This window comes from Pomacea canaliculata, linkage group LG11 (genome assembly GCF_003073045.1).
Source record: "Pomacea canaliculata isolate SZHN2017 linkage group LG11, ASM307304v1, whole genome shotgun sequence".
Taxonomy (NCBI): Eukaryota; Metazoa; Mollusca; class Gastropoda; order Architaenioglossa; family Ampullariidae; genus Pomacea; species Pomacea canaliculata.
The window spans coordinates 2,543,637-2,831,994 of record NC_037600.1 but is presented as its reverse complement, the minus strand read 5'-3'; the positions used below and the strand labels follow the sequence as shown (position 1 = coordinate 2,831,994).

Sequence of the window (288,358 nt, the reverse complement as noted above, 5' to 3'; positions counted from 1 at the left end):
ATACAGACAGAAGTGTTGAGAATTTCAAACAGAAATATGATATTAATGGGAGTCATCACACTAGAAGCAGTCGTCCTTGAAATCTCTCCTATATCAGTCATAACTAAATAAATGTCGGCATTTAATCAAACTGGAATGTTCCATTGGGAAGGGTACCTATCACCTGCCAGGGTGTGTCAAACATAACTGTGGGAGAGGGGGAAGGGACGGGGAGAAGGGGGAACCTTGTCACCCTGAAACAGCTGAAGCGTGCAATGATCTTGCGAGCAGGACCGGCCATCTAAGTTGCAGTGATTGATGGGGAAGGGAAGAAGTAGGAATCCTCGACATTGCAACCTCCCCGCTTTGTCCTGCCACCTGACGGAGAGCTAGGTCTTTGGAGAAGGGTTAGAAAATAATGAAAAGGAAGGAGAAAGAGTCATATCCCTTTTTGGTAACACAACTTTTTCTACTACTCCTAGAAGAACCTGTCACTTGGCGGCAAGTCACGTGCAAGCTCTCATCTTCCCGGTCTGTTCATGAAGTCCGTGGCTAATTGTAACATTGTAATTCTGTGTAAATGTGTTCACATCCCTTAATCAAAACAATGAAGCTATCTTTAATTTTGATTTCATATTATTAGGAATAACCTTTAAACTTTATATATCAAAAAGTCAATACATTTTTTTAATTCGTTGCTTGATAAAAACATCAAGTACTACAAGATCGGCCACCTGGACAATTCGCGGTGACAGCGAACACTCGCCACCAAGCGAACTGATGAGTGATGGCGGCTACAGAGAATTGTCAAGATGGTGGAGTCTCTGTCATGGATCTAGTCAGAGTGCTAGGACTGGGCGCGTGTGTAGATGAAAGCGTGCGAATGATGGACGTTCTCTAAATAGAACGTGACAAATGACGTATAGTGACGTCAAAAAGAAATAGTGAGGTAAGAGGGAGAGACGTTGAGAAGGGATATGGAAGCAGAAGGACGTTAGAGGACATTTTTAGAAGAAGAAGGACGCTGGAGAATAGAGAGAAGAAGAGGACGTTAGAGAGTAGATAGAAGAGGAAGAACGTTAGCGAGTGGAAGAAGAAGAAAGTTAGAGAGCGGAAAGGGAGACGTGGACGCATTTGCCAAGACAATGCGATTTGCTAATCAGAGATCGAATGTACTAATGTGAAAGGAGAAACGACTGCCAAGACAGTGAGTTTATAGTGTGTGAGGTGTTCGTTGTACTTTGTAGAAGTGGAGATTGAAGGAAAAACTGTGGTGTTAGAGACCGTTTTGTTTTTATAGTTAGGATCTATTATTTTTTTGGTTGGTAATTTTGATCAGTAAACAGACAGACTCGTACAGGCGAATCATTCTTTGATTGGAACGAAAGCACGCGCAATTGTCAGACCCGCTGGTGAGTTGGAGAGAGCAAAAAAACAAGAGCCACCGGCGGTGTCGTGACAGTCTCATGTAGCGAATTCTCCTTACAAATGGCTGTTTAGTTTCCCACAGAATGAAACGAGGTTACAACCTCACTAATGTGGCCATACTTTCTTTTATGGGCATATTATTCTTTCTAAAAAATATTGATGCTGGGGAAAATGTCGTCTGCTGATACTTCACGATTGTATACAGAGCATGCCTTCTCTAAAGATATCATCAGTTCGATCCCTTTAGCCTGGTAAATGAGAATTGATTGTTTTACTTGTTTTACTTTCATGATGATCTGACATGATCTGATTTAAAGTTGATGACATTTGCTTTTGTAACTGAAGTAGGACAGATAGAAGCAGTTGGTGCAAAGAAGCAGGAGGGAAGACTTTTTCTCTCGAGGGGGAGGGGTTGGATAAGGGTCCAAAAACATTAGATCATCACTTAGGCATAAATGGTGACTATTTATGTCACCCTGTCAATCCTGTTAAAAAATTCATGTTTGTTCATCTTCTTTTGTTTGTCTATGTATGTCCTGTGTCATGTTTTCTAAATTTTCCATCTGTTCGTTTGCCACAAAAAAAATTACATATCGGTTTATGAGCATCATATGAGGGCTTCTATATGGATTGCATGTGTTAACTACAGTTCTCGTCATTGTTATTCAAAAGTTCTATCAATTAATGTTCTGTCTTCTTTACTGTTCCATTAAATTATTTCAATATGAGCATAAACTCACCAATTATTTTAGCATCAATGAACTGTCAGGGCTAGGTGACATGCGCAAGAGGAGAGATGTTTTTCATTATTTACCTAATAAGCCTTTTCAGTTTATCTGTTAAAAGATACACATTTTGAACATAAAACAGGAAATAATGATATCTGCGGAATGGGGTTACTCTTGCCTTTTTGCATCCTACAGTTATTTAATAACAATTTTGAATTTTCAGTTTAAAAAGTTTATAGAGACAATGGAGGAAACTACATTATGGCATTGAAAAAACGCTAGAACAAGATATTCTAATTTGTAATGTCTATGGCCAAACAAGGATAACCAAAAATTCTATTCGCAACTAGAAGAGTGTGTGAGGCAATTAAGTATAGATAACATTGTGACTGGGGGTGATTGGAATGTTGTTTTGAACTTTCAGCTAGACTGTCATAATTATAAGCATAATAACAATACAAGAGGGCAAAAACAAATTGATAAGATGATTACAAATTTGAACCTGGTAGATATATGGTGTGAATTAAATCCAGAAGTACTAAGATACACTTGGCAAAGAAAAAGGCCCCTCCAGCAAAGCAGGTTAGATGACTTTCTTATGTCGGATTCACTTTCAGATCTTGTTGTGGATGCAGACATCACCCCGGGATACCGAACTGACCATTCATTGATCACTTTATCATTAAGCAACAAAGTAGAAGAAAGGAGATTTAATTTATGGAAATTAAACTCATCACATTTAAGAGATAAAAAATATCTAACACAAATAAATAATGTTATTAGAGAAGTTATAGAAGAATATTCAGCCTTTCCATATGAAAGGAATAATTTAGGAAATATTCCTATGATGGAATTACAGCTGGTTATATCGGATCAGACCTTTCTAGACACTATGCTAATGAAAATTAGAACATAAACAATTGCTTATGCAAGTAAGAAGAAGAAAAAAAATAAGGAGAGGCAAGAAATATTAGAAAAAATAATTACACACTTGGAAGGTAAAGGAAAGATGAATGAGGAAGAGCTCAATGAACTGGAAAGGAACAAAAAGGAACTTATTAGTATAAGGGAAAAGAAAATGGAAGGTGTATTGATTCTCTCCAGAGCACGATGGATAGCAGAAGGTGAGAAAGTCAGTCGATATTTCTGTTCATTAGAAAAACGCAATTATGTAAGTAAACAAATTCGAAAATTACAGAAGCAAAATGTGGAAAGCACTAAAGATCTGAAGAATAAGAGCAGAAGTGCAAGCTTTTTTCTCAAATCTGTATTCAGAACGAACAGTTCAAGAATTCAATTTTGATGACATCCAAGAAACATACCAAAAATTACCGAACTAGAACTTAATTTACTAGAAGGAACTATTACTTAAGTGAAGCAGGTCAGGCATAAAAGTATGTCTAATGGGAAAAGCCCAGGGAGCGATGGATTTACTGTGGAGTTTTTTAAGGTTTTTTGAAAACAGATTGGACCTTTCATTGTTAGATCACTAAAGAGGGCTTTCTATAGGGAGAGTTATCAGCTAAACAAAAAGAAGGGGTAATTATATGTATCCTAAAATGGATAAGCCAGAGATCAAATCAAGAACTGGGGGCCAATCACCCTCTTAATGTAATATATAAGATTATTGCAACTTGCATTGCGAATAGAATGAAAAAGTTTTACCATCTCTTATCCATGAGGATCAGTCCGGCTTTATCAGTGGAAGATATCTTGGAGATAATATTAGACTGATATATGATCTGATAGAATATTTAAATGAAAATAAACAACCTGGTTTACTTATATGCCTGGATTTTGAGAAAGCGTTCGATAGTATTAGTTGGAGTTTTATGCTTAATGTTCTATACTCCTTTGGATTTAGCCCCTTTTCTGTAAATGGATAACTACTTTTATACAAAATATTAAATCAAGTGTCAGTGAATGGCACACTATCAGGATGGTTCCAAATTAGAAGAGGATGCAGGCAGGGTGACCCATCTCGCCTTATTTATTCATTATGTGCGTAGAAATACTAGCTATTATGATTAGAAAAAACAAATATATTAAAGGTATAAAATTCATAAACACTGAAAGTAAAATAGTACAATATGCAGATGATACAGAACTTACCTTGCAAGATGACAGACTCTCTTTTGAAGAAGCTATGAGCACTATAGATATATTTAGAAAGATATCAGGATTGGTACTAAACACCGAAAAGTCAAGTGCAGTATGGCTGGGAGTAAAAACAAACTCGCCGATTAAGTTTTTACCACACTTATTACAGATGCAGTGGAATCCTGAAAAATTTAAAATTCTTGGTATTTGGTTTACAAGTAACTTAAAAGACTGTATAAAATTAAACTACGATAGCAAGCTTGCTGAAATAAGAATATTGTATAAAATATGGTTAAAGAGACAGTTAACTCCATTAGGAGAGTAGCAATACTTAAGTCTTAATTTTGTCAAAATTAATACACCTTTGGTTACTACTACCTAACCCTCCAGACCTTGTTATAAATGACATACAGAAATCTATCTTTAGTTTTGCTTGGAATGGAAAAATGATAAAATTAATAGAAAAATATCCATTAAAAATATCCAGGATGGAGGCATGGGCCTGATGTTAAAACTTATATGAATGCGCTAAAATTATCATGGCTGCGGAAAATAAAGAAAAGCAACCACAGCTGGAAAAAAAATCTTCTGTCTACACATAAAATAATAGGTTGTTTGGACAAACTGGGCCCTGCAGTTTGCCACTTTATTAATGCAAATAGCTTCTGGACGGATGTACTAAAAGCGTACAGGATATTTGGAAAGAATATAGTGTGTGATAAACATGAATTTTGTCAGAACCTATCTTCTGTAACGATAGAATAACAATTGGGAATAAGCCAATTCTGTATAGAAGATGGGTGGAGAAAGATGTATACTCAATTAAACACTTGACAGATGAAAGAGGAAACTTTCTATCATATCAAGCTGTTAAAAATAAATATGATGTTAAATTGACTTTGTCTCTTTTAATGGTTGTATAAAGGCCATAAAAACATACATAAACTTAAATAGAATGAATAAAACAGATTTATCTCCTTCTACATACGACACAAACAAAACTCAATTCAATACAACTCTATTCATCCACAAGGGCAATTAGAGGTATGATGACACGCCAGCACACTAGAGGGAAGAATTATGTGAGAGATGAAAGGGAATAGATTCTGGCGACATACACACACACATGTGTACACACACCCACTCATATAGTAACACAGCAACAGGAGGTTCAGTGGGCACCCCGCACAAGGTCACCTCAGACGGACACATCATCACAGCTAGTGGAATTTAAAAAGTGGATGGCACGTGGAATGAACGAGTTACGGTAACGGTTCGTTCGACTTACCGGTACAGCGTATCTGCGACCAGACCGCAGGAGTGAGAACTCACTCGCCAACACATGACTAGGAATAGTTAGGATACGGGATGCCGTCCTAAGGATTTGCTGTTTATTGAAGAGGGCTAAATCCCTCTGCTTGGTTCTGGTGATTTTGGAACAGATCTTAACAAGGGAGACAAGGCTGCTCCTGTTCCCTACGGAGAGGTTGTGAAATCAAGATGTGAAAGAAAAGGTGATGAGACTCTCAATGAAGGACTGATTGAACCGAGTGAGAATGACTGGGCTGACAGAGAAAGACCGAAGCTTCCGTAGCAGGTTTAAGCGTTGCTGGCTCCGCCTGAGGAATCTGTTTCTCAGAAAGAAGTGACACAAAAGGTCAGATACTGCGTGTGTTTGCGCTGTTAAAGCAAGTTTTGCTAAGTTATTTCTGAGAGTATTTCATTCTTGAACATGTTCTGGTGGTCTTACCAAAGGGGTTAATGTCATTTGACTTTGATGTCAATTTGTGGTCACAACGCGCAAAGCCACTCCCACTGGTCCCTAGCGCGAGCAAGAGGAGAGAGAGAGAGCGCGCTGTCACGTGATCCAAGTGGACCCGCTCCTGAGATTTGTGGACTAGAATTTCTGGTTCTTTCCCTGCTGTCACCGGCAGAGATACGGCTACTCGTCCATAGCTTGCAGTAGATACCTGCTGGACTGATATTAGGTTCTCTTACTGGTCCTTCTTGTTTTCCCAAAAACATTTGTTTACAAAGGGAGACAAATACTACGTCCCCCGCCACACACACATCGCTCCCAAAGGAGAACCTTTTACCCATAAAAATAAAGGAATAATTATACATTTATTTATTATTTACTTAAATAATAAACATAGGTTTACATGTTACTATTCAATATTGTCGTGTCCTGTCTAAGGACTCAGCAGATTATGTTCGCGAGTTTACATGCAGCAAAAACATTGAGCAAGCGAAAAAAAATATATATATAAGTAATAAATGAAATATAATGAAGGTAAACAGAAAAATCGTGTTATAAAATATATGCAGGTGTATGACAGTGTATATAGAGCATGCAGACTTTTCTTTACAATCTTTCATGATGCCCTGGTTGTAGGACCATGGACGTGTATCCACTGTTGACTCTACCCGACTTCTGTTCTTTCAATCTTGCTTTCTTCTCTCTCTTCTCTTTCTCTCTTCTCTCTCTCTCTCTCTTATTTACGGACAACTATCAAGTGTCACCTTCGCGGCATTAAAGTAGAAACCGATTATCTGCTCCTTTGTCCAGTCCTGATCATCTGATCCCACTGGTCATGAACTGACAGTTATCGCTACCCTCTCCACACATCGACAAGTACTTTCAATCGTTCTCGTCTCTCTTTCTCGTCTTACAGAAGAACGACAAGTAAAGCCGCACTGACTACATGTTTGCTGCTAAAAATAGTAGACTTTTATTACTTTTTTTCTGAAGATGCATATTTGGCCTTGTAAAGACTCGCATGTTATAAAGTTATTTAACCCGCAGGCTTTACTGACACTTTTCTACCACCAGGTCAGTGCTCCTGGCAAACTATGGTGACCATGGTAGTCACCTTGGCAACCTGATATAACATTCTTTGTCTTGTCTTTGTTGTGGTTTATATTGCTGGCACCTCTCCATTGTTTAAATTATTGAAATGATCTGGGATGGTCATGGTGGGCATATGGCTAAACACCAGCCAAAGGAGCTAGATACTGTAGATACTGTAGATACTGTAGATACTGTAGATACTGTAGATACTGTAGATAGTAAAACTGTTTTACTGAGATCTTCAATCAGCTGTGTGTATTTAGGAATTATTAATTAAGATGATAGCTTCATTCACGGCTATCTATTACTCTTTACATATTAAAGCATGAAAATAATTACAACAACAAGTGGATTTAGCACAGCTACACTGAATGTTAATGGCTTAGTGACACGAATAAAGGAAGAGATGTTTTGACTTTCAGAGTTACAGGATTTATTTTTACAAGAACCTCATCTAGAAGTAAAATTGGAAGGAGCCAGCGTCTTGGATACGTGGTTGACAGGGAATAGTTCCAATCAAAAGGATGTAGCAGTGTTGTTTAACAATAATGTTGAATACAAACTACATAATGTTATCAGACATCCAAACGGGTGTTTTTTTATTCTGGATATTGAATTTTTAAATAAACTTGACATCAGCAAACTTATGTGGCCCAGTGGTGGAGATAAACTTGAATTATTTGATCATGTGTTTGCTCTGAGTGGCAAGATAGGAAATGATTCTGTCACAGCCGCGGGAGATTGGAACTGTCCGTTAAACCGACTAGATGGGTTAGGGTTAGGGTTAGGGTTAGGGTTAGTGTTAGGGTTAGGGTTAGGGTGAGGGTTAGGGTTAGGGTTAGGGTTAGGGTTAGGGTTAGTGTTAGGGTTAGGCTGGATTAGAATCGAGGTAGGGTCAGGGTAGGTGTATTTGTAGGATTAGTGTTAGGCTGAGAGTTAGGGTAGTGGTAGGGTAGCATTAGGATTAAGGTTGAGGTCAAAATGAGAGAGTTGGTGTAGTTTAGTTTTTACGGTTAAGGTTAAGGTTAGAGAAAGGGTTAGGGTTAGGGTTTTGGGTTAGCTTTATGTGTTTTGGATAAGTGTTAGGGATAGGTTTCTTCTCTTTTGTCTTCCGTGAGACGCTCTGCATTATTTCCTCACAGATAAAGTATGCCAACATAGGAACTGTCGACTAATAAGAACCAACTTTGATGTCTTTTTTTTTCCTTCTGTATTCATACCGCTATAGGAGAGCTCTACAGGAGACTTTTCTTCTTCTTTCTACTTCTTTCTTTTTCAGAGTTTGCTCCCTAGGTTTCACAGAATTACTTCTCTTTCAGTGACGCTTATAACGATGTTTCTGTAATGGTGTACGAGGTTCTTATCCTTGTGCCCATGGCATCTGTGCTCCTCCGACACGTGCCTTCATCTTTACAGAAGTGTCACCTTTGACCTCTACATCTGTCACTGTGACGTCGACTGCGCGAGTTTCCGGTGAGAAAAATAGACGAAGGTGAAACAGCCTCCTGCCTTCCTGTCTTCTGTTGTGTTGACCTGACACCTGACTGATGTACATCACTGTGACAAGATGGCAGCTATCACTGTATGCTCTGTCAGTCACTCTGGGTCCTTTATTTACTGTTAATTGCTGAGGTCCAACCTCAGAAGTGCACTTCAGGTAAAACAATATTCCTACCTCAGCAAACCTGTTTGTATTTTCCAGAAAATCGTCCTCTTTTCTAAATGAGTAGCTACACTATCAGCTCTTAGTCAACTCTTTGCTGTTAAGACCAGCTGTGTGTTTGTAAAGTGGTTTGATGTGCCTTTGATGGTGGAGTAAAGAGCTAAATAAATTTATGGGTGTCCGGTCACTTAATCCCCAGTCACTTCATCCCCGACACTTCATCCCCGACACTTCATCCCCGAGACATTTAATCCCCAGACACTTCATCCCAGACACTTCATCCCCGACACTTCATCCCCGAGACACTTCATCCCCGAGACATTTAATCCCCGAGACTTTTAATCCCCGACACTTCCTCTTCAGGACAAATCAAGTGCAACCTATAATAGATTGTTGGGTGCAGTTAGAGAGCTAGTGCCTAATGCAGCTCCAGAGACTATAGTAACAGACTTTGAGAAAGCTGCGATGACCGCTTTTAGAGAGAAGTTTCAGTCATGTAAAGTAACGGGCTGTTACTTTCACTTAAGTCAAGCGGTATTACGCAAAGTCTCTGAACTGGGTATGAGAAGTGACTATGACGAAGACGACGAGTTACGTGGAATGGTCAGATGCCTCCCAGCACTTGCCTATGTACGTGAGGAAGACATCGTCGATTCCTTCGAATTGCTTGCAGAGTCAATGCCACAACATGATCGCATGCCGGAACTTCTATCCTACTTTGAGCATACGTACATACGTACATACGGGGCCGCAGACTGCGCGGTAGAGGGGATAACTACGCTTCAGCTTTATTCCCTCCAGACACTTGGAACAAATACCTGACGTCATCGGCGGTGTTGCACGAACAAACAACTCTGTGGAGGGTTGGCATCACGCCCTTCAATCTCTCTTCTCCTGTCATCACCCAACGATGTGGACATTCCTTGATGGTCTACGTAAGGATTGTCAGCTACACAAGGCGTCTGTTCTACAATCATGCGCCGGCACAGAGAAGCGTCCAAAGAAGAAATACGCTGAGTTAGCCAGGAGAATATGCAACATTGTAGAGAAATATGAGTCAATGGATCGTCTTCTGTACCTCCGATCATTAGCTTACCTTTCATATTGATTAACAGCAATTACCTCCCGAACACTCAAGAACAATTTTCATATCATATTGTTGAAGAACATTACATTTACTTGCTTATATGAATTTTAACTAATGTTGTAGATGTTCAAATGACGTTGAAGTTAATAGCATGATTTGAATTTGAATTATTTGAATTTCAATTAATAAATTTCAATAAAATTTTTCGCTGACTTCATAATTTTTATAGTTAAGAATTTAGTTTAGGGATGAAGTGTCTGGGGATGAAGTGCTTAGGGATTAAATGTCTCGGGGATGAAGTGTCGGGGATGAAGTGTCGGGGATGAAGTGTCTGGGGATTAAGTGACTGGGAACCAAATTTATGGTATGATTATGTTTATTAATTAAACCGATGTCAAACTCACGCATTCTTCTCATTGTGCCTTGTAGCCATTTAGTCATTGGTATAAGGTTCTTTATGTATTATATATTGATATACAAAGCAACAGTCTGGAGACTTTGTCACTGCATTTCCCTGCAAGGGGAAGAATAAGCTAAGTAATTAAGTAATTACTACGAGAGTAAGTAGTAATAAACATAAGGTAAGATACCAAAAGAAGCTGGTAGGTGAATATGCACGAAAGTGTTAATTAAAACAAATAGTTTACAAGTGTCCTGGAGTTGGCAAGTATCTCTGATATTTTATGACAGTGGTTCTCAAAGTGTGGTCCGCGGACCACTAGTGGTCCGCGGGCATAAGTCAGGTGGTCCGCGGCTGACAGTCGTCATATGGCAGCAAAGTGATGTTTAAAGTGATGCATTCCTCGCATTAACATTTTAATTACAAAGAACGAGGTATGTAGTTTTATGTCAACTACTGTCACAAAAGGACATTTAGTTTTGAATTAAAATGAAACAAATGCGGCAATTTAAATTTGAAATACATAGTACAGCTTGATTTTTAGGCCTTGGTGGTCCGCCATAGTTTTTACTTAGGCCTTGGTGGTCCGCCATAGCTTTTACTTAAGTAAAGTGGTCCGCGGTCCGAAAAACTTTGAGAACCACTGTTTTATGATGTAGAAATCGTTGTTGTAGGAGGCCTCATCAACTTTCCTACATTGTTGTTTATGTATTTTAGTAACTGACGACGAAAGCAGTTCAAAGAGTTCAATTGTTTAAGATGTAAACAATGTGATTGATACAATTTACGACTTTCTATTGAAATCCTTAAATTTACAAGATATGTATGGCAATGTTTTATTATTATTTTGTCTTTCTTATTTTGTCGACCACCAACCGTGGCAGGAGTCGTTAAGTTTGTAAACTAAGAGTAAATAACATGAATAACCTTCACTCAGCCTTCAAACACAGAAGAAAAAAAAACCAATACAAGAGTCAAGGTCATACGGGAAAAAACCAGGCAGACACGGATTTTTTTTCTGCATTGAATGGAGCAATGTAGTGAGGACAGAATTATTCAGCCGTGAACTGCGTCGTCACGTGCTCTGCTGTGGTTGAAGAGACTTCAGTCCTGTAGACACGCCCCTCACATGTCACGTGACACAGCGGTTGTCCGGTTTGTAGGTTAATTTGAGAATGTACCTGTGTGTGTGAGTGTGTACGTGTGTGTAGGTGTGTACGTGTGTGTACGTGTGTGTAGGTGTGTACGTGTGTGTGTGTGTCGGTGTGTACGTGTGTGTAGGTGTGTACGTCTGTGTAGGTGTGTATGTGTGTGTAGGTGTGTATGTGTGTGTAGGTGTGTATGTGTGTGTAGGTGTGTACGTCTGTGTATGTGTGTATGTGTGTGTAGGTGTGTATGTGTGTGTAGGTGTGTATGTGTGTGTAGGTGTGTACGTGTGAGATAGACAAATTCGCCAACGGCAACAATATTAATATTACTTATGCTTTATAATAAGCTAAGGTTCTCGACAAATAAGCATTGACATTAACTTTTGTTTACAGTTGAATGTCAGGGTTTGAATAATTAAATAAGACTGCGGACTGTTTTAGTATTTGTAGTTTACAGGAATGTGCTAACGACTCATACTCAATCTGTATAATTGTCAGTTTACCCGCCGGCCAGTCATGTGACGACTTGTCACTCACATAATAAATATTGTCTGTCGCAGTGAGTAAATATTTATTGGTGGTCACCACTGTCACGTGGTACAGGCTACTCACAAAGTCACTTTCACACGTCCACACACAAGGTCGTCACACAAACCCGCGTACATCCGGGTGCTCGCTGTAACCCAGTGTCACATTTAAAAACAAAATATAAGTTGACTAGTTACTGGGACAGCGAACACGACTCCTCCCTCTCATCTGACGGTTCAGCATGACTGCACGCGATAGCAGCAGATCACGTGACGTTATTAACTGCAGAGCACGTGGCGGTCAAGGCCAGGTGACATTTTGCAAGCAAAACCTAAAGGTAGATGTGACAAGCTACACTTACTGCACCCAAGGGAGGGTGGGGTGTACAGCATGGAGACGGGGGAACAAGGAAGTGCAAACGGTGTGTGTCGACAGAGGGCGCTTTACGTCAACGGAGAATGCAACTTATTCGATGCTATCTACTTGTCTGCCTACCCGTCCATCATGCATACATTGAACTCACACCTACTGACGGGTCTACCTACTCATCTACCATACATACATATACACGTGTACATGTGCGCACAGCGCGTTCACACACACACACACAGACATTCACACACACACACAGACATTCAACACACAGACATTCAACACACAGACATTCAACACACAGCAAATGGAAGTGTTGTGTGACAAAACTTGAGACGATTATTGAGAGATGAATGTTGAATGCAGCAGTGGAGAAATAAGAAAGGTGAGAGCATCTCTCCATCAACAGAAGCAGGACACTGTGGGCACACAAAGACAAGATCGTTTCCTGCAGGACTAGCGGCTGCCTTCACCTTTGAACTTTGACCACATACATGGAATGTAGATGCTAATTGCTTCATGTGATTGAAGGTCTTCATTACCGACCACCTAACGTTTTAAAGTAACACTTGTTAATGAATTTATAGCAAATGTATTTTTAATAATGTCTTGACCAGCACAACAACCAACTGGTTCCATTGTCAGCTTGTAATAATCACCAGCACAACATATTTGTAATAGTGTTTATAATCTTTAAATAATTTTGGGAAGTGATTCATGTACAAAATGATAAGTAGGAGACTAAATATGTAGAAAAACGTTTTTTTAAATATAAAGAAAGTTGTCCACACAATGACCTCGAGAGATGTGTTCTGTGAGTCAACAACAAATGTGGAATCACAGGTAGAGGTGGAAATACTATTACAAGTAGCTTTGAGCCCAGTCACAGACTGACCAACACAGAATAAGCTACTGTTGGTGAACCGTGAACTACAGATGAGACAGGTGGTGCGAACCATGACTTGTGGTGGGTCCTACCGTCTGTCTGGTGTCTGACGAAATGACTGTGGACAGGATCCTACTCTGTGAGGTAAATAGCAGCACGTGTCACAACTAAATTATCCTGAGGCAAAAGAAGATTGTCAGATGAGTAAAACCTTTAAAACTGATGTGTAATTTAAAGAAGTGGAGAAAAAAACGATTGGAGGAATCTCGCTCCTGAGCCCTGAGAGAAAATGTATCTCAAGATGATGGAACAGTGTAATGGTTGCAAAGAGGAATCACACATCAGCAACACACAGTTTGGGTTCAGGAAGGGATGGGACTTTACTCTCGCAATCTTTGTCCTTAGTCAGCTGAGTAAATTGACCATCGAATACACAACATAACTGGACATTTTCTTTTGTAGGCCAGGAAAAGGTAGTTGACTGTTAGCAAAACAAATCGGGCACATTCAGCAAGATGTGACAGGACAACATCGGAGCCATGTATGCAAACTAATGTTGAGAACCCCACTGGACTGGCAGAATGGTTTGAAGTCACATCAAGAATGAGACAGGGATGTCTGTTATCGCCACTGATTGTCATCGTGTCTGTCAACGACAGGCTACAGAACCAAAGCCGACTAGGAGATGCTGAAGAATGTGTTTTGTTGACGTAGCAACAGCATTTGGTGAATACTATAATAGTTTGCAATAATATTAAACATATGGCCTTTCATCTCACTTTATTACATTCTCTCTGTGTGACTGTTTGTCTCTACAAGACTTCTTTCAATGACATAGAGTACCGAAAGCAGTACAGGCAGTCCTCGGGTTATATCAGCCCAGAGTTAGGATGTTTGGTGATTACAACACATCTCCCATTGACTGTATAAAGCTTTGTTGTTGTTATTTACAATATAAAGCCTTGTTGTTGTTATTTACAATATAAAGCCTTGTTGTTGTTATTTACAATATAAAGCCTTGTTGTTGTTATTTACAATATAAAGCCTTGTTTCCACAAAACGATTCTATTACCAAACTCTGATATTTATTTCAGAGGTTTTGTTTCACAGAACTCAGACATGTAACTGTCGGAACAAACTCCGTTCATTTTTAATGAAAACATCAACAGCCATCAACTATTGTTTTGACGATCTGCATTGTGGAGAATTCTGTCCACATTATAAAGTGGAAAACATTTCACAAAGAAGACAGCTACATTCTTCAACGTTTGGAGATAGGATGTGTGTGATGTTCCTGTGATTGACAACTCAAACACATGTAGACTTGTACCTGGCATAGAAGGGCATCGACACGTGTACAGGTTCTTCGTGCGGGATGCCAGCTCTTTCCAGTTTGGAAGACTGGGTCAACAAAGACTCAGTTCTACTCCAACCAAAATAATAAATAAAAAAAAAACCTCCATGTCAAAAGTAAAGTCTTTTGAGGTCAAGCTTTAAACTTACAAAGTGTGTAGATATGTAGATGATACAGTATGTAGTACAACCGGCTAGTATGTAGGCGTGCATGCACTGGGACAGGTATGGACACACAAAGTGTATATAACTCTGTCAGACAGGCAGAAACTTCTAGAAGTGTCTGAAGTTCTTCATGATGACAGGCATGTGGTGTGGAAAGAATTTGTCCAACTTCCATCGGGCTGCCGATCTTTGTTACAGAGTGAACGAGTGCAGGAGTCTGTTTGGCGGATGTGAACAGGTTGTGGTATTGTCTTATGCTGTTATATCGAGCTGTCCTGAATTGTCCCCTGTTATACATAAAGTGTTATCTTTTTTGCATTTATTTAGATAAGTATGCAATTAACACAGAGACATTATTACAACTCTTATTCTTTTTTTCTGCTATCTGAGGAATTCTGCCTTGAAATGACAGATCTCTTTATAGGAGTATGTTGGTGTGACAGGTAGTGGAGGGTTGATAGTGAGGCACAAGTATTATTCTCAGACACAATCATGAAGTGTGAGTCTTCAAAATAGTCACAGCTCTGTGAGTACCTCACTTGAACACAGTCCGACATCGCTTCTAGTCAAGTCTTCCCTCCTGCTTCTTTGAACCAAATGCTTCTATCTGTCCTACTTCAGTTACAAAAGCAACTGTCATCAACTTTAAATCAGATCATATCAGATCATCATGAAACTAAAACAAGTCTCAAAATCAATTCTCATTTACCAGGCTAAAGGGATCGAACTGATGATATCTTTGGACAACGCATGCTCTGTATACAATCGTGAAGTATCAGCAGACCCGTCAGTAGGTTTGAGTTCAATGTATGCATGATGGACGGGTAGACAGACAAGTAGATAGCATCGAATATGTGGACGCGTGTGAAAGTTACTTTGTGAGTAGCCTGTACCACGTGACAGTCGTGACCACCAATAAATATTTACTCACTGCGACAGACAATATTTATTATGTGAGTGACAAGTCATTTGACAAGTCAAACATTTTGTCAGGTAGGCGGAAGTGACCTGCGATGCTGATACTTTCAACATTTCTTGTCACCCGCAACAAAAGTAATGACAAAGTCATCAACAATGTGAACACAACACACTGCGGGCAGCGAACTCTCGCATTTTAGTTTCTTTGTTGTTGTTGTTGCTGTTTCTCCACTTATTGTTGCTGATGTATGTAATGTACGTATATTGCTTAGCATGCCATGAATCTTTTCGTAAGCTGAAGGATGTAGCACTCAGAAGCAACTCATTCTCACACTTAATTTACATCAGTGTCAATGCCTCACAGGATTCTAGGTGGCAACACACGGAACTATTAAGAGAAATGTTTGTTAGCTTTCATGTGACCAACATCATTTACTGTAAGTGTAAACACCGCTAACTGTAACACAAAACTACTGTGAAATCACCAATTAGGCCGAGAAAATATCGGCCTGTAAATAATTGTTTTAATGTATGTTGTTGTTTCTATCACACAAAAGCCACAAAAGAATGTGTGTAGACATTGTACAGAAATGTTTACGAGAAAGCAAGAAGGAAGAGTAAGAGAACCTACTATCAGTCAAGCAGGTATCTACTGCAAGCGATGGACTAGTAGCCCCAACATATCAGCCTGCGACGGTGGGGAAAGAACTAGAAACTATATTTCAGAAATCTGAGAAGCGAGTCCACTTGGATCACGTGACCGCCCTCTCTCTCTCTCTCGGAGTGTGTGTGCAAGAGACCAGTGGGAGTGGTCTTGTGCGTTGTGACCCCAAACTGACCTCAAAGTCAGATGACATTAACCCTTTTGGTAAGACCATCAGAACATGTCAAAGACTGAAATACTTTCAGAAATAACTTAGCCAACCATTTCAACAGAACAAACACGTGACAACAAGAACACGCCTTATCTTTCCTTTTTTGTCTTTCTGAGAAAAGGAGGTTGTTGTGCCAGCTTTTCCACAGAGAAGACTTCACAAAACATGCAATCTGGGAGAGGGAGCTGCCCCTATAAATAGGGTGAAGCCCACGAGACATGTTCACACCCAGCAGAGCTTCCCAAGCGATTTTCTGAACGTTCACAGTTGTCCTCCAGACGATCGAGTTGTCTCATCATGCGCCGACTGCTGATACTCGTGGCAATGGTGCTCCTCATCTCTGGCACCTGCATGTCTGCTGCTCCACAGCCACCGGGTAGGTACCCTTAGTGCACTAGAATATTCGGGCTGTTATTTCTCTGACAAGATGAAATTGTTTTAGTAAATTGGTCTCCAAAACAACAAATATGTTCACAAACAATCCGTCACCAAGAGATGTTTCTGGTCTTCTTCAGTGAAGACACACACCATGCCGGAGATAAACATTACTTTTCAGTAATATAAATAACACAATGAAAAATAAATCGTGCCTGGGTTAATGGAGTATAAAATAACCTAACACTACTCAAAAATAATAAAAGGCGCCGTAGTTCGTTTGTCTAAAACACATTAAAGTAAATAAAAAAATACAAGAATTTATTAATCAGAAAACAAGTAACTGGTCATATCAACACGGCATCATTTTGAAGCCCTTGAGTTGCATTCAAGTATATGATGGGGCTCGGTATAAAAGTTCTCCATGCTGACAGCAGTTAAAATATTTGCTAACTGTTCAAGCATTAATACATTTGTACTTACCTCAATAAGCTCAACCTAAACCAGCGCATTAAAACTGTAGAAGTTTGAGAAAATCTTATGATTATAATAATAAAATCAACCATCTTGGTGCATAAAAGTTGTGGTACATACAAATTAAAGCCATTAAATACAGTAGCAAGAACAAGACGACTTCTTAGTTTGTAAATTGTTACTCGGCTCTTGGTTGTTCTTAATCGTCGGTGATGGCACCGCCATTGTTACTCTCTACTGGCTGACATGTATTTGTGTTTTTGCCATCCTGACAGAATTCTTTAAGTCCGTATAGTCTCTGTTATAAATAAATAGTTATTTTGTTTTGCCTTTTCTTTCATCCTGTGTGCAACCTTATCTCTTGTCGTGTCTTTCACTCTTCTTAACTTCTCCGTTCATCTCCCAGTACTTCGCTTTGAGCTTTTTTTTTCCTGCTGGTCCTGACACTGAATGATCTGCTTTTGCTCTTTTCTTTCCTCTGTCTTTTGCCAGGTCTCTAGTCAGCCATTCCTTGTCCTAGTTCTCTTTCTTTCCCAGATCCCGTGTACATGCATGCTCTGTGTCGCAAGCAGTTTATTGTTATTGATGTATTTACTTATTGTAGGATAAGTTACACAGTGCACGTGCTGAGTCTTGTGTTTCTAATGTTGGCCTCGTCACACTTTGTTACAGACGTAGCACGTAGCTTAGGGCCATTTCCACTTCCACTACAAGGCATGCTCCCAGCTCCACCACCTAAGGTCCATGGTGATGTCCGTAAGAACCCCGGTATACCCCTCAGTGATGCCATCATGAAGCGAGGGTGATCCCTACTACAGGATCAGCAACTACTACAAATCCAGCAACAAATGCTTTCAGCAAGCCTGCTTGTCTCCCATCTCCATCCTGCTTGTCTTCACTATCCTGCTACACGTGAACCGCTGACGTACCCTGTACTCAGTGTCAGTGAACAGATACAACAGTGAACATTCAGTAACCGCTGTGACAGCAAATATTATCACAATGTGGTGACAACACACCTTCACTAACATGTGGCCAGCAGTAACACACAGCAGTAAGAACGATGGCCAACAAACAAACAAACATAAACAAGTGAGATGCTGCACTTTACAAACAACAAACATAAACAAGTGAGATGCTGCACTTGACAAACAACAAACATAAACAAGTGAGATGCTGCACTTTACAAACAACAAACATAAACAAGTGAGATGCTGCACTTTACAAACAACAAACATAAACAAGTGAGATGCTGCACTTTACAAACAACAAACATAAACAAGTAAGATGCTGCACTTTACAAACAAATGTTTCTGCTACTAGACGACATTGTGTTTATCTACAATACAAAATGTTTTTTATAATGTTGTCAATGTTAGCTGTAGTCTGTAGTTATCTTACTCCAATGTCTTGTCAGTGTACTGCCACAAGCTTCAGTGTAGATAAATGACATCCTGTAGGCTCACTGTGTCTACTGTAGCCCTATGATGACTCTTGTCATCGTGTCACGTGCAGCTTGAAACATTGTCCACGATGTCCTTACACACAAGCTCTCTGTTATGTCTGTGTGTTCACTTCACTCTTGCTCCATCTTTTAGTCTGTTTCTGCTGCTGGATGAAATAATTTTGAAGTAAACATATCTATCTTCAATCAAATTGTTCTTTCTTGTTTATTTAAGTTTTGAGCTTTTCACCTTGCACAAGTGTGTACGAGCTGTCGACGGAACAAATTCTTGTTGATCATTCTCAATGTGGGGGCTGACTGTGTCTGTTATGGCACTAAACTGACCTTAGTCACTAAACCAGTTACATTAAAAATAATAATTAATTTTCTTAATACTTTGCTTTGTGCAGGCTTAATTTGCAAGAAGAGCCTTAAATACAGAAGAAAGTGAAAGCACTAAATTGATGCAAAACACAGACAAACACACACTCACATACCATTATCAGTAAAACATTTTTTACTAAATTAAGATTCACACAACAGGTTTGCTTTAGGTTTCATCTTATATATTAGTCGAGAATGACTACAAAAGTAGTGTAAAGTCGTTCTTCATCCAGTTAAATCGACCCTTGTGTCCTTCCGCCGAGTAACCACGATAGCTTCTTGAGATGGTCAAGCAGAGGAGTCTTCTTGTGATGTCAGTCTCTGACAGGAAGATAAGATAAGATAAAACTTTATTCGTCCCAGAGGACAATTCTGGTGCAGCTCGATTAAAATTAAAATTCATACACAATTGCATGCACAAAACTATTCATGTCTCATTCATAACCCATTCAAAAGTCACACGACTGAAAGAACAAAAGACAGCCGCAGTCTGTTTGTCCTTCATGCAGGCACACTATATCGGCGGCCCGATGGGAGCTGGAAATATTCTGTCGACAGAGCATGCCTGTCATCACAAAGGATGGCAGTCACCTTCAGAAGTGTCCGCCTATTATACAGAGCCTGAAGAGAACTCTGAGTTGACCCAATGACTTTGGAGCAGGTGGATACCACACGATGTAGGCTGCTCTTGTCCTTCAACGACAAACTGTTGTAAAAACAAATAAACGAGAAGGACAGTACGCTCTCTATCTGCGATCTGTAGAAAAGGTGAAAAAATTAGTGGGAGACAGTGAAGGAAATTGGAGGAAGTGTCTGTGTCTGTATCATTGCGAAGATCTGACGACTGTTTATTGTATGACACACTGTGTGTGTCAGGCTTGTAAGGCTCTGTCTTTCGGAAACTGATGAAAAGAAAATTTTGACTCTTTTCCAATCTTTTCGTGGCAATACGGTACGGCACATTCTGGAGGCATGGTTCTCACTATGGAAACCACACGTCATAGGGTCACGTGACGGAGAACGAGACTTCGTGGAAGCTAAAAAAAAGAGTCCCGTGTCATTTCTCTTATTAAACACAACATTCTACTAAAAACCTTCAACGTTTTTAACATGAACACACATATAAATAGACGAGATTCAAACTGATCCTACTCTTTACGAGATTATAAGCAGTTTTATTTTGCCTTTAGAATCCCTTTAAGCGGATAATTATTTAACGGATGGGTTTGCGAGCTAAAATTTTACAGGTGTTTGTCATTTTAAAGCATTTTGTCAGGTAGGCGGAAGTGACTTGCGATGCTGATACTTTCAACATTTCTTATAAGCCGCACAATAAGTAATGGACAAAGTCATCCACAATGTGAATAGAACACACTGCGGGCAGCGAACTCTCACATTTCAGTTTATTTGTTGTTGTTGTTTCTTCACTTATTGTTGCTGATATATGTAATGTACGTATATTGTTAGCATGCCATTAATCGTTTCGTAAGCTGAAGGATGTAACACTCAGAGGCAACTCAGTCTCACACTTAATTTACATCAGTGTCAATGCACTCACAGGATTCTAGGTGGCACCAGACCGAACCATTAAGATAAGTGTTTGTTCATCCAAAATACACGGGGAGAGGGAGCTGCCATTATAAATAGGTTGATGCCCACGAGATCATATTCACATTTATCAGAATTTCCGAAGCGACTTTCTTGAACGTTCACAGTTGTCCGCCAGACGGTCGAGTTGTCTCATCATGCGCCGCCTGCTGATACTCGTGGCAATGTGCTCCTCTTCATCATCTCCGTGTCCTGCATGTCTGCTCTGCAGCCTCAGTGCACTAGAATATTCGGGCTGTTATGTCTGTTATTAGTCAAAAATATTTTAGTAACTTGGTCTCCAAAACAACAACTATGTTCACAAAGAATCCGTCACCAAGAGGTGGCCATGGTCTTCTTCAGTGAAGATACACACCATGGCGGAGATAAACATCACAGTAAGGTGACCAGACGTCCCGCTTTAGGCGGGACAGTCCCGCTTTTGACCTCGTGTCCCGCCTGCTAATCGGGCGGGACGCCCAATGTCCCGCTTTCTGGCTTTCTGGCAAGTCCATCAAATGTCCCGGTTGTCTTTAAAAATCACTTTTTTCGGCGTTCTTTGACGGTGACGACACCATCATCGGCACGTGTCCCGCTTTCGCCCCCGAAACGTCTGGTCACCTTAATCACAGTGAGATATCAACATCACAATGAGATATAAACATCACAATGAGATATAAACATCACAATGAGATATAAACATCACAGTGAGATATAAACATCACAATGAGATATAAACATCACAGTGAGATATAAACATCACAGTGAGATATAAACATCACAGTGAGATATAAACATCACAGTGAGATATCAACATCCTCTTTAGTGATATTATTGTCACGATGAGATAACAATCGGGTCTGGGTTCATGGAATGTAAAATAAATCAACACTACTGAGAAATAGAGAATAAAAGTTGCCTTAGTTTGTCTAAAAACACATGAAAGTAAAAAATGAAAGTCTAAACTCAAAACCCAACAAGAATTTGTTAATCAAAAACAATCTCAACACGGCATCCGACACATTATTTTGAAACATTTTAGTTGTATTCACGTATATGATGGCGCTTATAATTTACTGTAATTTCCTATTGTTTCTTTGTGTTATTTTACCCAACTGATTGTTCTGTTTCTTTTGTCATCGTGTATGCGAACTGTCCCTTGTGGCCTCTTGCACTCTTCTTCGCTTCTCGTGTGTGTGTGTGTAAGGTTGTATGATGATGTAGATGACTGAGTTAGAAGTAAGACCGTATTTTTAAGCTTCTTGTGATGCACAACCTTATCTTGTTATTGGTGATTGTTCTATTTATTTTTTGTCACTAAAAGCACTTTCCCAGTGTGGGAAGCGGATTGCCGAGAGGTTAGAGGTTAGCGCTGGCGTTTGATTTGTAAAGTTCGCACCCACAAAAGTGAGGTCTCCAGCACCTCACTCCCCCCTGCCGCATCTATCATTGTGATCCGCCCAACCACAGGTCTCAGTAAAATTATAACTGAAATAATAATAATATAATAATAATAATAATAATAATAATAATAATAATAATAATAACAACGTGAAGAAAAAAAGAAGAAGAAAGAAACAGATTTTTTTTTTTTTTTTATAGAGTTTCAATATCACTACAATATCACTAACAAAGACGTAGTCACGACACTTATGCATTTGAAGATATATGAAAACACACTTTTCAGCAGCCATCACATATGTAATAAAAATAATTCACCATCTTTTAAATAATTTCTGCTCAGTCTATTTTTCAAACACAATGGAGAAAGCCGATTAACCAAACAGACAATAAGCCGTTTAAGAGTTTAAAATTCACAGAGATTGGTTACACAGTGCAAGTGCTGAGTCTTGTTTGTTTACAATGTTGGCCTCGTCACACTGTGTTACAGGCGGTGGAACCGACACGACTACAAAGAAAAGCGTCTGAGACCTCATGTTGGGTTTCTCCATGGGTTCTAGCTACAATGGAGGCGTGGTATATTAAGTCCATGTCTCTGGACCATCAAATCCAGCAACAAAACTTTCAGCAATCCTGCTTGTCTCCCATCTCCATCCTGCTTGTCTTCACTATCCTGCTACACGTGACCCGCTCACGTACCCTGTACGAAACAAATGTACATTGGTTTGCTCAAAATAAAATAAAAAACTACAGAAGGACGATAAAACAAATGTTGTAGATGATATTAACATGTGTGTGTGGAGAGAGAGAGTAGGCACCAAGTTAAGGATACAGAATTTCATACAGAATTTCAGAATTGTGATTAACTTTCCGTTCACTGTTAAGCTTGTAAAAAAATTGTCTTTTCAATCCAAAATAAATGTCATAAGGGATTACTTAAATACTCCATCTTTAGGTATAGAAAGTGGAGCAGGGCGAGATGTCTGACCATCAACAAACACAGTCTGTGTCCTGTCAGTGAGACAGGAGTGTAAGCTCGCTAGTGCAGGTCCACATATCCCGTAGATATCCAATATTTGTCACAACACATCGGAGGCCTGCACCACACAACTGCTCCGTGACTGGCATGCAGTTCAATACCCATGTGACAGAAGTCTACCACCAGTCGTTTCAGTTGTTGCCATAGATACCTGCTCCAGTAGAAGTGATTTAGAGATCGAGAACCTTCTTACAAACAGCTACAAACCAGCAGTTTCTATGATTTCCTCACTTCCAACGGTAAAGGCTGGAACTATGCTTTTTTATTCATCAAGTTCTCATATTTCCAGGGGTCGGAAAATGTCGACTGCCATTATGTAGACATGCGGAGAGGCAGACTAAATAGCTTAGGAGAGAAGCAGGTGGAGACTTGAACTTCAGGACATGAAAATAAGTAAGAGCGAAGAAAAAGACAAAATTATAAAATATTTACATTTACTATCTTGTAAATAATCGAATGTTAATAGAGAATTGTAGATTGTATGTGTTGCATTGTTCGTACATTATTCGCAGGACAATGTTCTGTTGGGACACTACCCGCACCTCGTGATTGGTCACTAACCCACATGGCTTTGTACAAACACACACACAAACACACACAAAGACACACACATACACTAACACACACACACTAACACACACAAACACACACAATAACACACACAAAGACACACACACATTACACTAACACACACAAACAAACAACACAAACACACACAAAGACACACACACACACACACTAACACACAGAAGCACACACACACACAAACACATACACCACACACACACTAACACACATACACTAACACACACACTAACACACACATACACTAACACACACACTAACACACACATACACTAACACACACACTAACACACACATACACTAACACACACACTAAACACAACACACACATACACTAACACACACATACACTAACACATACACTAACACACACACACACAAACACACACACTAACACACACAAAGACACACACACACACATACACTAACACACACAACACACACATACACTAACACACACAAACACACACACAAACACACACAAAGACACACACACACACTAACACACAGAAGCACACACACACACAAACACACACACTAACACACACACACACACTAACACACACACTAACACACACACACAGAGCCTTGTCTTGAGTTTTCAAGTCAGAGTCGGTTATTCTAACGAGCATCTGCTGTACTTCAGTAAAGGTGAGATTGTACATTCACTGTGTGAAGCACGTAGACTAATTCTCATGCTGTGTAGATGTTTTGTAGTTAGCGATAAATATTGATGTTTTGATGTCCATCGATTATTTCAAGCTATAGTCACATACGGATGCTGATTAATACCTATGAAACATAGGCTTTACAACATGAAGGACTGGATCTTTAGACAGTCAGCAACCAACTGCTTTGCCGTCCCGTCATCGCAGGGTTTCTCGTTGGCACAATGGACATTTCTTGTCCAGTGCTCAGGCCCCTGATGGCGGTGAAACCTGTTTTAAAGAATTACTTGGGGGAAAGTAAGAAAACCTTCGTTGCCCAGGCGCTGCTTGAGCAAATAAATTATCGTCTGCTTGAGGGGAGCTGCGTGCACCCAGCGACATGACAAACAAAACGAGTTTCCCAGGGAAGTGTCGTCTGCACAGCTCAGCACTGAGAGACCAAGTGGGTTGACAAGTACAACCCCCGAAGTGCCTTTGATGATTCTTATGGTATCTTCAAGTGGTGTGTGTCTGTGTAAATAGTGTTCTTCCAACGGATTATCTTTTGCGCGTAAGAGTCAGTGGCGGAGGAATACTCGGCTGTACGTAAACACGGCAGAAGGGGAAATAACCCGGGTGGGAGGAGACATCTCAAGTATTGACGGCTGTTAGAAACTGTAAGTCACTTCACAGTATTTCCCTCAATAACCCACGGACCCGGTTTCAGTAGCTGAATATGTGTTCCACTGTTTGAGACGAAATTAAAACATTAGTCCACAGGGTCTTCATCTTGTGAAAGTGAGGAATGGGTGAGTGAGGTGAGAGGTAGCCTTAGGTGCAAACGTGTCTGTACTATAGTGCTTGAAATTAGTTTAGTAACTTACAGGGGACATCTGTCTGTTACTAATTAAATGTTTTAGTCCGGGTGGTAGATTCAAGACCGGGTGCTGGTGGTGCTATACATGAGTGTTTGACCCCGCGTGACCCGGTCACTGTTGACCTAGTCCTTCAGGACAAGTTATTGTCTAGCAATCGACGATGATAACAGACTAGTTACTCAAAAGAAACCTATCATGCTGTTTGTTAAAAGCGGTTTATTACCGGCAAACAGCTCCACCACCCACTCCCTGCTCCCCTCTCAAAACTCGGTCGTACACAAGTACCAACAACTACAATCTCTCTCTCACACACACACGAACACACATTCTCTCTCTATCAATAGCAAACAGTGTTTTCCCAAGCGCTAACACTTGTCTTAAGTCTTCTGTCTGATCTTAGTTTTCCCCATGTTGACTTTCCACAGACATACAGCCTGCGATCTGCTGCAAGGATCAAATGGTTATTAAGTAAATGTAGTTAACATGTTCAAAATGTCGACCACTTGCTTTTAAGTATGAACGCACATTAAAACTGAAATCATTAAAACCATGATATACACATTAATTATTATCGCTTTGTTAAGTCGCTGACTTACTAATCTTTTCCCATTGAGGTGATTTCTTTGTGAACCCACAGCCCCATGAGGCTCTAGCAAGCCATCGGACTGCCGACATCACATCTCTGACCTCAAGAGAGTGAAGAGAGTTTCTTGTCAAATATTATTTGCCTTCTGTTGTGTCAGAACCGTGAAGTTCGCCGCCATTCATATAGCAATAGTGTTGACACTGTAAACCAACAGATATATATATATTCACTATTGCTGCTGACAACACTCAGTGTTGTGTTCAAATGACCATGTGTGATGATGCTGCTCTTACGCTAAGCTCTGTTGGGTGATTCTAGATAATGCGACATATTTAATGAAGAAGCATGACATGTTTACTGGCAACTATGTTTCCCTGGTTCCAGCCAATCAGTCATTCAGCTGCTGATTATTTGACGATAGACGGAACACGTAGCCAAGTATAAACCTGACTATACATTAAAAACTTAAATTATTTGAAGACATTAAACAATATGTAGAAATAAAATGACATCGATAAATAGCAAGGTTTATAGTCTAAGCAACACAGGTGCATAGTGAGAGAAATAAATAACAAACAACTGACATGACTGTGGTTGTGATGACTGTTTAGACACGAGACCAATGGACACACACGTAGTCCGGTTGTTTGATTATCTTCCCGGAAACACTCTGGCTTCGCAAACACTGACAGCGGATGTCTGCTTTGAAGTTGGTCAACATGCAGGTTGGCTGGACAAAGCTTTGCAGGTGAACACAAGACTACAGTGTGGTCAGCGCATGCTCACAGAGTTCACAGTCAGTGTATGTAAAATATTGTCCTAAAATTACTATGACCTGTAACCCTTGTCTTTCATTGCAGGATTTTGACACAAGAACCATTCCACAGCTGCTGGTGAAGTGGAACCTTGAGACTGTGCCCCACCTACTGCACATGACACAGTCAGTGAAGGACAGGGACAAGATGGACATTTTGTCACAAGTTATCAGTGCCTTCAATGTGCAAGTTTGGCAACGAGAAACAAAGTTTCAGTCTGGTCAGTCACTTTTACTTTTAATGAAAAGATGCGAAAATGTGCAGATTTGTATCATGTGTGTGTGTGTGTGTGTGTGTGTGTGTGTGTGTGTGTGTGTGTGTGTGCGTGTATGTGTGAACAACACACCTTCAATATGACAGAACTGTACTTTGAAAGATTACCATGTCTACTACAAGGTTAGTGTTGAAGCAATGACGAGTGTTGTCGTGCACACAACACGAGGAATATCACTGTCTGATGTCTACAAACGATACTTCAGTGGATATTCCCTGCCATTGTTGTACGGAAGTTAACGAGCAGGTTGACAGAAAAACTTGGGGCTGAAGACAGGAAGGATGAGAACAAGATCGCCTAACCCAGATGAAGACCATCATTAAGGCTTCGATTTCTGTTTTGTCGAAGTGACTTTTCTATAAAATTGCCAGCTTGTGAACTTTGCTAACAACTGTCTGCACGAGTTGCATTCTTGGTCTGACAGGATAATTCACAGCGATTTCAATGACCACAACATACTAGTCCACACAACACCAGACTTGCCATCACAAACACACGTGTGCGGCCTGCTGGACTTTGGCGACTCAACACAATCTTTGTATGTCTTTGAGGTTGCTATGGACGATTTCGGAAAATTATGCATGCAGATGACCTTCACCCCACAAAAACTCCAGACCACTTCCGGTGTTGATGTCTACTGTTGATGCACGTAGCGTTCTTCGACCATGCCGGCTCTTAAAAATAACAATGATAGTCGATTTTGCTGTGTACCTCAATGTACAGTTAAAGCCTACAAATGTCCAACATTATCCTTCATGGAATTCCGAAGGATGAACAAATGAAGAAGCTTTGGCTTGTAAGAATTCGGAGACGAAGGGCCACTCTTTCGGGTAAGCATGATCGAGGTTTCAAATTCCCTATCACTATTAGTCTTTTTCTTCTTTCGCAACTTCACTTTTTTTTCCATGCCATCTGAATCATCGTTAATCTTTCTAATTGATTTAAAACTATGATTTCAGAATACCTATTGTGCTCGTAGTTTAAACTTACATCATGTGGGCATAGCCATTTCGTATTACTGAAAACGCATTACATTTTATTATTAAAGTGCTGTTATATTAAAATGCTGCAGAAATGTTCAAAAAGGCTGACATATATTACAAGTATTACAACTTATTTTGTAGTGAAACCTATATCTTTGTTGCTGCTGCACGACTAATTAATTTTGAATCAATCGCCATTCCTTTACACTCATATCATACATAATTTAAATATAAGGATTATTAGCTTCACAACATAACCAACAGTGATTAAAAGTAATGATGTGAATATCACTAAAAAACGGCTTAAAGACAAAATCATACGTGTGTTTTGGTAAATGTTTATGATAACATGACTAAGTGTTTTTTCCTCAGATCAGAAATTGGACAAGGGTTTGTAGCAGGCTTTTTGTGCCAGAAGATTTTTGCCCTTTGACCTTAAAAGTGTAACCGAGTGTTGCGTGGTGATTGAGGGGAGTAGAACAGTGACCACAACAGTCCAGCATTCAAACCAGAAAGGCAGGAGCCTGTCAGCAGTTACACAATTCTTTTAATGCCAATACATCTACAGTCACGGCTGCGTCGCTTGTCTCGCACCTTCTCTGCGGAGTTTTCTCCCCTGTCCTTACGTCTCAGCTCTGCCCTTATAGACCTCGCGGGTGGGTTACTTTTCGCGCTCTTTTGCATCAGCATTTTCTGCCTAACAAGCGCTGGACAACCGGCCCTCTACAAAAGGAAAACAAAGAAGACTTAAATCAGATGCTGTACCAAGTTTGTTAACATGGAAAAACTTTCAATGTGTAAAAGAAAGAAATCAGCCTGCAGTTCGCCATCCCATGTCACAAGCAAATGCCAACACAAATCAGAGGTAAACTTTTGTTGCATTGTATTAATGGATGATTACTTAATCATTTTTCTGCATAAGGATATTGCATTCTATGTTTTTTAAAATTGGTATGCAACCGTGCTACAACTGTCTGAATTGTTTTGTCTTTTAATCTCAGTTATAACTACCTGTTTGCTTTACGCAAGTTGAGAATGTGTATTTTAAAGAAAAAAGTATTGATCAGTTCAGATGTGCATGGAGATTGCTGTCCAAATCACACATAGAAATACAAAGATAAATGCAAAGTGCTTTTATAAATCACATTTAATATCATCACTGTTAAAAAAATATGTAATAATATTAACACATTATAACAATAGAAATTGTGTCATCCTTCTTCAGACACTTTGACAATTAACAAGTCTCAAGAAATATTTTCAGTTTACAACTCACAACTCAAATTGCAAAAAACACAAAACACTCCCATTCCTAGTGTATTCATGAGATGAAAAAAAAATCTGTATATCAAAATATCTTGCAAGTGATCTGTAATTTACTGAATTCAGTAGGTTCACTTCTGTTCATCTGATTGCAGAAATTACTGCAGGTTAACCCCTGTCAAATATTGCTAAGTGAATTGTGCAAAATTAGTCATTTCATGTGGTAAAATATTTTTCCTTTTCATCAGTGAAAACGTGGACGCAGAGACTGCAACAGAGGCTATTAATTATTATATGATGAGCAAGAGTAATTTATCATGTATGACAACATAGATGTGTGTATATATAATGCATGCTAAATTATTGCTCATTATACTCCGAATGCACAAAATTTGGAATCATTCTTACAGAATAAACAAATAATGAAATTTATCTTTTGTATGCTCTTGTCAAGTATAAATGTTGACCGTCTCTTTTGTTAAAGCATAAAGTTCTCGTTACGCAGATTTTGTACAACACAAGAAATAAAATTCTTAATCAAACAACAGGAACTTACTATCTGTGGCAGCTTTTAAACTCTCAACAAGACAAAGGGCAGATGGAAACTCTGAAAACAATGGATTGTACCTGTATGTATTGCAAATACTATGGTCTGACTTCTTGTCAGACTTAAAGCTGTGGATTTTGATTTCATCCACTGCCTCCCCTCTTATCTTTCTCCTCTGGAGATGTGCCATGTCTGGGGCAGTGATGTTTTTGCAGCATCCTGCAAATGAGAAACTGATGTAGATGATGGAATATTACACAGCAAACAAGTAATACTTGCTGGCAAATTTGTTTTCAAAATTTTCTATTATTTTTAATATAAGAAACACTTGACAAAAAATATTTCACCTAGAAATAGTCTCAGACCATCCCTCTTCATTGTCAAGATGACCTCAGGAATTTAGTTTGTTCCTGTTATCTTAAAATGAGCAAGCTGGTAGAGCAAGCCCACAATATGTCCACAGTGCCCACTCTGGCCATTAGCACATGTGCAGCATCCATCAGAGACTGCTTTTGCGACACTGACTGAGACCTGACAATCACAATAAAACAATTTCAATTTAACAGTGCTTTCTTTCATGAAAACATTATCATAGAAATTTCAGAAAATTTTGCATATGGAAAAGAAAGTTTCTTTTTCACTCTCTCTTTCTCCCTCCTGTGAAATTATGTTTCACTTTGCCTTTTAACAATGATTTTAGCGAGAAGAAAATTTTCACCGTCACTAACTTCAAGTGTGAGAGGGAATTCCAGTTTTCGTGTATGATCTGTAGCATCGAGATGCTGCTTGACAACCATCGTTTTGGTGATTCGGTGCAACTGTATTTTTTTAATAATAATTTTGATAAGTCCTTGTGCAGAAAAAAACCCAGAAAAAGCATCACAGGACCAGACACAAATGATAAAACACCTTATATAAAACAACAGTAAACAAGTAAAAAAAAAAACCTGGATAGACGCCAGTTTACCGCAAATGTCAAATACAATGCACGTTTGACTACCACTACTTTAAAAAAATTTCTCATCAAAATCTACTTCAGTATATGTTGTAATATATTTCTGATGTAAGAATATATTTAATTTTTAGCAATTATATTTACGAGACTGACATAGTCAAGGGCACATTCAGACAATAAGCTGGAATCACAATTGCACATTCACTCTGCAAAGTGTCTGCTTACCCCATACGTTGAATGCATATTTCTCGGCGAAATAATTGTATCCACGCTCATGATTGCGTTTTGCCGAGCTTCTGCAACTAAATTCTTCAATATCTCTGAACGAAATATCGGGTACGCATTGCATAATTAGACAGGACACAGATGGGGTAAACGACTCGGCCATGGTAGCGAAGTGTAAACAGGAAGTAGTAATGGTTTCTCGTTTCTGCGCATCTCTTTCCGCGCACCTAATTACGAAAAGGTGGATAGCTATTGTTGTTTAGAGAATGAAGTGACTGTAAACATTCCACTCACCTGTGTCAGTCAGTAGCTCAGCCTGTTGGTCAGTCACGGTGTGTAGGTAGACTTCCACCCGGCCACGACCTCCAAAATAATGTTTGATTCCTTTTCCTTTAGTGCGCTGTCCCTGTGAGAGTTGTTACAGTGAGAAAACATCACTAGACTAAACATTACAAACAAAACAATGATGATGATGATGATGATGATGATGATAAAAAACCCGCGAGGGGAGAAATATATATCAAACGTTTCTGTGTCTTACCTTTTGTTGAGCACACGGCTGATGACCAGACATTGTTGACAGTTGTCTTATGTGACGTCACACTGGAGGTTAGTAAACAGGTCTGTAATCATTGTGGAGTACAGTATTAAATAGTTTAGGATGTCAGTGCATTTCAGTAAACAGTAATCACACTATAATGTCAGTGGAGTTCAGTCATTACTGAGTGATATCGCACTAGACATCAGTAAGCAGACTTGTAATCATTATGTAATGTCGCTGTGATGCTTTGTCAACAATGATGATCATGGATGATTACCTAAAGCAGGGAGGATCAGTGAAGAGTTCGTAAACCGTATAAGATCATTATTTAGAACTTAACATATCCACATGTAAATCTTGATATGACTGACTTTAGTTCTAGACAAGACCGCCTTTGTCATATACAATAACATGCTTGACAAAATGGTTCCCAGTCACTTAATCCCCAGACACTTCATCCCCGACACTTCATCCCGACACTTCATCCCGAGACATTTAATCCCTAAGCACTTCATCCCAGACACTTCATCCCTAAACTAAATTCTTAACTATAAAAATTATGAAGTCAGCGAAAAATTTTATTGAAATTTATTAATTAATCATACTTAATTGAAATTCAAATAATTCAAATTCAAATCATGCTATTAACTTCAACGTCATTTGAACATCTACAACATTAGTTAAAATTCATATAAGCAAGTAAATGTAATGTTCTTCAACAATATGATATGAAAATTGTTCCTGAGTGTTCGCGAGGTAATTGCTGTTAATCAATATGAAAGGTAAGCTAATGATCGGAGGTACAGAAGACGATCCATTGACTCATATTTCTCTACAATGTTGCTAATTCTCCTGGCTAACTCAGCGTATTTCTTCTTTGCACGTTTCTCTGTGCCGGCGCATGATTGTAGAACAGACGCCTTGTGTAGCTGACAATCCTTACGTAGACCATCAAGGAATGTCCACATCGTTGGGTGATGACAGGAGAAGAGAGATTGAAGGGCGTGATGCCAACCCTCCACAGAGTTGTTTGTTCGTGCAACACCGCCGATGACGTCAGGTATTTGTTCCAAGTGTCTGGAGGGAATAAAGCTGAAGCGTAGTTATCCCCTCTACCGCGCAGTCTGCGGCCCCGTATGTACGTATGTACGTATGCTCGAAGTAGGATAGAAGTTCCGGCATGCGATCATGTTGTGGCATTGACTCTGCAAGCAATTCGAAGGAATCGACGATGTCTTCCTCACGTACATAGGCCAGTGCTGGGAGGCATCTGACCATTCCACGTCACTCGTCGTCTTCATGGTCATTTCTCATCCCCAGTTCAGTGACTTTGCGTAATACCGCTTGACTTAAGTGAAAGTAACAGCCCGTTACTTTACATGACTGAAACTTCTCTCTAAAAGCGGTCATCGCAGCTTTCTCAAAGTCTGTTACTATAGTCTCTGGAGCTGCATTAGGCACTAGCTCTCTAACTGCACCCAACAATCTATTATAGGTTGCACTTGATTTGTCCTGAAGAGGAAGTGTCGGGGATTAAATGTCTCGGGGATTAAATGTCTCGGGGATGAAGTGTCTCGGGATGAAGTGTCGGGGATGAAGTGTCTGGGATGAAGTGTCTGGGGATTAAATTTCTCGGGGATGAAGTGTCGGGGATGAAGTGTCTGGGGATTAAGTGACCGGACACCTGACAAAATATGTAAAAACATGTAAATATATCTTCGCTTTGAAATGTGTTCAATCAGTAATCTATCAAATTAGTCGGAAACTAACACTGACACATAACCACTAACATTGAGGACAACATGAATTTCTGTCTTGTGACATGACAGTGATCAGACAGTGTCAGTGTGTCTGTCGCTGACACTCACCTCAGTGTGTGAAGTATCAGAGCATGGTGACAGGACACGGAAGGCTGAAGGTAGAGAGAAATGACAGGATTCTGTGGTAGAAAACAGCGCACGACTGTCAGTAAAATGTAAGACTATGGAAAACGAGGACTGAGTGCATCCTGAGTCACGTGATGTGAGGGCGGCAGACGACTTTAGTCTCAGCCAGCATCGCACATCGTCACCACTGCAGCTCTCGTCAGGATGCTGACATCGCCTGGTTGTGTCCCTTTTAGGGTTAGCTCTCAAAACTTGCGATAATGTCGCCATTGTATCATGTCAGACATGTTCTTAAAGAGCGTCTTCGCACCAGGCATACATTGAGAGAACATCCCAGAAACAGAAGACTGGCGAGGTGTTGTTGTGGCCCTGTGCTCCCCGAGGAGTAACAAGGAATAAACAAAAATAAACTTAGGACCTTGTATATTAACAGCTAAGAGCTGAATACAATTGTGTGTGTAAAGCAAGCAGCTCAGTACAATGTACCCGTAATAAAACGACGAGAACAAGACAAGGACTGTGATGTACACGGATTATTCTTAGCTGTGTAGCCGAGTCTTCAAACTTTGTGTGTAGGCGACCACCTCGACATACAGAGAGAAAGATAAACGTGAACAGTAACTGATTGTGTTCTCTAGTTCCTGTAGCCTAATATCCGGTTTCTAAATAAGTTACAGACATTAGTGAGGACGAGTGTTACGGCCAGTAGTCACGTGACTGTCATGCTAGTGTCTGTGAAGATGTTTGTCCGGTTGTAGTTTCCTGACCACTCGTCCTGTAGACAAAGTGTCGTTGTATCCCACAAGTCTGTAGGGTGAGGGCACGTGCAGCCTTCACACAACGTCCCTGTGGTGGTCATCACTTGTCTCTCCACACTCTAGAGTCTGGACGATTCCTGTAGTTTCCTGTCTTGTCCTGTTATGTAGGGACCTTACCTGAGCTTTCTGATTGACCCCTTGCTCACGTGACTTAATCTCCAACCCATGTGGCTTTGCACACACACACGGAGCGACTGAAGTTGGGAAGATAAATTATTAGTCATGAGAGAAAGCAGTGTTGTGCCTGAACAACAGAGGCGCTTGTCTGTGACACCTTTTACTAGAAACTTTTTTGAACTTACACGATTGTCTTTTTTTATAAAGTTCATGACATTGAACATTGATTGCTTCAGTAGTTTATTGTGTGATACAAAGTACGAGGGCTTAGCCTTGTCTGTTTACAATGTTTATCTCGCTTCTATTTCTGTCAGACAGTGGATATGACAAACCCCAGTCTGCAATCATCACGATTCCTGGCTCTATTCTGAAGTTCTTCAACGGAAGCCTGGGATAGTGGTGGACATGTTTACCTGCTGCAGACGAGATGCTGTTTATCCGCAATAAACAATGCTTTTTTGTTTTAAGTTTAGTGTTGAGCCTGCAGCGGCCCGGTGGCGCAACGGTTAGCGCTGTTAGCGCCTGTCACCAATACAGTGAAGGTTGGCTGCCCTGAGTTCATTTCTCGTCTCGGGCACGCTGTTCTTTCTCTGCACGTGGCATCTGTTTACAGGGCTGGCTGCTCTCCGCCAAGGACGGTCCCAAGCCCGGCCGAAAAAGGAGGAGGGTTGGGCGTGGGGCCAGCACCCCCACCCCGTAAAAACAAATCCTTGCTACTAAAACATCGACAACAGTAAACTGTCGTCGATGGCCTATGCACCTGGAGGTGCGAAGGGCAAAAAAAAAAAAGTTGAGCCTGCACTTTCTTGCACCAATGTATTGTCAATCCATTAAACAAAACCTTAATTGTTGGTATCATCCTGTAGCCTTACTGTTTCTATAAAAGCACCACGAGACATCTTTTCATCACTCCCGCACCAAAAATAAAATCTCAGTTATATCTGTATATTTTGATTTTGCACAGATGTGTTGGAGAAATTATCTATGTAATTCATACTAGATATTCCTTTGGGCCTCTCTGGTTCTATTGAATGTGATATTATATTAATGAACATAAAATTGGTGTTATTTATAAAGACTTGTATAAAGGCCTGAATGACACACGAACCTGAAATAGTACAAAGCACAAAATATGGGGCAAAACACACACACACACACACGTACACACACATACACACACATACACACATACATCACCCTCTGACGGTTCCTAAAGGTAGGTAGAAATGATCTAATATTTCACGCGGACCTTTAGCCGAAGTCAAGTGTGTGACGCCCCTTAACTCACACATTTCTCTCGCCATTGTATCAATGTATCAGTGAACTCTCTCTCACTATCCCTCCTCGTGTGAACCGTTAGCTCACACATTTCTCTCGCCATTGTATCAATGTTTTTTCTCAAAGCTGTTGCACATAATCTGTGACAATCAAAGTGAACTGTCTGTGAAGTCTGTGTGTACAATTTGTTTGAAATAAAGAATTATTGTGTAATCTAGTAGTTACTTTCATTCTTTGAGAAGTAAGTAAGCTCTCTCTCTCTCTGACATAATGCGGCGAAACGCCGGTCGGCAAAACGTCCACACGCTAGTGCTGCTAATGGCATATTTATCTGACATATTTGAGAAGCTGAACGTTGTGAATACTTCTCTGCAAGGGAAAGACACCACCATGTTACAAACAAATGACAAGATGAATGCTTTCGTCCGAAAAATTTCGTTGTGAACGCAAAAGATACGCCAAGAAAATATTGTTGATATGTTTCCGTGCTTGTGTAAGTGCAAGGCTGACAACTTGAATCTTGATCAGGTGAAGAATGTAATTATTGCCCATCTATACGGACTGCAAGAAAGGTTTCAGCATTATTTCGCTGAAATTGATGTGACTAAATACGATTGGATTCGTAATCCATTTCTGGCTGATCCTAGCACAAGCGGGTTGTCCACGCAAGAAGAAGAGCAGCTCATCGACCTTTCGAGTGACCAATCCCTGAAAATGGTCTTCCAAACAACACCAGTGCCAACATTCTGGATTAGCGTCAACGGTGCTTTCTGAGAAAGCCATGAAAGTTCTGCTGCCATTTTATACTTCGTATATGTGTGAGCAAGGATTTTCAGCATTGGCAGCACTGAAGTCGAAATACAAATCGTGTGGACGCAGAGGCTGAGCTGCAGAATTTGCTTTAGTAAATTTCATTAACAGTTATACTTCTTGCAGATACGAACTTTGTTCTTCCGTTGTTGAATTGTATTCATTTCCTCGACGCGTCGTTCGAGGTTAGCTAAGGCTACCCCCCCCCCCCCCCTCTTCCACTGACCTATAGCTCGCTGACGTCACAAGTAAAAGGTTGAGAACCGCTGGTGTAGGGTGTTAATGCCGACTTTAGTCATTGTGTAAAGAGACACGGGCTGAATCTAATGATGTGAACCTGTAACGGACAAGTGCGCACTAGAGGGGTAAGGGAGGAGGGAAGGTTGACATCCGGAGTTGACCTGTATTTGTATGGAAAATGTAGGCGACGCAATTCACCGCATTCCACGTGCGGGTCAGGCAGTGCTCACACCTGGTCTAGTGGGACTGGGGTGGGTATATTTAAGCCCGACCGCAAGCGGCCAGTGGGCTGCTGACAATAAGTTGGGTGGATTTGTGGTTTTTCGGCACCAACTCACTGCTGCTGCCACCTGTGTGGAAGTATTACCGTGGTGAGTAATACTGCGTATGTACTACAGGGGATGTACATCTATGGTCGTGTTGTGCTCTGTGGTGTGAACAACAGGCCGTGGACAATTTTTGGTTGCCAAGAAACTGCACACCGACGTTGGCGAGCAGGAGCAGTGGACTCGGAGAGAGTAAGGAGGGGTAACCCTGCCCTTCCTTACCCTGACGCCCCGACCTCCACCAGGGAGGGTGCCAGGTCAGCTGAAACTAACCGCCGGAGGAGGGGAGGCTTCCTCTTAGTTTCATCCCAGCTACATCATGCTCTACCCACCCACCTGATAGCAACTTATCGGTATCAATCTTTTAAACAATCTTTTTACCTTTTATTGAACTGTAGAAAAGCGGATTAGAAATTGACTTCAAAAGAACCGGACTGGAGAGCTGCAGGACTAGACGGTTATAACTTGTTGGATTTCGTCAAAGACGTACATGTGTTATCAACGCCAGACACAAGATCACGTGACAGCAGCCTCAAACACACATGGAGCAGACGACAGACAACCACCAATCCCTGATATCACACTCATCGTCAGTCACATCGTTGAGATGAAGAGGACACAAACATCTACTCTAAAGACAGTGTAGCCATGAGGCACAGGTCGCAGGAGATGTGATGAAGAGATTTCATCCTGTAGTTAGTTGGGCGAAGAAACATTCCATCACTCTTATCTTTGTAACGATTCGCGATTCAGGCGAATCTAGTTAGATTCAGTTTTTATTTTTATTCTCCTTGTGGTCAGGGAAGAACAGTCGCGCGAGCACTGACGCGGCTCTGTGTGACTCATTCGCTTACGTCATGGATGGAATGACGTAAATGAACTTAGCACAGCGTAACTAGGGCGACGGTAGGCAATGGAGAGCCGTGTAGTACTCCTGATTGGTTGACACAGTTTCCAAGAAAGACTGTTAGGAGGTCGTCCTAGTTACCTGGTCGCTAAGGGTGCCTGATTGGTGAGGAGGGAAAAAAGGATGAGTTAACTGGGTGGTTCTAACGTTTCTCGAGACAGTCGAGACCAAGCAGTTGGAGAGTACAGAGCTCCGTGGAGAGTGAACAGTGTGTGGTTAACCGCCTGCAACGGATATCCAACGTTTTTTCCAGTGGAGTATTATCGTGTGTATTCCGAGTGTGGTGTAGTAATTAATTCAATCGGAATATAACATCTTCGCCGATACGGATTTAATCTCCTTAGCTTCACGAACTGCGTGAAGTAATTCAGTGGATTAACCTGCTGGTCCAGTCAGTCATCTCGCCAGCCCGTCTGCTAACCGTAGGAGGAGGTTGACGCTAGGGGAGTAGCGTTCTTTTATTTTGTTTCATCCTCATCTCATCGTTAATTAATTTCATAAACATTAAATGTGTTAATCGTTGGCCGGACCTTTTTGTTGAAAAAGGTGAAAGAGTGCGGCGAGCGTGGTTTACATGCAGATGTTTACACGCGCTCGCAAACACATTCAACACACTCTTTCGTAAAACGTTACAATCTTCACAGGACTGTTTCTCACCTACGTGTTACTTATCACACCGTGTTCACCCGACAACAGACGTTACACTACACAATACCACACCTACCTGTAACACCAACACCGAGACTGTGTAGGAAGCTGGCCACGTCACGACCGCACGTCACGCAGTTAACTGGACTGACACCAGAGTGACTTTGACCTCGGTGATACAGTCGTGTGACTGGCGGGCCGTCTGTGTGGTCGGGCACAACTCGCTCACTGTACGGCAGGACATCACGGTACTTTAGTGAAACTCCCGTTTTCCTCCACTTCCCTGACGACGGCCGGGGGAGAGCGGAGGGGTCTGGTTAAATATTCCACTTGCCAGCCGGCGGGTATCCATGGTAACAACTTGCCGCCCACAGATGGAGATGAGGAACTTGTGTCAGCAGCTTTTCTGTCAATTCCTGTCAAGGTATTTTATGAAGTATCAGCAACACAAATATCACTTTAAATCCCAATAAACAACAACTGTTTATCACGTGTTTAGAGTATGTCTGTGTTGTGTGTGACTAGACAGTAATTGTGTAACACGTTGATGTCAAGGGGAGGCTACTTGTATACTAAGCTCACTGACACTGTACATAATAATGTGTGTGAATAGCGGTGAATGTTGTGGTTGTGTGTGTGTAGATATGTATACATGCATGAGGGAGGGAGGCAAGAGAGTAGATGTCTGTTGTCTGAAGCAGAATGTGTAAATATACACATACATGTATCTTGTACAAATAAAATAAGGAAGTAACAAGCATTACCGTTTGTTACTGACAAGAATTGTGTACAGATGTACAGAACTGATGTGTAAGGACTACAGCTAGTCTCATCCTGGTCAAAATGTACATGGCAGGCAGATGATAGAGAAATTGTGGTGTAAATTAAAAGAAAACTAGATATATCTTACTTTCTGTGTTTATGTAATATATTGGGAAAAAAGGAAGAAACTGATTTTCACGATAAGCAGTAAATATAGTTGTTATAAATATGTTATATATAAAAGAAATTCTACCTGAAAATATATTCTGCATGCAAAGCTCCTCAGAAGCAATGATTTTGTTTTCGCCACCTTTGAAACTAAAGTCTTCAATGCACATTTACTATTATTATCTGGTGCTTACAGTAGGACACGTGACCACGCCACCCTCTACTTCGTTTTCTACACTGGCTTCCCATCCGTTGTGACATCCAGTACAAACTGTCTGTGCTGTGTTTTAATGTCTTTGCTGGCACCTGCCCTGATTATTTCTCTCAACTGCTCTTCCCTTACATCCCAGCTACACAACTCTGCTCCTCGTCTGATGATCGTCTCTTGACTCTTCCTGTCACCACAACAACAACACATGGCCACAGGATGTTTAGTTATTGTGCAGCCAAACAATGGAACTCTTTCCCTTTCCATACCCGCCATCTACCCATCATTTTTTTGATTCTTTACACTTGCACTGAAAACACACCTCTTCCGTAAACATGACTCCTAACAACCTATCCCATAATGCTAGTCCTTTGTCACACCCTTCTCTGTGCAATATCATGTTACTCTCAGCTCTTGTTCTTATTATTTGTTCATGTTAATTATAATAATAATTCAGTTTTTAGAAGACCATCAGGCCCACATCAACATCAAATGCTGTTGGTTAAATGCATATTAACATTGGGTGGCTGTATATAAACATAAATTCTTTACATTAAGGGTTTATAGCATATAATGCAATAATTATCAAACAAGATTCTGACATTCTTCCCTACCTACTTAGGAGTGTGAGTGTCACGGACCAGTCTGTGAGGGGCGGGAGGTTGTTGCCCCTGTCTTTTGTTTTCTTAGAGATTGTTGCCCTTGCCTTGCATTTAAGAGAGTGTTGATTGCGTCGTGGTTTCGCGTCAGAACCCGACGTCATTTTATGACGCAAAAAATGACGTAATTTGAGAGACGCAAGTGAAAAAATATTTGGAAGAGAGCAGACGGCTGTGAGCAGGGAAGAGAGGTGGACGTAAAGTGTGTGTGGTGTTCACTTTGGATATTGTGTGTGTGTCGATCCCTGCAAGTTTATCTGTGGTGCCAGCGTTGGATCATGTGTTGATCCCCCGGAGTATATTTGTGGTGCCGGGAGTATATTTGTGGTGCCAGCCTTGGATCATGTGTTGATCCCCCGGAGTATATTTGTAGTGCCAGCCTTGGATCATGTGTTGATCCTCCGGAGTATATTTGTAGTGCCGGGAGTATATTTGTGGTGCCAGCTTTGGTTGATGTGTTGAACCCCTAAATTCGTGCAGTGGAGTGTCGAGAACACCAGACGTTTTGATTGTCCGCTGATGCCGACAACGCATAGTAAGACTTTTGCCTTTTGAGTTTGCCTGCAGAGAGAGAGAGGAAAGGTCGTACCACCCCATTGTTTATTTCCACCGTCTACATTAGAGGGAGAATAAGACGGTACACGGACTGTGTGTATGTGTGTGTTGAACATTAATGAGAACACGAACATTGCCGGTAGCTAGAAAAGTGCTCGGAGAGACGTATTGTTAGTTGCAGATTGGAACGGGCTTTGTATATATTTCGTTAATATTGATTGCTTTAAAGTTTTTGTTGCCCTCGACAAATCTTTGTGTTATATGGTTGAAAGAACACGAAAAGGGACGCGTGCGAGTGTTGAGAGAAAGAGATCTAAAACTGCGCGTTCCTGACAGTGAGTATGAGCTTTACACATTTGCCATCAGTCTTGAAGCACATCCATGTCGCAAAGTCTCCTTTGAATAAAAGCTACGGTCACGCGAGCTACCGTTTCTTTTCGAAGGACGAGGTCAAGGTTTGTTACCTTGGTAACCACGTATGGCAAGTGGCGCATGCGTACTAAAAGTCAGTGCTTGCGCGAAAAAAAAAAAACAAAAAAAACAATAGTGGTGTACTGGAGAGAAACTTGCGTAAGCAGGGCAGGTGTCCTTTTCATTGAGAAATTATCACCTGTTAGTGGTGATTCTAAGATCACAGCAAACACCATCTACCTTTGTGTCTATCATCTCATCACACGATGTACTACTCACTCGCTCACTTCATCAGCGATGACGTACAACGACCCTCCTCTTGCTGCCTGTGACAAGTCGTTGACGGCCTTCTCCTCGCCTTTACCGTCATACAGATTGTAGTGCAGGAGGTGAGGCTGACCGGGTGATACACCTGCTGACTGTTGTGTCATGCAGCAGCAGGTGATACATCATGATGCTCGCTGCACGACTCTCACACCAGGTACTGACAATGTAGACGGGGTGACCACCAAGCAGCCATTTTATACCCATCATCAGCAGCACCACAGTTTTACCTGTACCGGGCGGTCCGGTGACAAAGAGTGTGGGAGGCGCCGTGTGTAGCAGGTGAAGTTGCTCCGGGAAGAGTGTGATGACAGCAGTATAGCACTCTCCTGTCCACCACACGGCCTGACCCAGGGTCTTGACACTCACACGTGGAGGACTTGTACATGGCACAGTCACTGTTGTCGCCGGACCACAGAACCTGTACAGTCACATCAATTGATGTCTTTTACAACAACAATTACTATTATTTACAGTTAATAATATGTTAATTGTTAACTGTATTTCATTTTTCCCAAATAAAAATATATAATTTCTATTAAAACTAAAGAGAAACATTTTTTCACTCTCTAACTTAACTGAAGAACCTTTCTAAAGCTTACTTCTGTAATGGACACAATGATCTGCTACAAATTAAAAATTGAAGTACTCTAGCGCAATGCAAAACAGCATAATAGAAATTTGTAAGCAAAAAATGTTTATAGTTCAACAAGTTTTCATAAGGCAGTTAGTGAGCCGCAAGTAATAAAAGTATTCAGATAAAACAAGAGAATAATTATAACACTGTGACAATGCTTCGCCTCTGGCAAACAGTCGGACTTGGACTGCTGACAACATCTTTTTTTATTTGTTGATTCTGAAACTACATCAGTGGATGAATACAGGTTTCATGAGCTACATGTGCGCTGTAAACACACCTCTTCGTTTAATTTACTCCTAACACCCTTGCCCACCACGCTAGTCCTTTTTTTCACACCTTCCCTGCTCGTCTTGCTTTTACAATATCTTGTTACTATCAGGTCTTGTTCTTATTATTTGGTTCCTCTGCGTTTTCTGTTTCTGATTTTATTCATCTTTAGTACAGTTGTTTAGTTTGTGTGTTTTTTGTTTGTTTTTCTGTCTCGAGTATGGTGTCCATGTCTCGTTTTTCTTTCTTAGGCGCTAAGAAATTAATTGTTAGGAGTGTGACTATGCGCTTCACAAATTTTGTATTTGATATATGATTATTATATGACAATAGAGTCCTTCTGTTTTATTTCCGTGTTTTTTTTGTATGAATGTGTTAGCAGATAATGCGATCTGACGGTCATGTTTGTTTAAAGTTACAACTGACTGCTGGTAATGACACGTGTACAATGTAAATGTAATAAAGGTGTGTCACTGTGGTCACAGTTGTGAGGCGCGTGTAGTCGTGACGTCAGCAGGTGCGACTGCTGGTGTGGTTACAGCGCGTGTCGCCGATTTACCAGCGTGTCTCCAAGGGAGGACTGTCATATAAAGTGAATAAAGTGTTGTTGGAAATCTCATTGACTGCAAAGACTTTTTTGGAGTGATTGGCACAGTAGATTGAGGACCAACGGACAAGCCATTGACGACGACGTCGGTGTTAGGGACTTGTGCTTCGTCGCCCTTCAACAACATCATCACATTTCCACATTTTCCCTGCATCATCTAATAACAATTACCCTCACCTGTTCAAGATGAAAATCTTACGTTTGAAATACAGTCAGTTGACGATTACTCTGACAACATTAGCGGTGTGAGCACTGATGTCACATCTAACATCGTACACGACAGGGCTTAGACTGTGACAGTGTTGTGACTACACATTATTGTCATATTTACCTGGCTACCAGTGTCTTGTACAACTCAGGTGTCATGTGACTGACAGGTCCAGCCCCAGCCACACGTCGCTGCCACCAGTGTCCGAGTTCACTCAGCACGTGACTTCTGACGTCGCACGGGGTCTTGGGGTCAGACAACTGATCAGAACACAGACACAGACCTGGGATGTTGGAGGGATCTGTTTCAAATAAATCGTGCAAGATGGCGTGAATACAATCATGTGCACCAAAGAAGAAAAAAGAAATCGTTTATTTCCCAAGTATCACTACACTGTGAATTTGATTTGATAACAACCGTTACTTACACACGTGTGTACGCCGCTACTCACAATGAGATTTATACCCACCCCTTCCCTCAAACAATTATTTGCTCTATATAGACATGTGTATACATAATATCACCACATTTCATTGACATTCACACACAAACTGTTTATATTATCGGTTTGTGTTGAATTGAGAAAAAAATTAATTTTACCCATTTAGTTACTCTGTAATGTATATTATAGAAGACATGTAAGGAACAGAAAGGTACTGAAACCTGAATGAGGAGGTTGTCACCGGAGATAGCCTGTTGAAGTTGACGAGCCGTGAGGTTGGGGAAGGCGATGACCTTAGTGACGGGCAGACCGGGAGCGATGTCGGACACCAGGTGAGACAACATGGCCTCCGCCTTGTCCAGCTGTGACACGGCGTTACTCAGTTTCTGTCTAATGTTCTTGTCTACATCCTGCTGTGACATGTTTACAGACTGGATATTGTCACCCACTGCCTTCACTTCACAGACTACCAGTCCGTACTGTCGATGAATGAGAAGCACATCAAAGTCTCCCTGTTTCCAGTTGTGTGGTAGAGAAGGAGGAAGGTTGGAGGGTCGGGGTAGGTGGGTAGCGGCGGCAGCGTAACAAGGTTCACCCAGGTACTGTCGGAACTGAAGCTGAGTCATTCCAACCATCACATCTCTGTTCTCTTCAAACATTTTCTGGAGACAAACAAACATCCGCTGCATGGCAGCATCGTCTCTGACATCACTGTCCTGAAGGCGAGGAGGCTGAGGAATGGACGGATGAGCAGCAGAAGATGAACTCGTCGGCACTTGGTTAGACTGACCAGCCTGTCCAGGTGATGATGTAAGGACGAGAACCTCCTGGGGCCATAGTCTCATCGCGTCGACATTTTCCTGATCGCTAAACTCCAACGGCCCGAGAGCTGGCCGGCCGCTAGGCGAGCGCCATGCGTGCGAGAAATGTCGCCCGTGTAACCGCACTTCAGCAATCGGGCCGTCGACACCCTGACCTTGAGGGAATACCTAGGGAACTCCAAGTGTGCGCATGCGCGAACCAACGTTTACCGAGAATCGACAACAATGGAAGAAAAACATGAAGCAGACAACATATCGCCATATAATAAGCCGAGAAAGGCGAACTGCATCACAAACAAGGAAATCTGGATCTTGTTAGAAGACTGAAGTAGTGTTCGTTATCTTCTCTTGTTATATATCTTGACTGTGCTTTTGTTGTTGTTGTTTGTTTGTTTTTGTTTTGTTTTTTTTTGGTCAGGTAAGGTTGGAAAAGGTGTGCTTAATGAGTTCGTTGACAAATGAAATAACTAATAGAAAGAAGAGCGCAATATGGCAGCGAATTGCAAAATTGCCGCCTTTTGTGGCGTAGAACATCGCAGTCTTGTAAGTTGGTTCAAGACTTGATACAAAAAAAAAAAAAAAAAAAAAAAAAGCGACCTCCGCTCCGGACTCACTGACAATACGGAAGAGAATCTTCTTCTTCCCGCTCCCATCAAGTAAAAACACTCAGTCACACAACAACATTCAAATCACCACAGCTTTCTTTCCTTTGTTCTTGAACAAAACAACCTATCAACACCAATTGCTTTAAAAAAAAAAAAAACCAGCCGGCCATCCCAGCATTGTGCGGCACGCCTCAGACTGTCCACACTGACAGCCCCATTAACTGGGGTCTTTCACACCTCCCCCTTCCACCTAATTTTCCCAGGCCCTTTCCAGGCTAACAAAGCATTTAAAATAAAAAAATAGTACAGCACGTTGGTCAGCACACACATTTTGAAAGGTACCTGTCGCATAGAAACAAAGGGCAAGACATACTTGCAATGTCGGTGTGACACTGCGCCCTCGATTCGAAAATGTTAAAGCCTCCTGAATGTCGTCGACGATCTCCAGGATGTCAACTCTTCGAAATTTTAAACCTTCGTATATCATTATGTCATCCCATGAATCGTTGGGATTACTTCCATCCCGAAATATCCTGTTTCTGTGAAGATTTCGGTCCGCGTCATACAGCATAAACACCACGGCGGCCATGTTTAACAAGCCCTTCGCGAGTTACAGACGCCAGCGGCCGTCTCTACACTTACAGGCCGAATCACCCGCCAGCGCAGCCAAAAGATGCGACATGTCTCGGCCTCTAAACCACTTAGAGGGTGGTCGGACCTTTGATGGCCTCTAAGTGGCTTAGCGGCCCGATGAGACTACGGCCCCTGACCAGCAGCTGCCTGTCTAGTCATGGGCACGCGGTTGACGTAGACAGGAGGCAGGAAGTAGGCGCGAGAGTCGAGATCAGGGAACGCGGCCTCCACCCACTTTATCCAGAATGTCTGGGCCTGGTCTGGTAATGGGTCCTGTGTCAAAAGCAATCTGGTTTAGTAAATAATATGTGGCTATTTGGTTTATTTTAGAGTATTTCTGTTTAGTCTTTACTTGTATTAGCTCCTGCAATTAAATACAGGAGATGACCCGGAGTATAATTCTGTCATCCAGTAAGATATTCTGATGATTTCCTGCGTTATAGTCTGTTACCAACTGTTCTAATATACATTTGATTGTCAACAAACAAACATTTAAACCAGTCTTCTTGCTGATGAGCCTGACTGTCTCCTCGATCGGAGAAGGAAGACCGCTAATGATAAGAGTCTTCACACATGGTACAGGTGAGGGGTTGGGGTCAAACTCTACATCAGCGCCTGTAGTTTTCTTTACCTCCTCCAGGCGGCGTGTGTTCACTTTAAAAAAAGCTTTGGTTTAGGAATTTTCAATGCACCTACACATTTATCTAAAGTATAACATACTTTTTTTTAAATTAATCATTATTACAAAGAACTGTAATGTCGGATTGTACTAATAGTAAGATTTTTTTTAAAATATTCACATTATACACAGATCATCATTACTGTACTCGTGATGATCAAGCTTATAATTAACATTATGATAATTATTTTTCTGTCGGTTGTCTGCCCTATTTCATGGCTTTACTGATTATGATGTTTACATCTGTATGCTATCTCACTACTTTACTCTTGTGTGCTTTTATTTTACTTTCATCTGTCGTCAATAAAAAATATAAAGCATATTAAACATACAACCTACCTGTATCTGTAAGTAGTGCCGCCTGTTCATCAGTCACAGCGTGTACGTAAACTTTGACCCCGCCACCGCCTCTACAACTCTGCCACCTCCTCCCTGAGGTTTTCGTGAGAGTAACACACTAACGGCCATTGTCAGCTGAGGGTCCTGAAGATACCTGATGTCAGTCATGTCAGACTTGTCTGTATTGTACAAATGCTCAATATTAAAACTTTCTGAAGCAGCTGCAGGATGTTAATCAGAGTTTGAAGTCGACACTACCGATGTGTAAGTCTAAATTCTGAGTAATGGAAGATAAGCAGGAAAAGACGAAAAGTGGCGCAGACACAGAACTCCACAAATGGAGGTAGAAAATATGATGAACTGATGAACATGAGACACAACATTTCACACAGGTAAACGGGCAAATGTGGAAGCGAGTGAGAGGAGCCACCTCGAGTCAGTTATAAATGAAATACTTCTCTCTCTCTCTCTCTCTCTCTCTCTCTCTCTCTCTCTCTCTCTCTCTCTCTCTCGCTATAGAATAAATAATATACTTACAGAATGCATTGTGTAAGCATACAATAAAATACCATGTAGGTCCATTAAGACACGGTCCAGTTATCAGCGAATTTAATTTAACAGCTCAAAATGCTTGGATTCCATTTTTTTGACACTCTGGATCGTAGGGACCTGGACATTACCTCTCAAACACTTGAGACAGGTGTTGACAGGTGTTGATTTATCATTAAACAATAAAATACATTACAATGAAATTCAAATATTGATCTGTTTAATCTACTGAGTGTCACTGTTATGGAGGCCACCATCGTGAGATGACGACTCTACTTTCAAAATGGCGACTCGTGGGTCAACACATGACAAAGAATTGTGATTAAAAAAAAGCATTTATTTTTTTAATTATTTATTGTAATTATCAAAACATCTTTAAGCCTCGGTTAGGCAGTTTGGACCCCAATCACTGCAGCTTAATAGCTCTACACTGTATATACTTATAGAACTCATTGTATACATATAGAATTTACTAGTATAAATGTAGAATGCATGATATACTTATACAATGATTTGTACAGCAATAAAATGATTTCTATAAGTATAAAATTCCCCTCTTGGCGCTGCTTACTTTAAGCGTGATGGAAAGGAGAGTGGCTCACCTGAGCAGACGACGGATGACTAGACATTGTTGACAGTGGTCTCCCCTGTACAGGACCACGTTTGTCGGAGGCATCGTCTGCTCCTTTGTGGGAAACCAGTTATTTGTGTAGGGTCAAAGGTCAGTGCCATAGTGTCAGTTTATTAGTAGAGTGTCATAGTATAGTTCCGTATTGTCACTGGCATAGTATCAGTGCCATAGTGTCAGTGGATTAGTATAGTGTCATAGTATAGTTCTGTATTGTCATTGCCATAGTATCAGTGCCATGCTGTCAGTGACATAGTATCAGTGCCGTGCTGTCAGTGCCATAGTGTCAGTGGAATAATATAGTGCCATAGTATAGTTCTGTATTGTCACTGACATAGTATCAGTGCCATGCTGTCAGTGGCATAGTGTTAGTGACATAGTGTCAGTGACATAGTATCAGTGCCATATTGTCAGTGACATGGTATCAGTGCCATGCTGTTAGTGGCATAGTGTTAGTGACATAGTGTCAGTGACATGGTATCAGTGCCAGGACAAGAGAAGTTTTACATGATGAGGAAAGTCAGTAGCCGCTGCCCCCCTCTCCATCACTCTGATGATGCTGCTCTCCTAGACCTAGAACTCACACTCTGCCTATGTTGATGCAGTAGATAAATTTAATAAATGGTGCAAAGAAAACTATCTTGATCTAAATGTAAAGAAAACAAAAGAGCTGGTGATTGATTTCAGACGCAAGAGCACTGTTATCCCTGACCTATACATTGATGGTGCCAAGGTTGAACGGGTTGATCAGTACAAATATCTAGGAACTGTGATCGACGACAAACTCACTTTTAACACCAACAGAGGTTATTCACAGAAATGTCAATCTAGATTGTACTGTTTACAAAACTCCGTTCCTGAATGTCAACAAAAAGGTTTTAAGTGCTTTTTATAGATGTTTTCTTGAGTCTGTGTTGACATTTGGATTTTTATGTTGGTATGGAGGATTGAGAGCTAGTAATAGGAATGTGTTAGATAGAGTTGTGAGTGTGAGTGGGAGGGTGATTGGGGAGAAGCAGGAGTGTCTGAGTGAGTTGTATGAAAGACGAGTAGTACGGAAAGCGAGAGTGATTGTGAAAGATAGTACACATGTGTTAGCACAGTATTATAACCTTCTTCCGTCCAAGAAACGTTTTAATGTTCCAAGAGCTTCAACTGCCCGTTCTAGGAATAGTTTTATAAACAAGTCTGTTGTCTTACTGAACAAGTGTTGTAAGGATTGTGAGTGTGTGGGTGTGGTGTGTGTTTTTGTGAATATGTTTTAGTGATGTTTCTTATTTAGTTGAGTTATTTACATGGACTGTAGGTGTTTGTGTGAGATGATAGTTTGAGTGGAATTTAAGTTGTTATTAAGTTTTTATTATAAGTTTTTATTATAAGCCAGTTGTTTTACCAGTCTTGTAATTTCTCCTCGTGAGATAATAAAGTTAAATTGAATTGAATCTGAATTGATTCACCCGCCGGCCCCGTGCTATTATTAGTTCGGCTTGTGGTGACTGTGGCGACCTCTGGCCACGTACATCAACGTCCAGTGAGTAAACAGCAGCGTCAGCTATATGGTCAGTGACTGCACCGCCCTCTGGAAACAATGATTACAGGGCAACATCTTGACACACACTTTGATGCTAACTACTTTCGTTTGTGTTATTACCTCCCTGGGTCGTCGTGGATGTTGTTAATGTTAAGGTTGTAGTAGTTGACGACGACCGCTCATAGCTGCTAGAGGCTCAGTGTTTGTGTAAAGTCTGTGGCCTGACACAGTGAACTGTTAATTGTGAACTTTTTTGACTTTTGTGTTATTATAATAATAAACAGCAGCAGTAGTAGGAGCTGACAACTCGCTGATCAGCATTTATTAGCTCTAATCACATGTGCTCTATAAATCGGCGAACCTCAAAATAAACAATAGCTACACCTGTCCACACCAGTCGTTTGAGCCCTGGACGGTTTACAATAAACATATAATAATAATATACAATAACATTCTCTGTCCTCAAGCCTCCACGAGGATTCATCCGCTGTGTTAGTCATCTTCACATCAACTACTCACGGAAACAACACGCACTCACCTGTCCTGAAGTAAATGTATTTTAATGTCAAACCTCACATCTTTCTCGCGCTTCTGCAGTGGAATAACTGTTATTTGTCTTTCTCTGGTCAGGACGAGGAAGGGCAAGATGGCGGACTGTGTCTTGCTGGTAACGTGTGTATCACGTGACTGACAACAACACATTAAAAGTTGTACAGTCGTGTGTTACACAATTGTTTCTAACTGTTGATCTACTGTATCGGGGTTTTCCTAAGCAATAAATAGTAGATCAGCTTTAATAAGTCATCACATTCTTTGTCCTCACTTGTAGTAAACAAACACGATGAGACATGGCGACTCTGTGTTGTCAAGGAGACGGTATCAGAAAATGTTAGAAATCGCTGTTTCTGTTTTCGAATCGGTATTAAAATTCTAAATCATGCGGCTGGCAGGTAAATTACCAAAATCCCAGACCAACAGGTGACTACACAACAAACCTTGTGATAATGGAATGAACAACAAATACTAGATAATCTCTTTCACTGATGGAATTAATATGCAAAGTGAAACTGTTTGAATTCATTCACAATAATTAAAACCAGCATTTCCTTTGAAGGCAGCCGCCCCGACGTTCTCTAAACACTCCATCAGACATGTCAGTCGTGTTATTTGTTATCTCTCTACTTTGTGTTAGAATGTTATGGATTGCCGGTTGTTGTTTTTTTTTTGTACTTGATAAATTAAATTAGAATCAAATTAAAACAAAAAAAACATAAACATGAATTCACTTCCCCTTTTGGAAGACATCTTGGACCGTACTTTGCGACTTTTGGTGTGGATTAAGTAGTTGTTTGTGATAGAGAACGGAAAGAAAAAGTTTCATTGTCTCGTTGGGTGAATACGAAAAAAATCACCTTTGACACCTCGGTGAGAGACTGCAGCACTGAGACAGGCCCCATCCTCTGGTTCACAGAGTGGCCTCCATGTGTAGCATCCCTACTCTACACTTTCATTCCGACATGCTGCAGCAATAAATCCAGCAATCTCAGTGTTAACAAACTTACTCTAGACGGTTCATTCGCGATAAAGTCTTGGGGTCCAGCATCCTTCTACCCAGGACGCTACCCGGGTCCGCGTCCTTAGACCTGAAAATAGTAAACTGCAGACTTGAAAGTAGAATCTGAATGTGTATGATTGGGTTTCTTTTGTCAGACCTTTCTTTAAAATAAAAAGAAAAAGAAAAGCAGAAAGTATGCATTCCACTGATCAAACTGGACCCATTCATAGCAACGGCACAGGTACATCAAGCCTCACCTGACCCTCCACACACACGTCAGCTGTTCCTGTCACTTGTATCGGATATATGAAACTGTATTTGCAAATGTGGGCAACAATAACCGAATGGTTTAAACCTTCCTTGATACCTCATTATAGGAATTATTAGAACTGCAGCTGTCAGTCCCATGCTCCCTGTTACTATTCACTGTCAGACCTGTCTGCCTGTCAACCGCAAAGATCGAGTTTGAAACTGACTGAAGGTTCAGAATGATTGTTGGTTCAACAAGTCTGTTTGTATTCTGACGGCAATCATCTCTATTGTCAAATGAGCAGCTGCACTAACAGCTAACAATCAACTCTTTGCTGTTTGTGTGTTGTTATGTATAGTGTAGAGAGCTGTGACCTGCCTCATGTTGGGTAGGGCGATATATAAACATTTGTATTATTATATTTCTTGAGAAACTGGAGGTCAGACACGCAGACTTCTGATTGTCCATGGTACCATCTAGTTATTGGCATCGAAGTCTTTGTATGGATGGTGTGGTAGGAAACACAAATCTGTAATTATCTTTCACCTCACATTCAAGTCATTCTCCACCAATGTTTAAGATGAAACCTAAAGCAAACCTTGTGTAATCTTAATTTAGTAAAAATGTTTTACTGATAATGGTACGTGTGTGTGTTGTGTTTGTGTGTGTGTGTGTTTTGCATCAATTTAGTCCTTTCACTTTCTTTTGTTTTTTTAATTTTTTTATTTTTGCAATTTAAGCCTGTATACAGCAAATTATAAAGAAAATTAAATATTTAGTGCATAAAAGACACAGTCAGCCCCCAAATTGAGAATGATCAACAAGAATTTGTTCCGTCGATAGCTCGTACACACTTGTGCAAGGTAAACATTCTCAAAACTTAAATAAACAAGAAAGAAAGTGCAATTTGATTGAAGATAGATATGTTTACTTCAAGATTATTTCATCCAGCAGCAGGGCTACAGTAGACACAGTGAGCCTACAGGATGTCATTTATCTACACTGAAGCTTGTGGCAGTACACTGACAAGACATTGGAGTAAGATAACTACAGACTACAGCTAACATTGACAACACTATAGAAACATTTTGTATTGTAGATAAACACAATGTCGTCTAGTAGCAGAAACATTTGTTTGTCAAGTGCAGCATCTCACTTGTTTATGTTTGTTGTTTGTAAAGTGCAGCATCTCACTTGTTTATGTTGTTGTTTGTAAAGTGCAGCATCTCACTTGTTTATGTTTGTTGTTTGTAAAGTGCAGCATCTCACTTGTTTATGTTGTTTGTTTGTTGGCATCCGTTCTTACTACTGTGTGTTCTGCTGGCCACATGTTAGTGAAGGTGTGTTGTCACACATTGTGAATATTTGCTGTCAGAGCGGTTACTGAATGTTCACTGTTGTATCTGTTCACTGACTGAGTACAGGGTACGTCAGCGGCTCACGTGTAGCAGGATAGTGAAGACAAGCAGGATGGAGATGGGAGACAAGCAGGCTTGCTGAAAGATTTGTTGCTGGATTTGTAGTAGGTGCTGATCCTGTGGTAGGGATCAATGGCTTTACGATGACACCACTGAGGGGTGTACCGGGGTTCTTAGGGACATCACCAAGGACTTTAGTGGATGAGAATGGAAGCATTCCTTGACGTATAACGGTGGATTTGGAAGTGGCATCAGCTCTTCTACCTTCTGTACAAAGTGTGACGAGGCCAACATTATAAAACAAGACTCAGCACGTGCACTGTGTAATTTATCCTACAATAAGTAACACATAATAACAATAACGGCTTGCGACACAGAGGCTAAAGTGTTATCACGACAGTGGACATCAGATGTCCCAGGTTCGTATCTCGTGGAAGGAAATTCTCTTTGTGAATTTCAAAGGGTGTAAACAGCTTGATTGGGGTTTTTCGGTTTTATCCAGTGTGTCTGTGGTGCTTGTGAGTGGAAAAGAGAGACTGATTGAGCAATTATCATTTCAAGTTGATAATATTAATGGTTCTGAAAGTGTCTTCTTCTTCCTTTATTTTTCTTTGTATTCTTGTTTCTCTTATTTTGCGTTTCTTATTTTTCTTCCTTCTTGTTCTTTTCTGTCTTTGTTTTTCTTTTTTATTCTTGCTTCTTTAATATCTTTCTTCTTCTATCTTCTTTATTTCTTTTTTCGTTAGATTATTTCTTTTCACCGTTTTCTATTCCTTTTTGGTTTCTTCTTTTTTCTTCGTTCTTCCTTCTTTTCTTCTTTGTCTTTTTCTTGTTTTTCTTTCTTCTTTTTCTTCTTTATATATTTATTTCTTTAATGTTCTTTTCTTTCTACTCTCATTTCTTTCTTCGCTTTCTTTCTTTTTCTAGTTCTTATTTTTTCTTCCTACTTTCTGCTTTTTGCTTCTTTCGTGTTCTTATCTTCACTTTTTTTGGTTTTTACTTTTTTATTATTTCTTTCTTTTGTTACTCTTCTTTCATCTTTCTCTTCTTCGCTGCCTTCTTGTTCTTTCTCTTTCTTTTTTTATTTCGTTGAGTATGCACCTCCTGCACTGTGTTGAATGGTTTGAGGTTAGCTTTGCAGTGGAAGAGACCGGAGTGCGTGGAGCGTATGTGTTTTTGTTTTTGTTTCTTGCTGATTTTGTATGATGTTCAATATTGGTATTTTTGTGTATCATCTGTCTGATCAGTGTCTGTGTGTATGTTGATAAATTTGTTATATTAAGATGAATGTTACGACTGCTATGAAAATCTTAGTTCTCTTGGAGACCAAGTTACTAAAATTTTCTGACTAATGAGAATAACAATTGTAGTGCACTAAGGGTCTTACCCGGTGGCTGTGGAGCAGACATGCAGGTGCAGAGATGAGGAGCACCATTGCCACGAGTATCAGCAGGGCGGGCATGATGAGAAACTTTCTGACCGTCTGGAGGACAATTGCCTATTTATTTAACGTTCATTTTTGAATTCGCTTTCGGAAGTTCTGCTGAATGTGAATATGGTCTCGTGTGGCATGAAACCTATTTATACTGGCAGATCCTCCACTCGGTAATGTGCTCGCAGGATGTCTTCGATCTGGAAACTTCACAAAGTTCCCTCATAGGAATGTGTTTCTCAGACAGAGTGACAGAGAAGATCAGATACTGCGTGTGTTTGCGCTGTTTGAAAGATTGAGAGTTATTTGAGAGTAATTTCAATTCTTTACATGTCTGGTGGCTTAGCCAAAGGGGTGATAATGCATGTGATGTTGGCTGGTCAAGTGTCAATTTGTGTCACAAAGCGCACAAAGCCACTCCGCACTGGTCCCTATCGGCGAGCAAGAGGAGAGAGAGAGAGAGAATAGATCCACTGTCATTGAGTTTCCAAGTTGGAGTGCTGGCAGTTTGTGGATATAATTTCTAGTTCTTTCCTGCTGTCACCGGCTGAGGAGGATACGGCTCTCGTCCATAGCTGCAGTAGATGCCCGTTGCTGCTGACTTACAGATAAGTTGGTTCTTTGTTTTCCGCCGAAAACATTTGTTTAACAAAGGGGAGACAATACTACGTCCCCGCCACACACACGACATCTCTCCCAGAGGAGAACTTTTACCAATATAAAATAAAGGAATAATTGAATCAACACTTTATTTTAGATTTATTGACTTGAATAATAAAAGGTATCTTTTACATGTTACTATCCTGTCTAAGGACTCAGAAGAATTATGTTCGCGAGTTCACTGCATTCAAACGGGAATAATTGAGCAAGCGAAAAAAATATATATATAAGTAATAATGAAATATAATGAAGTAACAGAAAAATCGTGTTATAAAATATATGCATGGTGTGATATGACAGTGTATATAGAGCATGACAGACTTTTCTTTAAACTCTTCATGATGCCCTGGTGTAGGACATGGACGTGTATCCACTGTTAAATCTACCCGACTCAGTTCTTTCACTCCTTCTCTCTTCTCTCTCTTCTCTTCTTTCTCTCTTTCTTATTTACGGAAAACTGTCAAGTGGTCACCTTCGCGGCATTAAAGAAGTTAAAATGATTATCTGCTCCTTTGTCCAGTCCTGTATCATGTTATCCCATCTTGGTCATGAATCTGACAGGAGTTGATATCGCTACTCGCTCTCCACCCAGCAACAACAGGGTTTCGAACAGTACTTTCAATCGTTCTCGTCTCTCTCGCTTTCTCGTCTTACAGAAGAATTCGACAAGTATAAAGCCGCACTGACTACATGTTTGCTGCTAAAAAATAGTAGATTTTTTATTACTTTTTTTCAGAAGATGCATATTTGGGCCTTGTAAAGACTCGCATGTTATAAAGTTTAATATAACCGCAGGCTTTACTTACACACTTTTCTACCACATCGTGCGGGAAACACCAGGTCAGTGCTCTGGCAAACTATGGTGACCATGGTAGTCACGTTGGCAACCTGATATAACATTCTTTGTCTTGTGTCTTTGTTGTGGGTTATATTGTTGCCACCTTGTCAATTGCTTAAATTATTGAAATGATCTGGGATGTCTGGTGGGTCATATGGCTAAACACCATCCAAAGGAGCTAGATACGTAGATCTGTAGAGATCTGTAGATACTCGTAGATGAGTATATTTGTTTTTACTGAGATCTTCAATCAGCTCAGTGTATTTATGGAATTATTAATTATGATGGTGCTTCATTCACTGGCTATCTATTACTCTGTAATATAAAAGCATGAAAAATAATTACACAACAAGTGTATTTCCCGGCAAGCAGCGACACTGAGTGTTAGATGGCTTAGTGACACGGATAAAGAAGAAATGTTTTGATTTTCAGAGTTACAGGACGCTTTATTTTTACAAGAACTCATCTAGAAGAAAAATTGGAGAAAAATTGTTCAAGGAGCCAGCGGCTTGGATACGTGGTTGGCAGAGAATAGTTCCAATCAAAAGGAAATGTAGCAGTGTTGTTTAACAAATAATGTTGCATACACCGAAACTACAGCCATGTTATCACTTGGCATCAGAAACTTATGTCGCCCAGTGGTGGAGATAAGAACCTCGAGTTATTTGCTTACTTGTCTTGCTCTCATCCCTGGCAAGGATAGGAAATGATTCTGTCAGCCGCGGAGATTGAACTGTCCGTTAAACCGACTAGATGGGTTAGGGTTAGGGTTAATGGTTAGGGTAGGGTTAAGGATAGGCTGGATTTAGAATCGAGTAGTGGTCAGGGTAGGTGTATTTGTAGGATTAGTGTCACGCTGAGAGTTAGGGTAGTGGTAGGGTAGCATTAGATTAAGGTTGAGGTCAAATAAGAGCATTGGGGTTAGTTTAGTGTTTACGGTTAGTGTTAAGGTTAGAGAAAGGGTCAGGGCTAGGGTTTAGGGTTTACTTTTTTGTGTTTAGGATAAGTGTTAGGGATAGGTTTATTCTCTTTTGTCTTCCGTTAGACGCTCTGCCTTATTTCCTCTCAGATAAAATTTGTCAACGTAGGAACTGTCGAGGAATACGAACCAACTTTGAATAACTCTGATGTCTAGAATGTTTTTTTTTTTCTTCTGTATTCATACCGGTATAGGAGAGTTCTACAGGAGACTTTTCTTCTTCTTTCTACTTCTTTCCTTTTCAGAGTTTGCTCGCTAGGTTTTACTATTTGCTATTAATTGCAGAGGTCCAACCTCAGAAGTGCACTTCAGGTAAAAAAATATTCCTACCTCAGCAAACCTGTTTGTATTTTCCAGAAAATCGTCCTCTTTTCTAAACGAGTAGCTACACTATCAGCTCTTAGTCAACTCTTTGCTTTTAAAACCAGCTGTGTGTTTGTGAAGGGGTTTGATGTGTCTTTGATGGTGGAGTAAAGAGCTAAATACATTTATGGTATGATTATGTTTATTAATTAAACCGATGTCAAACTCACGCATTCTTCTCATTGTGCCGTGTAGCCATCTAGTCATTGGTATCAGGTTCTTTATGTATTATATATTGATATAGAAAGCAACAGTCTGGAGACTTTGTCACTGCATTTCCCTACAAGGGGAAGAATAAGCTAAGTAATTAAGTAATTACTACGAGAGTAAGGTAAGATACCAAAAGAAGCTGGTAGGTGAATATGCACGAAAGTGGTAATTAAAACAAATAGTTTACAAGTGTCCTGAAGTATCTCTGATATTTCTTGATGTAGAAATGTTTGTTGTAAGGGGTCTCATCAACTTTCCTACATTGTTGTTTATGTATTTTAGTAACTGACGACGAAAGCAGTTCAAAGAGTTCAATTGTTTAAGATGTAAACAATGTGACTGATGAAATTTAGGACTTTCTATTGAAATCCTTACATTTACAAGATATGTATGGCAATGTTTTATTATTATTTTGTCCAGGGATGGGGAGTAGCTGTAGCCGGCTACAAATTTTGTAGCTTGTAGCTTAGCCGGCTACAAATTTAAAAAAAGTAGCTTGTAGCCGTAGCTACATTTTAGAAAGTAGCTGTAGCTTGGCTACATGTTGGCTACTTTCACGACTGTAGCACTCTAGTAGTGTACAAAGTATAATGTCTTTGGGTTGTAGATTTGCATCTATATTCCAGAATGTTCAGCACGGCAGCAATGTAAAAGATAGAATGTCTTTGTGCGAGGGAGGAAATGATGTTCAACAATGTAGTTAGGCCAGCTGCTGAGAAAAAGATACTGAATTAAAGAAAACTTCAGTGTGGAATTCAATCTCTGTGAAGCCACAAAATGTGGGTATAGTTTCAAATGCAAGAATTGTTGAGAGATAGTTCAGTCTGGCAGGACTTATCATGACAAAGCTGAGCACTAGGGTGACAGACAGCAACTTCGAGGCCATAGTTCTGGTCAAATTCAATTCCATGAAGGACTAAAAGAATGTAGATTTGTTTTAAGGTTACCGGTACACTCCAAAAATTAAAATCCATATTTTAAATATCTTTAAGGTTTTTAAATATAGAGTACAAAATAACATAAATATAGCATTTTAAAAACTGTTTTTGAGTACCTAAAGTGAAAATTGTGACTTTAATCAACGTTTTTGTTTCAAAACGTACAAGCATTTAAAAAACAAATTTACACAATACCATAAGTCATATACCAAAGATTTTGGATTTTTTTTGTAAACTAGGGGCACTGATAAAAAAACTGATGCATAAGGCATTTTGATATCTCAAGATTTCTAGGAGATATAAAAAATCAGACATGGTACCCCCCGACTCAGTGTGAATGTGCAATTAAATATTTAGAAAATATTTAGAAAAAATGTTAATTTTATCAAAAGTAATGTTTATACCATATTCTCAAATGCATCACTTTGTAGCTTATGCATTTCTAAACAAAATTGCAAACTTTTACTTCTGTAGCACAAGCCAATCTTGAGAAATATGTTTTTATAGTTTAGGACTCGATGTCAAAAACGACAAACAGAGAAATTCAAGCTTAAAGATTTAAAATAAATATATCTTGTATCAGATCATTTTTGAAAAATATATTTCAGTGTTTATATGCTACATTTGACATCCTTACTATATAATTAAAGTCTATTCTAGTATGCCAGGACTATACTTTTCACCCTATCAGCTTTTGGAAACACATTAGTTTGTGTTCCTTTCTTTGTTTTCAGTGTCAGTGTTAGAAAAAAAATGCCTTATTGATCTGCTTGCCTACTTTAGATTAAGCAGTGTTTACTTATATTCCATGCAAAACTCATTTATTTCAATGGTCTGTTGTTCATTGTCACAGTATTGATAAGAGGTTGACATTTTTCATCACCACATAACCTAACTTATTGAAAATTCCACCAGGTACCTGATACTTAAGCATCTGTTTAGTTTTCATTTCTAAGTAATAGGGAACAAATAGTTATAGACAACAAATGTTTATCGGAAAACTTATATAATTTCTTTTGTCGCTAAAACAGGATGAGGAAAAAGATCCAGAAATGTTTAATATAATCGTAAAATACGTGTACTTATTGTGTGAAAAAGGCCGGGGGAGGAAGGGGGCAAGGAATGAATGAAAGCATTTATGGATTCACTAAATAAAATTGTCGGTATATCGCAGTTCTCCGTTTCATTATTATAATAAAAACTTTGTAAAGCAAGTAATAGTGTTTTGTGTGTATGTTTGAAGTTTGTGTATATTGCTACAGCCAGCTGGCTACAGCTAACTTGTTATAACATCAAGCTTTTAAAAGTAGCCAAAAGAAGCTGGCTACATTTTAAAAGTAGCCAAAAGAAGCTGGCTACATTTTAAAAGTAGCCCAAAGTAGCTGGCTACTTTTTGCAAAATTGTAGCTGTAGTGTAGCCGGCTACATTTTGACTAATATAGTTAACTCAGTTTTACACAATACTGTATATGTAGTATATTTACTGGTGGGCGGCCAGCGGGCGGGCCGGTCAGAGACAGGAGGCGGGCCGGATCTGGCCCGCGGGCCGGCGTTTGCCCAGGTCTGTTCTATAATGATAAAGCAGCTACTAAATATAATTTGTTTGGGAAAAAAGCTTTTGATTCCCGACGATTGTCCAGATACTAGAAGTGACAGTGCTTCATGAATAGCGATCTGTCAAGTAGATGAACTTACCCAGGGTGTCTGTCACTCAACCAGCAAACAAGCCAGTGACTAACATCTTGCGACCACCAACCGTGGCAGGAGTCGTTAAGTTTGTAAACTAAGAGTAAATAACATGAATAACCTTCACTCAGCCTTCAAACACAGAAGAAAAAAAAACGAATACAAGAGTCAAGGTCATACGGAAAAAAACCAGGTAGACACGGAATTTTTTTTCTGCATTGAATGGAAAAATGTAGTGAGGACAGAATCATTCAGCCGTGAACTGCGTCGTCACGTGCTATGCTGTGGTTGAAGAGACTTCAGTCCTGTAGACACGCCCCTCACATGTCACGTGACACCTGGAGATACAGCGGCTGTCCGGTTTGTAGGTTACTTTGAGAATGTACCTGTATGTGTGTGTAGGTGTGTACGTGTGTGTGGGTGTGTACGTGTGTGTACGTGTGTGTGTAGGTGTGTGTAGGTGTGTACGTGTGTGTACGTGAGTGTAGGTGTGTACATGTGTGTAGGTGTGTACGTGTGAGATAGAAAGTTATTAATATTACTTATGCTTTATAACAAGCTAAGGTTCTCGACAAATAAGCATTGACATTAACTTTTGTTTACAGTTGAATGTCAGGGTTTGAATAATTAAATAAGACTGCGGACTGTTTTACTATTTGTCGGTTACAGCAATGTGCTAACGACTCATACTCAATCTGTATAATTGCCAGTTTACCCGCCGGCCAGCCATGTGACGACTTGTCACTCACATAATAAATATTGTCTGTCACCGTGAGTAAATATTTATTGGTGGTCACGACTGTCACGTGGTACAGGCTACTCACAGTCACTTTCACACGCGTCCACACACAAGGTCGTCACACAAATCCGCGTACATCCGGGTGCTCGCTGTAACCCAGTGTCACATTTAAAAACAAAATATAAGTTGTCTAGTTACTGGGACAGCGAACACAACTCCTCCCTCTTCTCATCTGACGGTTCAGCATGACTGCACGCGAGAGTAGGCATTAACCTGGAAAGCACGTGGTGGTCAAGGTCAGGCGACATTTTCCAAGCAAAACCTAAAGGTAGATGTCACAAGCTACACTTACTGCACAGAAGGGAGGGTGGGGTGTACAGCGTGGAGACGGGGGAACAAGGAAGTGCAAACGGTGTGTGTCGACAGAGGGCGCTTTACGTTAACGGAGAATGCAACGTATTGGATTGCATCTACGTGTCTGCCTACCCGTCCATCAATTCAATTCAATACAACTTTATTCATCCACAAGGGCAATTAGAGGTATGATGACACGCCAGCACACTAGAGGGAAGAATTATGTGAGAGATGAAAGGGAATAGATTCTGGCGACATACACACACACATGTGTACACACACCCACTCATATAGTAACACAGCAACAGGAGGTTCAGTGGGCACCCCGCACAAGGTCACCTCAGACGGACAATTCATCACAGCTAGTGGAATTTAAAAAGTGGATGGCACGGAATGAACGAGTTACGGTAACGGTTCGTTGGACTTACCGGTACAGCGTATCTGCGACCAGACCGCAGGAGTGAGAACTCACTCGCCAACACATGACTAGGAATAGTTAGGATACGGGATGCCGTCCTAATTATTTGCTGTTTATGTAAGATGGCTAAATCCCTCTGCTTGGTTCCGGTGATTTTGGAACAGATCTTAACAAGGGAGACAAGGCTGCTCCTGTTCCCTACGGAGAGGTTGTGAAACCAAGAAGTGAAAGAAAAGACATCATGCAGACATTGCACTCAAACCTACTGACGGGTCTACAAACTCATCTACCATACATACATATGCACGTGTACATGTACACACAGCGCATTCACACACACACAGACATTCAACACAAATCAAATGGAAGTGTTGTGGGACAAAACGAGTGCTTGAGACGATTATTGAGAGATGAATGTTGAATGCAGCAGTGGAGGAATAAAAAAGGTGAGAGCATCTCTCCATCAACAGAAGCAGGACACTGTGGACACACAAAGACAAGACGTCTCACTCAAGACTAGCGGCTGCCTTCACCTTTGAACTTTGACGACGTACGTGGAATGTAGATGCTAATTGCTTTTTAGGGCCAAAGTGTGATTGAAGGTCTTCATTACCGACCACCTCCCTTTTACAGTAACACTTGTTAATGAAATTATAGCAGACCTGGGCAAACGCCGGCCCGCGGGCCGGATCCGGCCCGCCTCCTGTCTCTGACCGGCCCGCCCGCTGGCTGCCCACCAGTAAATATACTATATATACAGTATTGGGTAAAACTGAGTTAACTATATTAGTCCGGCCCTCTAGAACCATCCCAGTTTCTCATCCGGCCCTCTAGAACCATTCCAGTTTCTCATCCGGCCCCTTGGGAAAATTAATTGCCCACCCCTGAATTATAGCAAGTGTATTTTATATAATGTCTGATAATGTTGTCCAGCACAACAATGAATGAATGAAAGAAAAAGTCTTATAACCCGCAAAATCCGAATCCTTGAGAAACGCTCAATGCGCACGAAATATTACAGAAAAGAACACCAATATAATCCACATTATCAGCTGCAGAAAAACAAAAGGAAAGTTAGAATCAAACGATCGGACGGCTAAAAAAGGACCACAGTTGTGAGCGAACGATCTGCTGCTGCAAAGCGCATGAACACTACTCACAAACATAGGTCCACTAATCAGAAGAAGGAAAAACAGATGATCACATGGGCATTGTAGGAAAATGAAAAGTTAGATCATCAGGTGCTGGGCCCTGCAGTACAGTGCTGAGCTACATGCACTGTTGTCGTATCTCTGTGACCTGTATATAGCTGATCAATACAGGCCACACTGTCAAACTGCACGATGACCACCTCTGATGATTGTGATCAACATCTACAAGCCACATGATGTAAGTGTCTTTGTGTTGTGATCAACATCTACAAGCCACATGATGTAAGTGTCTTTGTGTTGCATTCTGCGAACTGACTGGATCTACAGGCTGATGTCGATCTCTCGCGTGCTTCACTCACTGTCACAGCGAACTTGAGTTGTAGAAATAAAGTGAAGCGACGATCCCCTTTGTCATTGTATAATATGATAATATTCCTTCATAGTCTTAAGATGTTCTCAGTATATTCTCAATATTTATCCGATGTCATCGATCCTTGTTATCTGGAGTCGTCGCCGTTAGATCTACAGTGATCGCCCTTAGTGTTGTGTTATTGGTTTGTGGGTATTAGAGGTGGCACTCATTAAACTGTCCAGTTAGAAAACACACAAGAGACAGCTTCATGTCGGCTCCCGCCCAAGTATATTTAAATCTCTTAACCGGAACTAAACCTTTTACGGAATGTTCATTTTGGGAATAAGGCCAACACTTGGCTTATGTCACATCTCCCTTTCTTTAAAATGGACATTGTTTCAATATAACTTAATTAACATTAATTTTAATATTCTTGAATTTCCTATTCAAGTCTATGTGCGTTTGATTCGAGTCAATCATTTACAAGTCAAGTCTCTGTGGGATCTTGATGGTGCGACCACTCTTGGTAGTCTTGACAGGCTGGTCTGGAGGAGCGATGACTTTGGACGCTGGCATCTTCCTGGCTGCGGCTCCTGGACATGGCTCTGGATTGGTAACAGGAATGTCTGGATCATCTGAGTGTGTATCAGACAAGGGGTCGAGATCCTCTTCGGGACTTTGGGTTTGTTGGAATAAGGGACGACAGAGTCTTTGGATAGATCTGGGAGTCTCTGGATTGGGATCTCTGGGAATCAAGAGACGGCGGTTGCGTCGTTGGCGACCGTAGGGAGTCTCTACCTCATATGATCTGTTGGGCAGAGACTTGATGATTGTCCCTGGTGTCTGGGTTGCTTCACCCAAACTGGCTGACCTGGTTCCAAAACTCAGCGGCTGGTCTGGCACGGTGTGCTCTGTCGAAGTTCTGTTTATGTTCCAACTTCTGCATCTCGTCCTTCTTCTGAAAGTCCTTCCTTTCTTTTTCCTTTTTCTCGGAAAACTGAGATGGTATGGTGAGGACCATGGTGCGTAGTCTTCTCCCGAACAACAGTTCTGCTGGACTGAGACCTTGCTGAAGTGGCGTAGCGCGATATGTGAGAATCGCTAAATAAGGATCATCTGCCTTCTTCAGGATTGATTTCACGGTTTGAACGGCGCGTTCGGCTTCGCCATTCGCTTGTGGATAGTACGGGCTGCTTGTTGTGTGAGTGAACTCGTACTGTTGAGCGAACGTTTGGAACTGCTTGCTGGAGAACTGCGGGCCGTTGTCTGAGATGACAATTTGTGGAATTCCATGGCGGGAAAATATGCTCTTAACATGGTTGATGACTGTTTCCGCCGAAGTATTCTTTAGGTGTGCCAACTCAATATAACGTGAATAATAGTCCACCACCAGTAAGTACTGTTCTTTTTTCAGTTCAAAGATGTCCATGCCAACTTTCTGCCAAGGGAATGCTGGTGTGACAGAGGGAATGAGTGGCTCAGGGGGAATTGGCCTCTCCTTGATGCAAATTGTGCACTTCTGTACCATGGACTCTATCTGCTTAGAAAGCTTTGGCCACCAAACGCTCTCTCTGGCCAAGGCACGACATTTTACGATGCCTTGATGTCCAATGTGAAGTCTGTGGAGAATGTCTGTTCTCAGTACTTCAGGGATGATCAGTCTTGATCTGTAGAGAAGAAGTCCATCATGTTCTGTGACTTCTGAACGTACTGTCCAAAATGCTTTCAGTTCTTCATGTTCTGGACTAGAACGTGGCCATCCATTGTGGAGATAATACAGCACTGTCTTACAAACAGTATCTCTTGCAGTCTCGTTCTTGATTTCTTCGATGCGTTTTTCACTGGCTGGCAAGCTCTGAATCACTTGCTTGATGAAGATCTCTTCTTCTTCACTTCTCTCATCTTTCTGAGTGTTTCTTACTGGGGCTCGTGAGAGTGTGTCAGCAGTCACGAGATTCTTGCCTTTTGTGTAGACAATGTTGTACTTGAACCTCATCAGGCGCATCCGGAATCTCTGAATTCTCGGAGGTAGATCTTCAAGGTTCTTTGTTTTCAGTAGAGCCAATAATGGCTTGTGGTCAGTTTCGATTGTCAGATCACGAAGTCCTGTGATGTAGTCACAGAACTTTTTCACACGCCAAGTCACTGCGAGTGCTTCACGCTCAACTTGCGCGTACCTGCGCTCAGTTTCCGTCATACTTCTTGATGCGTAGAAAACTGGCTTGAGGTGACCATCTGACTGTTTCTGAAGTAATACTGCACCGAGACCGAAAGATGAAGCATCTGTTGAGACGACGGTCGTTTTGTCAGTACCATAGTGTGCCAACACTGGAGCTTCAGTCAGCTGTTTCTTAATCTTCTCAAACGAGGTTTCTTGAGCAGTGTCCCAACACCACTCTATGTTTTTCTTGAGCAGGTCACGTAGCGGTTTGCTGTCGTTTGCGAGGTTAGGGCCTGCAAACTTCGCAACGTGGTTAACATTCCTAACAATCTTCTGAGATCAGAAATGTTCTCTGGCTTGGGAAAATTCTTCACAGCAGACAGTTTCTCTGGGTCGATGGCGATCCCATCTTTCGAGATGATGTGCCCGAGAAAGGATATCTTCTCTTTGGCAAACTGGCACTTCTCGTCGTTCAGGGTAATGCCGCTTCTTGAAGCGTCGACATCACTTTCTTCAAGTAACGATCATGTTCTTGCTTGTTCTTACCGAAAATGAGCAGATCGTCAATGTCACAAATCACATTTTCATGGTTCGCCAGAAGTTGAGACATTCGTCGTTGAAATACTTCTGGCCCTGAACTTATCCCGAAGGGTAAGCGTGTATAACAGTACCTTCCAAAAGGTGTAATGAAGGTTGTTAACTCCTGACTTCCTTCATCCAGTGGAAGTTGATGGAAACCCTTTTTGCAATCAAGCTTTGTGAACATTTTTGCTCCTGACAGCTGGGCTAACAGTTCATCTGTTGACGGTAACGGGTAGTTCTCTCTGCGAACTGCTTCATTTAGTTTGCTCAGATCGACGCAGATTCTGACTCTCTCGTCGCTCTTGGGCACCACTACTATTGGGGCGCACCAATCACTGGGCTTGGTGACTGTGCGAATCACTCCCTGTTCTTCAAGTTGATCCAATTCTGCCTTGACTTTCTGTTTCAAGGGCAAAGGTAAGCGTCTTGGAGCTGCTACTGCATATGGAACAGCTTGTTCTTTCAGACGAATCTTGTAAGGATCTTGTAGACTTCCTAGTCCTCTGAAAAGTTTTGGGGAATTCTTCCTTGTACTGCTTTTCGTGGTCTTCTATAACTGTGTTGATTCTCTCAATCAACTTCAACGCTGTAATGGCTGGTCGACCTAGCAATGGTTCTTCAAGTGTTTTTACGACATACACATCTTGCAGTGTAGAGACATTCTTGTATGTCAGTTTTGCCTTGAACATGCCTTCCACAGCTATCTCAACACGACCTGGACCATACAGTTTCTTGCGCACTTTCTGCAATGGTCGCTTGGCTGCTGGAACTGCGGTCTGAGGTACGACGGTAACATCAGCTCCCGTGTCAAGCTTAAATACATTCTCTGTGTCTTCCATCAGAGACTGACTTTCCAAGGATCTGTTGTCACACTGCCCACAATCATACCCATGTAAGCTTCTTCGTCTTCTTCTTCCTCTTCCACTGTGTGAATCTTAGAAGAACCTGAAGAGCGACAGACTGCAGCGTAGTGACCAATCTTGGAACATTTTCTGCATTTAGCGTTCTTTGCAGGACAACCATCTCTGTTGTGGGAACCTTTCCGCATCGAGAGCATGGCTTAGTCTCTGGTTTTCCCGAAGGCCTGGCTTCGTACCGCAACGAACTTTCGCTGACCTTTCTGAATCTTGTTGATGGTTTTCTCAACTGTACTCTCGCTGTTGCTTACCAACATCGAGTGTGCTTGAGTCTTGGACGTCTCATGAGCTCTGCAAAGTTCTATTGCTTCTGGAAGCTTGAGTGTTTTCTTCTGCAACAATTTTTCACGCATAGTGTCATCTTGAACACCGATCACAAGTCTGTCACGAATCATGCCGGTCAACATCCTTGAAATCACATGATTTTGCTAACTTGCGTAAAGCTGCGACGTAAGTATCAAACTGACTCATCCTTGTTTTGGTTTCGGCTATGAAACTTGTAGCTCTCATACACTTCATTGTGTGCTACCCAAACAAAAGTCGTTGAACTTGTCGATGACAGTCTGAATATCTTTGTCGTTCTCCCCTTCTGCAAAGGATAATCCTTCATAGATTTCTTGTGCGTCCCTCACCAATGCAAGCTAATAGAACTGCACAATGATAAGCTGAATCTTCTTTATCAAGGCGCGTAGCTACCTCATAGTTCTGCCACTGACGAATAAATTTTTTCCAATTTACTTCAATGTTAGAAGACAAATCCAGCTTTGAGGGAACAGGAACGTTTGCAGTGAAGTGTTTTCTCTGATGTGTCTCCGCCATCTTGCGAGAAATGTCACTTTGCGAACGTACGACGCAATATTTCAAAATGAGAAAAACGTGCCCACCTGAAAGTTTCTGGAGAAATCACACAGCTAGCACATTGCTGCTCACTTCTGACACCATGTTGTGTTATTGGTTTGTGGGTATTAGAGGTGGCACTCATTAAACTGTCCAGTTAGAAAACACACAAGAGACAGCTTCATGTCGGCTCCCGCCCAAGTATATTTAAATCTCTTAACCGGAACTAAACCTTTTACGGAATGTTCATTTTGGGAATAAGGCCAACACTTGGCTTATGTCACACTTAGTAACCACAAATAACCACAAAACTACAAATAGTTTGCACTTCTTTCTCGTGGAACGGCTGAGACTATCAGCTGCCAGTGTTAGTATCAGCTGCCAGTGTTAGTATCAGCTGCCAGTGTTAGTATCAGCTGCCAGTGTTAGTATCAGCTGCCAGTGTTAGTATCAGCTGCCAGTGTTAGTCTCAGCTGCCAGTGTTAGTATCAGCTGCCAGTGTTAGTATCAGCTGCCAGTGTTAGTATCAGCTGCGCAAAGGACTGCTAGTGTCCGCCATAGAAGCAAACTCCGAGAAAAGCTCTTGTATCTGAAATATCGTGTGGCAACAGCCTGTCCTCAGTGTTCACAGAACAGGAAAACATGGTCTTGTTATCTGCACAATGGTGGGGAGGTGATGTCGATGGTAAGGCTGACTTGCTGGTGTACAATCAGGCAGTTTAGCAAGTCGTCTGCCATGGGCCCGTACTGGATCTCAACGGCCCTGAGTTCAGATCTACAGCTCGGAAAGCCATAGTGTCGTCATAGTGTCGTCATAGTGTCGTCATAGTGTCGTCATAGTGTCGTCATAGTGTCGTCATACAGTAGCAACGCAGAATAGAGCAATGATGAAATCACAAAACAGAGGAAAACTGCATGAACATTTCGAAAGCAAAGGACTGACTTGTGTGATCTTCAAGATCTTCAGAAAAAAACCGTTATGCAGAGAAGACCAGGACCCGGTTGCATTGCTCGGGCGCAAGGCCTTAGTCGGGACGTAGCAGGGGTATAGTACCCGACTAAATTTACGACCGTTGCATTGCACCCGACTAGGCGAATTTTAGTCCGCAACTCGGGCGTAACTTTAGTCCAACCAGGGGGTTGGCGTAGCTGCCGACTAGCAAGTGACTAACTGACGAGCGTCCACAGCAACTCGGTTTTCGCTTATAAATTTTACAGAAGAAACGTAGGACGACGATGTGAAACTTGTTTTTGGTAGATGAAAGTTATATACTTTTACAAAATGGACCTTAAACTTGTTAATCGTTATCGTGAACTTTAACAAAATACGGCGAAAGCGAGCCTTCGGAGTCACGTTTTCGATTCTATTCTTCGCCATCCTCGGGATGTTTTCAAACAGTTTCAGGAGATACGATCAACACGCATAAGTTGACAGTTTCTCGAACAATTCACCGTGTTTCTAAGGCTCTTTACAAATCGTCTAAATAAATAAAATACCTAGCCAGAGGGATGAAAAAAAGCAGAAATCATAATTTTACGCAATCGCTCGATTCCAAGCGTGTTGGGTGCGTAAATGACACTCATGTAAAAATACAGGGACCGTCTGAGCAACGAACGTGAATTTGTAAATAAAAAAGGTTATCATTCAATAAATGTACAGCTAGTTTGTGATAGTGCATAAATATAATTAACTGTGTGTTAAGTATTCTGGAAATAGTCATGACACTAGGATTTTGACCGAGTCAAAGCTGTACCGAGCTTATGAAGTACATCCTTGATTAGTCAGGGATAAACTCAAGAAAGAATTGAAGATGCAACAGTGTGCTGAAAACACGCCTTCCTTGCCTTTTAAAGAAACATCAAGGTATGTCATACTAAATTATATTGGAGTCATAAGTTTTGGAAACAACATTTTTACATTATATTTGAGTATTATGTCACATGAAAGGAAAGAGAAAATTATAATAACTGCCTTATGGTTTTTTTTCAAGTAAGTGTCTTACATGTTAATAAATTAATATATTATATTTTGCACAAATAACAAAGAGCAGAAAGTAATGGACATGTTTGAATGTGTTCACATGTGTCTCTTCAGTAAAACTTTTGCATGTATAACACATGCACACCTTTCAAGCCTTGTTTCCCCTAAAGAAATAAATTAACATATATTTATGCACTTACATCTAAGCTTTTTCTCATGTATACTGTTCAGTTTTGTTATTAATTTGGTTACTATCATTTTCTAGGTTTAGCAGTTGTGTGCCCATGTCATTTGTCTAAAGATGCAGAATATATGATTCCTTTTTGCCTATTTGCAGGTACAGTCCAAAGAGAGCTATAGTTATCATCATGGCATGCATAGTATTGCACAAGTATAGTATGCATTCTGTATGATGAGCATGATGATAATCATGATGTTGAACTTTATGGAGGTCAACCAGCCTTAAGTGCAAGAACAAAGCAAGAATCCCTTATTCACAGATCCTTCTCCTAGAGCTTTAATATTTGATGGTAAAGTACAATTTATTTTTACGCAGAATTTCAAAGTTAAAATTCAGACGTGTCTTTTTCATCAATTAAGCAAAACTTGTGATCAGCATAAGTCCTCCTAGAGGTTTAAGATGAAGGCTGGATAAATAACAGCCTCAAACATGCACAGTGTTTGTCATATTTGTAGACCAGCCAGCCTTGTCAGTAATTTTAGAAGCTTTTGTATAAAGATGTCTGGTGAAAGTTCATAAGAGTTTCAAATTATGCGACACAGGACTAGTTTTAAATAATGATTACCCTGTATTTGGTTTAATGGTATAGGAAGGTGTGATTACTGTGGGAGGGATGTGTGGAGGTCAAATGTCCCATCACCATGAAAGGTAGAACAAAAGTGTTGATGATTTTGGATGGTGAACATCTTCAAACAGTGGGAGCTTTAAACTAAGCACAACACCTAGTTATTTTACCCAGGTACAGCTTCAAATGTTCCTTACTGGAACTTATGATTTTATTTGTATGGTCACCACCCTCACTCATTATTACTAATACAGTGTATGTTTCCCTGATTCTGGAATGTTGCAGCACAGAGGACTCTCATTTCCACAAGTGTTGCAGCAGGGACCAGATGATGGAAGCTATATGATTCTTTGTGACACTCTCCCTATCAGGGCTTACAATGAAGAGGGTACCAACTGGGAAAAGATGTGCTTCTAGAAAGTGGTTTTAAATTTTGTATGAAGCCAGATAATTCAAGCAATTTTCTCTTTTTTATAATTTTTTTTTACAGTAAAAGAGCTTTTTTCAATGAAAATAGTTTTTTCTTAGTTTTGAATATCTGTGTGGCTCAATAAGCAGACATTGTAGGTTTTCGAGCCTACATGTAAATACTGTAGTTCTTAGCGTTCACAGGTGTATATTACAGATTTTAGTGTGGACATGTTTTTTTCCCCTCTGTTGGACCACCCCTTTGCCATGGTCAAGTGGCATGCTTGTCTCAATGACCCCCCAGAATATGCCGACAGGAGCACTAGCTCCTGGCATGGTCACCCATTTTGGAGAGATCAAAAGTGGTTCACTGGTCCTCTAGGTTAAAGGGGATGGGCAATGGACTAACAATTCATTCATATATAGCATATGGTTACTGAAACTAGCGACATCCCAACAAACTGTGGGACAAGTCTGAGATGCAATTACAAGATTGCGTACGAAAAATATTTCATTTATAATACACAATATGCAAAAAACAGATATACATGAACTACAATTATGTTTGTACCTGGATTCACCTTTTCAACTGAACAATTTTTCATTATCACCTGAATAAAGTAGAGAGGAGCACCTGAACTGTTATTGAATAGTCCTGAGCTCATTTCAATAGGGGAGAGAGCAGTAACATTACATTCCTCGCTTGCTGCCGACTAGAATGAAAACCAATACATAGTGTATGGCAGAATTGACTTTTAATGATTGCAAAAAAAAAAAAGATTTTATATATATCCCGTTTGTCAACTCCTTTTTCAAGACAAGGATTTAGGATTCTTTCACTTTCTTTTTTTATTCCCTCAAAAAATATGTGCATTTTAACATGTTAGAATGTTGGTACCATGCAGCATAACAGACATACAGGTTGCACTCAATTCCTCAATCAATACATGAATGCTGACTAACAGTGACATGATCTAATACACATTCAGCTATGAGGACTTAAGACTGAAAAGTTTAATGAATCAACACAAAAAAGAACTACAGCTAGTAAGTTTCCAAACTAATTACAATAATATATAAAGTAAATAAAAATTACATTAATATTTAAGAACTATTAATGTTTTTAAAAAACTGCCATGATTCATGATACTTGCTATAAATAGAGAAAAATGATCAATTAACAGAGCGTATAAATATTTTTTAGTAACTGATGTGTTCAACGCCATTGAAACTTGGATTAATTATGATAAATGCAAAATTTGTAAAGCACATGCCCTCCTAAGGAGCTTGCTCTTAGCTCTTAAGAACAAGAACCAAACATGGACAACATGCGAGGAACAGGAAAACAAATAACATATGAACTATAAAAGAATACACAACAGTACTAACAAAGAATAAATTCAAATACAGAAAACAGAGGAACTAAATAACAAGAGTTGAGAGTAACATGTTATTGAAACATATCATGATTATGCAACCCAAACATAATTTAGGATTGCATCAATCTACTCTGCAATCTGAGGTTGTGGACTTCATTTTGTACAGGGACACTTTACATTGTGGACATTGTTTATCACTCGCGGAGCATTTCTTCATTGCCTGAAAATAACAAATTGCAATCTGTGTCAGCCAGAGCGATACTTTATTTTCCAAATTGATTCCACCTATCCAAAAAAACTATTTTTATGCATTACTTTTGTGGTTGTTTACGTGCGAAAACTTAAAACAGTTTATTTACCTCACGCATTGATCGTTCTGCCGACGACTGGGCACACGCCGTCGTCACCACATCTTTCCGCTGCTTCTTTTAGTTGCAGTCCGTTCGAAATTTTGACAAGAGCAACGTCTGATTTGCAGCGACTGTCACTATTAATCCATAGACGTTTTATTTTTCAATTTGTCATTCACTTTAGCACTGACATTTTCGAGATTAGAGTGATCTCCCGCGTGAAAAATTCGTTTCGCGGTGGAAGCCCGTGAAGGTTTTGTAAAACCCTTAGTCCGTAGTTACTAGTTCGGACGTGGCTAGTCGCGAGCCTAGTCCAGAGCAGTGCAACCGGCGTAAGTGAGGAGACTAGCTAGTCGGGTATAAGGGGGTTTAGTCGGGACTAGCAGGGGACTAGCTACGCCCGAGCAATGCAACCGGCTGCAGAAGTCGACGGAAAATCCGAAATCGCAGAAGAAATCAAAGTCAAATAGTCTTGCACAGCAACGACGAAACGAAAAAAAAAGCAACTGGTTCCATTGTCAGCTTGTAATAATCACCATCACAACATATTTGTAATAGTGTTTATAATCTTTAAATAATGTGGGAAGTGATTGATGTACAAAATGATAAGTAGGAGACTAAATATGTAGAAAAACATTTTTTTAAATATAAAGAAAGTTGTCCACACAATGGCCTCGAGAGATGTTCTGTGAGTCAGCAACAAAAGTGGCATCCCAGGTAGAGGGGGAAAACTAATACAAGTAGCTTTAAGCCCAGTCACAGACTGACCAACACAGGACTTTATCCTAAAGTACCCTGAACAGGTATAAGCTACTGTTGGTGAACTACAGATGAGACAGGTGATGCGAGCCATGACTTGTGGTGGATCCTACCTAAAACAAAAATCGGGCACATTCAGATGTGACAAGACAACATCGGAGCCATGTATGCAAACTAATGTTGAGAACCCCACTGGACTGGCAGAATGGTTTGAAGTCACATCAAGAATGAGACAGGGATGTCTGTTGTCACCACTGATTGTCATCGTCTGTGTTAACGATATGCTACAGAAGCAAAGCCGACTAGGAGATGCTGAAGAATGTTTTGTTGACGTAGCAACACCATTTGGTGAATGCTATAATATTTTGCAATAATATTAAACATATAGCCTTTCATCTCACTTTACGACATTTTCTCTCGTGTGACTGTTGTGTCTTACAAGACTTCTTTCAATGACATAGAGTACCGAAAGCAGTACAGGCAGTCCTCGGTTATATCAGCCCAACACATCTCCCATTGACTGTATAAAACGTTGTTGTTGTTATTTACAATATAAAACCTTGTTGTTGTTATTTACAATATAAAGTCTTGTTGTTGTTATCTACAATATAAAGTCTTGTTGTTGTTATTTACAATATAAAGTCTTGTTATTGTTATTTACAATATAAAGTCTTGTTGTTATTTACAATATAAAGCCTTGTTGTTGTTATTTACACTATAAAGCCTTGTTGTTGTTATTTACACTATAAAGCCTTGTTGTTGTTATTTACAATACAAGGCCTTGTTGTTGTTATTTACAATACAAGGCCTTGTTGTTGTTATTTACACTATAAAGCCTTGTTGTTGTTATTTACAATATAAGGCCTTGTTGTTGTTATTTACACTATAAAGCCTTGTTGTTGTTATTTACAATATAAGGCCTTGTTGTTGTTATTTACACTATAAGCCTTGTTGTTTTATTTACAATATAAGGCCTTGTTGTTGTTATTTACAATATAAAGCCTTGTTTCCACTTCAGTGCTTTTGCTTTGTAAACGTCGTAACGCCAACTTTGTGTGTCATTTCATTATTAAAACTATTTTATGTGTTTTTTGATAATTACTGTGTTAGGATAGTTGTTGGAAGGACAAGTACTTACAGTATGTTATTTATGTACAGTATTTATGTCTGTTCCGACTTACAGCGAAATTCGGTTTACGAGGCGACGTAGGAACGGAACTAGTCGTAAGTCGAGGACCGCCTGTATTCGACTAAAAAACGATTATATTACCAAACTCTGATATTTATTTCAGAGGTTTTGTTTCATAGAACTCAGACATGTAACTGTCGGAACAAACTCCGTTCATTTTTAATGAAAACGTCAACAGTCATCAACTATTGTTTTGACGATGTGCGTTGTGGAGAATTCTGTCCACATTATAAAGTGGAAAACATTTCACAAAGAAGACAGCTACATTCTTCAACGTTTGGAGATAGGATGTGTGTGATGTTCCTGTGATTGACAACTCAAACACATGTAGACGTGTACCTGCATAGAAGGCCATCGACACGTGTACAGGTTCTTCATGCGGGATGCCAGCTCTTTCTAGTTTGGAAGACTGGGTCAACATAGACTCAGTTCTACTCCAACCAAAATAATAAATAAAAAAACCTCCATGTCAAAAGTAAAGTCTTTTGAGGTCAAGCTTTAAACTTACAAAGTGTGTAGATATGTAGATGATATAGTATGTAGTACAACCGCTAGTATGTAGGCGTGCATACACTGGGACAGGTATGGACACACAAAGTGTATATAACTCTGTCAGACAGGCAGAAACTTCTAGAAGTGTCTGAAGTTCTTCATGATGACAGGCATGTCGTGTGGAAAGAATTTGTCCAACTTCCATCGGGCTGCCGATCTTTGTTACAGAGTGAACGAGTGCAGGAGTCTGTTTGGCGGATGTGAACAGGTTGTGGTATTGTCTTATGCTGTTATATCGAGCTGTCCTGAATTGTCCCCTGTTATACATAAAGTGTTATCTTTTTTGTATTTATTTAGATAAGTATGCAATTAACACAGAGACATTATTACAACTCTTATTCCTTTTTTCTGCTATCTGATGAATTCTGCCTTGAAATGACAGATCTCTTTATAGGAGTATGTTGGTGTGACAGGTAGTGGAGGGTTGATAGTGCGACACAACTGTTATTCTCAGAGACAATCATGAAGTTGAGTCTTCAAAATAGTCTCAGCTTTGTGAGTACCTGACTTAAACACAGTCCGACATCGCTTCTGGTCAAGTCTTCCCTCCTGCTTCTTTGCACCAAATGCTTCTATCTGTCCTACTTCAGTTACAAAAGCAACTGTCATCAACTTTAAATCAGATCATATCAGATCATCATGAAAGTAAAACAAGTCACACAATCAATTCTCATTTACCAGGCTAAAGGGATCGAACTGATGATATCTTTAGACAAGGCATGCTCTGTATACAATCGTGAAGTATCAGCAGACGACATTTTCTCAGCATCAATATTTTTAGAAACAATAATTATACCCATAAAGAAAGTATGGCCAAATTAGTGAGGTTCTAACCTCGTTTCATTCTGTGGGAAACTAAACAGCCATTTGTAAGGAGAATTCGCTACATGAGACTCCACCATCTTGACGAAACTCTGTAGCCGCCATCACTCATCTGTCCGCTTGGTGGCGAGTGTTCGCTGTCACCGCGAATTGTCCAGGTGGCCGATCTTGTAGTACTTGATGTTTTTATCAAGCAACGAATTAAAAAAATGTATTGCTGTTTTGATATATAAAGTTTAAAGGTTATTCCTAATAATATGAAATCAAAATTAAACATAGCTTCATTGTTTTGATTAAGGGAGGTGAATACATTTCCACAGAATTACAATGTTACAATTAGCCACGGACTTCATCAACAGACCGGGAAAATGAGAGCTTGCACGTGACTTGCCGCCAAGTGACAGGTTCTTCTAGGAGTAGTACAAAAAGTTGTGTTACCGAAAAGGGATATGACTTTTTCTCCTTCCTTTTCATTATTTTCTCACCCTTCTCCAAAGACCTAGCTCTCCGTCTGGTGGCAGGACAAAGCGGGGAGGCCGCAATGTCGGCGATTCCTACTTCTTCCCTTCCCCACCAATCTCTGCAACTTAGATGCCCAGTCCTGCTCGCAAGATCATTGCACGCTTCAGCTGTTTCAAGGTGACAAGGTTCCCCCTTCTCCCCGTCCCTTCCCCCTCTCCCAGAGTTATGTTTGACACACCCTGGCAGGTGACAGGTACCCTTCCAAATGGCCTGCTTGTCCAGGTGTGACTAGTTCTTACCTCCCCGATATTGGAAGAAGCGCTACTTTATAATCTTAATCTTAATCCTAATCTTAATCCTAATCATCATCATCATCATCATCATCATCATCATCATCATCATCATCATCATCATCATCATCATCATCATCATCATCATCATCATCATCGGGTGCATCATCATCATCATCATCATCACCGTCATCATCACCACCACAGGTGTATAAGGACTCAGCTCAAACACGAGCAAGGTCAGTATGAAGTAAACAACAGAAGGAAAAGTTCAAATAAACGGTTTATTTTGAGTGCACGTTTACAAAGCATTAATTGCCGGCAAATAACCGATGTATTCTTTGGTTCCTCTTTGCGTTTTCTGTATTTGTTTATATTCTGCATCAGCACTGCTATTTATTCTTTCATAGTTCATATATCATTCGTTTCTTTTTCTGTCCTTCGTATACTGTCCTCGTTTAGTTCTTGTCTTAGGCGCTAAACGCTTGCTCCGTCGACACACACCCTTGGCACCTCCCCCGTCTCCATGCTCTACACCCAACCCTCCCTTCTGTGCGGTAAGTGTAGCTTGTGACATCTACCTTTAGGTTTTGCTTGGAAAATGTCGCCTGACCTTGACCACCACTTACTCAGCAGGTTAATGACGTCACGTGATCTGCTGCTATCGCGTGCAGTCATGCTGAACCGTCAGATGAGAGGAGTCGTGTTCGCTGTCCCAGTAACTAGACAACTATTTATGTTTTTAAATTTTTTAAATTTTAAATGTTTTTAAATTTATGTTTTTAAATGTGACACTGGGTTACAGCCAGCACCCGGATGTACGCGGGTTTGTGTGACGACCTTGTGTGTGGACGCGTGTGAAAGTGACTTTGTGAGTAGCCTGTACCACGTGACAGTCGTGACCACCAATAAATATTTACTCACGGCGACAGACAATATTTATTATGTGAGTGACAAGTCGTCACATGGCTGGCCGGCGGGTAAACTGGCAATTATACAGATTGAGTATGAGTCGTTAGCACATTGCTGTAAACGACAAATACTAAAACAGTCCGCAGTCTTATTTAGTTATTCAAACCCTGACATTCAACTGTAAACAAAAGTTAATCACAATGCTTGTTTGTCTAGAACCTTAACTTGTTTCACGAGTGTTTGACTAGTCCAGGTCCACTGGTCCATTTAGCAGGATCTGACCAAGCACTGTCCTTGTTGATTTCAATTATTTCTTCAAATTATTATGTATAACAATCTTGTTTACATAAAGCTAGTCAAGATATTTTATATAGTAATGCCAATACAACAAAACTTACTAATTATTTAATTATTTTAGTCCTAGTTCTGACTGCAAAAGCAAACAGCGTTTATAGTTGTCAGTCTGGCTGTCAACAAATAAGTTCAGGAGGTCTGCTGCCTACGATGTCCAGCAACTCAAAGATACAAGTGTGAAGATGTTGACTGTTCAACACCAGATGTTCACTACTTTATGTTACAACTGCACAATTCCAGACGAGGAAAAATAAAAAAAGAAACTGTATATATGTTGATTGCTGTAAACACTTGTAAACTAAAGTATACACACATACAGCTGACATAAAGTTATTCACTGCATACGTTTCACTGAAATAAAACAATTGACTTGCGTATACACGAGCGCACATACACACACACACACACGTACACACACACGTACACACACACGTACACTCACACGTAAACTCAGAAGTACACACACACGTACACACCCACCCACACACACATGTACACTCACACACAGACATTCAACACACACACACACACACACACACACAGACATTCAACACACACACAGACATTCAACACACACACACACACACACACAGACATTCAACACACACACACAGACATTCAACACACAGCAAATGGAAGTGTTGTGTGACAAAGCTTGAGACGATTATTGAGAGATGAATGTTGAATGCAGCAGTGGAGGAATAAGAAAGGTGAGATCATCTCTCCATCAACAGAAGCAGGACACTGTGGACACAAAGACAAGATCGTTTCCTGCAGGACTAGCGGCTGCCTTCACCTTTGAACTTTGACCACATACGAGAACAAGAGGACAGGAGATGGAAGCTAAGCTCCTCCCATTGGAAGGACAAAGACTAACTCCAATAAATACTGACATTAAAGGAGTGACAGAGGAGTACTCAGCCTTTCGATATGACAGATAATTTAGGGAAAATTCCCCACTGGCACTGTTAGGGAATATTCCCCACTGATTGTAGTATCATTCAGACATTTCTAGACACAATGCTAATGACAATTACAATGACCTGCTGTAGCAAGATAAAGACAAATATTAGAGCAAGCACTCTGTTAGCGTGACGTAATACACTGTTAGCGTGACGTAATACACGGTTATCATGACATTGTACACTGTTAGCGTGACGTAGTAGACTATCATTTTTTTTTATCCCAGCTGCGAGTGGCGAACTCCGTTTAGCGGATAATTAACGGATGGACTTGTGAGCTAGAATTTCAGGTGAGGTGTACATCGTCTGTATGTAGCGACACATCACTGGCGTTGGTCTGTAGCCGCTAAGAGCTGCTTACGAGTGGAAGGATGAGCTGTACAAACAGCAACTTGTATACTGGGTTACTTCAACACGACATTGTACACTGAACGACTTGCGATGATGATGGATAATTGAATGGATGGATGGATTAATGAATGCATGGTTGATGATGATGATGATGATGATGATGATGGTGGTGGTGGTGGTGGTGGTGGTGGTGGTGGTGGTGCACCCGATGCGACCCACGCTCATGCTCTTTGTAAGAGGAATAGCAGCAAGCCTAGTAGGCTTATGTAGAATACTACCGTTGTACTGCCGCACCTACATACTGATTCAGGCTTATTGTATCAAGAAAGACCACAATATTTAGTGGACGATACAAAAAGCCGAAAACAGGATCGAACGAAAGTAAATATGGTTTTTAAATGCTTTTTATAAACTTAACAGATTATTACGAAAGCAGAAGGAACAGGGAAAAAATTAGGGAAAAACCATCGAATTGCATGCTTATTGATGATTACCAAAGGGTCAACATCACATCGATTTAAGAAGTAAAGAGACGTGCCACAAAAACAGAAGGAAAAGGGGGCAAACGATATATTTTATGCACTATAATAATATTTTTTCCTAAGTCTTTTAAATTTGGATTTTTTCCCTTTACAAAGTTAGCAAATATTTTTAGAAGGGAGGGGGGAGGAGTCATTTCGTTGTTCTCCTTTTAAAACAAAAGAAAAAAAAAACAAAACAAAAACTGGTTTTATTTGGAAAATAAATCAATAAAATGATACAAATAGAGAAAACATTTATGATAACATAAAGAAGAATTAACGTCAAAGATAATGAAAACGAGAATCCCAATAATGCGTGTCTCCCTTTTATGAGCTTTCCATAAGTCTCGTGCTTCCACGTGAGCATATTGAGTAATATTATTAGTCATCGTAACAGTTACGTGTGTTACTTTGCAGGTAAATTTCTTTTAATGCATATGTATTGTCAGAGAGTGGTTTCTATTTCAGGAATGTTAGATCAGCTCAATGGAAATGCCGTTTGTTCTTCGAACTGTTGTCATAAATTAAGATTGTATATTCCCACATTTGCATGGAAGCGTCTCTAAAGTCTGTAATGAGCATCGTACATGAAATAGGAATAGTAAGCTTTATTTAAACTTACGTCACAGCTTAGGCTCCAAAGTTATCATCTCCCGACCCTATTTTTCTTATTTAGAGGGTCAAATGTGATCGCCAGTTCTCGTTATTATAAGAATACCAATAAAACACTGTTTAAATGTCATTGATGTGGCCTTTTTCGAAAAGATTCTTTTCTTCTGCTATAATTACCATATATACTGAAATGGTCTGTTTTTTTTTTTTAATGAAGCAATGCTTATATATGTAGCATATTGAATTAGAGAAAATAATTGAATAGACATAGAAACTTACTAGCCATATCCCTAGTCCAAACACAAAACCTAAACTTCAATTTTATAAAGTGAGTAACAGTTGATGATAGCTTGCACTTATAAAGAATTGATAGCTGTACATTATAATTGTAGTGAATGTGGTGGTCATCATCATTCACTACAAATATATAGTAATGGAGTGGGACTGAGGCCAACAGCAGAGTGTTGCCTGGCTTCTGCTGCTGACACCGTTGACCACTGCCAACTGCTGCCAAGCAACAACCTGTTCTAAAGTGTTAGACTGATGAGGTATTATTAAGAGCTATCATCTATCAGGTTAACCCATTCCAATAAAAACAAATGACAATACTTTGTAACATTGAGATATACATAGCTATAAGTTTCAGACAAATATTGCTTTTTTGTGTAGAAAATGAAACCAGTGTACAAGAGGACAACTGCCTTTAATGTCTTCTGCAGCGAAAGGCAGAAGGATAGGTTTATTTAATTTTAAGTATGTACAGTAGCTATTATACTACAATAATTGCTTGCATTAAAGCACTGTTGTATTCTACTTATTGTACGTCATAGTCTTCAAAGTTGTTAGTATATTAATGACCTAATTCTATATTAATGTATATATAGCTTATAGATAGGATGCATTATCACCGATTGAAGAAAAAGAAGTACAAGCTGCTAAAGTAAGCATGAAAGAATAATAACTTGAAAGTTATTAATAATAGCTTAAAGTGTTATGAGAAGCTTTAGGGATGGATTCAGTAATCTCAGATTATTCCCATGTCAGGTGATGCCTGAGTGTATTGTATGATAATGAAGGCTTTTAATTGGCTAGACAAAATTGCATATAAGTATAAATTCTACTAAGCTCTCAGTGCACAATCCACGAAAACTACTGTAAATTGAACCATGTGAAATCACCAAATATGCCGAGAAAATATTGGTCTGTAAATAAATTTTTTAAATGTATGTTGTTGTTTATATCGCACAAAAGCCACAAAAGAATGTGTGTAGACATTGTACAGAAATGTTTACGAGAAAGCAAGAAGGAAAAGTAAGAGAACCTACTATCAGTCAAGCAGGTATCTACTGCAAGCAATGGACTAGTAGGCCCATCATCTCAGCCGGCGACGGTGGGGAAAGAACTAGAAACTATATTTCAGAAATCTGAGAAGCGGGTCCACTTGGATCACGTGACCGCGCTCTCTCTCTCTCTCGGAGTGTGTGTGCGAGGGACCAGTGGGAGTGGTCTTGTGCGTTGTGACCCCAACCTGACCTCAAAGTCAGATGACATTAATTAACCCTTTTGGTAAGACCATCAGAACATGTCAAAGAGTAAAATACTTTCAGAAATAACTTAGCCAACCATTTCAACAGGACAAACACGTGTCAACAAGAACACGCCTTATCCTTCCTTTTCTGTCTTTCTGAGAAAAGCAGGTTGTTGTGCGAACTTTTCCACACAGAAGACATCACAAAACATGAACTCTGGGAGAGGGAGCTGCCACTATAAATAGGGTGAAGCCCACGAGACATGTTCACACCCAGCAGAGCTTCCCAAGCGATTTTCTGAACGTTCACAGTTGTCCGCCAGACGGTCGAGTTGTCTCATCATGCGCCGACTGCTGATACTCGTGGCAATGGTGCTCCTCATCTCTGGCTCCTGCATGTCTGCTCCACAGCCAGCGGGTAGGTACCCTCAGTGCACTAGAATATTCGGGCTGTTATTTCTCTTACAAGTCGAAATTGCTTTAGTAACTTGGTCTCCAATACAACAAATATGTTCACAAACAATCCGTCACCAAGAGATGTTTCTGGTCTTCTTCAGTGAAGACACACACCATGCCGGAGATAAACATTACTTTTCAGTAATATAAATAACACAATGAAAAATAAATCGTGCCTGGGTTAATGCAATATAAAATAAATTAACACTACAGAAAAATAATAAAAGGCGCCGTAGTTCGTTTGTCTAAACACATGAAAGTAAATAAAAAATACAAGAATTTATTAATCGAAAAACAAGTAACTGATAATATCAACACGGAATCATTTTGAAGCCCTTGAGTTGCATTTAAGTATATGATGGGGTTTGGTATAACTACTCCATGCTGACAACAGTTAAAATATATGCTAACTGTTCAAGCATTAATACATTTGTACTTACCTCAATAAGCTCAACCTAAACCTGCGTATTGAAACAGTAGAAGTTAGAGAAAATCTAATGATAATTAATAATAAAATCAACCCACTTGTTGCATAAAAGTTGTTGTACATACAAATTAAGGCCATTAAATACAGTAGCAAGAACAAGACGACTTCTTAGTTTGTAAATTGTTACTCGGCACTTGATTGTTCTTAATCGCCGGTGATGGCGCTGCCATTGTTACTCGTTACTGTCCGACATACATTTGTGTTTTTGCCATCCTGAAGTCCGTATAGTCTTTGTGTTATTTTGTTTTGCTGTTTGTTTTGTCTTTTCTGTCATCCTGTCTGCAACCTTATCTTTGTCACCTCCTTCACTCTTCGTAACTTCTCGGTTCATCTCCCAGTACTTCACTTGGAGCTTTTTTTTTCCTACTGGTCTTGACACTGAATGACCTGCTTTTGCTCTTTTCTTTCATCTGTCTTTTGCCAGGTCTCTAGTCAGCCATTCCTTGTACTAGTTCTCTTTCTTTCCCAGAACTCGTGTACATGCATGCTCCCCTAAGCCCAACCCTCGTTTTTATTTGGTTTGCGACTCGCAGGTTATCTATAGGGTGGGGGGAGGTAATCACACAGGAATATTGTGTGTGTGCAATGTTCGTCTCGTTTTCGGCATGATAAAAAAGAAGAAATAAAGAAGATAGAAGAAAGAAAGAATATTAAAGAAGCAAGAAGATAAAAAAAGAAAAGAGTAAGAAAGGAAAAAGAAGAAAGAAGGAAGAAAAATAAGAGGAACAAGTACAAAGAAGAATAAAGGAAGAAGAAGAAGACACTTTTCACTAGCCATTAAATATTAATCATCTTTGAAATCATAATTGCTCAATCAGTCTCTCTTTTACACTCACACGCACACAGACACACTGGATAAAACCGATAAAACCCACAATCAGCTGTTTACACCTTTGAAATTCACAAAGAGAAATTTCTCTCCACGAGATACGAACCTGGGACTTCTGATGTCCACTGTCGTGATGACACTTTAGCCTCTGTGTCGTTTATTGTTATTGATGTATTTACTTATTGTAGGATAAGTTACACAGTGCACGTGCTGAGTCTTGTGTTTATAATGTTGGCCTCGTCACACTTTGTTACAGTTGGAGCAGGTGCCATATGGCCATATCCACGACATGGCTTGCTCGGAGCTCCACATAGGATGCTCCCAGCTCCACCACCTAATGTCCTTGGTGATGTCAGTAAGAACCCCGGTAAACCCCTCACTGGTCCCATCATGAAGCATGGGTGATCCCTACTACAGGATCAGCAAATACTACAAATCCAGCAACAAATGCTTTCAGCAAGCCTGCTTGTCTCCCATCTCCATCCTGCTTGTCTTCACTATCCTGCTACACGTGACCCTGTACTCAGTGTCAGTGAACAGATACAACAGTGAACATTCAGTAACCGCTGTGACAGCAAATATTATCACAATGTGGTGACAACACACCTTCACTAACATGTGGCCAGCAGTAACACACAGTAGTAAGAACGATGGCCAACAAACAAACAAACATAAACAAGTGAGATGCTGCACTTGACAAACAAACAAACATAAACAAGTGAGATGCTGCACTTTACAAACAAACAAACATAAACAAGTGAGATGCTGCACTTTACAAACAAACAAACATAAACAAGTGAGATGCTGCACTTTACAAACAACAAACATAAACAAGTGAGATGCTGCACTTGACAAACAACAAACATAAACAAGTGAGATGCTGCACTTACAAACAACAAACATAAAACAAGTGAGATGCTGCACTTTACAAACAACAAACATAAACAAGTGAGATGCTGCACTTGACAAACAACAAACATAAACAAGTGAGATGCTGCATTTGACAAACAAATGTTTCTGCTACTAGACGACATTGTGTTTATCTACAATACAAAATGTTTGTTTATAATGTTGTCAATGTTAGCTGTAGTCTGTAGTTATCTTACTCCAATGTCTTGTCAGTGTACTGCCACAAGCTTCAGTGTAGATAAATGACATCCTGTAGGCTCACTGTGTCTACTGTAGCCCTATGATGACTCTTGTCATCGTGTCACGTGCAGCTTGAAACATTGTCCACGATGTCCTTACACACAAGCTCTCTGTTATATCTGTGTGTTCACTTCACTCTTGCTCTATCTTTTATTCTGCTTCTGTTGCTGGATGAAATAATCTTGAAGTAAACATATCTATCTTCAATCAAATTGTTCTTTCTTTTTTATTTGAGTTTTGAGTTTTCACCTTGCACAAGTGTGTACGAGCTATCGACGGAACAAATTCTTGTTGATCATTCTCAATGTGGGGGGCTGACTGTGTCTGTTATGGCACTAAACTGACCTTAGTCACTAAAGCAGTTACATTAAAAATAATAATTAATTTTCTTTACAATTTGCTGAATACAGGTTTGAATTGCAAAAAAAAGCCTAAAATACAGAAGAAAGTGAAAGCACTAAATTGATGCAAAACACACACACACAAACACACTCACGTACCATTATCAGTGAAACATTTTTTACTAAATTAACATTCACACAACAGGTTTGCTTTAGGTTTCATCTTATATATTAGTCGAGAATGACTACAAAAGTAGTGTAAAGTCGTTCTTCATCCAGTGAAATCGACCCTTGTGTCCTTCCGCCGAGTAACCACGATAGCTTCTTGAGATGGTCAAGCAGAGGAGTCTTCTTGTGATGTCAGTCTCTGACAGGAAGATAAGATAAGATAAAACTTTATTCGTCCCAGAGGGCAATTCTGGTGCAGCTCGATTAAAATTAAAATTCATACACAATTGCATGCACAAAACTATTCATATCTCATTCATAACCCATTCAAAAGTCACACGACTGAAACAACAAAAGACAGCCGCAGTCTGTTTGTCCTGCATGCAGGCTCACAACATCCACGGCCCGACGGGAGCTGGAAATATTCTGTCGACAGAGCATGCCCGTCATCACGAAGGATGGCAGACACCTTCAGAAGAGTCTGCCTATTGTACAGAGCCTGAAGAGAACTCTGAGTTGACCCGATGACTTTGGAGCAGGTGGATACCACACGATGCAGGCTGCTCTTGTCCTTCAACGACAAACTGTTGTAGAAACAAATAAATGAGAAGGACAGTACGCTCTCTGATGAAAAACTTTAAGCGGATAATTATTTAACGGATGGGGTTTGCGAGCTAAAATTTTACGGGTGTTTGTCATTTTAAAACATTTTGTCAGTAGGCGGAAGTGACCTGCGATGCTGATACTTTTAACAATTGTTGTAAGCCGCACAATAAGTAATGACAAAGTCATCCACAATGTGAACACAACACACTGCGGGCAACGAACTCTCACATTTCAGTTTCTTTGTTGTTGTTGTTTCTTCACTTATTGTTGCTGATGTATGTAATGTACGTATATTGGTTAGCATGACATTAATCGTTTCGTAAGCTGAAGGATGTAACACTCAGAGGCAACTCAGTCTCACACTTAATTTACACCAGTGTCAATGCACTCACCGGATTCTAGGTGGCACCAGACCGAACCATTAAGATAAGTGTTTGTTCATCTCCAAAATACACGGGGGAGAGGGAGCTGCCATTATAAATAGGTTGATGCCCGCGAGATCATATTCACATTTATCAGAATTTCCGAAGCAACTTTCTTGAACGTTTTGCAGTTGTCCGCGAGACGGTCGAGTTGTCTCATCATGCGCCGCCTGCTGATACTCGTGGCAATGGTGCTCCTCTTCATCATCTCCGTGTCCTGCATGTCTGCTCTGCAGCCTCAGTGCACTAGAATATTCGGGCTGTTATGTCTGTTATTAGTCAAAAATCTTTTAGTAACTTGGTCTCCAAAACAACAACTATGTTCACAAAGAATCCGTCACCAAGAGGTGGCCATGGTCTTCTTCAGTGAAGAAACACACCATGGCGGAGATAAACATCACAGGGAGATATAAACATCACAGTGAGATATAAACATCACAGTGAGATATAAACATCACAGTGAGATATAAACATCACAGTGAGATATAAACATCACAGTGAGATATAAACATCACAGTGAGATATAAACATCACAATGAGATATAAACATCATCTTCAGTGATATTATTGTCATGATGAGATAACAATCCTGTCTGGGTTCATGGAATGTAAAATAAATCAACACTACTGAGAAATAGAGAATAAAAGTTGCCGTAGTTTGTCTAAAAACACATGAAAGTAAAAAATGAAAGTCTAAACTCAAAACCCAACAAGAATTTGTTAATCAAAAACAATCTCAACACGGCGTCCGGCGACATTATTTTGAAACATTTCAGTTGTATTCACGTATATGATGACACTTGTAATTTACTGTAATTTCCTACTGTTTCTTTGTGTTATTTTACCCAACTGATTGTTCTGTCTCTTTTGTCATCATGTATGCGAACTGTCCCTTGTGGCCTCTTGCATCCTTCTTCGCTTCTCGTGTGTGTGTTGTGTGAGGTTGTATGATGATGTAGATGTCTGAACTAGAAGTAAGACCGTATTTTTAAGCTTCTTGTGATGCACAACCTTATCTTGTTACAAGTGATTGTTCTATTTATTTTTTGTCACTAAAAGCACTTTCCCAGTGTGGGAAGCGGATTGCCGAGAGGTTAGAGGTTAGCGCTGGCGTTTGATTTGTAAACTTCGCCCCCACACAAGTGAGTCTCGAACACCTCACTCCCCCCTGCCTGCATCTATCATTGTTACCTTCCTAACCACAGGTCTCAGTAAAATTATAACTGACTGAATAAATAATAATAATAATAATAATAATAATAATAATAATAATAATAATAATATAAATAATAATAATGTGAAGAAAAAAAATAAAAGAAAACAGATTGTTTTTTTTTTTTATAGGGTTTCAATATCACTACAATATCACTAACAAAGACGTAGTCACGACACTTATGCATTTGAAGATATATGAAAACACACTTTTCAGCAGCCATCACATATGTAATAAAAATAATTCACCATCTTTTAAATAATTCCTGCTCAGTCTATTTTTCACACACACACACACACAATGGAGAAAGCCGATTAACCAAACAGACAATAAGCCGTTGAAGCGTGTAAAATTCACAGAGATTGGTTACACAGTGCAAGTGCCGAGTCTTGTTTGTTTACAATGTTGGCCTCGTCACACTTTGTTACAGGCGGTGGAACCGACACGACTACAAAGAAAAGCGTCTGAGACCTCATGTTGGGTTTCTCCATGGGTTCTAGCTACAATGGAGGTGTGGGATATAAAGTCCATGTCTCTGGACCAGCAAATCCAGCAAAAAATACTTTCAGAAAACCTGCTTGTCTCCCATCTCCATCCTGCTTGTCTTCACTATCCTGCTACACGTGATCCGCTCATGTACCCTGTACGAAACAAATGTACATTGGTTTGCTCACAATACTCACAAAATACTCCATCTTTAGGTATAGAAAGTGGAGCAGGGCGAGATGTCTGACCATCAAACAAACACAGTCTGTGTCCTGTCAGTGAGACAGGAGTGTAAGCTCGCTAGTGCAGGTCCACATATCCCGTAGATATCCAATATTTGTCACAACACATCGGAGGCCTGCACCACACAACTGCTCCGCGCGACTGGCATGCAGTTCAATACCCATGTGACAGAAGCCTACCACCAGTCGTTTCAGTTTGTTGCCATAGATAGCCTGCTCAGTAGAAGTGATTTAGAGATCGAGAACCTTCTTACAAACAGCTACAAACAGCAGTTTCTATGATTTCCTCACTTCCAACGGTAAAGGCTGGAACTATGCTTTTTTATTCATAAAGTTCTCATATTTCCAGGGGTCGGAAAATGTCGACTGCCATGTAGACATGCGGAGAGGTAGACTAAATAGCTTAGGAGAGAAGCAGGTGGAGACTTGAACTTCAGGACATGAAAATAAGTAAGAGCGAAGAAAAAGACAAAATTATAAAATATTTACATTTACTATCTTGTAAATAATCGAATGTTAATAGAGAATTGTAGATTGTATGTGTTGCATTGTTCGTACATTATTATGCCAGTAGTTTATTTCCCCTTCACATATCCAATATTTTTTTTATTCAAAACTAATAATGACACTTTTCTTTATAGAGTGTCTAACCAGGGTAGACTCTAGGTGCTTACATACACTAAGTCATAGCGAAAACATTTATCTATTTAATTTACTCAACATCTTTCAAATCATAACTACTTACTCAGTCTTTCTTTCCTACACTCTTTCTCACACACACAGAGTGGAAAAAAAACTGACAGTAAATCCTATAAAGATGTTGTACATTTAGAGAGAGGTGTGCGGAGCCAAACTACGAACCAGTGACCACTGATTGCCACTGTCGTAGCTACACGAGCTCTAGCCACTGAGTCACAAACCCTTTGATTGCTTCAGTAGTTTATTGTGTGATGCACAGTACAGGTGCCCAGGTGGAAATATCCGACCCATGACTAAATGGCTACAAGGCACAGGGAGACGAATGCCCGAGTTTCTCGTTTGACACGCGTTTACCGACGTAATGACTGCAGAAAAAGGAAATAAAGAAAGAAAAGAACAACAAAGGGAACAAAGGACCCCAGAGACAACCCAACAACCAGCAAAGCTTCCTCTCCCGACACAGCCCCTGCGAGAGAAGTGAAAGGGAAGAATCAAGCTTGACGGACGTGGCAGAGGCCGAGGAAGTGCTCAGCACTGGCAGGTAGAGAATTTATTTCTCAGGACAATTCTGTTGGGACACTACCCGCCTCGGATTGGGTCACTAACCCACATGCTTGTACAACACACACACAAACACACACAAAGACAAACACACACACTGCACACACTCACACTAACACTCAGACACACTCACAACACTAACACACACATACACTAACACACACACTAACACACACACACACACTAACACACACACACAGAGCCTTGTTTGAGTTTTCAAGTCGAGTCGGTTATTCTAACGAGCATCTGCTGTACTTCAGTAAAGTGAGATTGTACATTCACTGTGTGAAGCACGTAGACTAAATTCTCATGCTGTGTAGATGTTTGTAGTTAGCGATAAATATGATGTTTTGATGTCCATTGATTATTTCAAGCTATAGTCACATACGGATGCTGATAATACTATGAAAACATAGGCTTTACAACATGAAGGACTGGATCTTTAGACAGTCAGCAACCAACTGCTTTGCCGTCCCGTCATCGCAGGGTTTCTCGTTGCACAATGGACATTTCTTGTCCAGTGCTCAGGCCCCTGATGGCGGTGAAACTGTTTTTAAAGAATTACTGGGGGAAAGTAAGAAACCTTCGTTGCCCAGCGCTGCTTGAGTAAATAAATTATCGTCTGCTTGAGGAGCTGAGTCACCCAGTGACATGACAAACAAAACGAGTTCCCAGGAAGTGTCGTCTGCACAGCTCAGACTGAGAGACCAAGTGGGTTGACAAGTACAACCCCCGAAGTGCCTTCGATGATTCTTATGGTATCTTCAAGTGGTGTGTGTCTGTGTAAATAGTGTTCTTACAACGGATTATCTTTTGCGCGTAAGAGTCAGTGGCGGAGGAATACTCGGCTGTACGTAAACACGGCAGAAGGGGAAATAACCCGGGTGGGAGGAGACTTCTCAAGTATTGACGGTTGTTAGAAACTGTAAGTCACTTCACAGTATTTCACTCAGTAACCCACGGACCCGGTTTCAGTAGCTGAATATGTGTTAGACTGTTTGAGACGAAATTAAAACATTAGTCCACAGGGTCTTCATCTTGTCAAAGTGAGGAATGGGTGAGTGAGGTGAGAGGTAGCCTTAGGTGCAAACGTGTCTGTACTATATGCTTGAAATTAGTTTAGTAACTTACAGGGACATCTGTCTGTTACTAAATAAATGTTTTAGTCGGGTGGTAGATTCAAGACCGGGTGCTGGTGGTGCTATACATGAGTGTTTGACCCACGTGACCCGGTCACTGTTGACCTAGTCCTTCAGGACAAGTTATTGTCTAGCGTCAATCGACGATGATAACAGACTATACTCAAAAGAAACCTATCATGCTGTTTGTTAAAGCGGTTTATTACCGGCAAACAGCTCCACCACCCACTCCCTGCTCCCCTCTCAAACTCGGTCGTACACAATACCAACAACTACAATCTCTCTCTCACACACACACGAACACACATTCTCTCTCTATCAATAGCAAACAGTGTTTCCCAAGCGCTAACACTTGTCTTAATCTCTGTCTGATCTTAGTTTTCCCCATGTTGACTTTCACAGACATACAGCCTGCGATCTGCTGAAGGAATCAAATGGTATTAAGTAAATGTAGTTAACATGTTCAAAATGTCGACCACTTGCTTTTAAGTATGAACGCACATTAAAACTGAATCATTAAAACCATATATACACATTAATTATTACGCTTTGTTAAGTCGCTGACTTACTAATCTTTCCCATTGAGGTGATTTCTTTGTGAACCCACAGCCCCATGAGGCTCTAGCAAGCCATCGGACTGCCGACATCACATCTCTGACCTCAAGAGAGTGAAGAGAGTTTCTTGTCAAATATTATTTGCCTTCTGTTGTCAGAACCGTGAAGTTCGCCGCCATTCATATAGCAATAGTGTTGACACTGTAAACCAACAGATATATATATATTCACTATTGCTGCTGACAACACTCAGTGTTGTGTTCAAATGACCATGTGTGATGATGCTGCTCTTACGCTAAGCTCTGTTGGGTGATGCTAGATAATGCGACATATTTAATGAAGAAGCATGACATGTTTACTGGCAACTATGTTTCCCTGGTTCCAGCCAATCAGTCATTCAGCTGCTGATTATTTGACGATAGACGGAACACGTAGCCAAGTATAACCTGACTATACATTAAAAACTTAAATTATTTGAAGACATTAAACAATATTGTAGAAATAAAATGACATCGATAAATAGCATGGTTTATAGTCTAAGCAACACAGGTGCATAGTGAGAGAAATAAATAACAAACAACTGACATGACTGTGGTTGTGATGACTGTTTAGACACGAGACCAATGGACACACACGTAGTCCGGTTGTTTGATTATCTTCCCGGAAACACTCTGGCTTCGCAAACACTGACAGCGGATGTCTGCTTTGAAGTTGGTCAACATGCAGGTTGGCTGGACAAAGCTTTGCAGGTGAACACAAGACTACAGTGTGGTCAGCGCATGCTCACAGAGTTCACAGTCAGTGTATGTAAAATATTGTCCTAAAATTACTATGACCTGTAACCCTTGTCTTTCAATTGCAGGATTTGACACAAGAACCATTCCACAGCTGCTGGTGAAGTGGAACCTTGAGACTGTGCCCCACCTACTGCACATGACACAGTCAGTGAAGGACAGGGACAAGATAGACATTTTGTCACAAGTTATCAGTGCCTTCAATGTGCAAGTTGGCAACGAGAAACAAAGTTTCAGTCTGGTCAGTCACTTTTACTTTTAATGAAAAGATGCGAAAATGTGCAGATTTGTATCATGTGTGTGTGTGTGTGTGTGTGTGTGCGTGTATGTGTGAACAACACACCTTCAATATGACAGAACTGTACTTTGAAAGATTACCATTCTACTACAAGTTAGTGTTGAAGCAATGACGAGTGTTGTCGTGCACACAACACGAGGAATATCACTGTCTGATGTCTAGAAACGATACTTCAGTGGATATTCCCTGCCACTGTTGTACGGAAGTTAACGAGCAGGTTGACAGAAAAACTTGGGGCTGAAGACAGGAAGGATGAGAACAAGGTCGCCTAACCCAGATGAAGACCATCATTAAGGCTTCGATTTCTGTTTTGTCGAAGTGACTTTTCTATAAAATTGCCAGCTTGTGAACTTTGCTAACAACTGTCTGTACAGTTGTATTCTTGGTCTGACAGGATAATTCACAGCGATTTCAATGACCACAACATACTAGTCCACACAACACCAGACTTGCCATCACAAACACACGTGTGCGGCCTGCTGGACTTTGGCGACTCAACAAAGTCTTTGTATGTCTTTGAGGTTGCTATGGACGATTTCGGAAAATTATGCATGCAGATGACCTTCACCCCACAAAAACTCCAGACCACTTCCGGTGTTGATGTCTACTGTTGATGCACGTAGCGTTCTTCGACCATGCCGGCTCTTAAAAATAACAATGATGGTCAATTTTGCTGTGTACCTCAATGTACAGTTAAAGCCTACAAATGTCCAACATTATCCTTTCATGGAATTCCGAAGGATGAACAAATGAAGAAGCTTTGGCTTGTAAGAATTCGGAGACGAAGGGCCACTCTTTCGGGTAAGCATGATCGAGGTTTCAAATTCCCTATCACTATTAGTCTTTTTCTCTTTCGCAACTTCACTTTTTTTCCATGCCATCTGAATCATCGTTAATCTTTCTAATTGATTTAAAACTATGATTCAGAATACCTATTGTGCTCGTAGTTTAAACTTACATCATGTGGGCATAGCCATTTCGTATTACTGAAAACGCATTACATTTTATTATTAAAGTGCTGTTATATTAAAATGCTGCAGAATGTTCAAAAAGGCTGAATATATTACAAGTATTACAACTTATTTTGTAGTGAAACCTATATCTTTGTTGCTGCTGCACGACTAATTAATTTTGAATCAATCGCCATTCCTTTACACTCATATCATACATAATTTAAATATAAGGATTATTAGCTTCACAACATAACCAACAGTGATTAAAAGTAATGATGTGAATATCACTAAAAAACGGCTTAAAGACAAAATCATGCATGTATTTTGGTAAATGTTTATGATAACATGACTAAGTGTTTTTTCCTCAGATCAGAAATTGGACAAGGGTTTGTAGCAGGCTTTTTGTGCCAGAAGATTTTTGCCCTTTGACCTTAAAAGTGTAACCGAGTGTTGCGTGGTGATTGAGGGGAGTAGAACAGTGACCACAACAGTCCAGCATTCAAACCAGAAAGGCAGGAGCCTGTCAGCAGTTACACAATTCTTTTAATGCCAATACATCTACAGTCACGGCTGCGTCGCTTGTCTCGCACCTTCTCTGCGGAGTTTTCTCCCCTGTCCTTACGTCTCAGCTCTGCCCTTATAGACCTCGCGGGTGGGTTACTTTTCGCGCTCTTTTGCATCAGCATTTTCTGCCTAACAAGCGCTGGACAACCGGCCCTCTACAAAAGGAAAACAAAGAAGACTTAAATCAGATGCTGTACCAAGTTTGTTAACATGGAAAAACTTTCAATGTGTAAAAGAAAGAAATCAGCCTGCAGTTCGCCATCCCATGTCACAAGCAAATGCCAACACAAATCAGAGGTAAACTTTTGTTGCATTGTATTAATGGATGATTACTTAATCATTTTTCTGCATAAGATATTGCATTCTATGTTTTTTAAAATTGGTATGCAACCGTGCTACAACTGTCTGAATTGTTTTGTCTTTTAATCTCAGTTATAACTACCTGTTTGCTTTACGCAAGTTGAGAATGTGTATTTTAAAAAAAAAGTATTGATCAGTTCAGATGTGCATGGAGATTGCTGTCCAAATCACACATAGAAATACAAAGATAAATGCAAAGTGCTTTTATAAATCACATTTAATATCATCACTGTTAAAAAAATATGTAATAATATTAACACATTATAACAATAGAAATTGTGTCATCCTTCTTCAGACACTTTGACAATTAACAAGTCTCAAGAAATATTTCAGTTTACAACTCACAACTCAAATTGCAAAAAACACAAAACACTCCCATTCCTAGTGTATTCATGAGATGAAAAAAAATCTGTATATCAAAATATCTTGCAAGTGATCTGTAATTTACTGAATTCAGTAGGTTCACTTCTGTTCATCTGATTGCAGAAATTACTGCAGGTTAACCCCTGTCAAATATGCTAAGTGAATTGTGCAAAATTAGTCATTTCATGTGGTAAAATATTTTTCCTTTTCATCAGTGAAAACGTGGACGCAGAGACTGCAACAGAGGCTATTAATTATTATATGATGAGCAAGAGTAATTTATCATGTATGACAACATAGATGTGTGTATATATATATAATGCATGCTAAATTATTGCTCATTATACTCCGAATGCACAAAATTTGGAATCATTCTTACAGAATAAACAAATAATGAAATTTATCTTTTGTATGCTCTTGTCAAGTATAAATGTTGACCGTCTCTTTTGTTAAAGCATAAAGTTCTCGTTACGCAGATTTTGTACAACACAAGAAATAAAATTCTTAATCAAACAACAGGAACTTACTATCTGTGGCAGCTTTTAAACTCTCAACAAGACAAAGGGCAGATGGAAACTCTGAAGACAATGGATTGTACCTGTATGTATTGCAAATACTATGGTCTGACTTCTTGTCAGACTTAAAGCTGTGGATTTTGATTTCATCCACTGCCTCCCCTCTTATCTTTCTCCTCTGGAGATGTGCCATGTCTGGGGCAGTGATGTTTTTGCAGCATCCTGCAAATGAGAAACTGATGTAGATGATGGAATATTACACAGCAAACAAGTAATACTTGCTGGCAAATTGTTTTCAAAAATTTTCTATTATTTTAATATAAGAAACACTTGACAAAAATATTTCACCTAGAAATAGTCTCAGACCATCCCTCTTCATTGTCAAGATGACCTCAGGAATTTAGTTTGTTCCTGTTATCTTAAAATGAGCAAGCTGGTAGAGCAAGCCCACAATATGTCCACAGTGCCCACTCTGGCCATTAGCACATGTGCAGCATCCATCAGAGACTGCTTTTGTGACACTGACTGAGACCTGACAATCACAATAAAACAATTTCAATTTAACAGTGCTTTCTTTGATGAAAACATTATCATAGAAATTTCAGAAAATTTTGCATATGGAAAAGAAAGTTTCTTTTTCACTCTCTCTTTCTCCCTCCTGTGAAATTATGTTTCACTTTGCCTTTTAACAATGATTTTAGCGAGAAGAAAATTTTCACCGTCACTAACTTCAAGTGTGAGGGGAATTCCAGTTTTCGTGTATGATCTGTAGCATCGAGATGCTGCTTGACAACCATCGTTTTGGTGATTCGGTGCAACTGTATTTTTTTTAATAATAAATTTTGATAAGTCCTTGTGCAGAAAAAACCCCAGAAAAAGCATCACAGGACCAGACACAAATGATAAAACACCTTATATAAAACAACAGTAAACAAGTAAAAAAAAAACCTGGATAGACGCCAGTTTACCGCAAATGTCAAATACAATGCACGTTTTGACTACCACTACTTAAAAAAAATTTCTCATCAAAATCTACTTCAGTATATGTTGTAATATATTTCTGATGTAAGAATATATTTAATTTTTAGCAATTATATTTACGAGACTGACATAGTCAAGGGCACATTCAGACAATAAGCTGGAATCACAATTGCACATTCACTCTGCAAAGTGTCTGCTTACCCCATACGTTGAATGCATATTTCTCGGCGAAATAATTGTATCCACGCTCATGATTGCGTTTTGCCGAGCTTCTGCAACTAAATTCTTCAATATCTCTGAACGAAATACAGTGGCGTAGGAACCAGGGGGGCAGCGGGGGCAGCCGCCCCCCCCAAGGAAAATACAGGGGGGGCAGGAATATCCTTTTGCCCCCCCAATATTTGAGACGTAATTCCTCACAAAGAGCAAAGAACTGAAGAAAGGTAGGGGAACGTAGAGAGGAGACGGTCATCACCGTCACAAAAGCGGGCCCTGAGGCAAGTGGAGGCTCTAACACCTCTGACGATCAGATCGGGGACAGTCCGTTGGTATTGTTTGCCATGCTAATTGCAGGTTGTGTTGAAGCCTGAGCGAAGAAAGCAGCCGGACAGTACATCGGTACATCGAGTGTCGTCTCCCTCCCCCCTCCCCCATAATGCGACGCCTTTTCTTTGCGGTTTTCGTTTGACCAACATAAAACATCCCCCACCCACTCGCTGTCACCCTAAAATTATCTGCTATCGCTTACAACCAAAGGGGCCGCACTGGCCATCGGGAACACAGAAAGCCAGTAACGAATTAGTTGCATAGCAATACCCCAGTCTTGCCGATCAGACAGGAACCCTTACACTTTGTGAAAAGCTAGCGAAGCACGAGGACTTCCATCTTACTAGACACCAACGGTTTAGTGCGAATTGACGACTTTGACTTCACCTAAGTAAGGCAAAGACTCTGAGTCCCTATATTGGTAGTTTTCTTTAGAGACAGAGAGACTGGTATTATTGCTATCTACGACTCAGGGGGCTGGGCCCTGTGGGTAGGGAAAGGTTCTGGAGGTTTCTCGAAGCCTATAGAAACCTGCCACACAGGTATATGTGGACTGGGAAGACGGCGGGGCGGAAGAGGAGTTTATGCGCTGGTGGAGAGACACCTGTGTCCGTCTCTGGGAGTAGTCGGGGGTTTGCCACGTGCTGTGTGTACTGTCGCTGGAACTGGCGTGGTGTCTAGAAGAGGGTTCCAGCAACCAGCGTATTTTTCCCCGCGTTTGTTGTGAGATAGAACAAAGCGTGTCACGAGCCGTTGGGTGAGTAGGGTTAATTAATCTTTACCTTTGTTTTTCCACCCGATGGCTACCCTGGCCAGTATGCCTTAAAACGAACAAAAACATACCTGAGAAGTTCCATGAAACAAACGCGCTTGAATAACTGTCTCATTATGCGTGTATTTAAAGAGAGGGTTGATCTGCTTAATCTGGACGAGATTGCAATGGAGTTTATTAATAGAAATCACCGAAGACGCAGTTTTTTTGGCACACTGACTTGCCAACCTTGATTAATATGATTTATATGATTATAACGTTTATCACATTTCTTGTGAATGCGTTAGCCGGGGATCATTCTTTAATTGTTTTTTCTTATTTAATGCTGCTTTGACTTTAACAATAAAGCAGCGTGTTGTGATGCCTACCACTGTGTACGTGCGTGCGTGCAGTACCCCCCCCCCCATTTTTTTTTACGTCATGTGCGAGTGCGAACGCCGTTCACTGTCAGCAGGGAGTTTGCCCCCCCAACGCCGAACATCTTCCTACGCCACTGGAAATATCGGGTACGCATTGCATAATTAGACAGGACACAGATGGGGTAAACGACTCGGCTATGGTAGCGAAGTGTAAACAGGAAGTAGTAATGGTTTCTCGTTTCTGCGCATCTCTTTCCGCGCACCTAATTACGAAAAGGTGGATAGCTATTGTTGTTTAGAGAATGAAGTGACTGTAAACATTCCACTCACCTGTGTCAGTCAGTAGCTCAGCCTGTTGGTCAGTCACGGTGTGTAGGTAGACTTCCACCCGGCCACGACCTCCAAAATAATGTTTGATTCCTTTTCCTTTAGTGCGCTGTCCCTGTGAGAGTTGGTACAGTGAGAAAACATCACTAGACTAAACATTACAAACAAAACAATGATGATGATGATGATGATGATATAAAAAACCCGCGAGGGAGAAATATATATCAAACGTTTCTGTGTCTTACCTTTTGTTGAGCACACGGCTGATGACCAGACATTGTTGACAGTTGTCTTATGTGACGTCACACTGGAGTTAGTAAAACAGGTCTGTAATCATTGTGGAGTACAGTATTAAATAGTTTAGGATGTCAGTGCATTTCAGTAAACAGTAATCACACTATAATGTCAGTGGAGTTCAGTCATTACTGAGTGATATCGCACTAGACATCAGTAAGCAGACTTGTAATCATTATGTAATGTCGCTGTGATGCTTTGTCAACAATGATGATCATGGATGATTACCTAAAGCAGGGAGGATCAGTGAAGAGTTCGTAAACCGTATAAGATCATTATTTAGAACTTAACATATCCACATGTAAATCTTGATATGACTGACTTTAGTTCTAGACAAGACCGCCTTTGTCATATACAATAACATGCTTGACAAAATGGTTCCCAGTCACTTAATCCCCAGACACTTCATCCCCGACACTTCATCCCCGACACTTCATCCCCGAGACATTTAATCCCTAAGCACTTCATCCCCAGACACTTCATCCCTAAACTAAATTCTTAACTATAAAAATTATGAAGTCAGCGAAAAATTTTATTGAAATTTATTAATTAATCATACTTAATTGAAATTCAAATAATTCAAATTCAAATCATGCTATTAACTTCAACGTCATTTGAACATCTACAACATTAGTTAAAATTCATATAAGCAAGTAAATGTAATGTTCTTCAACAATATGATATGAAAATTGTTCCTGAGTGTTCGCGAGGTAATTGCTGTTAATCAATATGAAAGGTAAGCTAATGATCGGAGGTACAGAAGACGATCATTGACTCATATTTCTCTACAATGTTGCTAATTCTCCTGGCTAACTCAGCGTATTTCTTCTTTGCACGTTTCTCTGTGCCGCGCGCATGATTGTAGAACAGACGCCTTGTGTAGCTGACAATCCTTACGTAGACCATCAAGAATGTCCACATCGTTGGGTGATGACAGGAGAAGAGAGATTGAAGGCGTGATGCCAACCCTCCACAGAGTTGTTTGTTCGTGCAAACACGCCGATGACATCAGGTATTTGTCCAAGTGTCTGGAGGGAATAAAGCTGAAGCGTAGTTATCCCCTCTACCGCGCAGTCTGCGGCCCCGTATGTACGTATGTACGTATGCTCGAAGTAGGATAGAAGTTCCGGCATGCGATCATGTTGTGGCATTGACTCTGCAAGCAATTCGAAGGAATCGACGATGTCTTCCTCACGTACATAGGCCAGTGCTGGGAGGCATCTGACCATTCCACGTCACTCGTCGTCTTCATGGTCATTTCTCATCCCCAGTTCAGTGACTTTGCGTAATACCACGTGACTTAAGTGACAGTAACAGCCCGTTACTTTACATGACTGAAACTTCTCTCTAAAAGCGGTCATCGCAGCTTTCTCAAAGTCTGTTACTATATATAGTCTCTGGAGCTGCATTAGGCACTAGCTCTCTAACTGCACCCAACAATCTATTATAGGTTGCACTTGATTTGTCCTGAAGAGGAAGTGTCGTAGATTAAATGTCTCGGGGATTAAATGTCTCGGGGATGAAGTGTCTCGGGATGAAGTGTCGGGGATGAAGTGTCGGGGATGAAGTGTCTGGGATGAAGTGTCTGGGGATTAAATTTCTCGGGGATGAAGTGTCGGGGATGAAGTGTCGGGGATGAAGTGTCTGGGGATTAAGTGACCGGACACCTGACAAAATATGTAAAAACATGTAAATATATCTTCGCTTTGAAATGTGTTCAATCAGTAATCTATCAAATTAGTCGGAAACTAACACTGACACATAACCACTAACATTGAGGACAACATGAATTTCTGTCTTGTGACATGACAGTGATCAGACAGTGTCAGTGTGTCTGTCGCTGACACTCACCTCAGTGTGTGAAGTATCAGAGCATGGTGACAGGACACGGAAGGCTGAAGGTAGAGAGAAATGACAGGATTCTGTGGTAGAAAACAGCGCACGACTGTCAGTAAAATGGAAGACTATGGAAAACGAGGACTGAGTGCATCCTGAGTCACGTGATGTGAGGGCGGCAGACGACTTTAGTCTCAGCCAGCATCGCACATCGTCACCACTGCAGCTCTCGTCAGGATGCTGACATCGCCTGGTTGTGTCCCTTTTAGGGTTAGCTCTCAAAACTTGCGATAATGTCGCCATTGTATCATGTCAGACATGTTCTTAAAGAGCGTCTTCGCACCAGGCATACATTGAGAGAACATCCCAGAAACAGAAGACTGGCGAGGTGTTGTTGTGGCCCTGTGCTCCCCGAGGAGTAACAAGGAATAAACAAAAATAAACTTAGGACCTTGTATATTAACAACTAAGAGCTAAATACAATTGTGTGTGTAAAGCAAGCAGCTCAGTACAATGTACCCGTAATAAAACGACGAGAACAAGACAAGGACTGTGATGTACACGATTATTCTTAGTTGTGTAGCCGAGTCTTCAAACATTGTGTGTAGGCGACCACCTCGACATACAGAGAGAAAGATAAACGTGAACAGTAGCTGATTGTGTTCTCTAGTTCCTGTAGCCTAATATCCGGTTTCTAAATAAGTTACAGACATCAGTGAGGACGAGTGGTTACGGCCAGTAATCACGTGACTGTCATGCTAGTGTCTGTGAAGATGTTTGTCCGGTTGTAGTTTCCTGACCACTCGTCCTGTAGACAAAGTGTCGTTGTATCCCACAAGTCTGTAGGGTGAGGGCACGTGCAGCCTTCACACAACGTCCCTGTTGTGGTCATCACTTGTCTCTCCACACTCTAGAGTCTGGACGATTCCTGTAGTTTCCTGTCTTGTCCTGTTATGTAGGGACCTTACCCGAGCTTTCTGATTGACCCCTTGCTCACGTGACTTAATCTCCAACCCATGTTCTTTGCACACACACACGGAGCGACTGAAGTTGGGAAGATAAATTATTAGTCATGAGAGAAAGCAGTGTTGTGCCTGAACAACAGACGCGCGTGTCTGTGACACCTTTTACTAGAAACTTTTTTGAACTTACACGATTGTCTTTTTTTATAAAGTTCATGACATTGAGCATTGATTGCTTCAGTAGTTTATTGTGTGATACAAAGTACGAGGGCTTAGCCTTGTCTGTTTACAATGTTTATCTCGCTTCTATTTCTGTCAGACAGTGGATATGACAAACCCCAGTCTGCAATCATCACGATTCCTGGCTCTATTCTGAAGTTCTTCAACGGAAGCCTGGGATAGTGGTGGACATGTTTACCTGCTGCAGACGAGATGCTGTTTATCCGCAATAAACAATGCTTTTTTGTTTTAAGTTTAGTGTTGAGCCTGCAGCGGCCCGGTGGCGCAACGGTTAGCGCTGTTAGCGCCTGTCACCAATACAGTGAAGTTGGCTGCCCTGGTTCATTTCTCGTCTCGGGCACGCTGTTCTTTCTCTGCACGTGGCATCTGTTTACAGGGCTGGCTGCTCTCCGCCAAGGACGGTCCCAAGCCCGGCGAAAAAGGAGGAGGGTTGGGCGTGGGCCAGCACCCCCACCCCGTAAAAACAAATCCTTGCTACTAAAACATCGACAACAGTAAACTGTCGTCGATGGCCTATGCACCTGGAGGTGCGAAGGGCAAAAAAAAAAAAAAAAGTTGAGCCTGCACTTTCTTGCACCAGGTATTGTCAATCCATTAAACAAAACCTTAATTGTTGTATCATCCTGTAGCCTTACTGTTTCTATAAAAGCACCACGAGACATCTTTCATCACTCCCGCACCAAAATAAAATCTCAGTTATATCTGTATATTTTGATTTTGCACAGATGTGTTGGAGAAATTATCTATGTAATTCATACTAGATATTCCTTTGGGCCTCTCTGGTTCTATTGAATGTGATATTATATTAATGAACATAAAATTGGTGTTATTTATAAAGACTTGTATAAAGGCCTGAATGACACACGAACCTGAAATAGTACAAAGCACAAAATATGGTGCAAAACACACACACACACACGTACACACACATACACACACATACACACATACATCACCCTCTGACGGTTCCTAAAGGTAGGTAGAAATGATCTAATATTTCACGCGGACCTTTAGCCGAAGTCAAGTGTGTGACGCCCCTTAGCTCACACATTTCTCTCGCCATTGTATCAATGTATCAGTGAACTCTCTCTCACTATCCCTCCTCGTGTGAACCGTTAGCTCACACATTTCTCTCGCCATTGTATCAATGTTTTTTCTCAAAGCTGTTGCGCATAATCTGTGACAATCAAAGTGAACTGTCTGTGAAGTCTGTGTGTACAATTTGTTTGAAATAAAGAATTATTGTGTAATCTAGTAGTTACTTTCATTCTTTGAGAAGTAAGTAAGCTCTCTCTCTCTGTGACATAATGCGGCGAAACGCCGGTCGGCAAAACGTCCACACGCTAGTGCTGCTAATGGCATATTTATCTGACATATTTGAGAAGCTGAACGTTGTGAATACTTCTCTGCAAGGGAAAGACACCACCATGTTACAAACAAATGACAAGATGAATGCTTTCGTCCGAAAAATTTCGTTGTGAACGCAAAAGATACGCCAAGAAAATATTGTTGATATGTTTCCGTGCTTGTGTAAGTGCAAGGCTGACAACTTGAATCTTGATCAGGTGAAGAATGTAATTATTGCCCATCTAAACGGACTGCAAGAAAGGTTTCAGCATTATTTCGCTGAAATTGATGTGACTAAATACGATTGGATTCGTAATCCATTTCTGGCTGATCCTAGCACAAGCGGGTTGTCCACGCAAGAAGAAGAGCAGCTCATCGACCTTTCGAGTGACCAATCCCTGAAAATGGTCTTCCAAACAACACCAGTGCCAACATTCTGGATTAGCGTCAACGGTGCTTTCTGAGAAAGCCATGAAAGTTCTGCTGCCATTTTATACTTCGTATATGTGTGAGCAAGGATTTTCAGCATTGGCAGCACTGAAGTCGAAATACAGAAATCGTGTGGACGCAGAGGCTGAGCTGCAGAATTTGCTTTAGTAAAATTTCATTAACAGTTATACTTCTTGCAGATACGAACTTTGTTCTTCCGTTGTTGAATTGTATTCATTTCCTCGACGCGTCGTTCGAGGTTAGCTAAGGCTACCCCCCCCCCTCTTCCACTGACCTATAGCTCGCTGACGTCACAAGTAAAAGGTTGAGAACCGCTGGTGTAGGGTGTTAATGCCGACTTTAGTCATTGTGTAAAGAGACACGGCTGAATCTAATGATGTGAACCTGTAACGGACAAGTGCGCACTAGAGGGGTAAGGGAGGAGGAAGGTTGACATCCGGAGTTGACCTGTATTTGTATGAAAATGTAGGCGACGCAATTCACCGCATTCCACGTGCGGGTCAGCAGTGCTCACACTGGTCTAGTGGGACTGGGGTGGTATATTTAAGCCCGACCTCAAGCGGCCAGTGGGCTGCTGACAATAAGTTGGGTGATTTGTGGTTTTTCGGCACCAACTCACTGCTGCTCCACCTGTGTGGAAGTATTACCGTGGTGAGTAATACTGCGTATGTACTACAGGGGATGTACATCTATGGTCGTGTTGTGCTCTGTGGTGTGAACAACAGGCCGTGGACAATTTTTTGTTGCCAAGAAACTGCACACCGACGTTGGCGAGCAGGAGCAGTGGACTCGGAGAGAGTAAGGAGGGGTAACCCTGCCCTTCCTTACGCTGACGCCCCGACCTCCACCAGGGAGGGTGCCAGGTCAGCTGAAACTAACCGCCGGAGGAGGGGAGGCTTCCTCTTAGTTTCATCCCAGCTACATCATGCTCTACCCACCCACCTGACAGCAACTTATCGGTATCAATCTTTTAAACAATCTTTTTACCTTTTATTGAACTGTAGAAAAGCGGATTAGAATTGACTTCAAAAGAACCGGGGACTGGAGAGCTGCAGGGACTAGACGGTTATTAACTTGTTGGATTTCGTCAAAGACGTACATGTGTTATCAACGCCAGACACAAGATCACGTGACAGCAGCCTCAAACACACATGGAGCAGACGACAGACAACCACCAATCCCTGATATCACACTCATCGTCAGTCACATCGTTGAGATGAAGAGGACACAAACATCTACTCTACAGACAGTGCAGCCATGCGGCGCAGGTCGCAGGAGATGTGATGAAGAGATGTCATCCTGTAGTTAGTTGGGCGAAGAAACATTCCATCACTCTTATCTTTGTAACGAATCGCGATTCAGGCGAATCTAGTTAGATTCAGTTTTAATTTTTTTTCTCCTTGTGGTCAGGGAAGAACAGTCGCGCGAGCACTGACGCGGCTCTGTGTGACTCATTCGCTTACGTCATGGATGGAATGACGTAAATGAACTTAGCACAGCGTAACTAGGGCGACGGTAGGCAATGGAGAGCCGTGTAGTACTCCTGATTGGTTGACACAGTTTCCAAGAAAGACTGTTAGGAGGTCGTCCTAGTTACCTGGTCGCTAAGGGTGCCTGATTGGTGAGGAGGGAGAAAAGGATGAGTTAACTGGGTGGTTCTAACGTTTCTCGAGACAGTCGAGACCAAGCAGTTGGAGAGTACAGAGCTCCGTGGTCAGTGAACAGTGTGTGGTTAACCGCCTGCAACGGATATCCAACGTTTTTTCCAGTGGAGTATTATCGTGTGTATTCCGAGTGTGGTGTAGTAATTGATTCAATCGGAATATAACATCTTCGCCGATACGGATTTAATCTCTCCTTAGCTTCAAGAACTGCGTGAAGTAATTCAGTGGATTAACCTGCTGGTCCAGTCAGTGATCTCGCCAGCCCGTCTGAGAAACGTTAGGAGGAGGTTGACGCTTTGGGAACCTGTACAGTCACATTAATTGATGTCTTTACAAAAACAATTACTAGTATTTACAGTTAATAATATGTTAATTGTTAACTGTATTTCATTTTCCCAAATAAAAATATATAATTTCTATTAAAACTAAGAGAAACATTTTTTCACTCTCAACTTAATGAAGAACCTTTCTAAAGCTTACTTCTGTAATGGACACAATGATCTGCTACAAATTAAAATTGAAGTACTCTAGCGCAATGCAAAACAGCATAATAGAAATTTGTAAGCAAAAATGTTTATAGTTCAACAAGTTTTCATAAGGCAGTTAGTGAGCCGCAAGTAATAAAAGTATTCAGATAAAAACAAGAGAATAATTATAACACGTGACAATGCTTCGCCTCTGGCAAACAGTCGGACTTGGACTGCTGACACATCTTTTTTATTTGTTGATTCTGAAACTACATCAGTGGATGAATACAGGTTTCATGAGCTACATGTGCGCTGTAAACACACCTCTTCGTTTAATTTACTCCTAACACCCTTGCCCACCATGCTAGTCCTTTTTCACACCTTCCCTGCTCGTCTTGCTTTTACAATATCTTGTTACTATCAGTCTTGTTCTATTATTTGGTTCCTCTGCGTTTTCTGTTCTGATTTTATTCATCTTTAGTACAGTTGTTTAGTTTGTGTGTTTTTTGTTTGTTTTTCTGTGCCTAGTATGGTGTCCATGTCTCGTTTTTCTTTCTTAGGCGCTAAGAAATTAATTGTTAGGAGTGTGACTATGCGCTTCACAAATTTTGTATTTGATAAATGATTATTATATGACAATAGAGTCCTGTGTGTTTTCTTTTCGTGTTTTGTTTGTATGAATGTGTTAACAGATAATGCGATCTGACGGTCATGTTTGTTTAAAGTTACAACTGACTGCTGGTAATGACACGTGTACAATGTAAATGTAATAAAGGTGTGTCACTGGGGTCACAGTTGTGAGGCGCGTGTAGTCGTGACGTCAGCAGGTGCGACTGCTGGTGTGGTTACAGCGCGTGTCGCCGATTTACCAGCGTGTCTACAAGTGAGGACTGTCATATAAAGTGAATAAAGTGTTGTTGGAAATCTCATTGACTGCAAAGACTTTTTGGATGATTGGCACAGTAGATTGAGGACCAACGGACAAGCTATTGACGACGACGTCGGTGTTAGGACTTGTGCTTCGTCGCCCTTCAACCATCATCACATTTCCCCATTTTCCCTGCAGCATCTAATAACAATTACCCTCACCTGTTCAAGATGAAAATCTTACATTTGAAATACAGTCAGTTGACGATTACTCTGACGACATTAGCGGTGTAAGCACTGATGTCACATCTAACATCGTACACGACAGGGCTTAGACTGTGACAGTGTTGTGACTACACATTATTGTCATATTTACCTGGCTACCAGTGTCCTGTACAACTCAGGTGTCATGTGACTGACAGGTCCAGCCCCAGCCACACGTCGCTGCCACCAGTGTCCGAGTTCACTCAGCACGTGACTACTGACGTCACACGGGGTCTTGGGGTCAGACAACTGATCACAGCACAGACACAGACCTGGGATGTTTGAGGGATCTGTTGTTCCCAGACACCGACACAGGTCCTGTAAAGGATCCACATCATGGCATGCGAAATGAGTTAAATATAGAGATGACAGATGTCAGTAAAATTAACGAATCCTGATTATTAAAGTATTAAGTACAATTGAAATACGAATCAGAAGCTTAGAATCGCTCCAACAGGATAATTAAGCTGTTAAAAGAGATAAAACAACTGTCTACATGCAATGATTTGATTCAAATAAATCGTGCAAGATGGCGTGAATACAATCATGTGCAGCAAAAAAGAAAAAAGAAATCGTTTATTTCCCAAGTATCACTACACTGTGAATTTGATTTGATAACAACCGTTACTTACACACGTGTGTACGCCGCTACTCACAATGAGATTTATACCCACCCCTTCCCTCAAACAATTATTTGCTCTATATAGACATGTGTATACATAATATCACCACATTTCATTGACATTCACACACAAACTGTTTATATTATCGGTTTGTGTTGAATTGAGAAAAAAATTAATTTTACCCATTTAGTTACTATGTAATGTATATTATAGAAGACATGTAAGGAACAGAAAGGTACTGAAACCTGAATGAGGAGCTTGTCACCGGAGATGGCCTGTTGAAGTTGACGAGCCGTGAGGTTGGGGAAGGCGATGACCTTAGTGACGGGCAGACCGGGAGCGATGTCGGACACCAGGTGAGACAACATGGCCTCCGCCTTGTCCAGCTGTGACACGGCGTTACTCAGTTTCTGTCTAATGTTCTTGTCTACATCTTGCTGTGACATGTTTACAGACTGGATATTGTCACCCACTGCCTTCACCTCACAGACTACCAGTCCGTACTGTCGGTGAATGAGAAGCACATCAAAGTCTCCCTGTTTCCAGTTGTGTGGTAGAGAAGGAGGAAGGTTGGAGGGTCGGGGTAGGTGGGTAGCGGCGGCAGCGTAACAAGGTTCACCCAGGTACTGTCCGAACTGAAGCTGAGTCAGTCCAACCATCACATCGCTGTTCTCTTCAGACATTTTCTGAAGACAGACAAACATCCGCTGCATGGCAGCATCGTCTCTGACATCACTGTCCTGAAGGCGAGGAGGCTGAGGAATGGACGGATGAGCAGCAGAAGATGAACTCGTCGGCACTTGGTTAGACTGACCGGCCTGTCCAGGTGCTGATGTAAGGACGAGAACCTCCTGACCAGCAGCTGCCTGTCTAGTCATGGGCACGCGGTTGACGTAGACAGGAGGCAGGAAGTAGGCGCGAGAGTCGAGATCAGGGAACGCGGCCTCCACCCACTGTAGCCAGAATGTCTGGGCCTGGTCTGCTAATGGGTCCTGTGTCAAAAGCAATCTGGTTTATTAAATAATATGTGGCTATTATCTTTAAGGCATTGGTTTATTTTAGAGTATTCTGTTCAGTCTTTACTTGTATTAGCTCCTGCAATTAAATACAGAGATGACCCGGATATAATTCTGTCATCCAGTAAGATATTCTGATGATTTCCTGCGTTATAGTCTGTTACCAACTGTTCTAATATACATTTGATTGTCAACAAACAAACCTTTAAACCAGTCTTCTTGCTGATGAGCCTGACTGTCTCCTCGATCGGAGAATTAAGGCCGCGAATGATAAGAGTCTTCACACATGGTACAGGTGAGGGGTTGGGGTCAAACTCTACACCAGCGCCTGTAGTTTTCTTTACCTCCTCTAGGGTGTTCACTTAAAGAAAAGTTTTGTTTTATGGATTTTCAATACACGTACACATTTAGCTAAAGTATAACAGACTTTTTTTAATTAATCATTATTACAAAGAACTGTAATGTCTGATTGTACTAATAGTAAGATTTTTTTTCAAATATTCACATTCCACACAGATCATCATTACTGTACTCGTGATGATCAAACTTATAATTAACATTATGATAATTATTTTTCTGTCGGTTGTCTGCCCTATTTCATGGCTTTACTGATTATGATGTTTACATCTGTATGCTATCTCACTACTTTACTCTTGTGTGCTTTTATTTTACTTTCATCTGTCGTCAATAAAAAATATAAAGCATATTAAACATACAACCTACCTGTATCTGTAAGTAGTGCCTCCTGTTCATCAGTCACAGCGTGTACGTAAACTTTGACCCCGCCACCGCCTCTACAACTCTGTCTACCACCTCCTCCCTGAGGTTTTCGTGAGAGTAACACACTAACGGCCATTGTCAGCTGAGGGTCCTGAAGATACCTGATGTCAGTCATGTCAGACTTGTCTGTATTGTACAAATGCTCAATATTAAAACTTTCTGAAGGAGCTGCAGGATGTTAATCAGAGTTTGAAGTCGACACTACCGATGTGTAAGTCTAAAATCTGAGTAATGGAAGATAAGCAGGAAAAGACGAAAAGTGGCGCAGACACAGAACTCCACAAATGGAGGTAGGAAATATTGTAACAGATGAACTGATGAACATGAGACACAACATTTCACACAGGTAAACGGGCAAATGTGGAAGCGAGTGAGAGGAGCCACCTCGAGTCAGTTATAAATGAAATACTTCTCTCTCTCTCTCTCTCTCTCTCGCTATAGAATAAATAATGTACTTACAGAATGCATTGTGTAAGCATAGAATAAAATACCATGTAGGTCCATTAAGACACGGTCCAGTTATCAGCGAATTTAATTTAACAGCTCAAAATGCTTGGATTCCATTTTTTTGACACTCTGGATCGTAGGGACCTGGACATTACCTCTCAAACACTTGAGACAGGTGTTGACAGGTGTTGACAGGTGTTGACAGGTGTTGATTTATCATTAAACAATAAAATACATTACAATGAAATTCAAATATTGATCTGTTTAATCTACTTAGTGTCACTGTTATGGAGGCCACCATCGTGAGATGACGACTCTACTTTCAAAATGGCGACTCGTGGGTCAACACATGACAAAGAATTGTGATTAAAAAAAGCTTTTATTTTTTTAATTATTTATTGTAATTATCAAAACATCTTTAAGCCTCGGTTAGGCAGTTTGGACCCCAATCACTGCAGCTTAATAGCTCTACACTGTATATACTTATAGAACTCATTGTATACATATAGAATGGAATTGTATAAATGTAGAATGCATGATATACTTATACAATGTTTTGTACAGCAATAAAATGATTTCTATAAGTATAAAATTCCCCTCTTGGCGCTGCTTACTTTAAGCGTGGTGGAAAGGAGAGTGGCTCACCTGAGCAGACGACGGATGACTAGACATTGTTGACAGTGGTCTCCCCTGTACAGGACCACGTTTGTCGGAGGCATCGTCTGCTCCTTTGTGGGAAACCAGTTATTTGTGTAGGGTCAAAGGTTAATATAGTGTCAGTGGCACGGTGTCAGTGCCATAGTGTCAGTGGATTAGTAGAGTGTCATAGTATAGTTCCGTATTGTCACTGGCATAGTATCAGTGCCATAGTGTCAGTGGATTAGTATAGTGTCATAGTATAGTTCTGTATTGTCATTGCCATAGTGTCAGTGCCATGCTGTCAGTGACATAGTATCAGTGCCGTGCTGTCAGTGCCATAGTGTCAGTGGAATAATATAGTGCCATAGTATAGTTCTGTATTGTCACTGACATAGTATCAGTGCCATGCTGTCAGTGGCATAGTGTTAGTGACATAGTGTCAGTGACATAGTATCAGTGCCATATTGTCAGTGACATGGTATCAGTGCCATGCTGTTAGTGGCATAGTGTTAGTGACATAGTGTCAGTGACATAGTATCAGTGCTATGTTGTTAGTGACATAGTATCAGTGCCATATTGTCAGTGACATGGTATCAGTGCCATGCTGTTAGTGGCATAGTGTTAGTGACATAGTGTCAGTGACATAGTATCAGTGCTATGTTATCAGTGACATAGTATCAGTGCCATGTTGTCAGTGACATAGTATCAGTGCCATATTGTCAGTGACATGGTATCAGTGCCAGGACAAGAGAAGTTTTACATGATGAGGAAAGTCAGTAGCCGCTGCCCCCCTCTCCATCACTCTGATGATGATGCTCTCCTAGACCTCTCCAACTCACACTCTGCCTATGTTCATGCAGTAGATAAATTTAATAAATGGTGCAAAGAAAACTATCTTGATCTAAATGTAAAGAAAACTAAAGAGCTGGTGATTGATTTCAGACGCAAGAACACTGTTATCCCTGACCTATACATTGATGGTGCCAAGGTTGAACGGGTTGATCAGTACAAATATCTAGGAACTGTGATCGACGACAAACTCACTTTTAACACCAACACAGAGGTTATTCACAAGAAATATCAATCTAGATTGTACTGTTTACAAAAACTCCGTTCCCTGAATGTCAACAAAAAGGTTTTAAGTGCTTTTTATAGATGTTTTCTTGAGTCTGTGTTGACATTTGGATTTTTATGTTGGTATGGAGGATTGAGAGCTAGTAATAGGAATGTGTTAGATAGAGTTGTGAGTGTGAGTGGGAGGGTGATTGGGGAGAAGCAGGAGTGTCTGAGTGAGTTGTATGAAAGACGAGTAGTACTGAAAGCGAGAGTGATTGTGACAGATAGTACACATGTGTTAGCACAGTATTATAATCTTCTTCCGTCCAAGAGACGTTTTATTGTTCCAAGAGCTTCAACTGCCCGTTCTAGGAATAGTTTTATAAACAAGTCTGTTGTCTTACTGAACAAGTGTTGTAAGGATTTGTGAGTGTGTGGGTGTGGGTGTGTGTTTTTGTGAATATAGTTTTAGTGATGTTTCTTATTTAGTTGTGTATTTCCATGGACTGTAGGTGATTGTGTGAGATGATAGTTTGAGTGGAATTAAGTTGTTATTAAGTTTTTATTATAAGTTTTTATTATAAGCCAGTTGTTTTACCACGTCTTGTAATTTCTCCTCGTGAGATAATAAAGTTAAATTGAATTGAATTTGAATTGATTCACCCCGCCGGCCCCGTGCTATTATTAGTTCGGCTTGTGGTGACTGTGGCGACCTCTGGCCACGTACATCAACGTCCAGTGAGTAGACAGCAGCGGTCAGCTATATGGTCAGTGACTGCACCGCCCTCTGGAAACAATGATTACAGGGCAACATCTTGACCACACTTTGATGCTAACTACTTCGTTTGTGTTATTACCTCCCCTGGGTCGTCGTGGATGTTGTTAATGTAAAGGTTGTAGTAGTTGACGACGACTGCTCGTAGCTGCTAGAGGCTCAGTGCTTGTGTAAAGTCTGTGGCCCGACACAGTGAACTGTTAATTGTGAACTTGTTTTGACTTTTGTGTTTATTATAATAATAAACAGCAGCAGTAGTAGGAGCTGACAACTCGCTGCTCAGGCATTTATTTAGCTCTGATCACATGTGCTCTATAAATCGGCGAACCTCAAAATAAAGAATAGCTACACCTGTCCACACCAGTCGTTTGAGCCCTGGACGGTTTACAATAAACATATAATAATAATATACAATAAACATCTCTCTGTCCTCAAGCCCTCCACGAGGATGTCATCGCTGTGTTACAGTCATCTTCACATCAACTACTCAAGGAAACAACACGCACTCACCTGTCCTGAAGTAAATGTATTTTAATGTCAAACCTCACATCCTTCTCGCGCTTCTGCAGTGGAATAACTGTTATTTGTCTTACTCTGGTCAGGACGAGGAAGGGCAAGATGGCGGACTGTGTCTTGCTGGTAACGTGTGTATCACGTGACTGACAACAACACATTAAAAGTTGTACACTCGTGTGTTACACAATTGTTTCTAACTGTTGATCTACTGTATCGGGGTTTTCCTAAGCAATAAATAGTAGATCAGCTTTAACAAGTCATCACATTCTTTGTCCTCACTTGTAGTAAAAAACACGATGAGACATGGCGACTCTGTGTTGTCAAGGAGACGGTATCAGAAAATGTTAGAAATCGCTGTTTCTGTTTTCGAATCGGTATTAAAATTCTAAATTATGCGGCTGGCAGGTAAATTACCAAAATCCCAGACCAACAACCTTGTGATAATGGAATGAACAACAAATACTAGATAATCTCTTTCACTGATGGAATTAATATGCAAAGTGAAACTGTTTGAATTCATTCACAATAATTAAAACCAGCATTTCCTTTGAAGTCAGCCGCCCCGACGTTCTCTAAACTCTCCATCAGACATGTCAGTCGTGTTATTTGTTATCTCTCTACTTTGTGTTAGAATGTTATGGATTGCCGGTTGTTGTTTTTTTTTTTTTTTGTACTTGATAAATTAAATTAGAATCAAATTAAAACAAAAAAACATAAAAATGAATTCACTTCCCCTTTTGGAAGACATCTTCGGACCGTACTTTGCCGACCTTTGGTGTGGACTAATGTAGTTGTTTGTGATAGAGAAACGGAAAGAAAAAGCTTCATTGTCTCGTTGGGTGAATACGAAAAAAATCACCTTTGACACCTCGGGCTGAGAGACTGCAGCACTGAGGACAACCCCCATCCTCTTGGTTCACAGAGTGGCCTCCCATGTGTAGCATCCCTACCTCTTCACTTTCATTCCGACATGCTTGCAGCAATAAATCCAGCAATCTCAGTGTTCACAAACTTACTCTAGACGGTTCATTCGCGATAAAGTATTGGGTGTCCAGCATCCTTCCTACCCCAGGACCGCTACCCCGGCGGTCCGCCTCCCTTAGACCTGAAAATAGTAAACTGCAGACTTGAAAGTAGAATCTGAATGTGTAATGATTGGGTGTTCTTTTGTCAGACCTTTCTTTAAAAGGAAAAGGAAAAGAAAAGCAGAAGTAATGCATTCCACTGATCAAGACTGGACCCCCATTCATAGCAACGGGCACAGGTACATCAGACCTCACCTGACCCTCCACACACACGTCAGGCCTGTTCCTGTCACTTGTATCGGATATATGAACTGTATTTGCAAATGTGGGCAACAATAACCGAAAGGGTTTAAACCTTCCTTGATACCTCATTATAGGAATTATTACAACTGCAGCTGTCACTCCATGCTCCCTGTTACTATTCACTGTCAGACCTGTCTTGCCTGTCAACCGCAAAGATCGAGTTTTGAAACTGACTGAAAGTTCAAAATGATTGTTGATTCAACAAGTCTGTTTGTATTCTGACGGCCATCATCCTCTTGTCAACATGAGCAGCTACACTAACAGCTAACAATCAACTCTTTGCTGTTTGTGTGTTGTTATGTATTTGTGTAGAGAGCTGTGAGCCTGCCTTGAAACCTTAAGCAAACCTGTTGTGTGAATCTTAATTTAGTAAAAATGTTTTACTGATAATGGTACGCGTGTGTGTGTGTGTGTGTGTGTTTGTGTGTGTGTGTGTGTTTGTGTGTGTGTGTGTGTTTTGCATCAATTTAGTCCTTTCACTTTCTTCTGTTTTTTTTAATTTTTTTTATTTTTTGCAATTTAAGCCTGTATACAGCAAATTATAAAGAAAATTAAATATTTAGTGCCATAACAGACACAGTCAGCCCCCAAATTGAGAATGATCAACAAGAATTTGTTTCGTCGATAGCTCGTACACACTTGTGCAAGGTAAACATTCTCAAAACTTAAATAAACAAGAAAGAAAGTGCAATTTGATTGAAAATAGATATGTTTACTTCAAGATTATTTCATCCAGCAGCAGAAGCAGACTAAAAGATGGAGCAAGAGTCAAGTGAACACACAGATATAACAGAGAGCTTGTGTGTAAGGACATCGTGGACAATGTTTCAAGCTGCACGTGACACGATGACAAGAGTCATCATAGGGCTACAGTAGACACAGTGAGCCTACAGGATGTCATTTATCTACACTGAAGCTTGTGGCAGTACACTGACAAGACATTGGAGTAAGATAACTACAGACTACAGCTAACATTGACAACATTATAAAAACATTTTGTATTGTAGATAAACACAATGTCGTCTAGTAGCAGAAACATTTGTTTGTCAAGTGCAGCATCTCACTTGTTTATGTTTGTTGTTTGTCAAGTGCAGCATCTCACTTGTTTATGTTTGTTTGTTTGTAAAGTGCAGCATCTCACTTGTTTATGTTTGTTTTTTGTAAAGTGCAGCATCTCACTTGTTTATGTTTGTTTGTTTGTAAAGTGCAGCATCTCACTTGTTTATGTTTGTTTGTTTGTTGGCCATCGTTCTTACTGCTGTGTGTTACTGCTGGCCACATGTTAGTGAAGGTGTGTTGTCACCACATTGTGATAATATTTGCTGTCACAGCGGTTACTGAATGTTCACTGTTGTATCTGTTCACTGACACTGAGTACAGGGTACGTCAGCGGGTCACGTGTAGCAGGATAGTGAAGACAAGCAGGATGGAGATGGGAGACAAGCAGGCTTGCTGGAAGCATTTGTTGCTGGATTTGTAGTATTTGCTGATCCTGTAGTAGGGATCACCATGGCTTTACGATGACACCACTGAGGGGTATACCGGGGTTCTTACGGACATCACCAAGGACCTTAGGTGTATGAGATGGAAGCATTCCTTGACGTAAAACGGGTGGATTTGGAAGTGGCATCAAGCCTCTTCTACCTTCTGTAACAAAGTGTGACGAGGCCAACATTATAAACACAAGACTCAGCACGTGCAATGTGTAACTTATCCTACAATAAGTAAATACATCAATAACAATAAACGGCTTGTGACACAGAGGCTAAAGTGTCATCACGACAGTGGACATCAGATGTCCCAGGTTCGTATCTCGTGGAGAGAAATTCCTCTTTGTGACTTTCAAAGGTGTAAACAGCTGATTGTGGGTTTTATCGGTTTTATCCAGTGTGTCTGTGTGCTTGTGAGTGGAAAAGAGAGACTGATTGAGCAATTATCATTTTTTTATCTTTTTTCGTTATTTCTTTTTCATCCTTTTCTATTCCTTTTTTTCTTCTTTTTTCTTCGTTCTTCCTTCTTTCTTCTTTGGTCTTTTTTCTTGTTTTTCTTTCTTCTTCTTTCTTCTTTATATATTTATTTCTTTAATGTTCTTTCTTTCTACTTCTTCCATCTTCTTTCTTCGCTTTCTTTCTTTTTCTAGTTCTTATTTTTTTCTTCCTACTTTCTGTTTTCTTCTTTCGTGTTCTTTCTTCACCTCTTTTTTGGTTTTTACTTTTTTATTATTTCTTTCTTTGTTACTCCTTCTTTCATCTTCTTTCTTCTTCTTCCTTCTTGTTCTTTCTCTTCTTCTTTTTTTATTTCGTTGAGTATGCACCTGCACTGTGTTGAATGGTTTGCGGTTAGCTTTGCCAGTGGAAGAGACCGAGTGCGGTGAGCGCATGTGTTTTGTTGTTGTTTCTTGCTGTTTTTGTATGATGTTCAATATTGTATTTCTGTGTATCATCTGTATATCAGTGTCTGTGTGTATGTTGATAAATTTGTATATTAAGATGAATGTTACGACTCGCTATGAAAATCTTAGTTCTCTTGGAGACCAAGTTACTAAAACATTTCTGACTAATAAGAGAAATAACAATTGTAGTGAACTGAGAGTACCTACCCAGTGGCTGTGGAGCAGACATGCAGGTGCCAGAGATGAGGAGCACCATTGCCACGAGTATCAGCAGGCGGCACATGATGAGACAACTCGACCGTCTGGAGGACAACTGCAAACGTTCAAGAAATTCTCTTCGGAAATTCTGCTGAATGTGAATATGGTCTCGTGGGCATCAACCTATTTATACTGGCAGCTCCCCACTCGGAATGTGCGTCGCAGGATGTCTTCTGTCTGGAAAGTTCACAAAGGTCACTAAGGAATCTCAATTCAATTCAATTCAATTCAATACAACTTTATTCATCCACAAGGGCAATTAGAAGTATGATGACACGCCAGCACACTAGAGGGAAGAATTATGTGAGAGATGAAAGGGAATAGATTCTGGTGACATACACACACACATGTGCACACACACCCACTCATATAGTAACACAGCAACAGGAGGTTCAGTGGGCACCCCGCACAAGGTCACCTCAGACGGACACATCATCACAGCGAGTGGAATTTAAAAAGTGGATGGCACGTGGAATGAACGAGTTACGGTAACGGTTCGTTCGACTTACCGGTACAGCGTATCTGCGACCAGACCGCAGGAGTGAGAACTCACTCGCCAACACATGACCAGGAATAGTTAGGATACGGGATGCCGTCCTAAGGATTTGCTGTTTATTGAAGAGGGCTAAATCCCTCTGCTTGGTTCCGGTGATTTTGGAACAGATCTTAACAAGGGAGGCAAGGCTGTTCCTGTTCCCTACGGAGAGGTTGTAAAACCAAGAAGTGAAAAAAAGGTGATGAGACTATCAATGAAGGACTGATAGAACTGAGTGAGAATGACTGGGCTGACAGAGAAAGACCGAAGCTTCCGTAGCAGGTTTAAGCGTTGCTGGCTCCGCCTGAGGAATGTGTTTCTCAGAAAGAAGTGACACAAAATGTCAGATACTGCGTGTGTTTGCACTGTTAAAGCAAGTTTTGCTGAGTTATTTCTGAGAGTATTTCATTCTTGAACATGTTCTGGTGGTCTTACCAAAGGGGTTAATGTCATATGACTTTGATGTCAATTTGTTGTCACAACGCACAAAGCCACTCCCACTGGTCCCTAGCGCGAGCAAGAGGAGAGACGAGAGCGCGCTGTCACGTGATCCAAGTGGAGCTGCTCCTCAGATTTGTGGAATATAATTTCTAGTTCTTTACCTGCTGTCACCGGCTGAGATACGGCTACTCGTCCATAGCTTGCAGTAGATACCTGCTGGACTGATAGTAGGTTCTCTTACTGGTCCTTCTTGTTTTCCCGAAAACATTTGTTTACAAAGGGAGACAAATACTACGTCCCCCGCCACACACACAGACATCGCTCCCAAAGTAGAACCTTTTACCAATAAAAATAAAGGAATAATTATACATTTATTTATTATTTACTTAAATAATAAACATAGGTTTACAGGTAACTATTCAATATTGTCGTGTCCTGTCTAAGGACTCAAAAGAATATGTTCTCGAGTTCACATGCAGCCAAAACATTGAGCAAGCGAAAAAAAAATATATATATATAAGTAATAATGAAATATAATGAAGGTAAACAGAAAAATCGTGTTATAAAATATATGCAGGTGTATGACAGTGTATATAGAGCATGCAGACTTTTCTTTACAAACTCTCATGATGCCCTGGTTGTAGGACCATGGACGTGTATCCACTGTTGACTCTACCCGACTTCAGTTCTTTCAATCTTTCTCTCTTCTCTCTCTCTTATCTCTCTTCTCTTTCTCTCTCTCTTATTTACGGACAACTATCAAGTGTCACCTTCGCTTCATTAAAGTAGAAACCGATTATCTGCTCCTTTGTCCAGTCCTGATCATGTGATCCCACTGGTCATGAACTGACAGAGTTATCGCTACCCTCTCCACCCAGCACATCGACAAGTACTTTCAATCGTTCTCGTCTCTCTTTCTCGTCTTACAGAAGAACGACAAGTAAAGCCTCACTGACTACATGTTTGCTGCTAAAAATAGTAGATTTTTATTACTTTTTTTCAGAAGATGCATATTTGGCCTTGTCAAGACTCGCATGTCATAAAAGAAATCGAAAAATGTTGAAGTTTCATCATTTGTAGCTTTTAAGCTAAAGTAATTTAAATTTGTTTTAGAACAGTGTAAAAGAAAATGTTATAAATCTTTATTTAAAGTACATGTGTGAATGATCCCTTTTGAGTATCTGCTTGCTGCATATTTCATACTCAGCATCGCTGTTATCTTTAAATTGTCCACCAATGTTCTTACAATAAGGGATATGAATGTAGATAAATATATACATTATTATTATTAGCAGTATTATGATTTGTTATTAATTATGATTATTATGATTTGTGTGAGAATTTATTGCTACATGCTTGTATATAAACAGAAATCTCTATGTCTCAGTATGTGAGCAAGTCTTCTGAATGTGGCTTGTTTATATTCATGTGTAAGTCTGTCTTTGACTGCTTTTCTCATATTTATAAATTGTCATAATTTAGATTTTGATGGATTTTAAATAAATGCAAATTTGTGCTGATGGATGTGCTGTTTGAATTTATAAAAGTTCTCCTTTTTAAATATAGTCAGCTGTCATACTTGTATTAAAACTCAACCAAACTACCCTCATCTAAGCAATTCTCATGAATAAAAGACACAAAAATCTGTTCTTAGATAAAAATCATTTGATATCGCAGACACCTAGACATTTACTCCAAAGATAAACACTGCTAGTGACGACTTTGTTTAGTAGTTGTTGCTAGTAGCAACTGTGCGTAGCATATCATTTCGAAGGGACGCAACTCCGTCACTGCTTTTCTTAACAAGTAATGATAAAGGAGTGCACCCTCTCTATTCTAAGCTCTCTGGTGTACATCCAAACAATAGAACTCAAGGAAATTACAGGTAAGATTACAGGTGTCCGTACAGCCAATAGACACGATCACGTGGAATGAACGACGACTTATTGTGTATAAAGACATCAGGTATCTGCGGCAGACGACAATAATATAAACTGTGTAATGACTTTAGTAAAGATAGAGGATACACAACGTATTGGTATAGGCATTGCGCGTGCATACAAGTATGATTTGCATAATGTCTTTAGTGCATACTGAGGTGTTATATTTATCTTTAGGGCACTCTCAGGTATAACACACCTGTATTACACTATCTCTGGGAGAACACCATTATGTCCAATTATAAGGTACTTGTGTTTTGGAACCCTGTGTTGTAGATACAGGAAATCATTCTATAATGATAAAGCAGCTACTAAATAATTTGTTTGGGATAAAAGCTTTTGATTCCCGACGATTGCCAGATACTAGAAGTGACAGTGCTTCATGAATAGCGATATGTCAAGTAGATGAACTGTGTCCCGGTACCCAGGGTGTCTGTCACTCAACCAGCAAACAGGCCAGTGACTAACATCTTGCGACCACCAACCGTGGCAGGAGTCGTTAAGTTTGTAAACTAAGAGTAAATAACATGAATAACCTTCACTCAGCCTTCAAACACAGAAGAAAAAAAAACCAATACAAGAGTCAAGGTCATACGGAAAAAACCAGGCAGACACGAAATTTTTTCTGCATTGAATGGAGCAATCTACTGAGGAAATAATCATTCAGCCGTGAACTGCGTCGTCACGTGCGCTGCTGTGGTTGAAGAGACTTCAGTCCTGTAGACACGCCCCTCACATGTCACGTGACACCTGGAGATACAGCGGCTGTCCGGTTTGTAGGTTACTTTGAGAATGTACCTGTATGTGTGTGTGTGTACGTGTGTGTGGGTGTGTACGTGTGTGTAGGTGTGTACGTGTGTGTAGGTGTGTACGTGTGTGTAGGTGTGTATGTGTGTGTAGGTGTGTACGTGTGTGTGAGTGTGTACGTGTGTTTAGGTGTGTGTACGTGTGTGTAGGTGTGTACGTGTGTGTAGGTGTGAGATAGAAAAATACGGCAACAATATTAATATTACTTATGCTTTGTAGCATAAATAAGCATTGACATTAACTTTTGTTTACAGTTGAATGTCAGGGTTTGAATAATTAAATAAGACTACACACACGTCCACACACAAGGTCGTCACACAAACCCGTACATCCGGGTGCTGGCTGTAACCCAGTGTCACATTTAAAAACATTATATAAGTTGTCTAGTTACTGGGACAGCGAACACGACTCCTCCTCTCATCTGACAGTTCAGCATGACTGCACGCGATAGTACGTGGTGGTCAAGGCCAGGTGACATTTTCCAAGCAAAACCTAAAGGTAGATGTCACAAGCTACACTTACTGCACCCAAGGGAGGGTGGGGTGTACAGCATGGAGACGGGGGAACAAGGAAGTGCAAACGGTGTGTGTCGACAGAGGGCGCCTTACGTCAACGGATAATGCAACGTATTGGATGCTATCTACCTGTCTGCCTACCCGTCCATCATGCATACATTGCACTCACACCTACTGACGGGTCTACCTAGTCATCTACCATACATACGTAGGCACGTGTACATGTGTGCACAGCGCATTCACACACACACACAGACAGACATTCAACACACAGCAAATGGAAGTGTTGTGTGACAAAGCTTGAGACGATTATTAAGAGATGAATGGTGAATGCAGCAGTGGAGGAATAAGAAAGGTGAGAGCATCTCTCCATCAACAGAAGCAGGACACTGTGGACACACAAAGACAAGATCGTTTCCTGCAAGACTAGCGGCTGCCTTCACCTTTGAACTTTGACCACATACATCGAATGTAGATGCTAATTGCTTCTTAGGGGCCAACATGTGATTGAAGGTCTTCATTACCGACTACCTAACTTTTTACAGTAACACTTGTTAATGAAATTATAGCAAGTGTATTTTCTTATAATGTCTAATAATGTTGTCCAGCACAACTGTTCAGTTGTCATCCTGTAATATCCCCCGACACAACATATTGTAATGGACATCATTTATAAAAAAAAGTGCAAAAGGACTAAATAATAATAATAATAATAATAATAATAATAATAATAATAATAATACAATATTTATCAAGTGCACACTCACACTCCTACGGAGCAAGCGTTTAGCGCCTAAGACAAGAAGTAAACAAGGACAGTATACGAAGGACAGAAAAAGAAACGAATGATATATGAACTATGAAAGAATAAATAGCAGTGCTGATGCGGAATATAAACAAATACAGAAAACACAAAGAGGAACACAAGAATACATCGGTTATTTGCCGGCAATTAATGCTTTGTAAACGTGCATTCAAAACAAACTGTTTATTTGAGTTTTTCCCTCTGTTGTTTACTTCATACTGACCTCGCTCGTGTTTGAGCTGAGTCCTTATACACCTGTGGTGATGATGATGATGATGATGATGATGATGATGATGATGATGATGATGATGATGATGAAGAAGATTAGGATTAAGATTAAAATTAAGATTATAATAATAATTATTATTACTATTTACGTTCCGGGTGTAAAGGTTCGCGGATGTGTGTGTGTGTGTGTGTGTGATCGCTTGCACATGTACGAGGAGAGTAGAAACGTGCCACATGTCACGTGGCTTGACCTGTAACAATACATACAGACAGAAGTGTTGAGAATTTCAAACAGAAATATGATATTCCTGGGAGTCATCACACTAGAAGCAGTCGTCCTTGAAATCTCTCCTATATCAGTCATAACTAAATAAATGTCGGCATTTAATCAAACTGGAATGTTCCATTGGGAAGGGTACCTATCACCTGCCAGGGTGTGTCAAACATAACTGTGGGAGAGGGGGAAGGGACGGGGAGAAGGGAGAACCTTGTCACCCTGAAACAGCTGAAGCGTGCAATGATCTTGCGAGCAGGACCGGCCATCTAAGTTGCAGTGATTGATGGGGAAGGGAAGAAGTAGGAATCCCCGACATTGCGGCCTCCCCGCTTTGTCCTGCCACCAGACGGAGAGCTAGGTCTTTGGAGAAGGGTGAGAAAATAATGAAAAGGAAGGAGAAAAAGTCATATCCTTTTTTGGTAACACAACTTTTTCTACTACTCCTAGAAGAACCTGTCACTTGGCGGCAAGTCACGTGCAAGCTCTCATCTTCCCGGTCTGTTCATGAAGTCCGTGGCTAATTGTAACATTGTAATTCTGTGTAAATGTGTTCACATCCCTTAATCAAAACAATGAAGCTATCTTTAATTTTGATTTCATATTATTAGGAATAACCTTTAAACTTTATCTATCAAAACGTCAATACATTTTTTTAATTCGTTTCTTGATAAAAACATCAAGTACTACAAGATCGGCCACCTGGACAATTCGCGGTGACAGCGAACACTCGCCACCAAGCGGACAGATGAGTGATGGCGGCTACAGAGAATTGTCAAGATGGTGGAGTCTCTGTCATGGATCTAGTCAGAGTGCTAGGACTGGGCGCGTGTGTAGATGAAAGCGTGCGAATGATGGACGTTCTCTAAATAGAACGTGACAAATGACGTATAGTGACGTCAAAAAGAAATAGTGAGGTAAGAGGGAGAGACGTTGAGAAGGGATATGGAAGCAGAAGGACGTTAAAGGACATTTTTAGAAGAAGAAGGACGCTGGAGAATAGAGAGAAGAAGAGGACGTTAGAGAGTAGATAGAAGAGGAAGAACGTTAGCGAGTGGAAGAAGAAGAAAGTTAGAGAGCGGAAAGGGAGACGTGAACGCATTTGCCAAGACAATGCGATTTGCTAATCAGAGATCGAATGTACTAATGTGAAAGGAGAAACGACTGCCAAGACAGTGAGTTTATAGTGTGTGAGGTGTTCGATGTACTTTGTAGAAGTGGAGATTGAAGGAAAAACTGTGGTGTTAGAGACCGTTTTGTTTTTATAGTTAGGATCTATTATTTTTTTGGTTGGTAATTTTGATCAGTAAACAGACAGACTCGTACAGGCGAATCATTCTTTGATTGGAACGAAAGCACGCGCAATTGTCAGACCCGCTGGTGAGTTGGAGAGAGCAAAAAAACAAGAGCCACCGGCGGTGTCGTGACAGTCTCATGTAGCGAATTCTCCTTACAAATGGCTGTTTAGTTTCCCACAGAATGAAACGAGGTTACAACCTCACTAATGTGGCCATACTTTCTTTATGGGCATAATTATTCTTTCTAAAAATATTGATGCTGGGAAAATGTCGTCTGCTGATACTTCACGATTGTATACAGAGCATGCCTTCTCTAAAGATATCATCAGTTCGATCCCTTTAGCCTGGTAAATGAGAATTGATTGTTTTACTTGTTTTACTTTCATGATGATCTGACATGATCTGATTTAAAGTTGATGACATTTGCTTTTGTAACTGAAGTAGGACAGATAGAAGCAGTTGGTGCAAAGAAGCAGGAGGGAAGACTTTTTCTCTCGAGGGGGAGGGGGTCTGGATAAGGGTCCAAAAACATTAGATCATCACTTAGGGCATAAATGGTGACTATTTTATGTCACCCTGCCAATCCTGTTAAAAAATTCATGTTTGTTCATCTTCTTTTGTTTGTCTATGTATGTCCTGTGTCATGTTTTCTAAATTTTCCATCTGTTCGTTTGCCACAAAAAATTACATATCGGTTTATGAGCATCATATGAGGGCTTCTATATGGATTGCATGTGTTAACTACAGTTCTCGTCATTGTTATTCAAAAGTTCTATCAATTAATGTTCTGTCTTCTTTACTGTTCCATTAAAATTATTTCAATATGAGCATAAACTCACCAATTATTTTAGCATCAATGAACTGTCAGGGCCTAGGTGACATGCGCAAGAGGAGAGATGTTTTTCATTATTTACCTAATAAGGCCTTTTCAGTTTATCTGTTACAAGATACACATTTTGAACATAAACAGGAAATAATGATATCTGCGGAATGGGGTTACTCTTGCCTTTTTGCATCCTACAGTTATTTAATAACAATTTTGAATTTTCAGTTTAAAAAGTTTATAGAGACAATGGAGGAAACTACATTATGGCATTGATAAAAACGCTAGAACAAGATATTCTAATTTGTAATGTCTATGGGCCAAACAAGGATAACCCAAAATTCTATTCGCAACTAGAAGAGTGTGTGAGGCAATTAAGTATAGATAACATTGTGACTGGGGGTGATTGGAATGTTGTTTTGAACTTTCAGCTAGACTGTCATAATTATAAGCATAATAACAATACAAGAGGGCAAAAACAAATTGATAAGATGATTACAAATTTGAACCTGGTAGATATATGGCGTGAATTAAATCCAGAAGTACTAAGATACACTTGGCAAAGAAAAAGGCCCCTCCAGCAAAGCAGGTTAGATGACTTTCTTATGTCGGATTCACTTTCAGATCTTGTTGTGGATGCAGACATCACCACGGGATACCGAACTGACCATTCATTGATCACTTTATCATTAAGCAACAAAGTAGAAGAAAGGAGATTTAATTTATGGAAATTAAACTCATCACATTTAAGAGATAAAAAATATCTAACACAAATAAATAATGTTATTAGAGAAGTTATAGAAGAATATTCAGCCTTTCCATATGAAAGGAATAATTTAGGAAATATTCCTATGATGGAATTACAGCTGGTTATATCGGATCAGACCTTTCTAGACACTATGCTAATGAAAATTAGAACATAAACAATTGCTTATGCAAGTAAGAAGAAGAAAAAAAATAAGGAGAGGCAAGAAATATTAGAAAAAATAATTACACACTTGGAAGGTAAAGGAAAGATGAATGAGGAAGAGCTCAATGAACTGGAAAGGAACAAAAAGGAACTTATTAGTATAAGGGAAAAGAAAATGGAAGGTGTATTGATTCGCTCCAGAGCACGATGGATAGCAGAAGGTGAGAAAGTCAGTCGATATTTCTGTTCATTAGAAAAACGCAATTATGTAAGTAAACAAATTCGAAAAGTACAGAAGCAAAATGGGGAAAGCACTACAAGATCTGAAGAAATAAGAGCAGAAGTGCAAGCTTTTTTCTCAAATCTGTATTCAGAACGAACAGTTCAAGAATTCAATTTTGATGACATCCAAGAAAACATACCAAAAATTACCGAACTAGAACTTAATTTACTAGAAGGAACTATTACCTTAAGTGAAGCAGGTCAGGCCATAAAAAGTATGTCTAATGGGAAAAGCCCAGGGAGCGATGGATTTACTGTGGAGTTTTTTAAGGTTTTTTGAAAACAGATTGGACCTTTCATTGTTAGATCACTATACGAGGGCTTTCTATAGGGAGAGTTATCAGCTACACAAAAAGAAGGGGTAATTATATGTATACCTAAAATGGATAAGCCCAGAGATCAAATCAAGAACTGGGGGCCAATCACCCTCTTAAATGTAATATATAAGATTATTGCAACTTGCATTGCGAATAGAATGAAAAAAGTTTTACCATCTCTTATCCATGAGGATCAGTCCGGCTTTATCAGTGGAAGATATCTTGGAGATAATATTAGACTGATATATGATCTGATAGAATATTTAAATGAAAATAAACAACCTGGTTTACTTATATGCCTGGATTTTGAGAAAGCGTTCGATAGTATTAGTTGGAGTTTTATGCTTAATGTTCTATACTCCTTTGGATTTAGCCCCCTTTTCTGTAAATGGATAACTACCTTTTATACAAATATTAAATCAAGTGTCAGTGAATGGCACACTATCAGGATGGTTCCAAATTAGAAGAGGATGCAGGCAGGGTGACCCCATCTCGCCTTATTTATTCATTATGTGCGTAGAAATACTAGCTATTATGATTAGAAAAAACAAATATATTAAAGGTATAAAAATTCATAACACTGAAAGTAAAATAGTACAATATGCAGATGATACAGAACTTACCTTGCAAGATGACAGACTCTCTTTTGAAGAAGCTATGAGCACTATAGATATATTTAGAAAGATATCAGGATTGGTACTAAACACCGAAAAGTCAAGTGCAGTATGGCTGGGGAGTAAAACAAACTCGCCGATTAAGTTTTTACCACACTTATTACAGATGCAGTGGAATCCTGAAAAATTTAAAATTCTTGGTATTTGGTTTACAAGTAACTTAAAAGACTGTATAAAATTAAACTACGATAGCAAGCTTGCTGAAATAAGAATATTGTATAAAATATGGTTAAAGAGACAGTTAACTCCATTAGGGAGAGTAGCAATACTTAAGTCCTTAATTTTGTCAAAATTAATACACCTTTGGTTACTACTACCTAACCCTCCAGACCTTGTTATAAATGACATACAGAAATCTATCTTTAGTTTTGCTTGGAATGGAAAAAATGATAAAATTAATAGAAAAATATCCATTAAAAATATCCAGGATGGAGGCATGGGCCTGATGTTAAAACTTATATGAATGCGCTAAAATTATCATGGCTGCGGAAAATAAAGAAAAGCAACCACAGCTGGAAAAAAAATCTTCTGTCTACACATAAAATAATAGGTTGTTTGGACAAACTGGGCCCTGCAGTTTGCCACTTTATTAATGCAAATAGCTTCTGGACGGATGTACTAAAAGCGTACAGGATATTTGGAAAGAATATAGTGTGTGATAAACATGAAATTTTGTCAGAACCTATCTTCTGTAACGATAGAATAACAATTGGGAATAAGCCAATTCTGTATAGAAGATGGGTGGAGAAAGATGTATACTCAATTAAACACTTGACAGATGAAAGAGGAAACTTTCTATCATATCAAGCTGTTAAAAATAAATATGATGTTAACATTGACTTTGTCTCTTTTAATGGTTGTATAAAGGCCATAAAAACATACATAAACTTAAATAGAATGAATAAAACAGATTTATCTCCTTCTACATACGACACAAACAAAACTCAATTCAATACAACTCTATTCATCCACAAGGGCAATTAGAGGTATGATGACACGCCAGCACACTAGAGGGAAGAATTATGTGAGAGATGAAAGGGAATAGATTCTGGCGACATACACACACACGTGTACACACACCCACTCATATAGTAACACAGCAACAGGAGGTTCAGTGGACACCCCGCACAAGGTCACCTCAGACGGACACATCATCACAGCTAGTGGAATTTAAAAAGTGGATGGCACGTGGAATGAACGAGTTACGGTAACGGTTCGTTCGACTTACCGGTACAGCGTATCTGCGACCAGACCGCAGGAGTGAGAACTCACTCGCCAACACATGACCAGGAATAGTTAGGATACGGGATGCCGTCCTAAGGATTTGCTGTTTATGTAAGAGGGCTAAATCCCTCTGCTTGGTTCTGGTGATTTTGGAACAGATCTTAACAAGGGAGACAAGGCTGCTCCTGTTCCCTACGGAGAGGTTGTGAAACCAAGAAGTGAAAGAAAAGGTGATGAGACTCTCAATGAAGGACTGATAGATCCGAGTGAGAATGACTGGGCTGACAGAGAAAGACCGAAGCTTCCGTAGCAGGTTTAATAAGCGTTGCTGGCTCCGCCTGAGGAATCTGTTTCTCAGAAAGAAGTGACACAAAAGGTCAGATACTGCGTGTGTTTGCGCTGTTAAAGCAAGTTTTGCTGAGTTATTTCTGAGAGTATTTCATTCTTGAACATGTTCTGGTGGTCTTACCAAAGAGGTTAATGTCATTTGACTTTGATGTCAATTTGTGGTCACAACGCGCAAAGCCACTCCCACTGGTCCCTAGCGCGAGCAAGAGGAGAGAGAGAACGCGCTGTCACGTGATCCAAGTGGACCCGCTCCTGAGATTTGTAGAATAGAATTTCTGGTTCTATCCCTGCTGTCACCGGCTGAGATACGGCTACTCGTCCATAGCTTGCAGTAGATACCTGCTGGACTGATATTAGGTTCTCTTACTGCTCGTTCCTTTTTTCCCAAAAACATTTGTTTACAAAGGGAGACAAATACTACGTCCCCCGCCACACACACATCACTCCCAAAGGAGAACCTTTTACTAATAAAAATAAAGGAATAATTATACATTTATTTATTATTTACTTAAATAATAAACATAGGTTTACATGTTACTATTCAATATTGTCGTGTCCTGTCTAAGGACTCAGCAGATTATGTTCGCGAGTTCACATGCAGCAAAAACATTGAGCAGGCGAAAAAAATATATATATATAAGTAATAAATGAAATATAATGAAGGTAAACAGAAAAATCGTGTTATAAAATATATGCAGGTGTATGACAGTGTATATAGAGCATGCAGACTTTTCTTTACAAACTTTCATGATGCCCTGGTTGTAGGACCATGGACGTGTATCCACTGTTGACTCTACCCGACTTCTGTTCTTTCAATCTTGCTTTCTTCTCTCTCTTCTCTTTCTCTCTTCTCTCTCTCTCTCTCTTATTTACGGACAACTATCAAGTGTCACCTTCGCGGCATTAAAGTAGAAACCGATTATCTGCTCCTTTGTCCAGTACTGATCATCTGATCCCACTGGTCATGAACTGACAGTTATCGCTACCCTCTCCACACATCGACAAGTACTTTCAATCGTTCTCGTCTCTCTATCTCGTCTTACAGAAGAACCGACAAGTAAAGCCGCACTGACTACATGTTTGCTGCTAAAAATAGTAGATTTTTATTACTTTTTTTCAGAAGATGCATATTTGGCCTTGTAAAGACTCGCATGTTATAAAGTTATTTAACCCGCAGGCTTTACTTACACACTTTTCTACCACCAGGTCAGTGCTCCTGGCAAACTATGGTGACCATGGTAGTCACCTTGGCAACCTGATATAACATTCTTTGTCTTGTCTTTGTTGTGGTTTATATTGCTGGCACCTCTCCATTGTTTAAATTATTGAAATGATCTAGGATGGTCATGGTGGGCATATGGCTAGACACCAGCCAAAGGAGCTAGATACTGTAGATACTGTAGATACTGTAGATAGTAAAACTGTTTTACTGAGATCTTCAATCAGCTGTGTGTATTTAGGAATTATTAATTATGATGGTAGCTTCATTCACGGCTATCTATTACTCTTTACATATTAAAGCATGAAAATAATTACAACAACAAGTGTATTCAGCACAGCTACACTGAATGTTAATGGCTTAGTGACACGGATAAAGGAAGAAATGTTTTGACTTTCAGAGTTACAGGATTTATTTTTACAACAACCTCATCTAGAAGTAAAATTGGAAGGAGCCAGCGGCTTGGATACGTGGTTGACAGGGAATAGTTCCAATCAAAAGGATGTAGCAGTGTTGTTTAACAATAATGTTGAATACAAACTACATAATGTTATCAGACATCCAAACGGGTGTTTTCTTATTCTGGATTTTGAGTTTTTAAATAAACATTTGACATCAGCAAACTTATGTGGCCCAGTAGTGGAGATAAACTTGAATTATTTGATCATGTGTTTGCTCTGATTGGCAAGATAGGAAATGATTCTGTCACAGCCGCGGGAGATTGGAACTGTCCGTTAAACCGACTAGATGGGTTAGGGTTAGGGTTAGGGTTAGGGTTAGGGTTAGGGTTAGGGTTAGGGTTAGGGTTAGGGTTAAGGTGAGGGTTAGGGTTAGGGTTAGGGATAGGCTGGATTAGAATCGAGGTAGGGTCAGGGTAGGTGTATTTGTAGGATTAGTATTAGGCTGAGAGTTAGGGTAGTGGTAGGGTAGCATTAGGATTAAGGCTGAGGTCAAAATGAGAGAGTTGGTGTAGTTTAGTTTTTACGGTTAAGGTTAAGGTTAGAGAAAGGGTCAGGGTCAGGGTTAGGGTTTTGGGTTAGCTTTTTGTGTTTTGGATAAGTGTTAGGGATAGGTTTCTTCTCTTTTGTCTTCTGTGAGACGCTCTGCATTATTTCCTCACAGATAAAGTATGCCAACATAGGAACTGTCGACTAATAAGAACCAACTTTGAACAACTCTGATGTCTTTTTTTTTCCTTCTGTATTCATACCGCTATAGGAGAGCTCTACAGGAGACTTTTCTTCTTCTTTTTACTTCTTTCGTTTTCAGAGTTTGCTCGCTAGGTTTCACAGAATTACTTCTTCTTCAGTCACGCTTATAACGATGTTTCTATAATGGTGTACGAGGTTCTTATCCTTGTGTCCATGGCATCTGTGCTCCTCCGACACGTGCCTTCACTTTTACAGAAGTGTCACCTTTGACCTCTACATCTGGGACTGTGACGTCGACTGCGCGAGTTTCCGGTGCGAAAAATAGACGAAGGTGAAACAGCCTGCTGCCGTCCTGTCTTCTGTTGTGTTGACCTGACACCTGACTGATGTACATCACTGTGACAAGATGGCAGCTATCACTGTATGCTCTGTCAGTCACTCTGGGTCCTTTATTTACTATTAATTGCAGAGGTCCAACCTCAGAAGTGCACTTCAGGTAAAAAAATATTCCTACCTCAGCAAACCTGTTTGTATTTTCCAGAAAATCGTCCTCTTTTCTAAACGAGTAGCTACACTATCAGCTCTTAGTCAACTCTTTGCTTTTAAGACCAGCTGTGTGTTTGTAAAGTGGTTTGATGTGCCTTTGATGGTGGAGTAAAGAGCTAAATAAATTTATGATATGATTATGTTTATTAATTAAACCGATGTCAAACTCACGCATTCTTCTCATTGAGCCTTGTAGCCATTTAGTCATTGGTATAAGGTTCTTTATGTATTATATATTGATATAGAAAGCAACAGTCTGGAGACTTTGTCACTGCATTTCCCTGTAAGGGGAAGAATAAGCTAAGTAATTAAGTAATTACTACGAGAGTAAGTAGTAATAAACATAAGGTAAGATACCAAAACAGATTCCAAAACAGATGCCTCAGGCGCATACTTAACATCTTTTGGCCAAACACCATCACCAACGAAGAACTCCACCGAAGAAGTGAAACCGAGTCCATCACCACGCAGGTTCAACGAAGGCGTTGGCGATGGATTGGACATGTGCTCGGCCAGCAGACAGCAGACCTCTCCACAGTCGCCCTACGATGGACTCCAGACGGCCGAAGAAAACGAGGCCGCCCAAAGGAAACTTGGAGAAGAACAGTGGAAAGGGAGATGAAGGGAAAGGGCTGGACATGGGGTCACCTGGAGCGGATTTCAGCCGATCGACATCAGTGGCGGACTCTGGTTGAGGCCTTGTGTGCAACCTGATGCACGAAAAGGAATAGATAGATAGATAGAAGATACTAAAAGAAGCTGGTAGGTGAATAAGCACGAAAGTGGTAATTAAAACAAATAGTTTACAACTGTCCTGGAGTTGGCAAGTATCTCTGATATTTCATGATATAGAAATCGTTGTTGTAGGAGGCCTCATCAATTTTCCTACATTGTTGTTTATGTATTTTAGTAACTGACGACGAAAGCAGTTCAAAAAGTTCAATTGTTTAAGATGTAAACAATGTGGTTGATACAATTTACGACTTTCTATTGAAATCATTTAATTTACAAGATATGTATGGCAATGTTTTATTATTATTCTGTCTCTCTCTGCTCTTATTGATGTCTCTGTCTGCCTCTGTCCTAAGTAGCTTCGGCCAATAGAGACGACTACATGGAATGAACGACGACTTATTGTGTATAAAGACATCAGGTATCTGCTGCCGACGACAATAATATAAACTGTGTAATGACTTTAGTAAAGATAGATGATACACAACGTATTGGTATAGACATTGCGCGTGCATACAAGCATGATTGTCTTTGCGCACTCTCAGGTATCACATAGTCTCCTTTGCACATAATTTGCATAATGTCTTTAGTGCATACTGAGGTGTTACATTTATCTTTAGGGCACTCTCAGGTATAACACACCTGTATTACACTATCTCTGGGAGAACACCATTATGCCCAATTATAAGGTACTTGTGTTGTGGAAACCTGTGTTGTAGATACAGGAAATCATTCTATAATGATAAAGCAGCTACTAAATAATTTGTTTGGGAAAAAAGCTTTTGATTCCCGACGATTGCCAGATACTAGAAGTGACAGTGCTTCATGAATAGCGATCTGTCAAGTAGATGAACTGTGTCCCGATACCCAGGGTGTCTGTCACTCAACCAGCAAACAAGCCAGTGACTAACATCTTGCGACCACCAACCGTGGCAGGAGTCGTTAAGTTTGTAAACTAAGAGTAAATAACATGAATAACCTTCACTCAGCCTTCAAACACAGAAGAAAAAAAAACAACTACAAGAGTCAAGGTCATACGGGAAAAAACCAGGCAGAAATGGATTTTTTTTTCTGCATTGAATGGAACAATGTAGTGAGGACAGAATCATTCAGCCGTGAACTGCGTCGTCACTTGTTCTGCTGTGGTTGAAGAGACTTCAGTCCTGTAGACACGCCCCTCACATGTCACGTGACAACTGGAGATACAGCGGCTGTCCGGTTTGTAGGTTACTTTGAGAATGTACCTGTGTGTGTGAGTGTGTACGTGTGTGTAGGTGTGTACGTGTGTGTAGGTGTGTACGTGTGTGTGTGTGTACGTGTGTGTAGGTGTGTGTACGTATGTGTGTGTAGGTGTGTACGTGTGTGTAGGTGTGTACGTGTGTGTAGGTGTGTGTACGTATGTGTGGGTGTGTACGTGTGTGTGGGTGTGTATGTGTGTGTAGGTGTGTACGTGTGAGATAGAAAAATTCGCCAACGGTAACAATATTAATATTACTTATGCTTTATAGCAAGCTAAGGTTCTCGACAAATAAGCATTGACATTAACTTTTGTTTACAGTTGAATTTCAGGGTTTGAATAACTAAATAAGACTGCGGACTGTTTTAGTATTTGTCGGTTAGAGCAATGTGCTAACGACTCATACTCAATCTGTATAATTGCCAGTTTACCCGCCGGCCAGCCATGTGACGACTTGTCACTCACATAATAAATATTGTCTGTCGCAGTGAGTAAATATTTATTGGTGGTCACGACTGTCACGTGGTACAGGCTACTCACAAAGTCACTTTCACACATCCACACACAAGGTCGTCACACAAACCCCTACATCCGGGTGCTGGCTGTAACCCAGTGTCACATGTAAAAACATAATATAAGTTGTCTAGTTACTGGGACAGCGAACACGACTCCTCCCTCTCATCTGACGGTTCAGCATGACTGCACGCGAGAGTAGGTATTAACCTGGAAAGCACGTGGTGGTCAAGGCCAGGTGACATTTTCCAAGCAAAACCTAAAGGTAGATGTCACAAGCTACACTTACTGCACCCAAGGGAGGGTGGGGTGTAGAGCATGGAGACGGGGGAACAAGGAAGTGCAAACGGTGTGTGTCGACAGAGGGCGCTTTATGTTAACGGATAATGCAACGTATTGGATGCTATCTACGTGTCTGTCTACCCGTCCATCATACATACATTGCACTCACACCGACTGACGGGTCTACCTACTCATCTACCATACATACATATGGACGTGTACATGTGCGCACAGCGCATTCACACACACACACACACAGACACACACAGACACACACACACACACACACACACACAGACATTCAACACAAAGCAAATGGAAGTGTTGTGTGACAAAGCTTGAGACGAGTATTGAGAGATGAATGTTGAATGCAGCAGTGGAGGAATAAGAAAGGTGAGAGCATCTCTCCATCAACAGAAGCAGGACACTGTGGACACACAAAGACAAGATGGTTTCCTCAAGACTAACGGCTGCCTTCACCTTTGAACTTTGACCACATACGTGGAATGTAGATGCTAATTGCTTCTTGTGTGACAACATGGATTGAAGGTCTTCATTACCAACCACCTAACGTTAATGTAACACTTGTTAATGAAATTACAGCAAGTGTATTTTTTATAATGTCTAATAATCTTGACCAGCACAACAACCAACTGGTTTCATTGTCAGCTTGTAATAATCACCAGCACAACATATTTGTAATAGTGTTTATAATCTTTAAATAATGTGGGAAGTGATTCATGTACAAAATGATAAGTAGGAGACTAAATATGAAGAAAAACTTTTTTTAAATATAAAGAAAGTTGTCCACACAATGGTCTCGAGAGATGTTCTGTGAGTCAACAACAAATTTGGCTTCCCAGGTAGAGGGGGACAAACTATTACAAGTAGTATTACAAGATGATGGAACAGTGTAATGGTTGACAAGAGGAATCACACATCAGCAACACACAGTTTGGGTTCAGGAAGGGATGGGACTTTACTCTCGCAATCTTTGTCCTTAGTCAGCTGAGTAAATTGACCATCGAATACACAACATAACTGGACATTTTCTTTTGTAGGCCGGGAAAAGGTAGTTGACTGTTAGCAAAACAAATCGAGCACATTCAGCAAGATGTGACAGGACAACATCGGAGCCATGTATGCAAACTAGTGTTGAGAACCCCACTGGACTGGCAGAATGGTTTGAAGTCACATCAAGAATGAGACATGGATGTCTGTTGTAGCCACTGATTGTCATCGTCTGTGATAACGATATGCTACAGAAGCAAAGCCGACTAGGAGATGATGAAGAATGTTTTGTTGACGTAGCAACAGCATTTGGTGAATACTATAATAGTTTGCAATAATATTAAACATATGGCCTTTCATGTCACTTTATTACATTCTCTCTGTGTGACTGTTTGTCTCTACAAGACTTCTTTCAATGACATAGAGTACCGAAAGCAGTACAGGCAGTCCTCGGGTTGTATCAGCCCAGAGTCAGGATGTTTGGTGATTACAACACATCTCCCATTGACTGTATAAAGCTTTGTTGTTGTTATTTACAATATAAAGCCTTGTTGTTGTTATTTACAATATAAAGCCTTGTTGTTGTTATTTACAATATAAAGTCTTGTTGTTGTTATTTACAATATAAAGCCTTGTTGTTGTTATTTACAATATAAAGCCTTGTTGTTGTTATTTACAATATAAAGCCTTGTTGTTGTTATTTACAATATAAAGCCTTGTTTCCACAAAACGTTTCTATTACAAACTCTGATATTTATTTCAGAGGTTTTGTTTCACAGAACTCAGACATGTAACTGTCGGAACAAAATCCGTTCATTTTTAATGAAAACATCAACAGTCATCAACTATTGTTTTGACGATCTGCGTTGTGGAGAATTCTGTCCACATTATAAAGTGGAAAACATTTCATAAAGAAGACAGCTACATTCTTCAACGTTTGGAGATAGGATGGGTGTGATGTTCCTGTGATTGACTCAAACACATGTAGACGTGTACCTGGCATAGAAGGGCATCGACACGTGTACAGGTTCTTCATGCGGGATGCCAGCTCTTTCCAGTTTGGAAGACTGGGTCAACAAAGACCTAGACCTACTCAAACCAAAATAATAAATAAAAAACCTCCATGTCAAAAGTAAAGTCTTTGAGGTCAAGCCGTAAACTTACAAAGTGTGTAGATATGTAGATGATATAGTATGTAGTACAACCGGCTAGTATGTAGGCGTGCATGCACTGGGACAGGTATGGACACACAAAGTGTATATAACTCTGTCAGACAGGCAGAAACTTCTAGAAGTATCTGAAGTTCTTCATGATGACAGGCATGTCGTGTGGAAAGAATTTGTCCAACTTCCATCGGGCTGCCGATCTTTGTTACAGAGTGAACGAGTGCAGGAGTCTGTTTGGCGGATGTGAACAGGTTGTGGTATTGTCTTATGCTGTTATATCGAGCTGTCCTGAATTGTCCCCTGTTATACATAAAGTGTTATCTTTTTTGCATTTATTTAGACAAGTATGCAATTAACACAGAGACATTATTACAACTCTTATTCCTTTTTTCTGCTATCTGATGAATTCTGCCTTGAAATGACAGATCTCTTTATAGGAGTATGTTGGTGTGACAGGTAGTGGAGGGTTGATAGTGCGACACAACTGTTATTCTCAGACACAATCATGAAGTGTGAGTCTTCAAAATAGTATCAGCTCTGTGAGTACCTGACTTGAACACAGTCCGACATCGCTTCTGGTCAAGTCTTCCCTACTGCTTCTTTGCACCAACTGCTTCTATCTGTCCTACTTCAGTTACAAAAGCAACTGTCATCAACTTTAAATCAGATCATATCAGATCATCATGAAAGTAAAACAAGTCACAAAATCAATTCTCATTTACCAGGCTAAAAGGATCGAACTGATGATATCTTTGGACAAGGCATGCTCTGTATACAATCGTGAAGTATCAGCAGACGACATTTTCCCAGCATCAATATTTTTAAAAACAATAATTATACCCATAAAGAAAGTATGGCCAAATTAGTGAGGTTCTAACCTCGTTTCATTCTGTGGGAAACTAAACAGCCATTTGTAAGGAGAATTCGCTACATGAGACTCCACCATCTTGACAATTCTCTGTAGCCGCCATCACTCATCTGTCCGCTTGGTGGCGAGTGTTCGCTGTCACCGCGAATTGTCCAGGTGGCCGATCTTGTAGTACTTGATGTTTTTATCAAGCAACGAATTAAAAAAAATGTATTGACGTTTTGATATATAAAGTTTAAAGGTTATTCCTAATAATATGAAATCAAAATTAAAGATAGCTTCATTGTTTTGATTAAGGGAGGTGAATACATTTACACAGAATTACAATGTTACAATTAGCCACGGACTTCATGAACAGACCGGGAAAATGAGAGCTTGCACGTGACTTGCCGCCAAGTGACAGGTTCTTCTAGGAGTAGTAGAAAAAGTTGTGTTACCAAAAAGGGATATGACTCTTTCTCCTTCCTTTTCATTATTTTCTCACCCTTCTCCAAAGACCTAGCTCTCCGTCTGGTGGCAGGACAAAGCGGGGAGGCCGCAATGTCGGGGATTCCTACTTCTTCCCTTCCCCATCAATGACTGCAACTTAGATGACCGGTCCTGCTCGCAAGATCATTGTACGCTTCAGCTGTTTCAGTGCAGGGCCGTGCTTAGGGGCAGGCGGACGAGGCATCTGCCTAGGGCCCCGCGCTTCAAGGGGCCCCGCGTTTTTGATTGATATGGTAACTAGGCATATGGAAGTGTTACAAATAAATTAATCGTAAGCTTATGTTGTAATGTGTATCAGCGTGCTGTCAATGATAAAAGACGAGATATCCCTGAGGAAAAAAGTGAGTTTAGATCCCAACTAAAACCGTGTGATCGTGGCGTGAGGGCCCCGCACATGCCCTTTGCCTCGGGCCCCGCGGGGGCTAAGAACGGGCCTGTTTCAGGGTGACAAGGTTTCCTCTTCTCCCCGTCCCTTTCCCCTCTCCCAGAGTTATGTTTGACACACCCTGGCAGGTGATAGGTACCCTTCCCAATGGAACATTCCAGTTTGATTAAATGCCGACATTTATTTAGTTATGACTGATATAGGAGAGATTTCAAGGACGACTGCTTCTAGTGTGATGACTCCCAGGAATATCATATTTCTGTTTGAAATTCTCAACATTCTGTCTGTACCTGTTGTTACAAGTCAAGCCACGTGACATGTGGCACGTTTCTACTCTCCTCGTACAACATATGCAAGCGATCACACACACACACATTCGCGCACCTTTACACCCGGAACGTAAATAGTAATAATAATTATTATTATAATCTTAATTTTAATCTTAATCCTAATCATCATCATCATCATCATCATCATCATCATCATCATCATCATCATCATCATCATCACCACATGTGTATAAGGACTCAGCTCAAACACGAGCGAGGTCAGTATGAAGTAAACAATAGAAGGAAAAGTTCAAATAAACGGTTTATTTTCAATGCACGTTTACAAAGCATTAATTGCCGCCAAATAACCGATGTATTCTTGTGTTCCTCTTTGTGTTTTCTGTATTTGTTTATATTCCGCATCAGCACTGCTATTTATTCTTTCATAGTTCATATATCATTCGTTTCTTTTTCTGTCCTTCGTATACTGTCCTCGTTTAGTTCTTGTCTTAGGCGCTAAACGCTTGCTCCGTATGAGTGTGAGTGTGCACTTGATAAATATTGTATTATTATTATTATTATTATTATTATTATTATTATTATTATTATTATTATTATTATTATTATTATTATTATTATAATTATTATTATTATTAAGTCCTTTTGCATTTTTTAAAATAAATGATGTCCATTACAATATGTTGTGTCCGGGGATATTACAGGATGACAACTGAACCAGTTGGTTGTGCTGGACAACATTATTAGACATTGTAAAAAATACACTTGCTATAATTTCATTAACAAGTGTTACTTTAAAAAATTAGGTAGTCGGTAATGAAGACCTTCAATCCCATGTTGGCCCCTAAGAATCAATTAGCATCTAGATTCCATGTATGTGGTCAAAGTTCAAAGGTGAAGGCAGCCGCTAGTCCTGCAGGAAACGATCTTGTCTTTGTGTGTCCACAGTGTCCTGCTTCTGTTGATGGAGAGATGATCTCACCTTTCAATTATACAGATTGAGTATGAGTCGTTAGCACATTCCTCTAACCGACAAATACTAAAACAGTCCGCAGTCTTATTTGGTTATTCAAACCCTGATGTACAACTGTAAATAAAAGTTAATCACAATGCTTGTTTGTCGAGAACCTTAACTTGTTTCACAAGTGTTTTACTAGTCCAGGTCCACTGGTCCATTTAGCAGGATCTGACCAAGCACTGTCCCTTGTTGATTTTAATTATTTCGTCAAATTATTATGTATAAAACCTTGTTTACATACAGCTAGTCAAGATATTTTATATAGTAATGCCAATACAACAATACTTACTAATTATTTAATTATTTTAGTCACAGTTCTGACTGCAAAACCTGTCAACAAATAAGTTCAGGAGGTCTGCTGCCTACGATGTCCAGCAACTCAAAGATACAAGTGTGAAGATGTCGACTGTTCAACACCAGATGTTCACTACTTTATGTTACAACTGTAGAATTCCAGACGAGGAAAAATAAAAAATAAACTGTATATATGTTGATTGCTGTAAACACTTGTAAACTAAAGTATACACACATACAGTTGACATAAAGTTATTCACTGAAATAAAACAATTGACTTGCGTATACACGAGCGCACACACACACACACGTACACACCCACCCACACACACATGTACACTCACACACAGACATTCAACACACACACACACACACAGACATTCAACACACACACACACACACACACACACACACACACACACACACACAGACATTCAACACACACACACACACACACACAGACATTCAACACACACACACACAGAAATTCAACACACACACACACACACACACACACACAGACATTCAACACACAGCAAATGGAAGTGTTGTTAGACAAGACGAGTGCTTGAGACGATTATTGAGAGATGAATGTTGAATGCAGCAGTAGAGGAATAAGAAAGGTGAGAGCATCTCTCTCTCCATCAACAGAAGCAGGACACTGTGGACACACAAAGACAAGATCGTTTCCTGCAAGACGAGCGGCTGCCTTCACCTTTGAACTTTGACCACATACGAGAACAAGAGGACAGGAGATGGAAGCTAAGCTCCTGCCATTGGAAGGACAAAGACTAACTCCAATAAATACTGACATTAAAGGAGTGACAGAAGAGTACTCAGCCTTTCGATATGACAGATAATTTAGGGAATATTCCCCACTGGCACTGTTAGGGAATATTCCCCACTGATTGTAGTATCAATCAGACATTTCTAGACACAATGCTAATGACAATTACAATGACCTGCTGTAGCAAGATAAAGACAAATATTAGAGCAAGCACTCTGTTAGCGTGACGTAATACACTGTTAGCGTGACGTAATACACGGTTATCATGACATTGTACACTGTTAGCGTGACGTAGTAGACTATCATTTTTTTTTATCCCAGCTGCGAGTGGCGAACTCCCTTTAGCTGATAATTAACGGATGTGTTTGTGAGCTAGAATTTCCAGGTGAGGTGTACATCGTCTGTATGTAGCGACACATCACTGGCGTTGGTCTGTAGCCGCTGAGAGCTGCTTACGAGTAGGAGGATGAACTGTACAAACAGCAACTTGTATACTGGGTTACTTCAACACGACATTGTACACTGAACGACTTGCGATGATGATGGATAATTGAATGGATGGATGGATTAATGAATGCATGGTTGATGATGATGATGATGATGATGATGGTGGTGGTGGTGGTGGTGGTGGTGGTGGTGGTGGTGGTGGTGCACCCGATGCGACCCACGCTCATGCTCTTTGTAAGAGGAATAGCAGCAAGCCTAGTAGGCTTATGTAGAATACTACCGTTGTACTGCCGCACCTACATACTGATTCAGGCTTATTGTATCAAGAAAGACCACAATATTTAGTGGACGATACAAAAAGCCGAAAACAGGATCGAACGAAAGTAAATATGGTTTTTAAATGCTTTTTATAAACTTAACAGATTATTACGAAAGCAGAAGGAACAGGGAAAAAATTTGGGAAAAAACATCGAATTGCATGCTTATTGATGATTACCAAAGGGTCAACATCACATCGATTTAAGAAGTAAAGAGACGTGCCACAAAAACAGAAGGAAAAGGGGGCAAACGATATATTTTATGCACTATAATAATATTTTTTCCTAAGTCTTTTAAATTTGGATTTTTTCCCGGTACAAAGTTAGCAAATATTTTTAGAAGGGAGGGGGGAGGAGTCATTTCGTTGTTCTCCTTTTAAAACAAAAGAAAAAAAAACAAAACAAAAACTGGTTATTTGGAAAAGTAACATTAATCAATAAAATGATACAAATAGAGAAAACATTTATGATAACATAAAGAAGAATTAACGTCAAAGATAATGAAAACAAGAATCCCAATAATGGTGTCTCCCTTTTATGAGCTTTCCATAAGTCTCGGTGCTTCCACGTGAGCATATTGAGTAATATTATTAAGTCATCGTAAACAGTTACGTGTTTACTTTGCAGGTAAAGTTCTTTTAATGCATATGTATTGTCAGAGAGTGGTTTCTATTTCAGAAATGTTAGATCAGCTCAATGGAAATGCCGTTCGTTCTTCGAACTGTTGTCATAAATTAAGATTGTATATTCCCACATTTGCATGGAAGCGTCTCTAAAGTCTGTAATGAGCATCGTACATGAAACTGGAATAGTAAGCTTTATTTAAACTTACGTCACAGCTTAGGCTCCAAAGTTATCATCTCCCGACCCTATTTTTCTTATTTAGAGGGTCAAATGTGATCGCCAGTTCTCGTTATTAAAAGAATACCGCTAAAAATACCAATAAAACACTGTTTAAATGTCATTGATGTGGCCTTTTTCGAAAAGATTCTTTTCTTCTGCTATAATTACCATATATACTGAAATGGTCTGTTTTTTTTTTTTTTTAATGAAGCAATGCTTATATATGTAGCATATTGAATTAGAGAAAATAATTGAATAGACATAGAAACTTACTAGCCATATCCCTAGTCCAAACACAAAACCTAAACTTCAATTTTATAAAGTGAGTAACAGTTGATGATAGCTTGCACTTATAAAGAATTGATAGCTGTACATTATAATTGTAGTGAATGTGGTGGTCATCATCATTCACTACAAATATATAGTAATGGAGTGGGACTGAGGCCAACAGCAGAGTGTTGCCTGGCTTCTGCTGCTGACACCGTTGACCACTGCCAACTGCTGCCAAGCAACAACCTGTTCTAAAGTGTTAGACTGATGAGGTATTATTAAGAGCTATCATCATATCAGGTCTAACCCATTCCAATAAAACAAAAATGACAATACTTTGTAACATTGAGATATACATAGCTATAAGTTTCAGACAAATATTGCTTTTTTGTGTAGAAAATGAAACCAGTGTACAAGAGGACAACTGCCTTTAATGTCTTCTGCAGCGAAAGGCAGAAGGATAGGTTTATTTTATCTTAAGTATGTACAGTAGCTATTATACTACAATAATTGCTTGCATTAAAGCATCGTTGTATTCTACTTATTGTACGTCATAGTCTTCAAAGTTTTTAGTATATTAATGACCTAATTCTATATTAATGTATATATAGCTTATAGATAGGATGCATTATCACCGATTGAAGAAAAAGAAGTACAAGCTGCTAAAGTAAGCATGAAAGAATAATAACTTGAAAGTTATTAATAATAGCTTAAAGTGTTATGAGAAGCTTTAGGGATGGATTCAGTAATCTCAGATTATTCCCATGTCAGGTGATGCCTGAGTGTATTGTATGATAATGAAGGCTTTTAATTGGCTAGACCAAAATGCATATAAGTATAAATTCTACTAAGCTCTCAGTCCACAATCCACGAAAACTACTGTAAATTGAACCATGTGAAATCACCAGATTAGCCGAGAAAATATGGTCTGTAAATAAATTTTTTTTAAATGCGTAGTTTTTTTTTATCTGCACAAAAGCCACAAAAGAATGTGTGTATACATTGTAAAGAAATGTTACGAGAAAGCACAAGAAGCGAAAAGTAAGAGAACCTACTATCAGTCAAGCAGGTATCTACTGCAAGCGATGGACTAATAGCCCTAACATCTCAGCGGCGACGGTGGGGGAAGAACTAGAACTATACTTCAGAAATGTGAGAACGCGTGTTCACTTGGATCACGTGACCGTGCGCTCTCTCTCTCTCGGAGTGTGTGTGCTAGGGACCAGTGGGAGTGGTCTTGTGCGTTGTGACCCCAAACTGACCTCAAAGTCAGATGACATTAACCCTTTTGGTAACACACATCAGAACATGTCAAAGACTGAAATACTTTCAGAAACAATGTAGCCAACCTTTCAACAGACAAACACGTGACAACAAGAACACCCGCCTTTTATCCTTCCTTTTCTGTCTTCTGAAAAAAAGCAGGTTGTTGTGCGAACTTTTCCACACAGAAGACATCACAAAAACATGTAACTCTGCCGGAGAGGAAGCTGCCACTATAAATAGGTGAAGCACGAGACATGTATCCACCAGCAGAGCTTCCCAAGCGGAATTCTGAAGACCGTTTGCAGTTGTCCGCCAACGTCGAGTTGTCTCATCATGCGCCGCCTGCTGATACTCGTGGGCAATGGTCTCTCTCATCTCTGCACCTGATCATCACTGCTCTACAGGCTCGGAGGTATGTACCCTCAAGTCCACTAGAATATTCGGGCTTTATTTCTCTTACAAGTTTTTGAAGCCCTTGAGTGCATTCAAGTATAGTGATGGCAGTTTTGTCCATAGAGAATGGGAATCCCATGGAAACGTCCCATGGATGGATGGATGAGACAGCACAGATTTGTAATTTCCCATGCTGGTAGTCAATACTTGATATTGCAAAATAAATTTACTGTTATTTCATTCATCACAGGATTTATATAACTTTCCTCTGAATCATCTATTTGTTATCTGAAAGTAGCAGGAATTAGTAGAACAAAAGCCGAAAAGTGGTTTCTCAGTGTGTCCTGGATTGTTAATGACATGGGGAACCCATGGAAACATCTCGTGGGATGAAACGGGATGGGACAGGCATAAATTGCCATGGGACGGGATGGGACGGGATAGAAAAATATGTCCCATGGACAACCCTGATGATGGGGCTTGGTATAACAGTACTCCATGCTGACAACAGTTAAAATATTTGCTAACTGTTCAAGCATTAATACATTTGTACTTACCTCAATAAGCTCAACATAAACCTGCGTATTAAAACTGTAGAAGTTTGAGAAAATCTTATGATAATTAATAATAAAATCAACCATTTTGTTGCATAAAAGTTGTTGTACATACAAATTACGGCCATTAAATACAGTAGCAAGAAAAAGACGACTTCTTAGTTTGTAAATTGTTACTCGGCTCTTGGTTGTTCTTAATCGCCGGTGATGGCGCCGCCATTGTTACTCGTTACTGTCCGACATGCATTTGTGTTTTTGCCATCCTGACAGAATTAGTGAAGTCCGTATAGTCTTTGTGTTATTTTGTTTTGCTGCTTGTTTTGTCTTTTCTGTCATCATGTCTTCAACCTTATCTCTTGTAGAGTCTTTCACTCTTCTGAACTTCTCCGTTCATCTCCCAGTACTTCGCTTTGAGCTTTTTTTCCCTGCTGGTTTTTAAGCTTTTAAGTCACAGGTTATTTGGGGGGGGGGGTGAGGTCCATCACACAGGTGCAAGGTTCGTCTCGTTTTCTGCATGATGAAAGAAGAAAGAAGATAGAAGAAAGAAAAAATATTAAAGAAGCAAGAAGATAAAAAAAGAAAAGAGAAGAAAGGAAAAAGAAGAAAGAAGGAAGAAAAATAAGAGGAACAAGTACAAAGAACAATAAAGGAAGAAGAAGACACTTTCAGGAGCCATTAAATATTAATCATCTTTGAAATCATTATTGCTCAATCAGTTTCTCTTTTCCACTCACACGCACACAGACACACTGGATAAAACTGATAAAACCCACAATCAGCTGTTTACGCCTTTGAAAGTCAGAAAGAGAAATTTATCTCGACGAGATACGAACCTGGGACACCTGATGTCCACTGATAACACTTTAGCCTCTGTGTCGTAAGCCGTTTGTTGTTATTGATGTATTTACTTATTGTAAGATAAGTTACAAAGTGTAAGTGCTGAGTCATGTGTTTATAATGTTTGTCTGGTCACACTTTGTTACAGACGGCTTTAAGGACATGCTTACAACTCCACCTGAGGTCGCCCCAAAGGCTAAGATGCTCGGTCCCGCTAAGGTACTTAAGGTCCTCGGTGTCCCCAACAGTCGTGTCGACATTGTGAACAAGAAATTGTAAATCCTTAGCTCGGGACCACTCATCACAAAGCCAAAGCAGTGTGGTCCCTACTACAGGATCAGCAAATACTACAAATCCAGCAACAAATGCTTTCAGCAAGCCTGCTTGTCTCCCATCTCCATCCTGCTTGTCTTCACTATCCTGCTACACGTGACCCGCTGACGTACCCTGTACTCAGTGTCAGTGAACAGATACAACAGTGAACATTCAGTAACCGCTGTGATAGCAAATATTATCACAATGTGGTGACAACACACCTTCACTAACATGTGGCCAGCAGTAACACAGCAGTAAGAACGATGGCCAACAAACAAACAAACATAAACAAGTGAGATGCTGCACTTTACAAACAACAAACATAAACAAGTGAGATGCTGCACTTTACAAACAACAAACATAACCAAGTGAGATGCTGCACTTTACAAACAAACAAACATAAACAAGTGAGATGCTGCACTTGACAAACAAATGTTTCTGCTACTAGACGACATTGTGTTTACCTACAATACAAAATGTCTGTGTGTTCACTTCACTCTTGCTCCATCTTTTATTCTGCTTCTGCTGCTGGATGAAATAATCTTGAAGTAAACATATCTATCTTCAATCAAATTGTACTTTCTTGTTTATTTGAGTTTTGAGTTTTCACCTTGCACAAGTGTGTACGAGCTGTCGACGGAACAAATTCTTGTTGATCATTCTCAATTTGGAGGCTGACTGTGTCTGTTATGGCACTAAACTGACCTTACTCACTAAAGCAGTTACATTAAAAATAATAATTAATTTTCTTTACAATTTGCTGAATACAGGTTTGAATTGCAAAAAAAGCCTAAAATACAGAAGAAAGTGAAAGCACTAAATTGATGCAAAACACACACAAACACACACACACAAACACACACACACACACACACACACACACACACACACACACACGTAACATTATCAGTGAAACATTTTTTACTAAATTAACATTCACACAACAGGTTTGCTTTAGGTTTCATCTTATATATTAGTCGAGAATGACTACAAAAGTAGTGTAAAGTCGTTCTTCATCCAGTGAAATCGACCCTTGTGTCCTTCCGCCGAGTAACCACGATAGCTTCTTGAGATGGTCAAGCAGAGGAGTCTTCTTGTGATGTCAGTCTCTGACAGGAAGATAAGATAAGATAAGATAAGATAAGATAAAACTTTATTTGTCAAAGAGGGCAATTCTGGTGCAGCTCGATTAAAATTAAAATTCATACACAATTGCATGCACAAAACTATTCATGTCTCATTCATAACCCATTCAAAAGTCACACGACTGAAACAACAAAAGACAGCCGCAGTCTGTTTGTCCTGCATGCAGGCTCACAACATCGGCGGCCCGACGGGAGCTGGAAATATTCTGTCGACAGAGCATGCCTGTCATCACGAAGGATGGCAGACACTTTCAGAAGAGTCCGCCTATTGTACAGAGCCTGAAGAGAACTCTGAGTTGACCCGATGACTTTGGAGCAGGTGGATACCACACGATGCAGGCTGCTCTTGTCCTTCAACGACAAACTGTTGTAGAAACAAATAAACGAGAAGGACAGTACGCTCTCTGATGAAAAACGTTAAGCGGATAATTATTTAACGGATGGGTTTGCGAGCTAAAATTTTACGGGTGTTTGTCATTTTAAAACATTTTGTCAGGTAGGCGGAAGTGACCTGCGATGCTGATACTTTTAACAATTGTTGTAAGCCGCACAATAAGTAATGACAAAGTCATCCACAATGTGAACACAACACACTGCGGGCAGCGAACTCTCACATTTCAGTTTCTTTGTTGTTGTTGTTTCTTCACTTATTGTTGCTGATGTATGTAATGTACGTATATTGGTTAGTATGCCATTAATCGTTTCGTAAGCTGAAGGATGTAACACTCAGAGGCAACTAAGTCTCACACTTAATTTACACCAGTGTCAATGCACTCACCGGATTCTAGGTGGCACCAGACCGAACCATTAAGATAAGTGTTTGTTCATCCAAAATACACGGGGAGAGGGAGCTGCCATTATAAATAGGTTGATGCCCGCGAGATCATATTCACATTTATCAGAATTTCCGAAGCAACTTTCTTGAACGTTTGCAGTTGTCCGCGAGACGGTCGAGTTGTCTCATCATGCGCCGCCTGCTGATACTCGTGGCAATGGTGCTCCTCTTCATCATCTCCGTGTCCTGCATGTCTGCTCTGCAGCCTCAGTGCACTAGAATATTCGGGCTGTTATGTCTGTTATTAGTCAAAAATGTTTTAGTAACTTGGTCTCCAAAACAACAACTATGTTCACAAAGAATCCGTCACCAAGAGGTGGCCATGGTCTTCTTCAGTGAAGAAACACACCATGGCGGAGATAAACATCACAGGGAGATATAAACATCACAGTGAGATATAAACATCACAGTGAGATATAAACATCATCTTCAGTGATATTATTGTCATGATGAGATAACAATCCTGTCTGGGTTCATGGAATGTAAAATAAATCAACACTACTGAGAAATAGAGAATAAAAGTTTCCGTAGTTTGTCTAAAAACACATGAAAGTAAAAAATGAAAGTCTAAACTCAAAACCCAACAAGAATTTGTTAATCAAAAACAATCTCAACACGGCGTCCGACGACATTATTTTGAAACATTTCAGTTGCATTCACATATATGATGGCGCTTATAATTTACTGTAATTTCCTATTGTTTCTTTGTGTTATTTTACCCAACTGATTGTTCTGTCTCTTTTGTCATCATGTATGCGAACTGTCCCTTGTGGCCTCCTGCACTCTTCTTCGCTTCTCGTTTGTGTATGTGTATGTGTGTATGTGTGTATGTGTGTATGTGTGTATGTGTGTGTGTGTATGTGTGTGTGTATGTGTGTGTGTGTATGTGTGTGTGTATGTGTGTATGTGTGTATGTGTGTATGTGTGTATGTGTGTGTGTATGTGTGTGTGTGTGTTGTGTGAGGTTGTATGATGATGTAGATGACTGAACTAGAAGTAAGACCGTATTTTTAAGCTTCTTGTGATGCACAACCTTATCTTGTTACAAGTGATTGTTCTATTTATTTTTTGTCACTAAAAGCACTTTCCCAGTGTGGGAAGCGGATTGCCGAGAGGTTAGAGGTTAGAGCTGGCGTTTGATTTGTAAAGTTCGCCCCCACACAAGTGAGGTCTCCAACACCTCACTCCCCCCTGCCTCATCTATCATTGTTACCTCCCAACCACAGGTCTCAGTAAAATTATAACTGACTGAATAATAATAATAATAATAATAATAATAATAATAATAATAATGTGAAGAAAAAAAAGAAGAAAGAAAACAGATTGTTTTTTTTTATAGAGTTTCAATATCACTACAATATCACTAACAAAGACGTAGTCACGACACTTATGCATTTGAAGATATATGAAAACACACTTTTCAGCAGCCATCACATATGTAATAAAAATAATTCACCATCTTTTAAATAATTCCTGCTCAGTCTATTTTTCACACACAATGGAGAAAGCCGATTAACCAAACAGACAATAAGCCGTTGAAGCGTTTAAAATTCACAGAGATTGGTTACACAGTGCAAGTGCTGAGTCTTGTTTGTTTACAATGTTGGCCTCGTCACACTGTGTTACAGGCGGTGGAACCGACACGACTACAAAGAAAAGCGTCTGAGACTTCATGTTGGGTTTCTCCATGGGTTCTAGCTACAATGGAGGTGTGGGATATAAAGTCCATGTCTCTGGACCAGCAAATCCAGCAAAAAATACTTTCAGCATGCCTGCTTGTCTCCCATCTCCATCCTGCTTGTCTTCACTATCCTGCTACACGTGACCCGCTCATGTACCCTGTACGAAACAAATGTACATTGGTTTGCTCACAATACTCACAAAATACTCCATCTTTAGGTATAGAAAGTGGAGCAGGGCGAGATGTCTGACCATCAACAAACACAGTCTGTGTCCTGTCAGTGAGACAGGAGTGTAACCCCGCTAGTGCAGGTCCACATATCCCGTAGATATCCAATATTTGTCACAACACATCGGAGGCCTCTACCACACAACTGCTCCGCGCGACTGGCATGCAGTTCAATACCCATGTGACAGAAGCCTACCACCAGTCGTTTCAGTTGTTGCTATAGATACCTGCTCCAGTAGAAGTGATTTAGAGATCGAGAACCTTCTTACAAACAGCTACAAACCAGCAGTTTCTATGATTTCCTCACTTCCAACGGTAAAGGCTGGAACTATGCTTTTTTATTCATAAAGTTCTCATATTTCCAGGGGTCGGAAAATGTCGACTGCCATTATGTAGACATGCGGAGAGGCAGACTAAATAGCTTAGGAGAGAAGCAGGTGGAGACTTGAACTTCAGGACATGAAAATAAGTAAGAGCGAAGAAAAAGACAAAATTATAAAATATTTACATTTACTATCTTGTAAATAATCGAATGTTAATAGAGAATTGTAGATTGTATGTGTTGCATTGTTCGTACATTATTATTCCAGTAGTTTATTTCTCCTTCACTTATCCAATATTTTTTTTTTTATTCAAAACTAATAATGACACTTTTCTTTATAGAGTGTCTAACGAGGGTAGACTCTAGGTGCTTACATACACTAAGTCATAGAGAAAACATTTATCTATTTAGTTTACTCAACATCTTTCAAATCATAACTACTTACTCAGTCTTTCTTTCCTACACTCTCTCTCTCACACACACAGAGTGGAAAACTTAAGTGTCCGAAAAAAAAAACTGACAGTAAATCCTATAAAGATGTTGTACATTTAGAAAGAGGTGTGCGAAGCCAAACTACGAACCAGTGACCACTGATTGCCACTGTCGTAGCTACACGAGCTCTACCACTGAGTCACAAACCCTTTGATTGCTTCAGTAGTTTATTGTGTGATGCACAGTACAGGTGCCCAGGTGGAAATATCCCGACCCCCATGACTAAATGGCTACAAGGCACAGGGAGACGAATGCCCGAGTTTCTCGTTTGACACGCGTTTAGTAATGACTGCAGAAAAAGGAAATAAAGAAAGAAAAGAACAAACAAAGGGAACAAAGGACCCCAGAGACAACCCAAACAACCATGCAAAGCTTCCCTCCCCGACCACAGCCCCCTGCGAAGAAGAAGTGAAAGGGAAGAATCAAGCTTGACGGACGTGGCGAGAGGCCGGAGGAGTGCTCAGCACTGGCAGGTAGAGAATTTATTTTCTCAGGACAATGTTCTGTTGGGACACTACCCGCACCTCGTGATTGGTCACTAACCCACATGGCTTTGTACAAACACACACACAAACACACACAAAGACACACAGACACACACACACACACTAACACTCACACACACTAACACACAGAAACACACACACACACACACTAACACACACACACACACAGAGCCTTGTCTTGAGTTTTCAAGTCAGAGTCGGTTATTCTAACGAGCATCTGCTGTACTTCAGTAAAGGTGAGATTGTACATTCACTGTGTGAAGCACGTAGACTAATTCTCATGCTGTGTAGATGTTTTGTAGTTAGCGATAAATATTGATGTTTTGATGTCCATCGATTATTTCAAGCTATAGTCACATACGGATGCTGATTAATACCTATGAAACATAGGCTTTACAACATGAAGGACTGGATCTTTAGACAGTCAGCAACCAACTGCTTTGCCGTCCCGTCATCGCAGGGTTTCTCGTTGGCACAATGGACATTTCTTGTCCAGTGCTCAGGCCCCTGATGGCGGTGAAACCTGTTTTAAAGATTTACTTGGGGGAAAGTAAGAAAACCTTCGTTGCCCAGGCGCTGCTTGAGTAAATAAATTATCGTCTGCTTGAGGGGAGCTGCGTGCACCCAGTGACATGACAAACGAAACGAGTTTCCCAGGGAAGTGTCGTCTGGCCAGCTCAGCACTGAGAGACCAAGTGGGTTGACAAGTACAACCCCCGAAGTGCCTTCGATGATTCTTATGGTATCTTCAAGTGGTGTGTGTCTGTGTAAATAGTGTTCTTACAACGGATTATCTTTTGCGCGTAAGAGTCAGTGGCGGAGGAATACTCGGCTGTACGTAAACACGGCAGAAGGGGAAATAACCCGGATGGGAGGAGACTTCTCAAGTATTGACGGTTGTTAGAAACTGTAAGTCACTTCACAGTATTTCACTCAGTAACCCACGGACCCAGTTTCAGTAGCCGAATATGTCAGTTGCTATCTGCTTTATTTCTATTGGTAATTGTTATAGGGCTAAGAAGACAGTTTCCTTACATCATTACTTATGTATAGTTCAATAATGAGGATTTACTTTTGGATTTCACAGCAAACTCTAGATGTTCAGTTCACACCTTACCTCACTAAGACTTACTTCCCGTGTCTTGTCCTTATACAGAATTAATCTTTGGCAGTATTTTAGGAACAATATCAGACAAAACTTCACTTTACAAAGTGACTGAAGCAGTACTTACAGTGTGAGACTAACCTGTATACACGGCCCCAGTGTCAGGTGACTGGACACTGAAACTGTCCCCTGGCTCCTTGGTCCTTTCTCTGCCCCTCTTCTTCCTTGTGTTCTACTTCGTCTTTAGCACTTGTCTTCAAGCCACAGAGGACTTGTAATCAGAGTTCACCCACTGATAGTCTGCTGGTGGTCAGTACAAGGAACGTTCAGGACTGCGCTGGTTGTGTTCCACTTGGGGTCAGCTCTCAAAACTTGCGATAATGTCGCCATTGTATCATGTCAGACATGTTCTTAAAGACCGTCTTCGCACCAGGCATAAATTGAGAGAACATCCCAGAAACAGAAGACTGGCGAGGTCTTGTTGTGGTCCTATGCTCCCCGAGGAGTAACAAGGAATAAACAAAAATAAACTAAGGACCTTGTGTATTAACAGCTAAGAGCTAAATACAATTGTGTGTGTAAAGCAAGCAGCTCAGTACAATGTACCCGTAATAAAACGACGAGAACAAGACAAGGACTGTGATGTACCCGGATTATTCTTAGCTGTGTAGCCGAGTCTTCAAAAAATGTGTGTAGGCAACCACCTCCACATACAGAGAGAAAGATAAACATGAACAGTAGCTGATTGTGTTCTCTAGTTCCTGTAGCCTAATATCCAGTTTCTAAATAAGTTACAGACATCAGTGAGGACGAGTGGTTACGGGCCAGTAATCACGTGACTGTCATGCTAGTGTCTGTGAAGATGTTTGTCCGGTTGTAGTTTCCTGACCACTCGTCCTGTAGACAAAGTGTTGTTGTATCCCACAAGTCTGTAGAGTGAGGGCACGTGCAGCCTTCACACAACGTCGCTGTTGTGGTCATCACGTGTCTCTCCACACTCTAGAGTCTGGACGATTCCTGTAGTTTCCTGTCTTGTCCTGTTATGTAGGGACCTTACCTGAGCTTTCTGATTGACCCCTTGCTCACGTGACTTAATCTCCAACCCATGTGGCTTTGCACACACACACACGGAGCGACTGAAGTTGGGAAGATAAATCATTAGTCATGAGAGAAAGCAGTGTTGTGCCTGAACAACAGACGCGCGTGTCTGTGACAACTTTTACTAGAAACTTTTTTAAACTTACATGATTGTCTTCTTTTATAAGGTTTATGACATTGAACATTGATAGCTTCAGTAGTTTATTGTGCGATACAAAGTACGAGGGCTCAGCCTTGTCTATTTACAATGTTTACCTCGCTTCTATTTCTTTCAGACAGTGGATATGACAAACCGAAGTCTACAGCCGTCACGATACCTGGCCCTATTCTGAAGTTCTTCAACGGAAGCCTGGGATAGTGGTGGACATGTTTACCTGCTGACAGACAAGATGCTGTTTTTCCGCAATAAACAATGCTTTTTTGTTTTAAGTTTAGTGTTGAGCCTGCACTTGCTTGCACCAATGTATTGTCAATCCATTATACAAAACCTTCAGTGTTGGTATCATCCTGTAGCCTTAATGTTTCTATAAAAGCACCAGGACTGAGAGATCTTTTCATCACTCCCCCTCCAAAACTAAAATCTCAGTTATATTTGTATATATTGCGATTTATGTTGCTCCATTTTTTTCTTCTGCTGCCGATAGTAGAAGACATATCCAATAAAATTTGTGTCTATGAGTTTGATTTTGATTTTTAGTTTCCATGCACAGATGTGTTGGAGAAATTATCTCTGTAATTCATACTAGATATTCTTTTGGGGCTCTCTATATCTATTGTATATGATATTATATTAATGAACATAATAATTGGTATTAGTTATAAAGCCTTGTATAAAGCCTGAATGACACACGAACCTTAAAAAGTACAAAGCACAACATATGGTGCAAAACACACACATACACACACACATATATCACCCTTTGACAGTTCCTAAAGGTCGGTAGAAATAATCTAATATGGAAAAAAAACCTTCAGACAATTGTTTTCTATGTAAATACGTAAAATATAAAGAACCTTACACCAATGACTAGATGGCTACATGGCACAATGAGAAGAATACGCGAGTTTGACCTCGACTTTAATAAATAAATAAACTCAACAGACTCAACAGACACAAACACACAGATACACACGATCATTCGTCAGCCTACAAATTGATGCGCACACGTGAGAACAGTATAAAACACGCGTTTAGTAATGACCGCAGAAAAAGGAAATAGAGAAAAAAAGAACAAAGAAGGTAACAAAGGATCCCAGAGACAATTTAACCCAAACAACCATGCAAAGCTTACCTCCCCGATCACAGCCCCTGCGAAGAAGAAATGGGGAAGAATGAAGCTTGACGGACGTAGCGAGAGGCCAGGTGAGTGCTCAGCTGTCACAGATCAGTCCATGCCTCCATGTTTAAAGGTTAGTTTAATCCCTTCGCTGTTTGTAAATGACAATGGTAAATAACATGTGTTGATGAGTGAGAGTGGCAGTGAGGAAAGGGAGATCACTCTAGCGAAAACTATAGAGAAGCAGACGGCAATGGCGGACATGAGAGTGGAAGTATCTAATCTTGTCGCCTTCGGTGAAGCGCCCAGCGGTGTGTAGACTGTGTGTACCAGGTGTACACTGTGTCTATCGTGGATACTGTATGTACCGTGTACACTGTGTACCGTGGGCTTCATGTCGCCAAGAAAGTGTAAACAAGATAATAAAATTGGAACTGTGTGTGGACGAACAGAACTGTGAGTAAAGTACTAAATGACTACTGGTGCTATTATTAACTACCTGATAAGAATTGAGATTAAGAGTGGAGATTATGATTAAGAATTAAGATTAAGAGTTATTTAAGTGTAATTGATCGGGGAAGGCCCCGGATTGTAAACATTGCATGTGCCGATAACTGTGTTTCGCAGATGGAATATGCAACTCATTAACATCTTGTGGACAGCCTCAGACAATCGTTGTTTTGTGTGTGAAAAAACGCGTATGGACATCGTGTGTGTGTGTTGGTTGAGAGAGAGAGACAGAGACGGCTTCCGTAACATTCCAAGATTATTAAAAAGCAGTTACTTATCTCCCCTAGTTTAGGCTAGAAATTTTCACACAAAATAAAATTTAAAATAAAATATTATTTTAAGTTACTAAATGGTAATGGAGGTGAAGGTAAGAGGACAGACTGAGAAGGGTCTGAAGGGTTAGCTTTTTTGTAATGCCTTTTCAATTAAATTTTTTTCTTCTTTAGAGGTAGATGTAATCTCTTTTCTCTGGCTTTATATAAGACTTTTCTTTACACAATGGAACAATGAACATTTCATGTAAATAATGGAAAGTTACAGCTCTTGTGAACTAACAACCCAGCACACACTGGGCGAAGAGTGGGGCTTTATTTTTCTTCATTGACTCTAATTTTGGCTTTCCCTTGGCTGTAATACTGCTCCAAAATGGGAAGTGAACATTGTTTAAGACTTCGCTAAATCCTGGTAATGTTACTGCACTCTAATGTATCTTGGCACAAGATTTTCAATTTCTGCAAAATCCCGTTTATATCATGGTGTTTTTGTATTTCCCTTCAAAACCCATCTCGCCACAAATGCTTAAGTCTTTAATTCGTTTGGTGGCATTAGGTCTGCATTTATGTCCTTCTCACAAGAATTTTAATGTCGCTAAACCTTCCCACCACCAGCACCGACACTGAAAACAACAATTAACATCGTGGGTGATGTCAGCTGACGCAAGCATACAACAGTCGACAACAGTAACAACTGATAGAGAGGCAGTGTAACCCCAGCAACACATAGAATCTCAGGTCAGCTGACTCCAGGTTGTAGTGTTGACTGAGTAACATGTAGAGACAGGTTACCACAAATTGATAGTGTTGAGTTACTTCAATAAGCTATGCTCCGACACACATCTACATCTGCTACATTGCAACAACCACAACAACAACAGAGCAGCACGTCAACACTCAAACGTTTTAGTGTTGACATTTTATTTCTAACACTCATTTTAAGGATGTTGATTATTTTTTTGTTGCTAAACAATCTTCATTCCATATTTAAAAATCGAATTTTAGATGTAACTGTTTACTGGTCAGTCTTGTGATAACAGGAGGTCATCAACTTCACCCTTTAACCCTGACCTTAAGGTCAAGCAAACAAGACCCAGTGTGCCTGAGTATGATATTGAGGTTTATACTAGTTGTTGTGTAAGGAGAGACACCGATTGCACCTCGTGTTGTGAGTAAACGTGTATAAATGTGTCATACACAACATGTGTATGACGTCACGAGGTGATGACGTCAGATGTCATTTGTCTGGTTTGACCGTAGACAATCACAAGTTGTGACGTACACCGGGACATGGAGTAGAACCTGTCTATATCATAATCCTCCAGAGAGACCACGACTTTCCTCTCCAGACCACAAACACGATGTCCAGTCGACACCCACACCACGTCACTGCGGGCCGTGGCCACGTCCTCGATGTCATCATCCATCAACATCCGCACTGGGATACCCGCTTCTTTAAGTCCCTGCATCATATCCGAGTGCTCACTAATGTCACGCCAGTACAACATCAGCACGTCTCTCCACTGCAGGCAGGGTGGTGTTGTGGCGCCGTAGGTGGAGGTGACGGTCGTGGCTGTTGTCGTGACATTCTCTGTTAACATTCAAAGTAAGTTTCTACTGTTAGTTACTTGTCGGAGATACAGCGTACACACTGACAGACACATGGATATAAACACGACGTAAAATGACAGACACACGTGACTAACATACTGAATGTAATGATAATAATGATGATAATGATAATGTTGATGATAATTATAATGTCATCTTGGTAGAGCTCTTTCCCGTTATCAGCTTTGCCCTAAGCAGTCAGCAATGTCCATGTAGATTATCAGACTCCACACACAATCACACTACAGGTAAACTCAATATGTTGTACACAAAGTAAACAACACAAACAACGGCGTTACACACAGCAACATTACAGGTGTCACACAGTCAAGAGGAGGTGAACACAGATTCACCTGAATACTTCAGTTGTAGGCAACACAGGTAAGTATCCAGACACAAGATCACGTGACAGCAGCCTCAAACACACATGGAGCAGACGACAGACAACCACCAATCCCTGATATCACACTCATCGTCAGTCACATCGTTGAGATGAAGAGGACACAAACATCTACTCTACAGACAGTGCAGCCATGAGGCACAGGTCCGCACATCACACAATGGAGAAGTGAGTGGTCAGCAGTGCCAAACATGTTAAAAGTGTCAGTGAAGTAGACACAAGTAATACAAATGATGAACAGGTGTAACACATGGCAAGATGGCGCAGATGTTACAGTTGAATAAAATGTTCTAGAAAACTGAGACAAGTTGTGAAGACAGAAACCTGATGTCACAGACTCACAGATGACTGGTACACACAAACCCTGGCGAAATGTGATGAAGAGCTGTCACCCTGTAGCCAGTTAGGGGAAGGAACATCACATCACTCTCATCTTACCAAAACTGTTTCTCACCTTCTTGTTATTTATCACACTGTGTTTATCTGTCAACAGATGTTACACTACACAATACCCCCACCTACCTGTAACACCAACACGGAGACTGTGTAGGAAGCTGGCCACGTCACGACCGCACGTCACACAGTCACCTGGATTGTCTGCTGAGTGACCTTGACCTCGGTGATACAGTCGTGTGACTGGCGGGCCGTCTGTGTGGTCGGGCACACCTCGCTCACTGTACGGCTTGACTTTACCGCTTTCAGTGATATCCACGTCCTGCTCGACTTCCCTGATGACGGCCGGTGGAGAGCGGAGGGGTCTGGTTAAACATTCCACTTGCCAGCCGGTGGGTGCGTCTCCATGGTAACAACTTGCCGCCCAAAGATGGAGATGAGGAACTTGTGTCAGCAGCTTGTCACACACAGTGTCGAAGTAGTCTAACCTGTGACAGACATGAGTGTTACCATAGTTACTGTCACACACAAGCATCACAAGTTTTCAATTCCTGTCAAAGTATTTTATGAAGTATCAGCAACACAAATATCACTTTAAATCACAATAAACAACAACTATTTGTCACGTGTTCAGAGTTTGTCTGTGTTGTGTGTGACTAGACAGTAATTGTGTAACACGTTGATGTCAAGGGGAGGCTAACTGTATAATACTGTCAGCTCTTGTTCTTGTAATTTGGTCCCTATTTGTGTTTTCTGTATTTTATTTTATTCTTCGCTTAGAAGATTATTTATTCTTTTTGGGTTAATATGTAATTATTTTTTTTTCGTCTCGCATGCTGTACATGTTTTGTTTTTTGTTCTTTAGCACTAAGAGCATGCTCCTTAGGAGCATGACTATGCCCTCTACAAATTTTACACTTATTATTTTGTTGTTGTTGCGGCTGTTTTGGCTGTTGAGTATATACTGAATCCATTTGAATGTTGTAGTCTTCTGTTCCACATCTTTGTTCACCTTCGATGTCTTCAACTCAGTGCTAACTGTCGCAATGTGTTCATCAGGACAAATCACAACTTTCTCATTTTATTTTACCAGCTGTCTTGAAGCACATCCATCTCAGCTTTTTCTTACTTTTACACCTATTGTTTGAATGAAAGCCACGGTCACGCGAGCAACACTTTTTTTTTTTTTTTTTTTTTTGGGGGGGGGGAGGGAAAGTCGAGGTAAAGGTTTGTCACCTTGGTAACCACGTATGGAAGTTAGCGCATGCGTAGAACATGTCATTGCCAAAGCGTGCGCGTATAAAATAGTAGCGTACCGGATCGAAACTTGCGTGAGCAGTGCAGGTGTCCCTTTCGTTGAGGAATTATCACCTGTTATTCACCTGGTGGTGATTATAAAATCACAGCAAGTTGCATCTACCTGTATGTCAATCATCACATCACACGTTTTACTACTCACCCGTACACATCATCAGCGATGACGTACAATGACCCTCCTCTTGTTGCCTGTGACAAGTCGTTGACGGCCTTCTCCGCCTCCTGATAGTCATCAAGATCATACTGCAGGAGGTGAGGCTGACCGGGTGATACACCTGCTGACTGTTGTGTGTTTACTGTCTGCAGCAACAGGTGATACAACATGATGCACGATGCACGACTCCCCGGCCAGGTACTCACAACGTAGACAGGGTGTCCACTTAGCAGCCATTTTATACCCATCAGCAGCAGCACCACAGTTTTACCTGTACCGGGCGGTCCGGTGACAAAGAGTGTGGGAGGCGCCGTGTGTAGCAGGTGAACTTGCTCCGGGAAGAGTGTGATGACAGCAGTATAGCACTGTCCTGTCCACCACACGGCCTGACCCAGGGTCTTGACACTCACACGTGGAGGATATGTACATGGCACAGTCACTGTTGTCGCCGGACCGCAGAACCTGGTACAGTCACATCAATTGATGTCTTTTACAACAACAATTTCTATTTTTTGCAGTTATAATAAGTTAATTCTTAACTGCATTTCGTTTTTCCCCAAGTAAAAATATTTGATTTCTATTAAAACTAAAGAGTCACTTTTTTCACTCTCTGACTTATGTTCACCGAAGAATTTTACTATAGCTTACTTCTATAATGGCCACAACACAATCATCTGCTCCAAATTGAAGTACTCCAGCACAATGCAAAACAGAATACTAAATTTTTTAAAGGGAAAATATGTTTATAGTTCAACAAGATTACAGGAGGCAGTTAGTGAGCTGGGAGAAAAAAAAAGTACTCAGAAAAAACAAGAGAGTAATTATAACATTGGACAATGGCTCGCCTGTGGCAAACAATCGGACTTGGACTGCTTACAACTACGTCAATAGATGAATACTTGTTTCATCAGCTACAAATGCCTGAAAACACACCTCTTCCGTAAATATTACTCCTAACACCCTTTCCCATAATGCTAGATCTTTTTTCGAATCTTCCCTTCTCGTCTTCCGTTTACAATATCATGTTAATCTCAGTTCTTTTTCTTATGATTTGGTTCCTCTGCTTTTCCTGCATTTGATTTAATTAATCTTTAGACAGATTTTTAGTTCGCGTGTTATTTGTTTGTTTTCCTGCCCCTCGTATGCTGTCCATGTCTCGTTCTTGTTCTTATTGTAATGTTTACCTGGCTACCAGTGTCTTGTACACCCCAGGTGTCATGTGACTGACAGCCCCAGACACACGTCGCTGCCACCAGTGTCCGAGTTCCTTCAGCACGTGACTACTGACGTCACACGGGGTCTTGGGGTCAGACAGCTGATCACAGCACAGACACAGACCTGGGATGTTGGAGGGATCTGTTGTTCCCAGACACCGACACAGGTCCTGTAAAGGATCCACAGCATGGCATGCGAAATGAATGAACTCATTCACTACGTCAGGGTTCAACTAGGTCACACTATCCTGGTGAGCATGGAAATCTACCAATTTCGAAAAATCTTAAACAAAATAACTATAAAAGATAGAAAAAAACTTAAACTGATAATAAGAGATCAATCCGTGTGAAACAAAAATGCTTACATCTGAATCCTGCATGAACAGTCACTTATTAGTAAATCCAAAGCAAATCAGGTAGGTGTGATTGAATTTTAAAAAATTCACACAGGTTTGCACAGGATATATCATGCTGGCACAAGTTACACCTCCAAGAATTACACTTTATTAACTGCATATAAAATTGAGATGAATAAATCAGATTGATGTATTTAATAATATTTTTATCGGTAAGCTACGAAGGTACAGAGCCGCGCGAAAACAATTCACTACGGAGCACCGAATGCTTAAGAAGCAAATTATGACCGGTGTTTTTCAACAAATTATATCTGTTAACCTACAATACAGACAACTATCTGTGATACATCGTTTAAAAGAGCTTTTTAAAAACATTTGCGTGGTGTTAATTTTAAGAATTATAGGTTCTGATTTCTTGTAGTAAGCTCACATCAAAGATAGTAACTGTATAGGGCAGACAAGTCAGAAATCGAACAAAAGGTCAAAAGTCAGAAATTAAGCATTTTTTAAAAACTAATATATAAACAAAAAGAACCAAACAAGATAATATTTTATTATAATATACATTAGAATTTAAATCATTACTTACTGCTTTCTTCTCATTTTCTGTTGTTTGAGTAGAAATCCACGTCGAATTGAGTAACCGGCAACGAATGACAACATGGCGCTTGATTAACAAAAACTTCCCCTACATTAACCACAACAAAACACCTGATTTGTTGACTTTTTCAGCCTTTGAAGGGAAGTAATCGATGTAGGAACAAGTCCTTAAGATTCCAGTGTTGCCTCACTTATATATTATGCATTAAGCACAGGGTTAGAAACTAAGACACTATACTGGGTACAAAAGCGCATCTTCCCTGGGCTATGGGCGCAGAGTAACCTGTAAAGTGATTTGGCCCTCAACGGGCCAGCTGGTACCGGTCGAAAAATTTTTTTTGTTGTTGTTTTTGTTTCACATGATAGCGCGGACTTTTTTGTATCAACCCTTGAATGTAGTTTCCAAAAAAAAAAAAAAAATGGTTTTACTGCACTTGTCACACTAACGATTGCAATGGAAACAACCCAAAATGGCGCCCAAACAAACATTTTAAAAAGCACTAAGACTCAAAATTCTTTTTGAAATAGTTACCTAAAAGACAGATTTTTTTTATGGGAAAGGATTTTGCAAAATCGGCTTTTTTTTTTTTAATTTGAATTTTTTAAAAAAAAACACTGTCGTAAATTTTAAGAAATTTTAAATTAGAACGGTATAACTACCAAACTACTAAATATTTCCTTTAAAAAGACATGTTTAAATTGGTATGAAGAAAAACTGAACACAATTGCAGGTCTATATCTCTTGTCGATAAAACGTTTTGTCCTTTTGAAGTAAACAGTCTCTAACCAAAACAAGAAACTGAGGAAACAAGGAAAGAAAAACTGAAAGCTTAGTAATTACTAAACTAAAAAGTATTTTCTAAAAGTGCCCTCATTTAAATGGTTGAATTTGTTTAAAGAAACCCTTAACCCAATTTCAGGTCTGTATCAAATGTCAATATCAAGTTATAAGCTTTTGAGCTAAACAAGCTTACTTCAACAAGAAACTGAAAAGGCAAGGGAAAACAAAATAAAAGCTTAGTAACAACAAAGCAACTAATACTTTTTAAAAGCTGTAAGAAAATGTTTAGATATGTATACAAAAACCTTCAACCGAATTTTAGGCCTGTATCACATGTCAATATTAAGTTATATCAAAATGTAACAGAAACAAGGAACGGAAAAAAGCGAGAACAGAAAGTTCAAGCTTAGTAACCTTGTTTTATTTGAGCCTTTCATGTAATTTACCAGTTGAATGAAAATTAAAACCATCTTTCAATGTGTTACTAAATATAGCTTTAACATAACTTATGAAATTAATTATTTTATTCACTTTTAGAAAAGTCAACATGGTTGTGTTGTGTACCCAAATGCTGACTAGGCTTCAGAGAAGTAAACAATAATAAAAACAATGGTGTTTGCAAATATTGAGCAACACAGTTATAGGTTTAGATAGTTATATAGAAGTTCAGTGTCCACTAGCTTCATGGTTTTTGCCATCTTTGGTCTTTTGCTATCTAACATTTAGTGATGATGTCACATATTGCTTCCAATTTTTGCGAGCATGTACTGAAGTAGCAGCATTAGTAGGAAACACTCTCATCTGCCTTAGTCTTCAGTTGACCGGTGATGGGACGAACGTCAACATATAATCTACACATAATTCTTTCATTAAAAAAATTATTTCAAATGCTTATACCGAAGTATAGCCTTTTCATGAAATCTATAGAGATATATCATTGAGTGCACCAGAATTTGAGCAGCTGCTCATGTTCTGTTCCTCTGTATGCTAGGATTATTTTATGAATTTTCTCTGTAGTCACATGGATTAAAGATGTTTGATTTTTGTGGCTATGTGGTTCCTTATTTTCTGTCAAGGATTTCTGGGAAAAGCACCAGGTGTCTGGCCTTTTAGGGGCTGACAATGATGTGCTCTCTAGACACTGAATGGCTACAAAAGTGACTCATGCTCTATATACACATGCATGTATACACTATTACAATATCACCACAATTCATTCACATTCACATTCATATTAGCACACATTGTCAACATTATCGACAAAAAATTAAATTTTACACATTTAGGTATTTTGTAAGGTATATTATAGAAGACATGTAAGGTAAGAATAAGGTACTGAAACCTGACTGAGGAGGTTGTCGCCGGAGATGGCCTGTTGAAGCTGACGAGCCGTGAGGTTGGGGAAGGCGATGACCTTAGTGACGGGCAGACCGGGAGCGATGTCAGACACCAGGTGAGACAACATGGCCTCCGCCTTGTCCAGGTTTGACACGGCGTGTCTCAGTTTCTGTCTAATGTTGTTGTCTACATCCTGCTGTGACATGTTTACAGACTGGATATTGTCACCAAAGGCCTTCACCTCACAGACTACCAGTCCGTACTGTCGATGAATGAGAAGCACATCAAAGTCTCCCTGTTTCCAGTTGTGTGGTAGAGAAGGAGGAAGGTTGGAGGGTCGGGGTAGGTGGGTAGCGGCGGCAGCGTAACAAGGTTCACCCAGGTACTGTCCGAACTGAAGCTGAGTCAGTCCAACCATCACATCTTTGTTCTCTTCACACATTTTCTGAAGACAGACGAAAATCCGCTGCATGGCAGCATCGTCTCTGATGTCACTGTCCTGAAGGCGAGGAGGCTGAGAAATGGACAGATGAGCAGCAGAAGATGAACTCGTCGGCACTGGGTTATACTGACCGGCCTGTCCAGGTGCTGACTGTAGGACGAGAACCTCCTGACCAGCAGCTGACTGTCTAGTCATGGGCACGCGGTTGACGTAGACAGGAGGCAGGAAGTAGGCGCGAGAGTCGAGATCAGGGAACGCGGCCTCCACCCACTGTAGCCAGAATGTCTGGGCCTGGTCTGCTAATGGGTCCTGTGTCAAAAACTAATCTGATAATTAAATAATAACTGCCTATTAAATTTAAGTATTTCTGTTCAAACTTTACTTGTATTGGCTATTGCTATTTAATACAGCAGGTGGCCCGTTTTAAGGTATTTTTGTATCTCCTGCGTTATACAGGTAGTCCTCGACTTACGACGTTGATCCGTTCTTACCGCGGCGTCTAAAACCGAATTTCGACGTAAGTCGGATCATACGTTCATACTATATTGTACCATAATAACAGTACAGTACTGCAAACACTTAAGCTATCCAAACACCTATCCTAGCACAGTACCCTACATAATTATCAATAAACATAAGTACAGTAAAATATTGTGCAGTACAGTACATTTCATAATGAAATACTGTTCCGTAAGTGCTGTAACAGTAATAAACAGTGTACGACGCTAAACCTCGGAATGATATCGAGCGTCGTATAAAGCGTCGTAACCACGAAACGACGTAACTCGAGGACTACCTGTAGTCTGTTACACTCTGTTCTGATATACATTTGATTGTCAACAAACCTTTAAACCAGTCTTCTGGCTGACGAGCCCGACTGCAGCCTCGATCTGAGAAGAAAGACCGCGGATGATAAGAATCTTCATACCTGGTACAGGTGAGGGGTTGGGGTCAAACTCTACATCAGCTCCTGTATTTTTATTTATCTCTTGCAGGGGGCGTGTGTTCACTTCAAAAAAAAATGTATTAGCAATTGTCAATGTGCCTACACATTTCTCTAAATAATAATAGACAATTGATGTAGAACTGATCACTTATCATTACACGGAGATGTAACGGCTGTTTGCGCTAATGATATGTTTTTTTTAATCTTCACATCGAACACAGATCATCGTTACTGTACTCGTGATCATAAAGCTGCTCATCATGATTATGATCATCATTATAATTATTAGAATCATTATGATTATCATGTCTCTGTGGGTTATCCGCCATTTTCATGGCTTTACCGATTATAATGTTTATATGTAAATGCTATGTAACTACTTTCCTCCTGTATACTTTTATCCAACTTTCAGCTATTTTCAGTTTTAAAAATGTAAAGCATATTAAAAGTGCAACCTACCTGTATCTGTAAGTATTGCCGCCTGTTCATCAGTCACAGCGTGTAGGTAAACTTTGACCCCGCCACCGCCTCTACAACTCTGTCTACCACCTCGTCTTTTAGGTCGCTGTCCCTGTGATAGTCATTACAGTGAGAGGAGAACATCGTGAGACTGAACACCGGGTACATCACTGAGATGATCATGTACAGGATGACATTCAATATCTACACCAGCATTATACTAGCTTACATGTGTTTATACAACAACAGTAGGAGGATACAAATAGTTTCAGTACTGTAAGCGTGCAGGGAAGGAGAGTGGCTCACCTGACCAGACGACAGTTGACCAGACATTGTTGACAGTGGTCTTTCCTCTACAGGTCCAGCGTCTGCACCACGTGGTCTCCACTCTTGGTGAGAAACCAGCAAACTGTCATGTGTATGTCATAGGGTAATATAGTGTCAGTGGCATAGTATCAGTGATACAATGTCAGTGGCATAGTGTCAGTGACATGTTATCAGTGCCATAGTGTCAGCAAACTGACAAAACTAGTTCTGTAAGCTCTATTGTCAAGTAGGTGTTGGCAACTCGTTGTGTTACTTACGGGAGCATAGCCCAAACCCTAACCTCAGCGGCCATTTTGTAAGACGAGCCACAATGCTAAACGATAATTGTCTGCTGCGCCACACGGTTATCGAACCCATGCGCCTTTAAGATCACATCAACGACAGGAGGAACTAAGTACTCACCTGTCCTGAAGTGAACCTTTCTCGTGCTTTTGTAGTGGAATAACTGAGTTATTTCTCTTGCTGTGGCCACGACGAGGAATGGCAAGATGGCGGAACTAAGAGCTGTGTGCTCTGTGCTAAAAATAGGTTTTTCCAATGTCGATCTACTCTATCGGAGTTTCCCGAATCGCGAAATACTAGTTCAGCTTTAATGTAATCATATTGTATATGTAGTGGGCACGAGTGTACAGAAGTGTATTGCTATATTTAAACAGAAATGTAAATTTCAATGAATAAGTATTAGAGATCAACATCCGTGTTCGATGTTCTGATGAGTGTGACCGTTGGGGCAGGATGTGGTCTTTGCTGGTTTCCTCGAGGCTTAGGCCCCAGTGAGTAGATTGAAACACTTGATGACTCGTTTGAAATGTAGGGAGTGTTGAAGTAATGATAGTAGCATTCTGTTTGTTTGGTTTTTTTTTTCACAGGCAGTTGTTGGAGATATTTTCAGGCCATCTTATTCCCAGAATATGGCGAAGGCATCGGTTGGTAAAGGTCTGGAGCTTGTTGTTGATGGTGTTTGTCACTATCCAGGTTCCAGAACCACACAGGAAGCCTACCTTCACATTGGTGTTGAAGATGCGGGTGTTACTGCGGAAGGCTGTTGAAAACATGCCTGGCCTTGTTGATTCGGCTTTTGATGAATTATAAGTTTTGTTTTCTTCTACTGAAATAAAAACTGTACGGGACAGAGAAAAGACCGGGAAAGAAGGTCAAAAGTTAGAAATATTTCCAAAAGTTGTTTATACATTAGATACAAAAACATAGTGTCAAAAACATATACTTTATTAGAATAGACATTAGAATTTAAAGATTACTTGCTACCTTTGTGTAATTAGGGGTTGTTGGAGTACAAATCTATGTCGAATTGAGTAACCTGTAACTACCACAACCATGGCGCTTGATCAACTAAAACTTGCCTACTTTCAAACATAATAAAATAACCGATCCTACCCTGACTGTCGTTACTATTAATAAGAGAAGTTCCCGCCAAGACGATGCCTGTATCAAGCTCCTAAGCTCAATATCCAGCTTCATACCGATTGATGCGGATCGTATCATGAATAACTACAATATTTAGTGGATGATAGAAAAGGCCGACCTTAAGATAAAAATTCTCAGTGGGAGAGCTTGTTGTGTGTGTATATATATAATTTATACACATTAAATAATAAACGTAATTGTCATTTGGATGTGTCTTGCTGTCACGGACCAGTCCGTGCCTCCATGTTTTTAGGTTAGTTTAACCCTTTCGCTGTTTGTGACCTGTAAGAGTGTCGTTATAAATACACCTATCTGTATTCTCTATCGTAAAGCCAGCAACATATTAACATCACGTGGACAGTCTCAGGCAATCGTTGTATTTCGTGTTGAAAGAACGCGTACGGATGTCGTGTGTGTTCTTCTCATTCTTTAAACTTTGTTTTTCTTCTGTGACGTAATCTTTCTTACAGGTACGAACGTTACCTGACTTACTCTATGGTCTCTGGGTCGGGACACTGAAAGAAGACATTTTGACACAAGAAATTCCAGCATACAATGGGATGTAACTCTGCTACCCTGAGCACCACAGTTTCTTATGAAGTAGCCTCCCTTGACCAATGCCGTATACAGTGAAACCGGTTTTCGTTGATAATCCGTCAGAAAACAATCGGTGAAATCCGAAACCGACGAAAACCGAGACAACTTTTTATATGAATCGATGTTAATCCGATTAATTTGTCCTAAACACTCCAAAACACACCAAAACCACATTTTAAATAAAATATGGTGTTTAGTACTAAAACGAATAGGACATTAATATTAATGAATATGAAAGACTAATGTAAACACCGCTGGATCTGGAACATATGTTTTGTTCCCCACACAAACTTTCTTGCGATGCAATAGTTCACATACAAACATTTGACTGAACAGCACGACAGCTGCAGCTCGCACTAACATTGTGCCAACTATACCAGCTCTCCGTGGCTGTGCTTCTCCCAATCCCTTCAATGAAAGCACGTGAATGACGAAAGTTTTCAGAATGCGTGTATGGATGACGAAAACAAGAGTTATGACGACAGTAATAGTGAAAGGTCATGAGATCTGTCCAACACAATTTGCACTACTGCATGGTGAGTAGCGATCCTGTTCTATAGTAACAAGGTTTAAGTTTCCGATGAAACATTTTGATATGAAACATTTTAAAACATGTAAAAGAAATGTTTTATAAACATTTAAACATTATTTAAACATTTTGGGTAATAGTAATACAATAATACAATAATAGTAGTAGGTCTTTCAAGATGGCCGCTCTTCGTTGTGCGACGTCTGCAGCTCTCTCAACACGAACTCGCATTTTTTACATTTTTCATCGTTTTTCGTCTGTGTCGGATAGTCGTTGAGTGATTGACTTGGGTGTCGAAATGTGTGTAGTGATGATGATCTTACGCTCAGTCTTGTTAGGCCTGTGTTTTTATTTTATTTCATTTTGGATGGCTGTGACCGTTACCACTAGCCAACAATATTAAGATGGCGGTCAGCTCATTTCATGCTGGTCCCCGGCTTCATTACTCCCGCCAGCTCTTGCTTCGTCTTCGTTCATCTCCCTCTGCTATCCGGAGTTTGAGGGCGCTGCAAATCGACATTACTCGGCTCCCTCCACTTCGTACATCAACAAGGAGAGGACGCAGAGGCGGTGTGAAGCGGAGACAAGAAGTTTCGTCTGGACGATCGACGCAGGTCTCCACCTCTTCCTTCTATCCTGCTATCCAATGTCCAGTCGATTCGTGGCTAGCCTGATGAGCTTGAGGCGTGGGTACACAACTTTCGACAGTTCAGGGATACTTGTATGTGTCATCCATGACAAGGAGGTGGAAATTGTTTCTGCTTTTAAATACCTGGGCACCATCTTCGATAGGCGACTTTGCTGGGATGTCAACACTCAACACGTTGAGAAGGCTCAACAACGCCTCTTCCTTCTCCGGAAGCTGAAGTCTTTCTCTGTCTCCCACCAATTTCTTCAGCTTTTTTACAGATCGCACAGAGAGAGCGTACTGTCCTTCTCTTTTATTTGTTTCTACAACAGTTTATCGGTGAAGGACAAGAGCAGCCTACATCGTGTGGTGTCCACCTGCTCCAAAGTCATTGGGTCCACTCCGAGTTCTCTTCAGGCTCTGTATAATAGGCGGACACTTCTGAAGGTGTCTGCCATCCTTCGTGATGACAGGCATGCTCTGTCGACAGAAACTGTCCGACTCCCTTAGGGCCGCCGATGTTGTGCGCCTGCATGCAGGACAAACAGACTGCGGCTGTCTTTTGTTGTTTCATCCGTGCGACTTTTGAATGGGTTATGAATGAGATATGAATAGTTTTGTGCATGCAATTGTGTATGAATTCTAATCTGTTCTATAAATCTAATCGAGCTGCACCAGAATCGCCCTGTGGGACAAATAAAGTCTTATCTTATCTTATCTTATTATTAATCACACCAATTTAAAAATTATTTTATCTGAGTTATTGATAGCTTACCACCAGATTTGGTGTGTTTTTGGAAGGAAATTCTTAAATGTTTCCGATCTACTATTTTATAATTTTGAAGTGACTTTTCTCTTGATATGCAGAAACATGTGTAGAAGGACAAATCTCCCTCGAAAAAGACGATGGGAAGAAACCGAAGAAGAGGTACTTCCCGCATGTTGCTTCTGGTTTCATGTACTGCCTGGGGAAAAAAACAAACTACAGTCGGACCTCGACCTTCCCTAAGTCGAAAACCTCCCTATATCGAATTAATTGTTAGTTCCCAGCCAAATACCTGCGCCTGTTACGCCATTTTCCCTAACTGATCCAAAACTCCGTAAGTCGAATTTTTTTTGTTCGGGTCCCTTTGAGTTCGACTTATCGAGGTCCGACTGTATAAAACCTGAAGGCTGTGTTTACTTTCCCTGCTTGGTAGTGCTGTTTGCTCAGGAAGAGCATTCTATGCTGCTTTTGCTTTCTTTGTGACGGTTTTATTTTGTTACTCTTATTTTCTATGCTTCTCTTCCATAAATCATTGTTGTGTATGTGGATGTTCTTAAACTAGTAGTTTGAAATATGCATGTGTATGTCTTTTTTTTTTTAAATGCTTGACATCTGGTCAGAGTAAAATACAAGCCGAGTGCAACATTTTTTCTTAAGGATCAGGTTAATTTTAAAATAATTCCCAAAATAGGACCACACTATTATGCTTAATTTTAAAGATATAAGCCTTCAAAGATCTGCATTCTCACCTGCCACTAGGAAAGCAGGAGAAGTTCCTATACTGAAGAGTTATGTTATGGCATTTGTTCCCATTATCTTGAGGATTTCCTAAAACCAATGAAGTGCAAACTCCATTGAGTGTCATAGAGAACATTCAGCAACAGCACATTAGGTCCTGATCTGTTTTCGTTTTCTGGGATTGCATCTTTTCTTTTCGAATTCAGCTTATATGTAGATGATGCAGTTTTTAGAAATACTTCCCTTCCATCACTTTCTACTTTCTTGAAAAATCCAGCTTTGATTATAAGATAGATATTAATGTAGTTTATGTTTTTATGGTACTTTATTTCTACTGATTTTTGCTGAGCACTTATGTTGTCCATTAACGATTTTGCAATTTGACTAAGTCAATTCGACTACCAAATATCAAAGTTACTATTTAGTATAACTGCTCACTGTATATACATTAAAGTAAATAAAATTTTAAAAAATGAAAATATGTTAGTATACAGCACATGCATAAGGAAAAACCCTAACATTTCTTGCTTTACACAATAGCAGAGTAATCAGCTTGCCCCACCCATACTGTTTGTAGCCAACCCTCCCTTTTTTTTAAAAAAAACAAAAGCAAAGAGTGCTGAAAGTGTGACAATGTTATTGTTTACATGTAGAAAACTCTGATTTATCTTGATTTGGATTCTCCCTCTCGCGCACACATACACACACAAAAGTGAGATCAACATGCATCAGCAAAAGACGGGAAAGGGGAGTACTATGAAATGTTTTTGTGGCCAAATAATAGCTCAGGTGATGATTTGGTTGAATCGACTATAGGTAGTGATGGAATTGGCTGATGCTCAAATCAACAAGCCATCAGAAAATTTCATCTGGTTGTTTCCAATGTATCCCCCCCCCCCAACATATAATTAAGTCTTTTTATTATTATTATTCGCAGCCTGACACCAGTGATGAAGAACTGAACAGTGATGAAGAACCAGCAGCACCACCAGCACCAGCACCAGCAGCACCACCAGCACTAGCAGCACCAGCAGCACCAGTAGCACCACTAGCACCATCACCAGCAGCACCACCAGCACCAGCACTAGCAGCACCAGCACCACCAGCACCAGCATCCGCATTAGCAAATGAACCTTTTTGGAGGGTCATTGACAAATTGATGCAGATGCTGCCGGAGGAGGAGCGCATGCAGCTCGAAATGGAAATGTTTCAGTTAGTAGTCGAAAGGGTACTTCAGTACCTAAAGTCAAGATAGGACAGACCTGCCTCTGCTTAAAAGGTATGAGGATTTTTTATTATTTTATTATTTTCGTTTCTTATAAAAAAATTAAATATGTTAACTGTTGGCCTTTTTGTCTGAAAAAGGCACAAGAGTGAAGTGAGCGAGTTTTACATGCAGATGTATATTCACGTGCTACAACATTCAAATTTTGCAGTTTTATTTAAAATTGCATGAACTAACTGTTGTCATAAGGAGATCCTGGTAGGAACATTAATTTGGCTATTGACATTTAAAGAGAGCAAAAAAATACTATTGCTAAGTCGACAGGTGGGAATCATGTTTGACTCGTTATATCACCTGGACCTCTTGAGATAACAGAAAGTTCTTATGACATGGCTTAGATTACTGTCTCTTGTTTATAAAAACACAACAGTTTTGGTATATGATATGTGGACTTGTGTGTATGCCTTTTTTCGATACTTGTACGTTTTTTCATTCTCAACATTGATTAAAATCAAAATTTTCTTTGTAGGTACGAAGACTGCAGCACGTTACCTGTTTCTTCTTTTAAGAGTTTTGGTTTCTTGTTTTGAGTTTTAAAAGTTGAAAAATATTTTATACGTTGTACAGCTGTCTTGTTGGTTGTGTCTGCGCACGCGGGTGAGTGTGTTTGTCACTGTGTACTCGTGCGACTGGGTGTGAGGGCAAAAGTCGGGTGAAGTGAGCCAGCTGAAGTGACCCCTTTCCCCTCGGGCGAGTTAGGCCCATCCTTCTCCCCACCTCGTTTGTCACAGGCTGCCGCTGAAAAGTATTATACCAACCAATTCTGTGGTTTACGATTTAAAACCATTTGAAGCCCCGACATTTAAAATTCATCACCATTTTTTCGTAATTAAAAAGCTGAGATCATATCTGTCATGACATCTTATTTCACTTTTGGTATTCTTTTTACAGGATGGAATTGAATGGGTGATAACAACATGCAACAGTAAGATAAAATAACTTTTGAAGTGACCAGGACATGAACCAATACACAAAACAGGATGTCAGTTTTGCTGCCATGAATAACTCTTTCCATAGCCTTCCCAGCCAACATTTGTTGGTTGAAATTCAGAGCCTAATGAAGAAGACACCGCAGATTCTTCACATCCACTTTGTGAGATAAATGCTGCGTGAAAGTATGAAGAATACAATAATTTTTTCAGTGGAGCTTGTTTCTTTATGGTGGAAAGGCATATTTTTTTCTAACTGTCCCTTAGAACAAACTGAGCATCGTATAATAAAAGAGCACTTTTTTTTTTTAATAACAACCATCCTCCACACATGGAATCAGTGTAGGGTGTGACTTTTGTCACACAATATTCCTGCTGTGACTACTTGCAAATAAAAGTGCCTGAATTGTGATGTATTCCTGTTAAAAAAAAAATTTCAAATATTGTAAGAGATTTTCCTGTTTCAGTGTTATTGACAAGCTGTCCTTTGATGTCTTTAATGATGCCAGGCTGTGCCTTGCATAAACCAAAACATGCAGCATTGCTTCCAGAGCTAAAAGGTTACCAGCATATTTTTATGCATTTGTATCACATTCCTGCCACTTTTGATAATTCACTTAGTTCTTGCTGCCAGATTGCCTGCTCATCACCAACCATTCAGAAATCCAGAAGTTGACAGACATGCAAAGAACCTTTCATGACCCTTCAATATCTCTTAATGCTGACATCTGTTGTCCTATGGCCATTGTTTTTCACTTAATTTTCTGATATCTGGATAACTTTTTGTCCTTTCCATGAACTGTCACGAAACTGCTATAATTAATCCACTGAAAACACTCTTCTTAAGAAACGTGTAAACTACAGAAACTGCACTGAGCTTCAAGTTTCTTTATGGCGGAAAGGCATATTTTTTTTTCTAACTGTCCCTTAGAAACAAACTTGCTCGACCAATGGTTAAAGTGTGTATGCACGTTTGAGTAATGGTGCTACATTTTATAAATGTGTGCTAGGCGCCATTGCTCACTCCAGTTACTGCAACAGTAGTAATAATAATAATCACTTCTGAACTGCATCTCCTTCTTCACACTTTAAATCTAAATAGGTCACCATATGCATGTATATATCTATGGTTAAACATATGCATAATATTTGCTGATTTGCCAAAGATACCATAAATCAATTCTACAACCAACACAAAGGCTACAGTTTTACTGCTTTATTGTCCAATGTCTTTCCTAGACAACAATGCTGATGCAACATTTTTATTACACTTTTTACCTCTGGAGCAACCATACAGCAACAACATTCACATATAAGCAAGTGAGGATGGGAAGAAAACCATGAGGAAAGAGTTGATGCCTGGCTGACCATCAGGCATTGACCAAACAATTCTCATTATTACTACACCAGTAAGCACGAAGTTTGTGTTATGTAAGCACATTATTTACATGTGAATAACACATCATATTCACCTTAGCTTTGGACCTTCTACGACTTGGCAATCATCTTTCTCAGCAAGCTTCTTGTTACACTTAATGCACGACTAACACAATTATAATGGGACATAACTCCACAGCTCGTAAGCAATATATGTTTGAATTGAATAGCCTCCCTTAACCAAAGTGGTCGCTGACCCACTCAATATGGAAATCGACTAATATCAAGAAAATATATGGCTAAAGCAAAAAAAAAAAAAAAAAAAAAAGAAAGAAAAACCCACGTTGCATTTATAAACAAAATGGCATTAAAATAATCTCAGAAAAATGTGATATTTATTTTATTTTGATTTTTGTCTAATAGTATATTGGATTTTATTTTGTTTTAATAAAAATAAGCTTTTATAGTTCTAGTCAAGAAGAAACAAGAGTGTTAACAAATTTTAAGTTTAAAAACCGTTTAAAAAGAGAGCATACAACATTTGTGAACTTGAAAAAAATATGATTCAAACTAAACTAAACAATGACAGATATAATCTCTGCAACTAACGTTGGATAATTGCATTGGAAACACAGGAATTAATGTTGGAGGACTGATGTGGGCTATCACAATCACAATCACAATCACAACACTGTCGAGAGCAGCATAAGTATAAGTCCATAGCAAATGGCAGGGTAGGTCTACCCCAGCAGGCAAGGAATCTTGATAGTCGGAGTCTACTTGTGTGACCGACAGTCACGTGCACTTGAGGGGTGTGGAGAAGGGGTGAATTCTTTATCTTAAGAATCTTGATTTAATCTTAATGACAACATTGTATAGTGACTACACGCATGTTGTACTGTATTGCCGTCATACCTTATTACACAAGTGTTGTACTGTCATCTCATAATTAATTGAATTTGTCAGTGATTCTTAACTGCACCAATGAGTTCATTACTCGCAATACAAACGGCAAACATCTTAGTAATTTTTTAATTCGATGATTTTATGGTAATCAGTTATGTTTTTCTATTTTCATTTTTCCCGTAAAGTAAGAGTAATCATTGTTTTTTTTTTAGTTTTTTTTTTTTATTTTTCTTCAACCAAATAAGTTCTGTTCACTTGTCTCTTGTCGGGGGCCTAAAACCCTCTATTCCCCCCCAAAAAAAACAGTGTTGGTACCTGCACCAACGATAGTATAAAACGGGATCTTTGCCTCCACAAAGATGAGGTACTGTCCAATCCAGCATATTCTAACGATAAAGGTAGGCTACTAAAGCAAATAGAAACCTTTTCCTTCCCGTGCCAAACTCTCTATTGAAACTAATGGCTGATGCATAAATGCTTGTGTATATGGAATGTGAAAGTTTAGTTTCAAGCATGCTCATTTTATGTATAGTAAACTTTATATTCGTGTGTTGCACCTCATTTGAAACTGGGCCAGAAAAATGGGTCATTAAAAACTGTATCGTATCCCTCCGCCCGGTATGTCTGTCTGCCTGGTTATTTATCTGTCACCCCTCTCATTCCATTTTCCTCATTTTTTTAACACTCTGGCTGGTGAGTATCTCTTTGTCCACAACTAAATCACTTTACTCATTAATCCTGCTTTCTCTCTCTTTATTCCGGCATAATGCATTAAGAAAGATATACAAATATAATAAATAATAGTATCAGTTAATCTTAATCAAAGTTCATTCAAACAACTCGTAAGCGTCTGGCAGTGTATTTCTCCCCCTCTCTTAATTACCAACCTCATGAACTCTATGGCATTTTTTATAGCAGAATGGGAGAAGGAAGAATACAACAAAAGAAAAACGCTGAAAGTAAGTTAATAAATAAAAGAAATTGGAGAGTAGAATTAGATTATCGGCGATATTTCGAACACAGAAGCGAGCGCACACTCTGGTGTTTTTAAAAAGAAAATTTCCTTGGGAGTACATGAAGTCTGTGGCCAGTGAACTACAACAACAAACAGAGCAAGACTTCCTTTCCCTAACTTCCCTCTCCTTCGTTCCCTCCAGATCCGCTTCGTCTGTTCCTTCTTCCAGTCCTCACACGTCATCGTTCGAACTCGACCCTCCCCGCTCCCCCCCCCCAAACCCTCTTTCTCCACCCGACCAGCAGCGCGGGGTCTGGGGTGCCAGCCTCTATCCTCAGGCGGGCCAGCCGTTTGGGATGCCACTTGTTTTCCTCCCGCAGCACGCACGCAGGGAGGAGGAGGAGGGGAAGAGAAGGGGGTGGCCTCAGGTAACATCAGCAGAGGCCTCGGCAGGCGCCAGGTGAAGTGTATTCTCTCAGGCGGAGTGTGGTCGCGGGACACCTGCTGCGAGGAGAGAAGTTGAGAAAGAAAATGCGCCACGGAGGAGGGTTCTGTAGTCACAGACCTCGTGACCCCTGCTCGCCCACGAGTGGAGAAGAACGTTTACCTCTCTCATTCCCCACAGTCACTGTCAGGCTCCCATCCCCAGCAGGCGGGATGCCACACGAACCCCTTCTCGTCTGATCCCGCCTTCGTCGATGTGAGGAAGTTGTGGTGCTAAGCGTTGCTGGAGGTAGAAGAGGTCAGGGAGCAAGAGAAGTTGACCCTCGCAGCGTGTCCGAAAAAGGAAAGATCGGAATGCAGGACAAAGGATTGCGATGTCCGAGGAGAGAAAGGTGAAAGGTTGCAGAGCTGGCGAGCTGACGGCGTGACGAAGAGTGGTCCGACTGTTTACAAGGCCCGGCATCAAGGTACAGAAAAAATCATCTCCGGCCTTTGGGAGGCGTGCCATTTCTTAATCTATTTCAGTCTTTCATTCCTTCTTTTTTCTTTCTTTCTTACTTTTGGGCGAGTTGTGAAAGAGAAGTGAGAACTTTGATGCTGTTTTCCTGCTACTTTGCCTGTGTATATGTGTTTGTGTTTGTGTTTGTGTGAGTGTGTGTGTGCATCAGTTTGCACACGCTTGCTTGCTAGCGTTCGTGAGTGCGTGCGTGTGTGCGAGCTCGCGGGCGCATGCGTGTGTGTGTGTTCATGAACTCTTCCACATCTTGCCTTGATCAATTTGCCTGACCTCTGACCTTTGTGCGCATGCATGGATACTTTTTTTCGTTGCATTAATATGTATTTTATTATTTTTTTAAATTAACAAGTCAACAAAGATAAGAGAATGAGATGGAATTATTACATCTTTATCACAGACGTACACGAAGACAGACGGAAGAAGGAAACAGCTTTCGGGGTTGGCTGACATCTACATCTTGACTCTGGTGTCGATGTGAACTGACGAAAGTGTGCGAAAGATGGCCGGAGGAGCGAGGCTGTGTCTCCACAATATACTTTCTTGTTTTCACGTGGAGAAATGCAATTCCTGTTCAATTCATCAAAGCAGACATCAAAGCACAAATCTTCTTCCTTTATATCCGCGGAGTAAATAAACAGGGCTTATCATTGTCTTTTCTCCAATAATCAGAGAATACAGATAATAGGAAGTTCTTCTGATTTGTCTACCTGCTCTGTATTGAATTTGATTCAAGACCGAACACATATCAAGTAGTAAACGGAGGAAATATTTTAAAAGCTACATAATTGGGACATTGAATAGATATCCACGGACATCAGATTTTGAAAAGGCAACAAAATAACAATTAAGACAAAACTAGCTTCAAACCTAGAACATGTTAATACTTGAAACGAGTAGATTGTTTCGGCAAAACATTAAACTAGGTTTTATTAGCGATCAGATCCTTAAGATTGGTGGTAACAACACAAAGAATAGTGTTTTGTCATATTTTAGTTAGGAAATAATATTTTGAGTAATAGCTTTTGTGAAATACAGCAACCTACCAACAGGAACTAAACTCTGTTAATGTTGCGCTAATTAACTGAATTATTTAAATACTGCTCTATAATTTAAATACAAAGTTTGCAACTCACATCTAAACCATTTAGTTGCAAGGTTTACAACTTGACAGTCCCACTCACCACAGCTGCTAAGGACCGTGTCCACGGCAAAGTTTCACAACTTCCAAACAAGATTTACCATGAAGACGCAGCACTCCATTCCTTGACGTTGATTGGCTGGATCCTAATCCCGTGACTCAAGGAGAAGAAAAAAAAGCCATCAGCATGCGACATACAAACAAAGCTTACTCGACATAACAACAGTGTTTACCAGCTCGCCTGTGGCAGTTTTATTTGTCAGTAGTGCGGGTTCTCCTCTAATGGAGACAATGCCGACGAATATATGGTCCTGCATGGGATAAAGCCGGCGCCAGCCAGCAGTTTAGGAGTCTCAACTGGTGGAAAATAGGGAGACTGCGGAATAAAATATTCATCCGCTTGAAAAAAAAAAATCCACCCACTTTCAACGACGTGGTGGTGATGGTGGCTTAAAGAAAGATCACCTCCACGATTTGAAAACCAGGCTGGTGGCATATCACGTGGTTTCTGAAGGATCTTCTGAAACTAAGGAAATCATGGCGCGACGTCTGCAACGGTTTCACGCTAAGCGCCATCACTGTCACGTGCATCAGGACGGCGGAAGTGACGGCACTGACAGAGAAGACTTGGTGAGTACTCAGTGAGGGCAGAGACTTTCTCATGTCCTCTGTCTGTGTGTGTGTGTCTCAATATTAATGGATTAGTGTGAATATGTATGTGTGTAGTATATGTTTTCTCTTCTATGTTACGACGGTGCGTACGTGTGCGTGTACGTGCGTGTTTTCATGAAGGCACAGATAAGGACCCCTCACTCCTCCCTTCCGACATAATCTCTTTCAGCTCACATCAGACCTGTCTCCCGTTTATGGGATGCTGCGATTAGAGGTATACTTTCGTCGCCAGTCCATTAGAATCTCTGGCATGGCTGGATTTCCTGATGAGGACATCAAGGAGAGGGATGTGAAAATATTTGCGGACTGTGGAGTAGAAGTGAAGCCTGTGGACATTTCTGAGGTCCATAGAACAGGACAGAAGCGAAATCAGGGAATTAAGTAGATAAATCTTAGTCAGATTTGTTTCCCGTCGAAAAAAGAGGGAAGTGATGTTGAAAAAGAAATCCATTATGGACAGGCCTGGCTGTAGAGAAAAGTTTTATCCCACAGATAACCCGACTCCACTGGGCGCAAAACTTTTAAAGTATGTTAAAGGGTTGGAGAGCCTGGACAAAGCCTGGTCCACCGATGGCAAAGTCTGTATCAACACACATCAGACTTTCTCCTGGCATGCTGAGTCAGTCTGTGGTTATACTCACCTACTACACACACACACATACACATGCATACACACATTATCTTAATCACAAACACACTGACACACACAAACAGGGTTTGTAAGGATGGATGAGAGTGTGTTGGCTAAATGTATGGTGATGGGAAGGAATTGGTTCAAGTAAGCTTCATCCAGGTGATAAGCAATAATGATGGCTGAACACTACTCAGTCAATACTCACTCATACTAAGTTAAATTCCTAGAGAAAAATTCGCAGAAGAATTTTCCACGAACAGACATTCTTTGATTTTAAAGACATGTTCGCTGCTTCTTCTTAGGTCATGATAGAAAACGGATTTTTGGATTATTCTCGATTTTTCTGGAGCTAACATGGACATCGTTGCCATCAGGAAGCAAAGCTTTCTTGTATATCAATCTTTGTTCGCCATTTTTGTACAAAGTAATGTGTTGGTTTTTATGACATGGCGTATCATTCGCAACCTTTCTCTGTATGAACATTTCCAACATTTGTCAGCAGAACATTGTCAGAATAAAAATAAAAAATTTCTCTGCTTGCGATTTATGCAGATTAGTCATTTTTATACATCCCATGCAATCTTTCCATTCTCCGAGCTACGAACCACTTACTTTTCCAAACTTTTTCCCCAGATTCTAGCTTTCTTCCGTGTCAGACAATGTCGGTGGCACTTTTAATGATAAGTCTGGTTTGTGGCCTCAGACATCTTACTCAATGAAGATTTCAAGATTTTTGCCTTGTTAATATTTTTCCGGTGACAGAATTGTGCTCTGGTCTCAACTCTGACATTCATTGAAGTGCATTGAAAACAAAACTTTTAACAAAACTTTCCACTAAGCTTTCTTTACTACTCCTGGACTGCGGGCTCTTGCTCCTTCTGATGCTGTGGTGCTGTGTCTGTATATTTCTGAATATGTGTTGATATAAATATATATGTTCTCTTTACTTTGACTCTGTATATTTGTGTCTTACTTTTCTTCTGTCAGTACATTGAGCGTACTGTGGGTAAATGTGCTATAAAACTTCTTCTACTTCTATTATTATTATTATTATTATTATTATTATTATTATTATTATTATTATTATTATTATTATTATTAATTTGAACTAAAGGGGACATAGTAAAAGTAGTAACTGGAAGAATAGTTTAGAAAAGAATAATGAAGCTCTCAACTGTTTTGTGAACATAGTTCGGGTGTACTGTCGTGACTGCTGGGAAGGTTTAAACTCTAGAGAATTCATGTATTAAAAACTAAATGAAAGAAAAACGCCGTAGATAAGCTCATTAGATGATAGAGATGGTTTATTAAGATAAAAAACTATCTCAGAAACGATCATTAACAGCGGGCTGGCATCATCAAGACGCCACACACTCTAAAGAACTGTCTGAGAGACGCTGGGTAGTTTCGTCAACCTCAAGGGCATGCGCACTCGGGGTATGAACTTTTGCCCTCCCCCCAAAAAACCAGAAGCGTGCGAACTCATTGGACGCTGATGACGTCGTGGCGGTGGCGGGTTGCCCACTGCTGACGTCACTAGGCGCTGGCGGCGAACCGTTTATCGTTCCTGGGTTCGCTGACGAATGTCCCTCACTAATGACCCGATAATGACTCCTGCGTGTCGGGCGGTTAGAACGATGCTACAGATGGAGACTTGATCTTCTGCAAGGACTGGCCCCTGTCCAATCACTCACCTCTAGCGAAAAGGCGAAGGTGGGTATCTGGGGCCATTCAGGTCCTTTGAATATAGATACGGGTGGAGGTGAGGCTAGTGGTCGGGCATCAATGAGCGGATGGCGCTGACAGGCCGAAGACTCTTGAAATGAGAAGTCACAGGTATGGAATCGTCCGTACACATGGAATTTTCCTAAAGTTCATGGACAAAGATAGGAAAACTTTCGAAAAGTTCATGGCTGTGATGTCCTTCGAGAGTTCACGGTCACGATTTTGGCGCGCTGCCAGCGTTCACTTATTGCTGACCTCGACAAGTCAGGAGTGAACAAAGACTACGAGAAGCCAGGTTTGAAGCTACGTGTTGCCGAATGCATCATCCATCTTCTATTTTACGATTTCTCCCTCCACCGAGTTCTCCCGTCACAACCTCTCCCCCTGAAGTTGGGCGATAACGACGTGCACTAGTTCTGTGGCGCCCCCTGTGGCGCAGCACTCTCGTCTTGATGAAATCGCTTACTGGAGGGCTCGGCTCGTCAGAAATATCACCGGAAAGCCCTCAGTACTCGCCCTTGCCTTTAAAGTTATAACAACTTCTCCGCATCGCTTACTGGAGAGCATGCGGGGTCTTCTGTGTTCCTCCTGACTGTCCATTGTGATGCTCTTTATCACTGTTGTGTGTGTGTGTTTGGGGTGGTTTTCTTTTTTCTTTTTCTTTCTTTTTTTTCTTTTTTTTTTTTGGGGGGGGGGGATAGTTCCTAAAACGTCTTTGTTTGTTTTAATCATCATTTTTACTGGGTAAAAGACCATCAAGTTTGTACCAATCGGTCCTTTATCCTGACTGATCCACCGTGAGGTATTTTAGTATCAGTGCTGAAGGATGAAGCAACTAAGACCTTTCTCGTTCAGGAAACGCAACTCCATGCTAGCCAAGGGTAGATGGTCCCAAATGCCTTATGGGTAGTTCTGGGTAAGATAATCACTGAAGGAGAAATCCCATAATGCAAATTATGATGGTAACAGGGCCTTACTTGGTGAAAAGTTTCCACGATGAAAGTCTCGGACAGAAATCGTGTGTGACACAGGTAAACAGATCCTTAACTGTCTCATCTTAGTAGAAATTTTCAAACACGAGTGGGATCTCTGCTCCAACTTTGTCAACTTTACAAAGAACTTTACAAAGTCTGACTCGAGGGGTTGTGTCACGTGATGAAAACGTTCAACATGGCAGACGGCCTTTTTTTAAGCTGTACAAGAGATAAAGTATTTTTGGATGTACTTTAGGACAAAAAGCCCGTTTTTATTTACACGTGCATTCATTCTTCTTTCTTTCTCAAATGGTGTATATCAGAGCCGGTGTCGCTTCCCTAGACCGAGTGACGCACGCATTTCAGATCGTCCGACTGACCCGACCAGCAGACATCTTTCCCCAAGTCACGTGACGTGCATGTTATTTACAGCAGTGCCGACCAGCGTTGCTTTGATGGATAATAATGGGACTGAACTGTGTACAGATAACATGACACGTCTCTACCTCTCATTATCTTCTTTTTTTACCTGTCTTTGTTCTGTGGCTTTTAATCTTCCACGTTCTGTCTTTCCCTGTGCGCGCGCATCCAAAAAAGACATAAAAATAGAGAAACAGATCTTACTTTGCAATTACAGTTAGGGGTTTGAACATGGCTAAACTTGGTGTCCAGTCACTTAATCCCCAGACACTTCATCCCCGACACTTCATCCCCGACACTTCATCCCCTAGACTTTTAATCCCCAGACATTTCATCCCCAGACAGTTCATCCCCGACACTTCATCCCCGACACTCAAGAACAATTTTCATATCATATTGTTGAAGAACATTAAATTTACTAGCTTATATGAACTTTAACTAATGTTGTAGATGTTCAAATGACGTTGAAGTTAATAGCATGATTTGAATTTGAATTTCAATTAAATTTTTCGCTGACTTCATAATTTTTATAGTTAAGGATTTAGTTTAGGGATTAAGTGTCTGGGGATGAAGTGTCTGGGGATTAAAAGTCTAGGGGATGAAGTGTCGGGGATGAAGTGTCGGGGATGAAGTGTCTGGGGATTAAGTGACTGGGAACCGCTAAACTTATTTTTAAAGGGGGAAAAAAACTGCTGACAATGGGTATTTCTGTGAGCAGACAGTCATCTGCCATCTGAGACATTCTGTCCTGTCGTCAAACCGTGCAACCAGACTCTTTCCGCCTCCCGTGAAATGAGCTCCACACGGTGTACTCTCCCGCAAGAAAAACCCATTGCGATGACCCGCACTTCGGTGACTTCCCCTTGCCTAGGATATTTTGCGCGACTCACACCAACTTACCTCCCCTGGGTGCGATGCGGGAGTGGAAGAAAACTGCGAGCGGTTTGTGTTATTAAACCCCAGGAGGACCATCGGAGGGTTGTGATTTAATTACACTTTCATCACTGTTAGTATTCAGCTTTTAAAAAATCTCCTAGAGGAGATGAAAGATGAGTTATTTCCCCCTAACCTGTTTTTTTATTATTATTATTAAGCGTTGCGGACGCTGGGTGGCGCAGACAAGATCTCACCGTCTGTCAATATTTTTGAAAGGTTCCTGCTCGGTGCTCCTGGTGCAGATGTACTCGGTGGGAATCCCGATCTGATGTCATCATCGGAGAAGAATCGGTTGACCGTGGACGATGTTACTGACTGGTCGGCGTGGACTGGAAGAGGATTGACGAGGAGTGGAACGATACTCTCAGTGATGCAAGAGGGATGCAGATGGGTTTTAAATCCATAAATGGAAGCTTCAGACATAAACACAATTCAAAGAGAAAGGAGCAAATAATTTTAAGTAGTTGGGTTTGAGACGAAGAAGGAGCATTTGGCCAGGTGTAGTGTACCCAGGCCCGCGGCTATGAAGGTAGTCCGGCTTTGGTCAGTGGATTTTTTCTCTTTTTTTTTCTTTTTCTGTTAAGTAAAGGTTATGCCATTTTTTTCTAGATCGTCTGCCCCGGGTCCTGTGCTGGCAAAAAAAAAAAAAAACCAAAAAAAAAACACCCCACACACAACCTCTTTTTTCACCTCCTTTTCTCCGTTCTTTTACATTACTTATGTACAATGATCAAATTGCTTTATCATTACATAATAAACGCGTTTACTGACGAATATGTAAAAATGTGTGTTTAAACGTGAGCGCTCATTTGTGAAAGGAAAGTGGAATCTGGGAATTCACCGCTAAAAAAGTAATATTAATATTTAACCTCCTAGTAATATAATGATAATATTATGGAGAACCTGGCTCCATACTCTGCGTTCAGGTGTACAGGAGTTGATGGGCGGATACATATTCGCAGACGGACGCACGCGCACACACGCAAGCGCATCATGTCGGCGCTGTGAATGGTTTCCTCTGTCTTTCACAGAAGTGTCAGTGATATATTCGCCCATCAGTCTCTATCCTCACATATTTCGCCATTTCTCCATGCCCCTACTTCTTCCTTCCTTAGTGATGTCGAAGGGCGGAATGAGGGAGGATGGAGGCAGAGGAACGCTGGTATCAAGAGGAGACAATGGCTCGCTTCTTGTCCGCTCAGACGCTCAGCATTCCTGCGAATTTCTCAGCCTCCGACACACACACACATCCCCCTTTGCATCTTCCCATCTTTTAAAAAAAAATCTACCCCAATACCTCTACCCCAATCCTCGCTGTGCCCTCTCACGGCGATTGCAAGTAACAAAGGACAGTTTATCCACTTGGCGGGGAGGGGAGGGATGAGGGAGACAACTACCATATTTTCTCTGGCAAACGATGACCTTTTCCTTAACCAGGATGTTTTGTAGTTCTGTATCTAACCTCCCTGCCGCCACTTCACCCCTCTCCTCCGCTCCGCAGATAGTGCGTAGTCCGAAATGAATTACCAGTGTTTGGTGAAGAGGCGATGCACCCGGCACCTGCCTCCTCGCCAGCGGCTCTACTCCTGGCTTCCAGAGGGAGACAAGTCGGGGATAGGGGTGGGGCTGGTTAGAGGAGAGGGGCTGGACCCCTGCCAGACCCCCGCCAAACCCCAGCTGGAATGCCAGCCGTGCCACATAGCCAGCCAGCCAGCCCGCCAGCCTGCCAGCCAATCATTTAATCCTCTAATGAACGCGAACGGGTAGTAATTATATTTAGCGGGTAGCAGATCCATATCAGCAAATTATAATGTATTGCAACATGGGAAAATATACAAACACATTTTCTTCTCGATTTGACAAGGGATGATGTTTGACGAAAGAGCATTTTGTAAAGAGAATGAGCTGAAAGAAAGAGGAGAGAGAGAGCTGCAAGAGAGAACAAGGAATAAGAGAGAAAAAAGGAGAAATTAAATGGGAAAGAAAATGTTAAAGACACTCACGCAATAAAAAAGAGAAAGTTCTCTACTAAGAAAAAGTGAGAGATAAAAACAAAGTTCTAAAACAAAAAAAAAAGTGGCAGAGATTCAGGTGAGGGAAAGAACAAATTAGTTAAAGAGATTGAAGAGGAGGAGAACATGATTTTTAAAAAAACCCGAGCACAGTTTTAGTACAAAAAAGTTTGTCTTTACTAGCTTACTTTTTGTAGGCTGAGAAATTTTTGCGCAGCTGCCCATTCACGTTTATCACTAAACACTTCGTATCTCGAGAAAAGTAGGGAGAAATCAGACCTGCGAGTTCGTGGGGATCAGCGAAGATACAAGGAGAAAAAAGATGGCAGAACGAAAGATAGAATAAAGAGAAAAAGGAAACCTTAAAAATCCAATGGAGTGCAATGTTTTTGTCTAGTTACTGGTTAGAGCTCAATGTGAGATATTATATCCCGAAATCTGAGTAAACACCCTTCACCCTCCACTTTCCGTTTTCTGCGATTTACCCGTGACATACCCGTACAAGCTTCACCATGCACAGAAATAGAGATAAACGGATAATGGATACATTATGAAAAATATAATCCAGAAAAATGATTACATTACATTGTTAAGATGGAGCCAATGGGAAGGTGGGACCATATTGTAATTAGAAGCATCTGTATACAAACGTGACGTCACAAACGACCTCATTCTTATTGTGGGCAAGTCTGTAGATGTGAATCTCGAGAACGAGGCGGCAGGGTGGATATTCGAAAGGTGGGAATGAGGGGTGATCAAGTACTACAACAAAGACAAGTTGCACCAAGAAAAATTGATTTATCTTCCCAAAAAAATTAGTGACCTGAGGACGGTTGTGCTGCTCGAGGTTATCACAGTGAGGCCTGCAATTATTCAAGAATAATTTTTTGCCTAGTATTTGATAGGGTTGGTCAGTTTTGGTGTGATAGTAGGTTTTCAAACTTCAGTTTAATTTGTCTTTTAACACTATACTTTGAGATGTCATATTTTGAAAAAAAAATTCATTTTAATATGGTATTTTGATACAAGATATTGTGTTGGCATGAGCATCGAGAACCCAGTTACCCACGTACCCCTCATCATAATAAATATTTTTGTTTCTACATTACTGAAGATGATTATTCTTGCATGACATGGTATCTGTCTAAAAACATTTTCTCAACTTTCATGGCACTGTGAGGCACTGTGTGGCACTGTGAGGCACCGGCATGTTGTGATGTTGTGATGTGTGTGCTTATCTCTGTGACCGCCTCGGGTACCGGGTGTTCACTCACAAGCCAACCCTGCTTCCCCGGGTGTAAATGGAGTACAGAGGAGCTGGATATACCCGTGTCTTCACAACCAAAATAACCAGGCGAAAGACTCGCAGCCTGGATGAGACTGATTCCATCAACATTCGTCAAGTGCCTGCATCGGGCTTTGCTTGTCTGTGTACATTAACATCAACTAGATGTAGGTGTACAATCCACCTACCACTGTTTCTATGCACACATATATAAATATACACAACTTATACACGTGTAGTGGTTTGTGAGGGGTATATAATATTATCATTAACTCGTCATCTCACTCTAGTTATTTTGTTAACTTTTCTGAGGAAAAGAGAATTTTCCCAAAGGTGACGGCGAGGGATCATAGACATTGTTTCCTACAGTTGTTCTGGATAAATGATGGCTGGACCAGAGATAGGCTGTAGATATATAAATATAACTATTTAGTCTTTCTGAGGGGCTGTCTGTTTACATAGTCACACACTCACCTTCGAGCACATATATATATATCAACAAAAAGAAACATGTCCTTTATCTGAGACACTGTTGCTAGATGTGACACCTGTGTTTACACCTGGTCGTTGTAAGTTGTGTTTTCCCTTCTGGGGTTAGGTTTATTTTAGTTTTTTGTTCTTAATACTGTTTGTTTTGTTTTATTTTCATTTTTTATTAGTTTTGTTTTTTGCCTTTGGTTGTTTGTTTGTTTGTTTGTTTGTTTGTTAGGTTTTATGGGCTGGTCTGGTTTCTTCTTCCTATATTTCTCCCAAATCACCCCTGTGTCGAAGGATTCGTCGAACATGTGTTGAAAGTTCAGAATTAATGTGCGCGCGCACGCAAGGACACACACATACATAAACGTCTATCCCCACACACTAACACACACACACATAAACATATACCAACGTCACACGCACGCCCGATGCACATTACACACACACACACATGCAACACACACATACACTCGCAGTCAACACACACATACCCAGTGCCACCCACACCACGTACACACACGTACGCACACACACACACACGTACGCACACACACACCCCACACGCACTGACACACACACACGCACGCGCACACCTCCATCACGAGGCTGTGGACGAGCGCCATCACCTCACTGCCCCTCGCTCCGCGGCTCGCTTTGAAGTCCTCATTTATCTTCATTACTTTCTTGCTCGCTTCTTCCCCTTGTCATTTTCGGCCTGCGCGCGTTTTCTGCAGGTGCCGCCACGTGCTGCCCTGTAGGCTGCAGCTCACGTGCATCTCTTGCCTCCACATCTAGCCAACATCACTTGTTGATGAAAAATACAATAATGAATTTATGTCCTCTTCTGTTTTTCTGAGTCTCCCTCACAAACACATTCACACCCCGCCGATCACTCTCATTCTCACATACATACATATATTATATTGTATTATATTATATTACAAACACACACATATAATGATAAACAGAGAGATAGACAGAGAGACGGAGGAGGGTGAGATATTGGTGTACTCACAACTAATATCATCTAACAACTATTATTATTATTATTACTTTAAAGTAAAGAATTACACAGCCGAGAGTTAGAAACCCATGAGAGCGAGAAGAAGTCGGAAGACCAAGTTCGGGAAGGTTGCAAAGTTCACAGAAATCCCAACAGTTTTTGAGAGAAGGTTCAGGAAGGAATACAAGGCACTGAAACTGGGGCCAGCTTGATGTTCAGACTTGTTTTCCAGTTCACCTGCCAGTCCAAGGGACTTTGGAACACTCATCGGCACTTTGCCCGCTGAAGGAAGGTTCAAAGATGAACAACACTTATTTTTCGTAGTTCGCCAGTCAAGCGTGTGAAAACTGTTTTCTCTGCTGCAAGAAGACTTTTTTTTTTTTGAGAACAGAGAACTGCTCCATCCTACCCGAGCTTCGTCAGGAAAATCCCTTCTTCCCTCATGTCATTGGTGGGGTGGGGAGCATCACCCACCCCTGTGCCGTGTTCCTGTTAAGGACTTAAAAATACTTGGCAGTCGATATCCTCCCAGTCAGACAACAAGAAAAACAGGTAAAAAACTCATTTTGCTCGTTCTCAAAACAACGTTTCAAGTTCTGGCTCTAAAAATAAAATTTATCAACGTCCGGGGTACTTTTTTTTTTAGAAATCTTACAGACTGACAACGAAAACCTAACCGTCAGCCAAAGTTTTTTTCTCATAAAAATAAATGTTCCAGCCGAGAAAAGTATCATCTAAACCATCTTGTACTGGGTGGCGTGTATGATTTCCATGTCGGTTCCCAGACATCAAAGTTTCCAGGCACCTAACGAGGCCGAGACAGGCGGCCAATCCCTGGGGTAGACTGGACCTGGTGTAGACAGATGTTGTGGTAGTCCCTGGTGTAGGTAAGTCATAGCGAATGTAAACAAATTATCGTTGACATAACATACAACGTAGTTGTGAGTCAGGGTAGGTAGGTGATAGTGTAAATAGTACAAAACTGATGCTAACTGGAATGATGGAATCACAAATTACCACCTGGAAATAAGTAGCCGTGTTTGTGGAAAGTTTCTCGTGGTAGAAAATTAGTTCTGGGGATTCTGTTGGATGGAGGGAGTGTGGAAACAAATGAAGTTAGGAAATGTGTTCTGGAAGGAAAAAAAGTAAGCTGTTCAGCCCTGACGAATGGGTTGTGCCCATGGCAATGGGTTGCTGCTGGAGATTGGCATCCATTTTTTTTTACACGAATCTTTTCTTCTTCTTTTTTTTTTTTCACGTCCATTGATGAGGCACTTCATTGTCTGACAGTCGGCTCTCAACATTTACTGAATGGAACCCATTGCTGAAAAATTTATTTGCGCTGAATTCCTGCCCTGATGTGTTTGAAAGACAAATAGTAAAATAATTAACAAAAAGCAGATGCCGTGTAAGTTATAGATATTAGACGGATGTATGATATCAGTATTAATGATCTTAATAATGGCCGGGATAGTTGAAATGGTCTTTCGTGACAGCAACAGTCATCATTCGTGACAGACAATAGTCAGCCGTGACAGAAGCTAAAGTAGTGGTCCTGCTGTACACATGTCACAAAGTTTGAAAATCATACCGCCTATTTAATTACTATTAACACATTGGCCACAAACAAGAAATTAGTCATCAATAAGAAAATTAATTAACAAAATTGCTTCTAAATAAAAATTTGTTTATAATAAAACGAAATGAAAAAAAACATCATTGACATTAAAGAGAAAAAAAAGTTCTTGAAAGTTTTCATAGCATTTTCCTACTTATTTAATTACCGTGACATTTACTGTGTACGACTTCTAATTACTACAACAACAACAACAATAATAATTATTATTATCTCACTTGTTACCCATTGACTGCTGTAGGAGGCAACACGAGCTGTCGGTGCCGACATCTATTCTTTCATTCACCTCACGAAGGCAGGTGTGCACCCAGCGCCACCTGGCGCAATCGATGGTGACGTTAGCAGCTGCAGACAACTCCTGCCTGCCACGGGTTTCGGTGAGAGCGGGGACAATGTGGTTATAGCCCTTGATGTCAGGCTGGCAAGGTTTATGGAGGATTTTTAGACCCGATGAACCCCACGCTGTCGTGCAAGCCAAACCTTCTGCAGTTTCCTCCACCCTTTGTTCCTTTCATCTGGGTGCCGCTGCCACCCACCCTCCCACCCCCTACACCCACCCCACCCCTACCCTCGCTCCTGGTGCAGACTGCCTACCTCCGTGGTTCTCCCTTTACACTGAACCTCCAGATGGCGTCCTTGTCCCGACCAAGCCATTCGCCGAGTATGAATAATGCGTTGATTAATGAACTCGTGCTCGGGTACATGGTTGTTTGTGTGTTTGGGTGCGCGTCTGCTTATGTGTGTGCAGTTAATTGCTTGTGTGTGTGTGTGAGCGCCTATGTTCATTCTTAGTAATCATGGAAGGTAAATACAATTAGGTGGACTGATTGGAACACAAAGAATACAAAGGGATTGGTCTCTAGACAAGTAGACATACATATATACAGACAGTTGATGGGAGATGAATGGAAAGATGGAGAGAGAAACAGGAAGAAGACTATCAGCTTAAAAGTAAAGAGTGATGAATATTCTCTCTCTCTAGAAAAACAAGAAAACATTGTCACTTGGCTAAAGATAGAGCTTCCTTTCTGACATTTAGAATCATTATTCACTCCTCACCATCAGCTCTCAACATTATTGCTCGTGGTAAAAAATGGGTATTAGAAAAAATGTGAAAGGGTGGAGGGACAGAGAGCGGGAAATAAGAAAAATGGAAAGAGATTAAGATGGACAGAGATGCAGAAAGGCTTAACACAAGGCTCACAGTCGTCTGAACAGAGGGCGAAAATTATGGAATCCTAATGGACGCAACAACACACACAACTTTGCTTGTATGTTGCTGTTGTTGTTGCTGCTGCTGCTGCTGCTGCTGCTGCTGTTGTTGCTGCTGCTACTGTTGTTGATGATGCTGACGGATGTAAGAAATGGACGTGTTAGCCTCTCACCTGTCACCTGCCTCACGTGTCTCCTGATGACAGACGTGCACGAGGTGCATCAGGGTTCACGCAGTGCGGGCTCCGGGTACGTTAGCCGAGGTCACGACCCCACGGAGGTATATCCTGGAGAAGAACAGACATGGAGGGTTTCAACTAAAGATATTAACATGACATTGCCAGAGTCATTACCGCTTTCTCCCATTACCTGATATATTCAGATGCTCGTTGTGTTTATCTGTAGAATTTGTTTGTAGTCATTGTCTGTTGCCCAAAGTTCCATGGAAAAGGGTTTTGTAAAATAACAGTTTATTCTCCTAGAACGATATGATGAAAATATTTATCTTACATATAATATATGTGAATTTAATAACTACGATTAATCAAAATAAAATTATATTTCACCATATTTTAAAAGGGTCGTTTACCCACCACCTAAACAGTTCAGGTTCAGGTTCCCCTGTGGCATTTCCCTGTACACTTTTTTTTTCACAGATAACTTATTTATCTACCTCTTGTATTCTGTTTCCTGGTGTAAGCATGAACAAACATTTCCCGGGTGTGAGCATGCACGTGCAATTGTCTGCCCGTCGATCAACAAACAAACATCAGTGCGCACGCCTGGTACCCGACAACTGACGTCACAACAGCTAACAAGTCGCTTTAAAGCTGGACCGGAAGTGCTTCAGACACAAGCGGAGGTCATGACTCATCCTCCGTCCCGCAGGTGGAAGGGAGAAGGGAGTTTGGGTGGGAGGAGATGGAGGAGGAGCAGAAACATGCGTATGTTTTTTTTAAAAAAAAACTTTCAACAACTAACAATTCCTGTTTTAACGCCAGAGACGGGTGGAAGCCGGGTGTAGTTGGCACAAATTGACATCAAAAGGGAAACCGCCACTGACAGCCTGCTGCCAATTAGACCGCGCAGTCAATTCGTTTTGAGCGGCGGTTGTGAAAGATGGTTTTAACTGTCGGCAAGTACGCCGCCACTAAAGTTTTTCTTGTTTGTTTTTTTTTTTTTTTAATTTTCTCCGAACTTTGGCAGGTTTTCAGGGGCCAAGAAGCTTTTAGAAAATGAGAATATCTTCCATGGCAGGAAAAAATAGTGTTTAGGGACCCGTTTCTTGTACTTGCTGACGATTTTTGTACCCCACCCAGCGGTTTGGTTGGTACCTCATGCTCACTCTTCCAGAATCTGGGTGAACGATGGGAGAGAGAAACAGCTGTCTGGATGGCTTGCATGTTGGTAGGATGGACAGCCAGCATACTCTTTCTGAGGATCGAAGAGTTGACTTTCATTATCATCATGTTCTTGTTACATTTCTATTTATTTTTCGATGTTGCGAAATTTACTTTCATACTTATTTAAGAAGTAACTCTATGCTTGTAAAGAACTGTTATCTTATATGTTATATACCCGGTTATGGGCATGAAGAAAGAGTTGGAGAAGAATAGGTCTTGGCTGACAAAAGAGCAAAAAATAGGCATAAAGGATTGGTGGGTATTCTACTTGTTGCACCCTGGACAGGGTGAACCACTTACAGTGCAACACCTTTGCCTCCACTGGACTCTCACCATCGGCATCAACAATTCTGCAGTGGAGGAAAAACCCACAGCCTGGGAGACGTAAGTACCTTTCCACATTGTATATGGGAGTGCTACAGTACGGAAGATCACAGTAAACAACACCATAAAAACAAAAAAACAATGAAATGGATGTCAAGGACAAGGACAATGAACATGATGTCAGACGAGAACAATATGGAATAACATCGTCGACATCAGAAGAACTCGCGTGGAATGGCAAGACTTTGGTCTCACGGCTAGACGGGCTCCCTGTGTTTATTGTTGTTATTTGCTTGCACGGAGTCCCGGGAAACGCATCAAAGATTGGGTTCAAGTGCTGACTGGGGTCAGTAGAAAGTATTTTTGTAAACTTTCTTTGTAAGGAAGCCTTTGGCTTTGACCTTCTGGCATGTGGCAGGGGAAGACGATGGTATGGAAGTCTAGAAAAAATGTCTTATGATCACCTGGGTATTGCTCCTCTGCCTTTGGTCTTTCTTCAGGTCTTTCTTCAATTGTTGTCCAACTCTTAACATTGGGTGAGTCGTTCAATGATATTGCATTTCCGAAAATAAAATTAGTTTTTTACCTTTTGAAAAATAAAAGGTATTCTGTAAAAAAAAATTAACTGAAGGTATGGCTACCTCGTACTGACCTGACATCTCCTAAGTGTAAGTTGGGAGGAGATGGTCTTCATTTTTTGTGATCTCGTGTAGTTATTTCGGAATTTCAAGTTCGTGGATCCTGGGTAGGGAGTCCTACCCAACTAGTGCTTGTGATTCCTGCAAACACAGTCCTTTATTTATCAGTGGAAATATTCTTTCATGTGGTATTAAACTCTTTGAAAAAAGTATGTTTAAGTTTCTGACAATCACTTTCTTCAAGATTTTGAAGAAGTATACGGTTCAGCACAAAAAGAACAAGACAACAGGAGACATTGAAGTCGACGAAGATCCATGGACGAGCCAAAGAAAATAAATCCAGTAAGGGACATTTCTCCTCTCCACATAAAGTTACATGCTGGGTGCCATACACCATCTTGACCACTAGAGAAGACTGTCGGAGGATGTATCCACCACAAAGATGCTAGCACAAGCAAATAAACAGAGAGAGAAGAGAGTATGGTCGGCAGTTTCGCCGGATGAGGACGCTGATGATGCGCAAATGGAGGAACTGGTCTTATCAGAACCTCGAAATGAGAGTCAGGGGGTCTCCATCCTATTGCCACCTCTCCTTCCCTTGCCCCCCGTGTTTCTTCAGCTCCATGTGGTTTCTATATGCTGTTTACTCGTTACGAGCGGTCCCAAGTAACAGAAAAATTGGATGGGGCGAGGGAGAGATTAAAAAAATTGTGAACTGCAGGGGGGCGAGGGAGCACAGGGAGGAAAAGCAACATGGCAGGAGTGTAGAGATTTGATTAAGATAGTGAGTTTGTCAGGTCGGGTTTGTAACAAGTCAGATCTCAGCACAGGGACGAGAAGATCGTTATCTGAAATGGACGACTACCAAAATATATATATATAGATATTGCAGTATTTTATCACTTACTTATCTTACTTTAAAATGTTAACTTGGCTTAGATTGCATTTACACATTTAAAATGTTTTTACTTGTTACTGGTTTTTGAGGCGTGACTAGCATTCGATAACATTTATAAATCAACAAAATTAATAACTGAGTATAATTTATTATTGGGGTTGGAGGTGTAAATATACATGTTTTAAATAATAACTTCTTTGCTTAAGGAGCAAAAATAAAGCTTTTAAATCTCAACAGTTGTTATTAGACTGTCAAATAGTTTGCAAGAGTATTAATTAACTTTTACTTTTTACCTTTCAAAAACTTCCAGAGGCCGTAGTTAGGAAAAGATTATAGGGCCTTGCCCTAGGGCAACATGGGAAATGAAAGGACAAGGGTTTTCAAAGTATAAAACAATGTCCAGTTGCTACTGAAAATGTTTCACTCCTAGAAAGGTAGTTAAAGCAATAGCAAGGATGCCATGGTCTTCAGAAACTAAGTTCAGCAGGGTCTGGGCATGACAGTGCAACAAAGAAAATAAAACACTTGTCCTCCACTGCTTTGTGTTGCCATGACAACACGACTTATTCTCTCTTCATGACTACGGCCCCAGAAGACACTGGTATTATCGTCTGATTAAGTTTTATCGCCATGAGTGGTACTAGTCTCAATATCCCCAGTTCCCTGTCATTTGATTATTTAAAATAGTATGTAGCAGAGCACACACTATTATGTATATATTCATTTACTGGCAGGTACAATACTACGAACATTTTTTACCCACGCAGCAGCATAAACTCTTCCAGCGCCCTAAGGGAGGCTATCACACAATTCGAGTGGCTTCCCCTTGAGGTAGGACATAATGACACGTCAGCTTTGTACATCTCGACGACGGCCTTGCACTATCGGAAGCCAGGACAAGGCGGCTCTTGATGGCAACGACTGAGTTCGCACGCGGTGGGCACGCACACAAGAAAGGAAAATAACGGACTGCGTCACAAGTCGTCTGCTGTTGCTGATCGTCAAAACAGATGCAGCATCTCCAAGATGGCCGCCCCTGGAGGCGCCTCACCTGTTGGGACTGACGTTCCTTTTACATATTTATCTTTGAAAGACGGGAATAAGGAAGATGGGAAGAATGAGAGGAAAAAACATAAAAGAGAAGAAAGAGCGAGAGAGATTATAAAACAAAGGAGACTGAGGATGTAGTCAGACTGGCAGACAGAAACGGAAACCAACAGATGGACAGAGAAGATCATGCGTCAAGGCAAAATAAAACGAGATTCAAGAACATTGTCTCGTCTATAAATAACCCTGCGGCTCAAAACGTTTACAGAAAACTTCTGGAAACTTCCATGGCTCCAACAATTGGACTACTGCATTCGTCATGTGGGGATTGTCGATATAGTATGCCAAGATAACAAATATGGAACATGTCTGTCTGTCTGTCTGTCTGTCTGTCTGTCTGTCTGTCTGTCTGTCTGTCTGTCTGTCTGTCTGTCTGTCTGTCTGTCTGTCTGAGAGAGAGAAAGAAAAAAGGTAATGTGAGACAATGTAGAATCCAAGCACACGTTTCTCGAGAAGCGGTCATGACAACCATCGGTTGGTCCTTCATGTCCAATGCACACCATCCACGCCCTCTGTGTGCATGACGTCACTTCCAGGTTGGGTGGCAGGACAGGAATCCTGAAGCATATTCTTGACCAGCTTGGCTGTCCATGGAATGCCGACATGACACGTTGATTGTGGTTGATGGACAGGACCATCCGCTCTGCCATCTCATGGCAACAGCGGCCCAGCGTTGAACCTCTTCCGGTGGCAGGGCAGAGCCTTGCCCCGGTACTGCGCACTGCACTAGGAAGTGAAATTTTCTGAAATAGTTGCCTGAGATAAAGTCATGAAACTGCGTAAGCATGAATGTTAATGGCGGGGAGTGTGGTTATCTGGAGCTGCTCCTCCGGGTGGGCAAGTGTTATCGCTCGGGACGTCCTCGGGCCGAAAGATGAAGAGGACGAGGTGCGCGAAGACGAAGTACAGCAACACTACACCCATAAGTACTCGAGGAGTGATTCTTTTTTTCAGAAACTGTACAACTTTTAGTTTTTAACATTGTGTATACAAACTTTTAGTTTTTAATATTGTGTATTCATCGCGTTCGCGCATGTGTCTGTATATGTGTGTGTATATGTAATATTATATTTGTGTGATCATGCTCGGATGTAAATATGCAGTCTATGTTTAACAGAAACGACTGGGGGTGTGTGGAAGTGAATGGCTAGTGGGTCAAGACAAACATTAACCATTATTTGAAGCAGAGCGAAATCCTCACTGTAGCCAAGACACACGGAAGGTAGGTAGGGGGGGAGAGGTGTTGGTGTGGTTGCACCGGAGGGAAGAATGGCGACAGGAGTTTGACACTCAACCGACAGCTAAAGATATACAAATAAATATCTACTGAGACATGCTCAGAAGGACCAAAAGGACCAGAAGGAAATCTTAAAACTAAAACAAACATCCGATCTCCATTGCACTGATGACCAGCGCTTAACGGTTCTTGTTAAACTGTTCACATCTGTCAAGTGTTAGAAGATGTTTGAGACAAATTCACTTGACAGTCACATAATGCACCTGCCAAATATAGTAAAATATATAACAATATGTGTTTAACCCCTTCGCTACTGATTGCCATGCGTGGGTGGACCGGAAAAGGGGTTAAGTGGAGGTGGGAGGAGAGTAGTGAGTGAGTTCCAGCTATTTCTAGCCAAACGTCTGCATGTGGAGATCACTAGGTGCACTAGGTGCACCCTGCTAGGTCTCGCCCAGCCCATCAAAGCTGTTCCATGCAAGCAGCAGCTATGATGTGACATTCATGAGCTCTGACCTCTTGATGGGCCTACCCTGACTCATATCCAGGGGGTACCTTGCCAACACAAGAGAAGGAAAGAAGGACATGCTAATGAATAACTCAAACCCGGTGAAGTGCAGAGGAAATAGTCAAAATTGTTTTTGACAATATGAATCAAATAAATAAAAACAAAAATGTTTAAATATAAAAGAAATTTGTTAGTAAGGTCCATTTTTACTCCAGTCATTCTGGCACTGACACAACTCATGAAAAAAATCTAACGTTTCGTCTCACGTGATAACCTTTTCCTGCCCTGATCCCATCTACGACGTTTGCTCCCGAGTATATATATATTGCTAGAGGAGAGCTACCTGATCAGATATATATATATTGCTAGAGGAGAGCTACCTGATCACATATACACATATATATATTGCTGGAGGAGAATTACTTGCTAAGATAAATTTCCCAGTGGCGGTCCTTCCTACCTTCGCTCAGGAGAGATCCCTGATGTAAACTTCTTCACTCACTGCATCCACATCTCTTTGTGAAGACAAGAACAGGTCACATGGTCAGCCAGTGCATGTCAGGGGAAATGAGAGAATGAATGAATAAATAAAATTTAATTCTCTCTGTAGCTTGCGAGACAGTCGTCGTAGGCTTGGCTTGCGAAGTCTTTGACCTGTTGACCTCGGCCAGTCGAGCGACCAGCACTGCGCCGGAGCGTGAGAAACTCTACAGTCGAGCAAATTCGCATCATGCTGATGGCAGATGTAATCCCAGTGCTCTGTATCGCACCTGCTACATTTACACAGACACGTGCATTCTCCTCGAAATGAAGCTGTCACATGTGGCTTATAAATATTCTAGAATTTTAATGTTATAATCCAACTTTATTTTTCCACTAAATGAATTATAGTGGCTAGCTTGCGGAATTTTTATAAAAAATACTAGAAAAACAACAGTGATGATGTTAAGGGTAGATAGACTACATTCAGTTAACTGAGGTCATCATCGCCAGTACAGCTGCTCAAGTGATTGAGATGTAAAACCAGTCTTTATCATTGTTTTTGTTATTCACTCTGTCCAAGAATTTCTTACTGGTCCAGTCCGAGCTAATTATTAACAATAACAGTTCCACATACAACAACTCGTACACGCATCTTCTAAGTTACTAAACGCTTTTAACTCTTCCAACTCTCTCATAATTAAGTTTAAAGTTTATCTGTAAACAATACTTAGGGAAGTCTTATCTCGACTAGGCGAAGGTACGTGAGTCGTTCGGAGACCGCGGCGTGACCATGCCTCTTGTCCGCTGAACGAAACTCCGAATGGGTAATCTACAGTCGATAATCTACAGTCGATAATCTACTAATCTACAGTTATCTTTGTCTTTTGGGTGATACAGTGCTCATTCATTCGGGTACATTCTTTAACATTCTTACACACTTATACCTTATTAGCATATACAGGATTAAAATGAACTAATACACGGATATGTGTGTAAGTGTATTGTGTGTTTATATAGATATGTGTACAGGTGACATGTTTGTAGTGATGAAATATCAAATTTCAGCAATATTAGTACTAACTTACTCTGTCTCTCTCGCCCGTCTCTTCCCCACGCATATCCGGTTCCCTTCCATCCCACTTTCACATCTTTCCCTGTTTTCCTTTCTGTCAGGTTTTGTGAGCTTGTGTATGCAACCACGCAGTGTGCGCCTCGTCAGAGGATAAAAACACAAATAAATAAGTCGAAATGCTGAGCCGCGTGTGTTGCATTACTGTTCAACAGAAGACGTTTCGACAAATTTAACGAGCCAAGGGGAGAGAAGAAAATTTAACGTGCCAGGGGAGAGAAGGGAATTGTCACCGCGTAAACCATTTGTTTCCAGCGCGTGCATTAATGTTAACTTTCAACTCCAGTTCCTTGAGCTGGGAAGACATTAATAGCTTATTTCTTGAAGGGAAAAAGGGTCCAGGGCATTTTCACAGCGCTGTGGCAGCTTTCCTGTGAAATACACCAATGTTTGCGTCGACATCTTCCTTCTGTCTGAGGCGTCCCTTAAATAACTTGTCAACTTGGTCAGCTTGGAAATGTAGGTGGAGCCAGCAGTGAGGACCCTTTAATAACCTTTCTTAGAAGCTAACCCTTTACTAACTTTAATAGCTATCCCGACTACAAAATTACTTTTAGCTGAGTGGGTTTAATTCGTTATAAGATGCTAATTATTGTAGTCTGAGCAAAAATTGTTCTTCCTTGTCGATGTAGGTCTCAGTTTCGGAATCTGTTTTTGTACTTGATTCCTCGGTTGGCTGATCGGGGAAATGTTTCATACCACTTGTTCCAAGTTCTTGAATGGTGAACTGGTGAGATGAGTAGTTACAATCCAGGTGCACTCGCACGCATGCACATACACAAACGCACGTGTGCACGAGAATGCACCACTCAAGACTGCACTCGTCTTCACTTCATTTCCACTTGAAAACTCTCACACAGGTGCAACTAAGCGCGTCAGAGCGACACCATGTTCCCTCATCCACCCACACTCCCACCTCCCTCCGTTAAAAAAAGGTAGACCTTAAAGAAGGAGGAAGGAAGGCAAGGAAAAGATGCTCGGCGGCACCAGGTATGAATCATCACCTTAACGATGTTGCTACGAGCAGGTAAGTCTACCTGCCTCCGGAGGTGGCTCTCGGCCAGGCCCTCGGAGGGACTGGATGCACTCCCCTGCGGACACGAAAACCCAGGTTTATTCTGTCGACAGGACGGAGGAGGAAGAAAGAGAGAGAGAAGATCTGCATCCACAGTTATCACCTCTTTGGCGCTGCGCAGCTGCATGCAGCTCGCCCGCTAGAGGGCGCCGCGGGAGGTCAGCTTTCGCTGGTGATTCTCAGCTGTCAGCTGCGATATTTCTAGCCTACGATCCGCGAGAAGTTAATGCGAGGATCCGGAGCCAAATTTCGCCGGGACGAGAACTATTCTGAGCGAGATGCTGGTGAAGAGCAGGTTACACAGCGGCCATTGTTTGCACGTGCGAGTCTCGCGCCACGACAGTCGAGATTTACAACAGCGGCAACAGTGATGTAAACCTCGACTTCCATCCGACGACTGTAACATCTACCATTGACGACAGTATATTTACATGTGGTGACAGCTAAGAAAGTTTACAGGGATGACATTAAAAAAATGTTTTGGTTGCTATGGTGAGATTGTAGGTTTAACATGTGATATCAAAATATTTGTTTGTGAGGACATTTTAGAGGACTTACACATGACAATGAAAATTCATATCATGAAGAAATAGAGAACCGACGACAATGAATATTTATTTACATCGAAAGATATAAAAAAGATTGACATGTGATGACAGGTAAACCACAACACCTGACGGCTGTAACATTTACAGGTGACAACAGGTAAGGTTTGCACTTTGACTTCAATAGAACAGAAGACACTTACATCATGTGACTAAACAAGTACACAGTGACTCCCACAGTGATAACTGTAAGTATATACACATGAGGATTGGAGAGCTGGACAGACGAATGGACGAATAGGAAAGATAATCAACATAAAATATAAACAGGGGAAGGTGATTCTGTAGCCTTTAGCCCTGGGTCTTTTTAGACCGAATTTACTCGTTGTTGTTGTTGCTGTTTCTGCTGCTGCTGTTGTTGATGATGATGATGAGGAGGAGGAGGAGGATGCCGCTGCTGTTGTTACTGTTGTTGTTGCTGCCGCTGCTGCTGTTATTGCTGTTGGGGATTTGGTGGACAGCGGTACCCATTCAACTGTTGGGTGGGGAAGGAAGGGGATGTATACACCGCCAGGGGGGGGACCGTACAGGCTCGTGTTGTTATTTCGAGCAGCACGTGCAGGCACTCAAGCAAGCGGGTGCATGCAAAATATTAACAGACGGCAGGAAGCTGCAAACATCACAATGACAGCTTTGGGTACATCCATACACTTTACAGTAAAAAAATCTAGGAAAAAACCCACAATCAAGCCGACAGATGTGATTTGTTGACAAACTCATTCACTCATCAAACGGTGAACGTCAAGTTTCACGTGCAGCTGTAGAGATAAGATTTTTGTTGATGATGAAGATGGCAACGATTGTACTTTTTTGTATTTCCTTGCTCATCCATTTGGTCACTCACTCACAAACGAATGAACCTTCGAGAGGAGAGACAAGCAAAAAAAAGGAAGAGAAACTGTATAGCATCGCTAATGTCGTTGCAGATGACACCGACAGTAACGATGTCGTTAATTAACGTTACACCTGCATACAGCCTCACCATCGCCAACCTTCTTCTCCTTACCATCTTTGCTGCTTCACAACCAACTTCCGGTCTATCAGACACCTGATGATGACTTAGGGTTGAAAACTTTTTTAAAAAGATGATAGTTGCCAATTTACGTAGAATCATAATCAATTATGGTTGGCTTCCAATTTATTTATTTTCTCTCGTTTTCTTTTTCTTTCTTTAGTTCGTTTATTTTTTTCCTCTCGGATATTGTCCGCATCTTCCGCTGCTGACCCTAGAGGTGCAAACTCTTTGTGAGGGCAACGTGCACCGACTCCCTCCCATGAGCAGGCGCCAATAGTCGGCTATTAATAGCAGCCCAGGGGGGGGGGAGGGGACGTACAGGTGTCTGCTGCGTTACGCCGACGTCTTTGACCCTCCTCAAAGCCCGCCGCACTACAAAAGGGTGCACCTGGGATGTAGACTCTTCCCCTTCTCCTCTTCCTCCTCCTCCATCTCCACCCTTCCCTCCCTCCGATGACTCACGCACTCGCCACAGTCGAGCCAAGAGAGACAGCCCCCACGGCGAGGGCTGCTACAGGGATGCCGGCGGTAGTTCCGGCGTTGATCCGATTTATGCCGAGCCAATGAGTACAGGTATATACAGGTATATACAGGTATATACAGGTAGACATCTCAGGTTGCTGGAAGCACTGCGGCACACTTCAGACTTTGCAGGAGATTTGTTCCCATCCTAATCTCGCTCATCAGAAATTATTTCTTCGGCTTTCTGGCACTACCCGACCAACCCCACCAACATCATCGATGACAGCAGTATACTAGCCTACCCCGCTACCCCTTACCTGTGCTATTTATTTTGTGCTCCAATCTTCTCCTAACGTATTTTTATGTAATTAAAACTGTTTGTGACCTGTTCTACCAATAAAAATTACCTGCGGTTTCTACCATGCTTCCCATGCTTACATGACGATGCAGGTAAATTTGTGGGTTTACCTCAGGTAGGCTGAGAGAATTGCAGGTGTGAGTATTGCACACCAAGAAGTTGTCAGCGTACATCAACGTCGCCGTTAGACACAACCGTCCTCGCATCTCGGGCTCGCCATTTATGCCCGTGATAAGAAGAACTCACCCTCGAGATACGAGGGGATCCCGTTTCCGTGCCTTCGGGATGTCAGGTGTTATAATTACTCGCCAAGCCCGGTATTGTTTGCATGTTTTTTTCTTCTTGTTGCTTCGCTGTGTTTACAGTAAACGGTATCTGGGTGTCAAGCAAATAAAATAAACAGAACTTTTTGTTAAATTAAGGACAATTTTAGTAAAATGGAGAACAACTGTGATCACAGACTATGTTAGACATAGTTTTCTTCAACTGGTATTTATGCAAATAGTAAGCATTATTTAAATAATTGTCATTTGCATAAATGAAGTTTCTTTTAAATCTGTTATTGACCCAAACGAATTTATTGTCTTTAGTAAATTTAACGTCTGTAAAATGTTAATTGTCTTTTATGGAGTCTTATGTTTAAAGTCTTTTGAATTTAAATTTTTTGTGCTGAATACAAAAAGTGAGTTAATATTTATTTTTACTAATTAAAAACAAAACAAAAACTAAAGGTTTATACATGTATAAATTTACTTTTTTATCGATTAATATTGGAACACAAACATTGGAAATACTAGAGTCCCTGGTACACAAACCTTGGGAAGACTACAGACATTAGCACACAAACATTAGAAATATTCTATTCTGGCACACAAACATTTAAATACTAGAGGCCCTTGTATACAAAAACTGGGAACAGGCATCGTGCACAATGGGAATATTAGAGACTTCGGGTATATTAGAAACTGATGTGCACAAACATCGGGTATATTAGAAACTCTTGTGCATAAACATTAGTGAATGTTTCTCCCCAAGAACTCTCTGTATTACTAAAGGCTGTGGTATTAAAACATAAGGAACAATCAAAGAAAAAGAATAAAGCAAATGTATGATCTTACAGACAGAAGAAATGCATTCACACGACGTCTGTCAGCCATTCAGCCTGAGAGAGGACTGAAAATAGCTCCTCGTCTTCCTCCTCGTCTCACACTTGCTTTAACCTCACCTCCCGTCCCTCCCACCTTCTCTCCCTCACATCCTCCAACCACCCATCTCGGTCCTTGATGTTTCTTCTTTGACTTTACTGGTGTTAGGGGAGCGGAAAGGCAGGGGGTGGGTGTGAATGGCGAGGGGTGAGGGGTGAGGGGTTGTGAAGATTGCGGCGAGCGAGACATCGGAGGAAGGAAGGGTGACCGTGAGGAGGAGAAGGGTGCGAGGCTTCACCGCACAAAGTTTTGAGAGTTGGGTATGTAGCTCCGTATGAGTAGGTAGTTTCGGTTTTTTTACCCCAGAAGATGAAGAGGGGTGTGAGAAATACACCGCTAGTCACGATGTGCGGGTGTTGATAAACCACACAGTGAAATGCTGCAACTTTTTGGCATGTTGTGGTAAAGCTGTTGACAAACAAACAGGAGTGGTTAAGATGTTGTTTTTTTTTTCTAAGATTACACTAAGAATGATTCGCGTTTGCACTTGATTACCGGCAAGAAACACGAGCACAGACGCACGCACAGAGATGCACAGCACCATACACCCGTATTATCATACCCGATCACTAAGCTCGCCCTCAAGCAAACAGTTCCCCAAATCCTCCTAAGATCTGTGGGTGTGTGTGTTCGTCTAATGCGTTTCTGGAGGCACGTGCGCAAGACACATCCGCTGAATTGTGGGTAAATCCCCTCATACGTCATCAGCATGTGCAACTCCTTCATGGCGACCGTTACTGACGTTTCCGCATCACGTGATAAATCGGCTGAGCGCTAAATAACATTTACTGCGGCATTAACACCACTTTCAAAGTTGGATTTTTTTTAATTTTTACTTTTATACACAGCGGATTTATTTATTTATTTTTACTTAGTAACTCCATCTCGACAGTATTCATCTTTACTTTGTCAATGTGATGCTGATGCTGGTACCCGTCTAAAAGTAACCATGGTTATGCCACTGCTAGTATTCTTTGTGATACCATGTTACAAATATCACTTGTATATACACTTTTCTCTGTTACTCTGTAGTCACTGGAAAAAATGGACAGACAGGCAGACAAATGCATACACGTTCATGTCCACACACACACTAACACAAAATACATTCACATTTATATTTTACAATCCCTGCGTGGGAGCAAACAGGATGAGAGAGCGAGAATGAATTACATTATCTTTTGAGTACAGGGACACTTTAATTCTTTTATTTCATCCTCGGAGATTACTAAATAAAATAAAACTTTCCTAGAAATCTTTTCAAGGAATAAATTAATTCCCGCTGAAAATAGTTATTTCGGGCATCCTTCTAGAAAAAAAATAAATTACAAGTGATTGCGTTTATAAAGAAATGTATTATTTCTAATAAAATGTTTATTAAAGCAAATTGCTTTCAGGACAATGTTTACTAAAGCAAAATATGTTTTAGACAACATCATTTATTTCTAGCCGCGTAGTCCAATAAACAATGGTTGTCTGAGATAACAGTAGAGGCATTAACTGTTTTGTTTGAAGAAGGAAAAAAAGTTTGTAAATCTTTAAACGCTAATTGGGCTAAAATATCTTCAACATTGTCCTGGAAACAAGAAGCAATCTTTGTGATATAAGGACTGAAGGTGAGCCTGTGATTGCCATTAGAGAAAGTCATCAGTCTTTACTCAGTAGTCATCATGTGTAGTAGTGGTCGTAGTGCTGTTGGTGGTTTTGATGAGACTGGCAGGGACTGTCTGCGAATGATGATAGATACAAGAAAATAAACAAAATTAAAGAATCAATGCAACTGATGGAATGAAATTTAGAAAATAATGAATTAAAATAAGAGCAGTGGTTTGGCGGACATAATTTGAGGACATTATTTTATCCCGCCCATTTCTTCGTGAACTATTCGCTTGAGATAGGGACCTAAGCATAAACAGGTTTTTAGTGTAAGTGGTCCACTGTGTCTACTGCATGACATGTACACGGCTCCTCCCCGACGAAAACCTTTTGCTGCCCTTATCTTTTCTGACATGAACAGATACGCGTTTCTGCTGGATGTCCCGGGTGGAGTTTGCTATCGTCAGAGCCCTCGGCGAGCCTCGAAGTGGTGATCGCTGGGTAAAAGCACGCTAACCACCCGGGTACGTCGCCTCAGACACATTAACCTGAAGCACAGATAGCAACCTTCTCATGTCTGCAGCTTTAATTGCGTGGAGCACCTACATACGAACCCCGAGAAGATATCATTTTCGAGAGATACGGGTGGACCCGGACATCAGGTTATGAATCTGCCTCCAGTGTAAAAGTAGTTATTGCCCATTAACTGTGACGTAAATCTTTATATTTAGACACTTGCCTCCACTTCTTTGCGCACCCAGTGTCCTGGTGGAGGAAGGTGAGAACGATTGTGGTGGTGCTCATGTTGGTAAAACTCTTTTATTTCTCTTTTATTTCAATCGCCGATTTTTCAAAATCCAAGACATTTGTTGTACCCCACAATGCGCATGCCGACACACCCCATCCGACAATTCTTCAAAGATACACAAAACAGCTGAAGAAAGTTTTAAAAGCTGTGGTCCTAATTTATAACTTTCACCATAAGATCCAAAGTCTTTCAGGTCGAGATGAGTTTGGACTATTTTGGTTCGTCTCCTGTCGTGGGGAAGTAGGGCCACCCCGAAGAAAAAGGTATTTTTTTAACTGCCCACTTCTCGTGAAGAGGAACAGGGGCGGGGTACATTTCAAGAGATCAAGCCAAAAATAAACTAGGACTTGACTGATCGTACGTTTTGGCTTCCAGATTTATATCCAGACTTCTTCAGCTAGGGATTAATTCTGTCTGATTTATTTATTTTACTTTTTCATGGTCTCCCGTGTGCTTACATTACCATCCTTCCACGATGTATGCAGAAATAGAACTCCCAAAATAAATAAATAAAAATAAATAAAAAAAGCTAGCAGTGTTGGTAGTTTAATAGGCCTGTAATCAAACACAGAAATCGCAGCTTTTTTAAGGTGAGCTAAGAATAGGGACTCGCGTGCGGGTAGGACGGTACCCTGCTGTTTCCCCTTGACCCGAAATAGAGTTCAGGGTGGTGCTGCTGGTGTCTGTTACTACATTTACATCAGGAGTGGTGTAACGTATAACAAACGGTGCCGTGCAGATTACTTGTCAGAAAAACAAGGGAAGTTCGACTTTGAAATTCACTAATGAAGTCATTAATGTCGCAGGTCAAAGGTCGCGACAAGAGTTCGACTGGAAGAATACACCAGATGGCGAGAGTTTGTTTCATGGAGCGAATATGAATGTGTTGTGGTATTGTTTTGCTGTTGAGCTACATCTAATTTTGTCCATATTTCCTTCTTTTTTTCAAATTTTATTTTGTTTATTCCTTGATTCTTTTTCGGCTTTTACACTTCTCCAGCTAAAACTTTTAAAAGAAATTGTTGCACGTATGTAATCAAAGTTTCGGTGTTCATTAAGCAATGTAAAAACTAAACGATAAAAGGAAAAAAATTATTGATCTACCCTTGCAAAGTTTCAATGAAATGTCAAAAATTGGTAAACAACGGAACATGTATTTCAGGTCCATATTTTTATTAAAGCCGAAGGGAACGAAGAACAGATTTGTGGGTTCCGAAAGGGAGATAATGTAGATGGGGCGAGGTCAAAGATCACCTGCTGACTGCAGACGTTGGCGCAAACGAGATTTTCAAACTGACGCCAGTACATAACAACATCAGGCAGGAAAAAATATCCCAGAAGCAGTTGCTTTGTCTGCGCGGACCGTTGGCTCGCAAGATGCTGATCAGATTACACCACCGAAAATTAATGCCCCTGAAGAAATTTGAGAGTTCACACACTTTGTTGACTGACGTCACATGTTATGTACACCGGTTATGCCGGATGTGTACAGGTGGATTGTTGTGTTTGCCCAGACCAACGCTTAGCCTCTTGCTAAGTTGTTAGTCTCGGCGAACCGTAACAAAGGATGTGACAAAACCGGAAGCATTGTAGTCTCATGCCTCGTTTTAGTAGTTAACTGGAAAAATGTTTCTGAGCGTCAAAGGTAGTCAAAAAAATCTGACCCATCCTACAAAAAAAACACTGCTAGATGGACGGACTCTTCTATCAAATAAAACAACCATTCATCTCACAATTTCCCTTGTTTTGCTGTTGGCTAACCTTTGTAAGAAGGTGTCCTCGCCCTTTGCCCTTTGCCCTTTGGTTAATGGACGTCGCGGAAGAGAGTGCCCCGTTGCCGCTGTCAGGCGCCTGACACCCTGCGCACCACTAAAGGGGTGAGCGCTGTTTGTCCATCGTGAAAACCGTGTGGGGAAGCGTTTTTCTGATTGGTCACCTGTCTCCCGAGTGCCGTGACGTATCGACAGCCTGCACACGACCAGTATCGAACGTTCTTCAACCGCCCACGCAACAGTCCCTAACACCTCCGCCCACACCCCATTCTCTCCCTCCCCAGCTTCTGTTTACCCTCATCACTTCGCACCCCTTCCCGAAATGTTTTCTCTCCTCCGGTGACAGAAAAAGCAACGGAAGTCGTCGGGAAAAAGAGATTGATTCCTGTGTCGTCTGAGGTCAAGGTTTCCAAAGTCGGGAGTATTCCAACTCAGATCACGTGATTTACAGACAACGTGAGTGGGACTACATTTTTACTGGATGTTAGTGGGCTCAGCAGCAGAGGGTTGCTGGTTCGAAGCCTGCTCGGGCGTGTGGCTGGAAAAGTAAGTAGTCATCTATCAGAAATCAGTTTGTTGGTTTATCAAGGAAAGTAAAGGACGCGGATGAGCATATTTCGTTCACTGGTCATCCACGTAGTTCACTACGCCTCTAGGTGTTACGGTTCTGCCTTTATCTTCTAATAATTTTGATTTCAATTTATCTGCCATTTCCGTACAACCTCCGCCATCCCCATCTTTAATCTGGCCCCTGAGCAAAGTTAGAATTGTATTATAATACCACAAACCAATCATTCATGTCATTAATCGAGATTTGAACAAACTGTTTTGGTACAGGCTGTCCAAGAATATTTTCTCATGTTTGAATTCAGGAGGCATTTCGATTTAAAAGTATTTAGTTCCGTGGAAGATTTTCTCACTGACGTCAGCTGCCTGCGTCATTTGGCCGTTGTGAAGCACTCATCAAACGCTCGTCGTCTAACGTCTTTCTGTCTTGAGGAGAAGTTTTGTTGACCTGTGGCAGTTGGGGTTGATGAATTGTTCTCATGAAAGTGGGTAGTCGACGTCGTCCGGAGCTGTTGACGTTCCAAGGAAGTGATGGTGACCTTTAGTTGACACACCTCATGCGCGTGCACTGCACGAGGACGCACATTTCGACAATATTTCAATGCACTGTTCCTTGCTTCAAAGGTTTATTGAACAGAGGACCTTGAAAATCTTTTTAAAAGATCAACACACTTTATTTAGAACAGACAAATGATTTTGAAAAGTTCTTTTATACTCCTACATCTTCCTGGTATATTTTAAAAATGAAGTCATTGAAATAGTTTCAAATGTTCGCATTCATCCATTTTCTCTTAGATCCTGTGAAGTATTCTTCAAATATCTGCGTCCATTCCATTTTCTTAACATTTTTGAAGAGGACATAAAATGTATTCTTATTTTTTAATGCATCTTCAAATGCACTATTTAGATGTCTGAAGTGTTCCCTGGAGTTATTCTGAAAATATTTGAAGGTTTTATTAAAAGAAAAAAGTGTTCCTGATGTGAAGCTGGTGATAATGCCTGTACTGAGTTTTTCAACTGTTTGGACCGCTGATGCATACTAATGTATCTGAATAAAGCTCCACTCGGCGCCACTGCGCAGGCAGGAAGTGCATATCGGTAATTTACGACTGCAAAATGCATTCATGTGTCATAAAAGATCAGATAAAAACATTTTCTAACCAATGTCATCAGAGAAAGACGTATTGATGGGAGGCCACTCCAAAAGCAGCGCCCATTTTCATGACGTCACCGAACCGGACGAGACCTGTCGAGCTCCTTTTTAACGACGCCATCAAATATTTGCGGCATCTGAGGAATGCCAAGCCATCGTCATTTGAAATGTATGAACTAACAGCTCTTCATCCCATCAGCCACATCGTTGGACATACAACTGTTAAATTTATCACAGAACGACAACTCTTGGTTCAGGCGGGTTATCTCCCTTTGTTGATTCCAGACAGTGGAAATTTATTCACCAAAATGCACATTTAAGTAAAAGAATCTTAAAAAAAATTCATACAACCTCGGAGGTCAATTAATATGCACGATGTCCATTGTGTACGGTGCCCCCTGACCTTCCCCCCGGAACTGCTCGCCGGCTGACAAGATACCCGTTCCGCAGATAATGCAAACATGGCAGCCAGCAAAGCGCTCGCGGGACGGGAGGCTAAATATAGACGACCTGGCGATAAGTGATGCCTCCGTTAACAGGAGCCGGGGCTAAATTTAGCCCGGATTGACAGGTCTCGGAGGCAGACTTTCAACTCGCCAGGCACGCAAGTGATGCTCTTCTCTTAATGCTACAAATTTCTGGAACGGCCTCGGCCATTCGGACCGTGAATGACAGCCCATCTTGGAGGGCCCGGGAGCTTTCTACCCTCCCCCTCCCTACCCATGGAATGACGTCACCGTCGACGCTGGCTGCGTTAACCGTTCGATCGGAGAGTAAAGGAGGGAGGGCAGTAAAGATGGGGGAGGGATGCGGGTGGAGAAGGTAACTCTATCCCGTTTCGTCCATCCAATTTCTTTTTCCTTTCAGTCGTTCTCGACAGTCGAGCTAAAAGCGTGAACGTCCCAGGCAACCGCGTCATTTTAAGCTCGCCATGAATCCTCCCTTCTGCCCTCGATCGCTCCCTCTCCCCCCAGCTAACCCCCCTTCAATAGTTGGGGGTATCGATCAAACAGCGTTAACCGGTCTCTAAGACATTTCCGCAAATATTTCGTTAGCTCCTTATTAGGGCTGGTGTTCAATAGTTTTATAAATATAGAACTGAGGTTGCTGTTGTTTCCAACGATAATTACGGGCATCGCGAGGGCTGAGATGTTTGGTTTTGTTTGACGAGACAAGGAGAAGAGGACCATGGCATTATTTTCGATTTATTTATTAATTTTTAGGACGTCGTGGGAGTCTTTTTTTTACCTCAGAATTGTTTTGTTTATTCCTAATTTTCTTGCTTTTGTTTCTGTGAACTACAGCAAGAAAAGAAGAGATTGAAAAAGAGAGAGAGGGTTAAGGGCAACAGTTTCATCGCGTTTTATCACATCTCCACCAGAACAGGACCATCTATGACAAGAGCACGCACGCACATACACGCACATCGCATTAGTTTGTTGCAGCTGTTTGAAAATATCTTAAAATGCTCGACCTGCGAGATTTGCATATCACTGTGACGAGATTTCATGAGATTTGATGTCTTGGTGTTCGTGAGAGGCTCGCGAGCCACGTCCATCAGTCGTGTCCTTCGCTGGTCTCAGAATAATCATCTAACGGACATAGACTTGTATCCTATCCAATCAGCTGCAAGAAAAACCAACTAAGCTTTATTATATGCAGGCAAGAAAATAAAACAGCGATCAAGAATTAACTCACAAAAAAGTATACAGTACCCCAAAAACATGGATGGAGTAAATTGCTCCAAAGCAAGCATCATTTTTCGCAAGCCGTGAAAGAAAATTCAAGCGCGGGGGATGTAAAAACAACTGTTTATCTTCACTACTATCATTTGATGAAGGACAAATAATAGTGTAAACAAACAAGGATTTGTTTTTCAACCGCTTCCTGAAAAACTACTTGTTGACATAGCGGATCTGCGTGAGTGTAAATAAATAAATGATTGATTGCAAAGTAATTGATAAAGGTTATACATTTCCCTCCCCTAGATGTCATGAGGATGTAAACTACGTGAGTGAATATTTCAGGGGAAGAGAGGTTTAAGAAAATAGTATTACAAAACACACACACACACGCACGCACACATGGATACACACACACACACCACATCTTCACCAGTCTCCAATACCCTTCCCGATCCCAAAGACGCTCGGTGTGAAATTCAATCAAGCATCGCCGTAGATGGCAACGGTCCTCGGAATCGCATTTTCCCAGACGCCATTGATTTTGGCGGCGCTGACGTCAACGCGACGTCAATGGGGAGAGAAATTCCCCGTGGTTCCCCGAGCTGGATGGCAGTGAAGGTCGTAGAGTTCCTGGAGGTCGTGACCCTTGCTCGCTGAGCGCGATAAGAGTTCAGAGTCGGGTACCTCGTAAAAGACCGTTAATTACCTCCCGCGGAGCAAAAGTGAGGATAAAAGTGTTAAAGATCTTGGCTTAATTAATGGGTTTGTCGTGTTTGCAGCTTGTGCACTGTATGGTAGTGGGAGGGTGAGGTTGATGTATGTGGGAGGGAGAGAGACAGGATCAGGCACACAGACAAACAGGCGGAGGACAGGACTAAAAGGGACGGCCATAGACAGACGGGCAGGGCAGGGAGGAAGAAAGGACACATAAGTATGCAGGGACATGAAAAAGAGACAGGCAAGTAGGTAGATAGGCAGGTCCATTGACAGACACAAGTAGACAGGTAGACACTGGCAAGTAGACAAACAGGCAAGTACGCACTCGGAGCGGTAGGGAAGGCGTCTGCAAAGAAGCGAGATGATCGCCTCCCTGTCATTATCTCACCTAGACTGGCGCGGAATGTTCAAGCCGATAAGGCCACTGCACTCCACATGCTTGAATTTCACTTTAACTTTCCCCCAGCCCCCAACCCAATCCCTCCCACTACCTCCTTCTTTTCCTCTCCTCCTAACCCCCCAATCCCCATCCGCCACACTCTCGTGCTGCGTTCTCAAATTTTCTTCTTCTTCTTCACCTTTAATTCCCTACAGGCAGAAACCTGGCCCCATCCCCCCACACACACACCCTGGTGACGTCATGCTCACGTTTAAATTACGTAGTAAGCAAAGAGTCGGATCACCACGAGAAACGCCGTGATTTTCCTTATTTTTTAATTATTTTTAGCCATTGGCGCTCATCACAACGTTGCCTGAATTTTTCACCCCTCTCGAAACGTAAGCCTGGGTTATCACGTGAGTGTTTTTCAAATTCCAGGAGTTGAAGGAGAGATTAAGATTTCGACCGCTGCTCGAGGGTGCTCCATTGAGACGACGTCACGGTGACGTCACACAAAATATCCGTTAATGCGACACAGCGTAACGTATTAACAGTTCCAGACTACAGCACACAATTTAGTAACACACATCTAAATAACTCTTTTTGAACTATTTAAAACAACGATTCTAGGAACAATTATCTCTGGAGAGATGAAGTTTGCCAGCAGGCGTTAATTAGTGAACGCCCCACGTGAACTTTGCTTTCAAGGTTTAATATTTCAAATACACTTTAGCAATTAGATGTGAGCAAATACAGTAAGAGAGTTCAGAAAAAAAGCCAAACGAACGAACAGCTATGCATATAAACAACTGAACAATTGCAGCATGGATTGCTAATAGATATAAACTTGTGAACAGACATTTTCATCGATAAAATCACAAGCAGCGATTCTGGTGATGGATGCAAATGGCTTTACAAGTCATTTAAAAAACTGAAGAAGGAAGGGATTAATGACTGGATAAAGATATAAATAGTAGAACTCACATTAAGATTTGTTTAACTGTTGACATTTCCGTCTACTAATCCGTTTCTTTATTTGTTTGTGGCCGTGTACAAGAAAAGGAGTGTGCACGATGAAGTACACTCCACCTGAAGCCCACTTCGGGCACAGACACCGGCATCTGCGCATGCGCGGCTGATGAGATCATTAACAGTAATGAGGTTTAAAGCAAAGTAACTCTTTCCTTGATGGTCGCATTTTCCTAAAAGGTTTCTGGTCTTTTCTGGGTGAAAACAGTCGCGAGTCGGTGACGTATTGATGGCGGAGAGTCGGTGACGTATTGATGGCGGACATAAGGCGAGTAACCCGCTGTGAGACAACTGCTGTTGAGTCGAATCTCCCCCCTGCTGCAGTCCTCCTGATATTTTCATTGTACAGTCCACTTTTTCCTTTATTTGGAAAAAGCGAATTCGTTTTTCTTTCATTTAATTTCATTTCACTTCAATTTCTCCTGTCTTCTCATTTCAATGTACATTTTCTCGTGTCTTCTTCACGTTAAGAAATACCGCATTCTTCTGCCTTATTTTCATTTCACAATACACTTTCTTTTTTCTGAAAATATTTTTGTTTACAAAACAGTTTTTCTCGTCTTCTGTGTTATTTTATTTCTTTCAGTCTTTCTTTTTATCTTACCATTAGTTTCTCCTGCCTTTTGTTAGTTTTGTTTTACGGTCCACTTTCTTCTCACTTCTTCCTCCGACAATCTCTCTTGTCTTCCGTGTTTCATTTTCTTACACACTTTCTGTTTTCCTCTGTCTGACTGTGAAAGATGAAATCACTGTTGTCCTCATTATTGTAGAGTGTTGTTATTGTAGTGTTCCCTGTAGAGAATCTTGTCATTCCATTTATATATTTCTGTACTGTTTTCTTAAGCTGAAAGATGGAAGTCGTGCCCGTACCTTAATGTAGCCCAACGTCCATATTTTGTAAATTTTCTGTTTATTCTGTTGTCTAGAGGGCGGTCCGGGGGTGTAAAGGTTAACGCCTGTCACCAGTGAAGGTTGGGTGGCCTGGGTTCAGTTCTCGCTGTTCTTTCTCTGCATGCGGCATCTGTTTACAGGGCTGACTGCTTTTCTGTGATATAGCCAGCTATTAAAAATATTTTAAAACTTTTTTATTAAGACCTTCCCAATTATGGCTCCCCTTTAGTTACAACCTAAATATTTTTGCACGGACTTTTTTTCATCCATCTCTCCTACGACTACTCAGTAATCCGACTTACGAGAGACAGTCTATGCCCTGGTTGGGTTTTTTTTTTTCGAAAGTTGGTTGTTAAAAAAATGACATTTTAAAATAAACTGATTCTGACAGGCAGCTTTCCCTATATTAGGATTTTCTGCAGAAATCACATGATGTACATAAAGAGACTGCTTCTTGTTTGGTTCACCTGTCATTTCGACACAAACACAATCACTCGCTCCAGTCATAGCTACCGTATGATTCCAACACTGAAAATCGAATCCATCCAGAATCAAAAGACGAATCGATCTCCGATGACCAGGTTAGTATAAACCATAATATCATCAACAGAGCCATGCGTTTACCTACCATCGTACTCAACATGGCTGAATCCATCCAGTCCACTTTCGAATAACAAATTGCAGAATAGCATGTAACTCGATTTTCTTTTAAATCGTTACTTGTTTGCTTCCTTTGGTTTTTTGTTTGTTTGTTTGTTTTCTTTTGTTTTTATTTTTACGCCATTATTCTTCAATCTGGATGTTATTAAATGTCTGTGCAGACGTCGGTGAAAATCTCACAATGACGCACAAGTTCGATTTTCTTTTAAATTTGAAAAAGGATTTTGGTTTCATTATTCTTTAGTTTTGAGGTTTCTATTAAGTATATATGCAAATGTTCGGTTAATATGAGACAGGTGTTACTCCTCGGGTATTCATTTAGCTCGGGCTTGGGCGATTCGACTTCCGTGTGGGGTCGATGTGGCCTTGCGTGGGGCGATATGGTCAAGTGGTCGACACGACTTAGGTGGGAGGTCGATGTAGCCGATGATAGGGTTTTTAGTTCAAATGACCACCCCAGTACCCAAAAATAAAAACAATTGAAATAAAAACAAGAAAGTGCAAGACGACTTTAACCCTCAGTATCTGCCACCTTTGCTTACACTGACAGATCAGATTCCCTCCCACTTGTGTGGGCACGGAGATAATGAAGGAGGGTTAAATGCGCGCGCAGGTCGCAGATTCGGGGTTGGCTGGCTTTGCTGATATCCCATGCTCTCCCACGAATATCATATGCTAGGGATGCGCTAGCACCTGGTGGTGATGTAGCCCTTGTCGAAAGGCAAAAAACCACGGTCGACCAATCCTTTGAACAGGTATCCAGAGAGAAGGATCTACCCCGAGAGGAGATATAAACCATTGACCTTCGGTGAACTGTAGTGATCACAACTAAGCGCTGTTAACTGGGGATTGAGGGGCTCGTCTGGGTCTGTGGATGTAAACCTTCCTTACCTGCTCAGCAGCAAATGATACTCGATTTATCAGGAAAGACAAAATGATTCGAAAAAAAAACCCAGGGTTGAGTTCCACTTAAGAACTATATTCAGTTCGCTTCCCCTCCATGTCCATTCACGGCTTGCCTATAGGACAATCCACATGGAGTGCATTGTCCCCATTGACGACAGTGACCCCTTGGGTTGTTATTAAAGTTCAGGACGACCTGTCACGTGGGCGAAAGATGCATTGCTTTACATCGAGCGATGACGAGATTTGGATGATGGGCCACGTCAGTCTCGTGTTGCACGTGCAGGCTCGGGCTACAAGACGCCGCCATGTTGGTGGTGTGGACCTGCGAGGGACCAGGACATTAGGAAGTGTGCTCAGCTCTGTTCACTGCAGCTTGACAGAGGTTTCACAACCTATTCGGCTTTTCTCATTAATCTGTCTTTTTAATCCTTCTTCATTCACTTCCTGGTTTTCCTGCTTCCTCCTTAAGCTACTTCTCCTTCCCTATATTTCTCTCTCGCTCTCTCTCATTCTCCAGACATGTGGAAGGTAGCGTTGAGATATATTAAATGAAAAAAATAAGCGAGGTGATTTCGAATTTCTGACTCCATATTCGCTATGATTTCTGTTTGTATATGAGAATATAACAAGAACCAGAATGCTGACTGGACAGAAGACTTTAAGTCAAGGTCCATACCTTTAAATAACTGGATATTTATGATAAACTTAACCAAATCTTGAAAACTATTAAACTATCAATTCCTCACTACCTCAGTGGTATGTGACTGATGGTAATATTTACGACACTTATCATTATAGTATTTCGGACCGTTAACATCTATGGTACAATATTTATTGCCTGTATTCATGAGAAAGGATGCGATCGGTGAAGTTTTGATGCTTGTGACCGGGAGGTGTGTAATTTGCCAAGGGATTAATAAAATAGTGTGATTGTCAGGGTCAGAGGTCAGTTTTTGGAACAACTTCCTGGCCATTGTAACATGGTTCATTTGATGGCAACTGTTACATTTACCAACTCGATGGCTATTCTCTTTTTGCTGATCAGGTCTTTGTTGACAACCAGCGACCGCTAAACAGTTTTACTCCGTAGCGAGGCCAGACCACCGCAAACCTATTTTGGGACCCCCGAGGTGTCGGGAAAACACCCTTGACTACAGCCTCGCAGTCGACATCAGAAGCTAGACTGAGCAACCTTAAAAAATAGAAAAACAGACACTTAGCACTTAGAAAATGGGGAGGTGAGGGAGTAGAGAAGCACAAAGGAGTGGAGTGAGCGAGAGAGAGAGGACGACGGGGAAGGTGAAGGGGTTACGAAGGATGGAGGGACTCCGTTGACGTCACAGCCAAGCTGAGAATCCCCCACCAACAGTAAAGGGATGGCGGCGGCGGCTGCTGCTGCGGCTGCTGCTGGTGTACAAAGATGTGAGTGCGTGCTGTGGGTTGTATGTGGATGTATGTGTGTGTGTGACTGTGTACGCGCGCGTATCACCACAAGAACCTGTATGGCTTTCCAGCTGGACGTATAAAAGCGACAGGCACAGTCTGCACGGTCTGTTTAGAGCCTCGACGGACCGTTGGCTCGTGCACTCCCCTACACCTACCCACGCGCTCACCGAAACTGCGACAACCAGCGGCCCACTGCGCACAAGTCACGTGCTCACCCTCGCGAGGTCACCAGAGGTCACGCCCGAACGGAAGCCGCTCTTTCTAAATTTGATACAGGAACTGGATGATGCGCTTGGGAGCCCTGCCAGACATCCACCACGCGTAGATAGAGAAAAGGAAGAAGAAAAAAATAAGGACTGTGCGTGTGAGAGAACTTACTCCAACACCTGATCTTTCTCACGTTGCCGGAGAGGTGGAGGAGTATCAAACGACGGTTTTACCTGGACAGTCATTCTAGTCAAAACTTTCTTCAGTGTAGACCGAACGAGACTACCCCCGAGTCATGGGGAAAATAGATGAGAGAAGTTAATTAATTAAGTTTATCTTCGGTTGTATTCGTCTCCGGGGCAACAAGACCAGCAGCGAACCAGCTCCGACTGACATCTACTATGGTAGGTGTCGTAAATGTGTGTGTGTGTGCGCGTGTGTTTGTCAGAGAGAGAAAGTCTTTGGTTTGTGACTAATTGTGAATTCTATAATTAGCTCAATTAACATGTACACACAAACACAGACACTTTCACATTCACCCAGAAATAGACCAGGCAGCTTGACTACATCCTTCTGTCTGTTTCCCTGCCCCAGCTTTCTAGTCTACTAACAGTTTTGTCCCTTTGACTGAAGATGAAGGCAAAAATAAATCCCAACAGTGTAGGCTGTGGTTTTTTTCTTCTTCTTTCATTCCACTGTTTTGTTATCTTTCTGTATAGATCGATCCTCCATTCTGACAAATAGAGTGAAGTGGTTTAGCAAGGGCCACTGTTGTTTATTTTGTTTTCTATGTTAATTTAGCAACATATGTTGATATATAATAATAACTTGTGAAGCCTAAGGTTATCTACTGTGTTGGTACTGTCTCTACATGTGATGTAACTAAAAATTTTGACAATGGAGAGACTTTTCCATGTTTACATTATTTGGCTTAATTTTATTTTTTCTCCTATATTCACAAATTTTACCAGGAAATGACCTTCTCACGCTGTCAACTTAAAACAGTTTCCTTTTTGGAAAAAAAAAATCTGTCCTCTCGATGACGAGTGAAAACCGGGATTTTTACTTGTGTAGATAATAAACATCGAAAGACATATATAACCGTCAATGAAGATTTCTTGTTTATAGGAAGAGAAGTTCTTGACCTGGATGGTCATCACATTAAAATCAGATGTTGTGGCTTTATAGGATGATGTGACATTGCCACTACATATATAAATGTCGAGATATAGATATATATTATTTTTACTTCCGCCTAGTACAGCTGAAGACAATACTGTTCCGACTAATTCACAGCAAGAGACCACAATGGCGAGTAAATACAAGAAGTTTCCTCATCAGGTTCAAGAAAATTGTGACACTTGAACCTCGCACAACCATCCAGCAAATCAGAAACAAATAAAGTAGAGCCTCCTACATCGTTTCTGACGGTTGAACGGGAAGTGAATGATCTTCTCAGCAATGACTGCTGACATAGCATTCTGTTGCTATAGGAGTCCAAGATGATGGGCCTTCTGTCAAAATTAACCGAAAATCGGTTCTGAACTCGTGAGTTCGCGTGTCTTCCATGGAGGTTGTCTCACAACAGGAGCATCTTGCAAATGGAGCTGTCTCCAATCATGACCTTCAACAGTCACCTGACAATGTTTCGCAAACACCTTCTTTCCACATGTAATCCTGGTTTCCTGGGGCGAGATGCGTGAGATGGTTTTAAGTAGTCAGTTGGACGGTTAACATGTCAGTCAGTTGAAAGGTTTCTGAATTATGTTCATTTTTCCTACTCTTTCTGTCACCAAAACAACATATGGACACAGGATTTTTAGAAACAAAGAAGAAAGACAGATTGAACGGGGGTAGGGATAGGTTGGGATCAACCTGCTGACCTGTCTGCAAGATCAGAGAAGATGATCTCTTCAGTTTTTGGCTGTAAACGGTTCTAACCGCCATCTGACAAACGCACACACACGTGTAAGAACATAGAAAACATGTGAGGGAGAGGATAGGATGCGAAGCAGACTGTCAGGCTGACACAGACACAAAAACAAGCAAATGACTGACAGACAACGGACAATGAAGACCTAACTGACTTCCAAAACAAACAGACTGAAAGCAAAAAGGAAATAAAATAAAGCAAACAACACGTGCAAGCTCGCACTTTGAAGCTGCTCCAAGTTTAGAATTAACAATTATTTTCATACATACTTATCTCCCAGTCTGAGCAAACAACTCGGGTAAATTCATGAGATGTAGACAGTTCTTACTTTGGATTGAGAGAGAGGTGAAGAGTAATGTCGTGTGACGTCACGAGGGAAAGCTCGCTGATTGGACAGCGCCTCATTAACATCTGATCGTCTAATCAAAGCTTCCGCCTCGGCTACGCATTCATCGATGTCTTTGCTCTAATTTCTCCTACTTTTAATTTGTAAATGCCTTTTATAAATAATAACATTTCACCATAACAAACTAAGATAAGATTTATGTAATGATCTCAGCAAGTTTCATTTCGCAGTTTAAAAAAATGTGTATTTGTACATAAAAATAAAATGTAATTAAAATAAATAAATTCGGAAACTTGTATAGACAAAATAAATAAAGTTATTTTTATCTAGTCACGTACCCGCATTTCACTTATTTTCTTTCTACGACTTTCTTAACGATCTCTCCAGTATTTCCTCTGTCATTTATTTATTTAGTTAAGAATTTATTATTTCCAGATTTGTGAGAGAAAGCTTTCAACGCAAAATTTTTACGAATTGACACGAGCTTACTCGCGAAACCGTACTAAAGCATGCATCGAGCTGTCTTGTGTTTAAAAAAAAAAAAATTAAGTTGGTCTCAAATTAAGAAACGATTAAAAACTATTATTCCAGATACCCGAGCTTAGCTCAGCATCGATTTGTAGAACATAGACTAGAAGGTAGATGAAAACCACCCACCATCAAACGACCGTTATTAACCTTGTTTGGATCGACCACTTTACCCCGGGTACCTTGCAGCTAGCAACCGGCACGAAAATTTGGAGAGTTCGATCAGTAAGGTGGGGAGGGGGTGTAAATCGATCATACCTCAAGGTAAAGGTTATATATTCTGCTGGATCGAAGGTTTGCACTACGTTGGCAACACGTGCAGGCGAGGAACCGTTGAGTGATTAGGGGGAGCAGGTCAATGGTGACGTAGGCGGTTAGGCACTGATTGCCAGAACCCTGTCATAGAAATACGAATGGGTAGCCTCCCCTTTTACCGGGACTTTTTTTTTTTCATCTTCCACCTGTGACTCATTGTCTGCGCATTTCATTGTGCTCTTCTCTACCTTGTACTTTCTTTTTCATTCTCTCTCTCTACCATTTCCCTTCATTTTTCCGTTTGATTTTCTTACCTTCAGTTCTTACTTATTTACCTTTTTATATTATCTCACCTGTCTACTTAAGTAAGCAAGCATTTTCCATTCCTGCTCATTTTTATCCGAATATTCATAACTCACCTGTTTACCCTCGGGACACAAACACACGCATGCGCACTTCGTCGGGTGCGGGGAAATCATACCTTGCAGTGCACAGTGCACGATCGAGCGTTGAAATGTGTGTAGGTGCGCGCAGTGCAGGCAGCAGGCAGCCTGGGAATCGATCTCCTGTGTTGCAATGCCACACGCGCGCCGGCACCGCCCTCCCGGCAGTCGCGCGACTCGCTCCCATCATCCCCTGCACCGCTCGTCTGGCGCCTCAGTTGTCGCCGACGATTCTTCAGTGACGATCGTGGGTACACAGACACGCACACGCACTCACACACACACGCGCGCGCGTGCGTGCTGGCACTTTTACATGCGCACGCTCTTTTTTGCATCTGCATCCGGCGGTTATAATTTTTATGTTCGTGCATGGGCGTCTCGTAAAAAGGAACAGGCGAGACTTGAGAGAAAAGAGAGAGAGAAAAAAAAATTCGCCGCTAGGACTGAAGTACGCATGTGCCGCAGCGGGCATGCGCAGTGCCGTCCAAAGTTGAGGCTCTCGTGACAGATGCCGATGCTGCATGCGACACGGTGAGCGCGCGGACGAGACTTGTGTCGCTGACGGTGTACAACCGTTTGGTCTCCATCCTGCAAACATGTCCACTGCTTCCACTCTGCGATTCTGGCTTTGCTCCTCCTGTGGCTCCGACGCCGCCTTGCTACGTCACAAGGTTGGAGGAGGTTACGTGTGCGAGCGAATGGTTGTTGTGGGGGGGAGGTGGAGTGGTGGGGTAGGGGAGTAAAGGTCAGAAGGGGAGAGTACTTACCTCTGTCACGACTTTCATATCGTGGATGTTGTAGCTAATTACTGGCAATACTTTGCACAGGTAGACGCCTCTCTGTAAGATGCATTTGTTGTTGTTTATCTCGTTTTACCTTACTCATCATTTTTGTATTCGTTTCACTAGTTGTAAGTTTAGCAGATTTTAATCTCGGATAACTATTCAGGTTTAGAGAGTTATTCGGTTTGGGGGATATAAAATGTGTTATGATTGCATGTGTGAATATTTATTACTTATTCATTATTCTCTGGTGGTGTCTAATATATACGGAAGTGGGATTAGAGGGAGGATGTGACGTCACAGCGGATGACCCATCGTGTGGTGACGTGTGTGACGGGTTCGTGAAATAAACTCATTGACTGCTCAAGATAACAATGAACCTGTTTTGTGCCCTTTGACCTTTTATCCTACCGTCAGCTCCGTGTCCGTGTTGACCCCCGACCCTTTGGACACTGAAGACGATTGTCGATCCCCAGTGATGAGTGTTCAAGGTTCGAATCTTTTAGTGAAGTTTAGACTGAGAAACACTTCCATGAGACTTGGTTTTATTTTTTTTTTCACCTGGTGGCCATACTGAAAACCATCTTTACTCTTCTGTTTCATTTTCACTAAGTTAGGCAAATGGCTATCATAAAGAAATGAGAACCAGGTATACCAAAGGAAAGAAAAACAAAAACATTTGTATACGTTTGAATATTACATATACAAACAATAAAACTCCGCCCACCTGCAGCCGATTGTTTACTGTTTTGTCTGGGAGTGATGGATTCATGTTGATGAGAGTTCCTTGTACAGCTCTTCCATCATCGTGATTATCACAAAAATACAGCAAACAAGTTTTTTTTTGCCCGAAAAACTTTGTGCAAAGAAAGTAGTTTTCTGTTAGTGTCACCAGGAGGCTGAAGATGACAGCTTCCACACTTGACTGCATCTCGTCGGTGTTGACATCGGGCTCGCGCTGACTAAGCGATGACAGTCGATGACGAAGGTGACACTATGTTGCAGACTCAACTCTGTCATGTCTGAGTCTGACATTATTGTGTTCCTCACTTCATACTATCAACTCCAGCATTTAATTCCTCATCAGGAAGTCGCCTCCACAAAGCTCGAGAGTCTGTTGAGCGACCGTTAATAAGTCATACGATGGGATGGTGTGTTTGTGGTGGGGGAGGGGACGAAAATAGGGTAATGAGGGTGAGACATTGGTAGTGAAGCTACTGCATATAGTAGTACCAATGTCTCCCTCGGTCACTACCTCCTTCATTCATGCATGGAGATACGCACACAAGAAGAATTGCAGGACGTTGGAGGACAGTCGGGAGGAGGTTGGGAGGAGAGGAAAGGGATGTTGTTATGATGCAGGGGATGGAATGGGACTGGCTTAAGGCGGAAGTAGGGCAGCAACACCAGACTGAGGCCCGGCGTGTGAGGACTAGACGGCGGAAGCTAAACCCTGGTGTGACCACAGTCCACTTGGTGCAGGAAGTGTGCAGCTGTGTGTGTGTGTGTGCTTGTGTACTTGACTGCTGTGTGTCTGTGTGTGTGTGCTTGTGTACTTGACTGCTGTGTGTCTGTGTGTGTGCTTGAGTACTTCACTGCTTGTGTAAGCACGCATATGGTGTGTGAGAGAGAGAGAATGGTTTAGACTAAGCAAAGGCTGACAACAAGTGGAGAGAAAAAGGAGTTGAGGCTGCATGTTTGTGAATGATGATGATTGATGATTGATGATTGATGATTGATGATGATTGATGATTGATGATTGATTATGATGATGATGATGATGATGGACTTGTTGCAGGGAGTCCATCTCGACGAGACGAGCTCCCCAGTACCCCAACGCTGGCTAACGACAAACCTGGACGAGTTAGTGCACGAACTGAGCAACCCCTTACACCACGTGACCAGCTCCTCCCAGTCTCGTACACGAACCAACACCACCGCCACCACGACCACCGGCTCTACCTCCTCCGCCACCTCGTTCTCCTCATCCTGCACCACCGCTTCAGGAGGTCGCTCCCCGACCTACTCCTTGTCGTCCTCCTCGTCTTCGAGTTATCACTCCAGCCGCACGCACGCCAGCGGAGGCGACTACCGCTCGAGTGGCGGAGGTAGGAAAACCACCGCCAGCAGCAGCAGCGGCATCAGCAGGGGAAGATCGGAGGACGATGTAGCCAAAGACATGATCCCCAAGGGCCACGCGACGGGCCTCCCCCCTGTGAGCTCCCCCTCCGCCATCAACTCTTCCGAGGAGCGGCATCGCTTCTTCCAGTCGTGGCGCGAGGCGCGTGCCAGGGGCGAGCGGGTCAGCTTGACCAGCGCCCTCCGCAACCACCGCAGCCTGGAGCTGGAAGGTGAAGAGGACCTGTCCACGGACTACAGCTCACGGATGTCGTGCGAATCGAACCTGTCCCAGAGTTCCACCGTCTCGTCGCTGCTCGGCAGCAACGAGCTGGACGAGGGATGTCGCGACGTCAATGTGCGCGTGCGAAAGTCGGCCACCGCCGTGGCCTTCAGCTGCGACTCCACCCCGGATGGTTCCGACAACGATGCATCGGAGGAGATCGCTGCAGTGAAGGGGGAGGGAGACCGGCGGGAGAAAGAGTCCCGCAAAGGGCGCTTCCGCAAGATGTTCTCCCGCCCCCTGGGGCGCAGTCAGAGTGCTGGCTGTGCCAAGGACGTGCCCGCGCATGCGCTGTTCCTCAGGCACAACCCTGGAGACAAGGGGATTGACACAGTGAGTACTAAGACATGCTTGTAGAACATTAAATAGATAATAAATGCATAACAGCATCACCTTAGTGACAAAGGAATAAACATGAGGCACAGTATGGGAGGTAAGAGAAGAGACAAATATTTGAGGGACACTCTGCGAGACAGAGACACAACCTGATGGACAGGAATACATACTTCTGTGAGTTTTTAGTTATTACCCTTCTTGCATCTGGATCCACACTTGGTCTCATATCCTCCATAGCACGGTCTTTCTCATCTTCATTATCGTTTGATATTATTGTCTGTTTTGATAATGAAACATTCCTTCCCTCTGCTTTGTGCGAATCTTCACAATTTTGGTATAACTGGACATTCATGAGAGATTTACACAAAGTGTTTTAAGATTTTTCTCTAAGAGGGTGACATAAGATCTTACGAGTACGATGTCGCAAATGTAAAACAAAAAAATAGCATCGCAAATACTTCTCATTTACACAGTAAGTAGAAAGAAAATGTTAAGAAAACTAGACTCCAGATAGACACATCTTCCAGATGAGGTCTGGGATGAGCAGGAAACAGTATACTCCTGATGGACACGATGCAGGAACAACCCAAAATAGAAGAACCAAAGGTCAGATGTTGTCTTCCTTCTGTTCTATCTCTATTGCACACGTGGCTCTGAAGTGCCAGACTTTCCCACTAATTAACTAATTTACTTCCAAAAGCAAAGCGCATGTGAGACAACTCTCCCCACCCCTTTTTATATCTGAACTTTTGTTTTTCCTTTTCATGTAAGACAACTAAAAGGTCAGTAGTTGGACGAGAAGAGACAAAGATACGTCTGCAACTATCCGTCCCCCGCTACATAATCTTGAAGACCTTGCTCGAGACATCTTTATCGGCGTCGGTAATTTCTCTACAACCCGGTTTGTCGAGAACTCCCAAGCAGACAGATTTACCTGTGATGACTGGTGACATCGTCACCATAGAACGTTGTCCTCGACATCTAGATGTCGCCATTTTCTAGCCAGGGTATGCCTGAAAGTTGGCAATTAGTCTGCTTAACGGGTCTAGTGTTCCAGAGTTTTCTTCAAAGGAATCTTTCTTACACGAAACACATTCATACCCTCGATGAAAGAAAGTTCAAGAGTGTCTCAGGAACACGGAGGTAACCCGAGGAGTGGGGAGACTGAGGTTCCAAGCCTACGCCTAAATGAAATGACTTCCTCGTGGTGACAGTTTCGTGACACACGTGTCACTTGTCACAATGTCACACTAGTGGTCAAATAGCTGACATATTTACCCAGCGATTGCATCATGAAAACAGCCTTACTGGAGAAAATAATGTCTACTCAAATTAATCGTTATGTAGAAATAATACACACATTCAACATCAAACATAATAAGAGATAAAATAGCGACTTTTAACAGATATTATTTCAATACAAAATAGTAAGTAAGACTAACCAAAAACAAATATCAGGACAGTTTTATGGTTGGTATATTTGATAAGAAAGTGCTTCATCAGAAAGAAGACACCCTGATAAGAGGACGAGAGGGGAGGAAAGCAGAAAACTCAGAAAAACAGACGCTGCAGTCAGTCCCAAGATCTGAATCCATAACTTTACCATCTTCTTGGTGGTGAAGACTACCCAACCTTTTACCAACGCTCTAGAATGTTCGATCTGGGCGGGGTTTCGAGCTCGTACCTTACCCACTCTCCCTCCCCGTCCCTCCCACCTCTCTGTGGAAGCTGTCGCGTGCCAGCACCCTACTGCACCCCGGGTGTAGCCTTACATCTGATGCCGGCCGCGCCTGCAAGTATCGAACGGGGCAGCTGGGACCCTGACTCCTCGTGCCGCGAAATGCCAGAGGTGTGTTTGACCCAATCAGGCCGCGATTCCGGAAAGGTGCACCTTCATGTTTAAGGAAATGTCTGCACGGCTGACATATTCTCTGCCTGCTCCGTGCGCTGCACAGCCCGCCATTTCTTGCTGCAGTGTGCAGCCAAGCCGGAAGTGACGTAGGTCTCATTAGCCAATGTGACCAATCGGAGCAGAAGCTTAAACAATTTTTTTTAATACAAGGACAGGGAAGAATAGCTCTCGGTGAAGTAAGCAAATGCACAGGGCATAATGAATGAAAGTGTGAAGATACTTATCTTAATGTGTTGCAGATTTTCTGGCTTTGCATTTGTTTATTTATTTATTCATTTATTTAAGCAGATATATTAATTTCAACGAGCTCTGGGTGTGTATTTTGTAAAATGGTGTTTGGTTTGTCGGCTGTTCCATCATGAGAGATAGGGAACCGATTGTTATGATAGTCTTGCACCTGCACTGTAAGGTGCATTATTTGATTATTTGTTGTTGATTTATAATGCCTTCATTGTACATTTATTTAAAAGATACACCATGTTCGGATATTTCCATGCATGCTCACCTCTCCACCACACACACACACAAGTCTGTACATGCACAGATACCCTGGGAAAGAGAGACAGAGACTGACAGATACTGGATGACAACTCCGGTTTCACATTTTTGGTCGGTTGATGAGCCGACCATCAAATTAAATTATTCATCAATTTGTACTATCAAACCATACATCGATCATTTACCATTGATATCCTCGACTCTGGTCGTCAACGTGTTTCTGATGCTTGTGTTTCCTGCTGTTCACACGCTACACGTTCAGAAATGCAAAAGAAACAAAATCCGAAAGGAATATAAGTAATTTAAAAAATCAATAGCTTTTCTAGTAAACATAGCGATATCGTCTTCTCCTGCTGAAAGGAACAAAGCCTGAAGTCCTGTATACCTGCCCTTCTTTCATAACTGTAGGTACACGGAGACTGTTGCCATGGAGACCGCTTTCAGCAAAAGCTGGCTTCACGCGCTGCGTGGACAATGCATGTACATTGAAGAATTGACGAAGCATTTTTCTGTGCAAAAGATGAAGCGAATCGTTTAACCTCGAGTCCCGCAGTCACGAAAGGGTCCCCAGATCGGATGGAGCGGGGAAGGAAGGTTGATAGCATAGAAACTGCTCCTGAATATTGTCTTAGAAACGTGGAGTCGCGTGCTCGAGGTCCAGGTGGTAGACGGGTGGACAACATGTATATATTATATTAAGTGGAAGAAATATATCAACGGAGGAAATGCTCTTCAAAAACCTAACCAAATGCTGGAGAAGACTAAGTTTTCTATCCACAGATTTATTTGTTTACTGTTTTCCAGAATGTATTATGTTATGTTTCCACTTGGTCTCCATGGGATATCAAACAGATGCTCAAGGGACCTTTTAGCTATTGCATCCCGATATAGAAGTATCAGGATCACTTCCACGTCTTCGTCAATTTTAAGGACTTATTTGTTGTTTTGTTAGAGGACTAGGTCGGTGTACTTTGACTTTAATAGTTCCTGCAGGCTTTTATTCTTCCGTAATTTCGTCCATTCTTTTATCACATTTGGTGACCTAAAAAAAAAACACACACCCGGCCTCCCTTACCTCCTAAGTAGTCGATCTACTCCCCCTGGCCAATCAATTGGCTGATCCCATCCGTCAAAGTCATTTGTCAGGTCTTGCAAAATGGAGATCACTCTCGCCACTATTTTTTTTTTAAAGATATATACATGTATATGGACGTTTTGTGGATGTGATTTGCAGACCTCGCATTACCGTTCTTTGTCGACCCCGCGGCATTTCCAGAGCCGCTTAACATTAGTGCAACGTTTTCCTTTTTTTTTCCATATTTTTTTTGTGTGTTTGTTCCTGTATGACTCACGTGGTGTGCAGCTCGTGCTGGAGTCGACTTCAGCTTGACTGATGTGATCGGGTGTGTAGCGCAGGGTGTGGTCCTCCAGGCCACTCGGGCATGTGCAGTATTGCCTGTCAGGGGTCTGCACAGTTCACAGCACTCTCCACATCGCTCACTCCAAAGCTCACGACCAAAACAAAACTAACAGTCACTTACAAGAGGTTAATTGCGACAATGACATTTAGTCGTTCATGGATTCCTTCCTTTGTGCTATATATAGTAATTGGTAACCCGAATGTTTTCAGGTCGGTGGGGTTTAGTATTTCAAAAATATGTTTCAATTTTTTGGAAAAGACAATCACCTAATGACAAATTTTTTCTAACAATTTCCGTACATAAATATTTTTAATGAAATGTTATAATGAACTTCTCATCACGAATTGGTTTTTTTTCCATAAACGTCAGTTATATCAATAACAAGATACTTTAAATCCCAGAATCTATCAATAAATAATATTCCTTTTGCGCAGAATAAATTCCTTTCATTAAAATGTAATATGAAAAAGCTTTAACAACATAACCAGCAACATTACGATTGGCTGTAGCCATGACGATATTTGCTTATTTATGACCTCACGGAATTGGTCTCAGTCTATGCATGATTGAAAACGAGTTATTAGCTCAGATTGTAGACAATGAACCATGTGAACAATATATATTCCGTGGAGAAAGGAAAGGGATGATAAAACTGCTCTAGGATTTGAATCGGGGAGGGGTTGTCTTAATGAAAATTATTGTATGTTAGTTCCAACCGTCTGTTGGTTTATTATAATTTTTTTCTATCCAAGTAATCATAGTCGTTCTCATCAACCTCCCCTTACCATTCACCTTCACCATTATCATGTTTTCTCCAATTTTATCTTGTTTGTTCTAACCCAAAAAAAGAGTTGACCTTTTGCGACCTCTCTTTGGCATCTGTTACGTCAGTCTCGCGTAAACCGATCGGAAAAGTTCTGCAAACTATCGATCTTCACGTAGGCATGTACATATATCATCTTCGCCTTCATGCAGCATCCCAATCTCAGCATCTTTGTGTAGGTCGCAGATTGGGCTGCCTTGTGTTTCCTTCAGGCAGCAGTCTCCGCTTGCGGTTAATTAGGCCACTGCGTGCGCGCGCCGACGTCACGCTGTGCGCGTGCGACTGGAAACTGTGACGGGAGTCCGACGCCGGATTCTTGCGCACACAGTCCGCGCACCACAGCTCAGCTCTAGCTCGCGAGAATCAGGTCACGTGGGTCGATACCGTGCGCAAGAGGACGTGGGGCTGATCACGGACCTTCATACCTGGATGAGTGACTCTCCTTCGCTGCCTCTTTGCCCTATCATTGAAGTTCGAGGCTTGACAAAGAAGCCCACTCATTTCCGTTTCCTATTTCAAAATGGCCGATCTCCCCATCATCGAACAGATTCTAGAAGTGAGTAATTACGCTTTTCTTTTATCAGAAAACTTTCTGAAGAAGATTGATTGTAAAACTAATAGTAGAGTTATTTGTAACATGTATTCTGTTTGTTTATAGAGATGGACTGACCTTATCGAGCGTGTTATCATATAAAATTCATCGTTAGGACATACTGTATTGATTTGTTTTACCACAGACATTGACGTTTTGAAACAAGTGAACGGAATGTTCTTTTCTGAAAAAAAATATACTTTTAGACATAATTTATACCACAGTTTAATCAGATTTCTTTATTGAACGTGCGCTTAATAATATAATTTATTATTTTGTGCAGAATGAAATCGAACTCTGTTGTGCTGTTAATAAGAATGAGATGGCATCATCTCAAAACATACAGTTGAAAGAGGTGGGCAGCTATATTTGCTAACTTTTTCAGTCCTTTAGAGATATCACAATAAGTGTGTTATGTGTCCACTTGATACGAGTGTTCATTATTATAAAACATTCTTATTTTTAAATTTTAAAGAAACCTAAGTTTGTTGATTATAGTAGTGTCAGTTTGTTTATTTAAAATAAATGTAATTGTTATCTGATCAAAGTATAATAAATGTAATTGTTTTTCTTATTTTGCAGAAGCGTCTTAATATTTAATAATGTTGCAAAGCAAGACTAGTATATTATCATATATAGCAATTAGCATATTATCAGTACAAGCAAAACAATATATTTTGATAATAAATGATTTTGGTGATTTCTTTCTAATCATCAGAAGTATTGATCAATTAATAATTGCAATATGTTTGCAGCTTGACTTGGAAATAATTGACAGTGTGTGCACGTCACTGTCACAGAACTGCGTGTTACACAGTGCAAGAGATTTCTTCAAGCAAGCATCAAGTGAGTATGTAAAGCAGTTCCTAGACATCAGGGATGATGATTACAATAATTTTTACACATGTACATTGATTTTTACTTTTTTTCTGCAACTGGTTGGTAAGACCTTCAACAGCTGAGGGTCTGAAAACCAATAAAAAATTTAATGGGGAAGGGGGGGGGAGATATTACAAACTACATACATTTATGGATGGGTGACACTAATGCTTCAGTTTGTTTCTCTTCAGTAATCAGACAACTAATGCTACCATAAAATGTATTCCACTGCATAGAAACATGCTTCAACCAAGTAATTGTTCTCCAAATTATGCAAAGAAAATTTGCATCAGGAGTTTAGGTAGGAGGTCTCCTAGTATAAGATATTGTGTAATAAACTGGACATGGAAAGTATTACTTGTTATGTTTAGGATATACTTTTACATATATAAGAACATGGGGTGGGGTTTCAACAATTTTAATGGATGGTCTGAAAAACGCTAGGAATTTGTTGTTATGCTTTTTATGGATGGAAATGGGTTAACTGCCATTTACATTTATGAAGTCTTCATAGTGGTCAGCTAAAATTGCAGTTTGTTGATTTGAGGCTTATCATATATTATATTGTTCTGCCCTCTCTTAGCTATCTGTCCTGCTTTTTTAATGTTCTTGTTAAATTTGTACCTGTCTTGCTATGCAATGATTTCACCCCAGCACACCTGAAGGTCATGGTGCTGTATATAACAGATGTTTGCAGAATTTTGAAGTGCACATTAAAAGCGTTTAGTATTCTCAGACAGTACAGGCAGCTATGCACTTTCTTAATAACATTATCTACATGAGCTTTCCAAATAAGTTTGATCAGTCAACAGTAATCTGTATTTTTTATAATCCTTGATCAGTCAGAGAGTGTTACACAGCTAAAAACATGCATAGCATGAATACACGCTTTAAACATCAGTTTTTCTTTTCTGAACACAGATTGACTTAGTTTGCTTATAGGTGAATTTTAATGTTTTACAGGATCACAGCTGCTTGACAAGATGGGATTTTTGAATGCCTGCTTGGTGCACAAGACAAAACTTCCCCATTCTGACAGAGAAAAGTCATGGGGAAACTTCCATAAGGCAAACATTCAAAACATGGGAGCATTGAACAGCGTGACAGGATCTCCAATGATATCATCGTGGTTAACTTTACGATGCTTTGAATGTTTACTTAACTGTTGTGTACTGAATGTGACGATAAAATTGTGTTTGCCCATCAGGTAGGGCAGCATATTCTTGCAGTGAACTTTCAGTTACCCCAGTGCAAATCGACATGACCTGCAGCTCCTGCAGAAATGTACTTAGCCTTTTTGACTCCAGGTCTGTCGTCAAGCGTGGAGCAGGCACCCCAAGAACCTGAAAACATTATCTAAATGTTCAGTTTTTTTTTTTTCAAATTGCCCAAACTATTCCTATAAAGTATTAGTTGTACATAAAAAATAACAAATATACAACAAAAATAAATATGTTATCTGATCAAAATATAATCCAGTCAATAATAATTATGATAAAACTAAATATTAATTTTAGGTAGATAATGTCTGCCTCTTTTGAAGTGATAGATCAGAGGCAATAACTTTTGTTACCTCATAATAGCAGAATTTTTTTTCTTTAGTAACCTTTACATTGTGAAGAATTTCTATCAATTAAAAGATTAACAAAACAAATTTAAACCATGTCCATCTACAATACATGTTTTATAAAAGAAATGACGGAGGTAAAAATGTGTTTCAACAACAGCTTACCTTCACATAAGCTTGTGTGTTGTTTTCGGCTCTCAACTCGACAATAATTTTCCATACATATTCGGTCTCTGATGAAACCCCAATCTGAACATTTGCTGGAGTGTTTACTTTGATTATCCATGGTGCTTGAATTTTATTTAAATCTTTCTTGATGTCTTCAAAGTTTTTGTAGAACACACGTTCTGGCAATGGAGGTTGTTCTCGTTCAGTCTGTAAAAGAAGACAGCTGCAGTTACATTCAGCGATAAAATTTATTTTAATATTTTTTAAATCACCTTTATCTTTTCATTGCTCTCCTATAAATAAAGAGGTAGTACCTGGCCTTTTATTTTAATCTCACTTTATACTGTTATGTATTATACATTTTATATTATAAAGACTAAATAAATGAGCAGACAAATTTACAGGTTTTGGCCTTGTGGTTTTGGGTGATTCATGTAATTTGCTTGGCATCCAACGAGTTGGCAAGCTCCATGGAACAAGACCGCTACATTTTCCTGATGGACCTGTAAAATGTTAGGATTTGGTTAAAAAAATTATTGAATAAAACAACATAATGAAATTTAATTGGAAGAAAACATTACTAATTTCTTCTCTCCTCACCACATTAAAAAACTTGGCGGTATCATACAAATCAGAATTTGAGAATGTCATTGTTTTTACAATGGAAAATTCGTATTTATCAAAATAATATAAAGCACATGATGATGCTGCTGATGATTATAAGAAAACTACTAGAAAGTACAAAATAGTGTTCACGTTCTGGGACATAATTCAAAACATTGCCACAAAATATGTCTAAAATATAACCATCAGCATCTCCAGAAAAAGCTTTAAAAAAATAGCATACTTATTGGCACATACCGTATTTTATGCAGCCTTCCTCGAAATGTCGAGAGCAGATCTTGGCGTTCTTTGGATTGAAGCTTTTATCGCACCGATTGATAGCATGAATCAAAGCCGCCCTCCACTTGTCTTGATCTTCGCTCTCGCCTGCTTTAGGAATCGATATGAATGACAAGCCTCTACACTTCGCTTTAGTGGTATGGCACCCAACAATGCAACAATGTGCACCTTTCCATTTTTTTGCTGGCTCTTGTGAATCCATTTAGGTCTGCGAGCAGATGCCGTGTGTAAACGTATATCGGAGTTCATACAAGCCGCCGTACCGGAAGGTAAGAGTGTTCGCAGTCTCGGTTAGCCAACGAAAGCAAGACTAACCGCGGCCTTGACCCCAAGTCACGCATCCAGGTATGAAGGTCCGTGGGGCTGATGTAACGGTCCGCGCAGCCCACCAGTGTGACGTAGTTCCCGCTCGGCAAACTTCGGTAAACTTCGGCAAGGATCGTTACCCGACCTTTTGAGGCCAAGCGAGCGGCACAACCAGGCTGTCGCGAGAGACACTGTTGGCGACATCGCGGCTTGAAAAAAAAAAAACTCATAAGAAAATATATAAATAAATATGTAAAGTGCTGGAAGGCAGACAAGAGAGAGCACTCGTGTATCGGAGTGCTTACCTGTCCCTGGCCGAGGAAAGACGATTACGCTCCGAGGGAAAGCCATTTGAAATATTTGACAGGGCGTGGATCCGGTGGAAAAGTACCCGAGGCACGCCATCTGCTGAGTGAGGCTTCATTTTGATCGATGTTTTGTGATAAGTGCATGCACACTTATGTGTGTTCATTAGCGACTACCTGTCACTACGTCTGTCAACGTCCCTGTCGATCTTTACGTGGGACGCCAAAGATGTTGCCCCTCCCGTTCGAAATTATGATGTAGGTTGAAAAAAAAATTCTTATAGTAATCGTCAAACGGACACTTAACGGTAATTGATGCGTGCAGGGAGAATTAACTGTGCTGATGTACGAAACATTTAGAATAATGATTCGTCTGAAGAAAAAAAAAAGACATAAAGGATGGATACGCTATGACAATGAATTAAGTTTATTGAAAAAGGAAAGTTATGTCTATGATAATAAATTGATGGATCGGGGATATTTACATTGTAATGCTTCAGTGCAGGCTAATTATAATAATTTATGGATCAGTGAGAAGCATGTCATAACTGTAATACTTCATGGAAGGACATCCACATTAACAATATCATAATTCGTAACGAAGGATAGGCGCAAATTAATAATACTTGATCGATGAAGTATTAGGACATCATAACTGTAATACTTCTTGAATGAAGGATAGTCACCCCACGATAATACTTGATGGATCTCGCTATAATTATAATAATTGAGGGACCAAAGATATGTCGACAAGGGCGTGTCAACAATATCTGTATCCAGTAATTCACACTATAATAACATTAGATGGATGACACATAATCGTACCAATCGATGGGTGTTGGTACAATGTAATTATAATAATTGCAAGGATCGGTGCAGGAAAGTGATTGTGGAATTATGAGGGATCAATCACAATTACCTACGGTGAGGTGTGCCTTGTGCTGCGGGTCGTGGGAGCGGGTGGTGGGTAAACATGTCAAGTATTTATCTTATTGACGTGTGTGCCACCCTGCGCAGCTTGCAGCACAGGAAATGCTGTGTGCGGACACTTTCCGGTCCGTGTGAGTGGTACAGTCGTTCTACTCGCGACTGACTTCCGGTTTGTCGGCTGGTAGCTGTAATGTCAGTGTGCCCGTGGTCTCTCAAGCACTGATTGTTAAGTGTGTTTTATTGTATGTTATTTTCAGTTTATTTGTTTTGTTTAATCCGTATCACTGCGACAATTATTATAATTATATATTTATATATATTAATTAGTATTACATTTTTTGTTAGATAGCTTGTCCCTCCCACTTAAGCTTTATTGACTGGTCATGATGCCAGTTGCAGTTGCAGGGTTGGTATGTAGTAGATGTTTCTGATGAGATTTAAATTGACCATCAATTTACGTTTGGACATGCATGAGACTGAAATACGATTTGTCTTAACTGCTCTGCCCTTCCAGTTCCGAACCCATCCCACAAGGCTGCCCCTTGCTGTCAACAAGAGCAGGAACATACCACAACAACAACGGTTTTCAAAGACCATGCTCCGTGTGTAGAGCAATGTCTGAGCGAAGCAAGCTTCTAGCTGGGAGTGTAACTATTTCCACGTGACGTACTGACCTCCGAGGCCACAAAAGTGGATCTTCCGACGGAGGTCAAGTCAGTGAACCCACTTCCGGAATGTCTCGAGCTTTGGGCGATGCTTTGACGTAATAGCAACGTACGTCCGACGTAACGGGCATGGAACGGGTCCGATAACGTGGCCAGCGCCATCTGGGTGGACTTCGAGTAGTCTTCCTTGCAGCTTTCATTTTTCTCACTAGCTTGGTGTCACATGTGTGTGTGTGACAGTCTCTGTCTCTCTCTCTCACACTCACACGTCCCTGTATTGTATCGCCTCAAACAAAGCCTCATTATACACACGTTACGTCACACATTCCAAGCTTGTGGCAAGTCCTCAAGACAGGCATGTGAGACACCCAGACCATGGTAGTAAACAAACTGTCATTTCCTTCGTTACAACCCTGTACACTGTCGACATCTAGCAGGTCAGTGTCTCTTTCTTCGTTCACATCATTCGTCTCTTTCTTTGCCACCGTCCTCTTTGCCCTCAGGTCCTTGTTTACAGTAAACAACAAAGTTTCATGCCAGGTATACTTGTACCAGCGAGAAGTCTCAAATCAGTCCAGTATATATATTGTTTTGTTGTTGTTTGGAGAGGTGGGGTATGAGGTTGAACCCACTTGCCTCGCCACACATGCGTGACGAAGAATAACATCGCAAAGTAGTTGAACACAACTCGTCGGAGCCTTACACTGTCAGCTGACAACAATTATTTTGATTCTTGCTGTAACTCGTGGGAAATATGTCACTGTGTTCTAAGGCAACTCTTTTTTCTCAATTGTATCTCAATTTTTCTTCATTTATTCTTTCTTTCTTTCTTAGTAAAGGGCATATCCCTTTGTGTTTGTATTTCAGCGTTCACGAAAAGAATTCTGTAGTCTTTCTCGAAAATTCTAGTCTTGTAGTGAAAGGAATCGAGGGTTTAGTTTTTTGTTTTGAATTAAAGCATTAGGTTTCATTGAGAGCTCACTTGGATGATTTCTGGCGCCATGGGCTCTCGTGAAGAGAGAGAGAGGAATTCAAACAACAGGCGGCCTGGGCCCAGATGCACGGCACTTCGCTAAACATTTATGGCTAACACGTGACAGTCATCCAAAGTCCTTATATTTTTTACCATGAGCAATGTGTAGTCTTGAGATAATCGGCAAGAACTGAAAGACATGGAAGTTGTTTGCATGTGTTGTTATGGCAATAGAAAACAATCTTGTGCTGAAGCTGCAGCCTGTATTTTATATATATATATGTCAGGGCACGCTTTTTTGTTGACAGATAATGTAATCTTTGGAGGTGGTTGGGTTAAAGCTTGGAAAAAGTTATCTCAGTCACGACCGCTCGCAATTTTCTGTTTTACCTTTATTTTACTTACATGTATTTTTCTGTAAAGTTTGCAAAATTCTCTCATTTTTGTTGCTGTTTGCATCAAGGCTTTTTCTTCAGCTTATAGACACACGTTAGTGTGTACATGCTATGTAAACATAAACTGTTCTTTCTATTAGACAGATTGTTTTGTGTAATGTTTACAGCTGGAAGAGCGCCTCGGCCGTTCCGCCAATTTACCAGACCGTGACGGCGACGACGACCAGCACGCCTCGCATCGCCCCCCACCGCCCTCGGGGCGTCCCATCCACAAGACCACGTCAGCGGACGCCGCCATGATGGCCAGAGACGACTTCGGTGGCTTCAAGTTCGCGGAGACCAAGTCCAAGAAAAGCCTGTAAGAAAAATTCCCTGTTTTCTTCCTCTTCTTGTTCTGCCTCTCTTTATACTCTTTCGTTTCAGCATTCTTCCTCCTCTTCCATTCCCCCTTTCGTAACTTCTTTTCTCTTTTCTTTAATTTTCGTCTGCATTTTTTCTTTTGTTCCTCTTTTTTCCTGTTCATTTTCTCTTATTTTCCTGTTTTATATCTTTCATTTTAATCTACCTTTCTTTCTCTTTATCGCCCAGACCCAGACACTTTCACCACTTCCTCCACTCATTCACTTCCTTCTCTTCTACTTTTCCTCGTCCTTTTATCTCCCTCACCCCTCCTCTCACTTATTTTCATCTCTTAGTCTTTTTTCCCTATCCTTTACTTCCTTAACATTTTTTCTTCCTTTTTCTTTCTCATCATCTTTCGATCTCTTTTGATTTTTTTCCTGTATGCCTTTTCTTCTACTTCTCAATTTTCCTTTCCCTCATCTCTATTTTCTTATCCTTGCCTCTTTTCTTCTACTTTTTCCTATTTTTATCATTTATTATTTTATTCCTTTTTCCCTCCTATGTTGATGCTCTTTGTTTCTATTCTCCTTTCTTTTTACTGCTTTCTCTCTCTCTCTAGCCTTTTCCTTCTCAGCTTCTCTTTCTCTCGTTTTATTCTCTTCCGCTTTATTTCTCCTCATTTAATTTCCTTTTTCTCTTCACTTCTTCTCTTTTTTCTCTTCCTTTTAGTTCTCTCGTCCTCTTTTCACCTCTCTACAGTTCCTCCTTCCTTTTACCCTTTATCACTTCTTTACTTTTTCCTCTAATCCTCCTTCCTTGTGGGATGCGGCCAACTAGAACTTGTCAAACATTAAACTACAAAAATTGTAGTCATAAGCATTGTTTATTTTACAATCCGACTTCTCAGAATACACTACTTACAATAGAAACTACGAGGTACTTCTAGCTTTTTGAACTTCTACCAGCATGTTGAGGGATGAGGGATGAGGGAATCAGCGAGAATCTTATTTTGAATTCTCTTGCGTCCTGCTTCAACGATTTTCAACTGATTACCTCGTACATGGTCCTTGTGATCCGCTTATGACATTAGAAAAGAACATCTAATCAGCCAAGGCTTTAGAGGAGAACACCAAAGGCAATGCAACGATCTGTGAAGGTGTCGGTTGAACTGAGAGAGAAGGAATGAATAAAATATTAACACATGAAGTAAAAAAAAAGAATGTATGAGTAGATGGTTGAATTAATAAAATAATTAATAAATAATGTTCTCCAAAATAAATCAAATAGAATGGATGACGAGTTAATGAACGAGTCGACCAATGGAGCAGCCAAGCCAGTGAACGAGAGAGAGAGAGACAGACACACGATGTAGGAGCTCTTCAGTCTCGGAAGGAAGAGATAACATATCGCAGAGTAAGCTCTCCAGCGCTGGAAACTTGCAGGAATCGTGTGCAGAGCGACTTACGAGCCTCACTACCTACGTCAGCAAGGGTCTGGAACAATCGATGGCAGCCTGGCTTTTGCCACACCCCGGGCTCGGGGTCTATAAACGAGCCGGCGGGGACCAAAGCGGCATCGTCGCTCTCCGCGTCGGTCACGTTCTTGTCGTCGATCGAAGACAGACCGCTCCCATAAAACCCAGGATGGCTCGAGCGCTTCCGCCGAACTCTCGCCGGCTGTGCGTCCATTTTGGTCCAGCGTCTGGCTTGGCCATTTTTGGAGCTGCATTGTAAACCGTTCCTCGCCTGCAAGGTAGCTCAGTCTGTTTGATTCTTTTTTAAACTTCCTCCCCTACCCCACCCAAAAATACTTGTAGCTTTTGAAATGTTTATTTCTAGATGCTTCGTTGGTGATTGATTTTTAAAGAGGTGTTTATGAGGGTCTGAATATTTTATGTCTGGTGTGGATCATAGTAAGTGAAGCAACACTTCTTGTAGCTAAAATTAGTAACATGTATTTGTTTTTGTAAATTCTTGAGACCATCGCACATTTTATTGTGCTGTTTATGCATGGACAAACGCACATGCACACGAATATATGTACAAACGCATGCACGCTCTCGTACACATGCTAGTAAACAAGATCACTTCCTAGTCCGCTGCCAGTAACCACTGAAATCCATCATTTCTTTTTTTAAATGTTGGGCATGTAATTGCTGATACACGACTTTTGTGTCTTGGAAATTCAGTCTCACGATTCATTCAAATCGTTGCTAAACTGTTTGAGGACTTCGATAAATGAGCTAGCATTGCTACAGGTTTAATGTCGAATTTACAGATTTTCTGTCAATAATTAATATTGCCTGAACTAATTAAATCCGTGCTCAAAGTCTGTAATATAGTTACTATCGCTGCCATAGATTGTGATAGACTGATAGACAGCTGCAGAAAGTTTACCACTAGTGTTGGACTTCAATTACTAATATGTCTCAGAGAGAAGTGGCAGACTGACAAAACTACAGTGCTACACATCTACAATAGTCTAGTTGTGGATGACACTGGACAGTAAGAGGATTGCTATGAGTGAAACAGAACTTCAACTTTGAAATAGGTTTTGCTATCGTTGCCAAGAAAAAAATATTTACGGTTGATGAATTACTAAAAGACACAGACATCTAAGGAATCAAGGCGCCAGTTTGAGAACAGACGAAACACTTATCATCTCCGACTTTGGTGTTGGATGACAACTCATGACTACCCTGTGTACTTGGACACCTGCGCAACCTCAGGGTTAGTTTGACACGTCACGGTTACCATCATCTCTAAAAAAATAACTTTTCCCTTGATAACAGGCTGAGACAAGGTTGAACTGATTAATGGCAGAAGACAAGATGATGAAATGAGCGGCGGGAGGATGAGGTGGCGGTGCACAAACAACAAACAACCCTTGTTTGCTTAATTATCTTCCCTTTCCCCGATCTTTGTGCGGCGTTACGTCACTCGACACGACGTGTGTCTCATCTCACGAGATGTGGGTGCGCGTGTGAACACGTCATGTCCAGTGCACGCGCAAGGCTGTGTTCACGTTGTCCTGCACGTGCAGCGTGGGAGGAATCCCTGCACTTGATGACACCCATGACCGGCATTTTTGGTTTTGGAGTCTGCCTTTCAGCAAGAACTTCACGGTTTCTGCTATTATCTTTGGAAAGTTGTTAGTTGTTTACCTGAGGAACAGTCTCTCTCCTTGTGTTCCTGTGGTGCTTGTCAGTGAAGATTGGTTATCCTGCACCCGGATCTCGTTCTTACCCTGCCTACACCTGACACCTGCTTTGTCTTTATTTAGTTGAAAGGCTTAATTAAAGTCCTAGTTTGTCTTTCCATCCTTTATTAGTAGAATGTTACTTGAATCAGACAGATGCTGTAAGAAAGATGAGGTCTGACATGCCTGTAGAGTAAAAAAAAGTAACTTTTTATGTGCGCAGGGCGAAGACTATGAAAAAGAAGCTTCTGTTTTTGAGGCGAGGACACACTGACACAACAGTAGGCACGTTGGCGAAGAACGAGGGGAAAAAACTGACCCAGATCCATCCTGAGGAGGCCCTCCGATGGAGCCGATCCTTTGAGTCGCTTCTCACAGACAAAAGTAAGTGTTGTGTCCGACATGATGATGGCACGACGATGGCTTCATCGTGAAGTCATTGTGTATCTGTCATGTCAATCAAAGTAAGGCAAGAGTGAAAGACAAACGTTAGAATTATAACAGTAGCCATGGCAACGCCAATGGATCCATGTACAGTCCTCCTGTCTTTAATGTTTTCTCAGGGTGGAGATGTTTGTATGCGTGTGTCTTGACAAAGAAGTGGGTTTATTCAGATTTTTAGAAATATTATATTGCACTGTACAATGTCGGTAAAAACAAAATAGGCTTTTTCGTATCTATATACACACGCAGGAATACAAGATTTTTTTTTATGTTTTCAGCGGGATTGGAACTCTTCCGTGGGTTTCTGAGGTCAGAGTTCAGCGATGAGAACCTGGAGTTCTGGATTGCATGCGAGGAGTTCAAGCTGGCCAAGCCTAGCAAGATCTCTGCCATGGCCCAGAAGATTTACACAGACTTCGTGGCACCACAGGCCCCCCGAGAGGTGAGAACAAACACTTCAAGATTATCGAGTAGGCTCTTACAGGATCTAGGATTTGTATCGGGTAGATGGGTGAGAGCGGGTGAGAAATGTGTGTCAGTGGTTATACATGCCAGCGTGTGCTTACGTGTGTTTTTGTGCATATGTGCTTTCGTCTGCGAATGTATGTTTTTTCTTCTCTATAAGAGTTTCACGGGACATGAACTCAGACAGTACTATCATGGCACTCTGCGACACCACCTGTTTCAAGCAGAATGATGGATGAGTGCTTTTATCTAATCTATGTAATTTCCTCTCCCTCGTCTCTTCCTGCAGATTAACGTGGACTCAAAGACTCGGGTTCGAACCCTGTCCAGCCTCGGCAACCCTCGCAAGGACATCTTCGACGACGCGCAGCGGCGTGTTCAGGCTCTCATGGAGAAGGACTCGTACCCACGGTTCCTCGAGTCTGACGTGTACCAGCAGATAGTCCGCCACCAAAAGTCTTGAACCAACAGACACCACCATCCAGACTGCACCTTGCAGGAATCGACATTTTCCCACCACTACCCTACACTATTCTTCTAAACCTCGACAAGCGGATGTTTAGGATGGGAGGGAATCGAAAGAAAATGACGATGCTGGGTTTTTGTTTGTTTGTTTGTTTTTGTTTGTTTTTTGGGGGAAGTTTTTCCTTTTTACTGTTCGCTGCATCTGTCTTCTTACATCCTGTAAAGCAATGAATGGAGGGGTGGGGCTAATATTTGGTGAGGGGAGGGCCTTGAATGGTAGTCGTGGGAGGAATGGGCTTCTGTCTTCACTGGATTAGCGCATTTTCGTTTCGAAGTTAGCGTTCTTTCACGTGGACGTGAAGGTGAGCTCCACAGGTGAACTTTGACCTGACCTGACCTGACCTCATGAGCCATGATTGACCTAGTTACTACCAGCACGGCTTATGAAAATCAAAAATGCGGACATTAACTTTTTAATTTCATTAACTTTCAGATTATTTGGTCCCAAAACATGCAAATGTGTTACTCTAGAAAAATTACTTTTTAACTGTCCAAATTATTTCTGCATTATCAAAATGCAGCATGGAGTTAGTTTCCCTTGCCTCTAATAGTATATCTTGAAACAAGGTGGTCTCCCCTCACCATGAAGCATGTTGACAATCTACAGACAAGTTTCTAAATGCTGGGTGCCTGGTCCAAGACAAAGAAATTAAATGTAACCATTTACTAGCCTCTTTTACTATTTATAAGAATCGCGTTCGCAACTTTTTGATATTGAACAAATTGACTTCGAATTTGGAATTTTATTCTTTCTTTTTTTCCCATTCTCGTTTTCTGTATTTCTGTATTTTTCTCTCATCATTAAAATCAATGTGTTTCTGTACCTGTTACTGCAATGAAAGAGTACACAGTGCAGAAACCCAAACATTTTCTAAGTATTTTTGTAACGAATACATAATGTAACTATATTCGCTACTGAATGCCCTAGTTGTACTTAAAGCTCTTTCCGATCCAACCTTTACATTTTTATACCATCTGAATTGTCGCTATCGATGAACTTACTTTCGCACGGGAGTCGCCACCCCATCAGCCCATGCACCACTGCCACCAACAGCCACCACCACCACCGACATTCATGTACGTGCGGTTCTTTTCTTGTACAAGGGAGTGAAAAGTGTGTGTTCTGCTTCCGGTGTTTCTGACCTCAGGAACTGAAAGATGAATTCTCACACCTGCAGTGACCGGTCTGGCATCGGTTCTGCGACTTGACAGACTGTGGAATCGTGAATTTGGCGAGATGGTGTTTGTTTTCAATGCTTGCTAGCTTGGACGCTTCTTACAAATCACTCGATGTATGCAGTTTGTACAAAGGCTGGTATCTCGCAACTTCAGTTGATGTCTATATTTGTGAGATATTTAAGAACACATTGTAGTTATTGTGTCGATATTTCCCTATTTACATGCAAATGCAAAAGAAAGGCTACATGTCGGAGCTGCCACATGTGCTTTCAAGCGGGACTTTGTGTTTATCAGATGCAACATCCGCCTTTAACGTGGTCCCTGCCTCCCTTCCTCCCTTCCTCCCTTCCTCCCTTTCCTTGCGGTCCGGTGGCATAACGGTTAGCGTCTGTCACCTACACAGCGAGGACTGGCTGTCCAGGGTTCAGATCCCGCCTCGGGCACGCTGTTATTTTTCTGCATGTGGCATCTGTTTACAGGACTGGCTGCCTTGCATATACTTAGTTGCTGGTTTGGCGTAAAACATCAATTACCATCCCTCTTAACTCTTTCTAGGTGTGCTATTGTGTGACCAGGGTTTCATTTTTTCCTGTGTAGGATTTTTAGGCTTTAAGAGGGTAAAATTTCCTTCCCTCTGTTCTTTCGTACAGCCTAAAATAAGCCACAAAAGTATTTGAAATGTAACCTCAGCAAGGAAAGAGACACAAAGAAACTCCAGCTCCTTGTCTGTCCCCATTTTCATTTTATTCTATTGTACTTTGTATAACGAATCTGTGTCCAGTTTCTGTGATCATCTATGTCTAGTATAAATGCTGGACATTTGGTAATATTCCTATGTCGAAGGATTTTACTTTCGAGGAAATAAAAGAGCGATTTTTTTGTGAGAATAGTCGCGTTTGATGGAATATAACTATTTTTCAAGACTTAACACAATGTGGCTTTTATATTATTTGGTGTTTTACCAGTTTGTTTTCTTTTGTATTTACACTACTCTTTGTCGGGTTTGGACTAGGTTGACTATGGCCGGGTGGGGGAGGTATTGTAAACTAATTTTTTTTACAACAGGGATGATATCTTTGAAACATGACCTCTCCACTATACTTTTTTTTTCTTTGTTTGTTTTTGGCAAATCTCGGGTGTATTGTTACTCAAATTATCACATTTAGCAAAGTACATAATATATATCCGTAACTTTCTTTTTAACATTGAATACACGTTCAAAAAATATGAGAAAAATTGAAGAACTAGATCGTCAGCGAAGCAGAGCTTGCATTTTAAGTGAAAGAGAACGAATAGAGATGTAATCCCTTTGCAGAGGATCAGATTACATGAAGTAGAGATGTAATCACCTTGCATATGAATTAGATTACATGTAGTAGAGATGTAATCACCTTACAGATGAATCAGATTACATGTAGTAGAGATGTAATCACCATGCAGATGAACCACAGCACGTCGTTGGTACTACTGCGCAAAGTTGAGGAATAAGATGTCAGTCGAGATGTTCCATGATTTTCATTCATATCCTGCATGTTGCAAATAATCTTATACCAAAAAAGTTACTATTCTCTTGCAGTGTACTGCAAGGATGATGTATATTTTTGTATGTATATACTATTATTTATACATAAATATTGAACAAATGCCGTTGAACATGGTCTACCTTCTGTTGCTCACAGTATGTTATCTGTAGATTATCGTCAAATATTTTAATGGTGTCGATGTATTGAGATGCTGTGCGAAGGTTTCTGCACACGTCCTGTGAACATTACATAAATTTCCCGTCTATTGATGCCTGCACATAACCGTAAAATAAATTCGTTAGGAGGGTGTTTGACTTGTGTTCTCTTGTGCAAAGCACTTCAGATGACTACATCAGTGATTCAGACCTTTTTTACGGACAAGAGCTTGAGATACATCAATAGAAAGATAGTAAACAGAAAAATTTTAATGATTGTTTACATGATAGCGAACGGTGCAGAAAGTCAGGACTGAACACTACTGGATGAACACGTTTTGTCAAAGAAAGAGAGACACGGTGGAGGACCGAAGCCATGGTTAGAGTGAAATGGGCTTCAACGAATTAGTGATAAACTTTTCCCAAGAATGCTGGAATATCAGGATGAAGAACAAAGAAACTTGTAATCAAAGACATCCATATGTGCGAAAAGTTCAAAGGTCAATTGACTGGTTCCCAGCAGAAGAAGCTTCCTGTGTCCTTCAAGGCGATGTAATCAAATGGTGCCGAAATAATCATGTGTCAGATGATTGACAAATTTTACTGACAGTGTAAAAAAAAATTATTTAAAAATCATACTAACCAGTTGGAAGTTTACAAAACTTGAGATTACATCCAAATGTCACTAAATTTTCAGTATTTTTATACTCTTAAGGTCACAAAATGTCCTATAGGGTACACACGAGTGTACAAAGTCTTATCCCTGTGTATGTCTCCTCAATGTTTTTGTGTTTATTGTGTATTTTCATGTTAGATGTCAAATGTACGATGTTTCGTGCATCAAGCTTTGTTAGTCATTGGCTTTCTTTTTAAAGAATGAGATTGTGAGATTTCATCACAAGTTTTATTTTTTTGTTTTCATGTCTTCTTGTTCTCCTTTTTTTGTGTTTGATTAAGCTTTTGTTTGATGATGCTTAAGGTTGGCTGTTGTAGGCTACATTAAGAACGACTTCACACATATGTCATAAACAAAACTGTCTACGTGAAGACACTAAGACTGTAGAGTTACCATTCCTGTGTCTTGTCATATGTTCATTATGATCATAGTCATCCATCTTAGAAAATAAAGTGAAAGTCTGCACACCACTATTGTCTGTAACTACAACTCTTCTAGACCACGTAGCCAAGACGTAAGAAAGCCGTACAAATCACTTCAAAACTGACCTAATGACATAAGTCAAACTGACCAAAAGACTTCACATCACAGTTCTGTCTGTTATCGGTGACCAAAAGTGTCAAGGGGTGTAAAATAAATGACACTGGACTTAAATAAAAACATTTCATCGGACATCAGCTATGTCATAGGACATCAAAACTGTGTTGGGACGAAAAAACAGCGCAATTCTTACTGCAAACTTTTATCTTTCAGGGATGAAACTTTCCTTCATCTATCTTTTCTTTTATACATTTTGTCGCTCATGTGTTTGTGTGCGCGCCCGCACGTGTTTGTAGATGTGAGTCTAAATTTTGTGAAATGTTAAACCTTTGCCCCTGTGTTATCAAACAGTTCTCGTCAGTATCTGATATTTTTGCGATGTCTTTGTATTCCATCTGCCTTTTCTTTGACTTTTTAAAAAATATTTGAAGTAGCACAAAGTCACCCAGTTTTTCATAGAACTAATCAAAGCGTTTGTTTCGTGATTTTCATCCAGAAAATAAAAACCCTCTAATGCTTTATAATAAAGTGTCAAGCGAAAATACAAGAGTTAGGTTTATAAACAGTTCATCCGGTCATGCAGCAGACGATCTTTGTCACGTGACTGAAAACCCTTCGTGCCTTTTAACGTTTAATTATAAAATTAAGGGCGACAACCCTTGTCGGAAAATGTTGCAAACAGATAAAATTGTGCTTTTTTTCATCTTGAGTCACATGATATCACATCAGAAATATTTCACACACGAGAAGACAAAATCTAGGAGCCTTCACAGAAAACATTATGCCCAACTTCATCCGAAAACTTAAACATCTTATCATGTCCAGAGAATCATATCTTAAGTCTGTGTACCTCAACTCTTACCATCAACATTTAGCAACTTTTCACCATAAAGTCTGACTTTCAATACTTTCTTTTTTTTTCAAACCAGTTAACTCTCAAGGTTCAATAGTGATTCTACAGCCAATTTTTATGTTTTACTCACGTCTAATGTTAGTTTGTTGTTAAGAAGCAAATAATTACGGATGTTTCCTCTTGGTAAAAAAAAAAGCTATGATAGAATCCGAATTTTCTTTTCAATGCATGTAGTTACAAGAAACTCATTCATCCTCATCTTTTATACTCAAACCTTAGGAAGACACAGCTTTGGCCTGGAACCTAGGTCTTGGTTTCTAGGCATCCTTGGACCTTCATCTCTCATCTTATGTGTAACACTGTGTAATGTGTAGCTGCTACGTGGCCGAGTAGAACTCACTCACATGGTGCTTGTTGTGAGAAGTGGTGCTGTTCACACTTTTTACAAGAATCGTGTCATTTTTGTTTCTCATAATGTATATACAAAGTGTATAAGAATGTTGTTTCAATAAGTCTGAATTGTGCTTGAGCATATTAAAAACAAGAACACAGAAAGAAGTATCTTGTTTCCCTTGTCAGTAAGCGTGTGTGGCGATAGAGGCGAGAGAGAGAAGAAATGAAGAGATATAGATGAAGGTATGTTTGGTGGATATCTTATGTATATTGTAATTAAGGATTGTTCAGAACTTAGAAGTAAAAGGAATCGTTGGCAACCATGTTGCTAATGGGTTCTTTCATCTTTAATGTCAGGTCACAACAGTGATTTACTGCAAGTCTGTCATATTTTGAGTGGATTTTCTCGACAAGAAGATAACGATAACACCTCTAAGCCTTCACAACTTGCGTTTCTGTGTGTAATTACATCACACTTCAATTAAAGGCAGCCAGAAGAGGACACCTTCTTCTCCTTTTTAGTTTCTTCTGTTCACATTCCCCTCTGCAGGGACAATCATAATCTAAATAATAGGCTGTCAAAAGAATCAGGAACATTTCAAACAAAAGAGTTAATCGGTGACAATTAGCCAACAAGTGGGTAATTGACGACCTGATGTCAGAAAGCCGTTATCGCGGTTGTAACATTTGGAGGTGGACAACAGGCTTGAAGCTCTGGTGCCCACATAATTGTCCTCGTTAAGTTTCCTGCTGCTAACATTATGACAATTAAGCGATTAGCAACAAGTTATTTATGTATTTAGCCATGTAGGTGGAAACTTTTACTTTTGTACAAACAAGGACACGAGTCTTATCTTGCCAAAATTCTCTAATCCCGAAATAAAGTGCGTGACACACCAGAATTTCAACTGCTCGACGATGATTTAAAGTTACATATTAAGCATTTAATAATTCTTTTGTGTTGGTTTTCTCGTGCGCTCGTTTGCTTGTTTGTTTGTTTGTTTGCTTGCTTGCTTGTTTGATTAATTGTTTGTTTGTTTGTTTGTTCTTGAGCTTATAAGATATTTATGAATATGTACTAACAAAGACTGTGCCACCACAGATAACTCTTTCGTCTGTGTAAAAGTATTTTCTGTGTCACACGTTTCTGTTCTGACTTGCGTGAACCGTGGCTTAAAAAAGGACGAGAATGTCGATGGTGATATCGACGAGAAGCAGCAGTGGCCTACAGGTGCGAGTGTACGATGTGTCAGCAGAATTTCTACATCTTAAAGACCAACTAGCTTCACTCTTTTATCAAATGCAAAGGTTTATTTCATAATAAGATGATATTGCCTGAAATTTAATCAAATAAACCCTTTCATTAAAAAGAATCAAACTAATGGCCGTGAGTGTAGTGGCTCAACGCGTCTAGTTCTCAGAAAGAAAGGGCGGTGTAGAAACCCTCTACTTTCGCCTCCACTACGTTCCCTGATACTTTATCTGGAAAACTGTTGGTTAGATAGGGAAGTTTCTTTTCTTTTCTTTTTTTTTTTTTTTAATCCAAGAGTGACTTTCTGCTCTAGAGTCAAGCAAATAAACTACAACGCTTGCGAACCTTCCCAAACATGTATTACTCAATACCAGCTTTTAAACATCACATGGAAGAAACAATTAAAATATTAGGATATGGGTGTGTTTACACGATTCAAAGGTGCGGCCAGTGAGAAAGCTGAGAGCACATGCTAAAAATGGTTAGCAGAGTGATGTCACTTATCGTGATAATGACAATCCTTTAGAGATATTTGTTGCAGTGGGTCTTTAACTATCAGAGCTTGGGAGACGAGTGCCGCTACACGAACCCTGATGGTGGCAAAAACTTCGTCACGAAAAAGCTGAGTAACTGTTCAGGTCGTGACATTAATCACACGCTGTTGGTATTTTCAGGGTTGAAAAGCAGCTAAAGAATAATCTTGCAAAGATCTGACATATACCGCCCTTGTCAACTTCGTTGAAAACATGAAAAGAAAACAAAAATAGCAAGCGTTCTCATGATTTGTCAATAGACTTTAGCTCGTTTACTCTCTGTGTATGTCAATTGCACATTTAGCAACGCTCACAAGTCATGAATGCCTGGTTGTTATTTTTTTTTACCAGCCATTTCGGAAGCAATTATAACGCGCACGCCTCTCATAATGACCTTTTATGTAGACCTGATTTTTTTTTTTTTTTTTTTTTTTTTTTTTTATCTACACATTAACGAAAACAATTTCTGCAAAGATCGTGATTTGGTAGTAGACATTTTACTTTCCGCATTTATCGTTTAAACTGTAATCAAACACAAAAATGTATTAATCAAGTAGACAAATTATACAAATTATGTTATATGCTGTTTATTGAGTATACGTACTGATGTCTTCTTTCCTGAAAACATAGTTCATTTAGGTAAGAAAAATTTCATGCAGTGGCTTTATTTGCAATAAAACAGCAATCAAGATGAAGAACGTGTTAATGACGACGATGACGAAGATGATGAGGAGGAGGAGGAGGTTGTACCATGTGCTGCGTTCGAAAATTTTTAGTGGTGTCACCTGGAACAGGTGTGGGAAAAGCGAAACTGAAAGGCAACCGAATAGCACCAACAAGCATCTAGAGAGATTCATATTCATTTTCATTTGTACCGTGGAATAATTTGGCAATAACACACAAGAAATGTATGAGGGAATCTACTTTCTTACATTTTACAATAAATACATTTTCTAGATATACCGACGCAAAATGTATCAAGGAAGCTGCGAACGCTTTTTTTTTAACTGACCTGACCATTCAGTCTAAGGGACATAACTCAAAGTACTTATTAGAAGTTATCTCCCTTGTAGCAGGCAGACGACATTCGTAGAAACATGAGTCTTTTTTGGTGAATGTGTTGCCAATACCCCATGTTCCACAACGTGTTTTGAAGTAAAGAGGAATCTTCTTCTACGCTAAGTGTAAGAGAAGACCTCTCTTACATTATTCATCGGAAATTTCTGTGGCTTCTGCCATAAGTTTCAGTGGCTCTAGCTTTAAATTATTATTACTCGCCTTTACTACGATTACCAAATATTAGAACAACGACGATCACAACAAAAATAATGTTATGCCATTGTTTATTTTTCCGTCCCATTTTTTGTTTGTTTCAGAATCAGTATCAAACTAAGGGATTTAGTGGACCGAAGCACATGCTCCACTTACGACAGATGATTCCGAGAAAACACTGATTATCGTATGTCATTATCAGTACAGAAAGCTTGTTTAGTCAAGGACGAATTAAATTCCGGTCTACATAGTGACAACAATGTTACACTGTCAAATCAAAGTCATTTCCAGGAATGTTTTATCTTTGATCATTAGGCCCCAAAGGTATTGCACTAAATGTGTAGCTCGACATATACGTTTGAAGAATGAATGTCTTAAGAAAGATGAGACTATGCTCAACTCCAAAATGGTCTGTGCAAAGTACAAGGAAAGACTAACTTCAGCACGCAGGAATCATTCAACTGTGACAAAAGCTTCATCTCTGTATGGCATTGGCTCATCAGATGATCGCCAGGAAGCATCAGTGAAAATTGATCTTGATTTGGATGCTAGACTTTCCGATGACAATATTAGATGTCTTAGAGAGAATCTATTAGCAAGAGGCATTTTGTTTGATTTAGAGCAGCTGGTAAGTAACCCAACACAAAATATTGTCTTTTCAAACACATTGTTCTTACCAACTTCATTTTGTTTTTTCCTAAAAATTAGCAGGTCAAAAATATAGAATAAATGACATTGTTTACATGAAGATTGCTTTGCCAGACATCATAGTACACCAAGAAGATTTGGACCAGGATTTTTTCCTTTATCATGAATATTACTATGACAAATGTAACATTTTAACTGAAGCATTATTTTCAATTAAATTGCTTCAAGTTATTTTCAGTTCATTGCTGTATTACATTACATAGTTTCTTTATATTCAGGTGAAAGACTACAAAGTCTTCAAAAATTTATCTCAACAAAAAGACATACTTTTAGATGAGCGCACCAATGTCGCTAGAGCAATGGCTGATATTGTCAGAGGAAAGGTGAGCAACAGTGGTGCAAAGAAAAGTTAACCATTTTTTCATACTTCTTGTAAAGGTGTATGTAAAAAATTGTTTCAAAGGTTCATGTATTTGTTAGCTAGGTAATCTGTGTGGTTAATATTGTGCAAACTCCGTGTTGTGTGGATTAATGGCATATTTTGTGTTTGTATAGATGAGTTGGTGGGTATATCTGTTTATAGTTTAGATTAAGCTTCATGGCATAACAGATTTTATTTTGAGTAAATAGTATTTATTTGCTATGTAAATAATTTTTTCTTACTACTCAGTAACCATATAAAATGGTTGGCAACAAATTTAATGTTTATTTTCAGTCTCCTAATGATATAAATGCTAAGGAATTATTGATCAGTCAAGGAGCAGAAATAAAGGAGAAGCTGAAATCAACAATGGTAAGTATACATTTTTAAGAATGTAACATTTTTTTAATCTGTCAGAGGATTGATTAACTATGTGCGAGAGAACATGTGAAGGCAAATTAACAGCTTTTGAAAATCAAATGATGGCATCAAGCGTTAATAAAGTAATGTGCATATTATTAATACATAGGCTTTGGCTAATGCTAGAATCATGAAGCATGTGATAACTTCCGAACAAGAGAATAGTGGACAGAACTTTACCATTAATAATCCAAAGGGTCCAGTATCTTTAAATTAAATTGCATTATGTCCAATGTTTATAACTAGAAGTATGTCAGACGATAGTTTTGTGGTATAAAATATTATTTCTAACTGTATAAGTATAGTTCATTAGAGTTTTAGTTAATGGTAGTCTTAAAATACTTTTACTTATTTCTTTTTGCTGGTATTGTTTGTTAAGCATAAATTTTGATCACTAGTTTTGATCACTAGAGGTTCTAGTTAATGTATGCATGTATTTTCACACAGGCTGCATGGTGGAAGGCGGAGGAGAATGTGCTGTCCAGAGCCTTGCAGCTACCAAACAGACTTCATGCTGAAACTGTATGCTGAAGTTTGACTAATGCATTATTTTTTGAAATTTTGTATTTGCTTTGTTTTTAGTTTTGTTGTTTGCAGACCTTGTGACAGAACTGTTCTGTGTTCTGTTTAGCGACCTCAGTTAGCAGATGGTTGCATGCACCAATTTTTGTTTTTTGGGGTTTTTTTTCCTTGCCTATTTACCTTTCATCACTTGCGGGGGACCATTGGGAACCAGCAGCTGATAGGGTTCTTGACTGTGGCATAAGACATTACACTACATCACAAAATTACAATTGAGGAGTTTATTCTAAAACTCACATCTCAAAGGAAACTTGACACAGCGGAACTGCAAAAGAAGGACTAAAAAGCTAAAACACAAAATGCTCTTTTACACTTGTGATAGATTTCTTGAATGCTTTTGAAATATTTGTCATTCATGGAATTTGACTGTTTGCAGCCATTGTCCGAAGAGAAAGTACTAGAAAGGTGCCAAGGAACCATTGAGATGAAAGGTATAGCAGGTTTTTTTCTGGTTTTGTGTATATGAGTTTCAAGGTGGTTCTGTTTGTTCTTTCATGTTCTCTCTGAATGTAGCTGTTAGGCTGCACACCTGGAATAGTGACTGTTGTAGATAGTGGGGACTGATAGAGCAAAGGGAAGCCGACCAGTTAACCATGAAATAGAGTGTTCTCTCCCCTTGACTGCAGTTCCTGTACTTAAAATTTAAAATTGTATTTTTGAGGTATTTTTAAAAAAAAATGTGTAAGTAGATTGATGTATAATGTGTGGTATCTTTTGTGGCAAAATAGAAATAATAATTTCAGTGGGATTTCATTTTGCCATGCAGGTGAACCAGCTAGTCACCTTCAGTATGCTGAGAAGCTTGGACTTCTAAAATTCAGGTAAATGGAGTTCCCTGACACCTGTCTGCAGAGCTGGATATCTGGGGGGGAAGAGGTTCCTCTGCTTTCCTCCCGCCCTCCCTCTTTACCCTTGGTGCAAAATCGCTGCAAGGTGGAAGCACTTTCCTAGTAAACCAACCTCACTCTCAGCGGTATATTATGACTTGACAGTAGTAGATTATTGGCTTGTGGCTAATTTTTATTAGGTATGCACATTAGTGCTTAAATCATTTTGATGTATTCATGTGCTTGTTCATGCGTAAATACAGAGGTGGGTGAGGTATCTGTTTTCTTATATGTAAAGCATTACAAGCTGAAGGCATAACTAGCACTAAAATAAAAAGCTGTGTTGTAAACCCAGTCATTTGTAGACTACTTGTTTAAAACATATTGGTAAAGGATTTCTAGACCAGATGCCTATAAGCAGTGAGTGTAGTTCACCTTGTCAAGCACACAGCATATGGAAGGTGAAGCCCCACCCTTGCCTTCACTACTTTCCCTGATAAATCAGGTACCCATTCTGGGTGGGCTGGTGAATTTTCCAACCACAGGTTCAAACAGAACTTGAACATTTGGCCTGCTCCACAATCAAATTCATTAACCACTGTACTTCACTTCATCTCCATTTCTGTTGCGTTACTTAATTTCTGTGGATTTGTTTTTCTTTTTAATTATTCTTATTAACAGTGGTGTTGGGCCTCGAGCGACATACCTGATGGGAGAACTAGCAGAAATGGAAGGTTTACTTGTTCAACATGTGACCAGTCAACTACTGTCAGCTGGGCTTCAGCAAATAGCTTGCCCAGAGATCTTTAGGACTCTAGTTGTGGTGGGTTTCATGTTTAGTCTGTTGTGAAACAGTACAACTTTTCTGACTATTGCCATGTTCTATGCTGCTCTCTGTTATTATGCACACACACCCTAGAGAAAATTGACAGACATTTAGCACAATCAAATATTTTTGTTTAAATCATAATAAATGTTTATTGATTGAACTCCCATCCTCATTAACAAAGGCTGGCTCAAGATTCTTAGCTACATGATGTCACATGAGCACACACTTGTCAGTGGGCATCAAATGCATCTTACAGATTCATTCGCCATCATTCAGATCATAACTGTCTGTCTATTTTTCACACACACTGTGTTTTTTGTCGATTCACGCATAAATAAAGTGGACTGAAGCAGATTTCCATGCTAACACCTATGGATTATTTTGCAGTCTTTTTGTTAATAAATAGAGGATCAAGATCTTTCTTTGTTGAATCTGTGGTATTTAAGTAGTACTAGGTATTGAAGTACTTAAGTATATGAAGATTTACTGGTTATTACAAGAATTAGTACATGAAAGTACAAGTGCATAAAATCCTAAGCCAAATATTGGACCTCCTATCTTGTGCAGGAAGGTTGTGGGCTTGATTATGACAGTCCTAATGAGGTAAGCTGTAACTTTAGATGGTCACTTGTCTTTATTTTCTGTAATCATAGTTTGAATCATCTTAGAAAGTCTAGTATAGACTTGTAATGAGTGTTTTGCTATGTATGTCTATTAGTAAATCACATGTTTCATACTTTCCAGACAGAAATATATTTGACATTTTGATAGTTTGGTATATGTCTTATTTGATATATAACAGGTTCTTTACTCATGAAAAAAGTTAATGAGAAGAATTGAAATTAAAAAATTGCTTTTCACTAACAAAGCAGTCAGATCAGGACAGCATGTAGAGTGTGTAGACTTTCTTTCTCACTGATCAATTTTGTGAAAGTGTTCGTGTATGTGTGTGAGTGAGGGAGTGAGTGATAGAAACAGGCTGTGTGTCTTACTATATTTCTTGTGTGATATTTGCTTAAACGTTCTTATTCTTCTTAAGGTTTTCACTCTATATCAAAAAGAAGATCACCTGAAGGCTAATGCATTCCACCTGAAAGGCAATTCACTGCTGTCCTATGCAGGTTAGCTTGTGGATTTATGAAAAGCAATTTTTCTCAATGGTGAAATATTTTCTTTGTGGTGAAGGAATTTCTCACTTGTGGTGTTCACTTGTGAGGCATACGTTTAAAATGTTTAAACTACTCGTAGTTTAAATCTCAGGCTATACATTATATTGATCCTCACTGTCCTCTTGCTCCTTAGCCAATGAAATATTTTTGTATGAATCTTAATAATAAATGTTTATTGATATAGCTCCCATCCTTATTAACAAAGGAACAAAGGTTCAGGATGCTTGCATACATTATGTCACATGAGCACACTTACCAGTGGGCATCAAATGCCTCTCAAATGTTTGAGAGTTTGCTAGTATGAGCTTCATTAGAATACCGTAGGCAACTTTCATGGGGTAGGCTCATTAAGAGGCTGTTTTGCTTTTTATCATGATGAACATATGAATGATATGGAATTGTTCATTTTTGTTTCTTTTGTGTGTGTCTGTGTGTAGCATTCTTGACAAAACAACAGATTAAGACTTTGTACTTGCCGCTAAAGATGTTTGCTGTTGGCCGTCACTACAAACCTCCTGTCTGTGAGAGAAGTGCAGTGTTTTGTAGAAGTAAAATATTACCAGACTGGATTCACTCTCAGGATATGGCTGAGTTCATTAATTGATATTTTTATCATTTTCTCATTTCATATAGAGATGTCTGGTGGTAGGCTATTAGCATTCCAGGCAAGGTTACTTTCAGCAGTGCCAAACAATAAGACACGGGAAATTAGAAACTTAAAGGTATTTGCCTATAAGGTCACCAGAGATATTGGTTTTAAAACCTTTATCGCACTATCGTTCTCTCTTAAACCCTCAAGTAAATTTTTAATCTCATTTGTGAAAATTTGATACCAAGTGCCCTAGGAGTGTTTTGCAGAGTATGCCATTAATGGAGTAAAGTTTTGGAAGTCTAGATACTGAAGACTTTATTTAGTTTTGTCATCTTACAAAGCATTACATCCTGCAGGTGAAGATTTTCCAGGACTGTATGGAACTATTCAGTCCAACAGAGTGAGTCTCAGTTTTCCACTTTTCCACTTCCTTTCCTTACTTTTTTACAGCTCAGAGTTTTTCTCGCCACAAATTATTACCAGTGTATAGTTTATATTAGGTTGCAGTTTGCTGATTGTTGTATAATAATTTTTGTTGGACAGATAACAGTATTTACAGCTTGCAAAGATGCATCTGAAGCCACAGACACTCAGAACTTATTGACACATTTTATTTGGACTATGATAAAAAATCTAGGCCTTCCTGCGAGGTAAGCAGCTGTGATTGTGGTTGTGGACTTTGAATACTGAACACTACAGAGGCTAAAATATGCCTTTTTGTAGACATATGGGGATGTACAAATTCAATAATAAAACAGTTTATCGTTAAGTGCATGCAAAAATCAAAGAAAATAATGTAAAATTTTACTGAAAATGGATGGGAAAAATGTTTGTAAATAATAAAAATTAAGTTGAGGCTGCTTTGCATTTTGTTTTTGCAGCTAATTTTTTACGAAAGTGGCACCACTTCTTTCACTGTGTCCAGGTGGATACTCGAATTTTGAAGATATGAGTGTGACTGTCGGATGATGAATGTCATGACTAATTAGATCCATAACTTGCTATCGCTCTTGCAGATTTTGCACTGTTGCACATGCGATCACTAGGTTACAAGGACTGCCATTTTAGTGTTGAGTTATTGATGGTTTATTTTTTTTTTTAAGCTTAGTTTAAGTTTTTTTCTGCTATGGTAATAACTATGAGGAACAGGATCAACTCTGCTGTCTCTTCCAGACTTATTCTTGTGGAACCATCTTCCTTAACAGTATCTGAAAGCCTTCGTGCAGAAATACAAGTCTGGGCTCCTTCACTAAAAACTTTTGTACAGGTAAACTTCCTTCTGTGCAGTCTGTTGATGTTAAAACTACAAGTCTGATGGCGTCAAGGAAAAATGTGTTTTTCAAGGTTAGCTTATTTTTGCTGAACTTTGTGTACAACTAGAGAGTAAGTGTAAATTTTATTTGACTGAAAATGAATGAATCTCATGAAGGGTATTTTTATGCCATGCTCAACATTTTATCCTAAATGAACTGATAATGGGGCAATCATGTGGGAGTAGAGTGACCATCCCTGTCTCTCTCACACAAATATTGAAAAACAAAAAAAAAAAAGGTTTATTTCAGGTCATTCTTTATCAATATCATAAATATAAATAAATAGTTTTAATTACCCGTAGGCACTCAGGGGTAGGGTTAGGTTCTTACATGAAAATAGGGCAACTGCTACTTGCGTCATACGTCGTTTACAGGCAGGAGGTTGCCTCCCTTCCACAGGCCGTCACATTTGCCGCTTGATAGGCAGCGCTAAGCATAAACTCTGTAAAAATTCGCGTAATGAGCTTTCTTTGTGTTTGATAATCTTTTGAAAGGCTGAGGACACGGTTGTAACCATGACGATGTAACCAGATCCACCTTGTGACATAACGCTGGGTTTGGGTTAGAGCTTCTGTTTGGTGTTGAATGAGCAGACAAGACAGACCTAAACGATTTTCCCAGAAGTTGCAGAAGGCCGACTGCACCATATTAGGATTAGACAATAAAAGGTCTCAACATAAAAGCTCAATTCAGTGCAACTAGCAAAACACGCTTTTTCTGGAAACGGAAGGTAGAGCTGATAGAGGTGAAGGCTTTTAGTGCAATCAGTTGACTAGGATCTTCATTATAGGGAACCTATTTTTCCGTGCGGCTCAGTATGCCATGTATTGTCGCCTTATTCGACTGCTGGGGGGTTGGGGGGGGGGAAGGGAGTCTTACTAAACGTAGGAAGTTGATTGTTCAGGCATGCACACCATTTCCTCGTGAACTTTTGAACCAAATATCTGGTGAACACAGATTGGTTTCGATGTTTGTAATGCGACACTTCCTGGTTTTTTTTTTTTTTTCTGGCGGCAGGTGGCAGCAGTCAGTAACCATGGCGACTACGTAAGTCGCCGATTGATGACTTTTCACAGCGGAGAATCACACACCAAAGACAAAAGTTATGTGCATATGGTAAGTGGTCAGATTGCAGGGGTCATGAGGTCATCATCTCAAGTTAACGCATTGAACACAACTGGGTATCACTGAATCTCAGAAAATGGCGCGAGAGCCAGCAGTTACGTTGGCTCATGCATTATTTCTGAATTTCCAACTGTAAACACGCACACATTGTCGTTCAACTTTCTATTTTCCAAGTGCTTCTGTATAATTCGGGATATTTTATCAGATTGGCTGTTGTGAATGTGGAGACAGTAAACCCACTTCCCTTTTTTTCTCACGACAATCACTTGACCACAGATATAAATAAAATTGATAGCTGGCAGAGGAAATTTCCGCGTGAACTGCTAGAATGCGGCTGTTGCCAATAAGTTTTACATTTACCATTTACACGAAGAAAAAGGGCGACGCGAGCTGTCTATGCTGACAGAGGTGCATAACATGAACCTTGTGGTCTCTTTGTTTTCAGTTTATTGATTGTAATTTCGGTGTGGAATAGTGGTTGATTATTACACAAAAATATAAAGTAACTAAGCAACAAACTTATGCTACGTATACTACTACATGTTGCTGTAGTTCTGGAAGCTGACTTTCACAAGGCTGCACTACTCTTTCCTCCTACCAACCCACCCGACCCTGCCTGTGTCTTTCTCTGTTTCCTCTGGGTCTCTTTCTCTCTCATATACACGCACACAGACACTAACATTTACTCACATAAATGCTGCGGTGTAGAAATCCTTTTCTAAAATTTCCCGAACTGTTTTTAGTGAAAGAGCGTTTGGGTTTTGTTTAACAAGGAAGACAATTTTACAGTGCAGTTAGATGTTTCCAGACTAACAATATCGACTCTGTATTTTCCCCTTCGCAACAAACACTACACAACAAACTCCAAGTAGTTTATCGAGAGTTAGACCGCTCCTCATCGTTCAGCCACTGATTTTCATAACATGTTCCCATCTCGAGTTTGCAAGAATTTCGAGGGAAAGCATCTTTTGAAAATCAAATGCAATATATTTTACTGAATACAATAATCTTAGTTCCTGACAACAATTTGCCTTCGACTTTGTTGGACGGTGTGATGTTTTCTGTAGGAACCCTCACAATCCTGCTGTTTGTCTCTTGCAGGTTAGCGGCGTGGCGTTGGACGTCACCATGTTCCTGGCTTCTCTACTGGAGCACTCTTACCAAGAGGTGTGTTACGCTTTCTTTGCCCTTAAAGACGACAGTTGATATCCTTAGAAGCTTTTATAAAAGTATGATCAGCCTGGAGATGAGTAGTTTCTCTTTTATAAATTAGTAATGCAGATATGCAACCTTTGATCACCATCTGCGTTGCATAAGGATAGACGCTTCTTCTGAAACCTCACAACGTTTGGTCAGCGAAAGCAAGCGTAATAAGCAAACGAAAATAACACTGATGTATTAATATAAAGAATAAATGTTACCGGCAACCTGTGAAAACTTATGGTTGTATTGCACAAAGAAAATAGTCTCTCTTTCTCCCTTGTTAATCAACAGCCTTACTTGTACTTTTTCTTGTCATTTTTTTTTTAGTACTTATTCCTGTCATGACAGTTACTAATTTGTTTGTGACTGCTTCACAGACTTTGATGATGTCTTCTTACGGTCACAACTTGTCTGAAATTTATATTCAATGGTAAACATTATGCATACATTGAATCCTCTTTTTTTCTGTTGGGCTCAGATTTGGACTTTCTTTTGGCCGCTCCGTGTTATCGATAAATTTTTCTTCCAGAAGTTTTTCTTGCATGTTGATGTGTGTAATATCTTGTATTGCTGAAAGTATTTCTATCTGGCTGATATCGCTCAAAGAATGGCAACAAATGACGAAGATTATTCTGTTCTTGTTTGTGACTCCTTTTTTGCCTGTTAGCGTGGCAGTTTCAGTCTTACTTTCAAGCAGACTCCTGCCATACCTTCACGGAACAGCCACTCGAAAGTCGCTTTAAACCATTGCTTCTCCGAGTGTATATCGTTCCAGGTTCACTTACAACTTCCAGGAACATTCATATTAAATTTTGTTTTAATGTAAGAAGAATTATTTAGCTTATTCGTTGGAGGTAAACTAGATCATTAAACAAATTACGTTCGCTTACGTAATCTTTGCTTATGGCATTGAACAGAAATGATTCCTAAATTATTGAGAGTTCAGATGATTATAGACCGATGAACGTAAAAATGGTTGTGCGTTTACCAAAACTTCATAAATTTTCTATTGAGAAAAAGTGCACGGTATGTTATTGGCCCGTTTGCACTTAGTTTTCTTGGGGGGAGGGGTGTTGCAATTTTTCAGTGTTACATTCTTGATTCTTGGAAGCATTCTAACATTTTGGTTTTGCTCCATTCTGATGCTTCATTGTACATCATTTAAAGGCCTTCGTCGTTCTTCTTCCATATTCTGAAAAGATCCTTTATGGCATGGAACAAAAACTTCAATATTCTGCCATTTTTGTGTTTCACAGGGCGGCTTGCGCAGGCAGGAAATACAGTTTCATCCAGCTTCCCTGTTTTAAAGCTTTATTAAGAAATTGATAGAGCGTTCTGATTGGCTCTTATTAGTACAACGCAAATTCCTCCGTTAAGTGTGTGCAGAATTATTTCACTAAGTCTGTTGGGAGCGGTACAATTCTACAGTTGTAATACACCTAGAAATAATAGTGGAAATAACATATCCGGTGTGACCTAGAAATAATAGTGGAAATAATGTGTCCGGTGTCACCGCTGCCTGACTTTGTTAAGCGCCTTTCCACTGACTCATTTTTCTCAGCCATTTACTCTCGGTGTTAAAATAAATCAGGGATGCCCAACCTACGGCCCGCGGGCCATATCCGACCCGCGAAACTTTTGCCCTCAGTGCAGGAAATCGGCATGTTAGTAATTAAAAAAAACTTTAAAAAACCGAAAAAAAGGGAAGAAGTTGGGCGTCACTGAAATAAATTATTTTCTCTACAAAATATTTATCTTTTACCTTTCAGTTTATTGTTTGCCCATTTCCTCGGTGTTATTCTTCCCTTACACAAAATTTGATGGGATTTTTCTTTTACTTTAACCTCTTAGCCATGATCTTTTCAGGGATTTCTTATGTCCACAGTACTGTTGTCTGCCAGTCCATACCCACTTTCCCGGATGCTAAGTAAATATAGTGCGCATGCGAAGTACGACTGGATGTCATGCAAACTGAGACCGTTTCGGTGCATAAGAATAATGGACGCCTCCGATCTGGATAGGTTATCTATTGGCCGGATCAGAAATAGCTTTCTATATAGGGTGTGGCTTGTCGACGTTTTAGAGAATGATCCCATCTGTGTTATCATGGGATCAGGATCAAATATCGCTGCAACTTTTCGTGGAACCTTTTTCTACTGACCGGAGACTATCATAAATGATATCTTTTTTCGTCCGCCAGCTTCTTTCTTTCGAGAGGTCAACGATGAGGCTGTAGTGGTTTAGTGATCACCAGGTCAAGTTCCCTAACAGTGCGTGGGATGTAAATACGCGAACGTCATGTGGGGCAGGTGCACTTGAAAATCGTCTGAGCATTTATAGTCTCTAACAAATATTAACAATATGTATGCATTAATACTGAAACTCAAAATAGGAAAAATAAAGACGAGTGTTACAATATTCCTCGTTTTCTCGTCACATTCGAGACATTGCCCTTGGGGAACTGGTCACGTGGGTGATAGCTGTTACGTAACTCTGACCACCCGCATACTACTGAAGGGGAAACGTTACATGCAATACTGACGTGTCAGTCACTAAAACTAAGTGCTACCCTGCTCTTCTCCTATTATAACCACCATCGACTCTCATTTATACACATCAGCTGCGGCAGCTGTTACTGCTGCTGTTATACTGTGATGTCTTCGTACATCTTAGTCTCTTCTCGTTACGGGTCCACCCTTGTGAGTAGCAGTTTTGAAGCCAACAAGTCGTGGCACGCCGGTGACTCCTCACTTGTAGTGCCCTGTCTGCTGGCGACACCGATACCATGTGCTGTCCCAGTGGTGGGGTGGGAGAGTGGTGTTGCTTGGCTTCTTCGATGAGCAAGCAGTATGGGCATCAGCATTCATGTTCGTGTCGCTGACAAGGCCCATTTCCGTAATATGTCCCAGATGTAGTAATATAATGCTTACACTACATGGGGGATTGGCGGGTGAAGCTCAGTGGACTACCTGCTGCTTGCTGTGACGCGATTTTCTGACACCAGTGCTGTCTCCATAGTTAGCTTTCGTCTTTCCCTCGCCTGCATGGTATCAGCACCACTACAATGCCCTCCTCTCCAACAGGTAATGAACGGGGGTTGAGGGGAGGGGTGTGATTGTAAAGACAGGCTCGCCTGTTTATCCATGTCCAGAATCACCGGAACCTATTTTTAACCTTGCGATGAGTGCGTCAGCTTCCGGTCCTTCGTGGTGTCGAGCCTATTGATGTTGTGAAAGCTAATTGCCTCGCTAATCAGAAATCTGGTGTCGAAGCACGCTGCTTGCTTATTGTATTAGGGATTTTCCTCCCCAACCCTTGCAGCAACACCGACAGTAGCAGATGCAAGATCACAGGCGATGTGTAGCTGGGGTGGGACATTCGAGAGAACTGGGGTGGACATGAGATGCCTGTTCTCAATGTTGCTTGCAACTCTTACAGCTTGCGGGATATTACTGTTTGTTTTCGTGAAGTTAACACTTCAGTAGGGTGCGTAACAGCAATCGATGAGGAAAAATATTTCACTCTTTATCAGTATTTCAAAATTGAGGTGGAACAAGAAGTCCAGACGACACTGTGGAAAACCTTTTTTTTAACATACCATTTGCTGTTTTCTGAACTCCGATAAACGGAAATGTTTATTTTGTTTTCTTTATTTTTTCTGATTTAAACTCTTAGGCCCTTATTTTGTCACTCGTATATTATGAAGAATGTTAACCATGGTTATATACAGCTGACTCCATTTGTTTTTCATTTTAAATGCTCAGGGGAGGTACACATTAGATCTCACGTATGTTCTGATCGCTTCACCATGTACGCACTGAGTAGAAAACGCTTCATTTGTATCACAATAGCCGAATACAATGCCGATGAAAACAAATTGTAAATAGAAACAACGCAGAAATTGTCTCCATTTTCTAGGTGCGCACCATCTGTCGGTGAAAATGCAATCAGCGGATAATCATCATTATAAAATATAGAGGTTGAGATCGGGGTGGATGGGATTAGGGGGTAGGCAGACGGTTTTGTAGAGTAGTTTGAGGGAGATCGCAAAAGTGACATAGCTAGTTGTTCTTGTGCTGCACTGCAGCAACTTTGTCGGGCGTGGGAGGGGATAATTTAAAGGTCTAGTGGGCAGCAATTTTCTCCCATTGTGTAACGCTGAGTGAAAAGTTTGATTTCGCAAAATCTTGCTGAATACCCGCCCTGACCGTTCTCTAAATATTCGCCATGAAAACATCACCATGAACAGAAAGAGGTCACATTTGTGTCCTCAATTTTGTCCTCAGAAACGCTTACTGGACAAAGATTCCCAGTTTTATCATTGGCTGTAGCCTTGACAACATAAGTCCGTATCCGTATGTAGTCCTCATGTCTGTGTTGTTAACCTCTTGCTGCGCCTGGGGATGTTTTTGGGTGTGTATATCAAGAGCCGATGGGAGAGATTTGCCCAGATGATGGGAAATTCTATCCTGCACTGATCTTTACCCAGTCGTTAGAAAAATAACTGTACCCCACTAGACCTTTAACAATGCGCTTCTTCTTTCCCGAGTCGTTTGTCCATGACCAGGCATCCCGTCAATATGTTTACACTTTGTCGCCTAGACACCTTCGCTCGACGATCGAACAAGATGGTGAAAAGGCAGCGAGTGTACAAAGCAGTGAAAACTGACGACTTTGACGATTACCGTTCGTCAAACATTTGTCGAAACAAAGACAGTTGACGATGGTGAACGTTGTCGGCATATTGGAAAGGTCATGGTGTGTGCAAGCGAGTGAGCGAGGAAAGAAAGTAGGTTGGGTAAGTTTACAGTTCAGAGATAAACAAAACAGAGATACCTGTTCTAAGAGAGGAAGAATGTGGTTAAGTACACTTTTCGTGGGACTAAACAGCAGGTCAAGTTCTCACCCAATCTTTGAGATGTTAGATGGTGCATTAAACTGGCGGAAACTTCTTTTCCTTAGAACACAGACGATTTTCTCCTCCTCGATAGATTTCCATCTTCTTTCTCTGTTCTCTTAAGGAGTCGGGTAATAATTCAAAAGAGGTTGTATTCATGAAGTGAGGGTAAGTCTTGACCCGTGAACAAAATGTGGAAATGAAGTGAAACTATCTTCTCTCCATATGCTTCACAGTTCGGACGTCAGATCGGCTAGTGTATGCCTGACCAATTACGATGCCTTTTTTTATTTTTCTTGGTTGCAGGGAACGTTCCACCTTTTTCAGCCATCGTGCCTAGCGACGCGGCAACCTAAAGTGTGATTCAAGTGTTTGATCTCCCGAAAGACTTCATTCGGCCATGTCATCTTTAAACATTAACGACTGGATGTTTTCAACGACCTAGTGAGTGGCTACTAGCAAGCATCAGATCTTGCTCTATAAAGGTCCACCAAGATATTGGGACAAAATATTTACCATGTCATCATCTCCTTTAATAAAACAAATAAGTCCTTTGTTAAAGAGAGTTTTAATTCCGTATTCTTCCAAAAACTGTTTAGGGTGGTCCGAAGGCGCAGCGGTTATTGCCTGTCACCAATACAGTGAAGGTTGGCTGTCCTGGGTTCAGCTCTCGTCTCGGGCACGCTGTTCTTTCTCTGTATGTTGCATCTGTTTACATGGTTGGCTGCTGTGATATAGCATTAGTTGCTGGCTGGGCGTAAAACGCCGATTTCCCCTCCTCCAGGAACTGTATAATTAGGTCGTCGTCACAGACTTTCATTATCACAGACTTTAGAGCTTCTGTTGAAATATATTTTGTCAGACGGTAAACAAGTTTCTTTGTTGAACTTCACACTGTCTTCCTTAGATTACGCACCTCTCTGGATTACAGGGACATTGCGTCCAGCTCAGTTTTGTACTACAGAACACGTTCTGTGCAAGCTTTCGTTAAGTCCATGCTTTCTATGGTATCAATATTAGTTTCTTAAAACGAAATTTAGTACATACAGTTTTTTTTTAGCTGTAGACAACTATATAGGGATAATTAATTTGGCATTGAGTCAGAGTTTGCAACAACAAAAATTTCCGGAAACCGCTTCAGAATGAAGGAGATACAAAAATATTGATAGTGATGTACGCTAGTCACCAAGTTGTAAAATTCGAAATTTTTATTATTTTTAAGGGAACAAAGTCTAAAGTTCACGCAAACACTTTTACATAAAATAAATTGTGGTCGACTTCGTTTCGTGTCTTAAAACTCGACTGACATTTAAATATGACCCATGCAGAATTTTTTCTCTCTCGGAGAGAGATTGGGCTGCTAGTGGCTCAGTAGGGTCAATTAAATGTGTGGGCACAGAGCATTCACCGCCATCTACATGACACTACGCCACCGCCACAAGGTCTGCCTGTACCCGACAGACAACGAAAACATTTCGATCGAGTAGACGGCGTATTACCTGGTTGTTTTAAAGCAAACAGTTAGTGTATGTGTAAACGCGGTGTTGGGATGTGGAACAAAAGTAATCTTTGCGCTGCTCCAGCCAGAAGCTTGGATTTAAAAGTAAAAATGTGTTTTTGTTCTTTCTCAATTTTATAGTATTAGTGTATACGTAAGCATGCTTGTTAGCTTTGTGTGTGTGTGTAAAAACTGCTTATGGGATATCACAACACGTTTGTCACTAAATCTCGCTGTTGGTTGGACCCTAAGTAGCCCTAGGGGCCAACACACTGAGAGACAGCCGCTAACACGGTGACTGTTCTGTCTGCTGAAAACGGGAAACTTTAACGGTGGGTTTGGAGTTGAGGGGGGGTTGGTGTTGTACGCCGAACCGGCAACTAAGACTATATCATGGCAAGGCAGCCCTGTAGAGGGAAAACCAGCAACAGGCGTGTTTGTGTGTCGGGTATTCTTATCGGACAGATGTCCTGACAAGGGTGAATGACGCTTGAGCTATTCAGTCTGTCCGTGTCTGGAAACCCCGCCTGGTTTTTTAGTGAAACCCAGCTGGTGTGTGGCGATTTTGTCAATTATTCAGCGCACACTCGTCGGATGTGGATGACGGGAAAGAGAGTCAGGTAAAGATTAATATTGTGTTATAAATGTCGTAAAGGTAAATTTTAAAAGGCAAGAGAAAGGTTAGTATTATCTACTCCCCCGATTGTAAATGCCTAAAAACTCAAGAAGACAACAAAAAACAGCTGAGGTGCAAACGATACGAGTAGAGGTCTCAGTGCTGACAGCCAAACTCAACATATGTGGTCGACATTTTGTTTCATGATTTTCAGACAAATGACGAGTTTAATCAGCTATATCCCATCGTGGATATAAAGGTCAGTGAAAACATTAAAGTCACCTCGGCGAGCAAAACAACCGCTAACAGTGTCATCTCCAACATTTTTCCAGGCTGGGAGACAAGATGCCTGCCCTACCCTCAGCATGTTGAAAATTGGCATTGTTGCAAGATTGACATTAACAAATATCCACAAAGCTGTCGCACAATAAACAGTTTTATTACAGGACTACTCTACCTGCTCACGATGATGTCTCTCAAAAACGGGGTGGTTAGAGCGCTGGCGTCCGAGCTGAGAAGCGCTGGTTCGATACCCTGCAGGCGGAAACAAGTACCTGACTCCACAGAGGATTGGGGAAGGTTAGGAAGCGAGGAAGAGGAGATGAGAGCCAGACTCGAATAAAGCTGGCCCCGAGAAAAGCGAGGTCTGTAACACCTCAACCACCTGAAAAGGTTATAAGACGACCTTTATCTCGAAAACTGAAGAGGGTAGTCACCAGCATCGTTGAAAATAACCTTTTGAGCTCTACCTAGCAACAAAATATTGCGCCACCTGTAAGTGCGTCTGTTTGTTGGGAGCTGACAAACCATTTTGTTTGTTATCATTGTCTCGTAACGAGGTCTTTCCTTAACCATTCTTCTTAAAGCCAAAACACATGGAGCTGCTTTGCTTCAGCACATTTTCAGTCTCAGTATTTACACATTATGTAGGTGGTGTTTAATCAAATCAAAATCAAAATCAAATCAAAACAGACTTTATTGTCTGCCCAGGAGGACAGAAATTTGTCTTTGCTCACATACCCATACAGACATTTAACACACAGTTAGGAGTAAAAGTGAGGAGTAAAATAGTGTTGATTGCACCAGTCCATCAAGGCAGTGCATGTTTATCCTAACAACAAACCTTGGGTGACCAAGGGCCTAAAAGCACTGCTTAACAAAAAGAAACATTTGTTCATCACGGGCAGAAGCCCACGACAGAAGATTAGTACATAGAGAGGACCATGATGCTATCCGTTGGGTGGGCAGAGGCTCTACGAGCATACTAGTTAGTCCGCTTTCAGTAGTTTGCCGGTGGACCAACGAGTGTCGACGAGATTGAAACAGAGGTCGAGTTAGTTCTCGCCATAAACCCGATGTGTCAGAATGCGGCTCGTGGTGACATCTTGAGCTCGCTGGAGGGACCTGCCAGACGTCGAGTTATGATGCTTCCGCATGACGCAAGAGATACGCCGAGAAAGATCTTGGGTGTCCTAGTGGAGGCGTACGGCGAACGGAAAGAATCAGTGCCACAGCAACGTGATGAGGTGGTCGACGAATAAGCCGCGAAGCTCCAGAATTTAAGCTGTAGTAGATATTACCTGTGTAGCTTGTATAATATGACTAGTTTCTTTAGCTGTTGTAGAATGTATGTGTGTTTTGGCGGCTGTATTACAACTGCTATCACATATCTGTCATATTACATGTTGCCCAGTATCACAAAGCTGCTGAATTGCATTTATCATTATCTCATACCTTATGTAATACAACACATTTCACTTTATTAGCCGCTCATATCAACTGCTAGCAGCTTTATATATATATATCATCAGGAGATGAATATCTAGACTTCAAGTAGTTTTAAGACACTTTGAAACTTCAGCCAATGGCACGTAGGAGTTCAAACCGATAGCATGACGTCAGAGCGGCGGCGTCCAGTAAAGGTGCTTTAATCATTTGATAAATTAAAGTTTGTTGGGGGTAGTGGGGAGGGGGATGAGGTGAAGTCGAACCAATCTTCCGCTCGTTTGCACATCAACAGTGCAATTCTCTCTAAAAACATCAATAAGTTCAGCTCTACAGGGAGCTGGACGCTGAGGCAGTCAAAGTAAGGTAAAATAACAAAACACATCCAGAGATTCCAGAAAGATAAACAGAGGGACTTGTCCTAATGGCTAGTTCACATTCATTAAGTGACTGCCGACGCTTCGCGGGCCAAAGGCAGACCTGAAATTGGAATCATGGCGGTGGCGCAGTTTGAGAAACTCATGATTCTGAATGCTGTAGGCTGACAGCTGCAATTATTCTCTCTGGGGTCTGACTTTCACTACAGTATAGGAAAAAAAAGTTGCAAAGACAGTTAATCCTGAAAACAGCTTGAAAATAATCAGTTATTTTCTGCGTCATGTTTATTTTCAGTAAAACAGTTAAAATTTCAAGAAAACAAGACGTAGTTACAGCGATTGCGTAAGTATTGCGCTGAGAGTTTGTTTAACGATAGCTTTGTGCGATATGAGAAAAGTTTGTTGACAAACAATTAGCATTGTGGGATGTGTCAAGAGTTTGATTAGTGAACTGTTGCATCAGTCTTGCGTGACCGTGTCGCCAGCTTAATGCCCCTCCTCCACACACAACTCCCACATTCGAACAACCATGAGCATACCGCCCTTCCGCGGGTCCTTATGTTTTTGTTTGTTTTGGGTTTTTTTTTTTCGGGGGTGTCTAGGGGAAAGGGGGACGAAAACAAACATGCACGCGCGCACAAACTATGTGGAGGCGTTTTGGGACTTCGGACGTGACCGGCTAGTGAACTCGTTTAATCAGGTCCACTGGTCAAAGCCAGGATAGCCGGATTCGGTCAGGCGACAAACACTAAGTAAGGCGAGAAGTTATGGAGGATTCAATGAGAGGAGAGATATAAGCAGTCGGGGTTGGGGTTAGGACATTTTTCCTTGAAATTCTTAAATGTGTATGTGTGGGCGATGGTTTTTTTTTTGTTGTTGTTTTTTTTTTTTTTTAAGCTGTGCTATGACAAAATTCTTGTATCTTAAAGATTCCCCCCGTCCTCCGCTATTCTCCAGAGGAACCAATAAAAACCATCGGCTTAACTTGAAAGACATCCCTCTGTGTTATTTTGATATTTTGATATTTTGCGCGGCTGCCCCTCTCCCACCATGTAACCACGTAAAGGGAAGGTGTGGATTACACCACGAAATTGTATTACTGGACGATTTTTTTTTTTTTTTTTTTTTTTTTTGCAGTCAACTACTAAAACGAGGCAGGTGTGTACAAAGCTTCCGGCTTAGTCACATTTATTGTTTAGGCTCGCCGAGACTAACAGCGGAGAACTTCGCAAGAAGCTAAGCGTTAGTCTCGGCAGACAGACAGCAGTCCACCTAAACACGTCGGTGGTTACACTACAGAAACATTATAATGTCCGTCATTTCGTAGACAACAAATCATTCGTTTAAAAAAAAAAATTCTCCACGCTCTCCATCAAGCCAGTAAGCCAGTCAACCGTTGTGCAAACAAATCAGATTATCCAGTCTCTCTGGACTTAAAGTACAACTGTTCAACTGTTTTTGCATTTCTTAGTTTCGAATATGACGACTTCCGGTGATAATCGCAGAAAGACTTTCTACTGTCCTGCCTATTTTCATAAATTACATGAGTATAATCTCCAAACAATTGACTGTTTGAACGTGTGAGTACGTGCTTCGCAGAGGGAATCGGAAGCAGATAAGTCAATGGTCCCTGTCCTAACGTCCTCGTGCAGAGCTGGCATGGGATGCTCCGCGAGGCCAGCAGCCAAAAGGAGGTCAGATGGAGCGATAAAGCAGGGCGGATGAACACAAACATCCACATCTTCAGCTCACGTTCGGCCACGAGAACGGAACTCACGCGCCCAACACGTGCACAACTTGTTGACGACGGACTAGGCGTTTGCATGCACTGACTTTTGGTTTGCCATTTGAAGTCAACGGGTGGGTAGGTCAAGCCTGATCGGGTGAGCGCCTGGCTGGTCACGTGATTTAAGTCTAGAATCAAGATGGAGGCGATGTGTTTTCGCGCAAGAAGGTAAAAGTCATGCAAGTACACATACACTTTACATGGCCAAGAAAGATTGGTTCCTCATAGAATATTTACTCACCATAGAAGATTTATTCATCGATAAAATTCCTTTTTTTCGCAGACCATTCATTAATCACAATGTTTTCTTCATAGATTTTTTTTCTTCACTTAAGATCACAGAAGGCCTGGGGAAGTTAAGTACTTACTTAACAATACTTTAAAATATGTCGATCTCATGATTTAGTTAGTTTGTATTGTTTTGATTTCTGCAGTTAAACATTTTTATTTATCAAAATAACTTTCTTCAAGCAATATTGTGTTTTTATATTAAAAGGTATAAAGGGATCAGGATAAAATATTATGTTCCAATTACCACATGGAACTTGAATAAAAGTTTAAAACCTAGTACACAGTGGTTGCATACACCCATGCGATTTTAAATCACGAAAGTATAAAAAAAAACTTTTTATTGCACATTTTTCTGGCACAAAATGTGAGTTTGATAGTCACGCGACCACCGGCAAACTACTGAAAGCGGACTAACTAGTATGCTCGTAGAGCCTCTGCCCACCCAACGGATAGCATCATGGTCCTCTCTATGTACTAATCTTCTGTCGTGGGCTTCTGCCCGTGATGAACAAATGTTTCTTTTTGTTAAGCAGTGCTTTTAGGCCCTTGGTCACCCAAGGTTTGTTGTTAGGATAAACATACACTGCCTTGATGGACTGGTGCAATCAACACTATTTTACTCCTCACTTTTACTCCTAACTGTGTGTTAAATGTCTGTATGGGTATGTGAGCAAAGACAAATTTCTGTCCTCCTGGGCAGACAATAAAGTCTGTTTTGATTTTGATTTGATTTGATTTGATAATGTAAAAACACACAATATGATGAGTATTAGGAGTAAATTATACTTTGATGTTGGTCTGAGTAATACTTATGTAAACATACTTTTCATAAAATTCTAACAAGCGCAAATAAATTCCTCCCAGGTGTGCAATCTTGTGTAGGAGCGCCAGCATTGGTGATGGATGACTGAACTCACAAGGGTTCCGCGATAGAGTTTGATTTATTCTGTAGGCTTATCAATCCTACGGCTTGACATATCTCTATCCTTTTATTCATGAGCATCGCCAATTTCTCCCATGGGTAAAATTGCTCTAACTTGTGCAGAAAAGAACAGATTATGTTGACTGAAGCCTGGTCTCTAAGCTGCTCAGCACTGGCATCAAGCTGACGCCCACAACTAAACCGACAAATACAAACAAAATTTAAAAAAAGAAGCCACGAAAATCAAATTCAGTCGTTCTGGACAAATATTGCTCTGTAATAATAATAAAGACAAAACGAAAGTAATACAAGTTTGTGGGTATACCCTTTCCACGGCCCCTCTTGTTCACCCCAAAGTTCATCACTGGACAGTCTTGACACCTTCGATCGCTGCTCAAAAAATGTTTAGAATCGACAAATTGTGAATGCCACTCAAAATCGAGGATGCATGTCTGACTAATAAACAGGCTACAAAAAATCAAAATGATTGGAAGTGAATTTAGTATTTTCTCACATACCCCGTACCTTTGACTCACACGTGCTCAACAAAATAAACTGCATTTATTTATCGATTTACTTATACTAAAATGTTTATAAAATCAATCTCTTAGTCCGATTAATGACTGTTTGGGGACCAGAGCAGTTTGTTTGATATTTCTTCTTTTAAAAGGACAGGCTGCCTTTGTCCTGCGGAGCACGAGACCATATTAAGATGGAAGGGGTTAATTTCCTGGCTGTGTCGCTGGCCCCACGTCCTCCCTCCTCTGTTTTTCCAGCAGACGACACGGTCACAGACAACGGGAGCAGCGGAAGCTGGCGCAATCGTTACTTGCGCAGCATTCCTGGGACACGACTGTATGTACCCCTAGCGGGCGAAAAAATAACAAGTCCTGATGAGTTTCTCGTGGGCAGATCGTAGTCCAATGATGTGCAAACACAACTGTGCTGGCTTCACCTCACAGGAAGTCGCTATCGGTTTCGTGGTGTTGTGCTGTTTTTGCTGGAGATAGCTCCTACAACAGCTCCAAAATGGCCTTTAAATGTCCACCAGCTTCCTGTTGTTTTTATTCTTCGTCCTTAACTATTCAAAGTAGTAGTAGTGTTACTTAGACGAAAGTTGGTGTTCTTTAAGAAAGAACAATCTCTTTTTCTGTCAATCTTAAAAAAAAAAACCCAAAGAACATCCCAGCATCAAATAGGGTCGAATTTTGTCAAGAAGATTAATGCGCTCATAGAATATAAACACTCAGCGATCGAAAGTCCTGGACTGTGTGCGATTTTCCATGACTTTTCGTTCTGGGTTCATTCCTTGACATTGGTCTGATCGATCTCAAAGAAGAGAAAAAGGTTCTCATGACCAATGTAGTGTCTTTGTCTGGCACTTTCATGCCAATAGCAATAACGATTACAATAAAACACAACAGGGAATATGATAGTAGGAGGTAAACTGCAAGGGGTCAACTTGGGTCGACATGAGGCCATGAGGTTAAGTGGATGTAACGTGGACTTTGTGAGCTGCGGTCAGGAGTGGTTCTACACACACACATCATCATCAATCATCATCTATCATCATCATCATCTTGGCCAACTAGCAAGCTCACGGTCTCCACGAAGCAGTGACAGTGACTTCAAGCCAAAGAGCAAAGCACGGACAGGTGACACAGCGATGACCTCAGCCTCCTTCTGGTAATAAGAGGGAGATCACTGCGTGCTGAACCATGAAGACAAATTGCGGAAAATCTTCATGAAACAAATGTTATGGGGATCATGAAAATGTTGATCGGTGACATCCTATAAAACAGAAGGCCATCGCTACTGGAGTGGATTCGTTGAAACTCGAGATGGGTACTTTAAAAAAAAAAAAAAGAAAGAAAAAAACCGAAGCGAAGGAATGAAGCCAGAGTCGAAAGTGTTCGATCGAAAGATCCAGTCTGTCGGTCAGCAGTTCCATTGTTCCATTGCGTTGTTGCACTAATGACCCCGAAAGGTCTTTTGGAACTCACAATGTGCTTCTCTTTTTTTATTGTATTTATTTTGTTTTCGTTTATTGCATTTTATTAATGTTTGAAATTAATCGTCTCAGATGGAAAAATGCGACTGTAACGAGGAGTGAAAGAACACGATAATCCAGTCGGATGATCTCACGCGGGGATTTCACACAGAAAAGGGGTTAAACCGATGCAAACTCTAATGCAAGGAGGTGTCTCCCTTTGCCACAATCCGAAGGCAACGGCCGGGTGGGCCGGATCGTCGCTGGATACTTTAATCATCATCACTTTCGTCGTCGTCGTCGTCATCTTCTTCTTCTTCGTCGTCGTCGTCGTCGTCGTCATTATCAATTCTCCTACATCTAGCTCCAGGGTTCGTTCATGCTGAAACCCTAAGCCTCCATCCTGCTCGGGGTGGTGGAGAGAAAATATGTGTATGCGTATGTGTGTTTTCTGTGTGCATGCAGAAAGAAAAAGAGGGTAAACAATAAGAAGTTTCCGACCTTCCACACTTCGTCTTTTTACCTACAGCTCTTGAAGCTGTTTACGATTTCGCTTTGATATTTTCTCCCTCGTCCATGTCGCTTTCAGCAATACCCAAGCGCTCTTAAAGATTTGTTATCCCCTCGTTTAGCTCTTGTTAGCTTACGCTGTGCACACCTTGCAGCATGTTTTACTTGCTTTTCAACGCACGTGCATTGCACATCAAATGCTCTTTTGCTAATGCGCCGCTCTCACCTGTCCTGTCCTGGTGTTTGCTCACCGCTGCTTTGATGGTTGTTCTTACCTGAGCGGAAAATGGGCGAAACCCAACACTCGTGCATTTTATGGACAGGTGGATGTGGGAGGGGTTGGAGTGTACATATGTGGGGGAGTGCAGGAAATACAATAAATTGTGTACAAAATATTTCGTCAACCAATCGCACACAAAGTAGTTGGAGATGGACGCTGACCTTTGAACTTCTGACAATCTCACAAGCTGTGTGGACCAGGAACATTAAACATGGTCTTGTCGCGTACGGGTAGATATATTTATTTCTCCACAAGTGAGACACAAGAGGATCGAATATTATGGGATTTTAACTGTGCCTTTGAGGCCGGGTCACGTCGCGTGAGTGACTCGCTCGATTTCCCTGCGGCGGAGAGTAACAACATCGGCCGCGCTCGCGCAGTGGGTTAGCAATGGGGACAAAGTCCGGCCATTCGGCAGGACAAAAATCCATTAATATCTCGTTGTTTAAAGGCATTTGTTTAACGTTCATCTGATGACCTGTTTCTTTCAGCAAAATCAGTTTTCCTGCTGAAACTAATAGACCAGGGGAAGGTACAATGATTTGAAAAAAAAAAAAAAGGAAATTTTGTATGAATTAGGACCTGAAGTTCCCCGAAGCAGTTAAGGAGGAGAAAGAGATGAAGATGACCATAAGGATTGAAATGTCACACAGCACACCCTTTAGTGGAATACAAAGCAATTTATACTTTTGTGATGTTCAACGTTATTATCTGAAATTTAGTCTTTCTCGTTTGTTTGCCTAAAATTGTATGACTTGCTTTATGAAGTCGAGTTTTGAAGCCCGATTTCTCTGCCAGTTTGAATATGTCTACTATTTCTGCCTGCTCTTCTATCCTGTCTGGCTGTTTGCATCTTCTAAATATATTTAACACGTATTAAGGGAAACAGGCCTGCGTACAGGTGTCATATACATAGAGTCCCGAGACGAGATTTGAACCCTGAGCCACTCAGTGCAGTGGTGATAAGCGGTGTTTAACCACTATTTTACTGGGCGTAATACCAAATGTTTAAAGTACGAAGTAAACCAGATAAGTGATCTGCCAGTCATTGAAAAGCAATCAACTAATCTTTACAGACTCGGAAAAACCGTTTAACTTCTTCCGCCATCTGATTCTCCCACACAAACTGGTTTCTGTAAAGACCATCGTGTACTTTTGCTCCCCAGCAGGACTTACCACTCTTGTGGATAAACAAGCTTTGTCAGGTAACATTAATATCTATTCTATTTAGTGATGTGGAGCCAGTATCTTGGCAAGGTGTGTAAGTATCTCAGTAAACGGCCAGTTATATATAACATACCGTTAGGTGTGCGAGGGCCAAAGTTTTTAGTCAAAACTCAACTTCCCATTGTTCTTAATTATCCCAGACTTTAGAAGTGTACAACATGAAGATTCTTACTTGTCTATCAAACAAGTTAAAAAAGATTGATGGAGTAATGTCTTCAAGTTTCTACATTGCTTTATACATTCATAACGCCTCAACGGCTTTTCTTGTAATATCTTCGAAGGTTCTTCTAAAAGACAGCCTTGAGGATAAGTACAGGCCAAAGTATTTATAAAAATTTACAACTTTGACATGATGACCTTAGGAAAAAAGCATTGCTCGTTGCCCGACAGGTAACCTCCATTACGAAAGACAAACGATGTTCGATTTGTCAAAGTTTACTTTGAGGTCTCCGGCAGCCATGTCAAACCTCTGGTTACATCTGGGTTGTCATGAGAGGTGCACACAGCAACTAATTAAATTCATTCTATGTAAATTATTTCAGAATATTTTTGTTACTTAAACTTAAAAAGACATACAATGTGCATACCAATAGTTCTGCGAGTAGCCACAATCATGAATATAAAGTAATGAAGTAGTTTAACAGCTAGCATCATTCCTCTGATACCATTTAAAAAAAAAACTTACCATTATTTTGTTTGAGATAATAGGTTAGAAGCTTTATGGAAATCTATGAATGCAAAATGTATTTTTTTTTAATTTTTGATGTGTGAGGCAGCGTTGAGCCATAGCTAACAGAATAAAAATATTATCTACTGTGGAGTGGATTTTTTTTTCAATCCTGTTTGGGTCTCGTGTAATAAATTATTGTCTTGGAAACAATCAGACAAGCGCCTGTTTTATTCTTGATTTACTGCATCTGTTTAATAGGGTTAGCCCATAGTAGTTTTCTGGTTCAGTAGGCTACCTATCTTATGTAGTGGCTGTATAACAGCTTCTGACAACTTTTCAGTGTAGAAAATAGGATTGAGCTCATCTGCCAAAAAGAAGGCAATAACTTTGGCATAATACTTAAAGATGCCTGATACAAGGCCATCTATTCCAGCAGTTTGATTTTTTTTAAGATTCCATATATATATATCAATGACAATTCTTTATTAACGAGACAGGTAAAGTAAGCAATACAGACTTTTTTCCATTTATCCCTCAACGTATACGCGGGAAGGAATAAGCTAATTAAGTAGTAAGGGAATAAATAGTAATTACCATAAGCTATGATATTAACAGAGAATTGAAGGTGAATATGTACAAAGGTAGTGTTTAAAACAGGGGTTCTAGAGTTGGGAAGCATCTAATGTTTTATGGTATAGGATAGAGAGAGGGAGGAGAGTGTTTGTACCTATAATAAAATATCCTATACAGGTGAAATATGTTTCCTGCAGCCCACATTACAGATGATTTTTTTTTATCATAACTTACCTTTTTCCACTTTCATTTCTTATCACATTGTGTCTGTAAATATAGCATGCCTGAAATATCTACCGTAGATGACGAGTTGAAAGAATGACCAGGCATCCTGATGAGGCAACCTTTCGCTTTTATTTCAATAACTACATTTTCTTATTTGTCTCTGTCACAGAATCGTCTGCATCTCGACGAAAGTTTCAAAGGAAATCTCCGACTGTGCGCAGAGTCCGTTGACTGTAGTTCTAATTTGGAATTGACAATCGTCACAAACTTCAGTTTGCCTTTCACTTTTAAGAACTTCAAATTGTTTGTCCTAGATAACAACTCGTACAAGTTTCTTTCATCTCCGCTTTGGTTGGATTCGAGCTTTGTCCGAAAATGTATCTTTGTGTACTCTAAGTGTCGATCTTGGCAAGGCTTTTGATTGTAAAATGTCCCATTAATGTGACGACTAATGTGGGTCTTTAATGTTGTTTCTAGTGACTGACAGTGTAAAGTGATACTGTTGTAGATAAATAAACAGCAAAGAAATTTCAGTAGATCAAAGACATTGAAACAAGCCGCTTGGATGTGCAGGTGAGGACAGGTCGTGGGGTTTAGTGGTATACCGACCAATCCTCCACTGTTAGCTGTGTTTAATGTGTGTGGGCGGATGATACAGTTTAAACTACGAAATTCTGAAGATTTTCACGAACAACGAATAAAGAAACGGAAAGGCCACAAAAGCATCGACTGGATCTTCTCTATCGTCTATTTTCAATTTTTATTCCTTTATAATTTTTTATTCCATTTTCTTCGTTCTCCTGTTCTCTTATAATTTTTTTCTTTTAATGAAGAATTTTATAAACCAATTTCTACCTATTTTTTTCTTTTTTTCTCTCTCTTTCATGCTTCCCTTCACACTCACGCTTTGTCCTTCGTTTTGCTTCTTCATTCCCCTTTCTATCTCCTATCTTTCTATTGCCTCTCCCTTCTCAGAATCAATAACCTTCCCAGAGTTTACTATTTTAGCATTTCTTCTGGACAATGGTGCTTTAAAACTCGGTCAACACAGACATTAGTGCGATCGACTTTGCATTTCTTGTGGAAATGCGGTTTCATTTCAGGAGAGAATTATCGGTATGTTGGCAAGCTCCAAAAATAAAATAAGCAAACAAGCAGAAAAGAGAAAAGGAGGAACAAAAGAAAAGATTGTCGTTTCTGCTACTCACATAATCTTTGAATCGGTGCAAAAACAAGTAACCCTTTGTTAAATCTGAAATGTTCCAGTTTAACTGGTATCCAGTATCCTTCCATCAACAGTCTCAACTGCTCTCTCTCTCCTTTTTGTACACTATGGTTTATTTCCCCTAATTTAGCTGTTTCTTTCTCTTATTCAAGTCCATCCTGTAAAATTCCGTTTGCGTGAGTGTAATCAGTTGTGTTGTTCCACCTGTGCCGGTCTGGATGCAACCTTACCTGAGCAAGTCAGGCGTACTGTTGAGAGATCTCTTTGTATTCATCTGAACCAGGTCCTCTTACACAGGTGCACAGGGAAGATGAGTGGTCAGAGTCGCCAGGTATTGAACGTACATCTGTGATGGACCACTGACTCAGATCACGTGATAAGAGAAATGCGAGTCATCGCCCAAGGGACTGAGAAAGTTTAATTTCGTTTGTACACACCCTGTGGGGAATATGCCCGAGGCTGATAACATTCTGTTAATGAGAATATCTTCTTTCACTTTAAATTAATTTCTAAATATTTTGGTTGAAAAACAAGATGCGTATTAAACTCCAAACTACTTGTTGAGTTAAGTAGGTAAGACATACACACACGCAAGCACACACATACACACAAGTCAAAACGTGTACACACAAAAAAAAAAAAAAAACGAAAAAAAAAAACGATAGCAATCGAACCTCCAACCTCCCCCTTCAATCATTTCAAATCGTTTGCTATATCCATTACACTGTAACAGCTTGGGTCAAACCAATTACCAGTTCATCTAGTTGAAGTTTGTTGAACATAAAAAGCACAGACTAAGCGACAGTTTGCGCATGCGTGGCACAACTTTGGGGAAAATAATATATTCACGACCAGCAGGTTGCCTCGCACATACCACATACATATGGCGTGTGGAAGGGACAGACAGACAGACAGACAGACAGACAGGCAGGCAGGCAGGCAGCCAGGCAGGCAGACAGACAGACAGACAGACAGACAGACAGACAGACAGACAGACAGATGTAAGCTCTGAACAGACTGTTGTTCCGATGTGGCGATCTCGAGCTTTACATGAGAAGCAAGTTTAGTACTCACAGTGCGCAGGCGCAGGGGTCAACAGATGACGCATGCGCAGACAGTGTAAAATGCAAATTGTAATATGGTAATATGCAATATTGAGTATATACCAATTCTGGAAGATTCGCTGGTCGAGGACATGTTGTGATGCAGCTCAGTTAAATGTCAGCTTACAAATGTAGCGAATAGAGCATATAACTGATGTAATAAGTTACATTTGTAATTTTGATTTTTTTTATTTAAATTTTTAGGGTTCGTCTGCTACTTTTTTTCTAGGTTTGTATTCTGGCGTTATATACTAGTATAGCTTGCTAATATAGCAGGGCCGTGCTTAGGGGCAGGCGGACGAGGCATCTGCCTAGGGCCCCGCGCTTCAAGGGGCCCCGCGCTTTTGATTGTAACCTATTGACGAACGTTACAAATAAATTAATCGTAGGCTTATGTTGTAATGTGTATGCAGCGTGCTGTCAATGATAAAAGACGAGATATCCCTGAGGAAAAAAAGTGACTAGATCCCAACTAAAACCGTGTGATCGTGGCGTGAGGGCCCCGCACATGCCCTTTGCCTCGGGCCCCGCGGGGGCTAAGAACGGGCCTGTAATATAGTATGCACAGACTGATTTTTAGTGAATTTGAATGTAATGTGTAACAATAATCACTACACTACCGAGTGCCCCTCAACGAGGGATGTTGATGGGCCTTATAAACAACTACCTCTGTGGTGTCTTGGCAGAAATGACCCTCATACGGTGGACATGACCTGTTGACCCCTGCGCCTGCGCACTGTGAGAAGTAAAGGTGGAGATCGCCACACCGGCCTGCAAGTGTCCGTCTTTGCATCCTGGACAGGTATTCAGCATCTGTTATGTTTTCCTGGAGAGTTTTATAGCAAGTGTTTGTTACTCTGTCCTAGATAGGAAAATGTTTATTCCATGTGTTTGTTACTGTGTCCTAGGGAGACATTCGTCGCAAGTGTCTATCTCTTCGTCCTCGATGTTCAGCAAATGTTCCTGTAAAGGTGTTCAACGACTTTTACTTTGTCTTGGGAAAATGTCTGCTGTTCTGTATTACAAACGCGCACTAAGACAAATGGCATTCGTATTTGGCAAGTGGTATAACAATATCTGTCTCATTAAAAGTTTTATCACAAACCCAGTGCCTTATTTTCCTTTACAAAGTTGCACTTATAATATTTCTCATCCTTATCGTGTAGCTCACCGGGATTCCGCTAGTTCATTCTCTCCTAAAAACATGTAATTATAGAATGGAATCACTTTTTTTTATTCGCTGGGAAATAAGTATCCGTTCTCAATCATTGCATAAACCAAGGCTGTAACATTCGCCGCCATAGAATAAATTTCAGAGCACAATACTTGTTATTTCCACTTTCCGCTCGCACGGACTCCTCCAGAAGCCAAGGCCGACTGCAGGCCCAGCATCTGAAACCTTATCTCGGGCGGATGCATGTGCGGACTGCTGGGATTGCCTGTAAGCTGTACGTGATGTTATGATTAGCCATCAAACGGGTCTCCCTGCAGTAACCGCTACCTCACGTCGCTAAAAGCGACCGACGTTTAACGTGCTCATGACGTCACGTCCGGCCGCGAGGACGCAGCGACAAGAGCAGGTAATTCGAGGTTAATGTAACGGGTCTGGCATTCTGGTCCATGTCTAGCAGGATATCGTTTTGTAGAAAACCTGCCTCCCTCTCTTTCTCTCTTTCTTTCTTAATTGTGACTGTGTGTGGTTTGTTTTTTTTTTTTTTTTTTTTTTTTTTTGAAGACTGGGTACATTGGTGTTAAAAAGGAGGATATTGAGATAGTGTGTGTTAGAGAGAAAGAGAGTGAAAGAGAGAACGAAAGATATTTGCATCTGCAGCAGAAAGGAAGACAAAATACTAGAGTACAAGAAAATAGTTGAAAAGGTGGAGTAACTTGGGGAAGTAGAAAAGGTGAAAGGAAAGGGAAGGGGATGAGCAGCAAGAGTGTGTGAGTTTCTCAACAAACTCGACTGGTGACACCTTCGCTTCCAAATGTTTATTGCTCCCTTTATCAGTCTCATTTTTTTCCAGAGACAGCAAGAATGGCAACACTTATCGTTCTACTATCCAACTGAGACTGCAGTGTGAATGCAACGTGTGGTGGATGTGTAGAGAAGAACTGCAACTACCGTACTAAATATGAACTGTGAGAGTGAGTTGTGCTTACTGCATTGGATGTGAACACTGGAACAGCTTCATCAGCTATGGTTACTATGGCAACTATGAATTGTGACAGCCATGACAGCTTGAAACTGTGATTGTTGTGTTGAATATGACAACTGATGGCTTTCGTCAAATTTAAACTGTTTTCGCTATAATTCCTGCCGGCAAATGTTAACTAAACACATAAAGAGTTTAAAGATTTACTGTATACACACGTGATTGATTTCAATGACAAGATCGATAGTTGAAACTAAATATCAGTCTCGTCTAATAATTGAATATTAGTTAAAAGAAGTTGCGCAAGGAATGGAGTTTAAAATGCATTTGATTGATGTCTTTGTTCTTCCACAAAAATACTACAATCTGCGTTTGTGTTGAAGGTTTATTTGTCCGTCCTCAGGCTATCCTAACTTACTATACAGTCTACACTGTCTTTATTGTTTCATATGCAAATGTTCTTTGAGTCTTTTTTCTCCGTGAGGAGTTGGAACTATCTCCCTGCCTGGCTTTCTGTTGCAACGATGTGGACTGTCCTCACACACTTCTTCCGTAACGCAGGAGGTTGGGCCCCGAGGAATCACCATGGTTACGGCTGGGCACCAGCTTGGTCCCGAAGGCAGCGAAGCGTGTCTGGATGGGGATCTGGATCTGCTTCCAACCCATCCTTTTGTTGATGCCACTGGGCCGCAGAGGCCGGGCGCCTAGTAGATACAGAATGTGGTCCACCTCTTCCTCCGCTAGACCTTGCTCAGACAGCACCTCCTGCAGCGCCCCCTCCAGCGCGCGTGCCCTGCCCATCTGATATGCCTCACCCTCTTCCTGCTGCGCATGCGCGTGCTGGGCGCAGAGGGCGAGGAGGGCCAGAAGCGTGAGGGCAAACATGGCGGCCGATAGTCTGGGGAACGAGGCGTTGATGGACGAGGTGCTCATTGTCCTGCAACAGAGGAGCGGAGGGCTGAGGTCATAGGGTGAACGGGTGTGTGGAGGGCTTAGTTCTTACTGCATTTCAATGTCTTAAATTGCCATTAAAAAAATTTATATTCTAAAAAAAAGAGTATTACAGAGAACAGAAAAGACAAATCGGGATGAAAAAGACGAAAAAAGAAAGAAATTAAGAACTAACATTTAATGAAAAAGGAGATTATGAAAAATTAAAAAAAAAGCGAAACTAAGAATAACCGAACAAATGAGAGAAACTTTAAATTAAAAAAAATAATTATGAAATGAAGAACGAACAAGCAAATAAGAAAGCGAAACTATTTACAACAAATGAAATACATAAAGAAACTAATAATGAACGAACAAATCAGAAACAGAAACTACGAACGAAATGAAAAACTACGAAAGAAAACCTACGAACGAACGAATGAAAGATGATGAGAAGAGAGAAATTGTCTCAGTGTATGCTTGAATCACCGGACTCTTCCTCTTGCAGTTTTATACACCCATCATAAGTCTACCACCCCACCTCTAAAAAGGAAAAAGAAAAAGTGAAGACCATAGGTAAAAGTCATCTTCTGACCTTTTCAGGTCGTTGTGGGAGGAGGGGAAGGTGTTACAAACCTCACTTTTCTCGGGGTCAGCTTTACGAAAGATCAGTCTCTCCCTCACTGCCTTACCCTCCCCAACCCTCTATGGAAGGAAATAAAGGAAATCGTGTTTAAAGATGGCAGCTGATCAACAAAACCATTCAGGAACATACAAACCAAAATATACCAAACTAATCACTGGACGAAAACAAAAGAAACAAAACAGCGAGTGAGCCAATGACATCCAGCTAAGTTTATCAACAAACAAATCAGTCAGACAGACAAGCAACTTAGTTTCAAACTTTTTCGTAATTTATTTTGGAAAAAAAAAAACTGAGTGTAAAGGCAAGGTAAAATGAAGCGAAATGTCACAATCTCAATCACATTCTCCTCAGGGTAAATAAAGCCCACCTGAAATGTCACAATTACCATGGACAAAAGCCTCTGAATTTTAATTCGAACTTTTTAAAGAAGTATTTTAATGAAAGCAGAAAAGATTACATAGAGGAAACTTTCTCTTCTTGTTTCTCTTCTACCTGCAGGTGAGCAGCCAGGTATACATAGGTCTTGCAGAAACAAAAACTCTTCCACTCACTTTTTCTTCTATTCATAAACAGATTGTACACAGGAGTGTGACATTTCACTAAGTTGATGAATTTTCTTCCTCGTTCTTTTTTTGTCTGCGGTCTCGAGATTAAGGAAGAAAACATTCAGAGCTGCCACATTAGAATGACCTTTAGGAAGATTTGTTTACGACCATCTGGCTTGACAGAAGAAAGAAATTTGCAGGACGGGGATTACAGAATGAGTATGAAGTAGATTAGGTGATCGATAGTTTCAAAATATTATAAAGCATTTTTCTCTTTCTTTCTGTCTTTAGTTCTTTCTTTCTTTTGTTTTTGTTTTTTTTTTTTTTTTTTTTTTTTTTTTGTTCTTTCTGTCTTTAGTTCTTTCTTTGTATCGTTCGTTGTTTTATTTATTCGTTCGTTCGTTCATTCGTTCTTTCGTCGTTCGTTTGTTCATTCTTTGGTTCGTTTATTCTTTCTTTAGTTCTTTCTTTGTTTGCTTCGTTCGTTCGTTCCTTCGTTGTTTTGTTCGTTCCTTCTTTGTTTATTTATTTCTCTCTGTCTTTAAAACAAAATATCATTACATCTCTAAAGCTTCTTTCATTTCTCTTCCTTCCTTCTTTCTCTCACCCAAATGATTTATTTCGTCTCTATGGCTTCTTTCATTTTTCCTTCATTCCACCTCTCTTCCCACACTCTTCCTATCTGAAGCTCTCTTTTTCCCCCTATCTCTAACAATGACTCTTTGCATCTCTATCTATGTGTGCGTGCGTGCGTGCGTGCGTTCGCGTGCATGTAATCGTTGTAGTTCGCCAGTGTCATGTGACACGAGATATACAGGAGAACCTATATTACTAGGTATCTCGGAGAAAAAGTAATTTCTTGTGGGGGACACCAACCTCACCCACATCAGCTCCACCCACTAACGGTCGCCATCTGACGTGTCTGACGCCTGCAAGGCAAGGGTAGGGAGGGGGACTAACTAACCCAGGAAGAGACAAGTAATGAAAAAAAGAGCTCACAGCTCTGTGCTTGCTGTCAACTTAATTAGTGCCTCTCATCCTTGCCACTGTCTTCAAACGTGGGCGGAGGCCGAGACAAGATGGTGGACACTGAAGCAATCACACTGAGCAAGATTCAGGCACGCAGGCAGGCATGTATACACAGAAACAGTGAGACAAACAAAAAAATAAAATATTCGAGGTATGCGTGTAAGTTTGTAGTTTGTTTAGTGACATACAGTCAATTGAAAAGAAAGAAAACAGAAGGAAAAGGAAGTAAAAAAAAATAAATATCTGAGGAAAACAAACAGAAAGCTATACAGAGATAGCAGAAAGAAGAGTAGAAGAAAAGAAAACGAAAGTGACGAGAAAAGAATACAAAAAAGAGCAATAATACAAACAACAACAAGCAGAACATAAAAAATAAAAAAAAAAAAAAAAAAAAAGATGAACATAAAAAAAAATAATAAAAACGGCAAGAAGTAGAACTTCAAAAAACATACAAATATAACGAACATGTAGAAAATCAAGAATATAAAGAACACCATGAAGCAGAAGAACAAAACCTAGAAGACGACGATGAAGGTTTTTTGTTATATTGGAAATTTCTAAATTGTAGAAGATGCCCAACAGGCAGAGGACAAAGGTTTCTGGACAAGACGGTTATGATGGTCACAAGCAAACATCGGCGGACTGTCGCATGAGTGCAGCTCACCACAGATGGCGAGGACCTCCCTCAGGCCATGACCATCTTGGCGAGTAGGCGAGGTCGCACTGTCCATGTTGTCATCAGGGTGGGGTCACATCTGTTAGTCTACTATGGTGATGCTCAACATCAACTGAACTGTCTCGAAAAACCAATTTATTTTCGGAAATAATTTTCTCCAGAATTGCTTAGATGGTGAAATGAAACAGTAACATGAGAATAGCAAAAGACATCTACGCTGGAGGTTTTTGCATTTGGCAACATTAGGAAAGATATTATTATTATTACAATGTAAGGGGAGGCGTTGGATAAGTTTTTAAATTATTGGAAGACTCATAATAAGTAATCATGTCTTTTTTAGTTGGCATGAGTTATTTCTAATATGTTGGAAGTTTTTTGTTTGTTTGTATTTGTTGGGTTTTTTTAAAGAGCTATAAAAAATTACAGTGTGGGCTAAACTTTTATAAGTTATTAATATATTGCGTGGGAGAAATTTTTTTTAAGCGACTGTGTCTGATAAAGATTTTTTCTCGGCATTGACGAGGCGTATAAACTCCAGAAAGTTTTTAGGAAGCAACCGAAGACAATGCTGACAAGAGGACAAGAAAGGCGTGTGTTGTAGACGCATTTAAAATAGGAAATATATCGGCGCACGAGCACGCTCCCTGGCGCAAACAAACATTTTTAGCAGACGACAATCTGAAATCTGGAGAGGCATTTTTTCTCCTTTGTTCTGCTGTATAACCGATGGAAAATCACGCGATGTGGAGACGGTGCCAGAGCGAGGCTGGCACGGGGCATGCTGGGATTACGGGTGACGTCGATCGCTTGATGAGTTGATGTTTGCTGCAATTCCGATGGGGGAAACAGAAGTTAATTTCTCCTCGTGATCCTGTTGGGCCTGTGACGTCACCAGTTGCCTACCTGCCGGAAAACGAACCTCGGCTTTGTGGAGGGAACGAGTTTGGGTAGGCTACCCAAGAAATCAGAGGTCGATGTTCATCACTGTGGGGAATGTTAACGAGGGTAGAGTGACACTCTGATTATATTTGAGAACTTCTGGAAGTCAGTCAGTGGAGTCAATTAGAAACGGTTCCATGTTGCAGTTCCAGCTGTGTGACGTATACTAAACAGTTAGTCCATCTTCTATGAAGGTTTACTGAGAGCTCTGGTGTCTTATAGGCAGGTCGTGCTGAATATTTTCAACACAGGTAGACCGCACAATGAGAATTAATCAAGAGAGAATTTATGTTCTAAATTGGTATGTGGAAACTTGTGAAACTTTTTCTGAGAATCCACTTATGCATAAATTTTTAACTTAATTGAAAGGACTGGTTAACAAGCAAGGGCCTGAACAGGTGGACAGGCAGGTAAATAATTCATGAAAGGCAGCTGGTCCGAATTAAGTTCGCATAAACACTGGCATAGATGGACATATTAAAAGTCATAACATATTTGCAATTTTGAAACAAGAATTTTTTAAAATCTGTTAAAAGAAGTGCAGTTTAAATATTTTTTGCATTGCTAACTTCTTTTATATTCTAATTTATAAGAGAAAAAAATGAAGACACTAACTGTTCTGTCAACATGCAAAAAAATTGAAGTACATGTGTATCTTTGTTACTACGTTTGAGTGATATGAGATTGAAATGTCACGTGCATACGAATGGGTTCTTCTCCTTGTGATTTCATGTCACTTGTCTAAGATCCTCAGACACAAGGGCGTTTCGAGCGAGCGACTAAACAACCCAAGGCAAGAACCATCATAGATCCTTGCACGATATTTTGTTTTCCTTTTTTTATTTTTCCCCTCCTTCTGAAAAGGACGCGAGACATACTTAATTTTTTTTTTCACCCCAAACAGACGCCATTGATCGTTCGATCACCGCGTGCTTGCCTCATGCAATCCGGAAGGGAAAGGTCAGAGGGCACGGCACAGTGTTTCAGAGCGTGACGCAAACAAGCGAGTCTACAAACACGCCCACGCGCTCGCGAGGTCGACACGCTTCGATCTGACCTTTCCGTCACGCATCACACGCCGACCGTGGAGTCCGATGATCCGTAAGCCAATAGTCTTAGCCTTATAACACGCCTACAGTGTCTGTGTAGAAGTCCAAAAGCAGATGGAGCGTGCAGACATCAAAAACAATCTTTTTCGGCCACAAGGAGCGCGACACTGTAGACCCTGGAGGCAGTAGACGAGAACACTTGACTGTACAGAAAATTGCTGCATCATGTCTCACCTCCTTCTCCGCCATTATTTTCGTTGGATTTTTTTTATATTGTGATATATTTTGTAAAGGGCATTCAGTTCGCTTTTAAGAACGGGAAAATCCACTGTACAACTGCACTTTCCTTCTCCTCCTCCTCCTCCTCCTCCTCCTCATCATCATCATCATCATCATCATCATCATCATCATCATCATCATCGCACCAGTACCTCAGTAAAGTTTACGAGCTGAATGCACAAACCGATTGCACCACATCGAACAAAGCTCTGCCCGCAATTTCTCTCTTGTGATTTCAAGTAACATGGCCTCGAATGTAACCTCCGTACAACAAGACAAATGTTTTGAAAATGTCAACATCCCACAAAAGAGAATTTCTTCTCGGCCGGACACACCATCGAGTGATCGTCGGCTCAGGTGCAAAACTGAACATACTTTAAAAATGGAGATAAATGCTGTAAAAATAGAAAAAAATGATGAAACTAGATCGCTCGAAAATCTTTTTCTTTTAACTTATTATGCTTACGAAAGTCAGCAAAGGACAACAAAGTGACCTTTCACCACCCTAGAGCGCCGATACATCGACGAGAAGAAAAATGTGCAAAACATCCCGCTACGGCCATGTTTTGAAGCTTGTCGTGCGAAACGTTCTGGCGCGTGCGGGCATGTGTGTGCGTGTGCCTGTGTGTTAACGGCTGTCGCCCGCAACTTTCGTTATTTGCACACACCTCTAACACCCATGTCCACACTTTAAATCCGTCCTTTCATCGACAATTCAATGATTCAAACAACTGGTGACTGCGTTTGATGAAGTTGCCAGAGCCGAGTGGCTTCAGTTGGAATGTTGCAGGTCCAGGGAATATTTTGGCAAAAAATTTTAATTTTTTCTTTGATATACACTCTCTTCTTTATTTTATTATTATTATTATTATTATTATTATGGCTAGCTTGCAGGTGTTTGTGCGTTTCAATATACTAGCTTGACAACTACAGCTTTGGTTGAAGGTTTTGGTGATGGCTTCCATTTCGACAGAATTACTGAGCGGACAAAATTATCCGCTGCCGCTTCAGATCCGCGTGCTTGTCGCGTTGAACCGCGAGCTTATGTCTATCAATAATGTATCTGCCGCTCTGTTTGCCGCTATAGATCCGCACTTACAGTTAGAGATCCACACTTACAGTTAGAGATCCGCACTTACTGTTAGAGATCCGCACTTACAGTTAGAGATCCGCACTTACAGTTAGAGATCCGCACTTACAGTTAGAGATCCGCGCACTTATTATGGCGACTAACGTTGGAAGTCATTATACTCATCATTACAGAGAGAGGGGGGAAGAGGAGAGAGGGAGAGACAGAGAGAGAGAGAGAGAGCGGGGGAGAGAGGGAGAGACAGAGAGACGTTGGAGACAGGACACAGATGTGGTCTGACCTATGCCATTCACTCTGTGCTGCTCGTCCTGACGATGGATGGACTGATGGGCGGTACGACAGCGATTAAACTTTCTCCAAAGATGCTTTTGTGTCGTTGGCAAGTTTAATAAATGTCGGTAGACACATAAAGCTCCGATCTCGCAGATGGCGCTGTTACCACACACCAGCCAATCAACAGCGATATGTCATGTGACTTCAACAAACATTCATCGCAAGCATCGTCACTAGAGGTCTGGTACATTGTAAACAGTATCAGAACCTCGGTAGTTCGGTTCTTTGTTGTTTATCTTATATAATGTCCTACTCTGATGAAATCAAGTGAAATATCTTTCGTTTGCTATATTACAAATTATTAACATCTGCAAGTGATTTGATAAAGTTTGTGCAAGTTGTTCCTAAATGTCACAGGCTGATTAAAGAGAAGAGAAAAACTTAATGATGTAACAAAAATAATCGCAAAATACTTGGAATGGTGGACACGACAAGATCGGAATTCTTCTAGAAAGAGATGAAGTCGCAATGTGAGACAACTAGTTTATGTTGCGTGGTAGGTAAACACTTCCATAAACAATGGCGATAACAGATGTGAGCTGGATGATTTGCAGACGATGCTTGTGAGAGTTAATGATGTTGAGAATGATGTCTTCAACGACGAGGAAGTTGAAACAAACGATGTGTCAACAATTCTTGAAAACTCAGCCGTAAACGTATGGAATGCTGGTTGTCGAGAGAGAAAGGGTTAACTTCGTGCTGCTTCTTTAAGGAAGTCAAGTGTGAAAACTGTTTTAATAGTTAAAGCAAGACATCAGAGAACACACACACTAGCTGCCGTCCCGAGTCTGACCAGCTGACCTTTCACGGTCTGCTGACCACAAGCATGCAACTGTTCAACGTGGACCATTGTCCGACTGCCTGAGCGTGACTCCACAGGGAGAGGCGCCGTCTGGTGGCGATTCCCAAGAGAACTGCACGTCCTGGGCTTCTGGTCCAGCGTCTTCAGCCCCCATTGTT

General features: G+C 40.7%; 7 protein-coding genes and 5 long non-coding RNA genes across 24 annotated transcripts; 6 read left to right on the top strand and 6 right to left on the bottom strand.

The window, feature by feature from the left end:
• Positions 1-26,460: 26,460 nt before the first annotated feature.
• On the top strand, positions 26,461-34,881 carry LOC112575314 (hydroxylysine kinase-like). 4 transcript variants are annotated; one of them, XM_025257078.1, is made up of 3 exons: positions 26,461-26,629; positions 26,742-26,916; positions 34,620-34,881. In XM_025257078.1, the coding sequence occupies exons 1-3, from the start codon at positions 26,504-26,506 to the stop codon at positions 34,700-34,702; spliced, it is 384 nt and encodes a 127-aa protein (XP_025112863.1). In that variant the 5' UTR covers positions 26,461-26,503; the 3' UTR covers positions 34,703-34,881. The 4 variants fall into 4 exon arrangements, with proteins under 4 accessions (XP_025112863.1, XP_025112864.1, XP_025112867.1 ...); XM_025257079.1 differs by lacking the exon at positions 34,620-34,881 and adding an exon at positions 27,522-28,315; XM_025257082.1 differs by lacking the exon at positions 34,620-34,881 and adding an exon at positions 27,395-27,529.
• On the bottom strand, positions 28,617-39,709 carry LOC112575316. 3 transcript variants are annotated; one of them, XR_003101600.1, is made up of 6 exons: positions 38,591-39,709; positions 33,353-33,739; positions 31,485-31,566; positions 31,238-31,349; positions 30,111-30,294; positions 29,935-29,982 (listed from the first exon to the last, which is right to left on the bottom strand). It is a non-coding gene; the product is annotated as an uncharacterized LOC112575316 (long non-coding RNA). The 3 variants fall into 3 exon arrangements; XR_003101599.1 differs by lacking the exons at positions 29,935-29,982; positions 30,111-30,294 and adding an exon at positions 28,617-28,676 and having other exon boundaries at positions 38,591-39,698; XR_003101601.1 differs by lacking the exons at positions 29,935-29,982; positions 30,111-30,294 and adding an exon at positions 30,563-30,581 and having other exon boundaries at positions 38,591-39,704.
• Positions 39,710-41,980: 2,271 nt separating this feature from the next.
• On the bottom strand, positions 41,981-46,918 carry LOC112575313. The gene is made up of 6 exons (XM_025257077.1): positions 46,843-46,918; positions 46,315-46,478; positions 45,957-46,097; positions 43,987-44,592; positions 43,447-43,624; positions 41,981-42,022 (listed from the first exon to the last, which is right to left on the bottom strand). Exons 3-5 carry the CDS (start codon positions 45,981-45,983, stop codon positions 43,538-43,540), a joined length of 720 nt encoding a protein of 239 aa, XP_025112862.1. The 5' UTR covers positions 45,984-46,097; positions 46,315-46,478; positions 46,843-46,918; the 3' UTR covers positions 41,981-42,022; positions 43,447-43,537.
• A 44,964-nt stretch (positions 46,919-91,882) lies between these two features.
• Positions 91,883-93,623, top strand: LOC112576120. Of its 2 annotated transcripts, none has more exons than XR_003101765.1 (3): positions 91,883-92,016; positions 92,236-92,874; positions 93,395-93,623. It is a non-coding gene; the product is annotated as an uncharacterized LOC112576120 (long non-coding RNA). The 2 variants fall into 2 exon arrangements; XR_003101766.1 differs by having other exon boundaries at positions 91,995-92,016; positions 92,468-92,874.
• A 62-nt stretch (positions 93,624-93,685) lies between these two features.
• On the bottom strand, positions 93,686-100,884 carry LOC112576119. 3 transcript variants are annotated; one of them, XR_003101764.1, is made up of 5 exons: positions 99,959-100,884; positions 98,059-98,120; positions 97,817-97,928; positions 95,177-95,360; positions 95,003-95,050 (listed from the first exon to the last, which is right to left on the bottom strand). It is a non-coding gene; the product is annotated as an uncharacterized LOC112576119 (long non-coding RNA). The 3 variants fall into 3 exon arrangements; XR_003101763.1 differs by lacking the exons at positions 95,003-95,050; positions 95,177-95,360 and adding an exon at positions 93,686-93,745 and having other exon boundaries at positions 99,881-100,862; XR_003101762.1 differs by lacking the exons at positions 95,003-95,050; positions 95,177-95,360 and adding an exon at positions 93,686-93,745 and having other exon boundaries at positions 99,959-100,859.
• A 13,648-nt stretch (positions 100,885-114,532) lies between these two features.
• LOC112576239 lies at positions 114,533-116,357 on the bottom strand. Its single transcript, XR_003101785.1, has 2 exons — positions 115,984-116,357; positions 114,533-115,031 (listed from the first exon to the last, which is right to left on the bottom strand). It is a non-coding gene; the product is annotated as an uncharacterized LOC112576239 (long non-coding RNA).
• A 34,436-nt stretch (positions 116,358-150,793) lies between these two features.
• Positions 150,794-153,824, bottom strand: LOC112575584. Its single transcript, XR_003101676.1, has 3 exons — positions 153,387-153,824; positions 152,350-152,468; positions 150,794-152,132 (listed from the first exon to the last, which is right to left on the bottom strand). It is a non-coding gene; the product is annotated as an uncharacterized LOC112575584 (long non-coding RNA).
• Positions 153,825-155,033: 1,209 nt separating this feature from the next.
• On the bottom strand, positions 155,034-158,547 carry LOC112575583. The gene is made up of 3 exons (XM_025257534.1): positions 158,017-158,547; positions 156,687-157,045; positions 155,034-155,744 (listed from the first exon to the last, which is right to left on the bottom strand). The coding sequence occupies exons 1-3, from the start codon at positions 158,274-158,276 to the stop codon at positions 155,368-155,370; spliced, it is 996 nt and encodes a 331-aa protein (XP_025113319.1). The 5' UTR covers positions 158,277-158,547; the 3' UTR covers positions 155,034-155,367.
• Positions 158,548-165,070: 6,523 nt separating this feature from the next.
• LOC112574753 (translation initiation factor IF-2-like) lies at positions 165,071-173,093 on the top strand. 2 transcript variants are annotated; one of them, XM_025255995.1, is made up of 4 exons: positions 165,071-165,264; positions 168,538-168,598; positions 170,112-170,453; positions 170,929-171,337. In XM_025255995.1, exons 1-3 carry the CDS (start codon positions 165,227-165,229, stop codon positions 170,427-170,429), a joined length of 417 nt encoding a protein of 138 aa, XP_025111780.1. In that variant the 5' UTR covers positions 165,071-165,226; the 3' UTR covers positions 170,430-170,453; positions 170,929-171,337. The 2 variants fall into 2 exon arrangements, with proteins under 2 accessions (XP_025111780.1, XP_025111779.1); XM_025255994.1 differs by lacking the exon at positions 170,929-171,337 and adding an exon at positions 171,351-173,093 and having other exon boundaries at positions 165,079-165,264.
• A 1,951-nt stretch (positions 173,094-175,044) lies between these two features.
• LOC112574751 (serine-rich adhesin for platelets-like) lies at positions 175,045-245,790 on the top strand. 3 transcript variants are annotated; one of them, XM_025255990.1, is made up of 7 exons: positions 175,045-175,537; positions 175,985-177,355; positions 222,060-222,995; positions 235,503-235,693; positions 239,099-239,259; positions 239,598-239,761; positions 240,074-245,790. In XM_025255990.1, the coding sequence occupies exons 2-7, from the start codon at positions 177,263-177,265 to the stop codon at positions 240,245-240,247; spliced, it is 1,719 nt and encodes a 572-aa protein (XP_025111775.1). In that variant the 5' UTR covers positions 175,045-175,537; positions 175,985-177,262; the 3' UTR covers positions 240,248-245,790. The 3 variants fall into 3 exon arrangements, with proteins under 3 accessions (XP_025111775.1, XP_025111776.1, XP_025111774.1); XM_025255991.1 differs by lacking the exons at positions 175,045-175,537; positions 175,985-177,355 and adding an exon at positions 216,043-216,378; XM_025255989.1 differs by lacking the exons at positions 175,045-175,537; positions 175,985-177,355 and adding an exon at positions 219,943-220,150.
• LOC112574752 lies at positions 227,664-231,198 on the top strand. Its single transcript, XM_025255992.1, has 4 exons — positions 227,664-228,208; positions 228,528-228,599; positions 229,000-229,090; positions 230,087-231,198. Exons 1-4 carry the CDS (start codon positions 228,173-228,175, stop codon positions 230,332-230,334), a joined length of 447 nt encoding a protein of 148 aa, XP_025111777.1. The 5' UTR covers positions 227,664-228,172; the 3' UTR covers positions 230,335-231,198.
• A 2,685-nt stretch (positions 245,791-248,475) lies between the features above and the next one.
• LOC112575964 (serine--tRNA synthetase-like protein Slimp) lies at positions 248,476-265,587 on the top strand. Of its 2 annotated transcripts, XM_025258139.1 has the most exons (17): positions 248,476-248,597; positions 248,790-249,313; positions 249,612-249,716; positions 250,049-250,126; positions 250,622-250,696; positions 251,133-251,187; positions 251,523-251,577; positions 252,265-252,406; positions 252,980-253,015; positions 253,452-253,533; positions 254,019-254,102; positions 254,530-254,573; positions 254,717-254,823; positions 255,347-255,440; positions 256,504-256,602; positions 257,713-257,778; positions 263,018-265,587. In XM_025258139.1, the coding sequence occupies exons 2-17, from the start codon at positions 248,945-248,947 to the stop codon at positions 263,072-263,074; spliced, it is 1,548 nt and encodes a 515-aa protein (XP_025113924.1). In that variant the 5' UTR covers positions 248,476-248,597; positions 248,790-248,944; the 3' UTR covers positions 263,075-265,587. The 2 variants fall into 2 exon arrangements, 1 of the variants encoding a protein (XP_025113924.1); XR_003101713.1 differs by lacking the exon at positions 263,018-265,587 and having other exon boundaries at positions 255,347-255,517; positions 257,713-257,753.
• The last annotated feature ends 22,771 nt before the right edge of the window (positions 265,588-288,358 follow it).

Coding starts and splice junctions, on each gene's coding strand:
- LOC112575583 (XM_025257534.1), bottom strand. CDS start 158,276: ATGGGTATAAAATGGCTGCTAAGTGGACACCCTGTCTACGTTGTGAGT. Junction 157,046..158,016: donor ATCGCTGATGATGTGTACGG/GTGAGTAGTAAA, acceptor TGTCTGTCACAG/GTTAGACTACTTCGACACTG. Junction 155,745..156,686: donor TCTCCGTGTTGGTGTTACAG/GTAGGTGGGGGT, acceptor GAATGTTAACAG/AGAATGTCACGACAACAGCC.
- LOC112575314 (XM_025257078.1), top strand. CDS start 26,504: ATGGACACACACGTAGTCCGGTTGTTTGATTATCTTCCCGGAAACACT. Junction 26,630..26,741: donor GGCTGGACAAAGCTTTGCAG/GTGAACACAAGA, acceptor CTTTCATTGCAG/GATTTTGACACAAGAACCAT. Junction 26,917..34,619: donor AGAAACAAAGTTTCAGTCTG/GTCAGTCACTTT, acceptor TATTTCTGTCAG/ACAGTGGATATGACAAACCC.
- LOC112574752 (XM_025255992.1), top strand. CDS start 228,173: ATGGCCGATCTCCCCATCATCGAACAGATTCTAGAA. Junction 228,209..228,527: donor TCATCGAACAGATTCTAGAA/GTGAGTAATTAC, acceptor TATTTTGTGCAG/AATGAAATCGAACTCTGTTG. Junction 229,091..230,086: donor TTTCTTCAAGCAAGCATCAA/GTGAGTATGTAA, acceptor AATGTTTTACAG/GATCACAGCTGCTTGACAAG.
- LOC112575313 (XM_025257077.1), bottom strand. CDS start 45,983: ATGACTAGACAGGCAGCTGCTGGTCAG. Junction 44,593..45,956: donor GACAGGCAGCTGCTGGTCAG/GGGCCGTAGTCT, acceptor CTATGGCCCCAG/GAGGTTCTCGTCCTTACATC. Junction 43,625..43,986: donor GTGACAACCTCCTCATTCAG/GTTTCAGTACCT, acceptor TATTTGAAACAG/ATCCCTCCAACATCCCAGGT.
- LOC112574751 (XM_025255989.1), top strand. CDS start 220,001: ATGCGACACGGTGAGCGCGCGGACGAGACTTGTGTCGCTGACGGTGTA. Junction 220,151..222,059: donor CCGCCTTGCTACGTCACAAG/GTTGGAGGAGGT, acceptor GACTTGTTGCAG/GGAGTCCATCTCGACGAGAC. Junction 239,260..239,597: donor GTCGCTTCTCACAGACAAAA/GTAAGTGTTGTG, acceptor TTATGTTTTCAG/CGGGATTGGAACTCTTCCGT.
- LOC112575964 (XM_025258139.1), top strand. CDS start 248,945: ATGTTACACTGTCAAATCAAAGTCATTTCCAGGAATGTTTTATCTTTG. Junction 249,314..249,611: donor TGTTTGATTTAGAGCAGCTG/GTAAGTAACCCA, acceptor CTTTATATTCAG/GTGAAAGACTACAAAGTCTT. Junction 252,407..252,979: donor TCTTTAGGACTCTAGTTGTG/GTGGGTTTCATG, acceptor TATCTTGTGCAG/GAAGGTTGTGGGCTTGATTA.
- LOC112574753 (XM_025255994.1), top strand. CDS start 165,227: ATGTGGTCTTTGCTGGTTTCCTCGAGGCTTAGGCCCCA. Junction 165,265..168,537: donor TCCTCGAGGCTTAGGCCCCA/GTGAGTAGATTG, acceptor CTTGATATGCAG/AAACATGTGTAGAAGGACAA. Junction 168,599..170,111: donor GGGAAGAAACCGAAGAAGAG/GTACTTCCCGCA, acceptor TATTATTCGCAG/CCTGACACCAGTGATGAAGA.